The sequence below is a fragment of the Ambystoma mexicanum genome, chromosome 5p, assembly GCF_040938575.1.
Source record: "Ambystoma mexicanum isolate Mex_15411 chromosome 5p, UKY_AmexF1_1, whole genome shotgun sequence".
In the NCBI taxonomy this organism is placed as follows: Eukaryota; Metazoa; Chordata; class Amphibia; order Caudata; family Ambystomatidae; genus Ambystoma; species Ambystoma mexicanum.
The window spans coordinates 227,086,756-227,375,113 of NC_090930.1; the positions used below are offsets into that span (position 1 = coordinate 227,086,756).

General features: G+C 45.5%; 1 long non-coding RNA gene across 1 annotated transcript; it reads right to left on the reverse strand.

Annotated features, from left to right (window-relative positions):
* Positions 1-103,623: 103,623 nt before the first annotated feature.
* Positions 103,624-241,848, reverse strand: LOC138480872 (uncharacterized). Its single transcript, XR_011274152.1, has 3 exons — positions 241,716-241,848; positions 206,581-206,638; positions 103,624-106,384 (listed from the first exon to the last, which is right to left on the reverse strand). It is a non-coding gene; the product is annotated as an uncharacterized lncRNA (long non-coding RNA).
* Between the last annotated feature and the right edge of the window lie 46,510 nt (positions 241,849-288,358).

Consider the following 288,358-nt stretch of genomic DNA (forward strand, 5'->3'; position numbering starts at 1 on the left):
GGGTGGACGCACCGCTGGGCCGACGTCCCTCCAGGGACCCGGGAGCAGCGACTCGGCAGGACCAGCGGCCTGGCTGGCGGGTCACGGTCCCAGGACTCCGACGACCCCGCCGCCAGGAAAGTCGAGGCGCGCCAGCTCCCACCGATGCCCGGTGGATGCGAGGAGGAGCGCGAGGAGGAGCGCAGCAGGCCCCCGGCGGGAACGACCACCCTCCGCCGGGGCTGGATTTCAGGCGCGGAGGAGCGCCGCAGGAAGGGGGATGGGCAGCGTGGAGTCGGGGATGCACTTCCCGGCTCCGATTCAAAGCGGGATCAGATCCCCAGGATCCCCGAAGCAGCGGGGGAAAAGTCGTGTGCTCCGCGCCCGGCTGTAATCCGTGGAAACCTCCTAAATCAGGATTTTGGAGGTCCGCCCGCCTCGGAGCACACGTATCAGGCGGCCATCTTGCTCGGCGCCCAACAGCGCCCCCCCTCCTTCCATTTCTTACATTGCATAGGGGGGGGGTGAATTGCCAGAGAAAAAGTGATTATATTATCTTTTGCTAAAATCATATCGTTATTTCTGTACTGCATTTCATTACCCATTGCTGATCAACATTATATTCATAAGTGTGATATCAATTATTAATTTATTATAAAATTGTGATATATATATATATATTGTTTAATTGTTCAAATAAACCTTTTAAGTTTGCAAAACAAATCTACTTCTTGGCTCAGTGGGTCAGGGGGATTCTAAGAGAGGTGTGTTATACAAGGGTTCATCATCCAGATTATAACTTGCCATAAAAATATATAAATAAAGGCTTCCCTTGGGCATCCCAGACAAGGCACTGACTTAGTGGGATTGCTTGATTGGAGTCACTTACAAGAAGTAAACACATTGAAAGTACTGTCACTGATCTACACTAGTGAGACACAAGTTAAAATGTCCTTGCATGTGCCCTTGCTTTTTTGAGTTTCGGGATATTTCTGAAAATTGTGCTGCATGTCCTTGCATGACCTCTCTTGAACTTAACATAAGTGCATATACTCCCTTCTAGATTTTATATTTCAATTCATTATGCATTTTTGTGTGCAATGCATAGCCTTCAATCTGAGACTTTCACAATTCAGACAGTTGAGGCATGAGAGATAACTGTTACAAGATCCCACTATGATTCATGGAATATTTTCCCGGTTCAAAGGGAATTTACACTGCTGAAAAGTGACTTTGCACTGCTGACACAAACCCTGATTCATGGAACCGTGCAAAGTGTATTTTTGCAGTGCAAAGTCCGTGCAAAGTCAGTGCATAATCATTTTTGCTCTACAAAATGACTTGTCCGGACTTTGCATGGCAAAAATATATATACTTTGCACAGTTCCATGAATTCGGAATAATTCCAGCAACCCCCTGACACTTATGGAAGTACCCGAATGACATGAATAAAAACTGTCACTGCAGGCCATTGGGTCAGGATCAAAATCATTCTCTGCCAGGCATACTTCGATTGATCACACTACATATATCCCTGACAACCTGGCCAAGAACATCACAGGCACATATAACAGAATGAAGTGCCCAATGCCACCATTCTCAGTACATTTTCCAGGTCGTTTAAAGGGGCAATTGTTCTAAATTCACTATAATCGTAATTGCAACACTCTTGACAGATCGCATATCTTCTGTTTTGGTCTCCTTCTGGTTCAATGTTTCGTTAAAATGCAAAAGTTAGCTACGAGGTTCTTTTTAAAGGTTGTTGCAGTCATAGATTAGTACTATGACACACTCACAATACAGGTAGAATTAAGGCACCTGATCATTTTAGATTTTAATAGGTGCTACAAGCAGGGTTCAAGTCGAGGGTACACACAGCTCCCCTGGGTATTTTAGAGGTTGTGTGTAAAACAAGAACATTAGACTGTTTTCTTGGAATTCATGCAGACGTGGGGATTCAAACCCGCAGTTGGAGGTCAGACATTTCTCCACTGCACCAAATAACCTAATGAATAATGAAACATGCAATACAACCAACGTAGAAATTACATATTTCGGGACTGCATGTTCCAGGACAAACATTGGTATTGTTTCTTGGAATTAAAAACATACACATCTTTTAACGTGTTCAAACACTATTAGAAGAAAATATCCTCTCTTGATTTTTGGTGGGTGTTGATTTTATGAAAGGCAAATGCCATTCATCCTGTGAAATTTGTATGGTTTCAGAAAGCAAATTGAATGACATTTGCATATGCAACCTTGATATGCTGATATCTGGCGATGTCACACCCCACTGCGTATGTTAAAGAGTGCCCACACGTGTTTGTTTTTGTTTTAGGACTAGAAGTGTACGAAGGCACAGTGTTAAAAACAACCTATTGTGGACTTTAAAGTCTGAAGCCAGCCTTTTTCTGTAGCCATAGCACCTCTTTGCATACATTTCTAATTATTAATTTGAAACTGTTGTGTGACAATCATGGGAGGCTGCTGTAAACCTGTGTCCTTTTTTTTTCAGAATGGTGCATAGTAACGATATTCTTTTAACATGAATTAATACAACCTTGAGTCTTGAGTCTTGCTGACAGAGTGGGTGATTGACCATGCGAGTGTGTCAGTTTGTGGAGTAAATGGTCTACTTTTCAATTCAATTTATTTCCTTTTCTAATGACAATGCCTTTTTAATGTTCATTTTGGTTTTCATTTAATTTGACATATTTTTATGCCGCTTTAAAATTTAGCATGCATACAAACAAAGCATATTTTTAAATTAACGTTAACGTATCTATGTATTACACTATTTATTGCATTTTGTTCTCACTTTATTGACGTGCTTTAAATAAACTACATTACGAATGGAAAGAAATAAACTTTTTAGTATGAACAAGGTGCAACAATCACAGATGATGGGAGTAGAGTAAAGAAGATTGAGGTAATAGATGGCAACAGGTGTGATAGTGGAGCATACACGGATATACCGGGCATAGCAGGGTTTAAGACGTGGTACAGAGAAAGAGTGATATTAACACAAGAAGGACACGGAAGAGCTAGAAAAAAACTGAGATGAAGCATGAAGGCGAGGAGAAGGACATTAACCCTTATGAAGGAAGCCATAGAAGAGTGACACGGGAACAGTACACTCAAGAACGGGGAGAGGGGATGTGGGAGGAGACACATGTCACTGTTGACAATATATTTCAGAAGACGAAAAATCATAACCATATAGATCAGTAAACATCTGAGTGCCCTTGGAATTTCACTAAGGAGTGAAAGCGAAGGCAGAAAAGAGTGGCAAGGGAACGGTAAACACGAGAATGGCGGACGAAGGGAGAAAACAAGTGCCAGAGTTGAGCATATGTTTCAGAAGATGCAAAAGAATAACCAACAAACAGTGTTGTAAAGATGAAAGAGACATGTGTGAACATTCACATACATGTGTATTGAAATAAAAGATAATGGCTAATGATCATGTCAAGATTTCAGAGATGAAGAGGGAGAAGGAACAGCATATAGAATTTAAATAGCAGAGGGTAAAAGAGGTTCATAAGGCGAAGGAATAGGGAAGTTGTCGAATGTGTGTTTTGTATGAGTTTAAGTGAATATAGCCTATACGCACCCCAGTGTTGGTAGCAGGGAGGTATTTACAGACATAAGACTATAAGTGACCATTGAAAGAAGAGAATAAATGGAACATTTCAGATCCACAATTATGCGAGCATAGAGAGGTTTCATGGCAGGAATTCTGGTGAAAGACACATCTCCTCAATGAAATCACACATAATCATTATGCAAGTGGCAACTCAAACCAAATGAAAACATAGTGAGGGATATGTTGTATAAAGAGAAATGAAGAGGGCCCTGTGGCAGAAATTTGGACAACAAAGTAGAATATAAGTATTCTCAACAGAGATTACAGAATAGGTTTACCTCTAACTATTGTTACAATCCCTTTTATGTTTCCTAAACTGTGGCTGCTCCTCCTTCCTTTCTACTACGTGCCATTGCTCATACCTTCTCTGTCCCTGGCTTTTTTGGGAAAAAAGAAATATCGTGCATCAAAGATTGAGAAATTAACACCAGGCTTGTAGTGAGTAGCCAATCAGGTTGTTGGGAATGCAGGCTCAAACCAACAGAAAAAGCCTCCATTCCGAGCAAGGTGTTGGTTCCTCTAGTTGTGTACCCCCACACCATCCATTCTTCAACTCCCATCTGCACCTGCACAGAAAAATGAATGCAATGATTGCCACTTACTTGCTTCCTCCTCTCCTCGCTGCTGTTACCTGCAAGCCCCCATCATATGCATTTATGTGCTAAAAACATTGTGCGACTTGCATCAAATCGCTTGTAGCCACCAAAAGTGTGAAAGTGTAAGCACCCCTGCGGTTTTCCTCGGGTGCTACCGGCAATAATGACTGGAGTAGCAGGCCATATTTGTGGTTACGACCCTTAAGTCTTAGGTTAAGGCCATCGCCAGGCTACTGCGTGTTAAATAAAAGTGCAGGACATTGGCGTTATTGCCCAAACATGCTTTGGAAAAGAATGCGAAAAAGAAACATGACTTTATAATATATTTTGTCAGTGAGTCATTGAGAAGGTCACAATTCACTTTGTTTCGGGGAAAAAAGTGTACAAAATGAAAAAATACATAAAATATAAAATGCCTAGTCACAATACAACAGTTTATGTAAATCCTGATATTAAGCACACATTTTAAAAACAAGGAAATTGCCCAGGCTTTTGGCAATCCGTTGCCGATTGTAAGGGACATAAATGTCAACATTGTCAAAGATGACTACATTAACACAATAAGGGAGTAAGTGAATCTACCTTTTAGCAACATTGTCTTTACTATCTCACATTTGTGTTTGTTATAAGGTTCTTTTTTTACCACCTACCTGTTTTGTGCAAAGCAATATAGGTTTAAATAAAAAAACAGAAAATACATGAAGCGTCCAAGTGTGTGAGTAGAAGATAGAAAACATTAGTGAGTGATATATTTGATCTTTTCCAGATCCCTTTTCTGTATACTTTTTGTCCTCATAGTTGTATTACAATTATTAAGTATATCTTACAAACACATTAATTTACAACAATGTTTTTAATAATACAAACATGTGAACTTTCTTGTGAGTCATAGAATGTAGTAAGTGAATGCGTAATGGCACCAAATCATGAGATGCTGACTCCCAGGGTGATGAGTAGGTCATCATGGATGATGACCATTGGTAGGTGCTTGCAAATACAGTAAGAAAGATGATCTTCAGAATTAATTCAGTTATGGTCCTCAGGTATGTAAATCAAACTTTCTAAGCAACGAAACCTTATGTTGACTAGACAGTTCCTTAATTTGCTACAGCAGTCCCTCTGTAAAATGTGACCAAACAAACATTGATCATCCTTCATTGATCAGTAAGAAATCGCCTCATACCAGCAACACCAGGGACATGTGGGATGTTTTAACCCAAACTCCTCTGCCCTGCGGCATCACTTTGTGCTGATGGCACCAGAATCTGTAAAATGGCAACAAAAACCCTATGCGCGCCAAACCTATGAAAATTGTGCTTTGAAACCGGAAAAGATGGCTGCCAGATATACTTTGCCTGTTTTCAGTAGTGGAAAGGAGACCACACTGCTGAAACATGTTACTGGGCTGCCCATCAAGTAAAAATGAACACTGCAGTGAAGGCAGTGCTTTATTGCAAGAAACCCAGAAATTGCTCTCAAATCCCTTTTTTTTGTTTGCTGAGAATACAAAATACTGGACCAAAACCCCACAAAACATCCAATATCTTTGCTGGGTGTTACTCACCACTTCATTTAAGTAATCATTATGAACACAGAATGTTCAGAAAAGCAAATCTATCATCAAAATATCCACAGTAAAAAGTGTGCTTGCCTGTGAAAATCTGTCAAAATATGGGCGCAATACCAGCGGCCGCCTGTATGACAGCTGTCATTAGTTGCATCAGAAGCTTAAACTTGTGCAATTGAAATCAAATGTCTATAAATTAAGTGACCTGTTATCTTTAATTAATATAGGTTGCAACTATTTAATCTCCTTGGTTTAGAGACTGGAATTGGATTTCTAGTTGCTTGTTTAAAAATTGCAATTTTATTTTCAACAAAGAAAAATTTAACAAAGTGATTTTTAAAGTAAGCCTGATTCAAGCAAAACTACAAAGCAACTTCCCCCACTGGGCAAGGCACCTCCCTTCTGCTCTCTGGAACAGGAACTCACATTCAGGTGTTGATTAGGAGGGGAGGAGATTTTGGGCTGCTGCTCCTGGGAGAGACAATGAACCTTCCTTGGCTGAAAGGATATGCAAATTGTAAAGTGTCAACATTGGCCTCTGCCAGAGGAAGAGGGTGGAGATTGCCCTTGAGCTACAAGATGGAGGCGGAGACAGACATTTTTGTTGATTCACAATGCACAGAAAGCATATTTCTAAAAAGACTGATACAAAACTGTGCACATTTGTAAAAATTATAGAATTAGTAGTAGTGTTAATGTGATTTTTTTGTGCACATTTTAAGAGGACCCAGAACCTTGTACGATGTTCTGAGAAGGCACAGTGAAAATTCTGGTTTTGTAGCAATTGTATTTATGTTAGAAGCATGAAACATCAAACGATCATGCCTAGATATCATGCACACATATGTACAAAATTGTGGACGAATCAGATGTTGTGCCCCAGACAAAAAGTGTGAACATTTGTCGAATCCAGATCCAAGATCCCACCGCAAGGAGGACTGGAAGAGGGTTTTCTCCACAAAATATTTGAACTATGTATGTTATTGATATAAAGATTGTACACATGTAAAGATGTATTATATCAAAAATAGATTTTATGTGCAAAAGGCAAAGGGGAGGATGTTTAGCCTCATAAACTACATCATCATGGTGACACACTGTTTTCTCCTCCAATCAAGGGTGAAAGCAGACTTTAGCCAATAGACTACCTAGGGGGTGCACCGAGGATAATTCAGCATACCCACCCCTTTATGAAACACATAGAGACAGCTGAGGACCTAGAAAAACACACTGATCCACCCACCATCCCAAATTTGGCGAAGCACTTTGAAGGAGATCCATCCACACTCCTTGTTCCAGACTACAAAAACTTTGCAAGCAGAAAGACTCAGAGCATAGCTGAACCACTTTCAGCTGGGCCTAACTTCCAGAACCCATCCTTCAACTTAAAAGGGAAACCAAAGAGCAGCCAGGCTCTGCTGTAACTGCTTGCCTGCCAAAGAATTATCTTCATAACCAGAAGGGCAGATTAAACCCCGCCTGGTGCCATGCTGTGCTGTGCAGACCAGAGAGCCATTGCAGATCCATTCCAGTCGTGCTGTGCAGTGTAGACCAGAGCGCCTTGCTGTCCAGTACTGCCGTGTGGTGTCCAGAGCGCCTTGCTGATCGCAGAACCGTCCAGTCCAGTGTGCCCAGCAGTCTGTCCCAGAAGGTATTCCTGACCAGAACCAGAATCACAGACGGTTCCATTCAAAACATTGGTAGTGAGTATCCATAGTATAGGATTGTCCCTTGCCTATGTACTGCACATAGTCATCCCTATGCAAATCAAATCTATCTCATATCCAGAACTGTATTGCTAGAAATCAATTTTGTCTTGCTTGAACTCTCTTATCCTATAGTCCTTCTGTAATAATATTGTTAACATCATCTTTGCGATGATATATATTTTCTGAAGAAGGCGAGCGTCTCGGTAGGCAAAAATCTGATTGGAAACGTCCTGGTCTGGTGGCTGTGCTGTCGTGTAGTTTGTTTCTTCATAGTCCACCCCTGGTATAAAGAAACCTTGTTTGTATTTTAAAAGTGCATTCTTGTTTTTCAATTTTGCCTCTTTCTAAAAAAAAACAACCTCCACAAAAATGTTCATAACTTCTTCATACTTTATGCTAGAAACAACATTTTTCCGCAATCGTGTTTATTGCGCGCAGGAATGTTTGCTGCAAATTTTTTGTTTGGCAAAATTCTATAACGTGTAAAATAGCTTTTCATTGCACCCGACCTCAAATTTAAGTTTTCTACTTGCTTATTACTTTCTAATCATTGCTAGTGTTTGTCTGATACCATACAAAGAGGCTCCCATGAGAATTTCAATAATTTCTGTGAATTAAAGCATTTTCAGTGTTTTACCCCATTCATCCCACCCAAAGCCAATTTACAACCATTTTTGACAAGCTTGATAATCAATTCTGTTTTTCTCTGGTGTTTGCTGGGGGGGAAATTGGGATTGAGATATTTGCTGCAATTCTGCATTCCTGAAACCTGTTCTCTCTCCTTCTATCCCTTTATATTTCGTATTGGGGGGATTGAGTAGTGTGCAGGGGAAATAGTAATCACATTGCCATTTGATTGAACACACACAAAAGTATTATTTCTGTGCTGCATTAATGTTTCCCATCATTGCTCCTTGTGACTAAATTGTTTAGTGTGACATCCCCCCATTGGTGATCATTGTATAGCCAGTACAATAGTGTGATATATATTGTGAAATCCATAAATAAATATTTTAACTTTGCAAACCAGCCTGCTTCCTGGTTCAGTGTGACCGGGGGTGATTCAAAGAGAGGAGCGTGATATAAGTGGTACATCATTCAGAATAAAATAATTTATAGACACAAATAAATATTTAAGGGTTTCAGTTGTGCACCCCACACTAGGCATTGACTTAGGTGAAGTGCCGGATTGAAATCACTTACAGACAATATCAGAGAGACCAACCACTGATGGACAAGGAGATCAGGTGATGAGAGCAAGTGATGTTCCTTCTGGTTTTTGGACTCACTATTTGTCTGGAAAATTCCCTTCCATTGGCCATCTTGGATTGGTCACAACACTTTCAGGGGTTATCTTAGGTTGTTGACATCACTTCCTGCAGCCATATTTGATCAGTCATATTTGATCAGCCCTATCTCTTGATGAAGCATACAAATGGATCCTCTGGGAACACCAATCAGGAAGAAACCACCTCATCCCAGCAACACCATGGACAATATCAGAGAGACCATCGACTGATAGAATATGCAATCAGGTGACGAGAACATGTGTCATTCCTTCTGAGCTCCCCAGGGACATCCTATTTAAGGGTGGAAGGGTGAACACCAGCCATTGATTAGCATCTTTGCCTCTTCTCCTATGAGCCGTTGCTTTGATGTGTCCTGCTACTTGTCTGTAAGTACCCGTTATGCTTCATCTCAGCTGCTCCCAAGCCATACACTTCTCATGCTATCTCTTCCTTTCTTTTCTCTTTCTCCCTTCACTCTCCTTTGCTCAGAACCATCTACCCATTTCCCCATCCCTATTGTTTCTTCTCCTTGAAACCACCTGTCTTCTTCCTGAACAAATCTATTCCAAACGTTCATTACACATACTCTTCAGGAATCTACCCCCAGCACCTCTCTATTTCTCAGACTCTATGACACTATGCTTCTGCATCTCACTCTCTTCCTTGTCTGCAATTGTGTCATTACTTTGCATTCTGTAACCTGGAAACCCTCTAATATATACTACTTTCTAGGAGAGGTGAATCACAGGCAGTACTGACATCCTTGTATGATCGAAGTCTGAACAAGTGAAACATCTGATAAAGATATATAGAGACGATGCACGGAGACCAACACGTATCTTTATAGAATAAGGGATTTAACCCTGGACAACCTTTGGAACAATGACTTCAGACCTTCTAGGTCTTATGTAACCGAAATACTTAAATAACTTCTATTGCCCTGATTGCCCTGATTGACAACCACTTGAGGCTGAGAGTTATTTACTTTAGTGGTGCAACCCATTTGTGAGAGCTTTTCACAGACTTTAATAAAATAATAAAGGTTGAAACTGTTGGTAATTTCAAGGCACCTATTACTTATAAGAATCGCTCAATAGTGAGTTGATGAATGTGAGAAGAATGACTCAAGCCTGGAGCGTTGGAGGAAGTCCTCCTAGTCGGTATTCCAGAGCAAATAACTGAGATTATAGAACATCTTCCCAATGTCTACGTATAAACGTCTTCTAATTATCTTCAAAATTATCCATGGGTTTGCCCCAACCCTACCTATATGCTTATCTCACTCCCTACTTTCCTCCTCACTCGTTAAGATCATCCTCAGCTCACCTCCTCGCCACCACTCTAGCACTACTCCAACCATACCACTATCTAAATCCAACCTCAAAGCTCTCCTTCTTTCTGAAGAACCTGTTTCTTACTACTCTATGCTACTGTATCACCCTATTTTCCTCTCTCAGTTCCCTTCATGGACAACCCTACAAAACTGTTCTATCACCCCACCATTCTAAAATTAAGCACTTTCTCCACCATCCCATTCCTATATCATTCTGCCCTGTCCGCAACCCTGGTTTAAAGTTCCACCTTCCCCTGCAACATCTGTTCCTCAAGTTATATGTTCACATCAAATTGTAAAGGACCCATGTCCTCCTCTCTGTTTTCAATGGTGAATTCTTTAAGTATTTTACTGGCAAAAATGCATTTCTTTCCATGTGATTTTTATAAATAAATAAATACAATCTCATCCTCAGTACAACATTCCTCTTGTTTTACCCAACCTACCCTTCAACCTACCCCCATAGATGCCAAATAACTAGTCTGCTATCACCTGCCCCAATGGACATTCTCATCACTAACAGGACTTGCCACTCATTACCAGCTTCTGTCTGTTACAAAGAAACTCTGTACCAATTCAACATTAATGAATGTATGAACAATATCTGCTTGACCCCCTCTGCCTCTCCAAAGAAATAATACAAACAATCTCCACATCTAAATGTCCCTTTCAATAAACCAATACACATTATTTTTAAGCAACACAAGACTTCCATCCAGTGCCATATTGGTCAGAAATAAAAACTAACAATTCTCCCAATTATAATTCCAAAAAAGGAATGGCCCGACATACACCTCAGACAATCTCTAACCTGACAATGTAGTTATTGTGCTTATTAAGCTGTGATAACCCACATTCTGCCCCTCTCGTATTTACGTGTTGTTTATGAGTGTGACAGTAATTGTAATAAGAGGCTGTATTAAAAATGGCACCTCCCTTCTTGTTAGACGAAATTGTGCCTGGGAATTGCATTGCGGTTTCCCTGACTGCTTTTTAAGTCAGAATATTCACAATGCACTCAATACCTGTAGTTAATAACTGCAATATGAACATTCTGACTTCCCTGTGCTAATCAGCCTCCACCATGCATAGTGTGTATTGGAATTGTTACCCGAAAGGAGGTGTTTGGTTTTTTAAATGATACCATTTGCTTTACAGTTATGAATGTACGTGGCCACTGTGTGGTATTTGTCAGTCTACTCTGCTGGTAGTTTTAAAATTTGCATTAAGAAAAATACACATTTTTTACCCATGCAATTTCCCTCACTTGACGAATAGTCTTCCAGGGACCAAAGACTCCTCCACTGAAGGTTCAGAGTGGATGATGTGACTATCCTAGTCCAATATGTACCCTATTTTGTAGCTCAATTGGTTCACCATTTTGCGTGAAACCCACAAAGAACTACTTACTACGAGAAACAATTTACTTCACCTCCCCTAAACTACGCCTACATTCCTGTCTGTGGAATTCTATAATGTATGAGCTGACCTAAGTGTAAATTCACCATGGCCAGGCTAGCAAATACAGTCTGTCAAATATCTCAAGAACTTGAATTCCATTAACTAGGATTCGAGGCTGATAAATTTAGGCATTGGCTGGTATACAAACTAGAATATGAGGTTCATCCTCTAACACTCATAATGAGAATAGATTGCCTTGTAACCCTTGTGTCATTACTTTGCATTCTGTAACCTGGAAACCCTCCAATACATACTACTTTCTAGGAGAGGTGAATCACAGGCAGTACTGACATCCTTGTATGATCGAAGTCTGAACAAGTGAAACATCTGATAAAGATATATAGAGACGATGCACGGAGACCAACACGTATCTTTATAGAATAAGGGATTTAACCCTGGACAACCTTTGGAACAATGACTTCAGACCTTCTAGGTCTTATGTAACCGAAATATTTAAATAACTTATATTGCCCTGATTGACAACCACTTGAGGCTGAGAGTTATTTACTTAAGTGGTGCAACCCATTTGTGAGAGCTTTTCACAGACTTTAATAAAATAATAAAGGTTGAAACTGTTGGTAATTTCAAGGCACCTATTACTTATAAGAATCGCTCAATAGTGAGTTGATGAATGTGAGAAGAATGACTCAAGCCTGGAGCGTTGGAGGAAGTCCTCCTAGTCGGTATTCCAGAGCAAATAACTGAGATTATAGAACATCTTCCCAATGTCTACGTATAAACGTCTTCTAATTATCTTCAAAATTATCCATGGGTTTGCCCCAACCCTACCTATATGCTTTTCTCACTCCCTACATTCCTCCTCACTCGTTAAGATCATCCTCAGCTCACCTCCTCGCCACCACTCTAGCACTACTCCAACCATACCACTATCTAAATCCAACCTCAAAGCTCTCCTTCTTTCTGAAGAACCTGTTTCCTACTACTCTATGCTACTGTATCACCCTATTTTCCTCTCTCAGTTCCCTTCATGGACAACCCTACAAAACTGTTCTATCACCCCACCATTCTAAAATTAAGCACTTTCTCCACCATCCCATTCCTATATCATTCTGCCCTGTCCGCAACCCTGGTTTAAAGTTCCACCTTCCCCTGCAACATCTGTTCCTCAAGTTATATGTTCACATCAAATTGTAAAGGACCCATGTTCTCCTCTCTGTTTTCAATGGTGAATTCTTTAAGTATTTTACTGGCAAAAATGCATTTCTTTCCATGTGATTTTTATAAATAAATAAATACAATCTCATCCTCAGTACAACATTCCTCTTGTTTTACCCAACCTACCCTTCAACCTACCCCCATAGATGCCAAATAACTAGTCTGCTATCACCTGCCCCAATGGACATTCTCATCACTAACAGGACTTGCCACTCATTACCAGCTTCTGTCTGTTACAAAGAAACTCTGTACCAATTCAACATTAATGAATGTATGAACAATATCTGCTTGACCCCCTCTGCCTCTCCAAAGAAATAATACAAACAATCTCCACATCTAAATGTCCCTTTCAATAAACCAATACACATTATTTTTAAGCAACACAAGACTTCCATCCAGTGCCATATTGGTCAGAAATAAAAACTAACAATTCTCCCAATTATAATTCCAAAAAAGGAATGGCCCGACATACACCTCAGACAATCTCTAACCTGACAATGTAGTTATTGTGCTTATTAAGCTGTGATAACCCACATTCTGCCCCTCTCGTATTTACGTGTAGTTTATGAGTGTGACAGTAATTGTAATAAGAGGCTGTATTAAAAATGGCACCTCCCTTCTTGTTAGACGAAATTGTGCCTGGGAATTGCATTGCGGTTTCCATGACTGCTTTTTAAGTCAGAATATTCACAATGCACTCAATACCTGTAGTTAATAACTGCAATATGAACATTCTGACTTCCCTGTGCTAATCAGCCTCAACCATGCATAGTGTGTATTGGAATTGTTACCCGAAAGGAGGTGTTTGGTTTTTTAAATGATACCATTTGCTTTACAGTTATGAATGTACTTGGCCACTGTGTGGTATTTGTCAGTCTACTCTGCTGGTAGTTTTAAAATTTGCATTAAGAAAAATGCACATTTTTTACCCATGCAATTTCCCTCACTTGACGAATAGTGTTCCAGGGACCAAAGACTCCTCCACTGAAGGTTCAGAGTGGATGATGTGACTATCCTAGTCCAATATGTACCCTATTTTGTAGCTCAATTGGTTCACCATTTTGCGTGAAACCCACAAAGAACTACTTACTACGAGAAACAATTTACTTCACCTCCCCTAAACTACGCCTACATTCCTGTCTGTGGAATTCTATAATTTATGAGCTGACCTAAGTGTAATTTCACCATGGCCAGGCTAGCAAATACAGTCTGTAAAATATCTCAAGAACTTGAATTCCATTAACTAGGATTCGAGGCTGATAAATTTAGGCATTGGCTGGTATACAAACCAGAATATGAGGTTCATCCTCTAACACTCATAATGAGAATAGATTGCCTTGTAACCCTTGTGTCATTACTTTGCATTCTGTAACCTGGAAACCCTCTAATATATAGTACCTTCTAGGAGAGGTGAATCACAGGCAGTACTGACATCCTTGTATGATCGAAGTCTGAACAAGTGAAACATCTGATAAAGATATATAGAGACGATGCACGGAGACCAACACGTATCTTTATAGAATAAGGGATTTAACCCTGGACAACCTTTGGAACAATGATATGATATGATATGATATGATATGATATGATATGATATGATATGGTATTTGTAACGCGCCTATACACAAGTGTTTCAAGGCGCGACGAGGCAGGGAGGGAGGGAAACAAGGGGAAGACAGACAAACGATCCTACTAGGCCAGGTGTCATTCAGATCGTGCAAGTGCAGAGGTAAGGGGAAAAGGAGAAAGTGCAGGGGGAGGAGGTGGGGGGGGGAAAGTGCAGTACAAGGTAAGTAGCGTAATAAAATAATAAATAATAAATAATAAATAAAAGGGCCAGCTGGTGGCAAGTGCGAGGTAAGTGTAGAGCAAGTGCTGGGAAGGGGGCTGTAGGGATGCAGTGACAGTCCCACAGTGCAGGAGGAGCCAGGGAGGCAGTGCAAGTGGAGAGTGGCTGGGCCCTGGACCGAGGTCACAGAGTGGCCCAGATGCAGGTTTAGTGCAGACTTCAGTGGGGAGTTTAGCAGGTTTAGCAAGGGAGAGGGAGAGAGAAGGCAGAAGCGAAGAGGAAGGTTTTGAGGTGCTTCCGGAACCGGAGATGGTTCTCCTCAAGTTTCAGGGAGGCAGGAAGGCTGTTCCAGAGGGAGGCCCCTGCTGCGGAGAGAGATCTACCCCCAGCTCGTTGCTTCGAGAAGCGGCTGACCATGAGGGAGTTGGAGACGGATGAGCGAAGGGCTCGTGAAGGCAGATATTTAGGAAGAGAGAGTTGAAGGTATTTAGGCCCCAGGCCCCAGAAGGCCTTGTGGACAATGCAGAGGGTTTTGAACTTAATCCTCACAGCCACTGGGAGCCAGTGAAGAGATTTCAGTCCTGGAGAGATACGGTCCCTGGGCTTGAGGCCAAGGACAAGTCTCGCAGTTCTGTTCTGGATAAGTTGCAGAGGGCGGAGAGTGGAGGCAGGCAGATTAAGATAGAGGCTGTTACAGTAGTCCAGCCTTGAGAGAACCAGGGCTCGGGAGACAGTGAGCTTCTGGGGGAAGGAGAGGAAGGGAAGAATACCTCTGAGGAGGTGCAGCTGGTAGTGTGACTTCTTAGAGACGTCAGATATATGAGGAGAGAAGGAGAGTGTGGAGTCGAAGATGACCCCGAGGTTTTTAGCTTTGCAGGTAGGGGCAGGAAGGGGGCCAAGGGAGGCTGGCCAGAGAGCTGCAGGAAAGGAGGGAGTGGGTGTGCCGATGAGTAGAATCTCAGTCTTACTGGCGTTAAGGCAGAGGTCATTGGCGGCACACCATTCCTGGATAGCAGACAGACAGTCGGAGATGAGGGAAGGAGAGGAGGAGGCCGAGGGTAGCCTGAAAATGAGCTGGGTATCGTCCGCATAGCACTGAAAGTGGGGGCAGAGAGCGGCGATGCGGTGGGCAAGGAGTGCCAGATACTGGTTGAAAAGCCAGGGAGAGAGGTTGGATCCCTGGGGGACACCACAGGTGGAGTAAAAGATGTCAGAGAGGAAGGAGCCCATTTGGACCTGGGAGGGTCGACCGGAAAGGAAAGAGGTCAGCCATGCCAGAGCCTGACCAGTGATACCCAGGTTATCACGGAGACGGTTGAGCAGGATGGCATGGTTGACAGTGTCAAAGGCAGAGGAGAGATCGAGCAGAATGAGAACACAGGGAGTGTTGGAATGGAGGTTCAGGAGCAGGTCCTCACGGATGTTCAGGAGAGCAGTTTCCGTGCTTCTGGCCGCTCTGAAGCCGGATTGATGGTCATGAAGATTACCAACATATTCAGCATGGAGGTTAAGCTGGGAGATGGCCAGTTTCTCCAGGAGCTTGCCCAGGAAGGGAGTAATGGAGATTGGGCGATAGTTGGCCGGGCAGGAGGGGTCGGAAGAGGGTTTCTTGAGGAGGGGGTGCACAAGGGAGTGCTTGAGGGGGGATGGGAAGACTCCAGAGGCGAAAGAGTGGTTGCAAAAGTCAGCTAGGGCAGGAGCCAGGGAGTCGATGTGGTCCTTGATGGTTTTGGAGGAACAGGGGTGAACCTGTTTAGACGAGGCTTTCATAGATCGGACTTGTCTGGAAACCTCATCAGCAGAAAAAGGTGGAAAAGCAGAGAAGGAGGGCGGAGGGGTGGCTGCAAGAGAGCAAGAGGAAGAGCCGGGAAGAGAGGGAGGGAGGAGAGAGGAGGAGAGCGAGGACAGGATGTCCTGAGTTTTTGAGATGAAGTGCGAGGCCAGTGCAGTGCAGAGGGCCTGGGAGGGGACAGGAGAGGTAGAGACTGCAGCAGGGTTGGCCAGCTCCTTGCAGATTTTAAAGAGTTCGGCCGAGTTGTTTGATGCCTCAGAGATGCAGGCTTGGATAAGGGCTCTCTTCTTGGTGAGAACGGAGAGCCGGTATTGCCTTTGGAGCAGGCGGCAGGCCAGTTTGTCAGAGGATGAGCATGAAGCACGCCATTTCCTCTCTGCCACCCTGCACTTGCGTTTTAGGGAGACGAGATCTGAGTCATACCAGGAGTTACATTTGGCTTTGGGCTTCAGGCGGATTCTCATGACGGGGGCAAGGATATCGAGAGTATCAGATATAGAGGAATAGAGCATGGAGAGGGCTGTGTCAGGGTGGGAGTCAGCCAAAGGGGGAGAAGGGGGCGAGAAGGTAGCAGCGAAAGCCTCAACTGACACGCGCTTCATGGGTCGGATGACCGAGAAGGTGGGTGGCAGTGAAGAGGGTGGCTTTGCCTGTGGGGTAGGGAGGGAGAGGTGGGAGGATAGGAGAAAGTGATCGCTCCAAGAGAGAGGAGTGGAGAGAGGGAGGGAGAGGGGAAGGTCAGAAGAGATCAGAGCATCAAGAGTGTGCCCTGCAGAGTGAGTAGGCCCAGACGGGAGAATAGAGAGTGAGAGAGAGTTGCAGAGTTCGCGGAAGAGACCAGTGGGGGGACAGGAGGCATCGAGGTGGATGTTGAAGTCACCGAGAAAGAGGAGTTGGGTGGTTGAGGACAGGAGTTAGGAGGAGAGGTCAGCCCACTCAGAGAGGAAGGAGGAAATTTGACCAGGTGGCCGATAGATAGTAGCCACGGTAAGGGAATGGCTAGGAGAGAGAGAAAGTCGGCAGACAAGACATTCAAAAGAGGAGTAGGTCTGCGTAGGAGTGACAGTGGCATGAATCCACTCAGGGAAGATAAGGGCAACACCACCCCCTGAACGGTTGGGCCTGGGCACGGAGAGGATCTTGTAGCCTTCAGACCTTCTAGGTCTTATGTAACCGAAATACTTAAATAACTTATATTGCCCTGATTGCCCTGATTGACAACCACTTGAGGCTGAGAGTTATTTACTTTAGTGGTGCAACCCATTTGTGAGAGCTTTTCACAGACTTTAATAAAATAATAAAGGTTGAAACTGTTGGTAATTTCAAGGCACCTATTACTTATAAGAATCGCTCAATAGTGAGTTGATGAATGTGAGAAGAATGACTCAAGCCTGGAGCGTTGGAGGAAGTCCTCCTAGTCGGTATTCCAGAGCAAATAACTGAGATTATAGAACATCTTCCCAATGTCTACGTATAAACGTCTTCTAATTATCTTCAAAATTATCCATGGGTTTGCCCCAACCCTACCTATATGCTTATCTCACTCCCTACATTCCTCCTCACTCGTTAAGATCATCCTCAGCTCACCTCCTCGCCACCACTCTAGCACTACTCCAACCATACCACTATCTAAATCCAACCTCAAAGCTCTCCTTCTTTCTGAAGAACCTGTTTCCTACTACTCTATGCTACTGTATCACCCTATTTTCCTCTCTCAGTTCCCTTCATGGACAACCCTACAAAACTGTTCTGTCACCCCACCATTCTAAAATTAAGCACTTTCTCCACCATCCCATTCCTATATCATTCTGCCCTGTCCGCAACCCTGGTTTAAAGTTCCACCTTCCCCTGCAACATCTATTCCTCAAGTTATATGTTCACATCAAATTGTAAATGACCCATGTCCTCCTCTCTGTTTTCAATGGTGAATTCTTTAAGTATTTTATTGGCAAAAATGCATTTCTTTCCATGTGATTTTTATAAATAAATAAATACAATCTCATCCTCAGTACAACATTCCTCTTGTTTTACCCAACCTACCCTTCAACCTACCCCCATAGATGCCAAATAACTAGTCTGCTATCACCTGCCCCAATGGACATTCACATCACTAACAGGACTTGCCACTCATTACCAGCTTCTGTCTGTTACAAAGAAACTCTGTACCAATTCAACATTAATGAATGTATGAACAATATCTGCTTGACCCCCTCTGCCTCTCCAAAGAAATAATACAAACAATCTCCACATCTAAATGTCCCTTTCAATAAACCAATACACATTATTTTTAAGCAACACAAGACTTCCATCCAGTGCCATATTGGTCAGAAATAAAAACTAACAATTCTCCCAATTATAATTCCAAAAAAGGAATGGCCCGACATACACCTCAGACAATCTCTAACCTGACAATGTAGTTATTGTGCTTATTAAGCTGTGATAACCCACATTCTGCCCCTCTCGTATTTACGTGTAGTTTATGAGTGTGACAGTAATTGTAATAAGAGGCTGTATTAAAAATGGCACCTCCCTTCTTGTTAGACGAAATTGTGCCTGGGAATTGCATTGCAGTTTCCCTGACTGCTTTTTAAGTCAGAATATTCACAATGCACTCAATACCTGTAGTTAATAACTGCAATATGAACATTCTGACTTCCCTGTGCTAATCAGCCTCAACCATGTATAGTGTGTATTGGAATTGTTACCCGAAAGGAGGTGTTTGGTTTTTTAAATGATACCATTTGCTTTACAGTTATGAATGTACTTGGCCACTGTGTGGTATTTGTCAGTCTACTCTGCTGGTAGTTTTAAAATTTGCATTAAGAAAAATGCACATTTTTTACCCATGCAATTTCCCTCACTTGACGAATAGTGTTCCAGGGACCAAAGACTCCTCCACTGAAGGTTCAGAGTGGATGATGTGACTATCCTAGTCCAATATGTACCCTATTTTGTAGCTCAATTGGTTCACCATTTTGCGTGAAACCCACAAAGAACTACTTACTACGAGAAACAATTTACTTCACCTCCCCTAAACTATGCCTACATTCCTGTCTTTGGAATTCTATAATTTATGAGCTGACCTAAGTGTAATTTCACCATGGCCAGGCTAGCAAATACAGTCTGTAAAATATCTCAAGAACTTGAATTCCATTAACTAGGATTCGAGGCTGATAAATTTAGGCATTGGCTGGTATACAAACCAGAATATGAGGTTCATCCTCTAACACTCATAATGAGAATAGATTGCCTTGTAACCCTTGTGTCATTACTTTGCATTCTGTAACCTGGAAACCCTCTAATATATACTACTTTCTAGGAGAGGTGAATCACAGGCAGTACTGACATCCTTGTATGATCGAAGTCTGAACAAGTGAAACATCTGATAAAGATATATAGAGACGATGCACGGAGACCAACACGTATCTTTATAGAATAAGTGATTTAACCCTGGACAACCTTTGGAACAATGACTTCAGACCTTCTAGGTCTTATGTAACCGAAATACTTAAATAACTTATATTGCCCTGATTGCCCTGATTGACAACCACTTGAGGCTGAGAGTTATTTACTTTAGTGGTGCAACCCATTTGTGAGAGTTTTTCACAGACTTTAATAAAATAATAAAGGTTGAAACTGTTGGTAATTTCAAGGCACCTATTACTTATAAGAATCGCTCAATAGTGAGTTGATGAATGTGAGAAGAATGACTCAAGCCTGGAGCGTTGGAGGAAGTCCTCCTAGTCGGTATTCCAGAGCAAATAACTGAGATTATAGAACATCTTCCCAATGTATTCAAGAACGAAATAGGTCATTGGTGCGGTTTTAATCATATGATAAAACTCAAAGCATGGGCCAGACCTATACAATTCCAAGTGAGGAAAATCCCATTCAGACAAAAGGAGGTGCTGAAGAAAATGCTCTCATATACGATTAACAACCATATTATAGAAGAGGCAGAACCATCAGAATTGGTAACCCCCATAGTACCAGTCATCGTAGCTGATAACTGTTATCTCTTGTCTGGTAACAAATGGAAGTATGTGTGATCCCTGCGGAATTTAGTGTGTGTGTAGATCACTGTGAGGTAGTGCAATTCCAGGAAAGTTGATGGCAGGGAGAGCTGAGGTTTACTGGACGGCTGGTAGCTTCAGTTGACTATCTCAGTATCAATAAAATATAATTGTCTTGAAGTGCACGGGTGACACCTCCTTCATTTAATTGCCTACGAGCAGGGGCGGACTGGCCTATCTGCATTCTGCCACTGGACTTTGGATGGAACTGGGGTCGATTTAGTAAGCCACTCTTGGGCCGGTTTTATGAGCCACATTAATATCCATGGAGCTGGGCTGGATTTCTGTAACTGAAGTTGTACTTGTTACGTTGCCTCACGCAGCCTGCCACCAGCTCACCGCACAGCGGCAAACTGATGTATTTATGATTAGAATGGACACAGTGTCAGTCGGAGAACATCATCAAAGAAGAGTTAACAGAATTGTTTTATAATAATACAATCCCATTGGAAAACACTCTGTGAATCAGGTCCTTAGTAAGTGTTAACTTTGCGTTGATGATGCACCAATAGCATGAGTCAAGGGGCTGTCAGTGCCCCAGCCATCCACTGGCTGGTGCCAGTGGCAGCCAATCATGCTCAAGACGCATGGGCCGTCATGCGCATTGGTGTATTGCTGGGTGCCACACCCATCACAATGCACAGATATTCGAAAGGAAGTGTTGCTGGGGAGCAGGCCTCAAGCAAAGCACACCCGACAACTGCAATGGAGAGTCTCTGGAGACAGAATTTGTGCACGTGGGTTACACACAGTAAGTAATAAAAACATCAAATTGAATGGGCCAACTGGGTTCAGGAGTCGGAGAAGAGGTAGTCACTCTGAAAGAGAACAGTGAAGTGAAGTGTTTGTAATTAATTGTTACTATCTCTGTTAGTCGAGAAAGGGCCAGAGCACTGCTACTTAGTGTGTGTCACAGCCGTGCAATCTTCATGCCAGCATGACTAACAACACATGCAACAACTCAAACCATAAGGGGCTGTTTGAGCACAGACAAAAACAAATATGAAAAAAAAAATCACATTTCCAATCAGACTAAATTAGTGTATTTTGAATGAAAATCAGGTTTTCTCAAACACCTCTTGCAGGCAGCAGCATCCCTCCCATCCATGGCATATGGTGGTGGGAGCATTAGATGACTTAAACTCGATGCTGTTACTGGTGCTGTATCAGGCGCTAGTGCTGAAGGGAGCTGGTCGTGGTATGCATGGGTCACTGCTTGCAACACCTGGCTCAGTGTGGGCTCCAGTGGTGGAGGACAGGCCTTTGTAGTAGTCCTAGTCCTTACAAATTTTCACCATGGGAGCGTGGAACAATGAATCCTAAAATTACCTGTTTTTGTGTACATAAATGTGCGCGTGCAGGATTACCAATTTGAATGAATAGAAGAACAGTAGTGTGAACTCTGCCCACATGGAAGAGCTCTCCTGGACAGACTGGGTGCAGACAAAAGGTGAACGGCCCTGTCCTGGTGATGCATGCAAAGCCTAGGTATCATGGCTGATCTGAAGGTTTCGGAAATAGTATTATTGTGCAGTCTTTCATTCTAATTGAAGCGTTGACCTGCTCCAAATTTCCATTCCACTTTTACCTTTATCTTCCTGTCTCCACCCCCCATATTCTATCAAGCCTGGCCCCAATTATTCAATTGTATCCGATTTCTTATAATGTGGGCCCAGGGGGTGTTAGGCACCTGGCTGTCCATGTTGCTCATCTGTGCATATGGCATTTATGGTGCAGCTCAGTTGTTTGGTTGGAGGCAGCCCGACTGATGCTCGCTGGTGGGCACTGGGTTTCTGATCGCAAGTCCAAGACAGTCTGCGCTTTTCTATCCATTTTAAGAAAGCCCGGGCAAGGCCTGCGCCCTGACTTCTTTGGGGTGCTACTCGGTGGGAGTGCTCCACAAATGGAGGAGGTCCGACTACAGTTTAGGCGAATCAGGCGGAACTGGTTCTGAAGTGGTTATCTGATGTGGCGAAGTCAGGACAGAGTTACCAAATGTGCAGCCTAATGTATAGAACATTAATGCTGCTCTGTGATGCTATTCAGCAAAAGAGATGTTTAACTGCTGTCAAAGGTGCTATGCTCCTGTCAGTGCAACTTTGTGTTAAAGGCATATGAATGTGATGGAGTTCTGTGGTGAAAACACTCAGTGCTGCCCAGTGATGAATGCATTTGATGCTACGCAGTGCTTCAGTGTTAGAAAAGCATGGTGAAGGAGGTTAATTGTAAAAGTTTAAATTGTGTGGGCCTGGGAGGGAGTGGTGACGATACAGTATTTATGTTGCTCCAGTGTCACAATATATATGTGCAGGAAGCTCTATGTTTTGACCTGGGCTGCCCTGGGTCTACGTTATTGCACCTGCTGGCTCCTTCATGCAGTGGGATTGTATTTATGTATGTATGTCACACTTACCAGGTCATGATCGAGCCTCTCTGAAAGCTTTCTAAAATTGAAAATAAACTGCATCCATAGCACGTGTCTCTTTTTAACCTATTAGTGAAAGCTGTTATCATCTTCTAAACATGTCTGAAATTCGAGATGGGTAAACCGCTACAGGCCAGGACAAAGCTTCACAATTTTAGTTTACAGAAATGGAAATTTCCCTTAAACTGTAGTAAATAATTCTGAATATATGTGTATTTTGTGTATCCCCGTTGACTAGGAGTGTTCCATGAACAGTGCCTCTTGTAAGAGCTGATTTCCTAGGTTACAGTGTACAATTATAGGACACAGACAGTCAGTTGTAATTCTGCATTAGGTATAAAGTGTGGCAAGTACAAGTGTGAACTATAATTTGTCATAATGTGGTCCTTTCGCTTTCAGCCCAAACTGTTGGCTTTCCAGCCTAGTGCTTGACCGTGCTTCCAAACTTTGCAGCATGTGGCTGTCGCGTTCTGTAAGCCCTAGGATTGTATTTCAGAATGTACGTTATATCCCAAATATGGGGATTAAGGCAATCAGCAAAACTAATTTAATTTTTAAAAACTATTTCCCAGAATGCCTTGCACACTGCTTCCTCCTAACCTTTGCAAGTCGAGTGTGGGTGAGATAAAAAGAACATTTGTGCTGGCAGACGGTTGCATTTGCTGATACCTGAGGTGTACGATCACTATTCTCTCTTAAAAGCTCAGTTTTGTTTATTCCAACATTAGTCACAGTCTCTGGCATCTAAACGCTGGCCCTCATTCCAAACAGTCTGCTTTAATATATATTGGGTGTATGTTTGAATGTACACATTATACCTTTTATTGTGCCTGTGCACTTGCACAGCTGAACCCCAGTACACAAAATGATATGAAATAATGTGTTCTCATGCTTCCCTGTGCATTGGGAGTTTTGTTAAAGGCCCCTCATTAAGGGACCTCTCAGAGGCTGTGTATTGTTCAGATTTGGTGGCTGCTTTGAGGACCATTTCTGAAGTTGCATCAAGGCCTATTTTCTTGGGTCATTTGTGTGCCTGCGAGGGAGCCCTACGGACATAAGGTTTATTGCACAATTTTTCCTTTCACTATATGTTTTCTGGTGTTGGGCATATTTGCTCAGGTTTTTGAACATAAAACAGTAAATTGTGGAAAGTGGCAGCTTCTCAGTTCACTAAAGTCTAAATACAACGATCTAAAGCCAGGTTATCGTTAGTGCCATTTCTGCAGCACGCTGTGTGATACTGCTATGAGCATCACGTAGTGCGCTGAGGACAGCTTTTCCTAATTTTCCAGCCAGCAATGGCACCTTGGTAGTTTAGGTGCATTACCCTGATTTAAGGAGGATGGTTCTCACGCTGTACAATAGGGTAGAATTGGGGAGGTGGTATCCACGTGGCATTGCTTTAGATTAGGGATTGTCGGAGTGGCATGAGGTGTGTGGTGGCACCATGGTTGTGAATTATGGCATTGTTAAGTCGTAGCTGAAACTGTATGCTTGCAGACATCACCGTTTCCTGTCACCTTAGCAGCAGGACTAGACAACACATACAAGCATTGTAAATCCCGGCCCCTAATCCTGTGAGAGATTTATACCTAGACAGACAGAAATGTGGGTTCATGCATGCTTAGATTAAATGCTTCTGTCTGAACATGGATTTATTACACTCTCTAGACTAAGGGCTTGGTGATGCAGCTGCCCTTTGGTATCAGCTTTGATTCAGGAATGCTGCAGAGCCCATCATTGCACTCGAATGAAGTGCACCATATCCTGTTGACACATGCACAATACCTTATACAGAGAGTGAGGAAGGAAAGAAATAAGGAGAAATGGTAGAAGAGACAAAAACAAGGAGGGAAGAATTAAAGGGGGGGAGTTAAGAAGAAGAAACATGTTTGGGAGACAGGAAAGAAACAATGTGAGAGCGGAAGGAAACACAGATAGGAAAGATGCCCATGGAAGAAAGGGGAGAGAATGGAAGGGGATGCGAGAAAAAAGGAAGGAACAAAAGAAAAAAGAAAGAAGAAAATCAAGAGGAAGGAAGGCATGGAGGGATAAGGCAGTGATGGATGATGGGAGGGAAGAAAGAAGGAACCGCTGGCTCCTCATAGCTTACTCCAGTAATATACAGCAGCATGCGATCTATGCATGATCTGCAGGTAGCAGGTTCAAATCCTGGCCAGTCCAACTCAGCCTTTCATTAATCAGATGTTAATAAGTGAGTACCAACTACTTCGTTTGGGAATGATTGTATGTAAATATGTGTTATGTACAGTGCTTTGGCAAACACGCTATTTAAATAACAAATCATTATCAAATGCCCGGGGCCATGGAAAAGGAATGTTATCACTCGTTTTCTCAAGTGTTTACACAAAACATTACAATCAACAAACAACATATGTGGCATTTTCTGTAAAGTTGTGAATTTACATGATTCACGGATGAGGGTTTGAGGGCCACCTTTTTCTAAGGTCAGGGCCACTTTTTTTGAGGTGTCCGGGTCCATTTCTTGTCCCAGTCCGACCCTGACAACGAGTTTGATTTACCATTGTTGCAGCCCATGGCATCATCTTCAGGCAAAGGTGAGCTTCATCCCGGAAGATGGGTGTCCATAGACGTGCGTGTGATGTGAGCGGCTGTGAGTTTCAGTTGTTGGCAGTGTGCGGTTGCTGGTTTCCCTTGCAATTTGGAATTTTGTGGGACAGAGCCACACACAGAGGCATTGCTGTTGCCTAGCAACGGCATCCACATCGTCACTGATGGTGTGCAAGTGAAGAGGGACTTCAGAAAATGAATCAATTTCCTGGCAATGAAGATGTTGTGGTTTGTGTGCGACATAGTGCGCAATGAAGGACTTTCAGTGATGGCTAGGTTCTATGGCAACTGGTATCGTCTATTGCCGGAGGAGAAAAGAGCCATTACAGAGCGGCTAATACTAAGGATCAGTCACAGTGAGCCCTGTAATAATAAAAAGGCACTAAATCAAGCAGTAATTGATATTTTCCAGGATCAGTCAGGGAGAGACCTGTACCAAGCAAAAGACTAACACCAATTGCCCTGCAACATGGAAAGAAGCCACTGAGCCTTCCTAGGAACGTTCACTGTAAGCCTCCTCTTTTGTACAATTCCAGACGTTTTCAAATACTCTTCCAAAACCTTTCCTAAAAGTGACACCCATTATCAGTAAGAGTACTCCCTGGGTAACCTTCCCTTTCAAATATTTCCTCAAAAGAATCAATCAGAATAGTTGCACTCACTTCGCTTCACCTTAACAGTAATTCCATCACCACCACAATAAACTTCCCATGCCCACATCCAACATCCACAGGACCCAAAGCGTTCATCGCTAACTCCTCCCATTACACCTTTTGGCACCTCCATCTTCATCAAAGATTAGGCACTAGCTTTCACATGCTTACATGCCTTTTCACATTCCATACAATGTCCCAGCTTATTCTCTACTGCTCTATCAAACCCTGGCCAAAATAATCTTCTCTCAGCACCTATTTTGTCCTTATGATTCCTATTTACTCATCATGGGCAATATGGACCTGTTTCTCCCTAAACATCCTACACACTACTAATCTACTCCCCCCCATAGCAACAAACCTCACACAACACTTAGAGTCTTTCTCTCCTCCCAATATGCTCATATGCTATCTCCTCCCCCTTTAGTCTCCATTTCTACATCCATCCAGATTCCACTCCCTGAACTGCTTGCAATACATCTCTTTCCTGCCCAGAACACCTTAACAAATGTGTCATGAACACTTGCACGGTCATCTCCTCTCTCACACATTCTTCTCTACCACCTAACCTAGATAAATGGTCTGCCAAGACATGTTCCTGTCCTGCTATTACTTCCATTTCAGGCACATGACTCTGCATCCTCACCACCCAACCGGCAACATGCTTTGATACCTTACCTAAGCCCTTATGATTCAAATATTGCTTTTAGAGCACTATTATGTATTTAAAAAAAATCTATGTCCCACACACTATTTTGAAACATTTCTAAAGCCCAATGACACACACATTTTCCCTTCTTCAAGACAGAGTATCGCTTTTCTAGCCCATGCAAAACCCTTGATGCATGAGCAATCACTTTTTCCACACCGTGGCTAACAATCTCTGTCAGCACCCCTCCAACACCCACATCACTAGCATCTACCGTAATCACTGACCTCATATTCATATCAAACTGTCCAAAGACCTTTGCCATATCAAGGTACTTCTTGATCACTCGAAGTTACCTTTCACATTTGCTATTCCATGCAAACTGTTCCCCTTTTCTCAGTAACTTCCTCATTTCACATACATTATCTGCAAAGCTTTTCAGAATTATGATAAAACTCTATCATTCCTAAAATCAAACACAGTTCTCCTTTTGTCTGTGGAGACACAATCGTACTAATACTGTCAACCATGTCTTTCTTGGGCCTCACCCCATCATTGGTTATCTCATGGCATAAATATTACACTGATTTCTTACAAAAACGGTTTTCCTTTCTCAAAGTCATTCCTCTCTCATCAAATATATCCAACATCCTTGCCAGAGTCCTCTCATGGTCTTCCAAAGTCTCTGCACAAATCAAAATGTCATCCTGGAAACAATGAACACCTTTTTGCCCATCAAACAATTTATGCATAACTTTCTGAAATACAGAAGATGTGGTCACCAGATCAAACTGCATCCTGCAAAACTGAAATATACCTTCATGTGACACAAAAGCAAGTCTGTTTTTATGATTGCATATCCAACTCTAACTGTTGATTGCCTGAAACTAAGTCCAATTTTGTGAAAATGTTTCCCTTTGCTATCATAGACAACATCTCAGACAAATTCGGCAAAGTATGCCGCTCAACCACAACACACTGTCCCATCACTATTCACATCTCTTATGACACTGTCCTGGTCCACATGGAGTACCTGATCGTACAATGTAGGATCTGAGGGTATACAGAATATCTTCTGTTCATGCCACCCCAACAATGTTTCTCCCTTCTTAGCCACATGCACTTTCATCACCACATTCCTCCCCTTAATCTCCAAATCAGCGACAAAGTAACACATCAGCTGTAGGAAAGAAGAGTTGTTGAGGCGTGCAAATGAAAGGAAAGGGTGAAAAATGATCAATATATGTGTAGGTGATTGGGTGAGGATAAAGACGGGTGTTGTGAGAAGGAAAGGTAACCTTTGTCCAGTGAACCAGTAAGTGTGAAATTTAGGAAGGGATGCTAAGTTGCAGAGATGTGTATATGTGAAGGGTGATGAATGAGGAAGGAAGGAAGGAAGGAAGGAAGGAAGGAAGGAAGGAAGGAAGGAAGGGAGGAAGGAAGGAAGGAAGGAAGGAAGGAAGGAAGGAAGGAAGGAAGGAAGGAAGGAAGGAAGGAAGGAAGGAAGGAAGGAAGGAAGGAAGGAAGGAAGGAAGGAAGGAAGGAAGGAAGGAAGGAAGGAAGGAAGGAAGGAAGGAAGGAAGGAAGGAAGGACATCAACTAAAGAACACTGACATGAAGTGCATGGGTGATGCTTCCTTCCTTTCAATAACCTGATCAGAATGCATGTTAATTTGAGAGGGTTCAATGCTTATATTCAAGTCGTTAGCACAGAATTGGCAACATCAGTGTTTTACCACATTGGATATAAGAAATGTATTTTAACAGATATGATTAGATGTCAAAAGCAAGCATTTAAAGATGCTTATCAAATCATTTGGTCTGCATATGTAAAAACAAATTACATTTAACCTTGCTTCAAGGGCTTCGGTCTTTCAAATGTTTATAGGTAAAATATTCAATGGAATGCTGAATGTTTTATTTTCATGGATGATAATTTAATTTGTACTGATTAAGCAATCACACAAGAGTTTTTCACAAGGCATTAGAATTGTTGCAGCATTATGGGCTCACTCACAAGGCAGAATATTGTAAAATGTATGATATGATACGTCATTTATAATGTGCCTGTACACAAGTGTTTCTAGGCACAACAAGACAAGGGAGGGAAGACAGAGGGATGACAAGACAAATGATCATAGTAGGCCTGTATCATTCAAATCGTGCAAGTGCTGCAAGCTAAAGTGCAGAGGAAGGGAGGTGGAGTTCCAGAAAGAGGGATGTGGGAAGTGCAATCAGGGCAGCATTGCTCTGAGTAAGTTCAGCCAGGGCAGAGTGGCTATGGCTATGTGCAAGGAGACAGGGAACTGTGCGTAATAGTTACAGTCCCTAAATGCGTGGTAGGCCTGGAGGCGGTGCAGGGGAGACTGATCATGGAAGGGCCTGGAACCCAGTAGACTCTCAGGGGTAGCCAAGCAACCAGTCGGTGCAGGATACAGGTAGGTCACCAGGGAGAGAGAGAACGCAGAGCAGAAAAGGAAGGTCTTGAGCTGCTTCTGGAATTTCAGGTGGTCCAGCTCAAGTTTGAGAGGAACAGGGAGGTAATTCCAGAGGGATACACCTGCAGAGGAGAGAGATCTAATCCCCCACTCTCTGCCTGGAGAAGCGTCTGACCGTCAGAGAGTTTGAGGTAGCTGAGCAAAGGGCTTAAAGAGAAAGATATTTTGGAAGAGAACTTTGGTTGTAGTCCACGCCCTGGCCCCAGAAAGCCTTGTGGATGATGCAGTGGGTCGTGGTCTTGATACTTGCAAGCACTGTGAGCCAGTGGAGAGATTTCTGGGCTGGAGAGATGTGGTCCCTGCGCTCCAGGCCAAGACAAGTCTTGCAGTCCTGTTCTGGATCAGTTGCAGAGGGCAAAGAGTAGAGGAAGGCAGATTGAGAAAGAGGCAATTGCAGTAGTCCAGCCTAGAGTGAACCAGGGCTCTGGAGACTGTGATCTTCTGGTGGAAAGGGAGAAAGGAAGAATACCTCTGAGGAGGTGCAGCTGGTAGTGGGCCTTCTTGGCAAGGTCTGTGATGTGAGGAGAGAAGTAGAGAGTGGAGTCAAAAATGACACCAAGGTTTTTTGCCAATATTGAATCACGGATAGACAGTCAGGAATGAGCGAGAGAGGAGGCTGAGAGGAGCCTGAAAGAGAGCTTAGTGTCATCCGTGTAACACTGAAAGTTAGAGCAGAAGGTAGAAATCAGGTGGGCCAAAGGGGCCAAGTAGACATTGAAGAGCCAGCGTGAGAGGGTAGAACCCTGGGGAACACCACAAGTGGAGAGACAGGTGGTGGTGAGAAAGGGCCTGGGAGGGTCGGTCCAGGAAAAAGGAGGTCAACCACTGCAGGGCCTGATCCGTGATGCCCAGGTTCCCACTTAGTGGTTTCATCAATATGGCATGATTGACATTGTCAAAGGAAGAGGAACGGTCATGGAGGATGAAAACAGAAGGAAGACTAGACTCAAGATTATTGAGCAGATCTTCATGGGTGTTCAGGGATAGTTTGCTATTGGGCAATAGTTTGCTTGACAGGTAGGATCAGCAGAAGGCTTTATTAAGGGTAGGATAACAAGGGAATGCTTGAGGAGAGAGGGGAAGGATCCAGTGGCAAAAGAGTGATTGAAGAAGTTGACCAAGGCTGGAGTGAGGGTGTCAATGTGGTCATTGAAGGTGAACGACACTTTCATAGATCAGACTTGTCTAAAATCATTGTCAGCTGTTGTCATGATATCATGATAGGTTATTTATAACACGCTTAATACCCAGAGGTATCTAAGTGCTGACCGGGGAATCAAACCTGTGTGGCTCTGTGTCGTCTTGCTTCCAAGGTGAGCACATTGCTGCTGAGCTATCCTCCTGAGAACATTGAGGAAAATGAGGAGAAAGGAGGAGAGGGAGATGCTGCGAGAGGGGGGCTGAGAGAAGTAGAGGGAGAGGAAGAAGAGAGAGAGGACAGAATGTATTGGTGATGAGAGAAGCCAGTGCCTTACAGAGGGCCAGGGAGGGAACAGGAGAGGTTAAAACTGCAGGAGGATTGGCCAACACCTTGTAGATTTTAATGCGATTGACCATGTTGTTATGGATCTCAGTGAAATATAATAATTGTGTCACAAACTCTTAGAAGGTGGGGTTCATCCCAGGAAAACCTTGGTGGAGGCAAAGAGAAAGGCAAAAGATCTTACATTGTAGGCCTCTGTGAGTACTATAGAAAATATATCAAAGGATTCACATGAATGACAGAGCCACCCTGAAATGTTTAAGAAAATGGACCCCATCCTAGTGGATGGTTGTACAAGAGCACACCTTTCGACTAGCCAAGCAGAACCTAATAGAAGACCCCCCATTCTCCCTCACTTTGACACCACTAAACCCACATTTCTGTCTGTTGATGGCAGTTTAAAGGAGCTAGGAGCTGGCTGGACTCTCCCACAAGAAGGCACCATAGCCTGTTCCTCACAGGCTACATTTAAGCCAGAAAACTAAATATTCCATCATAGAACAGGAAGTGCTGGTGTGTGCATGGGTAGTAGAACATTTATGGGCATTTCTGTATGATTCCCAGTTGCAAATACTGATGGATCACAAACCATTAATTCATGGTCTAACGGTGGAAGGTGCAGGCAATATGTCACCACTCGTAGCCAGAATAGCTTCCAGACTAACAGTCAGTGAATACTGATGGTGTGGCAGACTGTCTCTCTAGGATTCCCTTAGGTGCAACTCGGGAAATTAAATGAATGCCTCCTTGCTCATGAGTCTACCACAAAGGATGAGTGGGTAAAGTTGGTAGGGGATGATCCCACGTGAAAGCTAACCAAGATGAAAACAAAACAAGGTTGGCCTCCACTAAACAAGTTAGCATGTGACATCAAATACTACACAAAAATAATACTTGAACTTATTTTAGCACAGAATTATACAGATGGAAGAAATAAGTATTCCACTAGACAGAATCAGAGAGGAACTATTTAACAGTAGTCATGGTAGGAATCCTGGAACATCATTGACCAGGAGCCTTGTCAATGAGAATTTCAGATGCCTTTGCTGTGATTGAAATGTAGATGAATGCATCAGAGGTTTTCTTGTCAGTCAACAAAGTGACAAAGTACTTCAGCCACACAGGTCTCTGTGCACACATCTATTCAAATTGGCAGGAAATTAAATACCTTATGGATATCACTACCAACACGTTTATTGAATTGTGGAAGTTCCCAAAAGTGATTGACATGGATAACGGCACACAGCTGGTGTTAAAGGAGATGAATGAATTTCTAACATGCATGGGAGTCAAGCACATTACCACATCCGTATGCCATCCACAGGTCAATGGGCGTGTATAAAGCTTTTACAAAGTGTGGAATATTGAGTGTAGAGTGATGGTACTCAAAGTGTTAACATGTGGCGGGTCATATCAAGGAAACAAGACAGACAAATCCACAGCTAAACTCGATGCATAAGGTGTTATGCAGCTGTACAATAATTCCTATATGCTAATAAGCTATCCAATGTAGCTGTTACAAAAAGGTTAGAAGACCTGTTGCATCCTATATCTATGCTTGAGTAAAGATCCCCTTCCTCATCTAGAGTGTGTTGTGATACTACATAGTGAAAAGAGAGATGTTGTTGGCTAACTGTTTTAGATGGACATTAAACAGCCAAGGAAAGAGAATAGAAATGTGCATCCCCTCACAATTGAGAATTATGTCTTCAGAAAGAAAGGGGCTTGTAAGAAGACATGACATTCTGCCAGGAACTAGACAACAGCAATTTAGGACCACACAATTCATGTTAAAAGAAAATGATTGTTTTGTCAGTTTCATAGAGTGGAATCATGAGTATCCATGGAATCATGAGTATTGAAGGACAAACAAATAAACAAATGGAGAGCACAGATGATTGTCAAAGAGGTTGTTTGTTTCTGTATACTCTATCAGCTTCTGGGTTTCTGCATTCTCTGAGATCTTATTTGTGTTGGGTGTGTTCATTATCGTTATTATTATTATTAGGCTATTTGTTGTGCGTGGACCTAGCTTCTGGATGCAACAGAGTGCTTCACAATCATAGGTTGAAGAGCACAGTGAGGGAATAAGAGACAAAAGGAGCGGGTAGCTAACAGGGGATGGTGGATATTTGACAACATGGGGGAAAACAGGGAGGAGAAGATCACTGAGTCTCAGGAAGGGTGGGGAGTGCACGGTGTGTGGACCAAGGTATTAAGGAGGAGTTATTCCATGAAGAAACAGGTATTGAGCTCTTTCCTGAACTGTATAAGTGGTGGGACAAGTCTTATGTTGACAGGAGGAGGATTGAGAGAATGTTCATTACTGGGCAGCAATCTTCTGGCTTAATGGGATTTTTTGAAGAGGAGTAGGATGCATATCTCCTTGAGAGTGAAAGGAATAACACCCAAAAAATCTCTTAACTAGAGTTGATAGAGCTAGTGCAGGAGAGGAGATATTATGTATGATGGCTTGGCAGGTCAAGGGTATGTTTTCTCTGAGAAGGATTTCATTCTTTTTGCCATCTAAATGATGTTGAGGGGAGTCATAGCAGTGATTCACAGGAAGGATATCCAGAATAAGGATATCCAGAATGTGTTACTATGCACAGAGAAAGAGCTGTTCTGAAGAAGCCAGACATAGCTTGCTAGATGCTGCTAAAACGTTCATAATAAAGTCTGAAAGACAATCAGCAAAAATCAGAGCTAAGCACAGTATGATGTTCACTAGATTGTTGACCTCAATTCCTTTTAGATCTTGAAAAAGCCCAGCAACAGGATGTCTGGTCAGCAAAAAAGTGTTATGCAAAACATTTTCAGATGTTAATTATATGACATCCTTTCAAAACAGGTAGGCTTAAATTCTCATCATCTGGGTATTTCTTTTTTCTCACAATTTCTCTCCTAGTGCCTATTTGCCTTTCTAACAGGGCAAGTTCTTTGTCGAACAAGAAATTGGTTTTGTAGGTTGGCTATAATTTTTTGCAGATAGTTGAAGCTAAAATGTTCAAGGTTCTATTCAGGGCTCAAGTCGCTGGTACACGTGGGTGGCCGGAGTCCATCCACCTTTTTCAGAGTGTGGACTCAGTCCCCTTCAGCTAAAATTAGAAACATTGAATATCCTTTTTGAATTTATGATCTAATGCCAACCTCGTAGATCAAACTGCAGTCATCAGGTTTGCAGGCCGAACACTTCATCACTGAACTATATATAACTTGATGAAAAAAAGCAAACAACTAAAGGTGAAATGTCCCATTTCGGTACTGAAAGTTACAGGGAAAACATTTGTATTGGTACTTGGAGTTTAAAATATGTACACCTTTTAACATTTTCAAAAAACACTATTAGAAGAAAATATCCTTTCTTGATTTTGTGTGTGTGTTGTTTTTTTGAAAGGCAAATGCAATTCGTCCTGTGCACTTTGGGTGGTTATGCAAATACTATTTAATGAAATCTGCAGAATCCACCTTGATATACTTGATATACTAAACTGTGGTGATGTCACATCCCATTGCATTTGTTGATGAGGTCACCCACTTACATTTTTCGGACTTGACCCCTGGTTCTATTCAGTTCTTTTTGCAGGTTTGCGATGGAAATCTCAGGAAGGACAGGTAGATATAATCCATGGAAGCTTCAACAAAGAGATCAGGGGTGACCTATTTCCTAGGTCAGTTAAGAGTGCCATCAAAGTCAGGGGAACAAGTCAGGGGAACAAGAGGATTTACAGTATTTTCCAGATTTAGCACAGTTTGTTATGAGTAGGTGGTAGTTGGTCCAGGAGAGATGGAATATCTTCTGTTCATGCCACCCCAACAATGTTTCTCCCTTCTTAGCCACATGCACTTTCATCACCACATTCCTCCCCTTAATCTCCAAATCAGCGACAAAGTAACACATCAGCTGTAGGAAAGAAGAGTTGTTGAGGCGTGCAAATGAAAGGAAAGGGTGAAAAATGATCAATATATGTGTAGGTGATTGGGTGAGGATAAAGACGGGTGTTGTGAGAAGGAAAGGTAACCTTTGTCCAGTGAACCAGTAAGTGTGAAATTTAGGAAGGGATGCTAAGTTGCAGAGATGTGTATATGTGAAGGGTGATGAATGAGGAAGGAAGGAAGGAAGGAAGGAAGGAAGGAAGGAAGGAAGGAAGGAAGGAAGGAAGGAAGGAAGGAAGGAAGGAAGGAAGGAAGGAAGGAAGGAAGGAAGGAAGGAAGGAAGGAAGGAAGGAAGGAAGGAAGGAAGGAAGGAAGGAAGGAAGGAAGGAAGGAAGGAAGGAAGGAAGGAAGGAAGGAAGGAAGGAAGGAAGGAAGGAAGGAAGGAAGGAAGGAAGGAAGGAAGGAAGGAAGGAAGGAAGGAAGGAAGGAAGGAAGGAAGGAAGGACATCAACTAAAGAACACTGCCATGAAGTGCATGGGTGATGCTTCCTTCCTTTCAATAACCTGATCAGAATGCATGTTAATTTGAGAGGGTTCAATGCTTATATTCAAGTCGTTAGCACAGAATTGGCAACACCAGTGTTTTACCACATTGGATATAAGAAATGTATTTTAACAGATATGATTAGATGTCAAAAGCAAGCATTTAAAGATGCTTATCAAATCATTTGGTCTGCATATGTAAAAACAAATTACATTTAACCTGCTTCAAGGGCTTCGGTCTTTCAAATGTTTATAGGTAAAATATTCAATGGAATGCTGAATGTTTTATTTTCATGGATGATATTTTAATTTGTACTGATTAAGCAATCACACAAGAGTTTTTCACAAGGCATTAGAATTGTTGCAGCATTATGGGCTCACTCACAAGGCAGAATATTGTAAAATGTATGATATGATACGTCATTTATAATGTGCCTGTACACAAGTGTTTCTAGGCACAACAAGACAAGGGAGGGAAGACAGAGGGATGACAAGACAAATGATCATAGTAGGCCTGTATCATTCAAATCGTGCAAGTGCTGCAAGCTAAAGTGCAGAGGAAGGGAGGTGGAGTTCCAGAAAGAGGGATGTGGGAAGTGCAATCAGGGCAGCATTGCTCTGAGTAAGTTCAGCCAGGGCAGAGTGGCTATGGCTATGTGCAAGGAGACAGGGAACTGTGCGTAATAGTTACAGTCCCTAAATGCGTGGTAGGCCTGGAGGCGGTGCAGGGGAGACTGATCATGGAAGGGCCTGGAACCCAGTAGACTCTCAGGGGTAGCCAAGCAACCAGTCGGTGCAGGATACAGGTAGGTCACCAGGGAGAGAGAGAACGCAGAGCAGAAAAGGAAGGTCTTGAGCTGCTTCTGGAATTTCAGGTGGTCCAGCTCAAGTTTGAGAGGAACAGGGAGGTAATTCCAGAGGGATACACCTGCAGAGGAGAGAGATCTAATCCCCCACTCTCTGCCTGGAGAAGCGTCTGACCGTCAGAGAGTTTGAGGTAGCTGAGCAAAGGGCTTAAAGAGAAAGATATTTTGGAAGAGAACTTTGGTTGTAGTCCACGCCCTGGCCCCAGAAAGCCTTGTGGATGATGCAGTGGGTCGTGGTCTTGATACTTGCAAGCACTGTGAGCCAGTGGAGAGATTTCTGGGCTGGAGAGATGTGGTCCCTGCGCTCCAGGCCAAGACAAGTCTTGCAGTCCTGTTCTGGATCAGTTGCAGAGGGCAAAGAGTAGAGGAAGGCAGATTGAGAAAGAGGCAATTGCAGTAGTCCAGCCTAGAGTGAACCAGGGCTCTGGAGACTGTGATCTTCTGGTGGAAAGGGAGAAAGGAAGAATACCTCTGAGGAGGTGCAGCTGGTAGTGGGCCTTCTTGGCAAGGTCTGTGATGTGAGGAGAGAAGTAGAGAGTGGAGTCAAAAATGACACCAAGGTTTTTTGCCAATATTGAATCACGGATAGACAGTCAGGAATGAGCGAGAGAGGAGGCTGAGAGGAGCCTGAAAGAGAGCTTAGTGTCATCCGTGTAACACTGAAAGTTAGAGCAGAAGGTAGAAATCAGGTGGGCCAAAGGGGCCAAGTAGACATTGAAGAGCCAGCGTGAGAGGGTAGAACCCTGGGGAACACCACAAGTGGAGAGACAGGTGGTGGTGAGAAAGGGCCTGGGAGGGTCGGTCCAGGAAAAAGGAGGTCAACCACTGCAGGGCCTGATCCGTGATGCCCAGGTTCTCACTTAGTGGTTTCATCAATATGGCATGATTGACATTGTCAAAGGAAGAGGAATGGTCATGGAGGATGAAAACAGAAGGAAGACTAGACTCAAGATTATTGAGCAGATCTTCATGGGTGTTCAGGGATAGTTTGCTATTGGGCAATAGTTTGCTTGACAGGTAGGATCAGCAGAAGGCTTTATTAAGGGTAGGATAACAAGGGAGTGCTTGAGGAGAGAGGGGAAGGATCCAGTGGCAAAAGAGTGATTGAAGAAGTTGACCAAGGCTGGAGTGAGGGTGTCAATGTGGTCATTGAAGGTGAACGACACTTTCATAGATCAGACTTGTCTAAAATCATTGTCAGCTGTTGTCATGATATCATGATAGGTTATTTATAACACGCTTAATACCCAGAGGTATCTAAGTGCTGACCGGGGAATCAAACCTGTGTGGCTCTGTGTCGTCTTGCTTCCAAGGTGAGCACATTGCTGCTGAGCTATCCTCCTGAGAACATTGAGGAAAATGAGGAGAAAGGAGGAGAGGGAGATGCTGCGAGAGGGGGGCTGAGAGAAGTAGAGGGAGAGGAAGAAGAGAGAGAGGACAGAATGTATTGGTGATGAGAGAAGCCAGTGCCTTACAGAGGGCCAGGGAGGGAACAGGAGAGGTTAAAACTGCAGGAGGATTGGCCAACACCTTGTAGATTTTAATGCGATTGACCATGTTGTTATGGATCTCAGTGAAATATAATAATTGTGTCACAAACTCTTAGAAGGTGGGGTTCATCCCAGGAAAACCTTGGTGGAGGCAAAGAGAAAGGCAAAAGATCTTACATTGTAGGCCTCTGCGAGTACTATAGAAAATATATCAAAGGATTCACATGAATGACAGAGCCACCCTGAAATGTTTAAGAAAATGGACCCCATCCTAGTGGATGGTTGTACAAGAGTACACCTTTCGACTAGCCAAGCAGAACCTAATAGAAGACCCCCCATTCTCCCTCACTTTGACACCACTAAACCCACATTTCTGTCTGTTGATGGCAGTTTAAAGGAGCTAGGCGCTGGCTGGACTCTCCCACAAGAAGGCACCATAGCCTGTTCCTCACAGGCTACATTTAAGCCAGAAAACTAAATATTCCATCATAGAACAGGAAGTGCTGGTGTGTGCATGGGTAGTAGAACATTTATGGGCATTTCTGTATGATTCCCAGTTGCAAATACTGATGGATCACAAACCATTAATTCATGGTCTAACGGTGGAAGGTGCAGGCAATATGTCACCACTCGTAGCCAGAATAGCTTCCAGACTAACAGTCAGTGAATACTGATGGTGTGGCAGACTGTCTCTCTAGGATTCCCTTAGGTGCAAATCGGGAAATTAAATGAATGCCTCCTTGCTCATGAGTCTACCACAAAGGATGAGTGGGTAAAGTTGGTAGGGGATGATCCCACGTGAAAGCTAACCAAGATGAAAACAAAACAAGGTTGGCCTCCACTAAACAAGTTAGCATGTGACATCAAATACTACACAAAAATAATACTTGAACTTATTTTAGCACAGAATTATACAGATGGAAGAAATAAGTATTCCACTAGACAGAATCAGAGAGGAACTATTTAACAGTAGTCATGGTAGGAATCCTGGAACATCATTGACCAGGAGCCTTGTCAATGAGAATTTCAGATGCCTTTGCTGTGATTGAAATGTAGATGAATGCATCAGAGGTTTTCTTGTCAGTCAACAAAGTGACAAAGTACTTCAGCCACACAGGTCTCTGTGCACACATCTATTCAAATTGGCAGGAAATTAAATACCTTATGGATATCACTACCAACACGTTTATTGAATTGTGGAAGTTCCCAAAAGTGATTGACATGGATAACTGCACACAGCTGGTGTTAAAGGAGATGAATGAATTTCTAACATGCATGGGAGTCAAGCACATTACCACATCCGTATGCCATCCACAGGCCAATGGGCGTGTATAAAGCTTTTACAAAGTGTGGAATATTGAGTGTAGAGTGATGGTACTCAAAGTGTTAACATGTGGCGGGTCATATCAAGGAAACAAGACAGACAAATCCACAGCTAAACTCGATGCATAAGGTGTTATGCAGCTGTACAATAATTCCTATATGCTAATAAGCTATCCAATGTAGCTGTTACAAAAAGGTTAGAAGACCTGTTGCATCCTACTCACTACACAGCATCTCACACACAAAGTGATTTACATCTCTTCTCACAACTATACTACAAATAAAAGTTAGCTTGTTCACATAGTTCCATCTTGAGAACTCTGACAAGAATAAGGAAAGGCATTCTGTCAGTTAGAGTAGCAGGAGCTGGGAGGGAGGGTAAATATATCTATGCTTGAGTAAAGATCCCCTTCCTCATCTAGAGTGTGTTGTGATACTACATAGTGAAAAGAGAGATGTTGTTGGCTAACTGTTTTAGATGGACATTAAACAGCCAAGGAAAGAGAATAGAAATGTGCATCCCCTCACAATTGAGAATTATGTCTTCAGAAAGAAAGGGGCTTGTAAGAAGACATGACATTCTGCCAGGAACTAGACAACAGCAATTTAGGACCACACAATTCATGTTAAAAGAAAATGATTGTTTTGTCAGTTTCATAGAGTGGAATCATGAGTATCCATGGAATCATGAGTATTGAAGGACAAACAAATAAACAAATGGAGAGCACAGATGATTGTCAAAGAGGTTGTTTGTTTCTGTATACTCTATCAGCTTCTGGGTTTCTGCATTCTCTGAGATCTTATTTGTGTTGGGTGTGTTCATTATCGTTATTATTATTATTAGGCTATTTGTTGTGCGTGGACCTAGCTTCTGGATGCAACAGAGTGCTTCACAATCATAGGTTGAAGAGCACAGTGAGGGAATAAGAGACAAAAGGAGCGGGTAGCTAACAGGGGATGGTGGATATTTGACAACATGGGGGAAAACAGGGAGGAGAAGATCACTGAGTCTCAGGAAGGGTGGGGAGTGCACGGTGTGTGGACCAAGGTATTAAGGAGGAGTTATTCCATGAAGAAACAGGTATTGAGCTCTTTCCTGAACTGTATAAGTGGTGGGACAAGTCTTATGTTGACAGGAGGAGGATTGAGAGAATGTTCATTACTGGGCAGCAATCTTCTGGCTTAATGGGATTTTTTGAAGAGGAGTAGGATGCATATCTCCTTGAGAGTGAAAGGAATAACACCCAAAAAATCTCTTAACTAGAGTTGATAGAGCTAGTGCAGGAGAGGAGATATTATGTATGATGGCTTGGCAGGTCAAGGGTATGTTTTCTCTGAGAAGGATTTCATTCTTTTTGCCATCTAAATGATGTTGAGGGGAGTCATAGCAGTGATTCACAGGAAGGATATCCAGAATAAGGATATCCAGAATGTGTTACTATGCACAGAGAAAGAGCTGTTCTGAAGAAGCCAGACATAGCTTGCTAGATGCTGCTAAAACGTTCATAATAAAGTCTGAAAGACAATCAGCAAAAATCAGAGCTAAGCACAGTATGATGTTCACTAGATTGTTGACCTCAATTCCTTTTAGATCTTGAAAAAGCCCAGCAACAGGATGTCTGGTCAGCAAAAAAGTGTTATGCAAAACATTTTCAGATGTTAATTATATGACATCCTTTCAAAACAGGTAGGCTTAAATTCTCATCATCTGGGTATTTCTTTTTTCTCACAATTTCTCTCCTAGTGCCTATTTGCCTTTCTAACAGGGCAAGTTCTTTGTCGAACAAGAAATTGGTTTTGTAGGTTGGCTATAATTTTTTGCAGATAGTTGAAGCTAAAATGTTCAAGGTTCTATTCAGGGCTCAAGTCGCTGGTACACGTGGGTGGCCGGAGTCCATCCACCTTTTTCAGAGTGTGGACTCAGTCCCCTTCAGCTAAAATTAGAAACATTGAATATCCTTTTTGAATTCATGATCTAATGCCAACCTCGTAGATCAAACTGCAGTCATCAGGTTTGCAGGCCGAACACTTCATCACTGAACTATATATAACTTGATGAAAAAAAGCAAACAACTAAAGGTGAAATGTCCCATTTCGGTACTGAAAGTTACAGGGAAAACATTTGTATTGGTACTTGGAGTTTAAAATATGTACACCTTTTAACATTTTCAAAAAACACTATTAGAAGAAAATATCCTTTCTTGATTTTGTGTGTGTGTTGTTTTTTTGAAAGGCAAATGCAATTCGTCCTGTGCACTTTGGGTGGGTGGTTATGCAAATACTATTTAATGAAATCTGCAGAATCCACCTTGATATACTTGATATACTAAACTGTGGTGATGTCACATCCCATTGCATTTGTTGATGAGGTCACCCACTTACATTTTTCGGACTTGACCCCTGGTTCTATTCAGTTCTTTTTGCAGGTTTGCGATGGAAATCTCAGGAAGGACAGGTAGATATAATCCATGGAAGCTTCAACAAAGAGATCAGGGGTGACCTATTTCCTAGGTCAGTTAAGAGTGCCATCAAAGTCAGGGGAACAAGTCAGGGGAACAAGAGGATTTACAGTATTTTCCAGATTTAGCACAGTTTGTTATGAGTAGGTGGTAGTTGGTCCAGGAGAGATGGAATATCTTCTGTTCATGCCACCCCAACAATGTTTCTCCCTTCTTAGCCACATGCACTTTCATCACCACATTCCTCCCCTTAATCTCCAAATCAGCGACAAAGTAACACATCAGCTGTAGGAAAGAAGAGTTGTTGAGGCGTGCAAATGAAAGGAAAGGGTGAAAAATGATCAATATATGTGTAGGTGATTGGGTGAGGATAAAGACGGGTGTTGTGAGAAGGAAAGGTAACCTTTGTCCAGTGAACCAGTAAGTGTGAAATTTAGGAAGGGATGCTAAGTTGCAGAGATGTGTATATGTGAAGGGTGATGAATGAGGAAGGAAGGAAGGAAGGAAGGAAGGAAGGAAGGAAGGAAGGAAAGAAGGAAGGAAGGAAGGAAGGAAGGAAGGAAGGAAGGAAGGAAGGAAGGAAGGAAGGAAGGAAGGAAGGAAGGAAGGAAGGAAGGAAGGAAGGAAGGAAGGAAGGAAGGAAGGAAGGAAGGAAGGAAGGAAGGAAGGAAGGAAGGAAGGAAGGAAGGACATCAACTAAAGAACACTGCCATGAAGTGCATGGGTGATGCTTCCTTCCTTTCAATAACCTGATCAGAATGCATGTTAATTTGAGAGGGTTCAATGCTTATATTCAAGTCGTTAGCACAGAATTGGCAACACCAGTGTTTTACCACATTGGATATAAGAAATGTATTTTAACAGATATGATTAGATGTCAAAAGCAAGCATTTAAAGATGCTTATCAAATCATTTGGTCTGCATATGTAAAAACAAATTACATTTAACCTGCTTCAAGGGCTTCGGTCTTTCAAATGTTTATAGGTAAAATATTCAATGGAATGCTGAATGTTTTATTTTCATGGATGATATTTTAATTTGTACTGATTAAGCAATCACACAAGAGTTTTTCACAAGGCATTAGAATTGTTGCAGCATTATGGGCTCACTCACAAGGCAGAATATTGTAAAATGTATGATATGATACGTCATTTATAATGTGCCTGTACACAAGTGTTTCTAGGCACAACAAGACAAGGGAGGGAAGACAGAGGGATGACAAGACAAATGATCATAGTAGGCCTGTATCATTCAAATCGTGCAAGTGCTGCAAGCTAAAGTGCAGAGGAAGGGAGGTGGAGTTCCAGAAAGAGGGATGTGGGAAGTGCAATCAGGGCAGCATTGCTCTGAGTAAGTTCAGCCAGGGCAGAGTGGCTATGGCTATGTGCAAGGAGACAGGGAACTGTGCGTAATAGTTACAGTCCCTAAATGCGTGGTAGGCCTGGAGGCGGTGCAGGGGAGACTGATCATGGAAGGGCCTGGAACCCAGTAGACTCTCAGGGGTAGCCAAGCAACCAGTCGGTGCAGGATACAGGTAGGTCACCAGGGAGAGAGAGAACGCAGAGCAGAAAAGGAAGGTCTTGAGCTGCTTCTGGAATTTCAGGTGGTCCAGCTCAAGTTTGAGAGGAACAGGGAGGTAATTCCAGAGGGATACACCTGCAGAGGAGAGAGATCTAATCCCCCACTCTCTGCCTGGAGAAGCGTCTGACCGTCAGAGAGTTTGAGGTAGCTGAGCAAAGGGCTTAAAGAGAAAGATATTTTGGAAGAGAACTTTGGTTGTAGTCCACGCCCTGGCCCCAGAAAGCCTTGTGGATGATGCAGTGGGTCGTGGTCTTGATACTTGCAAGCACTGTGAGCCAGTGGAGAGATTTCTGGGCTGGAGAGATGTGGTCCCTGCGCTCCAGGCCAAGACAAGTCTTGCAGTCCTGTTCTGGATCAGTTGCAGAGGGCAAAGAGTAGAGGAAGGCAGATTGAGAAAGAGGCAATTGCAGTAGTCCAGCCTAGAGTGAACCAGGGCTCTGGAGACTGTGATCTTCTGGTGGAAAGGGAGAAAGGAAGAATACCTCTGAGGAGGTGCAGCTGGTAGTGGGCCTTCTTGGCAAGGTCTGTGATGTGAGGAGAGAAGTAGAGAGTGGAGTCAAAAATGACACCAAGGTTTTTTGCCAATATTGAATCACGGATAGACAGTCAGGAATGAGCGAGAGAGGAGGCTGAGAGGAGCCTGAAAGAGAGCTTAGTGTCATCCGTGTAACACTGAAAGTTAGAGCAGAAGGTAGAAATCAGGTGGGCCAAAGGGGCCAAGTAGACATTGAAGAGCCAGCGTGAGAGGGTAGAACCCTGGGGAACACCACAAGTGGAGAGACAGGTGGTGGTGAGAAAGGGCCTGGGAGGGTCGGTCCAGGAAAAAGGAGGTCAACCACTGCAGGGCCTGATCCGTGATGCCCAGGTTCTCACTTAGTGGTTTCATCAATATGGCATGATTGACATTGTCAAAGGAAGAGGAATGGTCATGGAGGATGAAAACAGAAGGAAGACTAGACTCAAGATTATTGAGCAGATCTTCATGGGTGTTCAGGGATAGTTTGCTATTGGGCAATAGTTTGCTTGACAGGTAGGATCAGCAGAAGGCTTTATTAAGGGTAGGATAACAAGGGAGTGCTTGAGGAGAGAGGGGAAGGATCCAGTGGCAAAAGAGTGATTGAAGAAGTTGACCAAGGCTGGAGTGAGGGTGTCAATGTGGTCATTGAAGGTGAACGACACTTTCATAGATCAGACTTGTCTAAAATCATTGTCAGCTGTTGTCATGATATCATGATAGGTTATTTATAACACGCTTAATACCCAGAGGTATCTAAGTGCTGACCGGGGAATCAAACCTGTGTGGCTCTGTGTCGTCTTGCTTCCAAGGTGAGCACATTGCTGCTGAGCTATCCTCCTGAGAACATTGAGGAAAATGAGGAGAAAGGAGGAGAGGGAGATGCTGCGAGAGGGGGGCTGAGAGAAGTAGAGGGAGAGGAAGAAGAGAGAGAGGACAGAATGTATTGGTGATGAGAGAAGCCAGTGCCTTACAGAGGGCCAGGGAGGGAACAGGAGAGGTTAAAACTGCAGGAGGATTGGCCAACACCTTGTAGATTTTAATGCGATTGACCATGTTGTTATGGATCTCAGTGAAATATAATAATTGTGTCACAAACTCTTAGAAGGTGGGGTTCATCCCAGGAAAACCTTGGTGGAGGCAAAGAGAAAGGCAAAAGATCTTACATTGTAGGCCTCTGCGAGTACTATAGAAAATATATCAAAGGATTCACATGAATGACAGAGCCACCCTGAAATGTTTAAGAAAATGGACCCCATCCTAGTGGATGGTTGTACAAGAGCACACCTTTCGACTAGCCAAGCAGAACCTAATAGAAGACCCCCCATTCTCCCTCACTTTGACACCACTAAACCCACATTTCTGTCTGTTGATGGCAGTTTAAAGGAGCTAGGAGCTGGCTGGACTCTCCCACAAGAAGGCACCATAGCCTGTTCCTCACAGGCTACATTTAAGCCAGAAAACTAAATATTCCATCATAGAACAGGAAGTGCTGGTGTGTGCATGGGTAGTAGAACATTTATGGGCATTTCTGTATGATTCCCAGTTGCAAATACTGATGGATCACAAACCATTAATTCATGGTCTAACGGTGGAAGGTGCAGGCAATATGTCACCACTCGTAGCCAGAATAGCTTCCAGACTAACAGTCAGTGAATACTGATGGTGTGGCAGACTGTCTCTCTAGGATTCCCTTAGGTGCAACTCGGGAAATTAAATGAATGCCTCCTTGCTCATGAGTCTACCACAAAGGATGAGTGGGTAAAGTTGGTAGGGGATGATCCCACGTGAAAGCTAACCAAGATGAAAACAAAACAAGGTTGGCCTCCACTAAACAAGTTAGCATGTGACATCAAATACTACACAAAAATAATACTTGAACTTATTTTAGCACAGAATTATACAGATGGAAGAAATAAGTATTCCACTAGACAGAATCAGAGAGGAACTATTTAACAGTAGTCATGGTAGGAATCCTGGAACATCATTGACCAGGAGCCTTGTCAATGAGAATTTCAGATGCCTTTGCTGTGATTGAAATGTAGATGAATGCATCAGAGGTTTTCTTGTCAGTCAACAAAGTGACAAAGTACTTCAGCCACACAGGTCTCTGTGCACACATCTATTCAAATTGGCAGGAAATTAAATACCTTATGGATATCACTACCAACACGTTTATTGAATTGTGGAAGTTCCCAAAAGTGATTGACATGGATAACTGCACACAGCTGGTGTTAAAGGAGATGAATGAATTTCTAACATGCATGGGAGTCAAGCACATTACCACATCCGTATGCCATCCACAGGCCAATGGGCGTGTATAAAGCTTTTACAAAGTGTGGAATATTGAGTGTAGAGTGATGGTACTCAAAGTGTTAACATGTGGCGGGTCATATCAAGGAAACAAGACAGACAAATCCACAGCTAAACTCGATGCATAAGGTGTTATGCAGCTGTACAATAATTCCTATATGCTAATAAGCTATCCAATGTAGCTGTTACAAAAAGGTTAGAAGACCTGTTGCATCCTACTCACTACACAGCATCTCACACACAAAGTGATTTACATCTCTTCTCACAACTATACTACAAATAAAAGTTAGCTTGTTCACATAGTTCCTTCTTGAGAACTCTGACAAGAATAAGGAAAGGCATTCTGTCAGTTAGAGTAGCAGGAGCTGGGAGGGAGGGTATATATATCTATGCTTGAGTAAAGATCCCCTTCCTCATCTAGAGTGTGTTGTGATACTACATAGTGAAAAGAGAGATGTTGTTGGCTAACTGTTTTAGATGGACATTAAACAGCCAAGGAAAGAGAATAGAAATGTGCATCCCCTCACAATTGAGAATTATGTCTTCAGAAAGAAAGGGGCTTGTAAGAAGACATGACATTCTGCCAGGAACTAGACAACAGCAATTTAGGACCACACAATTCATGTTAAAAGAAAATGATTGTTTTGTCAGTTTCATAGAGTGGAATCATGAGTATCCATGGAATCATGAGTATTGAAGGACAAACAAATAAACAAATGGAGAGCACAGATGATTGTCAAAGAGGTTGTTTGTTTCTGTATACTCTATCAGCTTCTGGGTTTCTGCATTCTCTGAGATCTTATTTGTGTTGGGTGTGTTCATTATCGTTATTATTATTATTAGGCTATTTGTTGTGCGTGGACCTAGCTTCTGGATGCAACAGAGTGCTTCACAATCATAGGTTGAAGAGCACAGTGAGGGAATAAGAGACAAAAGGAGCGGGTAGCTAACAGGGGATGGTGGATATTTGACAACATGGGGGAAAACAGGGAGGAGAAGATCACTGAGTCTCAGGAAGGGTGGGGAGTGCACGGTGTGTGGACCAAGGTATTAAGGAGGAGTTATTCCATGAAGAAACAGGTATTGAGCTCTTTCCTGAACTGTATAAGTGGTGGGACAAGTCTTATGTTGACAGGAGGAGGATTGAGAGAATGTTCATTACTGGGCAGCAATCTTCTGGCTTAATGGGATTTTTTGAAGAGGAGTAGGATGCATATCTCCTTGAGAGTGAAAGGAATAACACCCAAAAAATCTCTTAACTAGAGTTGATAGAGCTAGTGCAGGAGAGGAGATATTATGTATGATGGCTTGGCAGGTCAAGGGTATGTTTTCTCTGAGAAGGATTTCATTCTTTTTGCCATCTAAATGATGTTGAGGGGAGTCATAGCAGTGATTCACAGGAAGGATATCCAGAATAAGGATATCCAGAATGTGTTACTATGCACAGAGAAAGAGCTGTTCTGAAGAAGCCAGACATAGCTTGCTAGATGCTGCTAAAACGTTCATAATAAAGTCTGAAAGACAATCAGCAAAAATCAGAGCTAAGCACAGTATGATGTTCACTAGATTGTTGACCTCAATTCCTTTTAGATCTTGAAAAAGCCCAGCAACAGGATGTCTGGTCAGCAAAAAAGTGTTATGCAAAACATTTTCAGATGTTAATTATATGACATCCTTTCAAAACAGGTAGGCTTAAATTCTCATCATCTGGGTATTTCTTTTTTCTCACAATTTCTCTCCTAGTGCCTATTTGCCTTTCTAACAGGGCAAGTTCTTTGTCGAACAAGAAATTGGTTTTGTAGGTTGGCTATAATTTTTTGCAGATAGTTGAAGCTAAAATGTTCAAGGTTCTATTCAGGGCTCAAGTCGCTGCTACACGTGGGTGGCCGGAGTCCATCCACCTTTTTCAGAGTGTGGACTCAGTCCCCTTCAGCTAAAATTAGAAACATTGAATATCCTTTTTGAATTTATGATCTAATGCCAACCTCGTAGATCAAACTGCAGTCATCAGGTTTGCAGGCCGAACACTTCATCACTGAACTATATATAACTTGATGAAAAAAAGCAAACAACTAAAGGTGAAATGTCCCATTTCGGTACTGAAAGTTACAGGGAAAACATTTGTATTGGTACTTGGAGTTTAAAATATGTACACCTTTTAACATTTTCAAAAAACACTATTAGAAGAAAATATCCTTTCTTGATTTTGTGTGTGTGTTGTTTTTTTGAAAGGCAAATGCAATTCGTCCTGTGCACTTTGGGTGGGTGGTTATGCAAATACTATTTAATGAAATCTGCAGAATCCACCTTGATATACTTGATATACTAAACTGTGGTGATGTCACATCCCATTGCATTTGTTGATGAGGTCACCCACTTACATTTTTCGGACTTGACCCCTGGTTCTATTCAGTTCTTTTTGCAGGTTTGCGATGGAAATCTCAGGAAGGACAGGTAGATATAATCCATGGAAGCTTCAACAAAGAGATCAGGGGTGACCTATTTCCTAGGTCAGTTAAGAGTGCCATCAAAGTCAGGGGAACAAGTCAGGGGAACAAGAGGATTTACAGTATTTTCCAGATTTAGCACAGTTTGTTATGAGTAGGTGGTAGTTGGTCCAGGAGAGATGGAAGACTTAGATAGTTGTCAGTTGACTCTGTATATAAAATAAAAGAGCAACCAACGGGTGACCTCCAATGTGCATTGTGATAGGCTGGCTAAGAATGCATTTACATGCAGTGCTTTCAAATGAAGATGTGGTTGGCATAGCTGGAGACCATCTGTGTGAGGTTGGGGAGGGTGACACTAGTCACCTCATAGTGAAGATGAAACCTGCCATCCATAGTAAATCATACATTATATGTCTAATAACTTTTGAACAGTGAGACAAATCAGCACAGCATTGACAATCGTAAATCAACTGTGGCAAAAGTTAAAACAAAACGACTGTCCAATGTATTAAACATTGTTAAATACCTGCATGCAAATATAAAAAAGAAAATATGTCTTTATTTGGAGGGTACCTGTTCTCGTCTCATTAATATGTTTCACAGCCTATGTCAGGGCTGCGTTTTTGCTCCTTTTTTTTAATACAATTTGAATTCATCAGATTTGAACGCAATGCTATCCTCTGCAAATGGGTACTGTACCAATTCAGAATAAATGATGATATTGCTTTATATTTAACCCCAATAGGCCGCCAGAAGTCGCTAAACTTATTATCAATCTATTTAAAGGACTTGTATTTGGAAATCAAGGTCTTAACGATGAACATATTGATAATAAAAACCGTGAGGACAAAAATAAATTAAAACAGTAAATTGAAATTTTGAGGGTAAACCCGTGAAATGCTCAGAAGAATTTAAATATTCTGGTCTAAGAATATCCTTCAAATTGGGTAGCAAACAGGATTACAAAACACTTTACCCAGAGGTGACAGCATAAATTAAGAAAGTTGACCTGAAGTTTGGTCGATTTTCTATTTTGCCTATGATAAGGATATACAAATCAAAGGTAATTCTGAGTTTAATTTTTGGGGCCAAGGCAAAGTCGTTGGATTTGAATTGGGATAAGCTATAGGCCAAAAGTTGTAGAGGCGATGCTATGCCTGCCGACTAGGGTTCCAATTACCGTCATTGGATAGGAGATGGCTCTTATTTTAATTCAAACCTTAGTGGAGTATAAACCATTACAGTTATTCCATACGATTATATGTCACTGCCTGGTTCCCTTTTCATTGAGCTGCATTACCTCGTGGCTAAAACAATGGGCCCAGCTTTACAATACTTGTCATCAGCTTGCTTAACCAAACTAACAGCCTTAGATGCAAATAGAGTTTAGTTATTGCACAACCCCTCTAGAATTAAACATATGTTGTGGTTCCATGATTGTATCAGGACTAGAAACCATTATGAACTATCATCTGTTTTCATTCTCATTAGTGGACACAAACGCTTTTAATGCTATTCCCCACTATTTACTACATTATCACTCGTATGCTTTTAGAAATACTTTTATGAGAGTTAAATTCTGTTTAATTTGAAAAAATAAATGATAGGTGCTGGAAGTAACATTCCAAGATCATCTAGACTGCCAGTGGTGCGGTGCGTGTGTTGAAACCTTAAAACATTTGATCACTGAATGTCAAGCTCTATTTTTAAAAAGAATCAATTATTTCATACAATTTGTACATAACGAAATGAGTTTACAGACTGATCAATTGTGGGAAAGAATGCTGAAAACAAATCAAATTTCCCTATCGATTGCAGTTTTTACTTTTGTAAAATACCTTTTAAAAGATGTATATATATGAGGATGTAAATAGATGAATTTGTTGATCTTGCATTGTTAGTGGTTGGTAATGTATTATGATGCAATTTCAATTGCTTTTTGTATGTTTGATGATCTTTGGTTGCTGAACGTGAAAGGTTTCATATGTAAACCAAATCACATAAATGACATAAATATAAATAAATAAAACAATCGTAATTTGAGGCTCGGGACCCGCAGAACTGGAAAATTACATGCACATCAGTGTTACTGCTCAAAAGATGTAAAGAGTCAAATAAAGGAATTGTTTTTCACTTTTACCATTAATTTTCCCATATGGAAAATGTCAAAATTTCTGTTCAAGCGCACAGTCCAAACCGCTGGACAGATTTGCACCAAATAATAAACAAGCTGGCCACAAAACACTCAAAGGAAATCCTTTCTTAGTTTGGTGAACATTCATATGCTTATTTTTTTTGACGTAGAGCAGGGTGTCCCCTTACCCAAAAAATGTGTCATCTTTCCCATGATGCATTGCTGATGCCAAGGTTTCTCATTTCCGAAATTCTACCATTATGGAAATCTCGATTGGAATATACATTTGTTTTTGGAAACTGCACTAAAATAATATAGGAGGGATAGGTTGGGTAGTTTTGAGGCTACGGGGCATGTGGACAGGGTAAGAAATGATGATTCATGAAGGCTTTATTCTTCGGGAGAGTGTCATTTATTGTTTGTTTTTTGTTTTATGCGTTTTAACAAGATCTCTATTTTTCTTGTAGTAGCCAAGAAAAGAGCAAATACTTCAAAGCTATCATATATTGAGAGGCAGTCATCTCTGTGATGGCTACTTTGGGGATTAGGAAGCTATTAGTATTTTTTAAATCAAAGAGATTGGGCCTCATTATAAGTTTGCCGGTCCGGTAACAACGGTACCGGTAAGCTTGGCGATAACGTTGTTACTGGAACGGCAAACTACAAGTTCTGCTCGGGGGTGCCAACCCACATGCCATGTCTGACCTGGCGGGCATTCGGCACCCGCAAGCAGAGCATGTCGGATGCACCGGCACCATCCTGAATGATGCCGGTGCATCCGACCTCCCCATTCCCATTGAGCCCATTGAGCCATATTGGGCTCAATGGGAATGGGGAGCATTTTTTTCACCGCCCGCGAATGGTCAATTACCGAGTCCGGCGGGGCCGCAATGACCCAGTCATTATCCATTCGCTGGTGCCAGAAAAATTCACAAGTCTGGCGGCAGCCTGCCTGTTTTACTGGCAAGGCTACTGCCAAACTTGTAATGGGGACCATTGTTTCCGAAACTGACTTCAAATGCGTGGGATGGATTGCAAGGGGGCTATTAGTGTTTGGGGCTGATAAATTGGCTTAAAAAAGCATATAATTGTTTCATTAGATGGAAAAAGGTGTGCAACATAAGATCGCGGAAAGTTGATGCTTGTTTAATATATCCTTTGTTTTGATTGGACAAGCTTTTCACGTGATTTAACAGTGAAGATCTCAATTTACTCTTGACATCAGCAGAGAATATATCTACATTATCGCATCTTCTTCTCTGTCACAGTACCTAATTAGTAATCCTTGCTGAACCTTTGCCGCAGCTCTGAAAAGTAATCTTACCTATATACCGCCGCAGTTTTCTTCCTCATCATAGTACATACCTTGTAATCCTATCTGAACCACTACATCCCTCTTTCTTGTCCCAGTACTGAATAATAATTTTACCTAAACAGCCATATATCTCGTCCTTGTCACATTCCCCGACTACCCCAACTTCAATCTTTCTTGCCACAGTCCCCCACTACTCCACCTTGCTCTCTTTGTCACAGTACCCCATTAATCCATCTCACTCTTCCTCAACACAGTCCTTAACTACTCCCACCTCACTCTTCCTTGTCACAGTCCCTAACTAGCCCATCACACTCTTCCTCAACCCAGTCCTCCACTATTGCCTCCTCACTCTTCCTCAACAACAGTCCCCCACTACCCCCACCTGTCTCTTCTTGTCACAGTATCTGCTAGCTCCACCTCACTCTTCCTCATCACAGTGCCCCACTAAACAAACCACACTCTTCTTTATCACAGTCCCCCAGTACCCAACCTCACTCTTCCTTGTTATAGTGTCCCACTACTCCCACCTGCCTCATTCCCATCACAGTCCCCAACTAACCCACAACACTCTTCTTTGTCACTACCCCCAATACTCCACCTCTCTCTTCCGTGTCACAGTATTTCACTACCCACTCCTCACTCTTCCTTGCCACAGTTCCATATTAAATCCACCTCACTCTTTCTCATCACAGTCCCCTACTATCCCACCTCACTCTTCCCTGTAACAGACCCCACTCCACACACCTCACTCTTCCTTGTCACAGTGCTCCACAACCCCACCTCACTATTCCTCATCACAGACCCACACCTCACTCTTTCTTATCACAGTCCTGAATTAACACCACCTCACTCTTTCTCATCACAGTCCCCCTCTACCCCACCTCGCTCTTCCCTGTAACAGCCCCACTCCCCTCACCTCACTATTCCTTGTCACAGTGCCCAGCTACACCACCTTACTCATTAATTGTCACATTGCCCCTTAACCCCGCCTCACATTTTTCTCATCACAGTCTGCCACTATCCTTACCTTCATCTTTCCTGTCACAGTTGCCCACTGCCCCACCTCATTTCTCCTCATCAAAGTCTCCCTCTAATCACAACTCACTCGTCCTCATCACAGTACCCCAATAGCAATCACTAGCACTACCTCTATATACCTCTTCCTAGTCCCAGTACCACATTATTAATCCTTCTATACCATCACTGTGCACTCTTGCCAGTCACACACTGAGGGCTTCTCAGATGGGCGGCCTAATTATGTCAACAAACAAGATGAGACAAGGGCTGGTGCAATGCGTACATCTTTATTGCACGCCAATGTTCAAACTGGAACTTCCCTTTTTCCTAGGCCCGCCCCCTCGCTAACCAAGCATCACTTCCAATTGTTCTGACCCAAACTTGGGCCTTCCCTCACAACGATGAGGGAGGGCTACACACCTTGGTCACAACGTGACATCTTCCCCCTTTTTAACATGCCAGCTCACTGACAGTCTTCGCCCATTTCTTTGATAAGTCTCTGGGGTTTAATGCAGCATCGCTGGGGTCGCATTGGCAAGCTGAGTACCTCTCCCTGTGGAGGGCCCTTCGGGTTCTGAACCACTGCTTTCTTCCTTGACTACTCGCCGTCTCCCAGGTATGGGTCATCCGATAACATGTCACTTCCGCTGCTTCAAGAGTCTTCCCATGTCAGAGAGGCCGGGCCTATGAGTTTCTTGAAGTGTGAGGAGTTTTGCATAATTGGCGGGTGTTGTTCTCCACTTGCCCTTATCATGGTTCCCTTTTTTCTGGTCATGACTAGTCGCTCAGGTGAGAATGTAGGGTCTTCCATTCTCATCTGTGACTGAAGCACTAGTACTTGATCCCCTAGTTCAATGTTGCATTATTTTGCTCCTTGTCGGGCATCTGTTCTTTCTTTAATTTTGCTCTTCTCTTCCTGGTGTGGATTCTTGGCTTGTTGTTGAAGGGCCCTATGTGCTGCACTTGGCCGCTTTCAGGTAACCGTGTTCTCATAGTTCTACAAAACATGAGGTCTAATGGGCTGACTCCTGTGGTGCTGTGGGGCGCGTCTGTATTCACGGAGGAATTGACATAGGGCCTGCTCAAATGGCATGTTGAGGATGTTTCCTATCTGCAGTGTCCTGTTGATGTTTGCCATAAATCTTTCAACAATGCCATTGGACTGGGGCCATCGCAGCGTTATTTTCCTGTGCTGAAAACCCATATAGCATGGCTGTTGAAAGGCGGGTTGTTATCCGTCTCTATGACCTGGGGTATTCTGTATGTGGACAGCATGTGGTCTAATACAGGAATGACGCACATTGCTGCTGTGGATTCTATCAGCTGTGCATCCAGAAAACGGGAGTGTTCATCAATTAATACAAGGACATGTGCTCAGTTTTGTAGTGGGCCGAAAAAGTCCATAGCCAGTTCTTCCCAGATGCCTTCCGGAAGAGGAGACATCTGCAGTGGGATGGGATGAGTGGGTTGGGCTACTTGTGAGCAAATGGTGCAATGGCCAATGACATCTTCTACTAAGGCATCTCATTTTGGGAACCATACTTTTTGTTTTAGGAGCCATTCCGTGGACACTTTCCACGGTGACCATTGTGCGCCAGCATGACTGTTCTTTCTCTGAGCGTTGCAGGTATTACTACTTTGCATCCCTTTAAGAGGAGGCGGTTGTCCATGAGTGGCAGTTCGTCCTTGACAAGCTCCAAACATTTTATGTCATCCCACACTGGCTCCTCCTTGCCTCTATCCTGGTCTTTCAGATATTTTGTTTTTCCTGTTTTGATGCAGTGTGCCACTATTGCAAGGGTGGGATCCTGCTCCGAATCCTTTACCAGAGTGGTCCAGTCCACGGGCAGAGGTTGTAGGTGATGGATGACATAGTTGATATATGCTTCCACGATGGAGGTGTCCGCTTTTGCCGGTACTGTGGGTTGTCTCAACAAGTAGTCGGCTGGGATGTGTTCTTTGCCTGGGTGGTGTATGATGTAAGATTGTAATCCTGCAACCTCAAACCCCACTGTGCTATCCTTGGTGGCATTCTTGCTCGTGGGTCTCCATAATTTGTCAGGATTGCCTGATGATCGGTGATGACCGTGGAAGCTTTGTCATATAGGAAGAGATGAAAATATTCACAGGCCCAGATGACTGACAGGCTTTCCTTCTTTACCTGGGAGTGCACCTGTTCTATATGGGTGAGGCTCCTGCTGGCGTAGGCCACTATAAATGTGTTACTCGGGTCCACAGGGTCTTTCTGTGTCAATATGGCATCTGGGCCCACTGGGATGCCGTTAACAATTACCTAGTTTTTTCTATTCACGTTAAAGTAAGCTATGTTCTCAGCTTTGGATATGTTATCTCGGATGGTTTGAAATGCTTGCTGGCAGTCTGCAGGCCACTGGAACGGTTGGTCTTTTCATGTGAGCAGACAAAGGGGGTTGATGATTTTTGCATAATCCTGGAGATATCTAAAGCAGTAGCTCACCAGCCCTAGGAATGAGCGAAGTTCAGTGACTGACTGCAGTAGCTGAGCAGTGTTCAAACCTGCTAACTTGTCTGGGTCGGGACACATTCCGTTTTCGGAAAATATATGGACAAAAAATCTGAGTGAACCTTTTTGGAATTCACATTTGCTTTTGTTGAGGGTTTGTCTGTCCGCTTCATGTGCCGCACACACCTGGTGGAGGGCCGCGTCATGTTCTTCCTTTGTCTTGCCCAATTCTGGTACCACATTTGAGAAATTGAGGCAGTTGGGAACGTGGCAAATAACTTTGTGGATCTTGTCTTGAAACATTCCTGCGGCAGATGAGATTCCAGAGCTGAGCTGCTTGTATTTAAAAAGATCCTTGTGGGTTATGATGGTCATTATGTATCGTGATTCTGGGGCGATTTAGAGTTGGTGGTATCCTTTTGTGAGATCCAATTTATAGAAAATGTTTGCACCACGCTGTAGATAAATCATGTCTATTATCATGGGTTCTATTGGCATATTTCCCTCTAGATTGCCTTGTTCGCACTCCTCATGTCCATGTATTGAAAACATTCATGTGGGTTATGATGTTCATTGTGTATTGTGATTCTGGGATGATTTCGAGTTGGTGGTATCTTTTTGTGAGGTCCAATTTAGAGAAAATGTTTGCACCGTGCAGTAGATAAATCATGTCTTTTATCATGGGTTCTTGGTGTCTTTCCCTCTCGATTGCCTTGTTCACCCTCCTCATGTCCATCCATAGCATGATAGAGCCATCTGGGGGTTTCTTTGGGACTGGGACTATGGGTGTTACCCATGGAGTGGGTCCTCATACTGGTTCAATGATGTTCTGTTTTAGTATTATGTCTAGTTCTTCTTCAACTTTTAAGTATGTTAATACGTATGCTCAGATAGTGTTGAGAAATGGGCTTTATTTCACGGTTGATGTGTAGCTGGATCTTCCAGTTTTTGAGCTTGCCCAGGCCTCTGAAGAGTTTTGGAAATGCCGTTTCTATGTCTTCGGGTCGCACAAAGTATTTGTGGGCTATTAGTTGGTACAGATGTGCATTAGGCCCATTTCCACTACTGTTTTAAAACTGAGAATACACCCGTTGTTCAATTCGATCTTGAGTATGTGCAGAGAGAATTCCATGGTGTGGGCTTTGTGGGTGCATGTGACGGTGATAACGCTGTTACATGGCAGTGGCATTGTTGATCCACAGGGGTAGACATCAACTGTGGATCATTAGAGTCACGAGGGCCGTTGGAGCAACCTGTAGGCTTCTTCAATTATAATGTGTTCATGTTGCTCTAGTGTCAATAAGGTATTCCAAAGTGGTGTCATTTACCTGGAGCAAGGACAGGGCTGTGTTCTTTCACTGTGTTGTTGTTTAGTGTGCACATGTATCCCTTTTTGAATTGGTCATCTCCCGACGAGGGTGAGTCCGTGCTTCTAATTTCGATGTAACGGACGTATCGTTTGCGACCCACATGTCTGTGATCTTGTTGTGTGTCAGATCTGTTATAGTTGCTCTCCTGCCACCTGGGCCTTCTGTACTCGCTGTCTGGCCTTGCTTTGTATGGGCTCACCAGTGCAGTCCTCCTCCGTTCTTTTAGTGAACTTTGGCTTGTGGGGAGTAGTGGCATATTCTTACAGAAGGCACACAAGTGGTAATCTCCTCTGCAGGCAGTGCCTTTTTGCCGAAGCGCTGGGCATTCCCCTGCATGTGGTTATTCATAGCCGCATCTGAAACATGTGGCATCCGAGGGCCTGGATGGAAAGTTCAGGGCGGTGTGTATTTCGTTGACAGCTTCAGGTTCAGTAGTCTTGGGCTAGATCGTGACTTTCCCTAAATTGTCCAGTTGTAACTCCACTGGTGCTTGCATGCATGACAGGGCTAAGATTTCTTCCAGCGATCTTTGCTTCTGCAATTGTTTTTTCTGATAGCTTGTGAGTCACATCTGACGATGACCTGAGATCTTAAGGCCTCCTCATTTGAATATTGATGAAACTCACAGTGTTTGAGTTTTATTCGTAATCTCATGACATAGTTGTCTAAAGACTCTCCTTTCTCTTGTTTTGTCGTATGAAAGATGTGTCTTTCATAATCAGCATTGGTGTGAGGTGCAAAATATTCCGATAGTTTTGTGCAGGCCTTGGAATGAGGCTGTCTCCAGATTAAGAAATTCCCTGTGATGTCCCTCACTGCCTGTCCCACCAGCATGGATAAGGTGTTTTTCAGCCTCTCGTCATCGCTGAGTCCTTTGGTGCCCACATAGAATTTGAAATCTCTCAGCCATATTCTCCATCTTCGTCTTAGGTTGCTTGCATCACAAAGGTCGAATGCATGTGATATGTGTAGCATCTGAGTTCCTCGGCCTGAGGGGAGAGTGGGACCTGACGCTCCTCCTCCCGATGTGGAGGCAACATCGTCTCCTGACATGATGTGGGCTTTGTTGTGCCTGTGTGAGCGTTGTTCCTCTTATTTAGATGTGGGGAGGGGTGATCCGTTCTTCTTCCTTTTTTTGGCATTTCCCCCTGTGCCTTTCAGTGGTGAGGTCCCCGCGTGCACACTCTGGGCTCAATCAAGGGGTCAATGTTTGCTTTATTTTCATTTTGAGGGAGGGGGAACACTTTTATCCAGTGGCACTTAAGGTTTGGCCCTTGCTTGCTTAGGCCCTGTTCAGGAGTGAGGTGAGGCAGTGTGTGTTCATGAATCTTAATGTGTGCCTGCCATAGGATCCTTTAGTTGACCCTCCCCCTCTGTACATTACTTCGGTACCGCTGCACAGGGTGTGAGGCACGCTGACGCACGTGACATATGCCTGACGGCACCCTCCGTGTTGCTCTCTGCAGGCCCAGCAGCCCATTTTGCACAGCCTTTTGAGCACGAGATCTATCTCTCACAGCGCTCTGGGGGCATGCCTTCTCTCGGGTCATGAGTCCTGCTATGTGTTCGCTTCATCACCAATGTGATGTCAGTACCACACTGATGGCTTTTCAGACCGGCGGCCTAATTATCTCCACAAACGAGACACGGGTGGGTGGAATGTGTGCATCTTTATTGCATGCCAATGTTCAAACTGGAACTTCCCTTTTTCCTAGTCCCGCCCCATCCCTAACCCAGCGTCACTTCCCATTTTTCTGGCCCAAACATGGGTCTTCCCTCACAACAATGAGGGAGTGCTACACACCCTGGTCACAACATGACAGTCACCTCCCTCTTCCTTGTTGCAGTACCCAATAGTATTCCTACCTTAACCCCTACATACCTCTTGCTCATCACAGATCCCCACTACTCTATGTCACTCTTCCTCAATACAGTCTTCGACTATGCTATTTCACTCTTCCTCATCACAGATCCCACTAACCCCACCAATAACCCCACCTCATTACTCCTTATTTACAGTCTCCCACTACTCCACCATACTCTTACTTGTCATAGTCCTCCACTATATACACCTCGCTCTTCCTGAACACAGTACCACAATTGTTATAACTAGTTTTACCCCCAAATCCCTTTTCCTTGTCACATCACCTAATTATTAACCCTACCTTTATCATCTCCTCCCTCTCCATATCCCAGTACCCAATAGTAATCCATGTTATTACCCCTGCATACCTCTTCCTCGTCCCAGTACTTAATGGTAATCTTATCTTTACCTCCAAAATCCTCTTCCTCACCCCAGAGCTCAATGGTCATTTTATATTTAACCCACATCCCTATTTCCTGTCTTAGTACCCAAAGGTATTCTTACCGTTACACATCCTTCTTCCTTGTCACAGTACCACACTGACCCCATCACATTCCCCAACTACCCCACTTTACTCTTCCTAGTCTCAGGGCCTCATTACGACCCAGGCGCTAAGTGGCTGCGGCGCCGTTAACCACTTAGCGCCTTACTACGAGGTCCCTTTGCGGGACCCGACCTGAACGGCTGGTCTTGACCAGCCGTTAAAGTAGGGACCCGCAAAGGGACCTTGCAGGCAATTACGGTACCACAATTTGTGGTACCGTAATTGCCGCCTTCCCCATTCCCATTGAGCCCTATGGGGCAAAAATGGGAATGGGGAAGGGCCATGGTGAAATGGGGAAATACCGCCCCGCCAACCTTGGAATGGGGCGGTATTTCCCCATTTCACCATGGTGGACTCGTTGCAACACCGGCACCAACCATGGTGCTAATAGCGCCATGGTTTAGCGCCGGTGTTGTAATGAGGGCCTCAGTGTCCCACTACACACACCATTTTCTTCCTTTCTTCCTCATCACAGTACCTCAATAGTAATCACTAACATTATGCCCACATCCCTCTTCCGCATCTGAGTACAGCATTATTAATGGCATTAGTATGCTTTGGGGCTGTGCATTGTGGCCTCATAGTTAAAGCAGCATAGCTTCAACCACATTTCAAGGCCATAGGACGCACCATTTCTGAGATATTTGCACCGCAACAAACCAAAACACACAGCACCATGCCAGGGTGAGGTGACAGGTGGGGAAGTGTCTCCATGTGATAAACAAAACCCAAAGGTCAAAGACCACATTTCAAGGCCCTAGGTTGCACCGTTTCAGAGATATTTGCACTGCAACACACCACAAATCACAGCATCATGCTAGTGTGAGGTGAAAGGTGAGGAGAGCGCACAACGACAAGTGGGAAGAGTGTACAGAAGGTCCCAGTATGCTGCAGCATGTCAGCTCTCACTTTTTATCCATGCTGCTCCGAGGTATGTCAGTCATCCCCACGCACCCATTCTCAGTGCAGTTTACTTCAGTGTGCAAAGAACATAAAGTGACATGCAACAGCGACCTAAAGAATCACTGATTTTCAACAATTGAGGGGAGTGTTATCATGTTTCTCTACAGAACCTGTGCGGAGTATGGGTACTTTTTGCTAGTTCACCATGTATACATCTGAATTTGTTTTTCACTTGTTTGGTTGTTTATCCAGAGCTTAAAATTAGAAATGTGAAGCATGTGGTGTCAAATAATGTATTATAATTGGTGGAGAATTGATTTTCTGTAAGTATCAGGCTCTGGACACTTACATTTTGCATAGGAACTGATGGTGGCTCTGTCAGACTCCCTCACTTCCCAGGCACTCCCTTGTGGGATAATGAGGTGATTCAGGAAAGCAAGTTAACATGTACCGGAAAGGAATGAGTATCCTCTTGCATTTGTGTTTTATATACTGCAAATCTAGCTTAGAAGCAACTTAACACTGTAAATGCATTAGAGGTCAACATGATTAGATTTGCACTAACATCCCAGAGTTGTGGCCATCCTGGCATAGTGGATCCTAAGTCAAAACTAGGAAATCCCTAAAAACCCGTGTCTTAAGCTTTTCTCTGCAATACAGGATTATTGCATCAGTTCTCATCACTTCCAGGGTGGACCCCTAAGACCCGTTAGGAACACCACATGATAATGGGAGAGAGGAAGACTGAAAAGTGGAGAGTGAAAGAGTTTGGGAGCGATCCGATAAGAAAGACTTGAACAAGCACAGCACCTGCCCATCAATCCCTGCCCCAGCAAAACAAACAAGCAAGATGGAGTGTTTGATGGTATCAAAGGCCGCTGACAGATGTAATAATATCTGTGCCCCCACTCCACCCTGGTCAGAGAGACGTGCAAGTTCATCTACAACAGATACCAGTACGCTCTCCGTGTCCTGGTAATGGCGGATGCCAGATTGAAAAGGATCAAAGAAGTGAGACAATTCCAAGAATAGATAGAGAAGTGGGGAGATAAGAGTCTCTAACAGTTTTGTGAAGAATTGCAGTAGAGAAATACAGTGGATATTAGACATAACAGAAGAGTCCAGTGAGGGTTTCTTTAGAAGAGGGATCACCAACCAATGCTTAAGATCAGAAAGAATAATACCAGTTTAGCAGGAATGGTGCAATGCCTGGGCAACCTATAGCACAATAGCAGGCATAACATCTTTACAAATGGCCAACGGGATGGAATCAAGAGAGGATGAAGATTTTAGTCTGTCCCTAGCCAGCATTTCATCCTCTGAAGAGAAGGAAGAAAAATACGACCATAGACTGGCAGGTACAGATGTAGGATGAGTAGGAGAACATTTACCAGTATTAAAATCAGACAACATGATCTGATTGTGAATTGACATGATCTTAGTATTAAAGAATGTCGATAAGGAGTCAAACAGCTCTTGGGTTGAGTAATCCCAGCCTGCTCAGCAGGGGGGGTCGTTATAACAAAATTGACCTCAAATATATCTTTAGGCTGGTTGATATCAAATTCAACTTTGTCAGAATAAAAAGAAATTGCTGTAATAATGGCATTATGATATATCAGAGTGGCTCAGCGAAAGAGCATGCGATCATCGAGAAGGTAAGAGTTCCACTACTTCCGCTCAGCCTGTCTCCATTTAAGCCTCAGCAGTTTTAGATCTTAATCAAATCAGGGTTCCAATTCACTGGTACACTTTTTGCGTAGCCTGAGGGGCACAAGACCATCTGCAGTAGTGGACAACCCAGATACAAGAGAGGATTTGTAATGCTAAACATCCATCTGAGCTGTAGAAACTGGACGCCAAGTCCATTTCAAGATCTTTGGTTTTGAATAGACTATGGTTACCATGTAAACCTCAAATGTGAATGGAATTAGAAAATGATCAAACCAGTCCAGTTACTGTGCTGGATAAACAGTCACCAGATTAGAGGAAGACAAGATCAGATCCAGAGTGTTGCCCTTGCAGTGAGTTGGGCCCACAACAAGTTGCTAAAGGTCCAAATCCAATACCCAGATATAAAATGGGCAATGGCAGAATCCCCAGCTTTGTGATCCTAAAATCACCAACTATCACCAGTCTCGAATACATGAGCTGGACTAGTGCAGAGAGATCAACATAGGCATCACAGAAAATAGAGTCATGACAAGGCGTCCTATAGACAGCCAGGACAAAAAGGGAGACAAAGGCCTTGACTGAGATATGCACCAACAAGGCTTCCATGTTTAATGAATGTTCTAATGAGATTATACCAGCAAAAAGGGTGTATTTGTACACCAGAGCAGCACCACCCCCAGGCTGCACTGAAGCTTGGTCCCTGTGAATAATAATCAACTGACTGAGAGAGCTTGGGCCGCCATAGGGCCGTAATGATCAAATAACTAATTCTCTGTAATGCAGACCACATCAGGGGAGTGGTCCGAAAGAAGATCATTGCAAGCAAGAAAATGGAATACCAGGGACCTAACATTGAGCAACAAACAGGACAGATTGCCTAAAAGGACATAGCTTTTGGCAACCATTGGTAAAAAGAGAAAACCAGGAGGCCAAATAGTGTACGCAGGAGCTAGCTGGAATAGCAGTTCACGTTATAAATTGGTAGATGTTAAAGCTTCACATGATTTATGACATGGGAGAGACCACATCCCGTCCGCAACATGGACGAGCACAGACAGGCTTACCTTTTGTGCGCCTTCAGCACATATTAGTTGTACCACATCGCTTGACCACTGCACTGTCTGCTTTTGTAACACATAAATGCAAGCCAGGAGAGTCACGTACCGTCCAGCAAGGGGAACAGATTCCTATCTCCTTACGTACAGGAAGCAAAGACAAACGCAATGCAGCAACAAATGTTAAAATAACAATAAAATAATACAATTTAAATCAGCAGTGCAAGCATCTACCTGGCAGTAACCTCTGTTGACTTCTCTGGTGCTAAATGCAAGCCGACAGAGTCAAGTGTCAAGTGCTGCCCAACAAGGAGAAAGGGATAGCAGACTCCTATCTCCTTCACGAAGGGAAGGAACGACTAGAACGACCGCAATGCAGCAACAAATGATAAAAGAAGTCTTTGGAGAAGGGAGCGCACACAGTTAAAATGATACAATAATACAATTTAAATCAGCAGTGCCAGAATCTACCTGGCATAATGTCTCCCCTTTGCCAAACTCAGGTTGCCTTGTGTGTTTGGTGAGAACTGACCAATGACAGGTGAATAAAGTTTCAGTGGTCAGTACCATCATGTAGTTAAATTAAACATCATTGTGTGGCTGTGTGGGAAGGACTGTGTTGGATGATGGGGACCAGGATGGCAGGAGCCAATCATTATTCAATCTACGCTTAGATATGGGGGCTGACATAGTCTCACCAATTAGCTTAGTAGGATGATGTAACAAATGTTCCAATTGTGCATATGTAAATGATGTTGTTTATGTATAAAACGTGTGCACACAGTGGGCGGCACTGACTGCTCTCTTAACTCAGTTCTGTTCCACTGTGCTGTTTGGACTGTGCTCTGCCAGCTGTGTATGTTCCTAAATAAGCTGTGTTACTTCCTGCTTGGTGTACTTCCTTTTTGGATTACTTAGGTGTTCCAGTCGATGCTTGCCTTGGAGGACCCCTGCTCTCTTTGGAGGACCCGTGACACACTACCATGAAATGAGATGGCCCGTAATAGTGATATTCTACCATTCTTCCACTAATATTAGCTATGTAATCTCATAGTAGGAGTGTAGCCCCATGTGGGATTCCCACACAACTATATTAAACCATATGTATAAATATGTAAAACCTAAGTATGCTCTATGTAACTAAATCGCCTTCTTGTAACAGCGACATGATGCTGCCGGGCTGTTTGTGTGCTTTATACATTTAGAGTAAAAATAAAATCAATACAACAAATTAAGAAGTCTTTAATATTTTCTCTGGAGGAGATTCTAATCTTTGGGTCCAAAATTGCTAAGCCTAGTTTGCACTACATCATAACTTATTTAAGCAATAAACCTCAATGGGCGGGGCCTCAATGGGTCAGGTAATGCCCTGAAATGAGTTACAGGCATAAGTGAAGGAAGGTTCTTAACATTAGCCCCAGTACATTATCAAACGCTGTAATGCCTTGGCTAGGAGGGGTTTATTGATACTAGTGCCCAGGAATGCTTTTCGGGATGCTTATTGTTTTTTTTTTTTTTTAAATGTATTGACAAACAACGTGGTTGCCGTTTCTCAACTGCAAAGAAAAACATTAAAAAAAAACAAAATGGAAGCCATGGACCAGGGAAGAAGACAACTACACAAAACCCCTTCTCCCTTACCATGGGTTCTGAAACCAAATCAATTGTTGTGGTGGGGATTGTATATTTCTGTGAATTGTGTGAGTTACTTGCATGCTACTTTCTCCATGATGTTTGCTATGAATGGTCGATTTTGGTCTATAGTTGTCTGTATTCTTTTCATAAAGATTAGTATTTTTTGGGCTCTATGGGTCTCGAACCAGTTGAGAATAAGATATTGCAGAGTTGTGCTTTCTGAAGGACTAGTAAAGATATATTTCCTTTGAGTATGGTGCTGGGTAAGGGTCGTTTTGAGTGGAGGTTACCTTCAGGTTCATTATTGTCGTTCTAATTCCCATGCTGAAGTAAGGTCGAAAGCTATGAAAGAAGGTGGAGTGATGCTGGGGTTGAGCAGTGGAGTTGTCAGGGTGTTGTTAAGGTTTAAATTTTCTATAGTGTTCTGTATTTTCAGCACTCCCTTAAAGATGAATGAATGCTGAGGTAGTGGGCCATTAAAGGAGAGGATTAGGAATTGGAGTTCGAAAGGAACACAAAGTAGCAAAGATCGATTAAGATACATTATGAGGAAGGAGCCTTGTGGGTAAGCCCAGCAAAATAGCAAATAACAAGTAGCAAAACTGAATGTAGTCTATATTGGTCTATGGGTGAGGAGACTTGAGAGTGAGTCGGGAACAGACCATATGCAGACGGGAGGCAGGCGTGATGTGAGTTGATGAAGAAGAGAAGTGGGCAGGGGAAGCAAGTAAGGGAAGTGGTAGCCAAGCAGCAGCCCTGGAGATCAGAGGGGATAGGATTGTCTGACAAGGCACAGGAAAATAACAAGGATACAGAGTGGAGAACATGAAGAAGTATAAATAGGATGTAGTAATGACATTAGGATCAAGCTTCTAGGATGTCAGAGGAAGAGGGCTGAAAAAAGTAGAGCCATACATGCATAGGATATCAGTTTGCTGAAGGGAAGTGGGTGGAGGTTGCAGGAGTTGAAATGAATTCTGAAAGGTCTGAGCAAAGGGTCTGAAATGAAGTGAGCATTGAAACTGAAGAATACAGGAAGGAACCAAGTGAACAGGAGAAAGAAAGTTTAACAAAGCGACAATTCGAAATGTGCTTACGAGGTGAAGGCAAGATGTATATAGATGCCTATGCCAAAAAGAAAGCAACACATGAGCAGGTGTAAATAGCCTAGTGAAATGGAAGATAATGGGGAAGCTGTAATGTATAGGCTAGAGGAGAATTAGTGAGGATGCCGAGGTGAAAGGCTGTAGTTGGGGTTTACAGATAAAGATGAGAGTCAAATTGGATAAAAGGGTAATATCGGGCATAAGACCACAATGGCCTCATTATGAGGTTGCGGTCTGCTAACAACAGTACCAGTAAACTTGCCAGTACCATTGTTACCGAACCGGCAAACGAGTTCTGCTTGCGGTTGCCTTTTCACCCGCCAGGTCTGACCTGGGGGCGGTCCGGCACCCACGAGCAGACCATGCCAGATGCACCGGCACCATTCCAGACTGGTGCCGGTGCATCCGGCCTCCCCATTCCCATTGAGTCCAGTGGAATTCAAATGGGAATGGGGACTAATATTTTCCGGCGCCCAGGAATCGTCTGCCGGGGCTGTACGCCCAAGTAATTGGCCATTCCTGGGTGCCGGAAAAAAAATGACTCCGGCGGCAGCCGTGCCGGTTTTACCGGTACGGCTACCGCCAAAGTCATAATGAGGCCCAATATACATTACAGGAGCGAGAGAATAGTAGGGATTGAAAAGAGTAGTGGGAGAAAGGTACTAGATTGTGACATGGGAGAAAGGTACTAGATTGTGACAAGTGGTACCTTGATATGTGGAGTGGAAATGGTAAAGGAAGGAGGGATTAGCAGATGGTTAGCAAGTGTAGGTAGGAGGCAAAGTCAGAGCTAAGAAGCTGTGAGAAGAGGTGCATGAAGGCAATGCAAGGCAGAGTACATGGAAAGAGGGTGAATACTATAAACCAAGGAACTGGCAGCCAAGGCTGGAGACTGGTGTAATGTAGAGACCTCACATACTGGCATAGAGATAGGGGTAGGAAGGAAGGTAAAAAACACGAGGATGTGGTGCAAGAGGGGCAAGGTGGGCATTTAAGGGTCCTGAATACCATTCAGGCGAGTGAAGGCATCTAAGAATATGAAAGATGTGGGGGGAGTCTGTGACATGTCCTAAATTAAACATTTTATCAGACAATTTAGGGTAATCAAACACGTTTCCTATATGTATCCATAGTAGTATGCAGTTATTAATAACACCGCTGGTCAATACCCATCTACCATAGGGATAAGATGTTATTATTAATATACATTTCGCTGATGTATGGACAATTGTCACCAATCCTCTGGTGTTTGTAGTGAATGAAAGCCAGAACTTGTTAGAGCCTCTCTGAGATGCACATTTCGACATTTGTGAGATGTGATTCTTGCAACATTGTTTCCCACTTTGATAATAAACGCCAAACTCTTTGCTTCCTCCATTGGTGCAGGCTGCAGACATTCAATGATATACATGTTATTGGTTGCTCAGACGCTACCTATTTTCCAGTTTCTCTAGTTGTGCAGGTATTTCCAACACACGCAATTGTGTGTGTTGCATTTGTATCACCACGGCAACTTTCTAAATACCTAACCTTCTTATTACCTAGCAGTATTCTGTCATCAAGCACATTAATGCCCATGCTATGCATGTTTCTACATGTATTATTATCTCTCATGTCATGCTGGTGACTGTCAATTACACATGTTGGGCACATTACATCTTGTTTTGTCATGCGTACATTACATATCAGACCCCTAATGACAGGCAACTCTGTACTTTTGAATCCTTTACTTATTGCTCTGCCACGCGCCTTCTCCCTCCCACAATCCCTACATGACCTAACTTTTCAGATGTGTCGCCAACCACCTCCCACCCTACAAAGAGTACATAAAAATAATCCTACATCAGCGGTCATGGGCACTGCATTTTTTTTTTAAAACGTATTTTATTGGTTTTGATAGAAAAAAGAAAAAGAAAACGTGCAATACAACAAGAAATCAACATTGGTTTGAACTGGGGAGGAGACGGTGAGGGGGAAACAAGGGGGGGGGAACGAACAAATCAACAACAGTCTTCATGTTGTAGCAAACTTACAGTGGACGGGTGGGTTAGGGGCAATGACCCAAAGTTTCAGGAAGCAAGAGGGGTCAAACACAGGGGTGGTTCCACCAATGCCGGCATCCGAGCAGTGTCAATGCAGTGGTGTGGGACTTCAGGGGGGTTTGTAGTCAGCGCTGAAGCGTATGTCTCTGAGGAGGGCCTTCCATGATTCCAAAGTGCCACCTTCGGTTTCGCCACTGTTCGTGATTCCTTCCTGCCAGGCCCTGGTTTCAGCTGTTGTCCATCTCTCGAGTTCTTTGAGCCATCTCTCTTGCCTGGGGCCCGACGGCGTCTTCCAGGCCATCGCTATTGTTCTTTTAGCCAGGATACATGATATGTCCATTAATTTAACAGCGTGCTTGGATTTGCTAGGTCTGGGGTAGGTCCCCAGGAGGCACTCGCCAGGAGTCCATTCGTATCTTGTCATTCCGGCGTCCATGCAGGTCTGTTTGGCCTTGGACCACAGTGCCATCGCCTTGGTGCAGGTCCAGAACATGTGAATCACATCTGCTTTATCATTCCCGCACCAGGGGCATGCAGGGGAGGATGTCTTATTGAAGGAGGCAACCCTATGTGGGGTCATGTATGTCCTGTAGAGAACGTTCAATTGGATCTGGCCAAACCTGGTGTTCCTGGATACTTTTTTGGGAAATATCAGCGCTCTTTCCCATTCTTTATCTGAAATCGGGGTCTCAAGGTCCGCCTCCCATTTTGTCCTCAGATCTTCGCATTTAGGGTTGGTTTTATCACATAGTCTGCTGTAAAGCCTGGAGACAGGTCTCCAGCCGTCCGAGAGGTCATGCATCTCTTGTAGCAGAGGGTCAGGGGAGGGCTCCTCCGGCCATCCGGTCCATTGTTTCTTAGCAGTTTGTTTGAGGCGATGGTACCAGAGGAACTGGCCCGGGGGAATTCCATCGGCAGCCTTAAGAGATTCGAAATCCCTGAATTCTCCCTCCTCATACATGTCGCTCCATGTGTAAATGCCGGCCTCTTCCCACCTCCTTGCCGTAGAGATGTCTGCAGCCGTTCGACAGGTGTCTGCTAGGATGGGATTGTCCGGAGAGTATGGGTGTCGTATTCGCCTGATGCAGCAGGACCTGGCCCATATCTTTCTTCCCAGGTCAATCACCATGGAGGGGACCGGGGGTTGCCATGTAGGGTGCCATAGGATCTCCTTGGGGATCACATTGTCCAAGGGTTGCCTCAGCAGTTCGGTCTCTGCTGAAGGCTCATCCGAGAGCCATCTCGTTATGTGACTCAGCTGGGCAGCCAGGTAGTACAACTGGAGATCCGGCAACTTTATTCCGCCTTCTTTGTGTGGGAGAGAGAGGACGGACAGCGACAGTTTATGCCTGTGTGGGCCCCAAAGGAAGTCCCTGATGATGGCCTCCAGCTTCTTGAAGAAGGACGGTCTAATGTAATGGCAAATGTTTACGAAGAAATACAGGAATCGGGGGAGTACGATCATCTTGACAATCGCTGCCCTGCCCACCATGGCCAATGGGAGCTTGGACCAAAACTTTATAGAACTTCGGAGACTCGTGATGGCGGCCTCGGTGTTGTGTTCATGCATGAGTAGCGGGGTGTGGTTTATGTTGATCCCCAAATAACGGAACTGGACCAGTTGCCAGCTTATTCCTATCTCTGGGAGATTGTTTTCCGGAATGTTGCGTAAGCCCGCCAAGGGGAAGGCAGAGGACTTATTCCTACTAAAGCGGATCCCTGAGTACTTCGCATAGTTGTCCAGTATCTCCAACGCGGTTGGCGCGTTAACTTCGGGGGAGCTTAGGTAAAGAAGGACGTCGTCTGCATACAAGGATATTATGTGGTGTGCATTGCCCACCTTAATGCCAGCATCGAAAAGCTGCTGCCTGAAGTATAATGCAATCGGTTCCAGGCCCAGTATGTACAGCATGGGTGATAACGGGCAGCCCTGCCTTGTTCCCCTTTGTATATCCCAAGCCGCTGAAACCACTCTTCCCGTTCTTACTCTCGCCGTCGGGGAATTGTAGAGGACCTCAACCCACCTGATGAAGCCCCCTCCAAAGCCAAATCTTCTCAGGACCTCCCTGATCCACTCCCAGTATATGGAGTCGAAGGCCTTGATGGCGTCGAGCGACAACACCGCCAGGTCCTCGTCCCTGTCATATGTTTCGGCCATTACATGCTGCAACCTCCGGAGGTTAGCAGTGGTGTTGCGCCCAGGAACGAATCCGTTCTGATCTTCGTGAACGATGGAACCCACCACCCTGGCTAGCTTGCGGGCCAATATGGATGTGAGGATCTTGGCATCGTAGTTTAGCATAGCCAGAGGGCGATAGGACTCACAATCGGTGGGCGATTTGTGTGGCTTGAGCATGGGGACTATTATGGTTTCCTTCATGGTGTTGGGGAGAATCCCATCCGTGTGTGCCTCCTGGTAGACCTCGTGGAGAACTGGGGCAAGGATGGACTCATACGCTTTATAGAACTCAGGTGGGAGGCCGTCACTGCCAGGGGCTTTGTTGTTGGAGAGGGACCTGATTGCCCCTTGAACGTCCTCAAGAGTGATCTCGGTTTCCAGCTCCTCTCTCTGCTCGAGCGAAATGTGGGGAAGTTCTATCTCCTCGAGTGTGTCTATGATGTCTGCAGCAGGAATCTGGGTCTTGTGGGTATACAGTTCTGTGTAGAATTTAGCAAAGGCTTCATTGATCCCTAGCTGAGTCGAGTGGGATGACCCATTAGCGTCCCGTATCTCCACTGGGAGATGTTTGGGGTGTTCCCGTTTGCAGAGCCATGCTAGTAGTCTTCCCGGTTTGTCCGATTCTTTATGAGATCTGGCGGTGTGCGTGGCGAAATCAAATTTTTCCAGTCTTTCCCATGCCTGCTGACATTCTGTGCGGGCTTCCTTCAGCTTGGTCTCTGTCTCCATAGAGTTGTCGCATGTGGACTCCAGTCGGGAGATCTCAGCTTCCTGTGCTTCCAGGGTTCTCCGCAACTGCCTGCGAGTTCCGCCGGCTCTCGATATGATTTCGCCTCTGGTCACCACCTTCATTGCTTCCCATAATGTGCCCCAGGAGGGGACCGAACCGATGTTGTTCTCCAAGTATTCTTCCAATTTTTCGGCAAGGGTTTCCCTGAACTCGAGGTCCGCAAGTGCCGCGGTCGGCATCCTCCACATGGGGATCGGGGGTCTGGGGCCTCTCATTTGCCATAACATGGTCAGTGGGGAGTGGTCGGAGATCGTCCGCCCCAGGTATTCTGTGGTTGCTATGTGTGGGGTAAGTTCCTTATTGATGAACAGATAGTCAATTCTTGTGTGAACTCCGTGTGGAGCTGAGTAGTGGGAGTAGGACCTGTCGGTCGGATGGTGTTCCCTCCAGATGTCCACTAAGTTGAGTTGCTCCAGAGTTTCCCTCAAGGCACCGGATGTGAGGCTGCTCGGGCGTGGGGGGGGCAGCGATCTGTCTGCACTCGTGTCAGCAACACAGTTGAAGTCCCCTCCCCATATGAAGGTGCGGTCCCGGTACCGAGTCAGCTTCGTTATCAATGTGGCGAGGTACGCCGATATCCCGTGATGAGGGAAGTAAGAGTTGATGAAGCAGACTGGGGTTTGTTCCAATGTGCCCCAAATCGCTGTGAATCTCCCTTCTTTATCTTGTTCACTTCCCTCCATCTGGAAGGGGACGTCCGGGCTTATCCATATTAGCACCCCTCTGGCGTATTTAGAGTAGGGGGACCCTCTAACAGTCCCAGCCCATCGGTCTGCAATTTTAGACATGGCCTCCGTCGTGAGGTGAGTCTCTTGAAGGAGTGCAATGGAGATTTTCTTCCTCCTGAGGTAGGACTGTATACGATTGCGCCTGAGGTATGAGCCCATGCCCCGTACATTCCAGGTCATTACAGTAAGCTGTGCCGCCATCCGGTTCGAGTTTCAGATTTGGTGTGGGACTCTGGGGTCCGACTCCACTTTAGTCTTGTTCGGGTGGGCTGCAGGGGGGATACCACTGCATCTCGTTCATCGGTGTCATGTCCCAGACCCATCTCGGTCTGCGTTGGCAAAAGAGGCATGAAGACTGTACAACTAATAAAACTAACAACAAAACTTAAACTGGTGCGCCCAGCAACTACAACATTGTCGCGGTGCTCAGGCGCTCTCGAGCCGTCGGAGCCCATCCGGGAGTCGGGCGCGAGCTGGGTCAGGCGGGTGCCCAGACCGGGTAAATACTACGCTGGGGGTGGGGCAAGGGCCTGGCGGCAGAGCCGAACGAGGCCGTTTCCAAGTGAAAAAACTGTAGTTGGATTATCTTCTGTATTCCGGTCTCACGTGCGATGTTTCTTACATGGGGGTCGCTGGGGGGTTAGGTCTCAGTCTGTGAGTTGTCCTTGCCATCCGCCAGGTTATTATCCTCAAGCCACATGTTGGCCGCATCTGGGTTCTCGAGAAATACCACTCTCTCCTTGTAGACAACCCTTAGGCGCGATGGATAAAGTAGTCTATATTTTAGGTTCAGTTGTCGGAGCCGGGCTTTTATCGGGACAAATGAGTTCCGCTCTCTTTGTACCTTCTGCGTGTAGTCCGGATAAATGGAGATTTTGGAGTCTCCTCGCTCGATGGGGCCCCCCTCCCTGGATCGCCGTAAGATAGTTTCTCTGTCCTGAAAGTTCAGTATCTTAGCGATTATGGGTCTGGGGTGCGATCCGGGGGGAGGGCGCCTCTGAAGGGATCTGTGGGCCCTTTCGACAGAGAATCCCTGGGTCAATTTGCCGGCCCCTATTTCTCGTAGCAGAAGGGTTTCGACGAAGGATGTGGTATTTACTCCCTCGTTCCCCTCCGGGACCCCCAGGATCCTGATGTTGCTCCGTCTGGCCCGACCTTCGGCCTCCTCCGCCTTTTCCTCCAAAAAGGTGACTTTCCTCTTCAGGAGGACAACTTCGGACTTTATGGCTGTGATGGCCGTGGAGGCTTCCTCTGCCGACTGTTCAACGGTCGCGACCCTCTCCGTTAAGTTGCGAGCGTCTTGGCGGATCAGTTGAATATCGACTTTGAATTCGTCGATCTTGGAGTCTATATGCGTCTTTAGCGAGGCTATAGCATCAAGTATCTGAGAGTGGTTATCGGCCGCCACCTCTTCGCTCGACTGGGCAACTTCAGAGGAGCTGGCCTTGGATTGAGTGGGGGTCTTCGCCCTGGTGGAAACAAAGGAGTCCATGGTGGCGGCTCTGGTCTTGTTCTTGGCGGCCATCTTGGGGCGATGGTTGCGGGTGTTTTAGGCCTCAAAAGTTAGTTCACTTGTGAGATCACTGGTGGGGCCCTTCACCTGGCCAAATATCGGGCCGTGAGCTGTGGTCTGCCCCCGTGTGTGATGGTGTGGTCCGTAGAGGTGGTCTCTAGGAGAGCGGAGCCTCTCTTTTGCTGCTGCCTCTCCCCGCCGGGCCCTGGAATCCGTTGGGGGAGGGGGTACCCCTCGCAGGCACCGCTATGCTGTGCGGGGCGCCATCTTGGATCCAGTAAGAACGGGAGGGGGGGAGAACCGATTCAGGGCCACCGGAGTCTCAGGGGGGTCCAATTTGGTGGGCCCAGCAACTATTCAGGTGCAGGGCTGCTTCGCCCAACCGCTCGTTCCTTTTCAGAAGTCGGGGTCGCACGCGAGCCGGAGAAAAAGGATCAGGAAACGGCGTCTCGGCCGGAGCTCGGCGGATCAGCTACCGCTCGCCATCGGCGCCAAGCCACGCCCCCCATGGGCACTGCATTTTCAGGTAGTAGGCAGCCCTGGACTGACCCGCTGGAACAGCGGAAGATTTCCTGGTGTGTCTAACCGCGATGGTCTTCTTTTATTTTATTGTGTGGAAGGTGGCACATCATGCGCACAGAAAGTGTGTTGCATGTCTATGATAATGTGGTAATTCTGTGGGTAAAAAGCAGCCCCTTTGTAATTGAACTGTGGTAGGGTACAAGTACAATTCTGCTGATTCTGTCACATAAATAGTCTTGTAGTCAGATAAAGCCAGTAGGGTGAAGGGCAGGTGCTGCTGTGCCTGTGCCGTGTGCATGTCCCAACATGTGCCCTCCAATGTAAGGGTGCAGGCTGGCATGCATGATCTGTCGTAACCGAGTCTATGTGTTCCCATCAGTTGGAATGACCACTCTGTGTAACCCTCCGCCCCCACAGTCCAGCCAATGATTCTTGATGGTTGTACATTAGGGAATTACATTTCTTATACTAAGTCTGTTCTCTCACTATAAACTTGATGCACATTGATCCAAACCTTGATACACATTTCCCAAAATCTTTGTAATGTCTGCATTGGTTTTCTTACATATCTAATTACTTACTTAGAGCTCTGACAAGTACTGCTACCACATGCACAAACATTGATTACTCTCTGTGCATGTGCAGTCATGTCTACTTTTGCTGTGCAACAAGTGTATCTTCCCCTGAGACAACACCAGCAGTATGGTACAAGGTTCAACATGCTGTATATTCATTTCCTATTGCTGCTGGCAATCTTACACAGCTGCACCTGCGTCACATGCTATTGGTCACCTATCTGGTCATTGGTACATCATGTCTTGACTTGGGCTATTGTCGGCAACACAGCTGACACTGATAGGTGTCTCTGTATTGTCCATCCACTGGGTTCAGTGACCCATGTAGCCACCGCCCTCCCCATTCAGTTTGCTGCTCTTTTATGCATCATAATTGATCCAAGCATTCCAATGCTTATGTATTATGACACCGAAAAATCATGGTAGGCCCTGACATTGCGGTAAACTATTCTCTGCATATCCGATTACTTTAAATGCCCATGAAACTCAACAGCCACAGCACCAACAGCGTTTTATACATCACGCCCAGGGGGAGGATTAGCCACCAAAAAAGAGTCTTATTCATCACAGACAATTACCATTTACTCATATCAACTACCAGGAATTATTTCTCAACTTTACAGTGCACCAGCAATAGATCATGTGTATCTTGTTTAATCTTTCACTCCACATCTTTGGAACACTAATGAACAGTAGAATGTGCTGGGGACCATGTTGGTGTAGTGGAAGCACCACATGGCTGTGGCAGCATTTGCTCAACAGTGTCCATGGATACAGCTGAATCTGTGAACACATGGTCCTTTCCACCTACCAAAAATGTTAACTTGTCAACCTGGAGCCTTAGTGCCCTTTCTCCTAGTGCTTGCTTCACCCCATTGCCATCTTACCTAGCATGCACATCACCTCATTGAGGTTGTCGTGGAAACTGACTTCCTCAGTGCTAAAGAAAAAAGTGTGAATATCACCTGGCTGTCTACATTATGGTGCAACTATCTCTAAAGACAATAATGTGTGCAATAATCAGCCATCCTGTGGGAGGAGACATGGAGCTCAACATCATGTGCACCCTCATCCACCAAGAAAAAAAGAGGCAGTTTTACTCTGGCAACTATTTTTTTTATCAATGCCTCCACAAACTTATCTGTAGGCATATCTGAGTAGGATTCTGCCACACCAACATTTTAAGGGTATTCCACCTAGAACAACATTCCCTGCCTCATCTTAGATGAGGCACCGTGCATACAGGGGACCACCAATATAGCATTGACGTGTTTTGGGGTCAACTGCATGCAATTCTAAAGGGCCAAAGTGGACAAAGCAAGAGTAAATGTGAGGCAAACTCATATTTACTCCTCTATTCTCTATTCTATCTTGTGGAAAAGTAACTGCCACCCGAAAAATACACTCACAGGTTTACTATTGGATTCCTGTCAAATGTATCTGGTTTCAGGCAGGTGCACAACCAAACAAGATTCCATAGGATTCCATTTGTTTTAGGCCTGCATGGAATTCTCATGACGGTTAAAATAAAGTGGACCCAATAGACAGAGGGGGCCAGCACAGCGTAGATGCCTCATTACGACCCTGGCGGTAAGTGAAAAACGATGCCGGTAAATGATTACCGGCATCGCTTACCGCTAGATCCAATCATGACCGGAGAAAGGGCAATTAGCGGCATCGTACTTAAAGCCGTAAATACTGGCATTGCGCAAAGGTGGCAACATCACGAATCAAGCGGACATGCTCTTAACGCCCTCGCGAAGCCCGTAAAGTACCTTCCCGCCATGGTGCTAATTCTGCCATCGCAAACCAACCGCAGATGGCCATGTGCAGTGTTCCCGGCTGCCACAGGTGTACACAATCAGCACAGGTGGAGGCCAGACAGACTCACCAAGTACAAAAAGAGCACACCCCACCCCTTCCCACACCCAGTCACATTCCACAATGATTCCAATACGACTAGCAATGTTGGGGCTGGAGGACCTGATTGCAATGCAAGTGCTACAACTACAACAACAACAACAACAACAACAGGCAGCACAGAGGAGATGCAGGAGGAGAAGGAGGAGGGCAAGGCAGGGCCAGCAAGCCCCACCAGCACAGCCAGTGCCACCACGCAGGCAGCCCCCAATCCCACGCATCCGAGCCAGTGCATTCAACCTCACCGCTGAGCAGATCCACACCTTGTACCGTTTGGACCGGGACACCATCACCACCATTGTGGACATGATACACGATGACATCGTCAGCATGATTGAAACACCCACCGCCATCCCCCCTACAGAAGGTTGTGTCCGTGCTCCATTTCCTGGCCACAGGCACCTACCAGCACACAGTGGGGCACTTCCTTGCCATTTCACAACCATTATTCTCACGCACACTGATCCAAGTGCTCGATGCCCTCCTCAAGCACACAGACAACCACATATCCTCACCACGGTCTGCCCAGGAGATCGCTAACACCAAAGTGGGTTTCCATGCACTAGCCAGAATACCTGGTTGCATCGGTGCCATCGACTGCACCCATGTGGAATTGGTGGTCCCACATGCCATTGAGGTAGCGTACCGCAACCATAAACTATTCCACTCAATCAACGTACAAATGGTATGTGATTCAAACAGGATCATCACACATTGTTGTGCCCGATTCCGCGGATCAACCCATGATTCAATGGTCCTGCGGAACTCCACTATACCACACTACATGGAGCGACATGCAGGGCCAAGATCCTGGCTACTCGGTGAGTCACATGTCATGTGCATGGAAATGTGAAGTGGGTAGGTGATTGACGTACCAATGCATACTATACCTGGCTGAAAGGGGGGGCGGGAGAGATGCATGCCTTACCTGGCTGAAAGGGGGGGAGAGATGCATGCCTTACCTGGCTGAGAGTACCAGAGCCAATGGAGCCAGCACATACCCTAAAGCAGGCCAAACTTCAGCCGACACCTGAACACATAATGCCTGATGTAAGCAGCCCAACCATGTGATTGAAGGTGCCTCCCAACCATGACACAACCATCTGCAAGTGCACTGCATTGAATCGGACCCCATCCACCTCAACGAAATGCACCTACATGCAATGACTCCAGCCAATACACGGCACCAAACACCATCAACTGAAAGGGCAGTCCCCAATAACTGCGCACAAAGGAGGCACATGACAGACATTAGCATCAATACACCACTACACAGACACCGAGGACCATCAAAATAGCATAACAACATTTGAAGTCCCCAGTGAGGTCAACATGAGGCTGACAGCAATGTTGCCATGATGAGAGCATTGATATCACTGGAGACCTGCCAGGTCACCAAAAGAAACGCTATGGACTGACACAGTGGATTGGCACACACAAGGCACTGGACCCCCCTGCATACACTGGCTGATGGCATGCAAAACAGTCCATGAGAGGAATACACATATACCGGTCTCATAGTGTGAGTCCAATTGTGCATGTAAATGTAGTACACAGTGAGAGATGAATGCATGCCATGTTGCCAAGTCATTAATGGAATTTGATGACATGACTGACACATACATTGTTGCCCACATACAGGTGATGCAGGCTATCCCTTGAAGAGGTGGCTCCTTACCCCAGTCCGGAACCCACAGAACCAGCACGAGGAGGACTTTAATCGTGCACATACATGAACCCGTGTGGTGATTGAGCAAACATTTGGCCTATTGAAGGCACGGTTTCGCTGCCTCAGCAGGTGTGGTGGGTCACTCCAATACCGCCATGAGAAGGTGGCAAAGATGGTCATGGCATGTGTAATGCTACACAATTTGTGCATCAGACGAAATGTGCCCCTGCCCCCTGACGCTGAACTGCAACCACCTGACAATGAGGATGAGCAGGGTGCAGATGAGGCCACACCTCATCGAGGAGGCGATGCACAGGAGGGACGTGCCATGCGTCAAAATACCATTAACCAATGCTTCTAGCACACACGGCTGGTGTGTGTCACATGGAGACGGCACTTGGGGCACTGTGTGTGTCTGGGACATGCACACTGTGGACTGTTCACCAATAAAGCACACATACGCAATGATCAATGTCCACACATTTGATTTGTGCAAAAGGGAAAAGTGTATTGTAAATGTGAATTGGTTTAACACACCCACTCCCCCCTCCCCTCTCCCCCCTCAACTCCCCAACACACCCACTCCCCCCTCCTCCCTCAACTCCCTAACACACCCACTCCCCCCTCGCCCCTCCCCCCTGAACTCCCCAACACACCCACTCCCCCCTCCCCCCTGGACTCCTTGCAAAGGTGTGAGGATGCCTGTGATGAAGTGGCTAATGTTGGATTTGTTGACTGGGCGGCCACTATTGGTAGCCCCCTCTCCTGGCCCCCAGGGCACCCCTGCCTGTGCTCCGCAGGTTCCTGGCCGATCGGCGGACGGGGCTGCTTGGGGTTGAACTGGCAGCGGAGGAGGTACCTGGCTGCTCATTGGGACGCATGTCCCTAATTGACTGAACAAGCTCAGAGAGCATGTGCCGCACCACGGCGAGTTCAGCACAAATGTCCTTTGTGGAGGACTGTATTGCAGCCTTCACAGTCTCTGCGCATTGCTGCATTCCTGCCCTTGCACCCCCACATTCTGCCACATGCTCAGTCAGGAGTGAGGAGAGTTGGTGCTGCCGTGTGATAATCTCCTCCAACGACTGTTGATTTTTCTGGGCCATGGATATTGCCAGTGGTGTTTCCATTGGGCTGCTCACCTCCTGCACATCTTGCACTGAGCATGGAGAGCCTGGCCAAGACTCATCATCTGATTGCCCCTGTGTGGCATCTTCATGCTGGCTGCTTTGGGACAGGTAGGGGGAATGAGGGTGGGCAGTGGGGGGTCCTACAACGATCTCATCATTCCCCGCATCACTGTCAGAGGAAGCTGCAATGGCAGCAGTCTCCCCGATTGTGCTGCTTCCTGCAGACACAGTCCCTTCTGTGGCCACCAATTGGTGTATGTCTGCTGCTGGTATCGTGCTGCTTGCTGTGGTGCCTGTCAGTGCCCTGTCCTGTGTTTTTCCCACAGATTTTGGCTGCTGTGGGGGTTTGGTCTGTACAGCAGAAGTGGAGGGTTGGTGTGCTGGCACTGCGGTCCTGGCCTTCTTGGCAGGTGTGGTGGCAGTAGTGTCTTCCTCGTCAAGGTCGGAATGGGAGCCTGTGGTGGAGCAAAGGAGGGAAAGTGTTATTGATGGGTCTGCGGACATTGAGCGGGCATTGTGATGACTGCCATCATTTTGATTACTAGATGCTGCACATTAGAGGCAGGGACATACAGGTTGTCTCCCTTGTGTGGAAGTAGCATGGAGGTATGTGGGTGCCTACAGTTAGGGTGTGCATACTGCATGTGTACAGGGTGGAGGTCAGAAATGGCTGTAGACAGTATTCTGCTGATGTGTCGCATTAACACTATTAGGCAACATTGTGCTTCCCATGAATATGGACTTCAGTGACTTTTGCATGGCTTGATTTGAGGCACCTACCTGCATCGCCTGATGTCGGGGCTCCTCTCTCCATTTCTCCTACCCCCTCAATGATCTCGATGCCGATTGTAGTGGCACAGATTTCCTCCAAGGGCTGCAATTTTATTGGGGACTCTGATCCTCCGCCGGTTGCCGTGCCCATGTTCCTGTTGGCAGACAGGATGCTCCTAACGTGGAGCCGGAGATCAACCCACCACTTACGGCACTGTCTCGCATTGCGGGGTCCTGTTCCTAGTGCACTGACCCGCTGTGCAACTAGGGCCCATATGGCCTTCTTCTGTGTGATTGCCGGTCTGGTCATTTGGGTGGAAAAGACTACAGCGGCGTTTTCCTGGAGGGTCTCCGCCAACATGTTCAGCTCTTCCCTGCTGAAACGGTCCTGCCGCTGGCGATCACAACTTTTCTTGACAACTTTAGGCATTTTCTCGAAGGATAGATGTAACTGATGTTTTGTGCCGGTTCTCAGGGTCAGATGTCCACTGGTTGCGGAGGATGCCAATGGATTGTGTTTTTTAAGATGGCCGCCGTGCTCTTTCCTGTTCAGCTGCGATGACGCAACTTCCGGTTCCGCTTATTTGCGGTCACCGCTAATTGCGGTCACCGCTAATACCGGTGGGCGGGGTGGTGGTAGTGCACCTTGCGTGGCATACGATGCCGGTGGGTGCTGTTTTGGGGGCGTTACTGGCATGGCGCAGTTTACATTACTGGCATGGCGCAATGCTCGTGCCCGATGGGTCGTAATGTGCCGCTTTTTGCGGCTTCAGGCCAGCACAGACATGTTAGTTGCGCCATGCCGGTAATGTACATTACATACCGCCAGGGTCGTAATGAGGTCTGCCCTGTGCTCATCCTCCGTTAGAAGGAAGTTTTGGCCAATCAGAAAAAGCATTACATATTGCATTTACATCTTTGTTTCCCACTCTGCCACATTTAAAGGAGGGCCTCTTTGTCTTCAACCATTGTAGTGACTGCTTTAGCGAGCACCATCTTCTATTCCTCAATTGTAGCTGATGAGTCTTCCACAATACCATTTCTTAACTCTGTTTAATTTATTCGGTCAATGGGAGATTCCATGCGGGTGTGCTAAGAATCCCACTTGGTGCTACCAGCATTTGAGTTCCGGGCTACCGGCATTTGAGTTCCGGGACAGCTTCTCTTTCATTCTCTTCATTTCCTTCAGTTCTGTGGCCAGCTCTGTTACCACCATGCCAGACACACTGTTCAACTTCTCCAATCACCTCATCTGAACCTGCGTTCTTGCTGGCTTTTGCCTTCACTCTTGAGGCCATCACTCTTGAGACCGTGAAATCTACTATATGCTGTTGTGTCAGCAGCTGCCAACCCTGTTAAAAAAAAACTGCAGTATTAAAATGTAATTAAAATGTAATTAAAATGTAATTTTGCACTTGTTTGTTTTATATTCTTCATGAGTATTAGGTTGAAAATGGTTGAAAATTGAGCTGGCTGGCTAGAGACGACTCAGCAGCCCTGCATCATGTGGCATCACACCCATTTTTTAAATGTTTTTCAGGGCATACTTTATCTCCTAGATGTCCTCATTTGTGACACAATTAATAAATACATCTCTTGATCAGGGTCTACTGCCTCAGGATTTGAAAAAAAGCTATTGTCATACTTTTGTTACAAAAATAAATACATCTAGATACAGCCATCCTTCAGAAATACCAGCCGGCAGTTGGTCCCCAGTGGCCAGGTAAAGGCCTAGAGGAGGTGGTTACCTGCAACGGCAGGAATTTGTGGATCAGGAGTCATTACTGGACCCCTTGTCATTTGGATTCGGAGACTTCTCTGTTGGCTGTTCAGGATGACCTTTTGAAGGTCATGGAAGGAGGAGATCTATCATTGTTGGTAATGCTAATCTGCCAGTGGCCTTTGACATGGTATATCACCACATCCTGCTCATCTGCTTGGGAGAGATATGTTAATATCTCTGAACAAGAAATTAAATAGTGTGGATCCTGTTAAGCGGATTCACTTCAACACTACAGCTAAGTCAATGCCTAGTCTGGGATGCTGAGGGAAACCCTTATTGATATATTTTTAGGTCCATTCATGTACTCTGGATGACAACCCTTATATAACACCCCTCTCTTAGAATCCCCCTGACCCCACTGAGCCAAGAAGTAGGTCTGTTTTGCAAATTTAAAAGGTTTATTTGAGAAATATAACAATATATATCTATCACACTTTTATAATAAATTAATATTGGATATCACACTTAAAATATGACCGTGTTCAACAATAGATAATGTTCTACTGGTAAACTAATTTTGGTTACTTAGAAGTAGTATAGAGGATGAGGTAGCTGAAATGCTTCATGGTTTCAAGGAAATGCAAGGTGGAATAAATGCAGTACAGAAAATAAACTGATATGGTTTCACAAGAGATAATATGTTCACTTTTCCCCTGGTGGCAATTCACCCCCCCTATATGCAATGCAAGGAGATGGAAGTAACACACAGAGTCTTCAGGAATACAATCAAATACAATACGGAATTCAGTCCCCCCCCAGCAAGCTTAGACAACAGGTATGCTTTTTAAAACACGGGCAAGAGTGCTTTGTAATGTGGTGGCAAGGAAGTGAAAAATGCAAAAATTGCTTTTAATTCCCTATAGGAGGTTCAGGGTGAGTGAGAGATGCTTGTTGGTATTAGTTCAGGCTCACTTTAGCAATGCTCTATGAGTTATTACCAGGTTGCAAACGGATTTTAACAATGAAAGGAATGGAGCTGCTATTTTGACAAGTGGAGAAATTGAGACAAATCTCAACTCGCAGTAAATTTCGCGAGTGCGTAAATCGCGATTGCGGTAAAAGTATAAGGAGTAGGAAGTCGGTTCTAGGCTTAGATTCTAAGCTTTCAGAGGAAAGTTAAATCTCGACAAACGGTTCCAGAGATACGGACGATTTAAAAAAGGTAGATTTTTGGACTTAAAGTAAAACTCAAAATGATCGACAGGTGACAGTTGTGCAGCTTTAAAAATGACAGATGACACAATTTCTAGGAGGCTGTTCTAATTAGGTTAAAATAGTTTGGATTAGATTATTTTAACTAAGAGATTGGGTTCTGCACAGTTCTGGCGGATACTCACTCCTAATTTTGAAATGAATGGACCTCGTCACGGATCTGGTCAACACGTCCAGCGGCGGTTCTGGGTCAATCAATCAGGCACCGGTTCTGCTCACAGCGATCCGGATCTCTGGGTCTGCTCACAGCGGTCTGGGTCTGGTCTGCGGTTCTGGCAAAAGTTCTTGGCAAAGAATTCAAACAGCTCGCCCGGCTGTTGAATAGTTTGCAAAAGATTTTGAGGCTTGCTGACAAATACTTTTGCTTGTAGTGGGCCTTCTTGGTTCAAAGTTCTGTAGTCTCTGTTTAGCTTGGAAGTCTAAGTTTTGAATCTCTGGATGTGAAGTCGTCGGTCAGCATGCTCCGCAGCAAATGGAATTGAATGTCTCTACCTGTCCCAGCAGTCTCTTTTTATGTGTTTTGGAAGTGGGTGTGTGTGTGGCATAACTGACCCTGCCCCCCTCTACTTGTCATTGGCCCAATTCTCCCCTCTCCCATGATTGGGGGAAGGAAATGGATTGTCATCATGATGAGGTCTGTTTATGGGTCAAAGGATCCTCCCCTGGTCAATTTGCCCACAAATCTATATTTGATTCAAATACATATTTCCCAGATATACATTTTTTTGAAATTACATGTACACATTATATTCCTTATGGTCCATGCTTGTTCGCCTCTTATTTTCCTGGGGGCTTGCATTCAAAAATGACATTTTGCGCTTTTTGACTGGTTTACCAATATCAGACATTTACCAAAAATTACACACATGTGCGCAAGGAGTATGGACATTAATTGATGAAGTGTCAGATTTTTAACATGCAGACATTTGGAGTAAGACCCTATTTTCTGCTAGCAACCCCCCAGCATACACCACAGGGTCCTAACACCTCTTAAAACGTGCACAGAAAAATCACAAGAATAATCATATTACTTATATAATTCTGACAAGTCTGTACCATGAATTATCCATCTTTTTTTAAATTATGCTCTGGCCCAGATGGGTGTGGTTTAGGTTCCAAAGCACATGGGGGAAGCTTCTGTCTGCCCCCGCCTCCAGCTCGGGTGGCTCCCACAGGCACTTCTCCTCCCACTTCTCCCAAGAGGAAGCCACTTTACGGCCCCCCCAATATAACATTTGCCTGAGTCCAGGACAAGGCTTTGTTCAACCTCCTGCAGGTGCCCCTCCCCTAATCTTATCAGAGAGGTGACAACTCCTTTTGGTGGGGAAGCAGGATGCAGCTAGGTCTGGGAAGAGTGGCTGAGGAGGTTTCTCCTGTCGGGGGTAGTTGTCAGGCAGAATTCAGCTAAATGTCACTTTAGTTCCCAGTTTAAATCAAACTTACAATTTTTACATATACATTAAATAATTACTTCCTTCAAGTCATTTCAGAATATAGTTTTACATTGTATCCACCTCTTAGCAAGTCTTTCCTTGGCCTGGTTTGGGTTCCTCTGTTCAGTTTTACACAAAAGTCTGGTGGTTTTAAAACGCCGGCTTTCTGATAGTGGTGAGTACCGGTATTGCATCCATTTTTGGGATCTGTCTTGAATTACTGCATTTCAATAGAGTGGTCTTTTGCTTGATAGTATAGGACCCTTGCTTCACATTATTTTGATGGCATCCTTACAGCAGAGTGGTGATGTGGAACCCCCCACAAGAAGGTTGTATCTTTGGAGTGGTCTTGTGCCAACTGCGAAGTTCTCCTGGATTCTGGCGTGAACGTGGGCGGCAACAGCTCATCCCCACATCCGCCCAGTCTATTGATTTAGTTTGTTCTGGGATAGAATTATGGGCGGCGACAGCTCATCCCCACATCTACCCAGTCTAAGGATTCAACATGGGTCAAAACCCTTGACAAAAACCCCCGCCTGACTGCGCTTTGATTCGAGTCGAGGGGAAGTCGGGTGCCAAGGATGTTTTGAGCCCTGTGCTGGTATGTCCGCATTATCTTCTTCCAATTCTGTAGATGGCACAGTTCAGCATCTTTTCCTCCACCCAGTTGGATCGATCAGTTCTCCTCACCGGTCCAGATGGGAATATTGGGCGGTACCCTGGCCCCTCGGGTCTCTGCTCCCGGTCCCCGGTCGTCCTCCTTGGTCAGTCTCCATGGTTTCCTCTCTCCTAGGATGATGAAGCAAAAGCGGCAATACACATTCCTAGACATTTTTCCACCACTATTAATGGTGTGGCGAACATATACATTTTATAAATCAGAAGATATGAACATATACATTTTCTTTTTTTAAATTAGGAGACAAGAACATATATATATACAAGACTCACAGAATTTTATATGCTATATGTGGAATATTTTAGGGTTGAAACTGAATTAATCTGGAGCGGTCCCCTCTGGTATTGCAGAGGACTCCTCCAGTTGCTGCAGCGTGTGCCTGGGATGGCAACACTTTAGCTGATTTATATGTACCCACTTGTCTTCCCCTTCCGCCAGACGCCCTTTGGGGATGCGGATCTTGTACGCTACAGGGGAGATCTTGTCTATAATTTCAAACGGTCCCTTCCATGTAGGCAAACATTTTCGCTGTTTGGCCTGGTTCCTTTGGAAATTGTATAGATAGACCCGGTCCCCCACCTCGTATACTTTCCTGGTGGTTTTCAGGTCGTAGTGGGTTTTCATGCTATCAGCTGATCTTTCTAGATTCCGCTGAGCATATGCAAAAGCATGTTGGAGGTGTTTCCTCAAATTCTCCACATACTCATGAGTTGTGGAGGCATTTATCAATGTCTGCTCTTGGGTCCTGTGGAGCAAATGTTGAGGAAGCACCATCTTGAGTCCAGTCATCAACTCAAATGGTGACATTTTAGTTGCAGATGAAGGGGTAGATCTGATGGCCATTAGGACCAGAGGTAATCGGATATCCCAACTTGGCCCAGAATCTGCCACAAACATTTTTAATATGCTCACAATGGTTCGGTTGTATCTCTCCACTGCTCCAGAAGAAGCTGGCCTGTAAGCAATGTGTAGCTTCCTTTTAACCCCCAGTATCTCCGACATCTTTGTCATTACTTCACTGGTGAAGTGGCTACCTCTGTCTGACTCAATCCTTTGAGGTAGACCAAAACGGGAAAAGATGTGGTTAATCATCAGGGCAGCAGCTGTTTTGCCTTGCAGTTTGGGGCTGGGAGACATTCCACTCACTTGGTAAACAAGCATGTAACGGTCAACATGTACTTGTTTCCTCTAGATGAGCGAATTACAGGGCTTACAAAGTCGATTTGCAAATCTGACCATGGCAGTGTCATCCCCCTCTTTTGGAGAGGTGCACGGTGTGTGAGGGATGATGGCTGAAATTGTGCACACACAAGACAGCCCTTCAAGTTTTGGTCGAGGTCCTGCCCCATGTGTGGCCAGTATGCAACCTCTCTTAAGATTTCCAGTGTTGTGTGAAACCCCCTATGACCGGCGGTGGCCGCATCATGGGCGTGACTTAACGTCAGGCTTCGGAATGATGTAGGAACCACCCACTGATCACGGCCAGCTTGGGATTTCCTTACCAACAAACCGTCTTGGATTCAGAACTTTTTTGGACATTTCATCAACACTCTTAGGTCCTCTTTCCCAATGTAATCGGTATCCGTCAGGGGAAAGTTCTCAGGGTCCTCAATGTGTTGGTAAAACTTACCAATTATTGGATCCCCCTTCTGAGATGTAATCAAATCAGCATCAGGGGTCTCCTTACTCCATTGTGCAGTTGAAAGATCATTGTGAACATTTGTCTGGGACGTAGTGATAGCAGTGACCTGGATTTTCCCCAATAGGGACTCTATTTCTATTAGCTCCCCTTGGATGGCCCCGGTTTTGGCCAGCTGATCAGCTAAGTCGTTTCCAGTTTTGTCTGGTCCCTCTACTTTGGAATGACCCTTGATCTTTTTCCAGTAGATGGTCATCCCATTCAATGTGACCAGATCATCAATATTTTTGATTAACTTCCCATGTTTCAGGGGTTTGTTTTTAGCACATAACATGCCTCTGGTTTTCCAATTAACCAGGTGCTCCACGAACCCGTTCCGTACATAATCCGAATCTGTGATTATGACTAGTTCGTGGAGTTGATGTTGGACAGCAGTGAGGATGGCCTGATGCACAGCCATCAATACTGCCACCTGACTACTTCGGGGACCAATTTTGTATCCAGCGGAGGGTTCTGGGGACTCATTCACCCATGCATTCCCTACGACGGCCACCAGTTCTTTCTCCCCGTTGTTGTCAACATGGTAAGAGCATCCATCCACATAGACAGTGGACATTCCCTCACACTTGTCTTCTTCAAAGACTTTGTGTGGGGAATTGAGGTATGCCTCCGTGTTGTCCTTGATTTTTAGACTTTCGTCCTCGAGACAGTTTTCTCTGGCACAATCATGCAAGTCAGCCAGACCTTGCGCGAGGGCACTCTTCTTGTTTTGCCCATATCTGACCTCCACAGGAAAGCCTTGCATTGACAGAATCCAGGAAGTAATTCAGGAATTACTCACATTTCCAGCCCAGATTCTGTCACTTTGGAGATATTGCAGAGGCTGGTGTGGAGTCTCCACTATGATGTGTTCCCCCTGGATAAACGGGCGTTAATTCTTCAATGCCATTACAAACAAAAGGTCCTAGCTCCTCTCAAGTCCTCGCCCTTAAGGATCCAAAATCAATGGTTTAGATACCTACCGATCTACCCTCCTCAGTTGCAACACACTGCACTCACAACCATCATTGAAAAAATATATGTATATTACTATACTTTATTACAAAATTCATTCCATATTAAAACGTTTTTTTCATATATATACAACCAGCATTTCAACCACAGTAATTCATATATGTGGAGCAACAAAACAAAACTCAGGTGAAAAAATATAAAAAAAGGTAAGGAAAGAAAACAAAACACCAAAGATAGAACTAAAGGGGTTCTGTGTTAAACTTAAAAAGAAACACCTGCACCTTTGATAGACAGAAAAACAGCAAAGCAATTAAAGTAATCAATATTACTCATTAAAGGTTGTTAATAATATTACAAACACACATCCAATTGCATACTAAACAACACATAGAAAATACACAATATATAACATTAGCATCTTAAGTACGAATACAAATCTGATGTCTAATAATGGATCTATTACATTAATATTGAGATCCTATTATTGCTTCTAAGTAGACAGCAGCTTTTAATGCCTAATTGAAACCGTGACAGTTATCTCACAGCCAGAGAAACCCAACATGTTTCATTACCATAGTTCTTCAAGAGAATTATTCACGGGAAACTCTTCAGGGGGGATGTACTGTAGACAACAATCGGAATTACAAACACTTGTAACAATTCAAAGTATTAACAGTGCAACCTGATGCAAGCAAGTGGGGGCAGCTCTTGATGAAAGGCTCTGAACACTGTGTGGTGTCAACCTCACTGCCAACTTGTTATTAGTAGCAGGGGTAAAGGAAGAGTCTTCGCATGAGGAGGTTCCGCCCTCTCAGGCTCAGGGTCTTGTAATCACAATGGTGGCAAGAATTAGAAGTCTTCATGCAGCCGAAAATTTTCAAAGCAGGCACAATGTCAGCCGCTCTCTCACTAATCATCATCAAGAGCACTTTGCTCTATCTGTTTGTTGTGCCTCCACTCCGCGTGCGTTCGTATTAAGCAAGCTCCTCTCGCACGTCCTACTGCATCGGTAGCGTTCTTCAACGTTCTCCGTTGCCAGGAGTGCCTTCTCACAATCGTTGAATTTTTCCTCCACAGAGGATAAAGTTTTGCTCGCGTAGGAGATTACTTTATTGACCTTGTCATGCTTTTGGTATAATACTGCCGTCAAGCACGTATTAGAAAACCCTGTCTCCAGGAAGAACTCCTTGTTTCTGACAGGGTAAGCTAGGCAAGGCGCTTGTGAGAGGCTTCTTTTGAGTTGTCTTACTGCCTCGGCTTGTTCTGGACCCCATTCCCACTTGATCCCCCCTTCAGGAGATGAATCAGGGGTCTGGTGATCTCTACGTAGCCCTTAATGAACTTTCTGCTGTAATTAGTCAGTCCAAGGAGGCTCCTTAGTTCCCGCAGAGTTGTGGGATCCTTCAGTTTCTGAAGTGCTTCCACTTTCTTTTCTTGGGGACAGAGACCCTGAGGAGTAATCTCATGCCCCAAGAAATTAACACGGGTTCTACACCACTGTGCTTTCTGAAAGGAAAGTTTCGCTCCGGCGGCCCTCAACTGTGTCAGAACATAACGGATCTCCGCTATGTGTTCTTCCGCAGATGAACTTTTGATGAGGACATCATCTACATAAGCCAGGTTACCCCTCGCACCCAGGTCGGGCATGGCCTTATGTAGGAAAATGTTGAATTCATTGCCGGAGTTGAGGTATCCAAAGGGAGTCCGGGTCCATGTGTACTGCTGGCCCCCAAAGGTAAAAGCCAGTTTGAATTGGTCCTCCCTACTGACAGGCACAGTCCAGTATCCATTGGTCAAGTCTATTGCTGTGAATACCTGTGACCCCTGAATCTGGGCCAGCCCTTGGTCAATGTAGGGCAGAGGCCATCGGGAAGTATGGACCCATTTGTTGAGCTCCCTAAGGTCGGCGCCGAGTCTCCACTGGCCGTTTGGCTTCAATATTCCCATCACCGGATTATTGAAGGTGCTGTGTACTGGACGGATTATTCCCCGGGACTCAAGGTTCTTAATTATTTCAGTAAGGGACTCCATGGATGCGAGAGGCAAGCGATATTGCTTCACAAACACTGGAGTCATTCCAGGGTCCGTGGGAATTGTTGTTGTGTGGATGTCGGTGCGACCACAGTCATATGAGTCTACCGCAAAGAGATCTTGGAAATCCAAGAAAACTTGTTTCAACTTTTGCTTCTGTTCCAGAGTCATGCAGGCATCAGCTAGGTTGACTCTCTCTTCCACCATCTGCCTGAAGCCTGGAAAGACTTCTGGTTTGGCTATCTCAGCGGTCTCCTCCAGTTGGGTGGAGAAGTCCCTGGTCAGAGTGCTGATTTGGACTGGAGGCTTCAGGTGGGAAAGGCAGCCCTCATGGACCTGGAAAATCACCTCATCCCTCCTGAAGTCACAAGTCACATCTTCCTTACCATAAGGGCAAGAAGTGTACACAAGGAAGTTTCCCCCATGCCGGGTGAAAATCCTGTCTGGTGTTGTATTGTCATCACTGTCACTGTCAAAACAGTCCTTGGGGATTTGTCCTAACAGTTCATTTCCTAAATCAATGGAGAAATGTTGGTCATCAACCGCCATTCCAATGATGGTGCCTGCGGCTAGAGTAATACTCTGTAAGTCGCTGTTATCCACCTCTATTGAAATGGTGTCATGTTCTATGTTGACTAATGGTGTTGGGTTTACCCCTAACCCTTGCTGTTGGAGAGAAGCATTTAGATGAATATAAGCATCAGGGTTTTTCAATTTTTGTCCTCTTCTAACTTTCACTTCCAGGGAGAATTGTCAGGTCCTTTCTGGGATGGTGACTTCCTCTTTGATCTGAATTTCAACTGCATAAGGTAGCAATTGAGCTGACCGAAATGCTTTTTCTGGATCATCAAAGCCCATGGGATTATCCGCTAATCGGGACCAAGCTTTGAAGTTTATTAGGTCCAAACTAATGGCAAAGCGATTGAGAATGTCACTGCCTAAGTAAAATGCGGCAGTGACGTCTCGCACGACCCAACAATTATGGACTATGCTCTTGTTGCCAATGGAGATTTTGAGCATACACCTGCTTGGCAGGAGATGTTTGGAATTGGGTGTTTCCAGTTCCATTTCCCATTTGTCTATCAGTTTGAATGTGGGAATGGCTGGATCTTTTGGGAGTTGGCGGAACATGGCTTCGCTAATGAAGCTCTTACCGTTGTTCACACACACTCGAGCGAGAACAGAGTCCTTCCCATCATTTAACTGAACAGGGATGAACAACTGCTCTCCAATTTGCTGAATATCAGCCAGGCTCTGAGCTGATTTCACATCTTTCTGGACTATAGGAGTGGGAGTGTCTGATTGTGGATTGGTAAAGAATTTCAGAGTGTTTCCTTCCAGTGTGGAATACCACCTTAAACTGGGAGGAAGGTTGATTTTCAGAAATAGAGAGGACCCCCCATCACCAGTCTGTTGTCCTACTGCTATTACTGTCACGTCTGGAATTTGGTTGTTCTGGAAGTGAAATTCTACTTGGTCAGATTTTTGTTCAACGATGTGGCAGGTGCCATTTATACTAACATGGTTGACACTCTGTTTTAATTTTATTGGTCGGCGAGTCTGGGTCCAGAGAACCTTGTTTACACAATCCATTAGGGGTGACAACCTTCTCAGGAGGTCATTCCCTAGTAAACAAGGGGTGCCCTCTGGAGGTACTACTATGACCGGGTGTTTCACCTTCTGTCGCCCAATTTGAATGTCCAAGTCTGCAGTCCCCTCAACGGGAATTTCCTTCCCGTCAAAGTTCTGCAGTTGTCCAGGAAGAGAGGTGAGAGGAATTCAGTAATTCTCCCCCCTTCCTGCATTTAGTTCATCAAAGGCCCTTTTGGACAGAAGGGTAGCTTGGGATCCAGTGTCCAACAGTGCCGAAATTGTACCCTGCCCCTGTACTTGTACCGGGGCATAATATCTTCCCTCCTTCTCCTCAAGGGGGCACAGATAATGCACATTTTTGGACAACTGGTGGGCTAACTTTCAGGTTTTGGACATTGCTAGCGAAGAGATTTGGGCAGAATTCTGTGGAGAGTCTTGGGAATCTGAAATAAAAAGTTGGCAACTGGAGATCAGAGCCATTGTGGGTTCCACTGGTTCCAGTTCTGGGCCACCCCCCCTTTTCGGAGGCAGTCATCAGGATGGGTTTGAACCAGGGGATTTTGGTATTGTCGGTTCTAGGATGAGATGATGGGCGGCGGTAGCTCAGTCCCCACATCTCCCCAGTCTGAATTGACATCCCTTGGGACCCATTTTTCTTTGGCAGGAGTTGCCCCATCTCTAAAGGAGAATATCCTTTTCCCAGGATCTTCTGAGGATCCCTCTCACTCAAATTGGAAGACCTGTACCTCCTCCACAAAGTGGGTCTGTTTGGGTCCTTTGTTTCTCCTACCCCCCCCTCTGCTCCTTGGGAGGCAGGCTTTCAGGGGCAGGAGATTTTGTTTCCGGTTCCTGGTTTTCCAGGGGCTGTTTACAAGTTGGGAAGGAAGCTGCCTCCAAGGCTTTACACCCCCCTTCCCCTTGTGCCTCCTCCCCGGGAACTGGTGGGTTATCGGGGTGCTGCCCCCGTCATTGTTCTGGAGCACCAGGTCCAGAGTTTGGGGCATTCTGCGGTGGCATTCTCGTCTGAGGGTTCTGTTGAGCCCTCAGTATGTGACCCAGATCTCGTGCCATATTTTGGACCTGGCGCTCAAGTTGTGAAACCCGCTCAGGCTGATACGGGGCTCTATTTTCTCCCCTGGGCTGATCCCGGGAAGGGTAGCTATCCCTTCTCTGGTAATACACCGGATTGGGAAGATTTGGGTACCCCTCCACCCTTGGCCTCCCCTCTCCCGGATTAGGTTGTCTGGGCTCAGGGAATTGGGGAAAGAAGGATGGATGATTTTGGGGCTGGAAATTGGGTGGATACCTGGGGAAAAAGTTCTACCCAGGATTTGGTGAATTTCTGCCCTCCTGGGGGACGTTAGGAGGGAAGTTCCCTGGGTCAGGTGCTTGGCTGGATCCCCCCTTGGGCTGGAGGGGTCCACACATAACCCAGGATGGGTCGGTTTCCCTTGTAGCGGGGACTTACATAATCAGGGGAGCGAGGGACCCCATTTGTGGGACTACCTCCTCGACTCCCTGTCTGTGACCTATTGGTGCAGGCAGGTTTTGAGGCCCCCCCATCTCCAAATCTAAAACGGGGGCAACCTTTACCTCCGCCACCTTGGCAGCAGCAGGGGTGCTGTTGGTTTTGGGGTTTTTCTTTTATTTTCTATGGGCTTCTGCACCTCATAGATCCGGGTAGCCTGTTCAATGACCCAGTCTAAAGATCTTTTCTCATGAAAATTTCTCACGAGCTGGGTCATTATGCATTTGGGTAAGCCATGGAAAAACGTATTGATAAATTCTCTGCACCCTTCTGGTGGTCTGCGCAAAAGCACGCTTTAATTCTTGCACAAACTCTTTTGGGGCCTGATCCTCCCCACATTGCAAATTGTAGGCTGCCTTGCGAGCCTCTTGAGGATTTCTGTGCACAGAAAAATGTTTCAAGATGGCCGCCCTGTATGTGGACCACCTTGAATGGTTTTGATCCTCCAGCCCTGCAAAGAAACTGGAGTATTCTGGTGAGAAGGTCCATTTGACGTACTGGATGCAGCTACTGCTGTCCTTCAAATGGAAAGTCTCCATCATTTGCCCATAGAGCTCCAAGGGTTCCCAAACAGAATACTTGGCGTTCTTATGATAAGGCGTGATGACACTCCTTATTGCCTTTATTTGTTTCAATGGGTCCTCAAGCAAAGCCCTTTTTGCCTTATTGGCCTTTTTGGTTCGGGTAACCCCGGTCCATTCATCCTCTGACTCAGAAGCACTGCTCCCAGAGGTGCCCGTCTGATCTTCCAGGTTTTCCCGGATTCTGCGAGCCTGGGAATGGCTGGCAGAATGTGGGGACCTGGTCTCCTGTATCCTGTAATGCTCAGAGGAGTCTTCAGATCCCTCCTTGCTGCCAGGATATGATGGGTACCCCCCCACTGACCTAACTGGGCAGAGGTTTTCAGGATGCCCTTAATGGGCCTACTCTCCTGGGGTTCCCCACTAAATTGCACTGTGCTTGGGTGCCCATACCCGGATGCCCGCCCCTCCATTCCTGGGTGGTACTGGCCTATGAGCCCCATACTTTTAGCTGGATAGTAATCTGCCATCCCTGTGGCCCTGTGCTCATGTACGCCAGGGAACATGGGGGTGGCAGAGTCCAGGGACTGGTAGAGGTGAAGGCCTCTGGCACTAGGGCTCCTGAGGTTATGCTCAGGCGTTTCCCTTTCCCAGCGAACTTCGTCTCTATCAGTTCCCTGCTCCCCTTTGCAATGCTAGAGCCTGCGCTTTCAGTTCCTCAGTTAATGCCTTACTAGACTCTATCAGTCTCTCCTGCATCGCTACCTGTTGCTGGAGCCTATCATTGTGCTGGCAGAGAACCTCATTCTCTCTCTGTGCCTCCTGATTGGTCCTGGAGTACTGGGCCAGTCTCTGCTGCAGGAGGGTTCCCTCCTGAGTCCCATACTTACTGGCCTGCTCCTTTCTTGCCAGAGCCTCCTCCACTCTCCTGGTGTGCTCTAACAAGTTCTGGTGTTCTTTTTGGAGGTCACCCAGTCCCTGGAGGGCCAGGTGATTTTCTTCCATTTTCCTTTTTAAGTGGCAGACTTCCTGGCCTAAGGTATCCCTTTCCTGACTAAGAGCCTGCATCTGTGCCGCCAGGTCGTCGCTTTGCCTTTGGAAGGCACCAGCTTTCTGGCGCTCCTGATCAAACTCTGCCTGGGTATCCAGGTCCTTCAGAATCAATTTATTGCTTTCCTCTTTTTCCCTATCCAGGTGGCTTTGCAGGGTGACTACCTGCTCAGCACATGCCCTATTGAAATCTAATTGTTGCTCCAGCTTTTTCTAGCTCTGCAGTAGGGAGTCCAAAACTTCTTGGTACTCCTTCTGCAAGGCCAGAAATCTGGTATCCTGGTCAGCCTTTTCCTGTTGCAGCACATCCATATCCTCCTTTATTTTAGTGATGTACTGTCAGCTGTCCTTTTCTGACTCCTGGCTCCGGAGCAGCCTCTGCTCAGAAGAGTCCAGATCAGATTGGGCCTTCTCTAACGCCATCTGTTGCCTATTTGCCAGATCTTGCCCTTCAGCACATTTGTCCTGCATGGCTCCCATATATAGGTACAAATATGCTGCTATCCTGGCAATCTTATAATTTTCATCTTTGGCTTTAGGGGCCATATATAGTTCACTCAGGGCCACATGTAGGGGACCCTGATCTCTTCATATATCTGACCCTGTTTCAGTGGCCTGTTGCGCGATTGCCTGCAACCAGACCATTTGGTCCTGATGAGTCCACTCACCTCTCACAAATAGCTTATGTAAGAAGTGCTCTCTGGCTATTTTGATGTCTACCAGTGTCGTCATTCTGGAATTTGAGTTCCTTCCTGACTTACAGAAGTTTGTATTTTATTTTTGCAAAACAGACCGTTTCCATAGAGCGTTCCTTTGAGGAGTGCTTTACAGCGTAACACAGCGCGGTGATCCCACCGGATGTATGTATCCCGTCAGTTAGCACACTGTATTAAGCTGCACAAGTGCTAAATCTAACCCAGAATATCCTGGCTCCGAGCCCCCACTTTGTTAAGCGGCTTCACTTCAACACTACAGCTAAGTCAATGCCTAGTCTGGGATGCTGAGGGAAACCCTTATTGATATATTTTTTAGGTCTAGTTCACGTACTCTGGATGACAACCCTTATATAACACCCCTCTCGTAGAATCCCCCTGATCCCACTGAGCCAAGAAGTAGGTCTGTTTTGCAAATTTAAAAGGTTTATTTGAGAAATATAACAATATATATCTATCACACTTTTATAATAAATTTATATTGGATATCACACTTAAAATATGACCGTGATCAACGATGGATAATGTTCTACTGGTAAACTGATTTGGTTACTTAGAAGTAGTATAGAGGATGAGGTAGCTGAAATGCTTTATGGTTTCAAGGAAATGCAAGGTGGAATAAATGCAGTACAGAAAATATACTGATATGGTTTCACAAGAGATAATATGTTCACTTTTCCCCTGGTGGCAATTCACCCCCCCCTATATGCAATGCAAGGAGATGAAAGTAACACACACCATCTTCAGGAATACAATCAAATACAATACGGAATTCAGCTCCCCCCCCAGCAAGCTTAGACAACACGTATGCTTTTTAAAACACGGGCAAGAGTGCTTTGTAATGTGGTGGCAAGGAAGTGAAAAAAGCTAAAATTGCTTTTAATTCCCTATAGGACGTTTAGGGTGAGTGAGAGATGCTTTTTGGTATTAGTTCAGGCTCACTTTAGCAATGCTCTATGAGTTATTACCAGGTTGCAAACGGATTTTAACAAAGGAAGGAATGGAGCTGCTATTTTGACAAGTGGAGAAATTGAGCCAAATCGCAACTCGCAGTAAATTTCGCGAGTGTGTAAATCGCGATTGCTGTAAAAGTATAAGGAGTAGGAAGTCGGTTCTAGGCTTGTTGGAAAGCTTAGATTCTAAGCTTTCAGAGGAAAGTTAAATCTAGACAAACGGTTCCAGAGATACGGACGATTTAATAAAGGTAGATTTTCGGATTTAAAGTAAAACTCAAAATGACAGGCGACAGTTTGCAGCTGCAGAATCGACAGGTGACAGTTGTGCAGCTTTAAAAATGACAGATGACACGATTTCTAGGAGGCTGTTCTAATTAGGTTAAAATAGTTTGGATTAGATTATTTTAACTAAGAGATTGGGTTCTGCACAGTTCTGGCGGATACTCACTCCTAATTTTGAAATGAATGGGCCTCGTCACGATCTGGTCAACACGTCCAGCGGCGGTTCTCTCTGCTCAGCGGGTCAATCAGGCACCAGTTCTGCTCACAGCGATCCGGATCTCTGGGTCTGCTCACAGCGGTCTGGGTCTGGTCTGCGGTTCCGGCAAAAGTTCTTGACAAAGAATTCAAACAGCTCGCCCGGCTGTTGAATAGTTTGCAAAAGATTTTGAGGCCTGCTGACAAATACTTTTGCTTGCAGTGGGCCTTCTTGCTTCAAAGTTCTGTAGTCTCTGTTTAGCTTGGAAGTCTAAGTGTTGGATCTCTGGATGTGAAGTCGTCGGTCAGCATGCTCCCCAGCAAATGGAATTGAATGTCTCTACCTGTCCCAGCAGTCTCTTTTTATGTGTTTTGGAAGTGGGTGTGTGCGTGGCATAACTGAGCCTGCCCCTCTTTACTTGTCATTGGCCCAATTCTGCCCTCTCCCATGATTGGGGGAAGGAAATGGATTGTCATCATGATGAGGTCTGTTTATGGGTCAGAGGATCCTCCCCTGGTCAATTTTCCCACAAATCTATATTTGATTCAAATACACATTTCCCAGATACACAATTTGTTGAAATTACATGTACACATTATATATTCCTTATGGTCCATGCTTGTCCGCCTCTGATCTTCCTGGGGGCTTGCATTCAAAAATGACAACATTTTGCGCTTTTTGACTGGTTTACCAATATCGGACATTTACCAAAAATTACACACATGTGCGCAAGTAGTATGGACATTAATTGATGAAGTGTTAGACTTTTAACATGCAGACATTTGGAGTAAGACCCTATTTTCCGCTAGCAACCCCCTGCATACACCACAGGGTCCTAACACCTCTTAAAACGTGCACAGAAAAATCACAAGAATAATGATATTACTTATATAATTCTGACAAGTCCGTACTATGAATTATCCATCTTTTTTAAAATTATGGTCTGGCCAAGATGGGTGTGGTTTAGGTTCCAAAGCACATGGGGGAAGATTCTGTCTGCCCCCGCCTCCAACTCTGGTGGCTCCCAGAGGCATTTCTCCTCCCACTTCTCCCAAGAAGAAGCCACTTTACGGCCCCCCCAATATAACATTTGCCTGAGTCCAGGACAAGGCTTTGTTCAACCTCCTGCAGGTACCCCTCCCCTAATCTAATCAGAGAGGTGTCAACTCCTTTTGGTGGGGAAGCAGGATGCAGCTAGGCCTGGGAAGAGTGGCTGAGCAGGTTTCTCCTGTCGGGGGTAGTTGTCAGTCAGAATTCAGCTAAATGTCACTTTAGTTCCCAGTTTAAATCAAACTTACAATTTTTACATATACATTAAATAATTTCTTCCTTCAAGTCATTTCAGAATATACTTTTACATTGTATCCACCTTTTAGCAAGTCTTTCCTTGGCCTCGTTTGGGTTCCTCTGTTCAGTTTTACACAAAAGTCTGGTGGTTTTAAAACACCGGCTTTCTGATAGTGGTGAGTACCGGTATTGCATCCATTTTTGGGATCTGTCTTGAATTACTGCATTTCAATAGATTGGTCTTTTGCTTGCTAGTATAGGACCCTTGCTTAACATTGTTTTGATGGCATCCTTACAGTAGAGTGGTGATGTGGAACCCCACACAAGGAGGTTGTATATTTGGAGTGGTCTTGTGCCAACTGCGCAGTTCTCCTGGATTCTGGCGTGAATGTGGGCGGCGACAGCTCATCCCCACATCCACCCAGTCTATTGATTTAGTTTGTTCTGGGATAGAATAATGGGCGGCGACAGCTCATCCCCACATCTACCCAGTCTAAGGATTCAACATGGGTCAAAACCCTTGACAATCCTTTCTATTCAACCATGCAGGTCAAATTTGGGGGGTTTATTTCAGACCAGTATCCCTGGGATGTGGAGTACTTCAAGGCTCCTCGTTATCACCAGTGCTTTTCAATCTTTATCTTTGGCTGTTAATGGACCTACTGAGGAGTCATAGGGTTAATTTCCATTCTTTTTCTGATGATACCTAGGTCTTCATTAAAATAGTTGTTTTCTTTAATTAATTGATTTAAGTACATTTGGTTGGCAGGCAACCTTTCACATAAAAATAGGGTATTTTAGGAAACATTTCTCGGAGCTAAACAGTGCATCGATGAAGTGAGCAATTAGATGTCAGAAAATTAGATTCAACTTAACCTGAATAAGACAAAGGTAGCGTTGTTTGGACCTATACATTAATTAATGGAGGGAAGTGTCCCAATGTCCCATGCTTTTGGGGACAGAGTTAAAATTTGCTATCAAGATGAAAAAACGTAGGTTGTGCCTGGCAGGACAGTCCGGGGAGCAAAGAAGAGGTTAGTGCCAAGGTGAAGGCGGTTTTCTATTAACTGCATCTACTATGGCAAGTTGTGCCATTTGATCCAGGTGATGACCATGCTGTTGTAATTGGAGCATTGGTGAATTCACACCTGGATTATTGCAACAGCTTCCTTGGTGGTATTCCAGCCAACCAGCGGCAAATGTTGCAAAAAACATAGAATGCTGCTGTGAGATTGGTCTGCCGGTTTGGTAAGTCCTCACGCAATTCGGCCTCTCACCGGTCACTTCATTGGCTGGCTGTGCAGGACAGAATCGATTTTGAGGGTGGCCTGTTTGATAAATAAATGCTTGAACTGACTTGGCCCTGCTAATCAGGGGGATACAATTAGCCAATATAAACCAACAAGGACGTTTCACACAGTAAATCAATTGGTGCTGACAATTCCTTCCTCCTCTCGTGTTACAAAGGGAGATAGAAGATTTGCTGTCTATGGACGCAAACTTTGGACCAGCCTCCCCCGAGAAATTAGAACCCCTAACTGAATCTATCAAATTCACAAAGCCCTCAAAATCTACCTTTTTAAATTGAAACAGCTTATTGAGAAGCCACCCTCAACATGGGAGTTCCTTCTCTCCCCACTTAAGGTGTTATGTAACAAACTGTACAAATATACTTATTTAAATTAAAAGTAATCGAATTTCGCACAAAAATGTCATACACCACTTTTATCTGTGGCACATACATAAATCACAGACGTGAGTTGAAAAGAACACAAATCGCAATTCTTTACGTTCTACAAATTTCACTGCAAGAAATAATTAGCGCTGGTCAGTGAACACATTTATGGATGTAGTGCTGTGCAATTTAAATGTTGTTGCACGCTTAAAAGTCTAGCAGTAGAATTTCAACATTGGTACAAATACATATGGCAATTATCATTTTGCCCACACATTTGGTTTTAAATAAACACAGGGTGATTTTGTGGTTTGTTTTTCAGATCCCCCCACCACCTACTTTGGTTTGTGTTGGGGAAGTTGGACAGAAAAATGGGAATAATATGGGGAATTTTGGATTTCAGACCTTCCTCCACCGAAATGCCTGTGTTAGGGGAAAGTTGGACTCAAAGTTTGTACTGGTTTTAAAACAAAGACACCCCTCTTCTTTAAAAAGTCAGGGTCAACAGGACAAAAAGGATTATCCAATTAAATTATAGGCAATAGTTTTTCAGTGCACACTAAGGAGTGAGCTTTGTTAATTGTGAATTTTAATAAAACTCACCTGTAGTATTCAACCAAATGGGGAATTAAATTAAGCTACACAGTTATGCCCCCCACCCACTATAAGGTGGAAGGATTAAAGGCAAGCAGTCTCTCATCTGTTTGGTTTCCAAAGGCTCAGTGATACTTACATAGAAAGCCTCTGATTCAGGAAATACAGCCACATTTCAGGACACTCTGGAAAAATAGGGCAGGTGTCTGGTCACTCCACTCTCAAGGATGGTCTCCCACTCTCCACCATTGGACCCAGTCAGCATTTTGCCCTTCCTAGCAATAGACAGCTCCACCCAGATGCACTCTCAGCAGTTTCCTCTGGTGTTCCCTTGCAGCTGTCAGATGGTAAGTTGCAGCAGCACTCTTTTGAAGGTAAATTTCAGCAGCTCTGTCCCTTCCGCCTAGTGCAGTCCCCCTTATATATCAGAAATGACACCACCAAATTTACAATCTTGGCGGAGTACCCTGCAAGAGGTCACAAAAATAAGACTAGATAGTTACCCTTCTCTCTCCTCCCTACTCCATTCCCTCTCTACAGAGTCTGGAGACATCATATGGCAGCTTTATTTACAAGCCCCATTTGTTCTCATGTCTAATTTTTTGGCAAATCAAGTTATGTTACAAAACTTCATAATTTTACTAATAACTGCCATGATATACATATTTTCAGATGCAGATGCAGATGCAGATGCAGCTAATCATGGGGAATTAAAAAAGATGTCAGTCAAGTCCCCACCATTTTGCACAAACGTTTGACAATTTTCTGCCATTTCCGTAAAAAGCATAACAGTTATGAATAGGTGATTTATTACCCAAATTCCTAATTTTAGACTCCTCCCATTCACCAACTCTCACATTTGGAACATTTTCAGATCAGCCAGAAACACATCTTAGATTGCCATTACAGTTCCTTGAGTCACAGGTTGATGAATTTTATATCTCTAAAATCCCCTGGAAATTATCTAAATAATGGTGCATCAATGAAGAGAATCTGCCTTATGGTTTCTAGGAAAAAGGCATTCATTATAATAGTCCTTTTAAGTTAATTGTAAATCTTCATGTGGGACAAATGACAATTCTTCTGCCTTCAGGCCAAATGGTCTCACTGTGTTAGCCTGTAACCAGAGTTTTTATTATTTTCTTTGTGTTTGCAGCTTGCTCTTTGAAGTTGGTTGCCTGCTTGAAATTGGAGTTTCATTCTCCCTTTTCACACCTACTGTCTACTTTAGGGTCATGCTCCAGCCAATGCCAGTTGTCTTTGAAGAGAGCCCAGTCTGTATTTATTTAGTTATTATTCACTTATTAGGTGTTTATACAATTAGCCAAACTGTTTCAAAGCACCCACAAGGCAAGCAGGGTGGGGACAGGGGAAGGTAGACAATGAATTACAGCCTTCAGGGACAACACCTTTCAGGAAGCCACATTTTATTGCAGTTATAAACACTTGGATGCCAGCCTTGCAGTGTTGGAGTTCTTTGTGACAGTAAGCTAAAGGGTTTGCTTCTGGCCTACAGTGATGGCATCAGTGATGTGATTTGTAATGTCATCAGTGTTCTGATACAACATGTAATTAGGGATGTCATCAGTGATGTGATCTGTGATGTAATCATTGTGGTCATAGGCTGCGCAACAGGGGGCGTAAAGTTAAGGTGACTTTAGATGAATTTCAGGGGTTTTGTTACATTACGTTCTCACCCTGCAACTAAAGAATTTTCCTTGAAAATATATGTATATATATTCGTCTTAGTTCCGATCCGATTTTTCAACCTTCCTTTTCAATCTTCAGAAGGTTCCTCTGCTCGACTTTCATTTGGCTCCTCAATCAGTTGTAAAGCATGTCTGGGGTGACAGCTTTTCAACTGATTTATGTGAAACAATTTTTCTTCTGTCTGTTCTCCTTTTGGGATAATGATCTTGTAGGCAACAGGTGATATTTGATATGCAATTTCAAAGGCACCACACCAAGATGGGAGAAATTTCCGTTCCTTGGCCTGATTCCTTTGAAAATTGTACAGATAAACCTTGTCTACTGAATACCTGGCATTCTTGGAGTATGGGTTCAGAAAGCTCTTATGCCCTTGATCTGTCTGATTGTATCTTTGACAAAACCTTATTTGTTTCCCTCTATTTTTCTTCTTCTGAACCAGAGTCCATTCACTAACTGACTCAGAACTGCTACCGGTACTCTCTTCAATGCTATCTATGCTCTCCCTAGCTCTGTGAGACTGGGAATATCTCCCAGAATCACACAGTCTGGACTCCTCTTGCCTGAACCAAAGTGAACTCTTAGAGTCACTCTCCCTAGTAACCCGGTTTCCTCACCCCTCCTACCAGGGAGTCTGTGGAATTAACACCCTTCGCCTGAATATACAGAGGTTTTTAGAATGCCATTCCTAGGCGGAGGGTCTTTATTTTCTCCTTCCTCGAAGTGGGCAACGTGGTCTCTTTGTAGTCGCATATTCAGCCAATCTAACCCCCTGACTTTCTCATCATAAGAGTTTTCATGCCCTGAAGTACTTACAGTAGTGTTCCTTACTTCCCAGGACACACTGGTCCATCCACTTTCATTTATGTGTGGTAGAGATGAATATTCATCCTTATCAGAAAAGAACCGGCCTTCTGGATCAGTTGGGCTGAACCTGGGTAAGTCAAACTTCCTCATGTTCCCCTGTTATTGATAGGTGGCATCCATAATGTTTGTTCCCATTGTGCATGAGAGGTTTAAATGCCTGGCATGAGGCCCCTGTTGTGAATGGTGCCTCACCTTGATCAGCGGGGCCTTGCCACATATCTTGATTAGTAAAGGTGACTCAAGGCCTGCTTATAATTTTTAATTTCCTTGGTGAGACTCTCACACCTGCTTCTCTATGTCCTTATTTCCTGTTGTTATTCAGAGAACTGGCTTTTTAATTCTGAGACTAAGGCCTGATTAATCTCATGCACCCTGCTCTGAGCTGCCAACCGGTCCTTTGTTTGCTTCACCACATGCTGAAGTGATTGGTTCTCCCTCTGTGAGCCTTGTATGCTGCGTGCATATTCAAGGTGCTTTTCCTTAAAGAGACTAATCTCTTTCTATTGCTCATCCCTACAATGTGTTGCCTGTAATAGTTCTGCTTCTATTTGTCTCACTTGCCTTTCTAGCCCATTCCATTTGTCTCTAATTCATATCAGTTCCTGAGAACCTGACTGTTCCTTGTCTACCTCTGTTTCCAAATGATTTATTCTCTGTAATAGGACGCTGTTATCCTGATTCAAGAGGTCTTGTTCCTGAATCAGCTGCGTCCTTTGTTGTTTCAGAGTACTCATACCTTGGTGAGTGAGTCTGTTTGTCTAATGATAAACTGACTATTTTCCCTTTCTAAGGTCTTGATTTGTTGCTTGAGGGCCATCATGTCATCTAACAAGCCTCTATTATAAATAGTCTGATCATGAACCTTATGTTGCAGTGTGCTCAATTTTCCACACACTCTTTATGTTCATTTGTCAGTTCAAAAAACTGTATTACACACTCTGCACTCTGTTGCTTCTGGGTTTCTAACTCATTTTTGAGTTGTTCAACAATATCCTGGACCTGTGACAGGTCTCCAGACTGATTCATCCTACTATCCTCACTATTGTGCCAACGCTCTTCCACACAAAGCAAATTAAAATGTAACTGAGCAGTTAGCTGAGCCATTTGTTTCTGTTCTTCACAAGCATTCTGGGTCATGTAAAATGCCTCTAGTGCATTGGCAATATTTCATGCTCAAATAAATTTTCATTGCTTACTGAGGTAACCTCCATCACAATTCAAGTTTGCCAGTTTCCAGTATCACCCTCAATACATTCTCAATAATTTAGCTAGGGGATGCTCCCTGGCTACATCAATTTGTACAGTGGTAATTTTCACAATGGCGTTTCACATCTTAGTAAAACTTTCTTTATGCAGGCGCAAACATCACCCTGTTCCTGCTTGATTTCTTCACACAAATCATTTCTTACACAATCTTAATTGTTCACCTATACACCTCCCTGGAATTTAGGGGTCAAGTGCTTGTGGCACTTTAACGAGGCAAAGACGACTTTCCCTGCACCTTAATGCAATTGCATCAAAATGAATAGCCTATCACAATGTACTTGTCATGGGTGAGAAACAGGCAGCTAAATCTCAGCCATGAGCCCCCAATTTGAAACAGTTTATTGAGAAGCCACCCTCAAAATGGGGAGTTGCTTTCCTCCCCACTCAAGGTGTTATGTAAGCAACTGTTTATTCAGCCCTACTTCAGAAACATACCTCCCACCTGAGCTAACAATTAGCCAAGAACCAGGCCGGTGTACAGGAAATATATTTTTATATATTTAAATTAAAAGTAATCGAATTATGCATGAACATGTCAAACACCACTTTAACCGTGGCACACACAATAAACTTCTCTCAAAATAATGAAATCACAAAAGTCAGTTGAAAAGAACACAAATCACTATTCTTTACTTTCTCCAAATTTCACTTCAAGAAATAATTAGCGCTGGTCAGTGAGTACCTTTATATATGTAGTGATGCGCAATTTCAATTTTCCTGTTCCCATTAAAGGCTAGCAGTCGGATTTCATGATTGGTACAAATACATATGGCAATTATGAATTTCACGAACACTTTTGTTTTTCAGACGCCCCCCTACTTTGGTCTATATTGGGGAAGTTAGACAGAAAAATGTGAATGATTTAGTGATTTCAGACCCACCTCCTCTGAAAGGCCTGTGTTAGGGGACGGTTGGACAAAAATATTGGACTGATTTATGAACAAAGACACGACTCTTCCTTGAAGAAGTCAGGGTCAACAGGACAAAAAGGATTACCCAATTAAATTATAGGCTACAGTTTCTCAGCGCACACTCTGCAGTGAGCTTTGTAAATTTAGAATTTTAACAAAAATCATCACGTAGTGTTTCACCAAATGGGGAATTAATTAAATTAATCGTTTTAGTTAAATAGCCTGAGGATCTACACAGTTTTGCCCCCAACCCACTATAAAGGGGAAGGATTTAAGGCAAGCAGACCCCCCCACCTTTTGGTTTCCCAGGGCTCAGTTCTACTTACATAGAAAGACTCTGTTTAAAGTTCAGGAAAGTGAGCCACATTTCAGGACACTCTGGAAAAGATAGGGCAGGGGTCTTGTCACTCCACTCTCAAGGATGGTCTCCCGCTCTCCAACATTGAACCTGGTCAGCTTTTAGGCCTTTCTAGCAATAGACAGCTCCAACCAGAAGCACTTTCAATAGTCACCTCTGGTATTCCTTTGCAGCTGTCATAGGGTAAGTTGCAGCAGCACTCTTTTGATGGTACATTTTAGCAGCTCTGTCGCTTCCTCCTAGTGCAGTTCCCCTTATGTATATGACAACACCAATTTTACAATCTTGGGGAGTACTCTGCAACAGGTCACAAAAACAGGATTGGACAGTTAGCCTTCTCTCTCTTCGCCACTCCAGTCCCTCTCTACAGATTGGTTTAAGATTCTGACGCAGACATATGGCAGCTTAATTTACAAGTCCATTTCATTCTCATGTCAATTTTTGGGCTAAAAGTATCATGTGGAAAAATGTCATAATTTTACTAATGCCATAATATACTTTTCTTATTCAGATTATCATGGGAAATTAAATAAGACAACAGCCCGGTCTGTACTATTTTGCACAGCCGTTTGACCATTTTCTGCCATTTTGGTAAAACGCATATTCCTAATTTTACCCCCCACCCGTTTACCAACTCTCACATTTGGAACATTTTCAGATCAGCAAGAAACACATCTTAGATAGCCATTAGAGCTCCCTGGGTCACAGGGGGATGAATTGTATATCTCTAACATCCCCTGGAAATTACCTAACAAATGGAACATAAATGAAGGAAATCCGTCCTTATTTTTGCTGGGAAAAAGGCACACAGTATAATAGTCCTTTCAAATTAATGTCTAAATCTTCATGTCAGACAAATGGCAATTCCCCTGACTTCAGTCCATATGGTCTCCTGGGTCAGCCTGTAACCATAGATTGGATTTGCCTGGTTCAAAGTGAATTTGCACTGCTGAAAAGTGACGTTGCACTACCAACACAAACCTGTCGTGTATTTTTGGCATGCAAAGTCCAGTCAAAGTCCGCGCATAGTCATTTTTGCTGTACAAAATGACTTTGGCTGGACTTTTCTCAGCAAAAGTACACGTTGCACGGTTCCGTAAAGCAGGGTTTGTGTCAGCAGTGCAAAGTCACATTTCAGCAGTGTAAATTCACATTGTTTCCAGCTTGCTCTGTTTGAAGTTTGAGTTTCAGCCTCTCTTTTCACACCTACTGTCTTCATTCTGGTCATGCTCCAGTCAAGGCGAGTTTTCTTTGCAGAGAGCAAAGCTTCAGGGACAACACCTATCAGGGAGTCACAGTTGAAATCACTTGGATTCCAGCCTTCCATTACTGAAGTTCTTTGTGACAGCCAGCAAAAGGGTTCACCTCTGGCCTACAGAAAATATTCATGTAAACAAAGTGGGTTTTTCTTATGAAGTGTCTGCTGTTATTTTACTTGCAAAACATGATATACATTACTTTTTGTCAACCCACAAATCATGACTTTTCCCTGAAATTGTTCTGTGAGCAGTTGTACATTTTTCACATGTAAACTGTTTTTACTTGCACACACACATGCAGATCCATTTTTTTTGTGTCGGTGTTTAAAAATCCTGTTTTCAACATGAAATGGACCTTTGATTATTCTGCTTATTTTTTTAATTGAAATGCTGCTTTTCCTTGATTAGTGATAGGTAGGCCTTTTTCACATGAACCTTCAGTTTTCCCTTGCAGCTACACATGCAAAGCCATATTTGGTGTTAGTTTTGACAAATCCTGTTTTTCAGTGAAATGGTACTTCAGTTTGGGGCCCCACTGTACCCCTTGTTCTTCCATGACTCTTTGGTGGGGAAGAGCATGGTTGAGTGGGGTTTCATTTGATGAAATGCCCTTCATTAGTGAGTGGGCACTCCAGTCTCCCTGTCCATCTTTCGGTTGGAGGGTGTGGTAGGGCATCCCCTTTCTTCCTTTTTAGCCGGTGTCCCTTGGGTTCTCACCAGACACCCCTCTTGCCTCCATGCTGGAAATGAAGGAAGTTTGTTCTCTAATAATAGAAAGAAGAAAGAGGCTCAGTACTTTTTACACACATATTTCCCCAGAAGATGTACATAGAATGGACAACAATAACAACAGCATACAAGTATAAAGAGAAATGTTCACCATTTCACAAAACACATTTTATTTATTTTCTTTCTTTTTCACCATGAGTACCAAATAATTGACTGACTGTTTATATTGTTTATATATATTACACCACAGCCCGTGGTAACGGGCGTGTAGTTATGGTTAAGTTGCTAAACTCATAGAATGAACACTTGTTCAGCAGCTTATAACTTTGCGCCCCCCTGCAAGAATCCTCACCAAACTTTATATATAAGTATATGGGCCGTTATGAATTTGTTCACCAAGTTGGGTGAGGTTTCATGCAGGGGTGGCAAAGTTATATGGGGGGTCCCACTTTTGTTTTCTTCCTATAGACTAAATGGGAAAAAACATTCTGCACAGCTACAGCCTGAACAGCTGGACAGATTTTTACCAAATTTGCGGCAGGAGTGGGGGCTTGCGTCAGAAAGCATGCTTTTGTGTGTTTGGTGGAAATATAACTAGTACTTTTGTTGCAAATTACTGAAATGTATGTCCCAAAAAATTAGTGATATCTGGGTCTGCTCCGCAGACCCATTTCCCTGTTCACTCTGTGGACCAAAGTGTCATTGGCCTGCGCTATGCCGTGATGCATGCGAACGTTGGATGTGGCCGGTGGTTGGCTGTAGGGAAGCATGCTGAAAATCAAAGTTTTTGGGAAACACTGCCACAGTGTATCAGAGGACAGTGTGGTGGCGGAAGGGTCTGGAAAATGTACCGTACGCTGTGTTTTGGTGGCAAGTAGGGAGGGAACGGGTGGGGAGTGAGAAGTGGTTCATGTAACATATGTAGGTAGGTGGAAGAAGACAGAGGAGTGCCTGAAGTTTCACGCCTACTGCATCAAGTCGTGGGTAGCTAGACAGGCAAGTACTTTGTGTGGTGTTTGGAGACAGGTGTCGTAACGGCCCGATAGCTTCATCCGTGACTTGTTTGCAGCAACTTATTTCCGTGGTGAGTCGTGGTAGATCAATTTTAGAAGGGGAATGAATTTCACATCACATAGGTTGGATGGGAGTGCAGGTGGTTTTGCTATGCATATGGAATACGGTAGTTGGGCACATGGTGGCATGCATGGGTGCAGGAAGTTGCATTGGGTCTGTTAAAGTCATAGGGCATGCACTGAAGAGCGTAGGGCTTTAGCATACCTACTGCAGTAATGCAAGTGTGAATGTGCATCCAGTACAGGGTGGTGCTTGCATAGTGCTTTGTGTGCACATTGCTTGCAGTAGGCCAGTGTTGCAAACCTAATGTGAGTAGTTTAGCAGTGACACATCAGTTTGGTAATGGAAGTGGGGACGGCCATAGTATGTCAATGAAAGTGCGCAGGGGGGCAGGAGAGAGCATTTTCTTTCTACATTATGGTAACTGGTGCAATTTGTTGCTACATAGTACCATGGCGGTGTGCAGGTTGTGTAGGAGCGCTGGTGGAAGTGCTGTGTATGTGGATAGTAGAAGTTGGTGAAATGGATGGTGCCATTATGTAGCAGTGAGAGTGTTGAAGGCCTAGACTGTTGGGTGCATGACTGAAGGCCGTAGGCTGTAGGCCATGCACTCAGAAGCTTGAACTTTAGGACCCACGCAGCAGTAATGCATTTTGGATTCTGCAGCAGTTAGAGGGTGGTGACCTATGAAGAATGGGTGTGGAGCACATTTCAGATAAATAGAGCAGGAGAAGTGAGCTGCCATGTGTGCATGTTTGGTTTTGCAGGTAAGGACACTGTTACAACATGGTAAAGTTTTTGATGTGTACTTGGCGATGGTGCTGTGAAAAGTCATGCAATGTGGGCGCTGGGTGCTGGGTTTGCATACTGTTAGTATGGAATAGGATATGGTAGAAGTGCACCTTGACTGTGCTTGGTTACTATGCTGTTTGCTGAATTGTTGAAGTAGGGCCAATGTTGTGAAAAAGTTGTGGTTAGGTTGGCAGTGACACAATAGTTTGGGAATGGAAGTGGGGATGGCCCTGCTCTGTGCATGAAAATGCACAGGCGTGCAGAAGGGAGGGTTTTCTTTCTTCATTATGTTAACTGGTGCAATGTGTTGTTGTATAGTTCCATGGTGATGCACAGGTTGGATAGGAGTGCTGGTGGTAGTGCTGTGTATTTGGATAGTCGAATTTGTGACATGGTGGAATGGATGGTGTCATTATGTAGCAGTGAGAGTGTTGAAGGCCTTGACTGTTGGGTGCATGGCCAAAGGCAGTAGGCTGGTGGTAGTGCTGTGTATGTGCACAGTCGAAGTTGGTGACATGGTGAAATGGGTGGTGCCATTATGTAGCAGTGAGAGTGTTGAAGGCCTAGACAGTTGGGTGCATGGGACATACACTGCAGTAATGCATTTTGGATGTTTCAGGAGTTAGAGGGTGATGACCAGTAAAGAATGGGTGTGAAGCACATTTCAGACACAACAGAGCAGGAGAAGTGAGCTGCAATACGTGCATGTGTGCATGTTTGGTTTTTCAGGTGAGGACACTGTTACAACATGGTAAAGTTTTTGATATGTACTTGGCGATGGTGCTGTGAAAAGTCAAGTTGTGTGGGCAATTGGTGCTGGGTTTGCATACTGTCAGTATGGAAGAGAATATGGTGAAGTGCACCTTAATTTTGCTTGGTTACTATGCTGTGTGCTGAATGGTTGAAGTAGGGCCAATGTTTTGAAAACTTTGTGGTTAGGTTGGTATTGATGCAATACTTTGTGAATGGGTGAGGGTAAGGGTGGTGGAGGCTGTGGTATGTTTGTTGATTCTGCTGATAGCAACCTGGTGCAATGCAGAGGTTAAGTATGTGATTGGTGGATGCGTGTGCAGGCTGGTTAGGAGTGCTGGTGGCAGTGGTGTGTATGTGGATTGGTGTAGTTGGTGATATGGTCACATGCATGGTGGCATTACGTGGCAGTGCCTGTGTTCAAGGCCTATCCTATTGGGTGCATGGCCGAAGGCTGTAGGCCATAGGCCATGCATTGACGAGCCTAGGAATTGAGGAAACTCACGCCCTAATTCAATTTTTACTGTGTATCTGGTAGAGGCTGGTGACCTGTAAAGAATGGTGGTGGAGTACATTTCCGGTGCCATAGAGCAGTAGAAGTGAGCTGGCAGGTGTGTATGTTTGGTTCCGCAGGTGAGGTCACTGGTAGAACATGGAAACATTTTGGATGTTTGATTGGAGATGGTGCAATGAAAAGTCACGCAGTGTGGGCACTGGGTGCAGTGTGTGCATACTGGTAGCATGGCAGAGGGTATGGCTGTAGTGTAACTTGTATGGGTTCTTTACTATGCTGTGTGCAGATCTGTTGAAGTGGGGCCAATGTTGTGAACATGTTGTGGTTAGGTTAGTAGTGACACAATACTTGATGGCAGTGGGTAGGGGTGATTGAGGCTGTGGGATGTTTGTGGATGCTGCTAAATGCGACCTGTTTTCGTGAATGGGTGTTTTATGGTGCTTTATTACTATATTCGTAGACTCATCCTTCAAGTATGTTCTTAGAATAATTCCCTTATGGTCCAGTCATATCATATGAAACATAAACATAGGGGAAGACACAACCTTGAAAGACAGCAATCCTTTTTGTGCATTAAAATTATCAGTAGATTTATCAGCACTTTCTGATACTTTTGATGCTTTTTTGTTACTGTACTTTCGCTGTATATGCTCCTATTTTTATATGTTGTACTCACACTATTTTCCTTAGGGTCCACACACATCATGTGATATATATAGATAGGGTAAGTAACAGCTTTGAAACAGAGCAATCATTTCTCTGCATAAAGGTAATCAGTTAGGTTATGAACACTTTCTGCTACTATTTCTGTTTCTTTTTCTTACTTCAATTCCCTTGTATATATTATTATTTGTATCTGGGGTTGTCTCTTTGTAATTTGTCTATAATAATGCAATTATGTAGTAAGTGGGTTTTATTACCTACTTATCACAAGTTTCACTGTACGCAAAACTCTAACATGAAAACAGTTATCATTTCACTATTCAACATGGCAAGCTTATGAATATTGCACCTCCATCATGTATGCTGCACACAATGCCTATGTTTCTACATGAGTACCATTGTATACTGGATTGAAGTTAATAATAGAATGCTATTTATATCAATGCATAGCTTAATGCACTGATTAGCACTTGATATTTATTCCAATAATCTTTGACACTTTTTTATTAACATTACACTAAGAATCCCTTGTACAGACTTTTCATGAAAGGTAAATGCACATGTGATGTGATCGGTGATGTCAACAATGACATTTGTGATGTCATCTTTGATGCTCTGGGTGTTAGGTTTAGCAGTGCACGGTGGTGGCGCGAGTTATGGTTGCTTAGCTCACCATAACTGGAGAATTTCAGGGGGTTTTCGGTTTTACTTGGAACCATAACGTCCCTTTAACAACATTTTTTCCCTGAATTTCATAGGTTTTTAGTTGCGCAACTTAACCATAACGTCCCGTTAACAAAGTTTTTTCACTAAATTTCATAGGTTTTTAGTACCGCAACTTAACCATAACGTCCCGTTAACAAAGTTTTTTTATTGAATCTATATATATATATATTTATATATATACATATATTATACATATATATACATATATTACATGGCCACGGTAGTGGCCATGTAGTTATGGTTAAGTTGCTGTTTCCATAGGAAGAGCACTTTTTGGGCGGCTTATAACTTCGCTCTCCCTGGACGGATCCTCACCAAACTTTGCAAAAAAAGTAGTTGGGTCACTCTGAATTTTTTTGCAAAGTTTGGTGAGGATTTGTCCGGGTGGGAAAAGTTATAGGGGGGGTCCCAAAACTTTTTTTTTTCCAATAGACTAAATGGGAAAAAACTTTGCGCACGGCTACAGCCCGAACCGCTGGACGGATTTACACCAAATTTGCGGCAGGAGTGGCGGCTTGTTCCCAAAAGCGTGCTTTTGTAAATTTGGTGTAAATCTGTCCAGTAGTTTTTTTTAAAAATGACCAAAATGTAGGTAAAAAAAAATTAGTGATATCTGTGTTCGCTTCGTGGACGGACTTCCCTGTTCGATCCGCGGACAGTGTCCTGATTGGCCAATCGTCTTGCGTGATGTTCGTGGACATGCAACGTGTTCGCTGATTGGACGGCGTGGAGTGTGAAGCGCGTCAGATTTTTCGGTAGCGCCCGCCATCTTGGATTCGCGGACGTCCGCGGACAGAGTGTGTTGGTGTGTAGGAGTGTTTGGGGAGGGTGGGAGTGTATGAGATAGGATGAAAGTTGTGTTTGTTATGTGTTAGACGTTATTTTTGTGTTCGATTTGTTTGCGGACATCACGGGTGTTCTGAAATGTTCTAAATAAACTGACTAGGGGGTGTTCTAAGGTCTCAATATGTGTCCGTTTTGTTCGCAAGCAAAGTGAAACTGTTCTAAGAACAGTCGTGGTGTCTGGGGAGTGTTCGTAGGGGGTGTCCTGAGGACGCTGTCCGTATTGTTCTCTGTCAAGTTGAATGTGTTCTAAGAACACCCGTGGTGTCCTGAAATGTTCGCAAATAAACAAAATGGGGGTGTTCTGAAGACGTTTTTGAGAACACTCCCGGTGTCCTGAAATGTTCGTAGGGGGTGTCCTGAGGATGCTGTTTGTATTGTTCTCTGTCAAGTTGAATGTGTTCTAAGAACACCCGCGGTGTCCTGAAATGTTCGCAAATAAACAAAATGGGGGTGTTCTGAAGACGCTTCTAAGAACACTCACGGTGTCCGGGGAGTGTTCATAGGGGGTGTCCTAAGGACGCTGTCCGTATTGTTCTCTGTCAAGTTGAATGTGTCCTAAGAACACTCGCGGTGTCCTGAAATGTTCGCAAATAAACAAGATGGTGGTGTTCTGAAGACGCTTCTAAGAACACTCGCGGTGTCCGGGGAGTGTTCGTAGGGGGTGTCCTGAGGACGCTGTCCGTATTGTTCTCTGTCAAGTTGAATGTGTCCTAAGAACACTCGCGGTGTCCTGAAATGTTCGCAAATAAACAAGATGGTGGTGTTCTGAAGACGCTTCTAAGAACACTCCCGGTGTCCGGGGAGTGTTCATAGGGGGTGTCCTGAGGACGCTGTCCATATTGTTCTCTGTCAAATTGAATGTGTCATAAGAACACTCGCAGTGTCCTGAAATGTTCGCAAATAAACAAAATGGAGGTGTTCTGAAGACGCTTCTAAGAACACTCGCTGTGTCCGGGGAGTGTTCGTAGGGGGTGTCCTGAGGACGCTGTCCGTATTGTTCTCTGTCAAGTTGAATGTGTCCTAAGAACACTCGCGGTGTCCTGAAATGTTCGCAAATAACCAAGATGGTGGTGTTCTGAAGACGCTTCTAAGAACACTCCCGGTGTCCTGGAATGTTCGTAGAGGGTGTCCTGAGGACGCTGTCCATATTGTTCTCTGTCAAGTTGAATGTGTTCTAAGAAGACCCGTGGTGTCCTAAAATGTTCGCAAATAAACAAAATGTGGGTGTTCTGAAGACGCTTCTAAGAACACTTGCGGTGTCCGGGGAGTGTTCGTAGGGGGTGTCCTGAGGACGGTGTCCGTATTGTTCTCTGTCAAGTTGAATGTGTCCTAAGAACACTCGCGGTGTCCTGAAATGTCCGCAAATAAACAAGATGGTGGTGTTCTGAAGACGCTTCTAAGAACACTCGCGGTGTCCGGGGAGTGTTCGTAGGGGGTGTCCTGAGGAGGCTGTCCGTATTGTTCTCTGTCAAGTTGAATGTGTCCTAAGAACACTCGCGGTGTCCTGAAATGTTCGCAAATAAACAAGATGGTGGTGTTCTGAAGACGCTTCTAAGAACACTCCCAGTGTCCGGGGAGTGTTCGTAGGGGGTGTCCTGAGGACGCTGTCAGTATTGTTCTCTGTCAAGTTGAATGTGTTCTAAGAAAACCCGCGGTGTCCTGAAATGTTCGCAAATAAACAAGATGGTGGTGTTCTGAAGACGCTTCTAAGAACACTCCCGGTGTCCTGGAATGTTCGTAGGGGGTGTCCTGAGGACGCTGTCCGTATTGTTCTCTGTCAAGTTGAATGTGTTCTAAGGAGACCCGTGGTGTCCTGAAATGTTCGCAAATAAACAAAATGGGGGTGTTCTGAAGACGCTTCTAAGAACACTCACGGTGTCTGGGGAGTGTTCGTAGGGGGTGTCCTGAGGACGCTGTCCGTATTGTTCTCTGTCAAGTTGAATGTGTCCTAAGAACACTCGCGGTGTCCTGAAATGTTCGCAAATAAACAAAATGGGGGTGTTCTGAGGACGTTTTTGAGAACACTCCCGGTATCCTGGAATGTTCGTAGGGGGTGTCCTTAGGACCCTGTCCGTATTGTTCGTTGTTAAGTTGAAAGTGTTCTAAGAACTATTGCATTGTTCTGAAATGTTCGTAGGGGGTGTCCTGAAAACGGTGTCCGTATTGTTCGCTGGCAAGTTCAAAGTGTTCTAAGAACACTCACATTGTTCGCGGACATTAAAAGTTTCCCATAGATCATAGTTGAAATGTTTGACTCTATGGATGTGATATGCTGCGGTGGTTGTTGCCAGGGACTGCATAGAGTCTTGGGTGCATGGCCGTTTGGCCATGCACCCAAGACTCTATGCCCTGGCAACAACCACCGCAGCATATCACAGTCATATTTGCTTATAACTTTGGGTGAAAAACAAATGTATAAGGAACAAAGGTATTAGATACTATGGATGTGATATGCTGCTATGGTTGTCCTTATTATTGTATACTTACTGTTTGGTCTAGTAATGGGAGTCCATGTTTTTCTTCTTCATTTCTGTGATAAAAGAAAATAGCATGTTAGTATTAGTATTTTGTAATGACTTATTACATTGTATAAGCAATATACTTTTATTTTTTTTCGACCCTCATATTTAGTAGAGTACAAATCAGAGTACTGTGCAATTTGCTCAGTTTCTGTATTTGTTGCTAAAATCATTGGGTCTGGGAGAAAAAAAAATCCATGTTGGATTAAAAAAAAAACCTTTTCTGTTATGCTACAGTTTATTTGTTTGTTTGTTTTCAGTGTTCACTTGTTGTTTCTGGCTAATGCTTTATACTTTGCTTTGTTGTATTTTTTTGGGAGCAGTAACAGATTCTTCATTTGTTTTGATATTATAAAATTTTGGAGCAGTTAAATACCAATTGGCGTATTCTAACTGTCTATTTTTTAAATATATTTTAGTGGTTTTGATTTATCTATTTGAATATTGTTAAATTTTGGGACAGTTAGATACCAATTGGCGTATTCTAACTGTGTATTTTTTGGTCTCATTTAGTGGTATTCATTTATCTGATTAGTTGTTGTAGAATCTTTGAGCAGTTAGATAGCTTTTGGAGTATTCTAACAGTTTATATTTTTTTAACACAAATTTACTTAAAGGTTTAAATACAGTTTATTTATCAAATTTTGGTTTTAAGAACATCAAATAAGCGTTTGTAAGATTTGCTGGTAATCTCTGCTTTAAAGTAATGGTACTATCATTACGTTCAAACCATCCACATTTCTTTTTTATATATGCAGTTTAGTGCCCTGAATTGGTTGTGGCTCCTGCGTGGTAGATTATACCTATTGTTGTGAAGGTTTTCTTACCAAGTGATATTTGACCATGTGTGAATCCAGTCAGCTTCCAGTTGTTTTTGGTACCATCTGCATTGTAACGTAGAAGCATTAGTATTACGTATTTACTATGTGCTTGTATTACTAACGTGGAGCGATTATCTGAATTGCAGGTAGAGCATAATCTACCATGGTTTGCATTTTGTACAAGTTGCTGAAATGGAATGGATTCACAATTTGGTATTGATATATATATGAAGCATTCATTGGGGATTTCTTCTTAAGTGACATTGTTGCAGAGAGTGAATGTATGTTTCCATATGTATGAAATCTGAAAGATTTCATTTATAGGTATGTTTTTGTTTTCCAGTACTTGTAGAAAGTACATTAGAAATTCTTGTGGATCTTCCTGTGAGTTTATAGTGAATTTTACCATTCCAGCACAGTAGTCTAATTGTCGTCTTATTCCAAAAACACTATATGTGTTGTCAGGATTGTTTGCTGCATTTCTGTGAAGTACCAACATTTGCAAACACAATGGGTCTGTACTGTGTAAGTAAATGTTGTCAACAATTGGTGGTAATTGAAATAGAATATTCATTGCTACATTTGCATAGCAACTTACACCAACTATATTTGAGAATTTAAATGGTCCAGGTAGTTCTGTATCTAACTGCTTTTTTGGAGTTTGTCTTCCTTCTTTAAAGAAGTACCTGGTTTACTTTCTCTAATTGATTCTTTTTTGTTTGTGGTACTTGATGAAGTATTAGTTCTTTTACTCTCTTTGGAGGATTTGCAGTGACGTCCTGTTGCATTTCTGTTTGATTTAGTTTTCTTTTACAACATTTTAGTTTTTGTGGAACAGAATATGTGTTTAGATGGGGAGTGTATAGTGAGCGAAGTCTATTATATTCTAAAATGCAAGGAATATCAGCGTTTACTTTACTTGCATCAAAGTTGATTAGAAATAGACCGTCAAGTGTACGTAAGCGTGATAGTGCTACGTAGCTCATGCCTTCTTTAAAGACTGTGTTACCAATATCTATCATTGCTTTGTCTAGGGTAAGACCTTGTGATTTATGAATCGTGACTGCGTATGCAAGAGTTAGAGAAAATTGTTCTCTGCGTACATACATATCTTTGAAGAGAAGGAATCTAGCTGTTGAGCGTCCTATCCGTTTTACTTCTGAAAGTTTGTCAAAGAGTACATTGACAAACTGAATTTTGTTGTCACGTGGGTATGTTTGAAAGCCAACAACTGTACCCAGCGCTCCATTAACTAGTCCTTGGTCCACGTCAAGGTTATGTTTAAGCATTACTCTGCAATTTTTTCTAAGCTTGCTGTGTTTGAGATTGATTTTTCTAAATTATTTAGTCTTGTTGTGGCTTGGTCACACATGGGTAGTGTCATACCATGTACATCTAGTTTGTCTGTGGCGCTAATTTCCATTATTGGTTGCATTTCTTTACTTAACATTATTTCATTGAATTTGAGACAGCTTGCAAGAGTTGGCATTAAGGCCATACAATTGACATTTTTGTGGGCTAATTATTCCATAACATCTGTAGCACATGCATTATTGCCATAAAGTGCATTAATGTGCCGGGTTTTCAATGTTGCTTCTGCTTATTTAGAAAGTATACCAACTCTCAAACTTTTTAAAATGTTGGCATAAGTTAGAATTGCAGATTGGCGCATGTTTTCTGTTAATTCTCTGCATTGGAAATGTTGCCAAAGGTTGACATTTCCAATGCTGCCAACAGTTTTACGGGAGAGTTTGTGCCCTAATGTTTTAAAAATAGGTTCACCTTTTACTGGTGTTAATTGAAGCAGATCTCCAAAAACAATAATGTGTTTTCCTCCAAAGAGCTCTTCATAGTCTGTTTTGAGTACTTCTTGTAATCTGAGGTGAATCAAAGCTAACATCAGGTTGGAGACCATGCTCACTTCATCTATTAGTAGCATTTTCATTTGTTTCAATACTCTGCTTAATTCCATTGCAGCTTCTGCAGAAAGTTTGTAATAGTCTAATTTGTTCTGGTGTTCTACTGTTAATAGTAGTAATCGGTATAATGTAACACCACCTATGTTGTAGGCAGCTAAACCTGTGGGGGCAGTGACAACAGCTGACAGTTTGTTGTTTGTCAATTGTTGAAGGAACTTACTAATGATTTTGATTAGGAATGTTTTGCCAGAACCAGCTTCACCACTGACGTACAGTAGTATAGGTTTATAATTATGACAGGAACATTCTTTATTTTCATGTTTTACACCATGTGCAATTTGTTTTGTTACTTCTTGAAAAATGCTACTTTGCTCATTGTTTAGTTTTGATTGTAGTATAGTTAAGTCTTCCTTATCTTCATACTGACACATGGTGTTTTCTACTTCTATCATAGCTAATTCTGCCTCATTTGTTATTAGTGGTTCTCCCAGTGGTTCTTGGCTTCCTGTTACAGAAGGTTGACTACTGTCAGGAGTATCCTTATCTAGTTGGGCTTGGAGTTATTCTTCATGTTGCTGTTCATTGTGCAACATTGTTTTGTACTGTGTAAAGTTTACATCAGTTATAGTGCTTTCATTTGCTTTGAAAGCATCCTCATATGAGTCATAGTTATCTAGTAATTGTTCTTCTTTTCTCCATGGTTTGAAGAGTTGTAGCAGGGACATGTAATATACTTCTTTATGTTGAGGAGTCTTCAATGACAATTTGATATGATTAATTAAATTTGGTTTAGTGAGTTTAACTAAGCTGCCTTCACAGTCTGTCACTCTATATTTCCCTTTTTTTTTAATCAGGTTTCATATTATTTTTGTATGTGTAGTTTTGGGCTATTTGGTGTAGACACATTTTCCAAAGTATTACTTCTGTTTGGGTAGTATGTGTCCAATAAATTGTTTTTTTAAAATGTCTTGGCTGTTGGGATCATGTTTGGCTATTGTTTCTATATCTTCATATGATTTTAGAACTCTTTTTCTAGATTTAGCTGGGCCAAGACTTAGCCATACTATATTTTCAGATTTACCATACAATGAAGAACCAGTTAAACGATCAGCTGCTTCATAAGATCCACATTCTCTATGGGTGAGCATTTTTATGCCCAAGCTGTATAATTTCTGAGATACTGTTTTATCTGATGACAGGTCATTCCAGAGGTCTTGGAGCTCTGTCTTTTCTGCTTTAGATAAGTATGCTGTGACATATCGTGCAACTGCAGTAGAATTGTCTGCAATGTACTGCAGATCTATGTTTGCATTCCATAAGTGGCCAATGATTGCATTATAATCATTGATATATTTTTCTTCTTATTTTCTTTTTATGTAATATGTATTTTTAGGTGACTTACCTTTAACACTATGTCTAACTGAAGACATGAGGTTGTTTACTTGACCTGTATTTGTAACTGGTCTAGGGAAACCAAATCGGCATTTGGTGTAGTATTTGCCTTTGTTTTTGTATTTGCGACGACAATATTTTCCACATTTGTGGCTTGTGATGGAATTTCACAAGTGACATATTTTTCAATAAACTGTAAAACAGTGGCATCACTGTCTTTACCAAATTTAGGAGCATCTTTAATCCATAAAAGCATGTGGATATGTGGTGCTCCTCTGGCTTGGTATTCTTTTCTCCAAAAGAAGTGTTGCACTTCTCCAAGGGGAGGAACAGTTTTATTACAAATAAAATGTAGCATAGCAATGAAGCGATGGTGAAAATATCTTGAAACATTAACAGGATCCAAAGAACAAAGTTCTCCAGGTGTTAGAATATCTATGTTTGTTTTGTTTTTATTTGATATGCGTAGGAAATCATGTAAATCTTCCCATGCATATTCTGCACAACTTAATGTAACAAACCAAGTGGGTGGGCCAAGGTTTCTGATCATACAACGTACATCTCCATGACATCGAAACCAATACTCTTTAGTACCACGCATATTTGCTAATAGATTTGTAATATTTGATTGTAAAACCTCATCCTTTTGTTGCACTTTTTCTAATAATTGTGTAGCTGTCATATTTTGAAAGTGTGATCCTGATTTTAATATGTGTGCGACTCCGTAACATAAAGTTGCTAGTTCACTTTCAAAGAGTAGGTGGAATATGTATTCCACATTTTGTCTAAATCTGGGATCTTCAGAATACATCCGTAATGAGCGGTATTCTGAAGCTGATATTTGAATAGGTCTATCATCATACCTTCCTCCGTTGCCAGTAGGAAAGAATAGAGGAAAAGCACGTGCTTCTATACTTTTTTCCCATATACTGATTGGCGATCCTTTTGTTTGACGCATTTGGTAAGTTTCCAGTACATCTTGTACGGTGTCATTACAGTGCGAAGGATGAATTGTATAATGGTCTAAAGTATTTGATATTGTAGCAGGATCTAGTAGCTCAAATTGACCAGCTTCTTGTGTTTCTTGAATTATTTCAGTTGTATCTTTCAAGTTTTCGTCAATATTAATTTCTTTGTAATATTCATTATTCTCTTTAAGATATTGGAAGGCTTGTCTAACTTTATATAAATCTACCAGCTGTTGCCATATTTTTTTTGTCTTTTGTAGGTACTCCATTTACTAATATAATTAAAGATTGCTGCATTGGACGTTGCACTCCTAGAGTATGCACATTTTCTTTTAGATTTAATGGTAAATAAACTACTTTTCCACAAATGCCTTTTACCAATTCAGAGGGAGGTAATTTTGCTGTTTTTGGTTGAAGGCGTATTATTGCTTGAAATGGGTGTACTGCTTGAATTATGATGCTTCCATATAAATTAAGTTGTTGTAGAGGTTTTGGTACTGGGTATATTTCCAAATTATTTGTGATAGAATGTGAAGGAGTTTGGTTGTTGTCAAGTTTTGTAGTGCAATAACTGCAAAGTATTAAGGGCTCAGTTATTTCATATTTGTTTTGTGCTAGAAGGTAGAGAGCTAATTCAAACCATTTAGAATCTTCATTGTCTTCTATTTTGTATGATAGGTCCACAGTTTTTGTGTTACTTTTATAAAAAATTCTACGGCAACATACACATACATGGTTTGGTACTTCAGCTGATGTACTTTTAAATTTTAGTATTTCTTTTTTGTATGTGTTTAGCAAAAGGTTGCCATGTGTAGAATTGTTGCTTAATTGGTTTAAAGCTATTTCATTCTGTAAATGGCTTTCACTTCCAAAATATTTTTTCTGGATATAGTGAATTTCTTCAAGTAGGTCTTTTGCTGTACCATGTAGAAGGATGTTATTTAACTTTGCTAGTGCTAAAGCAGGACTTTTAGCATAGTACAGTTTATAGACTAGGTTTCTTATAGTTTAATGATGTGTTGATATCCTTTTGATATCATGGAAAGTGGTCTTACAAGTAGGTCCTGTAATGCAGGCCAATGAATGTCCTTGTAGTCCTGTGTACTTGCGCACTGGACAGGTATCTATATTTTGCAGTAATTTAATTTTGATTTTGTCTTTGCTTTTTACATATTTATTGAGGAATTGGTGTAAAGATTTGAAACATTGTTTGGGAATGTTACACATTGACGTGCATGGCCATTTGTACACTAGACGTTCTGATTCAGTTGAATAGAGGGGTCATTCTAAGTTTTCAGGGCATATTTTTGTAAGGAGTACTTCTTGTTCCATTATGGTATTATTCACTTTTTCATAACCTCGACCACTGCTATTTATGGCAATTGTATTCATTTGCTTTTGTTTGTACGCTTCTTCATTAAAATATGGTTCTGTGCTCGTAGTGTGATTCCATTCACCTCCGCAGATACTTAAGAAGTTCTTTCTGTTGACATTTCGCTTATTGAGAAGTCTTTTTTGTAATTTAGTTATTAGTTTTGTTAGTGGTTTCATTTTGTTTAACAGTAAAATAAATACATTTCTTTTGAGAAGAATTGCACTGTCCATCAATGCTTCTAAGATTAATTTCCTACGATAGGTTTTAAGCTTTGAACCTGATTTCTCTCCTGTTTTTATAAGATTTTGAAGGACTTTGTGACGGTATATTTTGGCTAAAATACTTTTCTTGGTATGCTTACTTTGCACTATATTAAAATTTGAAGAAGTAGTTTTATCTGTACTGATAGCTGATTTTCTGTTAATTGTTTTTTGGTTTGTTTTACATTTTGATAGAGGAAGCGAAGTTGTTGTACTTGAAACTTCTTGTGTTTCACTAAATGATTGTATTAGCTGTTTTGTTTCAACTTTTTTTACAAATTCTGCTAGAGATGGATGCTTATGTTGGACACCTTTATTTTCATTTGCTCTAATTTTGCGTTGCTTTCTACGGAGTTGTCTTTTGGTAGGCATTCTTTAGGGTCTGTTGAAAAAAATAAAGAAGATATGGGTTGGGGTGTTCTGGAATGTATGTGTGCTGTGTGCATGAGTGTTTGAGTAAGATGATAAAGATGTATGTAATGGTGTGTGATTGTGCATTGGGAACTAAAACTAGTAGGGATAGGTATTCTTGAATGTATGTGTTACTAAACTGGGGTTCAGATGACAAAAAAAAAGTAAGCTAGTGGTGTGGAAAAGTACAAATAGTAAATCTAATGTATACAATTAAAACAGTTGTTTGTTCTATAATATGAAAATTGTAGTGGTTCAGTTGGCTAATTTGTGTGTCCAAAAACAGAAATTTGTGGGCCGTTCTGGCTGTAAATCGCTGTTTAAGACATGGAAATTTTTGGACAAAATGGTACAAAATCTCTATTTTAAGAAACTAAAATAGCTTGTATTAATGTTATAGTATATTTGATTAATAATATAAATATTATGGTGATATTTTACTTACTTTTTTAAAATTAACAGGTAACTTCTTAGTTTTTCTTTCTTCTTCGAATTCGGCTGCTTCTTTTCAGGAAACTGGTCTTCACTGCAATTGTAAAAGCTTCAAATTAGTAACTTTGTTTGTATATAGCACTGTTCTTAATTTAGATATTGATTTTTTTAATTGAAATCCTCAGTGCCTTCTGTAAAACCATTAAACTAATTTATTTACATAAGATACATTGCATCAGTTCAGTACATATGATATGTTCTTAATGAACAAATTGTATTGAATGACTAACTGTAGCAAAAAAAAAATATCTTTACTATGTCTTGTGAAATTTATAATATATTAGTGAATACCACTATTTCTGTAAGTAAACTGTTCTAGGTAATAGAGCCTCAATGTCATGTCTAATTTAAAGTAATTAAGTAAATAAATAAATAAAAACTAAAAATATGAAATTGTATAAGTATTTTTATAAAGGTTTAAACATAGATTGTGTTTGCATGCAATTTTGTTTGTATATATGTAGTCTATGGGCCTCATTACGACCCTGGCGGAGTGGGTTTACGCCAGCGGTATTCGCGGCGGACCCGTCCGCCCCACTACGAGTTCCCGTAGCGCCATGGAGCGTTTTCCGCATGGTTTTTCCGGGCGGAGAAATCCATGGCGCTACGGGACCTTGTTGTTAATTACGCCACCGTATTTTACGGTGGCGTAATTAACGCCTTCCCCACTCCCATTATACCCTATGGGGCAAAAATGGGAATGGGGAAGGGTAAAATGGGGAATGGGGATTTACCGCCCCGCCAACCTCGGAATGGGGCGGTAAATCCGCCAACCCCCATGGCGCTATCGGCAGCTTTCCGCCGTGCTCCATGGTGCATTTGGCGCCACGATTTCCGCCAGGGTCGTAATGAGGCCCTATATATTTCATTTAAAACATGTTAGTTTAACATGATTTGAGTGTGTGTGTATAAAGAAAGTAAAAAGTATAAAGGTTTATAAGTGATAGTTGATTTTAGGAAATTGAAAAAAGTACAGTAAAATCATTTTACAGATTTTACAAGGTAAAAGTCTGTATGAAAATGTGTTCATCTACCATAGCTCTCAACTCACACGCTTTTGGCGGGTGTCACACGCCTTGTAAAGGGCAGACTCACCCGCCAAGCCTCCTGCACGCCCATTCATTCCAATGGGCGTCTCACCCGCCAAAAACAAAATCGGGTGATTTCACCCGCCTGTAAAACAAAAATGGTTGAGAGCTATGTCATCTACTATACAGAAAATATACATACCTTAAGTTTGTGTTCATGCATATGGATATGCATGGAGCTGCAAGTAGAAATCTTGAAGACTTCTACAGTATTTCTGGTAGATGCTGCTTGCCAATGATATGACACTTGTACTCAGAGAGATTCAGAGTACATTTGCAGTGCTGATCTATGATGATGCAGTTAGATGTAGAGGTCTTGAATGTGATTGGTGCATGGTCATGTGATTTTTGAGGTACATCCAATGAGGGAATGGCAGAGAGAGTGTAGTGGAAATGGTAGAAGGGCTGTTCATGTTACGATATGTCTGCGGACATGGCGGTAGTTCGCGGACATCGGGAGTTACATCCAGGGATTTTTGAGTTCAGAAGTCATGCAAATGAGAATAAGCACTGAAAGGGATTGGTCAGGAAAGTTTGGTGGGTGTGTTGTGCCAGGAGAGATTTTCTCAGATACTCTTTTTGCTGAGAGAACAAAAGATAGCTATGGCTGTGTGTTTCAGAAAACAGATTCGTGGATACATTGGTTGAAGGTGCATGCAGAAAGCTCTGGCGTAGCTGTAGATCTTGGATTCCCACATGTGGAAGTACACTGGCATGGAGTACGTGGAATGAAGTGGTTGGACTTGCTACCTCTCTGTGCTACTTTGGAGACAGAGCAACATCCAGACATAATTGTAATTCATTGTGGAGGGAACAGTTTAGGACATGTGATTGGAATTTGTTTGCAATTTGCTATGAAAGAAGGACTTAGGAAGGTTATGGACATGTTTCCTAATTCTCAAGTGATATTTTCACGGATTGCGCAGAGACAAATGTGACTTTGTTCTTCTTCATTTGGTCGACAAATGGAAAAAGCAAGGCGCAATGTTAATAAGGCTGTTTGTGGCTTTCTAAGAGATTTTGGCATGTCTTCTTTTCACAATGAAAATATTATGTTTTGTAGTACATACATTTTTCGCAGAGATGGAGTCCATCTTACTTATGCTGGCAATCAGATTTTTCTGAGAAATGTACAAAATGCTTTGCAACCTTTTTTGGAATTACAACAACGATTTTGAAGTAGATGTTAAGCATTTACAATTTTTGACTTACAAACACCACCCAAAGGCTCCTTTCAGAGCCACCATTTCTTTCCAGAGAAAATTACAATGTTTGTGATGGAGTAGCAAACCAATTGTTTTAATGTTCGCGAACTGTCCGCGGACTTCTAAAAAATACAAAGAGCACTGCTTCATTTATTTTCACTTCTATTTTTTAACTGGGAAAGGCGGCTCTGAAAAGAGCCTTATTTTTTTTGATTTTTGTAATTTTGTATTCTTTTTGGTTTTTCAGACATGACACACTAGGAGAGGAGGGTAAAGGAGGGTGAAGGGGGGGACACCAACCACAGGGATAAGAAAGGGCGAGCTGAGAGAGGAAGATGTAGAGTGGGTTTTTTTTGGGTAGTGAGCAGGTCTTCTCGTGCTCTGAGACAATAGTCTCAAAAGCACTCCGAAGTCGCTCCCCCCTGCAGAGTACTGTGTCACAGTACATACATACAACTGTGACCCTCGAAAGGTAAGGGTCATCAGCATTCTGTATGGCCTGTGAGGCAGCTTGAGGAAGATGCTGTCCCACAGAGGTGGTCCTTGTGGTGACAGGATCAGAAACAGAGGATGAAGTAGAGGAAATCAACCTGCTACGTTCTTCGCAAGGTACAACCCTGCGAATAGCCCCAGAGTGAAATGACCTCAGGTGTCGCTTCATAGTAGTGGTCCCAAAGCTGTACTTACCGTGCTTCCCACGACTGAGTATCATTTTGCACTCATTGCAGGTAACACGGTTCGCACGAGCCTTAGGAACATTACCATGAATGGTAAATAACCGCCACACCCAAGACTCACGCCTAGTGCGGGTAGTAGGGTTTTCCTCTACCTCATTCTCATCATCCTCTTCTTCCTCCTCCGCATCCTCACTCCTGTTCCCCTCTTCAGGCCCTTGGGGAGGTGGTGGTGGTGGAGGGGGTGGAGGGGGTGGGGGTGGTGCTGAAGCAGGTGCAGCACCAAGTGGCAGTTCAGCAGCCAAGGATGCCATCTTGATGATGGTGTAGTCTGCAGGTGGCAGCAAAAATCACTGTGTTCTGAAGAATAGCCAGAAACACAATGGGAATAAGCTCTTGGGTGTGGTCTTTTATAGGGGTGCTTGTGCGCGGTTCACGGACCTGCGCACTGTCCGCGGACAGATCGAACACAAAAAAAGGATCGGAAAGTTTGAAAAGGTATATAGAAACTCAAGATTGCTATGTGGGACTTGTGCCATGGTGAGATTTTATTGAAAAATATTATGGATTAACTGAAAATGTACTTTTAAATTGTTCGGGGACACGAACAGTGTCCGCATTTCAGGACACACGATGAGCGTGGGCGCGGTCATATGATCTGTTTGCGAACTAGTCCGCGAAGGAAGCGTCTGTCCGCAGGACACCAAGTGCACGGAGATTGGTTAGCGTATGCGCATTAATGTCCTACGGACACTGTTCGGGTTCTGAAGTAATAAAAAGTTTGTCACACGTGAAACGAACATTTCAGGACACCGCGTGTGTTCTTAGAACAGTTTAAACTTGGTAGCGAACAGTAAGGACAGATATAGTGTTCTTCAGGACACGTGTAATTTAGTTTATGTACGAACATTTCAGGACACCAATTCTGTTCTTAGAACAGTTTCAATTGGGTAGCGAACACTACGAACAGGTATAGTGTTCTTCAGGACACCTCCATTTTCGATTACGTACAAACATTTCAGGACACCAATAGCGTTCTTAGAACAGTTTGAACTTGCTAGCGAACAGTACCGGACAGGTATAGTGTTCTTTAGGACACTTTAATTTTTGTTTGTTTACGAACAATTCAGGACACTGTGTGTGTTCTTAGTACAGTTTCATGTTGCTAGCGAACACTACGAACAGTTGTACTGTTGTTCAGGACACATCATTTTCGTTTATTTACAAACATTTCAGGACACCAATTGTGTTCTTAGGACAGTTTTAGGTTGATAGCGAACATTACGGACAGATATAGCGTTCTTTAGAACACTTTAATTTTTGTTTCTTTACGAACATTTCAGGACACCACGTGTGTTCTTAGAACAGTTTCAACTTGCTAGCGAACAGTACAAACAGGTTTGGTGTTCTTCAGGACACCTCCATTTTCGTTTATGTACGAACATTTCAGAACACTCGCACTGTCCGCGGACACTTTTATTGTTTTAAAAAAAAAAAACTGAAACTATTCACAATACAATATAAAAATTAAACTTTATTTAACATATATTAATAATTTATGACAGAGAAGGTGAGGCAGAAACAGAAACAAAAACAGGAGAATTTGGGGTTTCAACATGATTGGTATTAGGTGAAGAAGGGATGGAAATCTCATCAAAACGTTTTGGATTATGGAGAGGGTTTGGGGATAATTGACTGGGATATGGTGAGGAGGGACAAGTACATGTGGGGCAATGGTACGAGGTTTTTGGTTTGAAATTATTTTCTACAAAAGATTTTAAATTATTAAAATTAGCCTACAATACATCCATTTTTTCTTCTATATTGTGAAGACTGTTATCCATAACAGGGTTTTCTGAAGATTTTTCTATTCTGGTATGCTCTGTACAAAAAAATAATATATATGTTAAATGTATATAAAAAAAATAATAAATAAATGGTTTATATTATAAAGTGTTTACCATTAGTTTTACTATCTTGTGACATTTCTTCATGTGGGAAATTGTCCTCTAGACATTCCAGAGTACTAGACATTTCTGTGAGAAAAAAAAAAAAAGATAATATATTTTTTAATCTAATACAGAAAGTTTATAAATATATGAGTAAAATGAAGTACACCTACTATTTCTGGTAAGATAAGTCCTATGTATTCAGTGGGTCTGGTCTTGTTCTCAGTTCTGTTGTGTCTGTGAGGTAATTATGTTGGAAGCCAATTTATCTTCTTGTGGTATATTCCATTTCAGAACATATTGTATTTAAATGAATGGTTAGTGTGTTACATATATGGGTTACGTTTCTTATGTATTACTATATATAATGTGTTTGTGTGCTGCTTTTTGAATTTGTTAAATGTTCCTATATTATGATATAACAATCAAACATACCCCACCACTCCCCCCCACAGTTTTTAGGTAGTGGTACTGTTCTCCGAACATGTCAGCGAACATTAAATAAGTTCGCGGACATCAAGTTCATAAGAAGAGATCTAGTCAGTTTCATATGTCATGTATATAAAGTCAAAGTCATTATTGTTAAGTTGTGCTACTAAAAAACTATGAAATTCAGTGAAAAAACTTTGTTAAAGGGACGTTATGGTTAAGTTGCGCTACTAAAAACCTATGAAATTCAGTGAAAAAACTTTGTTAAAGGGACGTTATGGTTAAGTTGCGCTACTAAAAACCTATGAAATTCAGTGAAAAAAACTTTGTTTAAGGGACATTATGGTTAAGTTGCGCTACTAAAAACCTATGAAATTCAGTGAAAAAACTTTGTTAAAGGGACGTTATGGTTCCAAGTAAAACCGAAAAACCCTTGAAATTCGCCAGTTATGGTAAGCTAAGCAACCATAACTCGCGCCACCACCGTGCACTGCTAAGACTAAAACCCAGGACATCAAAGATGACATCACAAATGTTTTACTTGGAACCATAACGTCCCTTTAACAAAGTTTTTTCACTGAATTTCATAGGTTTTTAGTAGCGCAACTTAACCATAACGTCCCTTTAACAAAGTTTTTTTCACTGAATATATATATAAGTGTTTTTAGACAATCCTAAAGACACAATCCCCACCCCTGTTTCACATCCTCCCCCTAAAACCCCTCATCCTCCAGTTCCTAGCACGGTAATGGCACAGATTCTGTGGGACTTTGAGGATTAGACGTGGCACATCCGGCTCTTTTTAGGATGGCAGCTATGGCATTGGCCATAGGAAGTCATTGGGGAATGTGGTTGCTGGTTGTGGTGTGTACACAAAAACTGTGAGAAAAGGTCTGTTTGTACCGATAAATGTAGGAGGCTATGGTGAAAGTGTACAAGGTAAGGGGCATGCATTCTGTTTGTATGCACACACTACACACACTTGCTTAACGTCGCTAATATACATTCTCTGCTGGTTTTGTGAGTTTACTTTTCCGACATTTGTAGTACATGCATTACAGTGGGAAGAACATATTGTGAAGTGTGCAAGGTACGTGACAGGCATCATGTTGTTATGAATGCAATGTGTGCATTATAGTATGATGTGCTATGGTATTTTGTGCCTTTTGTATCCCGCCTACATACAAGTGTGTGAAGGTGCGCTGAGGAAAGGGAGGCGGAACGGAGGCCACACAGAGACATTGATTCCTCTAGACCAGCTGACATTGAGAGTGCGCAAGTGAATGGGAAGGGGGAGGGCAAAGTGCAGTGCATGGGAACAATAAAAAATAGAAATACATGCAACTATGGCCGGTGCTGGCAAGTTCAAGGATAAGTGTAGACATCAAGTGGTGGTTGGACTGTTAGGGTTATAGAAAACAGTCCCCACGTATGGGGGGGTTGGTAGAAAGCCAGTGCAGGGTTGGAACTGTAGGGAGGAAGGTGGCCTGGGGCACAGATTACAGGGTGGGTGGGAAACCAGTGCACAATACTTTTTATCCACACAATGTGTAGGGGAGAGGAGGAGAAAAAGAAGAAGCACATGAAAATATTTTCAGGTGATTTCAGACCCTATGATGTTTCTCCTCAAGGTCCAGGGAGACAGAGAGCGTGTTCCAAAGGGAGGACACAGCAGAAGAATCACATCTCGTGTAGAAGCAACTGACCCAGAGGGAGTAGGAGATGGATGAGGGAAGAGCTGGAGCGAGCAGATATTTAGGAAGTGAGAGTGCAAGGTATTGAGAAGGCCAGGGACCAGAAGGCCTTCTGCATAATGCACAGGGCTTTCATTTTATTGTTTGCAGCCACTGTGAGCTATTGCAGACATGTTAGTCCAGCAGAGATATGATCCCTGCCGTTCACTCCAAGGACAAGTTGTGCACTCCTGTTATGGAAGCTGGAAGATTTAAAAAGAGCCTGCAGCAACAGTGCAGCGTACAAAGCACCACAGCCGTGCAGGAACTGACCTTTTGGAAAGTGACTGTAGGTTGCTAAAATAGATTTAGTGGTGGCTTTAGTGCCTTCTTTTTATGAGTTATGTAGTAGATGGGTTAGTGGGGAACCATTTTCGTAGTATTGTTGGAAGGAAAGAACACAGTTCCTGTTTCGCTAATATAGTGTATGATATGGGTAAATGAAAACATTGGAAGCACATATCAACAAATTGCCACTTCATGGAAGGAGATGGGAGGAAAATCAGTATGCTTTTTAAACACGTAGTGGACGCTTATAGGCAGATATCGTGCGCAGAGGCATTTATAACAGAGTTCTGAACATACTGCAAAAAAAATTTCATACCTTTCTTTTCTGGTGATGGGTGCTTATGTGGATGAATGTGCATGTATATCTCCTGAAATGTTTCACTGAACTTTCCACTGGACGTGCTTAACAATAACAGCACACGCGCAGGCTGGTTTTGTAACGGTACATATGAAGTCTTGTGGCCAACCAACATTGTAAGATGCTGTCATGATCCCAGAAAGTGAGTACAGTTCAGGCACGCAGGAGGAGTAAGGTACATCACATCAGTCAGCAAGTCAAAAGTGGGTACAAGCTTGGCAAATATGGCATTTGTACCATTCATAGCAAATTCTGCCATAGTCTCATATAGTGCTTACAGTGGTCTCATACACTAAACATGGCCGCCGCCAAATCCATTCATAACTTACAGCATGCTACATACTTATTGCAGAGGGAGCTACTTAAGCCTTGCCTCCGCCAGAGTGCTCTCTTCGCGTCTTCTCTGCTGACAGCGGGTAGCGGCGTCTCTCCTCACAGAACCCATCAAAGGAAAAAGCAGAGACATTAGTTTTCACAGAAAAAACAACAGCATTCCATAGTTATTGAAAAGACTTACCGAACCGAAGTTGTTTCCGAAGTAATGTTTCAGTCAGCTGTGTTTGTTCGTAGCCGCAGCATTTTCTGTTAGACGTTCTCCCACAGCCACAGCATCTTCAAGCAGCAGTCATTGTTCGCAGTCGCAGTACCTTCATTCAGATGTTTCCTCAGCAGCCACCGCATCTTCCGAAGGGATTTTTCCTCAGCTTTCCAAAAACCTGCAGACAGATAAGGTATTGAATTAACAAACAAACTTAATAGAAAATAAGAAAGAAGAAGTTTAAATAAGTTTGCATACCTGAAGTTTCTTCAAGTTTTCACCACAGAGTTATTGCTGCGCTCTTCCCCAAAAGGATGCAGTTACTCCGCATAGACAAACTTACGCTAGTTGAACGTTTCTCCATCTTGCAGCCACTACACTCTCTGAATTCCGAGAACCTGCAAGAATAAGGGAAAATATTAGAAAGTGAGATCTCGCCAACATAGGGATTATTCTAAATCCAAAAGACTATAGTATTTTCACCAGATACTTACCCAAGACAAATTCTGGGAAAGCAAAGAGATTATAAAGGCAAGAGCGTATTGAACACCTCAGCCTTCCAAGTTAAAGTTTCTTCATTCCAATGCGCTCCTGTAGAATAACAGGATGGAGAGCTCCACAAAACATGAACACAGGTGAGCAAGGAGGGATTACCAAAAGCACACAGTTATACAATAACTTCTCATAAATCAGGTATTGTAGCAGTGCTGTTGTTGTATTCATTGTTTATACAGAAAAGGAATGCTAAAAGTGTCCAAGTAACAGGTCCACAGGCTGAGAAGGCATTACGCTCCTGAGGAGTCCAGGTAAGCATTACAGAATGTGAAGCCAGTATTTAAAATACTTAAAATATTATACTCCACCTGAGCGTAATGAAGGACGCAGGAATTGGCAATTTATCCCATATTTTGAGAGTGTTAAGGGCAGAAGTCCATGCAGCTAGGTCTGAAACCAACTCTCTTAGGAGAGAATTGGTGGTTAACAGAGAGCGCACTGATGAATTGGGTCGCCAATTACTACAGTCCCAAGCAGGGCAAGCACCACTTCCTAGTGGGGTTCCACAGGGTCAAATTTCCGCTCCCAGTCCTCTTCTACAGATAGTTCTTCCCAGGAACATTCCACTAGCAGCCCCAGAGAGATTTACTGGGGATCCAAGGCATTTTGCAGTTTTTATGAACCAATGTAATTTACCCTTTCTGGGGTCTTTCCTTCAGACCAAACCAAGGTGTCCTTTGTGTCATCATATCTGGGTGGACATGCTGCTGACTGGTCCATACCCTTAGTTAATTGAGATGATCCATTACTGAGGAATTTCCCTGGTTTTAACAGGAGTTAGAGAAACTCTTTGCTCATCCTGCTCAGGGACAGGCCTTAGATAATGAGCTGTTCTCTTTACGCCAAAGTTACCAAGAATTGTTAGCCTATATAGCTTCCTTTAATCAATTAGTGGCAGAGACCAATTGGCCTGAGGAGAAGAGAACCACACTTTTCTACCGAGGATTACGAGGAGAACTCAAAGATATATTGGCACAAGTAGTGAATCCTCCTACCAGTTGTGCCGAATTCATAGACTTAACAACACAACTGGATCATCGATTGGAGTACCGGTGTTCTGATCGGGCCAGATTAGGGACCAGATCACTCTATGTTCATTCAAAAGAATATAAAACTTGTCCAATGACTGAAAGTCACCCTGAGGCAATACAGTTAGTAGGTGTTTGGGGTCCCATATCTAAGGAAGACAGCAGAATGTATGTCTCTATTGTGGTTTGGCAGGTCATAATTTGTGAAACTGTGCAGTGTAACCACCATGGAAACCAGTGGGAGCAGTAGACAAGGCGGACATGAAAATCACAGAAAATGAACAGCCGGAAAACTCCAAAACCTGACAAGTGTAGAAGTCGACTTGTCGAGCCAGAAGAAGGAAATTCTTTTTTCCAGACCTTCAACCTTCCAAGATATATACTCTCGAAGGATACTTGGACAGTGGTGCAATTGGGAACTACATGTATTACAAATTTGCATGCAAGATGTGTATTGGTATGCATCCAAGGCTGTGATAGAAAATGTCACAGCAGTAGATGGTACTGAACTGATACACGGACCAGTGATAAAGTGCCCTTTTAGGTGAGAGTGAGCGGTGAAAACTTTAAGAAACTTCAGGTATGTACACTTATTTAAACTTCTTCTTTCTTATTTTCTATTAAGTTTGTTCGTTAATTAAATACCTTATTTGTCTGCTGGTTTTCGGAAAGCTGAGGAAAAATACCTTCAAAAAAATGTGCAAATCCTAAAAAACATTGGACCCCTTTCATTGATGTAGGGGAAGGCCAATTCAGAACTGCATCAACTTTTTGGTTATCCGTTTGGATTCCCATAGGCGACAGGACGAATCCCAGAAATTCCAATAAGATCGCATGAAAGGAGCATTTCTCTAGTTTAACAAATAGCTTGTGTTGTCGCAGTTTCTGAAGTGCTGTTCTTGCATGGGTTATGTGTTCTTGGACTGAGTTAGAATAGATGAGAATGTTGTCAAGGTACACTACAGTCCAGACATCTAACAATTTGCATAAAACATTGTTCATAAATTCTGGAAAGTTGCTGGGGCATTGCATAGGCCAAAGGGCATGACTTAGTACTCATATAAGCTGTATTTTGTACAGAAAGCAGTCTTCCATTCATCTCCTTTCATTATCACTAACTGGTAAGCTCCTCGAAGGTCTAGTTTAATAAACATTTTGGCATCCTTATCTTGATCCATTAATACTGGAATGAGTGGAAGGGGGTACCGGTTCTTGACTGGTTGAGGACATGGTAGTCTATGCAAGTATGAAGGTCCCCTTCCTTTTTGGGCACGTAAAACAAAGGAGACACCATTGGAGACTTAGAGGGCCGGATAAAACCATTGGCAAGGTAATTATCCCAACAAATCTTCAAATCAATATTTTCTTAATCAGTAAGGGCATACATTCTGCTGCATGGGGTTTTTGAACCAGGGATCAAATCAATTTGACAATCATATGGCTGATGAGGAGACAACACGTTAGCCTGTTCTTCTTCGAATCCTTCTTGAAAATCTTGATACTCCGGTGGAAGAGTTCCTATTAACCATAAGGTGGTTTTTTCTCTTAAAATCACTTGAACTTCTTTTTCAAAGGTTCCGTCTTGAACATAGCAGGAATTCCTGCATTCCTCAGTAAAAACTAACATTTTGGTGTGCCACTTAATCTGTGGATTATGTTTCTCTAGCCACGGAATTCCTTAAATCACTCTAAACGTTACTCGGGATGGAGATTATATGAGATTATGCGTTTAGAGCCATCCCGAGTAAGATTGCAGTGATCCTGCATCCATTAGACTCTCTGAATTCTGAGAACCTGCAAGAAAATGGGAAAATATTAGAAAGAGAAATCTCTCCAATGTAGGGACTAGTCCAAATCTAAAAGACTATAGAATCCTAAAAGTGCCCAAGTAACAGGTCCACAGGCTGAGAAGGCATTACGCTCCCGAGGAGTCCAGGTAAGCATTACAGATGCTGAAGTCTTGGAGGGCATTGGTGGATGCGTGTGTGAGTAATTAGCAATACCTAATAAGGTCATGGTGGGAAGAGAAAAGGGAAGAAGGACTGTTCATGATTTACAGGTGTGCAGCCCTCACTATACTTTGCGAGGCGCACATGCTACATTATGTGCTTTTGAACATGCTGGCCAATGGAAATGCAATTGTTGCAATTGTCCAATCAGGTCGTTAGAATGTGCATCACAGGAAAGGGCGGCTACATGTTGTTTCATTACTCTGTGTAGTAAGGCTGGCAGAGATGGTGAGACGCACAGTTTTCATAGTGGTTGATCGCTTTGTGCTAGATCTGCTCCAGTATGCCTTGAAAAGAGGCCTTAATGGCAATTTGAATTTGGACAAAGTGGAGACTTGGTGGTGCGGTGTCGCTGCCCGTAATTTTGACCATTTGCTTGCAGAATGCCGATGACTGGCCACTTTAGGTACTGTACACATTATGGTAGTGCACTATGGAGCATTGCTTTTGGATTCCATAGCTTGTGCAAGTGTGTACCGTCAACTCAAAAAGATGATGAAAGAAGTGCAGAGCATTTTTGCCACTGTAAAGGTACTTTTCTCATGTATACCACCAATTCCAGTGTATAACTATCCCAGTGAATGTTGTCGGCAACCAGAGGTGGGAAGGCGTCTTATCAACAGAAATATCTTAACTTTTTGCCTGCTGCTGGGATGTACTCCTGTGACAACGACAACATTGGTTATCGATATGTGCACCTTCTGAATGGAAATGGCATTTCATTGTCACCCACTGGCAATGACATTTGGCTTTCTAATCTACAGGCTGCACTGAAGACCCTATTGTAAGAATATGAGGCGCAGTTCAACAAATAAAAACAACTATAAAAGCCCGAAAAAGAGTTATTACTGTAGAAGCTGTTTTAGAAAATTTAAATAAAAAGGGCTTTTTTTAAGACCCCTACCTCAGTTGACATTTATTCCCCTACTCCCGCGTGCGTACACCTGGAAAAGTCTGCAGACATCGCAATAGTTGCAGGGTTGAACTTGTAACATATTCCCCTTTTGCACATGGCCACCTTATATTTGGGACTGTGGAGGACACTGGATTGCGCAATAAGCTTTCTGGGTGTGGAGTGCACGCACATATTGTGGTATACTGTATATTTGTCAACCTAAATGCAGAGGGTGAGCTTATGGCTGTGTTTTGTACGAGCCACAGCATATGCGTTGTGGGTGAATTGCACATAAATTACTTGACAGTGAATGGAAAACAGAGTCTGGTAGTAGTTATGTGTGGAGTGTATCATGTGGGTTTCTGTGCGTATGAAGCACCTACAATGAAGTGATTGCTTTTGGTTTGGGTTTTCAGTTTTATGTGTAACCATAACGTCCCTTTAACAAAGTGTTTTCACTGAATTTCATAGGTTTTTAGTAGCGCAACTTAACCATAACGTCCCTTTAACAAAGTTTGTTTCACTGAATATATATATATATATATATATATATATATATATATATATATATATATATATATATATATATATATATATATATACGTCTTAGTTGCTATCCGATTTTTCATCATTCCTTTTCATTCTTCAGAGGGTTCCTCTGCTGGACTTGAATTTTTTATTTCAATTTTTTTTTTGTATTTGGTTTAAAAAAAGCTTCACAAAAGAACAAAGAAAACATCAATCAATACATCAAATCAAATACAATGCATCGTCATTAGAAAAAAACATCAACATCAGCATTATTAAGAAAACAGAAATAGTCCTGAGTGAAAAAATAAAGGAAGCAGCCGTCAAATAGCAAATCACATTAGTTTGCCATCACATTCCATTACATTGAGTTTACTCAGTCGCAGTGGAGTTACATCAAATTCATACTCTTTATAAAAGCAAGCACCACTGTGCCTTCTGAGACATCCAGAATATTTAGACATCTCATCCATAAAAATGAATCTGCCAATACAGTACAATTCTGTTGGAATTTTCCCCAAAAATGACTTCCAATGTTCAATCAGCACATTGCAATATAGCATCAAATGCTTAATTGTTCCAGTTGATACATCTACATTACAGAATATGCAACCATTATTTATTTGGGTAGTAACACATTTCTCCTAAATAAAATGGTCTTTGTTAGGAGCAAGTTCCAATGAAACTTCTTTGCAGAATTGTTCTTTAAAAGGGATTTGGAAATTGTGTGAACAAAAAAGACAAGCTCCCCCATCTTTTACTGTCGTTAGACAAATATCTCATAGACGAGTAGGAGTGGAATAATTCTGTTTAATAACCCAATCTTGGTCGAACAAAGTCCTTTTGACTTTGATCGGTTTTTCCATTAGTATATCTTTGTACATAGAAATTTCAGACAGTATTGCTTTGCATTTCCGACCAAATTGTAATACGAACTGTGAGTTCCTTGAAAAACTTGCTGCACTCTTAAAAGCTGATCCCATGTCCTCATATAAGGAATCAGTAATAGGAGAAATCATCTTAGAAAATAAAAGTAGCAAGCGCCAATGAACACGTGCTCTTAGTGAGGTAATTCCTAACTCAAATCTAACGGCTGCAAGAGGGATCACATTGGCGACCTTCAATACTTCATGCCACAACTTGGCCGCAATCTGATCCAATAGTTTAAGTATAGACTCATCATAAAGGGAATCATTCACCTTTTGTATCTATTTTAATTACTTGATTCTGAAGCAGTACTGCTTTTTGTAACACAATCTCATGAATGTTCTTCAAACCTTTGCTCACTAAAGTGAAAACACACATAGGTGAAGCTAGGACTTGTCTTCATCACTGTATTTTCCAAATTACAAGATCAACTACTTGTTTCCCCCTTCGAAATAGGCAAATTCCTAGTTTTAGTAGGGTTAATTAGTAACCCATTGTCTTTGACATATCTAGAAAATATATAGAGGAGTCGTTGCAAACCAGCCTGTGAGTTATCAAGTAACACAAAGTCATCAGCATAGGTCATCCATGATACTCTACATGCACCAACTCTAGGTATATTTAGACCCACTTCTGCCAGAGAGTCAGCCACGTCAGACACATATTGATTAAACAGCCAAGGGGTCAAAAGACAGCCCTGTCTTAGACCAACATAGGAACGTAGACTACTAGAAATATCTCTTTCTTTATTTAGTCAGATCTGGATACAAGGGTTTTCATACAGACCCATCACAAGGCGCAGGAGACCATTCAGCAATCCCCAACCGACCAGATTATCCCAACATCTATTATGGTCGACTTGATCAAAAGCTGCAGAAAGGTCAATTGAGGCCAAATAAGTACAGCCTACAGAGTCAGACTAGGCCATTTCATGGAGAGATTTTAAAATTAGATCATTAATGTTTGTAGAATGTCCTTTTACGAAAACTGGTCTGAAATGTATTTAACCTATGTGTAGTTACAGCCCATTTCTCCAGATGATTAGCAGCAGTGAGGCAGAGATCTTACAGCCAGCATCTATTAGAGCAGTAGGTCGATAGTTTTTAGGCTCTGACCTGCTGCCTCTCTTAAATATTGGTACAAAAACAGCAGTACTCCATGAATCTGGCAAAACTCCAGTGTTTCGGATGCTTCCAAATGGCAAGAATAGCACATTTGCAAGGTATTAATAGAAAGGCAGTTTGGGCCCGGTGGTCGAGACTTCTTAAATGTTTTCAATATATTTGGGATGTCTTCTATAACAAAGTCAAGCAACCAGGTGATATCAGATTGGGAGGTCCTAAGCGGCAAGTCATTATCATAAGTCCTAGGTGCACTTCAATGTAAGCCCCGAAATAACTTTATCCACTAGTGTTACAGCACCACATCTAATTGAGAAATTGTAAAAGCAGCACCTTGGTTATTAATCAAGGAACAGAATGCCCCCACATTGGCGTTAACCAGAATTCAGAGAATGCATTTTGCATCACTCTGCATCACATAAGCTCTTCTTGACTTACAATAATTCTTGTATTTTTGTTTTATTTTCTGAATACAAACCAATATTCTCTCCATGTCCATAGACAGAGCCTTAATTCTCCTAATCTATTTATGCATATTAGATCTTACTAGGGCCAGCTCTTCATTGTAAAAATGCATAGATTTTTAGGGTTTCATAGGTCTAAAATTAGGATTTGATCCTACTCGATTAACCATTTCCAACATAAAGTAATCAAAATGGTTCACGTTGAAGACCTACATTTTCCACTCTAAAGAAGTGGATTGCATAATAGAATGTTGTTCCATATTCAGAATCGCAATATTAGGCTCAGCCCTTTTGATGGCATTACCTGCATTGGTAGTTCTTAAATGTAGCAATCTAACTTGTTCCCTGGTATTTATTATAATGTTCAATTTAGCTTTTAAATACCATGATCACTCCAATCATGCCAATAAACAGTAAAAGAAGTGCAACAATTCAACAAGCAAGCATCAACAAAGATGTAATCTAGAAATGAAGAACTATCACCTCTGAACCATGTTTGCATTTTGATTTCATTTCCAAAATCTATCCAGTTTAGAGCATAGAGCTCCAATGCCTCCAAGGCCGTGCACCAGCTCCTGCCCGCTTGGGATTTAAAGTATTGGGGGAACATGTCAGAGGGCATTTCAAAAAGATAATTTCCTGAATCCTGGTAGTGGACAGAGAGTAGACAGGTCCTTTGGTGGGGGCCTTAGGTGATCCGGGACAGCTCCCGCCTCCCGGTTGCTCTCATTGACTAATAACAGCCAGGGCAACCAAAGAGGGGTGGGAACCAGGCAGGCTACACGGACAAGGCCTGGCGGAGAGGCCATCTTGGAAAATGCCATGGTGCAGTGAAAGCAGCGGTTAAAAAGAGGCAAAAATAAAGTTAAATGGTTCCAGCAGTGGGTAAAGATGCAGCAGGATGGGACTCCTGCAGTCCTTGATGTGCATAGTGTATCCCTAGATTTCCGAGGACAATGCAGCAAAATCGCGCAGTAGGCACTATGTGCAACACAATCACACAGGCTTACCCAGGATTTTCAAGCAGACCAGGTGATGGGAAGGCAGGCCTAAAGGCTACAGGAGTGGACGTCATGCTCCAGGTGTAGCTAGAAGGAGAAGTTGCATCAATAGACAGCAAGTGAGTTTGGTCAACCTGTGTAGAGTGGTTTGGAGCCACTAAATCACACATGGTTGAGATATTTGACCTCAGAGGAAATGTAGCTACAAGGGGATTAAGATTGATTTGAGGAACTTCAGGGACAGTCTGAGTGGAAAAGTCCACAGTAGATGGTTTCAAAGTTGTTGTCACCTCCATTCTGCATTCTTCAAGATGCAGAGACATGACAGAAGGTAAAACATTATTATGAGCTTCTCCGTTGTTATTCATTCTCAGCGTGCTTGCACTTTGCATATTTTTCCGTGAGGACATAGTTCTTTTTCTGGCGATTTTAGCCATTTTTGCCATGGTCCATTTATTTGTTGTACAGATATCACATGGTATATTTGCCACCACAACAGCCTTGTTCTGATTAGTCGGGTGTAAGGGTGAAATTAATTCCCTAGTCGAATCATTTGCAACTCTTTCCTTATTTATGTGTAAGCCCTCATTAGGTTTATTCTGCTTGGCAGCTAATGCAACTGGAGTGTTGAGTGAAACTATTTCCAACAGTGGTCAACAATCACAATGGGATCAGCAATCACAATGGGATCTCCATTATTTGCCAGGTGGTCCAGGATCAATTGTAGCTGGCGACCGGTTCCTAGTGTTTCAAGTTTAAGATTGATCTCAGAAAGCATTAAAGTATTGGCTTTCTACTTGTTCCTTTTTAGGCAGAATTATATGCAGTACCCTTTGGGAACCTCACACACAATTAAGACTACAAGTGACAGTACAAATTCACCTTTGGTACAAGCCTGTACTACACAGAAAAGTGGTAGCGACGGCTGACCAGCCAGATTTACCTCAAGAGTAAGTGAGCGGTACCAAAGAGTTACACAAAGGACAGCAATTACCATGATTCAGGCAAACACTGACTCAAGGTTTTCAAGCAAAAGAATATACATTTATTTCACTCTTCAGTTGTATAACATTACACTACTATAAGCAGTTTAAAAATCACACTCTTAATACACCACACCACGTCCCTTAAATTCCAGACAAGTTAAGCTCACAAAATGAAGTAAGAGCAAAATGGCACTCCAGCAATTTAAAAGGGAGGGAAAGACAAAGTTAATAGAAATTGAACCACACCAACAGGTAAGTGCTCAGGGCAATAGAGCAAGAGGAACTACAGTGATAGAATCAAGTAGAAAAGGCTTAGGGCCAAAGTCAATAGGACAAAAGTCTTTTGCTCAAGATCACACGGTTCAGGGCAGTTTGCGGCAAAGTTTGTGCCACGGATTTCGGACGAGGTTGGTTGGTAGAAAAGTTAGTTCAAAGAGAGGAGAAGGACAAGCCCTCGGATTAGAGAAAGATTTCACATACTTTCCCCACGGCTGAACGAAACGAGCAACCGGGTTTGCACAGTACCTTAAAACGGGGAGGAAGCTGTAGTTGAGGCGGACATTCCTGGTAGTTCCAGCAGGCTCACAGTTCCTAAAGCGCCTGTCAAACTGACACGAAGTAGGAAGACTGGAGGGTCCTGCACTACCCAGGGAAGAAACCAGCAGCAGAGCAAAGCAACAAATAAAATATGCGCTCCTTAAAACCCAAGCAGGGTCCGACCTTCCTGGCTATCCAGCCCACTGTAGCTCTGTACAGCGAATCCGACCAGAGGAGGAGTCCTGGCTTGCAATTTGGGTGAACTGGCTGGTCCCATCAACTCAAGGGAAGAAGTTTCCCGGAGGATCTTCTCTGTCGGCGGATTCTGAAGATTCAGATCTGCAGCAGGTCTTCACTGGGCGGTTCAGTCATGGTAGCGTTCCTCCACCATCAGCTCCTTGTTGGTGTCATGATGCCTACCCCCAGGCATCCGGACCAAGCCCATCAGCCCCGGGAGCAGGCATCTAGACATTTAGTAAAAACTCAACAGCCCCGGCTAGGGGCTATCTGGGTTCAGTCTTGGTGTCTTAGGCACCAGGCTCATAGTAGAAATCAGTCCTGGAGCCTAAGGCGCCCGGCTCATAGTCATTACTTACCTCAGGCAGACCATGCTGCAATTGACTCCAATCTAACATGAAGCCTGAAAGGGACTATTTTTCTACAGGGACTATTTTTTACTCAGGTGTGGTTCAAGGGACTTCTTACCTGGGACTACTTTTGAGGCTATTTAAACTACGCCCGACCAGCAACACACGCTTTGCTTTATTCTGCATCCAGCAGCGTAACACTCACCGTGCCTGCAGTCGGCATCCAGTCTTCTGCCACGCCAGCCTCGAATCCGGAGCTCCTAAAACAAAGAGGAAAGAAAGGGACAAGGTTAGAAAACTAACTTATTTCTATTCCACACCTGATTCTGGATCCAACTCATCTCCGGACCTGTAAAGAACATCATTTCTGCACGCGCCGCAACTCCAGCTGCAGCGCCGCACCATACTCACCAGTCTTCACAACATCCTTCGGGTCTGCGCTGCCTCCATCATTTCTTCGCCGAACTTCGGCACCTAGGAGACAAAAGAAAACCACAAGGTGAGCCAACAAATATAATTCTTAACACCATAGACTTACCTGATTTACCACCGGAGGCATCCTTTTGTGACTCTCCATATTTTTACGTGCCGCATCTGTAAAGAGAGACAAAACAACACGTTTTCCACCTGCAACTTTTACCGGACAGCGCCGGGTAAAGCAGACTCTTACCTGAGCGCCACCAGCTGCCACAAGAGCATCTTTTCACGAGCCAGCTGCAAGACAAAAAAGGAAGGGGGGGAACAAGAGTGAACATCGGACATATTGAACTATATGAACTCAATACTTACTGGTCATCACCAGGAACCTCAGAGTCAATACTCCCCGGAACTCTCCCGAGCCTTCAAACCAGAGAAGTAACTGGAATCGACGCGCCCCTGCAAATCCACGCAGGATGGAGAGCTCATCTTTCAAGAATATAAGGAGAATATTTCTACGGGTTAAGCAGACAAGATTAGGAGGGCAGATCCAGTCAGTCATCGCTGCACTACGCATCACGTGGGTGGAGACCGGAGCTATGATATGATATGATATGGTATTTGTAACGCGCCTATACACAGGTGTTTCAAGGCGCGACGAGGCAGGGAGGGGAGGATAGTAGACAAACGATCCTACTAGGCCAGGTGTCATTCAGATCGCGCAAGTGCAGGGGTGAGGAAGGGGGAAAGTGCAAGGGGAAGGGGAGGGGGGGAAGTGCAGTACAAGGTAAGTGGCGTAAAGTAATAAATAAATAGGGCCAGCTGGTGGCAAGTGCAAGATAAGTGCAGAACAAGTGCTGGGGAAGGGGGGGGGCTGTAGGGATACAGAGACAGTCCCGCAGTGCAGAGGGGTTCCAGGGCATCAGTGCAAGTGGAGAGTGGCTGGGCCCAGGACCGTGGCCGTTTAGAGTGGTCCAGTTGCAGGATCAGTGCAGTTTCAGTGAAGAATTGATTAGCTGTTCAGCAGGGGAGAGGGAGAGAGAAAGCAGAAGCAAAGAGGAAGGTTTTGAGGTGCTTCCGGAACCGGAGATGGTTATCCTCAAGTTTCAGGGAGGCAGGAAGGCTGTTCCAGAGGGAGGCCCCTGCCGCGGAGAGAGATCTACCCCCAGCTCGTTGCTTCGAGAAGCGGCTAACCCTGAGGGAGTTGGAGGCAGATGAGCGAAGGGCTCGGGAAGGAAGATATTTGGGAAGAGAGAGTTGAAGGTATTTAGGACCCAGGCCCCAGAAGGCCTTGTGGACAATGCAGAGGGTTTTGAACTTTATCCTCGCAGCCACTGGGAGCCAGTGTAGAGATTTCAGTCCTGGAGAGATACGGTCCCTGGGCTTGAGGCCAAGGACAAGTCTCGCAGTTCTGTTCTGGATGAGTTGCAGAGGGCGGAGAGTGGAGGCAGGCAGATTAAGATAGAGGCTGTTACAGTAGTCCAGCTTCGAGAGAACCAGGGCTCGGGAGACAGTGAGCTTCTGGGGGAAGGAGAGGAAGGGAAGAATAGCTGTCCGGGTCCGACCAACGCCCCTGTGGGAGCCAGGTGAGCGTAACAGTTGGTTCTTTCGTTCCAGTGGCGACCCTGCCTTTCCAATCCCAGAGGCCTGCTTTTTATGCAGTTTTCCCCCATTCATTCAGCATGGCTCTCAATCTGAGAACAATCTGAGAACAGCAGGTTGGCTGTCATGGCAAGGACAGTCCCCTTAGCCAATCAAACAGGAGTGCGACTTGGGCTACAGATCTTGTAGGCAACAGGTGATATTTTAACTACATTTTCAAAGGCACCACACCAAGATGGAAAGAATTTCCAATTTGTGGCATGATTCTTTTGAAAATTGTACAGGAAAACCTTGTCCCCTACCTCATATTCTTTCTTGGTGGTGCTTAGGTCATAATAGGTCTTCATTCCTTCAGCCGAGTTTTCTAAATTGCACTCAGCATAAGCAAAAGCATGCTGGAGGTGCTTTCTTACATTTTCAATGTACTCATGAGTAGTGGACGCATGTATCAGTGTCTGTTCCTGAGTCCTGTAGAGCAGATGTTGGTGTAACACCATTTTTCGTTTTGTTCATAAGGTGAAATGGAGACATCAGGACAAGCAGTAATCAGACGTCCCAACTGGGTCTAGAGTTTACCACAAACGTCTTTAAGATACAATTGTTTTGTTGTTTCTCTCTACCCACTTGCTTGAGGCCAGGTGGTAGGCAATGTGGAGTTTTCTTTTTACCCCTAGAATCTCCCACATCTTTGCTATCATCTTAATGGCTTCCTCCGTCCAACTCAATCCTTTGTGTGAGGCTGATATGAGAAAAGTGTGATTGATAATTAGTGTAGCAGCTGCCTCTGTCTAAGAATTCGGGGCTGGAAGACATTCTACACACTTTTGAACAAGCACGTCACAGTCAACATGTACTTGTTTCCTCTAGAGGAGCGAATGACTGGCCCAATGAAATTGACTCACAAATATGACCAAGGCAGTGTCATTCCCTTGTTTTGTAGGGGAGCTCTGTGGGTGAGTGAACTGGGTTGGAATTGAGCACACACAAGACACCTCTTTAGGTAAGTGTTGAGGTCCTGGCCCATTTGTGGCCAGTAAGCAACCTCACACAAGATTTCTAATGTCATGTGAAACCCCCTATGACTGGCAGTGGACATGTCATGGGTGTGGTTTAATATCAGGCTTCGAAATGAGGTAGGTACCACCCACTGGTCACAACCAGATAGGGTTCTCATTACCAACAAACCATCTGGCACATCTTGGAAAACTTCATAAACACCCGGAGATCTTCTTTACGGGTATAATCCGACTCTGTTACAGAAAAGATTATGGGGTCTTCAATGTATTGATAACATTTCCCAATGATTGCGTCTTCTTTCTGTGCAGTGATCAAATCTGCATCTGGGGTATCTTTACTCCACCAAATAGTTGAGAGCTTGAAGTTTGCATGAGTTTGTGACCTGGTGATGGCGGCAACTTGGATTTCGGTGGATTTCAGGGCTTGGTATTTCAGAGCTCTGGTTTTAGCCAGCTGGTTGGCCAGGTAATTTCCAGTCTTATCTGGCCCCTCTATTTTGGAATGACCCCTTATTGTTTTCCAATAGATGGTCATCTCTTTAGAGGTCACCAGATCTTCATTTGACTGGATCAGTTTGGCATGTTTTAGGGGTTTGTTGTTGGCAAAACGCATGCCTCGAATCTTCCAGTTAATTAGGTGCTAAACAAACCCATTCCTGACATAATCAGTGATCTTGACCAGTTTATTGAGTTGGTGGTGCACAGCAGTGAGGATGGCTTGATGAATGGCCATCAACTCTGCAGCCTGACTACTTTGGGGTCCTAGTTTATAACCAGCAGAGGGTTCCGGGGTATCATTCTTCCAGGCATTCCCAATGCCAACAGCCAGTTATTTTTCCCTCTTGTTATCTACATTGTATGAACACCCATCCACATAAACTGTGGGTATCCCCTGAAACAGGTCTTCTTCATTGACCTTGTGTTGCGAAGGTAATATGCCTCCAGGTTGTTATTGATGCTTAGATTTTCGTCCTCGAGACAGTTTTCTTCAGCACATAATGCAAGTCTGCCACCCCTTGCACTTGGGTCTTACACCACTGTGAACTCTGAAAGGACAGTTTTGCTCCGGCTTTCTATAGCTGGGTTAAAACATAGTGGATTTCAGCTATATGTTCCTCCAAAGTTGAGCTCTTGATAAAAACCTCATCCACATAGGCCAGGTTTCCCCTTTTGCCCAAATCGGCCATGGCCTTATGTAGGAAGATGTTGAACTCATTGCCAGAGTTTATGTATCCAACGGGGGTTTGGGTCCATGTGTACTACGTCTCCTCAAAGGTAAAGGGAATCTTGTACTGGCCTTCCCAGTTCATGGGTACTGTCCAGTAACCATTGGTCATGTCAATGATGGTGCACACCTTTGACCCTTGGATCTGGGCCAGTCCAGGATCGATGTAGAGAAGAGGCCATCTTGACTTGTGGACCTGTTTGGTCAACTCCCTCCCTTCAGGTCTGCACATAATCTCAATTGGCCATTTGGTTTGAGTATCCCCAACACCTGGTTGCTGAAGGTACTGTGCATAGTACAAATTATTCCACAGGATTCTACGTTCTTAACAATCTCTGTGAGTAACTCCATGGATGCGAGAGGTAACCGGTATTTTTCACAAATAATGGAGCCAACTCAGGGTCCGTGGAAATGGTGGTTGAAAGAATGGATGTGCGTCATATGAGTCCCCTGATAATATATCTTGGAATTCCAGGAAGACCTGTTTCAGCTTTTGTGTTTGATCCTTGGTCACACAGGCATCAACAACATTGATCCTTTCCTCAACTATCTGCTTGAAACCTGGAAAGAACTCTGAGGTGGCAATTTCAGTGGTATCCTCTAGTTGGGTTGATAGATCTTTTTTGATGGTGTTGACCTGGACAGGGGATTCAAGGTAGTGGTCCTTGACTCTGAAAACTGCATCCTTCTCCTAATGTCACAGGTCACCTCTTCCACATCGCAGGAAGAGTACACCAGAAAATGTCCCCCTATGTCTAGTAAACATCTTTTGTGGCAGAATACCATCCCTTAGGTTTGAAACAGCCGTTTGGGATTGGGCCCATGGTTTCATTAACTAAATAAATAGAATAACGTTGGGCATCAACCACCATTCCAATAAAGGTGCCTGCGCCCAAAGTGATACTTCGAGGGCCGTATTATCCACCAATAGTCAAATGGTGTTGTGTTCTAGGTCTACTAGAGGTATCACATTTAAATATAAACTTTGTTATTGGAGATGGGAATTTAGATTTAAATAGGCCTCCTGATGTTTGAAGTTCTGTCCTCGGAGAGTAAATTTTCACAGCTGCCCTGGGATGGTAACATCTTTTCGCATTTGAACTTCAATGGCATAAAGCAGAACTTGAGCCAAAAGGAATGTTTTTTTCAGAGTTGTCAAGGTCCATGAGGTTACCCCCCCAGTCAGCACCAGGCTTTATGATTAATTAGGTCCAAATTGATTGCAAATCGGTTAAGAATGTCATTTCCCAGATAAAAGGTGGAAGGGAAACCTCTCAACCCAACAATGATGTTCTACTCTTTTGTTCCCAATGGAAAGTGGTGTGAGGGGAATTTGGTGGCCCTACCCCCATCCTGAGTTTACTTGGTCAAAGGCCTCTTTGGACAGGAGGGTACCTTAGGATCCAGTTTCCACCAGAGCTGATAATTCACACTAACCCTGCACCTTGACCGGTGCATAAAATCGTCCTTCTTTATCCTCCAATGTGAAAAGATAGTGTGAGTTATTTGAAAATCTTGTGGTCATTTTCTTAATATTGAACTCTGACACTGTGTGATCTTGGGTGATTTTCTGTGTCGGAGTTTGGGAACCTGTAAAAAAATCTTTGTAACTCGCAATGGGAGTTGTTGGGCAATTCTCCCTTTCTCCAGCTCCTTGGCTGTCACTGGCAAGAGTTATCAGAACTTGTTTGGAGAAAGGGCAACCTCTCTGTTTCAATTCTGTCTGGCTCACATGTTTGGTGTTGTATAGTTTCTGGTACTGAGTCGGTCTCCATACTTACACTGTCCCACACAGGTCTTTTGGGATCCATTTTTCTTTGGGAGGGATACCCCCGTTTTTGAAAGAGAAGGTCTGCTTACCTGGATCCTCCAGGGATTATTTTCTTTCAAAGGGGATAATCCGGAGTTCCTCCACAAAGTGGCTTCTTCTTTGGCCTCTCCTACTTACCCTTTGCTCTTTGGGTTCTAATATTTCAGCAGTAGAAGAGACACTTTCAAACTGAGAGGTTTTAGGAGTTCTGTTTGGGGGAGAAATGAATCTTCCTCTAGAGCTTGACATCACCCCTCCACCCGGGTCCCCTCTTCAGGAACCTGTGGGTTGTCGAATGTTTCTGTTAGGGAGAATTCTCTGTTTAGGCTGAATTTCCTAACCTAGTGAGTCCCCCAGCAGCTTTGCTGGATTTTTGGGGTTTATTTTTTTTTCTCCTGCCAAGAGTGAGACCCTCACTCTTGGGCATGATTTGAGTGTGTTTCTTTGAATCTAAATGTGTTCAATGGGCTATGGGGTCTTTTACTCCATAGGGCTTCATGTGTTTTTGTGATGTGTGTTACACAGCACCCTCAGTGCTGTGACACAGGGGTGTCATAGTGACCCCCCAGTATAGACTCCATACCCTGGGACTGACTACTGTCTCCCAGGGCATGTAAAGTCACCATTGACTTTACTAGTCTTAAATTCTGAACAGAACCAGTACAAACCATCATATTGTGGACGTACTGGCTGGGGCAATTTGATTGCCCCAGGGCTGTTAGTCGAGGGGGCACGTCTCCGTCCCCCCTGACCGAGTTTTGGCTGGTGGCAGTGGATACTACTTTTTATATGCAACCGTGAATATGTTCCTATGGGATTTCCAATTGTTTTAGGCTACTATCTTTATTTAATTATTTACGGTAGCCTCGAACATACCGCCGGTTTATTTAATTAATATTAATTATCCGGTTGGTATTTTTTGCCAAAACTTGATTCTAAAATGGCGTTTGTGTTCTCTTCTGTGACTCCAACCCAAGTCGAGCCCTTTGTTCCACTTTTTGGCAGGCTTCTCCACAGAAGCCCTCCAAAGTGGTGCCACTCTGTCTGGGGTACTTAGGAGGGGTGGAGGGAAATTTAGGCACCCTGGACTGAGTTGCCTAGGCAACTCAAGTCGCACTCCATCCTGATTGGCCCAAGTGGTGAGTCGGCCGGCTCACCACTTAGCATGTTTGAGTGACAGCTAGTCTGAGTGAATGGGGGTTTGCTGCATAAAAGCAGGGCTTTGGGGACTGGAACTTCAGAAGTCGCCACAGGACCTAAGAATCCGATGAGGGAGAAGCTGAGCCGACCTGCCACAACACCACCACCGGTGGAGCCCTGCTGGACTGCCTCACCACTTTTCCCAACGACAGAGGAGATCTCCCGCCGGAGAGTCTTCTTCCTTTGATTGGTGGGGATAACCAGTTTCACCGTCTTTTAGCTTTCCCGACGTATCTCATGGCCGCCTTGCCCGTGCCAAGCACCGCGGCAACTGGGATACCACGTTTTACCACGACCGCGAATCAAAGGTACCACCTTTAACCGGAAGACTCCGCGGCTGGTTTCTTCCCTGGTAGTGCAACGACCTTCATCTTTCCTCCAAGTCGAGATCTTCTCTTCCCCTGGACGACGATGTGACTTGCACCCAATACCAGGAACAACTGCCACCGCTGGAGGATCCTTCCCACTTAAGGTACAGTGTCTCGCCTGGCTTCCCTTGCTACCGACTGTACGGGGTAGATTTAGCCCCCGGCTTTCGAACCTGGGTTAGTCTGGGACACCTTGGCTAAACTTTCTTAAAGCCTCTCTAAACCCTTTTTGAACCCTCTGCAAGATTTTCTAAGCATAGTGTAACTGTGTGATCTTGGGCACATTTGTGCTCTGCTCCCTCTAAGAGTGGGCCCAGCCTTTGGACTTTGGCTCACCAGTGACTTTTTGCTCTCTGCCTTGCTAACCATGTTCCTGAATCTTAGAGGGGTGTACCATTTCATATTCTGTCTTTTTCCCTCCCTTTCTCACAAACGTATTGGAGTGCCATCTAGTTAAGCGCTCACCTCTGTATGAAAATAAGTGGTGTTTTACAGTGATTTATCTGATAAGGAAAACGGGGTGTATATATAACAATAGTAACTGTGTTTAGAATATTTTACAATAAGAGTGCTGAAGTGTTTCAACTGTGTGTTTTTAAATAAATAATTATATACTTTGATACCAAAGCTCTGGTCAGTGTTTGCTTGTATTATAGTACCTGAGTGCCTATTGTGTATACTCTGCATACTGCCTAACTCTTCTTGAGGGAAGTCTGACTGCTCAGCCACAGCTACCAGGTAAATCTGGGTGGTGCAGACTGCTACCAAGTGGGTTTACTGCCAACACCTGTAGTCTTAAATCTTTTGCAGTGGTCCCTAAGGGAACTGCACAGGTTTCTGCCTAACAGTTTCCTCCCATCATTTCCCCCTGAGGCATCCGCCCTGGGTGTTGTGGAATCCTGGGACGTAGGGTTAGGTTGAAGGTTGGACTGAGTCCTCAGCATGTGCCCCAGATCATCAGTCAGTTGCTGGACCTATTGATCCAGTTGTGAGACCTTGTCTGGGTGGTAGGGAGGTCTCAAGTCACACCTCTGCTGCTTCCAAAATGGTAACTGTCCCTTCTCCTGGATTAGCTCGGGTACTGGACATTTTCCTCATGATTTTCAAACCTGAATTTCCCCTCTCCCATGTTTAGGAAATCTATTTTCCTGGAAACGGGGGGAGAGAAGAGGATTGTTTTGGAAGTTCTGGTTTGGGGGATATCTGGGGGAAAAAGTTCAGACTCGGAGGTGGAGTAATACTTCTCTCCTGAGGGGTGTTTGGAGGGAAGTTTCCTGGGCACTAATTACCTGATTGGTTCACCCCCTTGGGCCGGGGCAGTGTATACATACCACAGGATTGGAGTGGTACCCTTGTACCTAGGATATATGTAGGTGGCAGGGTCAGAGGAATTGTTGTTCTGGGTCCCTGCCTAACAACCATTTGATTGGCCTGGGTTGGGGGGTCCCTTCTGCCTTCCATTTTGCTTGTTAGCAGAAGGATTATTTTTAGGCCACCCATCTCCAGATCCAATGAAGGGGTAGTTATTACCCCTGCCACCATTGCACCTCAGATGGCTTGGGGGCTTTGGTGGTATTTTTATCTTAGCAGAATTTTGAACCTCATAGGTCATGGTGGCCTGTTCAATCACCCAAGTCAGGGTCCTATGCTTTTGAAAAGCATGCACCAACTGAGTCAGGGTCTATTTGGGAGTGCAGGGACATATGTAGTTATCAACTGCCTACTATTGGTGTTCACCCACTGGGAAGTCTGAGCAAATGCCCACTTTAACTCCTGCACAAACTCCCAAGGCACCTGATCCTCCTCACATTGCACATTATAGGCAGCCTTATGGGCCTCTTGTGGGTTCCAATGTATTTAAAAATGTTTCAAAATGGCTGCGTTATAGGTGGACCATTTATAATAGTCCTGGGTCTCCATTCTCGCAAAGATTGAGAAAGTTAAATTTCTTAAATGCTATACAATTCACATCATTCCTGATCTGGAATGATGCCATCATCTGCTCATAAAGTTCCAGGTGCTCCCATAATGAATACTTGGCATTCTTGTATTATGGGGTCAGGAAGCTCTTTATGGCCTTGATCTTTCTGGCTGGGTCTTTGACAAAACCCTTTCATTGTTTCCCTGTATTTTTCTTCTTCTGCACCAGATTCCATTCACATTCTGACTGCTACGGGTACTCCCTTCCCTGTCTTCTAGGTGCTCCCTATCTCTATGAGACTGGGAATATCTCCCAGAACCACAGAGTCTGGACTCCTCTTGCCTGGAGCAAAGTGAACTCTCAGGGTCACTCTCCCTGGAGTTCCTTTTAGGCCCAGGATACAACCTAGTTTCCTCACCCGTTTTACCAGCGAGTCTGGGGAATTCCTTCCTTTCACCTGAATATACAGAGGTTTTTAGAATGCCCTTCCTAGGCTGACGGTCTGGCTTTTCTCCTTCAGCGAAGCGGGCAAGGTGGTCTCTCTGTAGTTGCATCTTAAGCCAGTCTAACTCCCTGACTTTCTCATTTTAAGAGTTTTCATGGTCTGAAGTACATGCAGTATTATTCCTCACTACCCAGGACAAACTGGTCCGGCCACTTTCCCTTCTGTGTGGTAGATATGAATATTCATTCTTATCAGGCAAGGACTGGCCTTCTGGATCAGTTGAGCTGAACATGGGTAAGTCCAACTGCCTCATGTTCCCGTGTTCTTGATAGGTGGCATGCATGAGGTTGGTTCCCAATTGTGCATGAGTGGTTGTAAATGACTGGCTTGAGGCCCCTGCTGTGAATGGCACCTCACCTTTATCAGTGGGCCTTGCCCCATATCCTATTTGGTCCGGGTTTCCTCAAGGTCTCTTTGTAATTTTAAATTTCCTTGGTAACACTCCCTCACCTGCTTCTCTCTGCACTTATTTCCTGTTGTATTCAGAGATCTGGCTTTTTAATTATGACTCTAAGGCCTGATTAATCACATGCACCATGCTCTGAACTGCCAACTGATCCTTTGTTTGCTGCACCTCATGTTGAAGTGATCTATTCTCCCTCTGTGTGCAAAGTCAAGACACCTTTCCCTCAGGAGACTAATCTCTTTCTCTTGCTCATCTCTACAATTCACTGCCTCTAATATTTCAGCTTGTATTTATCTCACATGACTTTCTAGACCATCCATTTCTTTTCTAATTCTGGTCAGTTCCTGATAACCTGACTGTTCCCTTTCTACCTCTATTTCCACCTAATTTATCCTCTGTAATAGGATGCTGTTATCCTGATTCAAGAGGTCTTTTTTTCGTGAATCAACTGCATCCTCTGCTGTTTCAGAGTACTTATACTTTGGTGCATTTTATCAAACTCCTTTTTGTGAGTCCATGTGTCTAATGATAAACTGACTACTTTCCCTTTCTAGGGTCTCGATTTGTTGCTTGAGGGCCATAAAGTCATCTAACAACCCTCTATTATAAATAGTCTGATCATTAATTTTATGTTGCAGTGTGCTCAAATTTTCCACACACTGTTTATGAGCATTTTGCAGTGAAAAAAAAAAACAGTGTTTCACGGTCTGCACTCTCTTGCTGTTGGGCTTTTAACTAATTCCTGAGTTGTTCAGTGAGATCCTGGGCCTGTGGCAGGATTCACCATACTACTCTCACTATTTTGCCAATGCTCCTCGACTAAAAGCAAATGAAAATATAACTGAGCAGTTATCTCAGTCATTTGTATCTGTTCTTTACAAGCATTCTGGGTCATGTAAAATGTCTCTAGTGTATTGTGCAATATTCCACCTTCAAGCCAAATATCACTGTTTGCTCACGTAACCTCCCGCACAATTTGCCAGTTTCCAGCATCACCATCAACCCATTCTGCTTTAAGGAATAATTCAGCTAAGAGACGCTCCCTGGCTAAACCAATTTGTACAGTAGTCATTTTCACAATGGCTTTTTACACCTTAAAACTTTCTTTATGCAGAGGCAAAAATCACCCTTTTCCTGCTTGATTTCCTCACACAAATCAATTATTACACAATCTTAATTGCTCACCTATATACCACTCTGGAACTCAGGGTTCAAGTCCTCGCAGCACTTTAACAAGGCAAAGATGTATTTCCCAACACCTTAATGCAATTGCATCAAAATGAATAGCCTTTCACAATGTACTTGCTATGGGTGAGAAATAGGAAGCTACATCCTGGACACAACCCCCCAACTTGTAACCATTGATTTAGGAGCCACCCTCAACACTAGGAGTCCCCCACCCCACTTAAGGTGTTATGCAAAAAACTGTTTAACAAATTATTTTATTTAGCCCTACTTCAGACATACCAATGATTCTATATGGAGGGGAGACTAAAAGCATAATCACAGGAGCATTCTTGAACAAACTGGAGGCGGAATTTTGGAGGGGTGCCCTTCATCTTCCACTATGTATACCAGGACCAAGGATGAGATACGAGTTGGGTCTTACATCTTTGGTGGCAGAATATCATTGGCGATTATGTGCTCTATTTTGTAAATGTTTAATCTTTACACACTGATAATATTCTGGCAGCTTTAACTGTTTACATGCTGTTGTCTTCACATTCATTTGTTCAAACATGGTCAGTATACATTTTAAACATTTTGGCAAGTGCCGATGTGACTATTGACATTCATATCACCAATCCGGATCGTGCTAAGGATAAGCTCTACAGGTTGGACTGGATTGACACAAGAATAATACGTCTCACGTACAAGGACTTCCAGGCCACTGCCCTTAAACACAAAAAACTTAAACAAATGGAATTAGACCTATGTAAAGCTCCATCACCACAATTAAGAACAGCGATTTTACGATTATGTTTTAACCTGCATTTAACACGAGATGTTTTGGCAAGAAGGAAACTCATTGATGTTGAAGATAATTATTGTCACTATTGTGAAGACAAATCCATCAGAGAATCTCTAGGGCATAAATAGTAGAATGCCCGGCTCTCATGCAGTTGAGAGAGAAGTTTTTCTGGAAACATATGACCTATTTTGGTCTAATGTCACCGGAAAATAGATGGCCAAACATATTGTCCACTAATGTCACGAGTATTCGGTTTGCAACTTTTAGTTTCATGAATGCCTTATACTTAAGCTCTGCATTTGACCCTGTGATGGTGTAAAGACAGGGAGAATTTGGCACCTCTAGCATGTACTAAAGCCTTAACATCGATTAAAGTTAGTACTAGCATCATTGAGTTGCGATAGTCCTGTGTTGAAACGTGTTTATTTTACATGGGTCTGATTACTGTCATACGCCATAAGAATTGTACATGGAACACATGTTTATATGTTATCTGTGTGAATGTATTTCATATGTATCTTGTGATACTGTTTTAATTTCAATTTTATGCTTATCTCATTTTTATCTTTATCTTGAAGTTTATTTATTTTTGTTTTTTTGTTTGATGATGCTTCACGATGTGTATATTGTTGGAAAGAAGTAAATTGGTAATTATAAATGTTTTGTTTTGAATGTTTTGAAAAAGTTGAGTTTAATCATCTAGATTCAAATAAAAAATAAAATAATAAGACATATATCATGCCCCTTGCTGCCGCCCCTCCTCCCCCGAGCTAACAATGAGCCAAAAACCAGATCGGTATACAGGAAATATACTTGTATTTATTTAAATTGAAAGTAATAGGATTTTGCATGAAAATGTCAAACACTAATTTATCCATGGCACACACAATAAACTTCTCTCAACATAAATGAATAACATAAGTGAGTTGAAATGAACACAAATCACAATTGTTTACTTTCTAAGAATGTAACTTCAAGGCATCATTTGTGCTGGTTGGTGAACACATGTATAGATGTAGTGCTGTGCAATTACAAATGTACTGTGTGCTTAAAGGGCTAGCAGTAGAATTTCGAGATTGGTATAGATACATATGGCAATTATGATTTCACCAACACTTGGTTTAAAATAGACACAGGGTAATTTAGCAGTTTGTGTTAAAGAAACCCCCACTTTGGCCTATGTTGGCGAAGTCGGACAGACACATTTGGGAAATTCTGGATTTCAGACCCCCTCCACTGAAAAGCCTGTGTTAGCTGAAAGTTTGGCAACACGTTTGGACTGATTTAAGGACAAAGACACCCCTCTACCTTAACGAGGTTGGGGGCAGCAGGTCAAAAATGGTTTCCCAAGTCAATTATAGGCTATAGTTTTCAGTGCACACTGGGAAGTGAGCTTTGTTAATTTCAAATTCCACCAAATGGAGAATTAACTAAATTAATCTTTTTAGTTACATAGGCTAAGGATCTACACAGTTTTCCCCCACCCTCTATGAAGGGGATGGATTTAAGGAAGGCAGACTTCCACATCTTTTGGTTTCACAGGTCTCACTTCTACTTACATAGAGTGCCTCTTTTTAAAGTTCAGGAAATCCAACCACATTTCCAGATACTCTGGAAAGATAGGGCAGGGGTCTGGTCACTCACTCTCAAGGATGGACTCCCGCTCTCTGCCATTTGAAATTGCCAGCTTTTAGGCCTTCCTAGCAATAGATAGCTCCACCCAGATGCACTCTCAGCAGTCTCCTCTGGTGTTTCCTTGCAGCTGTCGTATGGTAAGTTGCAGCAGCACTCTTTTGATGGCAAATTTCAACTGCTTTTTCCCCTTCTTCCTACCACAGTCCAACTTATATAGCAGCGATGACACCACTAATTTTACAATCTTTGGGGAGTACCCTACAAGAGGTCACAAAAATAGGATTGGACTGTTACCCTTCTCTCCCCTTCCCACCCAAGTCCCTCTCTACGGATTGATTTAAGAATCTGGGGAAGTCATATGACAGCTTAATTTACAAGCCATATTTATTGTCATGTCAAATTTTTGGCATAAATAGTTATGTGGCAAAGCGTCATAGTTTTACTGATTACTGCCATAATATAGTTAATTTCTGATTCAGCTAATGAAAGCCAGGTCTGCACCATTTTGCACGGCTGTTTGACAATTTTCTTGCTGTATCCGTAAAAAACATGACAATTATGAATATGTAATGTATTACCCATATTCCTAATTTTACCCTCCAGCTGTTCACCAACTCTCACATTTGGAGCATTTTCAGATCAGCCAGAAACACATTTTAGATAGCCATTACAGTTCCCTGAGTTGCAGATGGATGAATTGTATATTTCCAAAATCACCTGGAAATTACCTAACAAGTGGTATATTCATGAAGAAAATCTGCCTTATGGTTGCTGGAAAAAAGGCCTAAGTTATAATAGTCCTTTTAATTATTAGTAAATCTTCATGTGGGACAAATGGCAATTATCCTGCCTTCAGGCCAGATGGTCTCACTGAGTCAACCTGTAACCAGAGTTGTTATTGTTCTCATTGTGTTTGCAGCTTGCTGTTTGAAGTTTGTTGCCTGTTTGACGTTCGAGTTTCATCCTCCATTTTCACACCTACTGTCTACATTCTGGTCATGCTCCAGCCAAGGCCATTTGTCTTTGCAGAAAAGCATTCAGGGACAACACCTTTCAGGAAGCCACATGTTATTGCATTTGTAAATACTAGGATGCCAGCCTTCCAGTGTTGAAGGTCTTTGTGAAAGCCAGAAAAATGGTTTGCTTCTGGCCTACAGAATGTTTTCATGTGCACAAAGCGGATTTTTCTTTTCAAATATCTACTGGTATTTTACTTGCAAAACATGATATACATGATTTTTTGTCAACCCGCACATCGGGCCTCATTCCGACTTTGGCTGCCTCCAAAATCGTTCCGACTCCGCCCTGGTGAATGGAGTAATTACCGGTCCATTCCAAGGTTGGAGGGACCGGTAATTCCCCATTCACCAGGGCCCTTCCCCATTCCCATTTGAGCCCCCATAGGGCTCAATGGGAATGGGGATGGCGCTAATAACGGTACCATAAATTATGGTACCGTTATTAGCACTAAAGTCCCTTTACGGGTCCCGTCCTTAACGCCTAGGACCCGCAAAGGGAACTAGTAGTAGGAAGGTAAGGGTTTAACGGCACCGGTCTCATTACCGGTGACCGTTAACCCTTACCGCCCTACTGGGAATGAGGCCCATCATGTCTTTTCCCTGACATGTTTCTGTGAGCAGTGGTACATCTTTCACTTTTCAACAGCGTTTACTTGCACACACATGCAAAGCAATATTTGTGCCAGTGTTTAAAACTCCTGGTTTCCATGTGAAAGGGACCTTTGATTTTTCTTCTTGCTTTGTGAACTAAAATGCTGCTTGTCCTTGGGTAGTGAAAGGTAGGATTTTTCACATGACCCTTCAGTTTTCATTTGCAATCACACATGCAAAGCCATTTCTGGTGTTAGTGTTGAAAAATCATGTTTTTCAGGTGAAAGGGAACTTCAATTTGGGGCCTTTGAACATAACGGGAAGCTAAGGGCATTAGGACATCAATATTTTTGTTGTTGTTGGAGAATTGTTTATCCACACTTTCTTCTTCCGGTTTCTCATTTCTTTGTATTAACTGCACCTTTATATGTTTAAGTCCATTCTGTGCATGTTATAAATGCACAAACAAAATACAATCAAACAGATTAGTCCAAAAGGGCTGACTGATATGTGGCAAATTTTGGGTCCTTACAAGAGAACCACTGAATGGATTTGTATCAAATGAAAAGAGCATTCCAAATGACATCCTCACAAAGTTTTGACAAATATCCTATAATGGCAAACAAAAATATGCCTTTGTAGAAAAAAAGGAACGTGTGTTTTTGGTCAGCCCCCACCATAGCTGTGCAGCCATCTGGTGAAGATGCTCCAAGCTTTGGGAACAACTACAGCACAGAGTCTAAAGTATTTTGGAATTGTTTTGTGAATGTCGCCAGACAGCAAAAGCTCTCTTCCTATGAGGAGTCTAAATTAAACATTAATTAATTTCTGCTTACCAGCACCATAGTAATATGTAGCTTTCATCTGTACTGTATTTGAAGTTAGGCCCTGAATCATGGATTATTGGCACTGAAAAAAATGGGATTTGTGTGCCATTCTGCCCGCAAATCCCCATTTGTTAAACAGGGATTTGCGGGCAGAATGGCGCACAAATCCCGTTTTTTTCGGCGCAAATAATCCATGAATCGGGGCCAAAGTCTTGTAAAGTAGTGGTGTAGTATGAGTAGCTTTTTATGATAGACTTTGTTTAGATTTAGTGACAGTTTTGTTTGTAACATTCACATTGGCATTACAAACATGTGTCTATCATTTATTTAATAATGTCAACAGTGGGCAGGACTTGCAACCCCAATGTGTAACAGGCATGCTAGGAAACATATAGGCCCTGGCACTTATTTTCTTACAAATTAACCACCGGGCAACAACTTAATCCAAAATGCATTTGGCAGTTCACCAACTTCATGACTGTCTGATCTGTTCTCACATACATGCATACAACGATAATACTTGATAAAAAATCAAGGACATATGTGGAAAATTCACAAAATGTGTAGAAATGTGGTAAGTGTTGGTGGTGTATTACAAACAGTGTTTCTCCCACAAGAGGCCAGAAGGATTGGACATTGGGATAGTATCAGAGGAAGAGCCTGGGAAAATAAGAGATAAACCTGCAAACGAGTTAGAGGGAAAAAGAATACCAGGGGCCTGGAGACGAAGGAGGGAGTATAGGTGTTGAGGAAGTAGCAGGCAAATAAGGGTAGAGGCAGTACTCACAGAGGGAGGCAGGTAGCAGTCACAGAATTAAGTGCCAGATACGATAGACATATTGGTGAGCGGCAAAGCTTAGCAAAAAGGAAAATAAGTGTTTCCTTGTGTCAAGCCTCCCTTTGCTGAATTGCCCAAGTGAGTCCACCATAATCGGATTATCATGTAAGCAAGATTCAATTGTGTGCTGTCTGGGCAGTCTGTCTGTTTCAGTGGGCAGGTATTCTTGGCCTCAGAGTGAGCACTGAGCTGTGCAGACCAAGATTCTCTAGTTGTTGATGGTAAGATTAGTGTGAACGATCCATTTGTTCCCTATCAACTTAAATCGAATGTAGATGGTGGCCCAGGGTGTTGCAAGGCCAGCGCTGGCAGGAAAGGTTGAAACACAGTGGATTGTTGGCTTTAAGACTATGTTCTCTATTCTGCTGAATCTACGGGAAACCTTGCAATGTTATGTTAAGTTTGGAGAATCTATCTTAGACATGGTCGAGAAGGTCCGAAGGACAACATCAATCTGTCTATGCTGTTTCACCCCAAGAGTAAACATTTGAAGCATGTAGAGTGCGTCACACTGAAACTATCTTGGTGACACTACTTTTTCAATGACCCATCCCCAATTCATGGCCCCCTGCGTAGAATAGACAAAACATGGCCTCCACAGTCACTAGAGTACACCATAACCACTTAAAATGTAGTACTGAACTGTGAAACATTGCTGAAATGGAAGATGTCTACAGCCTGAGGGAATTTTTTTTGTAAATATTTATTTCCATAAATGTAGGCCCTCCTTTCCAAGATGGATCTGATGACAGTATATGGTGCTTACTTATATACACACTGAAGTGGAACCTAAGAAGGTTCTAGGTCTCCAAGGAGACCCAATAACATGTTGATCATATCTTGGAGCATCAATGGCAACAACAAGAACAAAACAGGTTGAAATGTGGCATGTGGCCATAACATGTTTATGCCTACTGTTAACTGCTATCAAAACTTGTGTATTTACTGCAGTTGCTAGCTTCTATAAAAATGCAGTTCTCACAACTGCATTTTATTTCCTTATATGGTAACGATAATATAAAATATTGCAACACTAACAGGCCGATTCATGGAATAATTAGCGCGGCGCAAGTGGGCAAAAACGTGCGAATCGCAGTGGAATAGCGAAAATCGCAGTGCAAGTGCGAAAATCGCACGAAAAGCAGCGCACATCGATTCATGGAAGTCCGTGCGCGAGAAAACCAGCGGATGTGCGATAAAAAAGTGCGCGGTGCACGTTGGCGCACAGGCCATCTAACAGCGTGCGCCAGGTCACAACGAAAATCGCACAGGCCACAGCCAAATTCGCACATAGCAACAAAAGTAGGCGGAACACGGGCGTAACACTCGGAATGGGGAACAACTTGCCAAAACGTGGGCGTCATGGGGGAAAGTACAGGGCACAAGTGCGCGGAACGCCCACACGCTCGCCTACAACACGTATTCATGAAATAGAATAGGGGAAAAAAGCGCACGCTCAAACCAACGCACAGGCACAAACACGACCGCCACAAGAAAGCAGGCGGTAGCGTCTCTGCGGCTGTAAGAAATGTGCGCCAAAAGGTGCGCCAACAAATAGCACCTATATACTGCCATGATGAATGTCCTATACTGTGGCCCTCCAGGACAAATGACGTGCAAAGGGGTACCCACATACACGGACACCCGCTGACAAAAAATACGTGTGCGTGTATACCGGGGTGCGCGGGAAGTCTCACACGCGATTTCAGCAGGGTACGTGTATTTCAGGGGTGCGCGGGAAGTTCCACACGCGATTTCATCAGGGTACGTGTATTTCAGGGGTGCGCGGGAATTTCCACACGCGATTTCATCAGGGTACGTGTATTTCAGGGGTGCGCGGGAATTTCCACACGCGATTTCAGCAGGGTACGTGTATTTCAGGGGTGCGCGGGAAGTTCCACACGCGATTTCATCAGGGTACGTGTATTTCAGGGGTTCGCGTGAAGTTTTTCATGCGATCGGGCCTGGGGGAGCGTGCTACGTGTATTACAGGGGTTCGCGTGAAGTTTTTCACGCGATCGGGCCTGGGAGAGCGTGCTACGTGTATTACAGGGGTTTGCGTGAAGTTTTTCACGCGATCGGGCCTGGGGGAGCGGGCTACGTGTATTTCAGGGGTTCGCGTGAAGTTTCTCACGCGATCGGGCCTGGGGGAGCGTGCTACGTGTATTTCAGGGGTTCGCGTGAAGTTTTTCACGCGATCGGGCCTGGGGGAGCGGGGTACCACTCACCGTCTGCCTTGCGTGTAGAAGAACGCGTAGCCAACACCCGCTGTGAAGTAATAGCGTGTGAACCCCAACGGATGGAAAACACACGCACCGCACGAAAAGCACGTACAGAACATAAAGGCACGTGGGATCACCAAGCCCTGCCAGGGCAACGCCCGTGCGCAAAACGTCACAGACGCGCTTACGCTGTAAGGGCCTTTGGTCCAATGAATTCGCGTACGCGTGCTGACGCGCTTACGCGCTAAGGGCCTTTCCTCGATTTTCACGCTGACGTGCAGGATTTTCACGTGCCAAATCACTCCGTATCAAGCTGGCCACGCGAAAACACACGGAAGACCACGCTCCTGCCCAGAAGGCCGAATTACTGCCCCCCAGTGCCCCGAGCAGCCTCCCACATGCCATCTGCTGCTACCTGCCTGCCTGCCTGCCTGCTGCCACCGTGCCCTGCCATTTGGTGCCTGCACATCAGCCATCTGCAGGTGTCCAGTTGCTGTGTCCAACCCTGCTGGAACAGAAGACTCCCGACTCGGATAACATCGCTCCACAGCCCAGCCCCAGGACCCAGTTGCCCACCCACTCCTGCCCCTGGGGTTGCCATGTCGGGCACATCAACATCTGGCACCAGTGGCAACCCCCAGCCAGAGGGGCAGAGGGGCACCAGCTTCACTGCCACCGAAGTTGGTGTCCTGGTGGAGCAAGTCCTGGGGCAGTATGATGCCCTCTTCGGATCGTCCCGCGCCAACAAGGAAGGACGGGACAGGATCTGGGCCGACTGTGTGGTTGCCATCAACGCGGAGGGGGTGGCAACCCGCACCATCCAGAAGGTCAAGAAGCGCTGGGAAGACTTGAGGTCCAGGACCCTCATGAAGGCCCGGCGCCTCGTGGAGGGGGGCCGGGGCCGCATGAGTTCCATCCAGTTGAGGGTCCTGGAACGCGCACACCCAGCGCTCCACGCCCAGGTCCTTGAGAGGGAGACCCGTCTGGAGTTGAGCGGTAAGTGGCCAAGCATTGCTGTGTGAGACAGGGCATGTTGCAGTGTGCTGGTTGTCTGATACTTGCCTGCATGTGTGACATAGGCCATGTACGCATGTATGTGTGCAGGGACATCATGGGAATGCATGTGCGACCTGTAATGTGTGAACCGCACGGTTGTTGCATGTGTTTGAATGCGACATGGGGAGCCCTGTGCAGATTGCACACATGAGAGCATGGCAGTCTCTGTTCCTGGACATGGGTGGGGGCGAGGGATGGGTGCTGATGCCAGATACATATGTGGTATCCATGTCTGTGTGCCTGACCTGCGTGTCTGTGACTTGTGAGTGCCATGGATGCATGACACATGTCTGTGACAATGTACAGATTCACTGATGCAGCCTAGTCATCCTTGTATGCACTGTGATTGGGGTGTACGGGGCCAGATGGATGTGACTGAGGTGAAGTGTGTGCATGTGATAGGCATGACCCATGATGCATGTGAGTCCCATTACATTGTATGATTTGAGAGTCCATTGGACATGCATTGAAATGTCCATGGCACGCACCATGACTGTCACTGTGTGTGTTTTGCCTGGACTGACACATGTGTTGTGGTGTGACATGATGGAAGTGTACTTTGACAGTGGCACTCATCTGCTATTGCTTCCTGTCAAGGGGACCATTGTACAGTACCCTGATGCTTGTGTTCTATGTCTCTCTCTACGCAGCGGCTAGTGAAGGAGAGGGCGGAGACGGCGCTGTGGAGCAAGGCGGCGGGGATGCCCCCACGGCTGCAGCGGAAGGGCTGGGTGAGCCCCCACAGGGGCCTGCTGCGGCAGTAGACGGCGAGGAGCCATCCAGGTTGGTGGTTTCCACAGAGGAGGAGGAGGCCGCCACTGAGGCACACATGGGGCCTGGTGGGGGCATCCCTGCTGGTGCAAGTGGTGCAGTCCAGGGGCAGGGGCAGGAGGCAGCACAGGTCACCGTGGAGGGGCCTGTGCATGTCGCTGTCCCTGAACCTGTGGGTGCACCACCTTGCACCAGCAGGGATGCCCCGTCCCAGGCCCGTCCGCAGGTAGAGGGGATGTCCATGTCATCTGACTCCCCTCCACCTGCGGACGATGGGACCCCTGGCCGTGTGGAGAAGGTCCTGATTGGGGTCGCGATGCGCACGGCTGTGATTCGTGATGCCGTGCGTGCTTCCCAGGAGGAGCACGCACGTCATCACGAAGAGCACCGTGCCGACGTGGCCCAATTGGGATCGGCCATGTTCGGGGGTTTCCTGCATGTGTCGGCCAATCTGGCAGGCCCTCTCCTCCTCTGTGGAGACTATACGCCAGTCGTTCTCCTTGCCGTCTTCCGGCCCAGATGCCACTAGGGCCCCCTGTGGACCTGCCCTGGAATGCAGCCAGCTCGGTGGGGATCCCATTCCTGCCACAGTCGGGAGTCAGAGGTCCAGCAGGGGTGGACAACACAGCAACTGGACCCCAGCAGATGGAGGATGTGACGGCATCATCGGGCAGGGCACATGCACGACAGCATCGGTGGTTTCCATCATCCTGGATGCCGTCGTGCTGGCAGAGGCAGTGGCGTCGGAGGCAGCAGCAGGCTCGACGTGGGAGGCATCATGGCTCGGGGTCATCAAGATCAGAGGGGCAGGCATCGGCCGGAGGGCAGGAGAACCCTGGGATGGTAGTGTCTTCCGTGTGGGAGCAGTTGGTCCAGCTGATAGGTGCGGAGCGGCAGAGGGCGGAAGTGGAGCGGCTCACCATGGTCAGGGCGGAGTTCTCCATGCGTCGGGCGTTGAGGCGGTCTGAGTGCCTCGAGGAAGCTCGCAGGGAGTTTGAGGTGAACATGGGGTTATCCCTGCGAGACCTCGGGGCCAGGACAGAGTCCCGCCTCCAGGACATCGACATGGAGTTCGATGATGCCCTGGCCGGCAACATCACAGAGTGAGCCGCAGGACTTGCCCGCTGCCATTGTATATAGTTCTTTAGTTAGTTAGTGTTAGGTTTCCTTTATTTTATGAGATTTTTTTGGACCGCTCGGACAATGGCCACTTTTCTGTATATAGTTTTTTTATTAGGTAGTAGTAGGTTTCATTTATAGTGTTGGGCTCATGGACCCTGGAATATTCTTGTATATAGTTGGATTTTTTAAAATACATTTTTTTTGATTTACATTTGTGTTCACCATGAGGCAATGGTTTTTCCTTATTTTTTTTCACCATGATTTTGCTTTGGACAACATTAGTTTTTGGATTCCTTTGTTTTTTTGATTTTTACATTACTTATCGGACAAGGACAATTTATTTTGTTATCCCCATTGTTGTATGTTTGATTAGTTTACTTCATTTTCTTCGAGAATACATGTTTTTATAACTTTCTTTTGTGGTATTTTCTCATTGGTTTCATGCATGTCATGATATGGGTTTTGACATTCACTTGCACCCATTGTGTATGTGTGTGTGACGGACATGTGTTCATTTACATACTTGCCATTGGGGTTGTATCATGTAATTGCATTTGCTATGTGGGTGGATGCAATCCTTGGCTGGGTGTTTGTGCTGGGTATGCTGCCCATTACTGCCATGATTGTGTATCGTCAGGACCTGGGGGCAGGGGGACATGGTTGGGGGCCTGCTGGCAGGTGCCCCACAGTGCTGGGGGGTGGGGGTGGTGGGGAACATGAGTTGGACATGGGTGGGGGCCTGCTGGCAGGTGCCCCACAGTGCTGGGGGGTGGGGGTGGTGGGGAACATGAGTTGGACATGGGTGGGGGCCTGCTGGCAGGTGCCCCACAGTGCTGGGGGGTGGGGGTGGTGGGGAACATGAGTTGGACATGGGTGGGGGCCTGCTGGCAGGTGCCCCACAGTGCTGGGGGGTGGGGGTGGTGGGAGACATGAGTTGGACATGGGTGGGGGCCTGGTGGAGGCTGCCCCTGGTGACTGGGGGGATGGGGGTGGTGGGAGACATGAGTGGGGGCCTGGTGGAGGGTGCCCATGCACTGCTGGGGGGTGGGGGTGCAGGGGGACATGAGTGGGGGCCTGGTGGGTGCTGCCCATGGTGGCTGGGGGGTGGGGTGGGTGGGAGACATGAGTGGGGGCCTGGTGGAGGGTGCCCCTGGTGGCTGGGTGGTGGGGGTGGTGGGAGACATGAGTGGGGGCCTGGTGGAGGGTGCCCCTGCACTGCTTGGGGGTGGGGTGGTGGGAGACATGAGTGGGGGCCTGGTGGAGGGTTCCCATGCACTGCTGGGGGGTGGGGGTGCAGGGGGACATGAGTGGGGGCCTGGTGGGGGCTGCCCATGGTGGCTGGGGGGTGGGGGTGGGTGGGAGACATGAGTGGGGGCCTGGTGGAGGGTGCCCCTGGTGGCTGGGTGGTGGGGGTGGTGGGAGACATGAGTGGGGGCCTGGTGGAGGGTGCCCATGCACTGCTGGGGGGTGGGGGTGCAGGGGGACATGAGTGGGGTCCTGGTGGAGGGTGCCCATGCACTGCTGGGGGTGGGGGTGCAGGGGGACATGAGTGGGGGCCTGGTGGGGGCTGCCCATGGTGGATGGGCTGCCTGCGGGACATGAGCAGGGGTGCAGGGTAGTCCCCTGTGGTGTGGGCTGCCTGCAGGGGCCGTGGAGGTTGTGGAGCATACACCTGGGAGGACCTACACGGCCAATTCACGTGTAGTACTCCCCAGAACCCCTGAAATACACATACCCTGCTGAAATCGCGTGTGGAACTTCCCGCGCACCCCTGATATACACGTACCCTGCTGAAATCGCGTGTGGAACTTCCCGCGCACCCCTGAAATACACGTACCCTGCTGGAATCGCGTGTGGAACTTCCCGCGCACCCCTGGAATACACGTACCCTGTGAAATCGCGTGTGGAACTTCCCGCGCACCCCTGAAATACACGTACCCTGCTGAAATCGCGTGTGGAACTTCCCGCGCACCCCTGAAATACACGTACCCTGCTGGAATCGCGTGTGGAACTTCCCGCGTACCCCTGAAAAACACATACCCTGCTGGAATCGCGTGTGGAACTTCCCGCGCACCCCTGGAATACACGTACCCTGCTGAAATCGCGTGTGGAACTTCCTGCGCACCCCTGAAATACACGTACCCTGCTGGAATCGCGTGTGGAACTTCCCGCGCACCCCTGAAATACACGTACCCTGCTGAAATCGCGTGTGGGACTTCCCGCGCACCCCTGAAATACACGTACCCTGCTGGAATCGCGTGTGGAACTTCCCGCGCACCCCTGAAATACACTTACCCTGCTGGAATCGCGTGTGGAACTTCCCGCGCACCCCTGGAATACACATACCCTCCTGAAATCGCGTGTGGAACTTCCCGCGCACCCCTGGGATACACGTACCCTGCTTGCACGGGGCCAATCGCGTGTGGAACTTCCCGCGCACCCCTGAAATACAAGTTCCCCGCTTGGCGTTTGCTGTTTGCCACCCCGGTGAACTGGTCCAGGGTTAGCGCAGCCCTTTGCGATGATTTAGCGATTTTGATGGCTTTTCCTTGCGCGAGGGCGTTCTTGGGGGCGTTACTGGCGCTGCTGCAGGGTCGCTGCGATTCTCTGCGCCACGGCTGGTTTGGGAGCCTAAAATCCATGAATACGCTGTGCGCGGAAATCGGTTTTAGCGCACGTGCCTGGCGCAGACAATCGCACGCGGACACTCTGCGCCAGCCGCTTGCGACACTTTTCTGCGAAATTCTATGAATTACCCTGTAAATATAAGTAAATACGTACATATGAGAGCTTTAATAAGACAGTCATTTGGAAAAGTATATAACAATTGCAACTCAAATCAGGAGCAACTCGAGGACATTAACAGTACAATGTAAACAGCATAACTACACTTGTCCTGTATTGCAGAATCCATGGTGGCGATATGTCTGTGTTTTATTATATGTGCAAATGTTCCCATTGTTTTGAATTAGTTGGATTTTAACCAACATCAGTAAATGCAGTCTACTTTTTCATTCTATTTATTTTCCTATAAAATAGCACCGAACATGTTTTCAATTTATATACATCAATCCCTTTCATGAATAACCTTAATAACGTAAAACTGAGATAAAACGTGTCTTGTTAAAGCTGCCTTCCCCACTGGCTATTCTGATTCATGTTACATTTTATAGTCCATCATATCCGGTTACACAGTCTTGAAAACAAGCGCTGCAATGTGTCAAGCCCAGTATTATCACTTTCATCTTAGGACACTGCCGACTCAACCTAATTCAAAATGATTGATGCAATCAGGCGTGATATAAGCGCGGCGGCTTGGCACCTGGAGAAATCGAAAGAGACAGCGGTTTCTTACAGCTATCAGGGAAGGGTTCATTTCAAGTGTTTCATAAAGATCAAACGCACTACCTAGTGACAGCACTTCTTTGCTGATTTGTGCTGTTCTATTAATAAAGCAAACAACAAGTAGGGTTGGTTTCTTGCTTGAAAAATATGTATTATTACGAATACTGCATAACATGAAACAATAATGCTTAATACGCCTATGGCAGAATCTACCACAGGGCCTTCAAAGTGCTGCGAACATTAATTTAAGTAAGGTAAACCAGTACTTATTTAAGTTTTAGATTCTTCAGTTGAATTCTAATGATTTTTAAACGATGTGTTTTCTAGTTACGTCCTGTGATTTGTTTTAACTTGTGTGTTCTTACTTTTTCCTCTTTTGTCATAGACTGTAATTTGCGAAATATTAATGATGCATTATATCACAATAAATGAATAAATAATCAAATTAAATAATAATAGTTCATGTTAATGGGGAGCATTTTCAGTTCTATTTGACATTTGAGGTGGTCCGTTGGTGTGGTCTGATGAGGAGAAGCATTGGAGAAGACAGAAGAGGCAACAGTAGAACTGGTGGGGGAAGTCAGTGGGTTGAAAGAAGTAGTGGGTGAATTGAGCACTTAGATCAGATTGAAACTGAGCACTGGGGAGAACAGGGCATACGGATTTGGCAAGAGTAGTCTGGGGAAAAGGAGCAGTTGAGCAAAAAGTGGAGATAGACGGGAGGCTGTGGCAAAATGCCACAATTTCACAGAAGTGAAAATGAGCATCAGTCCGGTTAAACAAGCACTGCTGGCTAAAGAAGTATGGCTGCCACACCTATGGCGACTTTCCCTTAATCCCACAGAAGTGTTTTGTGGTCGAACAGCATTCCTGCATGCTGTGCAGCACCACAGGCATACCTTATCAAATGCTTGGTGGACAGTATGCAGGTTGGAATGAAGGTGTATTTCGGCTGGAAAAAGCGTCAGTAATGTGTAGAATGGTCCTCTTATCAGTCCAAGTCTTGCATCTGCCTTTTCTCTTGGCCTTGGAAACTACAACATCCAGTTGCTATAGTTTAAGGATGAACTAGAAGTGGAAGCGGGACAAAGACAAATCCATGATGCAATTGAATAAATAGAAACAATTTCTGCTTCCTGCAGATGCTGATTGACAGGTGACCATCAGGTTAGCTTTACCTGAATTTGGGAATGCAGAATCCTTCATTATCAAAAAAGGACGCACTTTGGGGTCTTCCCTCATCACCTCACCACCGATATGTCTGTGTGTTATTATATAAAATGTCCCCATTGTTTTGAATTAGTTGGATGACTGCAATATTGGTGTTCTATGTTGGTTCTAGTATTTCATCCGTTTTTACTTCAGTATCACTTGCTGGATAGCATGCACAAGCAGCCCGCATTATATATGTCCTGAATTTTCGAACTTGTAATGGAAGAATAATGACCGACCAACCCATCAAAAACACATATGTTGGGAGGACAAATGACACTTCTAGAATATACTACATTATCATCAGTTTGACAACATGGGACCTAGTAGAAAAATGTGTAGATATGGATTATTGTGCCAGGGATCATAAACCTGTCATGTGCAGCATTAGAAGTAGGGGGTGACGGGTTTAATGGAACACAGCAGGACATCCCAATGAGTAGTGAGGGGTCATGCAAAGTGTACAGTGAAATGGTCCAATCTGAACCTAAGCGGGAGTAAGCCTAGCATTTATGATTCTAGTATTAGCAATATTGAAGTAAGATATCATCCTACATGTCAGAACGCATCCGTAATGGGCGATTTTTACATACTGGGCCTCATTACGAGTCCGGCAGTAACCGCGGTGGTAAAACTGCCTGGTTACCGCCGGACTCGTATTACCATTCCGCCTCCGTGATTCCCGGCATTACAACCCTGGTTTTCCGGGAATCACGGAGGCGGAATGGTGTTAATCCCCATTCCCATTGAGTCCTATGAGACTCGATGGGAATGGGGATCATGGAAACACCGGCAGCATCTCGTAATGCTGCCATGTGTTTCCTCGGCCGCCTGCAGGCGGGCGGAGTTAAACCCGCCAGGTCAGACCTGGCGGGAACATCACCTCCCGCCTGCAGGAGTCGGGATCAGGCGGTCCGGAAACAACGGTGGGGTCGGGTTTACCGCCACCGTTATTTCCGGACCGCCTGAGTTATAATGAGGCCCACTGACTCAAAGCTTATTACCATTTCTAAACGGAATGGTTCGCGAAAGAGTGCAAAATAAGCTTCTCCAATGTCTGAAAAATGCAGACAAATCAAACCTGCAGGTCCGACGGGCTTCCCATGAAAACATCACCAGACAGAACCAGGAACTTTTTTACTGACAGTTTGGACAAAATGCTAGTGTCAAGTAGGAGTGGCGATTCCTGCTCCGTTTGGAAACTAGTGGTGGTGAAGAGCTAAATAAAGACAATGGGCCTCATTACGAGTTTAGCAGTAAGTGGTAAAGTTGGCGGTAACTTTGTTACCGGCAACTTCACCATTATGAAAATTACGGGTCTGTGCATGGCTTGAAGGATTTTCCTCCAGGAAAATCCTGAAGGTAAATTCTCCAACTCACTGCCGACAAATCGGTAGAATCGCTGGAATTACCACAGCAGAAATTCTGCCGCTGTAATTCCACCAAAAAAGCCACATTGAGTCCAATGGACTCAAATTAAATGGGTAATTACATCACCACCACACTTGCAATCCGGCGGTAAAAGTCAGAAAACCTTTCCTCTATAATACTCTAGTTCGGCTTCCATCGATGACTCAAACACTCATAACTCATATATAGCATCTTATAGTGAGTCTGCCTAGTCCAGTGGGGGACCCCAGGGCATTACCATGCACACAACAGTGAATGTTTGAACTGTATGAAGTTGCAAATGACAAAAAGGTACATTTGTTTTAATGCAGAACATTTACACGTTCAAATGCCAATAAGAAGCACATTTGAAAGTAAACACAACAAATTGCCACACAAGCCCCAGGCAAAAACGCATGTATGAGATGTCAATGTGGGGCAAGTTGAAGCAAGTGCTACCATAGGCAAATATACTGAGCACCTGAGGGTATATGCTACTGTGGTACAGTGAAAAAACAGTAAACAGTGTTTTGTTTCTAGTGTGTGGGTCAGCTTGTTTGGACACAAGGATGCCTTTTAAATTACTGCCTACTTGACACAGACAGATCTGTAGTTTTATTTCTCCTGGTTGGGAGAATCCTCTTTAGAATAGGGCTGCAGAAGTGTTTTTCCAACCCATTTTTTAAATAAAATGTCTCACTTTGAGAATAATATAATTCACTTCCGACTCCCCACAGTTGTCTCCTGGCAGTATTCTTGGAACTGTATAGTATAATGGATAACATGTATTTGGGTTTTAACATTTTTTAAAGTTTTAATGCATTTTTTATGTTTTAATATACTGTGTGCTGATGAGCTGACATATGGATAGGTAGATATGAGAGATGTATTTATTTATTTCATTTATTTTTATTTATTGCATTTGTTACATGGCCAAACCCTTAGGTATTACCGCGAGGTTACAGAGAGCTTAATAAAAATACATTCAAATCGCCATTACCGAGCAATTACAGTTACAGATTATAGGATATTACCACAAAGCATAAAAATGAGACACAGTTATTTACAAAGCAAAGTTGTATACACCAGTACAGAACTATTTACAAGTAGTATGATGGTGGTTATTAATGGTATACATTAAATAGCCAAGTTTTTAACCGGTTTTTGAAGCCAGTGAGGGTTTCCTCATTTTTTATAGTGAGCGGTAGGGAGTCCAGTGTTTCGGGGCTAGATATTGGAAGCTACTGCCCCCTGCTCTGGTGTTTTTATAGCAGGGTATTGCTAGAAGTTAATGTTTTTTTTTAGGCAATTGCATGATTGTGGTAGATGAGAGCAGTTATATGGAGGCATTTGAAGGTGATACACAGGTTTTTGAAGATGACTCCTGCTTAGATGGGTAACCAGTGGTGTTCTCTTCCAGTTTTGGAAATATGGTCAGATTTCCTTATTCCGAGTGCGGCTTGAAGGGCTTTGTTTTGAATAAGTTGCAAGGTGTTGAGGTATCGAGATGGATGTACCAAGTAATAGTAAATTACAATAGTCACGCCTTGATAATATCAAGGCCCTGGCTAGTGTGATGCAGTTAGTGGGGGTCAGGAATTGGCAACTGAGTACGATAAGTTTAGACGTGTAGGAAGTGGATGATGAGAGGGCGTTGATGTGTTTGGTCATTGAAAGAATAGCGTCCAAGTAGACGACTAGAGTTTTTACATGTTTCAGTACCGGTATTATGGTACCATCTATGATGATGGCAGAATAGTCTGGGTGAAGAGCGCTTATTTTGGATTGGGGGCCCACAATGAGAATCTCTATCTTCTCGTCGTTGAGGCAGAGGTTGTTTAATGCCATCCAATTTTGGATTATTGCATAGATTCTTTTGATGGTCAGGGTATCTTGGGTGTAGTTCCCTGACAGATAACACTCATATCATCTAGCGCTGAGAAGAGAAGCTTTGTTTATGCGTTGTAGAGTGTGGGTGAGAGGCAGGAGCCTTGCGATACACCAATGGAGACTGGTATGGGGTCTGCAGCTTCTTTAACTATGGAGACTCTGAAAGTTTGTTCCACAAGGAAGGATTTCATCCACGTAGTGGCGTCAGTGGAGAAGTTGAAGTCTCTAGCTAGGTTAGAGCAGAGTTAATTATGATCCACAAGATTGACCGCTGCAGATAAATCCAGTAGGAGGAGGATACAGCGTTTTCCTGTGTGTCTGTGTCTCTGATGGAATCCATTTGGATTTTGAGATCCAAGAGGGCTGTTTCTGTGCTGTGGTTAGGACGGAAACCAGATTGTCTAGTGCCAAGGAGCTGGTTCTGTTCCAGGTGTGCTTGGACTTGGTTGTATGCTATTTTGTCGAGGATTTTGAGATTTTGAGATTTTGAGATGCACAGAAGATGTTGGACAGAGACATCCATAAACAGAGAGAGATAGCTATATTGAGAAGCACACATATAAATGTATCTAAATATGCATGTGGACATAAAGAGATGAATGTAGTTAGAGAGATTGGTAGAGGGAGAAATATGGATACATATCAATGCACAGCCAGAGATGGATAATGTTGATGGAGAGATTAATATAAATATGATATGATATATGATATGATATGATATGATGGTTTATTTGTATAGCACCTATACACATGTGTTTCAAAGTGCTTCATGGCAGGGGAGGGAAAGAGGGAAAATACAATGAAATTCTTAGAATACCTTGAGACATTAAGAATGAGAAATTAACTATCAAACTAGGCCTGACATAATTTCTGATAGTGCAAGAGCCTTGACAATAAGTGAGGGAAAGTGGGGGGCAGGGGGCAGAGGAACAAACAATAACTACCGTACTAGGCCTGACAATATTTCTGATAGGTTAGGGGCATTGGCAAAAAATTAGCGAGAAAGGAGGGAGGAGGGAAGAAGGAGCGGTACAAACAATGACTACCATACTAGGCCTGATGATATTTCTGATAGTGCAAGAACATTGACAATAAATAAGGGGAAATTAGGGAGAGGGCTCAGGGGAGAGGAGGAAGGAGAGGAAGAGACAATAACTACCATAGTAGGCCTGATGACATTTCTAATAGTGTAGGGGCATTGACAATACATGAAGGAGAAGGAGGCAAGGGGAGAGGGGGAGATTGCTAGAGATGTAGACAGAGAGAACGTTGGAGCTAGATGTAACTGTTCATATAGAGGGATGCATATAGAGAGGTAGAGAGATGGATACAGTGAGATATAGAGATACTTAGAGATGGAGAAAAAGATAGATTGATATAGAGAAATGGGTTGATGTATAGGAAGATTGTTATATATAGAAAAGAGGAAGCAATTGGTGTAATGGATGTATTGAAGAAAAGGGGATGAAAAGTCAGTCTATACTCTATAGTGCTGCAATCCCTTGATTGACTACTGAGAGGATAGAGTGATAGACTTGTCTCAATTTCAGCAGTGTTGCTGTTGTACCTGGTTGGCCCCTACACATGGCCATAAACATTGACTAATTAGGATGGAGAAGAGGCTATTCCTGAAACACATGGTTGTTGCTCCCAGTGTCAACCTGTGTTGATAATATTGGCACCACTGTGTCCCATATTCTTTCGGTCTCTTTCAATCCTAATCATTTTACCACAACTCCTACTTGCCAAGTAAATCACATTCCGTACATGTTTTAGTTGTTTCTCTGTTTTATTCTGTAACATAGTTTTCTCCATGCATTATATTCAGAAATGTCATGCTCAATGTTGACTTCATTACACAAATAATGTAGTTTAATCTTCAATAGCACACATCAATTTTACTTTATGATGCATTGGGAAACACTGATTTTTAATACATTGATGTTAAGTTCCATCAAAACTAATTTAGGGTGATTTTGGATTTTTATTTCACCTCTTCTTGGTGAAAAATAAGCAGATTCTATGCAGAAGGTAAGCCTGTAATACAGCAGCAAGTGTAGCCAGATAATACTGTAAGTTCTGTTTGATCAAAATTTCATGAATGTTCTAAATTCCAATCATTTTAACATTAGCATCCATGTCTGAATGGCTACACAATCATTACATTTAATGTCTCGTCCAGAACATTCTTATGTGACCAAGGAAAAACATATATTCAAATCATCATATTCAAATATAAAAAAAACATAATCACATAAAAAGACATGCTCATCTACAAGTACTCTAAAACGCATCACCACAGTTCATATATAGATTTGTTGATGTGCCATACATCAAATTGATGCTTTGTGTCCAGGAACTGCTCTCGCATGTCCTTTGCTATTCCCATGTGCCTGTCCTTGATGATCAATTCTATTTACAATCTCCTTGACTGCAGATGTTCAATGGATTTAATGAAACCATATTTCTCCATGGCAACAGAGGATGTTCATTCGCACACTCGCACCACGAAATAACTCACTATTTTTGTGTGTCCATGTCCTGGAAGCACAGTACTGTCGCATATCACTGGCAATCCTCAGCCTATTGCCTGCAAGAGCATTGTCTATGGATATCTGTTCAATTTTCCAGGCCTCACTAAGAGCCGGGAACATGATCTGTCTCTGATATTTGTAGTATTCCGTTTTTGCAATGTACTAAATTCCTACAAATTTACGGAAACTTGAACAACAGAGCACTGTTCCAAGAATGGGTTGAGTGGACCACGGAAATATTAAATGCTAGTGCACAAGTTCCCCTTGATCTTCAGGTTGGTGCCTTTGACTTCTCAAATACATTTCACCAATAGCTCCCCACAAATCCTATCACATTTACCTAAGTTGCATTTAATAATTTGTATAATCTCAACCAGGGAACTGTAAAAAAAATATATTTTGGTTCCCTCAATAGCCAATCATCTGGCAAAATAGTGATTTCATATTCTATGGTGGTGGATACATTTTCCACACTACCCTTGGGGTAGTCAGTGTCATGCATATCATCGTAGAAACATTCCAAAGATACCTGAGTGATTTCAATCTGTGATATTTCTAGATTTTCTGAATGTATTTGGGGAAACAGGGAAGATTATGGGCCAAATTCAGAGAATCTAGCGTAGAAGTAGCACAAGCGAGGCACGGCGAGAAGGAATGTGCGCCACACGTCAGCGGGAACCAGCAATTACGCGGCATGCGTATTAATGGATTTTCCGAGGCATCAGTAGCCATGGCGCAATGCACATAAAGCAGCACGAGTAACGCCCCCAATGGGCCACCGTGCAGAGGAAAAACCCAGTGAAATGCCAAATACGGCGCAAGGCCCCATGCCACCCGTGGCCCAACACACAGCCCCCCCATCGTAATAGCGTGAAAAATCTGCACACACCATGCACGGAGCCATGGCCCCCACCCAACAGGGTTAGGAAGCTGCAGGGGCAGCTGTAGCAACCACCACCCAGCCTCCAGGTCACACATCCATGCCTGTGGTGCTCCCCACCCCGGTCCATGGAGACGCAGGAGAAGATACTATCCGTGCATCAAGGGGGAAGGGAAATGCTGTGCAGCGTCTTGGCACCGGTACCCAGGTGACACATGCTGTATGCACTCGCCAGGGTCAGGTAGCTGCAGGGGCAGCTGTAGCATGCACCACCCAGCCTCTGGGTCATTCATCCATGCCTCTAGTGCTCCCCGCCCTGGTCCACGGAGACACAGGGGCAGATGCCATCCGTGCATCGAGGGGGAAGGGAAATGCTGTATAGCGTCATGGCACCAGTTGTGGGTCACCAGAAGAGGATAATGAACTCACACCACAGGAGGAAAGCATAGGTGCTATGATTGATGTGGAGCAGAACAAGGTGTGGGAGACCTGCCAATCTATGAGGAAATGTCTGGTATGTGGTGATGCGTGTGTGTCCAGGTCATGTGTATATTGCTTGGATGAAGTGTGTTGGTTGTCTGGCAGTTCTGGCTGCATTAGCTAGCATGACTGCAATGGGTGAACCATGTCTTGGTGGACTGACATGTGCTTGTTAACCTGCAGACTGCATACGCACAATGTGCTGCACACCGTGATGAACACCATCGCCACACCTGCTCACTCCTTCCATGTCACTCTGTCCAGACTCCCTTGGCCCTCTTCCTGCTCCCACCGGTGAAGGCGGATAGCCTGTCACAATCTTGCACTCCACACTGGCCTTCCCTCTGCACATCTCTGACGGGTCACCCTGCAAGCTGCAACTTCTCAGGGGGATTCCTCCTTTCCTCTGATTCCCCAAGTAGCTCAGTGTCTCCAGAGGTCTGGTCATGCTTATGGTGGTGTACTGCAACGCCCTTTGGCCAGTGTCTGTGCCTCTACGCTCTTCCTTCTGCAACTCATCCTGACCTGGGCAGTGGGGATTGTATTTTTGTCTTGTTGGCAGGTATTGTGTCTCCCTAGGACTGTGATGATGACATTGGCTACAAATGTGCATTGTCAATCACAATGGCTCCTGGTGCCGCAGTTCCTTTAACTCCATCTTCCCGATTGGCTTCCTTCTCATGGTATTTGATCATCCGTTTCCTACTCACCCATGGTCAGTAACTTCTCTGAGCAATTTGTTGGTGGTTTATGCCTATCTTCAGCTGGGGCCTCCCTCTGCTACAGCCTCCCTGCATCAATGACACTGGAGGTGAACCTTCTCTCGGAGCTCTTATGATCCTTCCTTGTGTGTTCTGCTTTCTCTGCCTTCTCTCCCCTGCTGGAGTCCTGGATGACTGAGAGAATGCAATAGTCACCTGCCCACACTATGAGCCACCAGTTGTACCCCTGCACTGCCTCCCTGCCATACTCTACACTTGGTGGCTGTTAACTGTATCCCTACAACCCTCTAGGAGCTATTGACGTCTCATGTCTGCACATACATTTCCACCAGCACACCACGTTTTCATTGATGATAATGTAGTTGTATTTATTTGGTATACCATTCCCCTGTACTGCACTGCCCACTCCCACTTCCAACCGCAGGTCTCACCTTCACCATGCCTATTCACTTGCGTGATGTCAATGTGAGCTAGCCTTATGGGATTGGTCTGTGTGTCTTCACTCCATTCCACCACCCTTGAATCGTTGTACTATGTCAACCTGTGTGTATTAAGTTTGTAATTTACATGTCATGTCATGTAACATCCATTGTACATGGTTCTGGGACAGTAGTCAGCAAGTCGCATCTAATGCAGTATTGCAGATCAGGCATGGCTATGTTATGTGGCATATGTGTTTTCACTTCTGTGATGTTGGTGCATGAACAATGCCAGTCAGGTGCTCATGTGTTTTGCAGGTACTATGCACCATGCACTACAGGTTGTATTTAGCCCGTCCACACAGGTCCATGGCTGCTTCCATGCCAGCCTTAACTTGCATTGGCACTGCGTAGGTGCGGGAGTTTGTGACATGGCAAGTTGATGTGTTACATGATGACATTGTGAAGCCTATGTGTGTGGTCTATGGTATTTGCATGGGTCTTCATTTTCTTCCTTTCCATATGCAGGGGATGAGGCACTGGATGCAGAGGAGGAGGTGGAGGAGGTACAGGATAGTGTGCCACGACCAACCACCAGTGGAGGACGTGGTGTGGTAGCCCATGAAGTTCCACTGGTGCTACAGTCCATCCTGGCCCAGACTCAGTCTGAGTCTGCCTCCGAGGAAGTCTTAGGCTCTGGTGGAGAAACAGATATGGATACCTCTGTGGTGTTGCAGGTGAGTGCATCGACTGTGGGTGCTGCAGCATCCCAAACATCTGTAGGGAGGGAACACCCCTCACAGGGCCAGACAGTGTTGGGACGTCCGTCTGTGGCGGTTAAGGTTGCAGGGTCAAGCATGGTCAAGCTCCACAGTATTGACACCTGGTCCTGGGGCAGCAGATCAAGGGAGGGATGCAGTCCTGCAGCCACAGGCGGTGTTTTCACATCAGGGGCCAGATACCCTTGGTTTAGGCCGCCGTGGGATCTGCCAAGACGGTGGCGTTGTGTTAGCTGGTGATACTGTGTGGGAGCAGTCCATGTATGCTTTTGCACAACAATAGGCTGCTTCATTTGAGATGTTGGCTCTGGGCATGGATAGTGTGGCCAATTCCATGATACCCCCGCAAGACAGGTGTAGCACCAGCAGCAGCCATTGTGGTCACACATGCCGCTCATACAGGCTGAACATGGTGGCCAGCAACAGGAGCCGACGGGCGGAACTGAGGGCTCTGCGTGCATCCTTCACTGCAGAGGGTCGGGCCAACAGGGAAGCCCTGAGGTCAGAGTATAGGTCCCTCAGGACAACACTGCCTGCACTCCAGGCATCCAGCAGTAGACGGTCTGAACAGCAGATGCAACTGATTACTCGTACCATCACAGAGAAACTGCGTGCATCCCATGAGGTGTTGCATGGAGTTCTCTGGGCCATAACATTGCAGATGCAAGCATCTCACTCCCGCATGGCCACTGCAATGGAGGACCAGACCAGGGCTAGGCTTGGTTATCCTCCCTTTCCACTACCACATTCTGATGCAGCATCAGTGGGTGGTGACAGCAGCGACGGGTCTCCCACTCCATCATAGCCGTCTGGCCCATTAACCCATGGAGGGTTCTTTTTTGACATCCACACATGTGGTTTTTGACATGCACCCTGCACCTCCTCCCTCCTGGGTGGGCCCCTTCCCCTGGTTCCCTATGGGCATTTTTGTCTTTTTCTAATTGTTTTTGTTTATCTATTGTACATTTATGTGACAGTGTGTTGCTTTGTGTGGCAGCCGAGGGCATCCTCTGTAGGTTAGTGCCTTGGGTCAAGAGACATATGCCACTCCTGCTTCCCCTTTCCATGTGCTTGCTAGGAGTGCAGCGTGTGAAAGTAACTTAGACAGTGGCTTCCATTCTATCTGCAGACAGTATCAAGTCCCACCTTTTTATACACCCCTAGTGGGGTTCATGATTGTTTGTCCACTACATGGTTGTCATCATTTTATGTTCGTAAAATTGAGATGCATCCTTTGTTCGTGTTTCATCTTCATGTATTGCATTGACTGTCTCCATTGTTGTTAGCCTTCATGCTGTATGCCCTTCCCTGGCCCCCTTTAGTTAGCAGTGCCACACGATTTTGGAAGAGTGGAATCTAGAAGGCTGGCATGTGCAAGTCAACACACATTGAGGCACATGTGCATTTGGGTATGGTCACGGTCAGAAAGCTTGACTCTTGGGCCCTGTGTTTCTCATTTGTTGCACTGTCCAATTGATGTTCCTGTGTACATGATTATGTTGATGTGTGAATCAATTGTGGACTTTTTAGGTTGATAGTTGCATGCTTTGTGACATTAGTGTTATGTGTTGGCCATTTATTTCTCTGTTTTGACATTGCATGGCATGGTGTGTCAAGCAGGCGACATGAAGTGTTGGAGGGTTTAGGTGACATACGGGCATTTAGATGTGTACTTTGTCATGCCATTTCTGGCATACTCCATCTTCCATGTGTTCCTTTTGAGATACTTTTAGTATTAAGGGATTCACACTATGCACCACTTCCGAGGACAGATTCTCAGGGTGTTAAGTTTGGGACAGGTGATTGTCCCTTTGTCATCATCCATTGTGTAATCGAATTTGACAGGCCTGTGTGCACTCCACAAGGGTTAGATTTTAGGTGAAAAATGGTGCCACAAGCTGGGTACTGCAGCCTTGCCACATTCCCTTTTCCCTCCCATGCACAGCCATTGTGCATGTGGTTGGGGATGTGGGGGCACCACCATGTCCACAGTTACACCACTCTATGTTGCAACATTGTGCAGGACACATGCTGCCACAGTGATCCTGCACACTACTGGTGGTGCATATAGTAGCTCATCACCTGAGTGGTCAAGAGAGTAGAAGTGTGACTTTAGCACTCTGAATGTGCGCTCCACTATGGCCATAGTTGCAATGTGGGCTGTGTTGTATCTTACCTGGGGTGGTGTGATGGAGTTCCATATTGCCGTCATCATGTAGGTGCTCAGACGGTAGGCACTGTCCCCTGTAGTGGTGAGATCGGTTGACAGTGTTGTGGTTTTGTCTCTGCGAGACATGCATACATTTGCAGGGCAATTTGTACCCACCAATGATCCATGTGTTGCCATGCCTCCCATCCAGGGCCCGCTGCAGGGGTGACATTCTGAATATGAAACTATCATGGGTGGACCCCAGATAGTTGGCATATACAGAGGAGATGATTCCCTCGGCATCACATACAAACTGCATGTTGATGGAATGCCAGTGCTTGCGATTGCGATAGATGTGCTCTGTGGCCCTAGGTGGATGTTGGGCCACATGGGTGTAATCGATGGGACCAAGCACTTTAGGAAAGTGCGCCACCCCACAAAAGACCTGGACCAGGGCCTGCCTTTCCTGGTGTAGGCAGCGTGACTGCGTAGCCTGTGAAATGTCCCCGGAAATGGCAGTTGTCCGGTGAAATTAACCAGTGGCCAAAAAAACGCAGTACATTGAGCAACGTTTCCAAGGGGCTCAGTGCTTGGGAGCACAGGGTGGGTGATGTGAGGTAATCTTCCCACTCCGTGACAAGGTCTAATATTATATGCGGTTGGAACCTATACCTGTCACAGACCTGGTCATCAGGCATCCCAAAACGGCTGGTACTGAGTCGAAAAATGCATGCCTTGGCTATCCTCCACCTCCTGCGGTTTCCCACGATCACTGCTGTGAAGAATGGGACATTCATTGTAGCTGTATATGCGCGTTTGTGTTTGCATGCTCTTTTTATGCATTGTTGTTGATGCACAGTGACGCTTACACCTGCTTTGCTTTGGAGCCCTGTTCAATTCAATGAAAATGTGTTGATAGCTTGCGTGTGAGCAATGCAAGTATTTTACTGTGGTACTTCCCGTGTAACGCCCACATGTATGCTTGTTGTTCCCCATTCCACGCGTTCTGCCCCCCTGTTTTCGGTGACTGCGCTGGATGGTATGCGCCTTCGCTGGGTGTCTCGGGCAAGGTGTTTGTGGTGTCGCAGTGATGTGTTGGTCCTGCGCGGATTCAGCGCAAGTCTCTGGTAAACCATGCGCTATGTGTTCCATGAATCAACAAACGGACGCTTGCACGCATTTTAAACACTTGCGCCCGTTTTTCAGCGCTATTTAATTCTATGATATTATATGATATGGCATTTATAACGCGCTTATACACAAGTGTTTCACTTGTGAATCGGGCCCTATGTCTTTCTTTGAAAATGAAAAGGGCGTAGGAGACCCATAAAATCTGGGGGGGGACAGGGGACACCTTGGTACTTTGTTTTATTTATTTATTTATTGTATTTTAGTGAAAGAACTCGACTTTTCACAAAATTAAAATATCAGTAGGTATTAAATCAGATATATCATCAATGTATAAAACAAGAGAAAGAAAAATAAAACAGAAGAAAATTAAGAAAAAGAAAAGCAGTTCAGAGTCCAAAATCCTTCAATTATGTCATCCCTCATAGCACTATGTTTACTTTTTTCAATGTTATAGTTGTATTCACAATTTTTTTAACAACACAAACACAATAGTTTCAGGGTGTTTAAACAGCATGTGTTATCATAACTTAACACATTGGCATTTATTTGTGCAACCTCATGAATAAAGCACCAGTTCTATCCCACTGGCAATCAAACCTGTGGACCACATGATCGATAGATCTTTTATGTCTGCCCAGAAAACACCTGATCTCAGCCTCCCTTCACTGGGGTGCAAGCTAGGGGGAAACCAGACAATTTTGCCCAATGAGGGGGGCAGGTTCTGTCTGCTGTGTTCCTCTGAGCGGTCTCTGCAGCCACAGGACTGGAGTGACTGTCTCAGCTACCACATCTGCCACAGCGGGAGTAGCCACCCAGCCAAATGTGACTTGCACGATCCCCTTAAATTACCAAGAACAGTAAGTTACTTACATCTGGTGACGACAGTAAAACGGCTTGAATTCTTGTGAAGCAAACAAGGTCTCCTTTTGATACTTAAAAAGCTGCACTCGCGCAGCAGCATTCTCAGTGACTGTTCGCCTGACATTGCTGCAATTAGATAAAAGAACCAGAACCTGTGTACATTCTGATTGGATTATAGACTTTGTGCACGCTTGGCTTCTGTTGAGTTGAGATGGGCCGGATGTGCTAAGGACTGGGAGTATCTAAGACTTGATAATGGTAGGTGATACCCAATCAGGAAACATTCCTCGTTTCAATACATAAAAAGTTTTGAAAGCGTCAAAGCAGTATCTAAGGAACGCATATTACTATTTAACATATCGCACAATAAGAGGCAACCACTTCTGGCGAGGATACCATACACAAACTCCTTACTCTGAGGCATGACCCAGCGTTTCCGATTATAGCCATTAAATGAGCTGAACTATTAAGAAACTTTAATAACATGATACACCGATGGAATGACAGAGCACAATGTTAAGCCTTGTATAGATTTGACTGTATGTGCGGGCAAATACATTGCCAGTGGAAACAGTAAACAGCAAAATCGAGAGGAGAATCCTTAATGTAAAACTCTGGCTGATGCTGGACTTTCATTGTGGTGTGCACTGCTCCATCTAGACCCAAACCGGTCAGGAAAATGGGCCCTATTAACATTAGCAGAGTTACATCTTGAAAAGATTTGAAAATACACAGCATTGTGTTGATGTCTGTTGTGGTAGCCCAGGTGTGTTGGTGCACGGCAAAATGTCTGCTTAATGTGTTTGATCTGTGCAACTTGAACAGGAAGCTTTTCGAAGCAAGTTCACAATGTATTTCTCGCTTACACAGATTTCAGTATAAATAGTGCACTACACGCTGTATTGAGTGGACACACGGGGTGCAATGCGATGGGCCTGCAGTGCATACACGCTCAATGAATTTCCTTCAAATTAGTTGCCATCGACTTATCAGTGCATGATACATCTCCATGACTTGTGCAAGCCTTGTAAAAAAAAGTTTGATCACAGCCAGGTGAGGGGGCCTCTGCCAGGTCGGGGGGGGCACTGCCAGGTGAGGGGCCACTGCCAGGTTGCAACATCTCTGTGTATTCAGCCTAATAGAGTTATGGCTTGCATGAGTTCAGTGTTCTGAATGGAAGAGAAGGGGTCACAATGGGAACACTCCTTTTGTAGTCAGCTATGTATGGAATTTTGCAAAAATATAATAGCATTTTATTGCCAGCAGATAATAGTATTTTGTTAGCATGTAATATAGCATTATTTTCTTTTTTTGCCATTTGCCAGTATAACATAGCACTATTGGTAGCATGCAAAGTACAGGATTTACAACACAGCCAAGCCAAATTTAAAACTGCAGACATTCAGAGCACACATAGAAACTGACAGGCCGATTCATGGAATAATTAGCGCGGCGCAAGTGGGCAAAAACATGCGAATCGCAGTGGAATAGCGAAAATCGCAGTGCAAGTGCGAAAATCGCACAAAAAGCAGCGCACGTCGATTCATGGAAGTCCGTGCGCGAGGAAACCAGCGGATGTGCGATAAAAAGTGCGCTGCGCACGTTGGCGCACAGGCCATCTAACAGCGTGCGCCAGGCCACAGCGAAATTCGCACATAGCGCGGCGCACGCAACAAAAGTAGGTGGAACACGGGCGTAACACTCGGAATGGGGAACAACTTGCAAAAACGTGGGCGTCACGGGGGAAGTACAGGGCACAAGTGCGCGGAACGCCCACACGCTCACCTACAACACGTATTCATGGAATAGAATAGGGCAAAAAAGCGCACGCTCAAAACAGCGCACAGGCACAAACACGACCGCCACAAGAAAGCAGGCGGTAGCGTCTCTGCGGCTGTAAGAAATGTGCGCCAAAAGGTGCGCCAACAAATAGCACCCATATACTGCCATGATGAATGTCCTATACTGTGCCCCTCCAGGACAAATGACGTGCAAAGGGGTACCCACAAACACGGACACGCTGACAAAAAATACGTGTGCGTGTATACCGGGGTGCGCGGGAAGTCTCACACGCGATTTGGCCGGGTACGTGGATTTCAGGGGTGCGCGGGAAGTTCCACACGCGAATAGCCTGGGCGCGTGTATTTCAGGGGTGCGCGGGAAGTTCCACACACGAATAGCCTGGGCGCGTGTATTTCAGGGGTGCGCGGGAAGTTCCACACGTGAATAGCCTGGGCGCGTGTATTTCAGGGGTGCGCGGGAAGTTCCACACGCGAATAGCCTGGGCTCGTGTATTTCAGGGGTGCGCGGGAAGTTCCACACGCGAATAGCCTGGACGCGTGTGTTTCAGGGGTGCGCGGGAAGTTCCACACGCGAATAGCCTGGGCGCGTGTATTTCAGGGGTGCGCGGGAAGTTCCACACGCGAATAGCCTGGGCATGTGTATTTCAGGGGTGCGCGGGAAGTTTAACACGCAATTTCAGCAGGGTACGTGTATTTCAGGGGTGCGCGGGAATTTCCACACGCGAATAGCCTGGGCGCGTGTATTTCAGGGGTGCGAGGGAAGTTTAACACGCGATTTCAGCAGGGTACGTGTATTTCAGGGGTGCGCGGGAATTTCCACACGCGAATAGCCTGGGCGCGCGTATTTCAGGGGTGTGCGGGAATTATCACACGCAATTTGGCTTGGTACGTGTATTACAGGGGTGCGTGGGAAGTTACACACGCAATTAGGCTGGGTGGGTCCTCACAGGTGTTCCCTGTACACCCTCGACGGCCCCTGCAGGTAGCCCACAAAACAGGGGACTACCCTGCACACCTGCTCATGTCTCCCACCACCCCCACCCCCCACCATCCAGGGGCACCCTCCACCAGGCCCCCACTCATGTCTCCCACCACCCCCACCCCCCAGCAGTGCAGGGGCAGCCTCCACCAGGCCCCCACTCATGTCCCCTATCACCCCCACCCCCCGCCACCCGGGGCACCCTCCACCAGGCCCCCACTCATGTCTCCCACCACCCCCACCCCCCACCATCCAGGGGCACCCTCCACCAGGCCCCCACTCATGTCTCCCACCACCCCCACCCCCCAGCAGTGCAGGGGCACCCTCCACCAGGCCCCCACTCATGTCTCCCACCACCCCCACCCCCCCTCAGTCACCAGGGGCACCCTCCACCAGGCCCCCACTCATGTCTCCCACCACCCCCACCCCCCACCATCCAGGGGCAGCCTCCACCAGGCCCCCACTCATGTCTCCCACCACCCCCACCCCCCACCATCCAGGGGCACCCTCCACCAGGCCCCAACTCATGTCTCCCACCACCCCCACCCCCCAGCAGTGCAGGGGCAGCCTCCACCAGGCCCCCACTCATGTCCCCTATCACCCCCCCGCCACCAGGGGCACCCTCCACCAGGCCCCCACTCATGTCTCCCACCACCCCCACCCCCCCAGTCACCAGGGGCACCCTCCACCAGGCCCCCACTCATGTCTCCCACCACCCCCACCCCCCACCATCCAGGGGCACCCTCCACCAGGCCCCCACTCATGTCTCCCACCACCCCCACCCCCCCAGTCACCAGGGGCACCCTCCACCAGGCCCCCACTCATGTCTCCCACCACCCCCACCCCCCACCATCCAGGGGCAGCCTCCACCAGGCCCCCACTCATGTCTCCCACCACCACCACCCCCCTGCCACCATGGGCACCCTCCACCAGGCCCCCACTCATGTCTCCCACCACCCCCACCCCCCAGCAGTGCAGGGGCAGCCTCCACCAGGCCCCCACTCATGTCCCCTATCACCCCCACCCCCCCGCCACCCGGGGCACCCTCCACCAGGCCCCCACTCATGTCTCCCACCACCCCCACCCCCCCAGTCACCAAGGGCACCCTCCACCAGGCCCCCACTCATGTCTCCCACCACCCCCACCCCCCACCATCCAGGGGCACCCTCCACCAGGCCCCCACTCATGTCTCCCACCACCCCCACCCCCCCTCAGTCACCAGGGCCACCCTCCACCAGGCCCCCACTCATGTCTCCCACCACCCCCACCCCCCACCATCCAGGGGCAGCCTCCACCAGGCCCCCACTCATGTCTCCCACCACCCCCACCCCCCACCATCCAGGGGCACCCTCCACCAGGCCCCCACTCATGTCTCCCACCACCCCCACCCCCCAGCAGTGCAGGGGCAGCCTCCACCAGGCCCCCACTCATGTCCCCTATCACCCCCCCGCCACCAGGGGCACCCTCCACCAGGCCCCCACTCATGTCTCCCACCACCCCCACCCCCCCAGTCACCAGGGGCACCCTCCACCAGGCCCCCACTCATGTCTCCCACCACCCCCACCCCCCACCATCCAGGGGCACCCTCCACCAGGCCCCCACTCATGTCTCCCACCACCCCCACCCCCCCAGTCACCAGGGGCACCCTCCACCAGGCCCCCACTCATGTCTCCCACCACCCCCACCCCCCACCATCCAGGGGCAGCCTCCACCAGGCCCCCACTCATGTCTCCCACCACCACCACCCCCCTGCCACCATAGGCACCCTCCACCAGGCCCCCACTCATGTCTCCCACCACCCCCACCCCCCAGCAGTGCAGGGGCAGCCCCCACCAGGCCCCCACTCATGTCCCCTATCACCCCCACCCCCCCGCCACCAGGGGCACCCTCCACCAGGCCCCCACTCATGTCTCCCACCACCCCCACCCCCCGAGTCACCAGGGGCAGCCTCCACCAGGCCCCCACTCATGTCTCCCACCACCCCCACCCCCCACCATCCAGGGGCAGCCTCCACCAGGCCCCCACTCATGTCTCCCACCACCCCCACCCCCCTGCCACCATGGGCACCCTCCACCAGGCCCCCACTCATGTCTCCCACCACCCCCACCCCCCAGCAGTGCAGGGGCAGCCTCCACCAGGCCCCCACTCATGTCTCCCACCACCCCCACCCCCCAGCAGTGCAGGGGCAGCCTCCACCAGGCCCCCACCCATGTCTCCCACCACCCCCACCCCCCAGCAGTGCAGGGGCAGCCTCCACCAGGCCCCCACTCATGTCTCCCACCACCCCCACCCCCCAGCAGTGCAGGGGCAGCCTCCACCAGGCCCCCACTCATGTCTCCCACCACCCCCACCCCCCTGCCACCATGGGCACCCTCCACCAGGCCCCCACTCATGTCTCCCACCACCCCCACCCCCCAGCAGTGCAGGGGCAGCCTCCACCAGGCCCCCACTCATGTCTCCCACCACCCCCACCCCCAGCAGTGCAGGGACAGCCCCCACCAGGCCCCCGCTCATGTCCCCTATCACCCCCACCCCCCCGCCACCAGGGGCACCCTCCACCAGGCCCCCACCCATGTCTCCCACCACCCCCACCCCCCAGCAGTGCAGGGGCATCCTCCACCAGGAACCCACACATGTCCCCCTGCCCCCAGGTCCTGACGATACTCAATCATGGCAGTAATGGGCAGCATACCCAGCACATACACCCAGGCAAGGATTGCATCCACCCACATAGTGAATGCAATTACATGATACAACCCCAATGGCAAGTATGTAAATGAACACATGTCCGTCACACACACATACACAACGGGTGCAAGTGAATGTCAAAACCGATATCATGATGTATGAAACCAATGAGAAAATACCACAAGTGAAAGTTAAAAAAACATGAATTAAAGTTGAAAAATAAGTAGACAAATCAAACATACAACAATGGGGATAACAAAATAAATGGTCCATGTCCGAGAACAAATGTAAAAATAAAAAAAACAAAGTAATCCAAAAACAAATGTTGTCCAAAGCAATGTCATGTGGAAGGAAAATAATGAAAAACCATTTCCTCATGGTGAACACAATAATCAATAAAAAAAATGTTTCTTCAAAAAGCAAACTATATACACGAATATTCCAGGGTCCATGAGCCCAACACCATAAATGAAACCTACTACTACCTAATGAAAAAAATATCTACAAAAAAGTGGCCATTGTCCGAGCGGTCCAAAAAAATAAAAATGAATAAAGGAAACATAACACTAACTAACTAAATAACTATAGACAAAGGCAGCGGGCAAGTCCTGTGGCTCACTCGGTGATGTTGCTGGCCAGGGCATCATCGAACTCCATGTCGATGTCCTGGAGGCGGGACTCTGTCCTGGCCCCGAGGTCTCGCAGGGATAACCCCATGTTCAGCTCAAACTCCCTGCGAGCTTCCTCGAGGCACTCAGCCCGCCTCAACGTCCGACGCATGGAGAACTCCGCCCTGACCATGGTGAGCCGCTCCTCTTCTGCCCGCTGCCGCTCCGCACCTATCCGCTGGACCAACTGCTCCCACACAGAAGACACCACCATCCCAGGGTTGCCCTGCCCTCCGGCCGATGCCTGCCCCTCTGATCTTGATGGCCCTGAGCCATGATGCCTCCCACGTCGAGCCTGCTGCTGCCTCCGACGCCACTGCCTCTGCCAGCACGACGGCATCCAGGCTGATGGAAACCACCGACGCCGTCGTGCACATGCCCTGCCCGATGATGCTGTCACATCTTCCATCTGCTGGGGTCCAGTTGCTGTGTTGTCCACCCCTGCTGGACCTCCGACTCCCAACTGTGGCAGGGATGGGATCACCACCGAGCTGGCTGCATTGGTCGGGGCAGGTCCACAGGGGCCCTGGTGGCATCTGGGCCGGAAGACGGCAAGGAGAACGACTGGTGTATAGCCTGCACAGAGGAGAAGAGGGCCGCCAGATTGGCCAACACATGCAGCAAACCCCCGAACATGGCCGATCCCAATTGGGCCACGTCGGCACGGTGCACTTCGTGATGACGTGCGTGCTCCTCCCGGGAAGCATGCACGGCATCACGAATCACAGCCGTGCGCATCGCGACCCCAATCAGGACCTTCTCCACACGGCCAGGGGTTCCCACGTCCGCAGGTGGAGGGGAGTCAGGTGACATGGACATCCCCTCTACCTGCGGACGGGCCTGGGACGGGGCATCCCTGCTGGTGCATGGTGGTGCACTCACAGGGTCAGGGACAGCGACATGCACAGGCCCCTCCACGGTGACCTGTGCTGCCTCCTGCCCCTTGCCCTGGACTGCACCACTTGCACCAGCAGGGATGCCCCCACCAGGCCCCATGTGTGCCCCAGTGGCGGCCTCCTCCTCCTCTGTGCAAACCACCAACCTGGATGGCTCCTCACCGTCTCCCACCGTAGCAGGCCCCTGTGGGGGCTCACCCACCCCTTCCGCTGCAGCCGTGGGGGCATCCCCGCCGCATTGCTCCACAGCGCCGTCTCCGCCCTCTTCTTCACTAGCCGCTGCGTAGAGGGAGACAAAGAACACAAGCATCAGGGTACTGTACAATGGTCCCCTAGACAGGAAGCAATAGCAGATGAGCACCACTGTCAAAGTACACTTCCATCATGTCCCTCCACAACACATGGGTCAGTCCAGGCAAAACACACACAGTAACAAGCATGGTGCATGCCATGGACATTTCCATGCATGTCCAATGGACTCTTGAAACATTCAATGATATGTAACTCACATGCATCATGGCTCATGCCTATCACATGCACACACTTCACCTCAGTCACATCCATCTGGCCCCAAACACACCAAACACAGCGGATACAAGGGTAATTTGGCTGCTTCACTGAATCTGTGCATTGTCACACACATGTGTCATGCATCCATGGCATGCACAAGTCACAGACACGCAGGTCAGGCACACAGACATGGCTACCATATATGTACCTGGCATCAGCACCCATCCCTCACCCCCACCCATGTCCAGGTACAGAGACTGGCATGCTCTCATGTTCAAAATCTGCATAGGGCTCCCCATGCGGCATTTGAACACATGCAACAACCATGTGGGTCACACATCACTGGTCGCACATGCATTACTATGATGTCCCTGCACACATATATGCATACATGGCCTATGGCACACATACAGGCAAGTATCATAGAACCAGCACACCGCAACATGCCCTGTCTCACACAGTAATGCTTGGACACTTACCGCTCAACTCCAGACGGGCCTCCCTCTCAAGGATCTGGGCGTGGAGCGCTGGGCGTACGCGTTCCAGGACCCTCATCTGGATGGAACTCATGCGGCCCCGGCCCCCCTCCACGAGGCGCCGGGCCTTCACAAGGGTCCTGGACCTCAAGTCCTCCCAGCGCTTCTTGATCTTCAGGACGTTGCGGGTTGCCACCCCCTCCGCGTTGATGGCAACCACACAGTCGGCCCAGATCCTCTCCCGTCCTTCCTTGCTGGCGCGGGTTGATCCAAAGAGGGCATCATCTCCACCAGGACACCAACTTCGGTGGCAGTGAAGTTGGTGCCCCTCTACCCCTCTGGCCTGGGGTTGCCACTGGTGCCAGATGTGGAAGTGCCCGACATGGCAACCCCAGAGGCAGGTGTGGGTGGGCAACTGGGTCCTGGGGCTGGGCTGTGGAGCGATGTAATCCCAGTCGGGAGTCTTCAGTTCCAGCAGGGGTGGACACAGCAACTGGACCCCTGCAGATGGCTGATGTGCAGGCACCAAATGGCAGGGCACGGTGGCAGCAGGCAGGCAGGCAGGCAGGCAGCAGCAGATGGCACGTGGGAGGCTGCTCGGGGCACTGGGGGGCAGTAACTCGGCCTTCTGGGCAGGAGCGTGGTCTTCCGTGTGTTTTCGCATGGCCAGCTTGATACGGAGTGATTTGGCACGTGAAAATCCTGCACGTCAGCGTGAAATCCGAGGAAAGGCCCTTAGCGCGTAAGCGCGTCAGCACGCATACGCGATTCTATTGGACCAGAGCCCCTCAGCGCGTAAGCGCGTCTGTGACGTGACCCGCACGGGTGTTCCCCAATCAGCACGTGATGACGGAGCACACGTGGAAATACTGCACGTCAGCGTGTAATTGGACAAAAGTGCGCGTACACGCGATTGGCCTATGTACGTGTATTTCATGGGTGTGCGGGCACTTACACACGCAAGTACGTCAGCGCACCTGTATCCCGTGGTGCGTGGGAATTTCCACACGCTATTGGACTGGGAACTGGATTCCAGGGGTGCGCGGGTCACACGCTCGCCTAGAACACGCGCAAAGCATACATTTGCGCACTTTAACAATAACAAGCTCAGACGCCAGGATGAACATACCGTTCCTAGCAGCAGTGGCAGTGGGCTACCAAAGGAGGAGGAGGAGGATAGTCAGGGCCAGAATATTCACACCCAGAACCAGCCTTTTCGGGATGCCTGAAGACCAGGTGTATGGGAGGTACAGGTTTCCACCACACATAATACTGGACCTGGTGAGTGAGTGGGAGGATGACCTCACATCACCCACCCTGTGCTCCCAAGCACTCAGCCCCCTGGAGAAGGTCCTCAATGTACTGCACTTCTTAGCCACTGGATCATTTCAGCGGACAAGTGCCATAGTGGGTGGGGTGTCACATGCCACCCAGTCACGCTGCCTACACCAGGTCTTGAACATCATCACTGCACGCCCATCAGTCCGCAGGCACATATACCTGCCCAGAACACCTGCAGAAAGGCATGCTGCCGCCCTGGATTTTTACGGTGTGGCACGATTCCCCAAAGTGCTAGGTGCCATCGACTGCACCCATGTGGCTCTACGTCCCCCCAGGGCATCTGAGCACATCTATAGGAACCGCAAGCACTGGCATTCCATCAACGTGCAGGTAGCATGTAATGCCAAGGGAATCATCACCTCAGTATATGCCAACTATCCCGGGTCCACCCACAACAGCTCCATTTACCGAATGTCCACCCTAAGCCGGGACCTAGAAGCTGGGCGGCATGGCGATACATGGCTGCTTGGTGAGTATGTATGCCACTGCACATGCATGCATGTTGGATACTGAGCAAGGTCACAACCCCACCAATGATACCAATCACCACCTCCACAGGGGACAGTGCCTACCCTCTCAGCCCCCACATGATGACGCCAATTCGGAACCCCACCACGCCACCCGAGGTAAGATATAACACAGCCCACATTACGACCCGGGGCATAGTGGAGCGCACATTCGGAGTGCTAAAGTCACGCTTTCGCTCCCTTGACCGTTCTGGCGGCCAGCTGTTATACGCTCCCCCAGTAGTGTGCAGGATCATAGTGGCAGCATGTGTCCTGCATAATGTTGCAACACGCCGGGGCCTGGCTGTGGACATGGTGGTGGCCCCACATCCCCAACCACATGCACAGCCGCTGCGCATGGGAGGGGAAAGGGCACGGGGGAGGCAGCCCGTACACAGCTAGTGGCTAATTACTTCACATAGAAATCACACCCCTGTGGAGTGCACACTGCCCTGGCACATTCCATCTGACAATCAATGATGACTCAACCTGACACTGATCCTGAATGTCTGGAGAATGAACCGTGAATACCATATCAGCCTGAGATTGTTCACCTGGAAGTGTCACAATGTGTGCATCCCTACCCACACAGACACCACCAATGCAGTTTTGTGGAGTTACACATTCAAGCAGCTAAAAAGAATACCCACTTGCAAAATGCAACAAGAGGACAGTGCCATGTCAGCCAACCCAACCCCAGCACCGCCACACGACACACCGTGCCATGTCATGCTATTTGCAGGTAAACAAAGTAATCTCCACAACATGACACTAGTGTCACTATGTACAGTGTCCCTATTAGAAACCTGCAACACCTGAAATGCTCACAGCAATGCCGGACCAACAACATACTTGAGCACGTACTACCATTAACATGACATCACAAATGTTACATATTAGTAGTCTCACCACCTGGAAATGCCTGCACTCCCACCACTACCAACTGTGCAGTGTTGGCGCCATGTAGAGTTGTAGGTGCACTGCTGCCAACCTGGACCCCATCTCCAGACTAGAGGTTCTTGTGTAGACATGAGGAAGGGACCTGCAAATTGGGAGGTAGACACAGAAGATGAGTTACACATCAATGCAACATGCAGTGTACAACACAACAGCAATATGCACTATGAATGTATACACAGTATTGACTACAGACTGCCCACACAGCTCACGGGAGTCCAACGTCACTGTGTAATTCACTGTAACTTGGGCACACCCTTTGCAAGCCCACGGGAACGGGAAGCAGGAGGGGTGTGTGTGACTCAAACCCAAGCATCTGAACCAAATACATTACAAGCCTGCATGTGCCCAGCCACAATGCAGCGTATGCCCACAGGAACCACAGAAGCCAACAAATCGTCCCCAAAAAATAGGGAATAAAATAAATAAAAATAAAAATAAAAATAAGAAACAATCAAAAATGGCCATTGATGGGCCCGGGGGGGTTGGGGAGGCCACCCAGGAAGTCCGAGGACAGGATGCACACCAGAACCCACCTGCGTGGATCCTGGGAAAATAAAACACCTCCATGGGCTCATGGCCCACACGGCTACCCTATTGTGGGAGTATCACTGCTGTCGCTATTATCACCCTGTGCAGCTGCATCCGGAGGTGGTTGCACTATGGGAGGCAGCCCACGCAAGGCCCTAGTCTGCTCCTCCATGGCTGCAAGCATGCGGGTGTGGTAGGTCTGGTTCTGGAGGATGAGTGTGCGGAGGTCCCCATGCAACAACTCACGGGATGCCCGGACCTCCGCCCTCGTTGCCTGCATCTCAGCTGAGAGCGTATGGGTGAGACGCTCCAGCTGCTGTTCTGTCCTTTGGTGTGTTGAAGCCTCAAGCTCAACAAGAGTCGTCCTGAGGTGAAGGAGCTCCTGCCTCAGGGCTTCCCTGTGGCCCTGGGACTCAATGGAGATGGCCTCCTGCAGAGTCGCCAGTGCCGCCCGCCTGTCCCTGTTGGACCCCAACATGTCCTCCCTGTGTGACTGGCAGATGGAGTCGGTTGCCTGCTCTAGTCGCTCCATCAGCCTTTCTGGGGGGACAATGGAAGTGGCCACCCTATCCATGGCCTGAGCCATCATCTCGGATGATGCAGCCTGTTGGATTGCCATACCATAAATGGATTGCTCCCATGCGGTATTGCCCGGTGGCGTACGGCCACCACGTCGGCGGGCACCACACCTGTCTGGGGCAAGGCGAACTGCGCCTTGCTGTGCCGGCACTGCCTGAGGCTGCAGGACTGCATTCCCCCTCTGATCTGCTGGCCCAGGAACAGGATCAGATGTCGCGGAGTGTGACCCTGCATCCGTAACCACCAAAGGCGTAGCTGCCAACACTGACATCCCCATGGAGGGTTCTGACCCTGGTGCAGGTGGTTGAGACAGAATCCCTCCCTGGAACACTCACCTGCGACGGCACGTAGGTCTCATCCGAATCAACACCTGAGTACAGCTCAGGGGAGGTGCAGCCAGAGACACCCCTTGAGAGCACGACCTGCAGCACTTGTGGGTTCTCCCCCACCACCACACCACGTCCCTCACTGGTGGTTGGTCGGCCCTCGGACCCCTCCTGGGTCTGCACCATCTCCACAACCCCAGCAGTATCAGGTGCATCTTCCCCTGCAAAGACATGAAAACAAAGAAATGGAAACAGGCATTAGCACCATGGCACACAATGAGGGCTGAAAAGCAAGAGAACCAGTACTTGATTGACACATGTCCCACATGACTAAAACCCTCCCATGCATGCACCCTCACTGCGTATGAAGTGCAGGCAAATGGCACACACTGATGACACCAAGATGGAAGATGAACACATTTTCTGCATGCTGCCTGGCAGTGGCATCACACATTGGCCTGTGATTGCCAGGTGAAACACACATGCCATCACACAGATGGCATGTACCATTGCTATTGAGTGAAGATGGAGAGGAGGGCAGCACCTATTCATTCAGTCCAGTTCCCGCATGTAATTGCTTTTCTAATTCTAACAGGTCAGATTTTTCACCTGGAGCTGCCAGTCTGAAATGGTCCAATTGCACAGGGACATGTGTGTACAAATGATATCCAGGTAACAAAGTCACTCCACTTTACCATAGCCATGTCAGACATGTGACTAGTGGACAGCGACATGGCTAGTAAAAGTGGGGGAATGCAAACAATCTGACTGAATGAACAGTGAAAAATAAGCAACTATGTTGTGGCAAGGTGACACTTCAAGGGCAACTGGCGTGCAGTTGGGCTAGATGTCTACTGTTGGCAGAAGGGATACTGCTATGGCCAAATGCAGCTGCGCAGGAAGTATTGCATGAAGCACATGGCTGACCCATACGACTCAGGCGCACACACTCTCACCTGGCACACAAACAGAAGCCCTCACACACACACCATGCACATGGATGACACACACATGCATGTGCACTCACCGGACAATGCCTCGTAATCAGCCAGATCTCCCACGCCTTGGATCTGTTCCTCCGTGACGTAGGTCCCAGCGACTGACTCATGTGGAGTGAGTTCCATGTCTACTACTGGAGACCCACCTCCAGTCACTAGAGTTGCGGCATGACTTGAGGCCAGCTTACTCTTTGCCCTGCGCTTTAGGTCATTCCAGCGCTTATAGCAATCATTGGCTGTGCGCCTCACGATTCCAAGGGCACTTACGATATCCGTAACGGTCTGCCAGTGTGCCTGGCGTTGTGCAGGTGTGGTCTTGGATCCTGCAACAATGACCATCTCGTTGTCATGTCCGGACACATACTCGACAAGTGCATTCAGTTCGTCATCCGTGAAGCTGGGCTTCCTGGACGGGCCGGACTGTGTAGCCGTGTCTGGGGCATCAGCCTGTGCCGGACGAGCACTCTTCCTCTTCCGCTTGGAAGGTGGTGGTGATCCTGAGTGTCCTGCGCCGCTCTGGACACTAGGGGCAGGAGCCCTGGTGGACTCTGTATCAGGAGTGTGGGATTGCACACTCAGCATGGGAGTTGGTGCAGGCATTGGCTCTAGTGTGATGGTGTCAGGGGGAATGTCAGCAGCATGGACTAGGACCGACACTGTCCTGGCTGGGTGTGTGAGGGCTGGGGTGGATGGAGCCGCAGCTGCCCCTGCAGCCTCTCCGCCCTGCCTCCTTGGTGCAGCAGATGACCTTGCTGCCCCAGATCCACGAGGCATGATGGCATCAACGTGCACCAGCGCACGTGTCGTAGCCCTGCTGACCTGGAAGTCAGCCATGGAGTCAGCCAGGTCTGGTGCCACAATGGGCTGGTCCAACAAGGGCTGAGCATGGATGGTGTCAGCCACATCAGCCTCAACGGGAGGGGGGGGATTATGGGTGCCTGTGACTGGTCCTCCACACATGGGGGGACAGGCTCACCCTGCAAGTTACGACCACGTCCCCTACCGGATCCACCACGGCCACCACTTGTGGCTCTTCCACCTTTGCCACCCTTACGGAATCCTCGCCTCCCAGCCAAGGCACTGATGTTAATGTGCGTATGGGAGTGGATGTAGACTATTGTCCTGGGAAATTGGGGGTCAAAGGGGTTGGGTACCAGATGGTAATTGTACCCTAGTGCTCTAGCAAAGCTGAATGTAACCCCTGGGGAAAGATGACGGGTCACGCAACACACAGGAGGCCCAAAAAAGGGAGATGACGTGCATGCAACCCCTCCTAGACCACGTGTGCAGAAAGAAAAACCTGCACTACGCTGTGGCACCCAGTAACACAAGAATGAACGTATGCGTGTCACACGCAGCCTAGAATGACCTCTGAAGGGGTAGGCTACACACGGGGCAAGCACAGATGTTAGATACGTGCGTGACTCACCGTCTGCCAGGTAAAAGAGCGTGAAAAATGAGCGCGTTTGGTTGGCAACACCCCCGCCAAAAGAAGATATGTACGCTGTCTGAGGAGACAGGACAACAGTAGAAGGGAACACTGTTTGAGGGAACAGGCCCAGGTAAACCAGTACAAGAGAAAAAATAGAAAAAGCTGTCAGAGGTAACAGGGAGTACGAACTTGAAACGCTGTGAAGTAAATCGCGTGTGAAACGACAAGCAGTACAGAATTCACCCACTCGCTCTCCACGAAAAGCAGTACAAGGAATTGGTGTTCTACACGTACCTTATATGCAGGCCCACACGTACAGCATCACTTACGCGGCGTGTACGTGCTAGGCCCATTCCCACCAATTACACGCTTTGTCACTTCTGCGTGTAGGTCCATTTGCACCAATTACACGCTTTGTCACTTCTGCGTGTATGTCCATTTGCACCAATTACATGCTTTGACACTTCTGCGTGTAGGTCCATTTGCACCAATTACACGCTTTGACACTTCTGCGTGTAGGGCTATTTCCACCAATAACACGCTTTGACACTCGGACGTGTCACGCAACTTTTTCCTACGCGTGCACGTGACTTCATAGACGCGCATACGCGTTTACGCGCTAAGGGCCTTTCATCGATTTACACGCAGACGTGTGGTATTTTCACGTGCAAAATCACTCACTACGTATCAAGCTGTCCACCCGTTCACACACGAAAGACCACGCTCCTGCCCAGGAGGCCAAATTACTGCCTCCCAGAGCCCTGAGCACGCTCCCACCTGCCATCTGCTGCTGCCTGACTGCCTGCTGCCCACGTGCCCTGCCATTTGCTGCCTGCACATCAGCCAGGGGTGCTGTTGCTGTGACCACCCCTGCTGGAACCAAAGGCTCCCGGCTGCTTTTCCGTCGCCCCACAGCCCAGCCCCAGGACCCAGTTGCCCACCCACTCCTGCCTCTGGGGTTGCCATGTCGGGCACTACAACATCTGGCACCAGTGTAAACCCCCGGCCAAGGAGGCAGAGGGGCACCAGCTTCAGTGCCAGGGAAGTTGGTGTCCTGGTGGAGGATGCCCCTGGTGGCTGGGGGGTGGGGGTGGTGGGAGACATGGGTTGGACATGGGTGGGGGCCTGCTGGCAGATGCCCCACAGCGCTGGGGGGTGGGGGTGGTGGGAGACATGGATGGGGGCCTGGTGGAGGGTGCCCCTGGCGGCGGGGGGGTTGGGGGTGATAGGGGACATGAGTGGGGGCCTGGTGGAGGGTGCCCCTGCACTGCTGGGGGGTGGGGGTGGTGGGAGACATGGATGGGGGCCTGGTGGAGGGTGCCCCTGGTGGCGGAGGGGTGGGGGTGATAGGGGACATGAGTGGGGTCCTGGTGGAGGCTGCCCCTGCACTGCTGGGGGGTGGGGGTGGTGGGAGACATGAGTGGGGGCCTGGTGGAGGGTGCCCCTGGTGGCTGGGGGGTGGGGGTGGTGGGAGACATGGGTGGGGGCCTGGTGGAGGCTGCCCCTGCACTGCTGGGGGGTAGGGGTGGTGGGAGACATGAGTGGGGGCCTGGTGGAGGCTGCCCCTGCACTGCTGGGGGGTGGGGGTGGTGGGAACATGAGTGGGGGCCTGGTGGAGGGTGCCCCTGGTGGCTGGGGGGTGGGGGTGGTGGTAGACATGAGTGGGGGCCTGGTGGAGGCTGCCCCTGCACTTCTGGGGGGTGGGGGTGGTGGGAGACATGGGTGGGGGCCTGGTGGAGGCTGCCCCTGCACTGCTGGGGGGTGGGGGTGGTGGGAGACATGGGTGGGTGCCTGGTGGAGGGTGCCCCTGCACTGCTGGGGGGTGGGGGTGGTGGGATACATGGGTGGGGGCCTGGTGGAGGCTTCCCCTGGTGGCGGGGGGTGGGGGTGATAGGGGACATGAGTGGGGGCCTGGTGGAGGGTGCCCCTGGTGGCGGGGGGGTGGGGGTGGTGGGAGACATGGATGGGGGCCTTGTGAAGGGTGCCCCTGGTGGCGGGGGGGTGGGGGTGATAGGGGACATGAGTGGGGGCCTGGTGGAGGGTGCCCCTGCACTGCTGGGGGGTGGGGGTGGTGGGAGACATGGATGGGGGCCTGGTGGAGGGTGCCCCTGGTGGCGGGGGGGTGGGGGTGATAGGGGACATGAGTGGGGGCCTGGTGGAGGGTGCCCCTGCACTGCTGGGGGGTGGGGGTGGTGGGAGACATGGATGGGGGCCTGGTGGAGGGTGCCCCTGGTGGCGGGGGGGGTGGGGGTGATAGGGGACATGAGTGGGGTTCTGGTGGAGGCTGCCCCTGCACTGCTGGGGGGTGGGGGTGGTGGGATACATGGGTGGGGGCCTGGTGGAGGGTGCCCCTGGTGGCTGGGGGGTGGGGGTGGTGGTAGACATGAGTGGGGGCCTGGTGGAGGCTGCCCCTGCACTGCTGGGGGGTGGGGGTGGTGGGAGACATGAGTGGGAGCCTGGTGGAGGGTGCCCCTGCTGGCTGGGGGGTGGGGGTGGTGGGAGACATGGGTGGGGGCCTGGTGGAGGGTGCCCCTGGATGCTGGGGGGTGGGGGTGGTGGGAGACATGAGTGGGGGCCTGGTGGAGGGTGCCCCTGGTGGCTGGGGGTGGGGGTGATAGGGGACATGAGTGGGGGCCTGGTGGAGTGTGCCCCTGCACTGCTGGGGGTGGTGGTGATAGGGGACATGGGTGGGGGCCTGGTGGAGGGTGCCCCTGCACTGCTGGGGGGTGGGGGTGGTGGGAGACATGGATGGGGGACTGGTGGAGGGTGCCCCTGGTCGCGGGGGGGTGGGGGTGATAGGGGACATGAGTGGGGGCCTGGTGGAGGCTGCCCCTGCACTGCTGGGGGGTGGGGGTGGTGGGAGACATGGGTGGGGGCCTGGTGGAGGGTGCCCCTGGTGGCTGGGGGGTGGGGGTGGTGTTAGACATGGATGGGGGCCTTGTGAAGGGTGCCCCCGGTGGCGGGGGGGTGGGGGTGATAGGGGACATGAGTGGGGGCCTGGTGGAGGGTGCCCCTGGTGGCTGGGGGGTGGGGGTGATAGGGGACATGAGTGGGGGCCTGGTGGAGGCTGCCCCTGGTGGCTGGGGGGTGGGGGCGGTGGGAGACATGGATGGGGGCCTTGTGAAGGGTGCCCCTGGTGGCGGGAGGGGTGGGGGTGATAGGGGACATGAGTGGGGGCCTGGTGGAGGGTGCCCCTGCACTGCTGGGGGGTGGGGGTGGTGGGAGACATGGATGGGGGCCTGGTGGAGGGTGCCCCTGGTGGCGGGGGGGTTGGGGTGGTGGGAGACATGGATGGGGGCCTTGTGAAAGGTGCCCCTGGTGGCGGGGGGGTGGGGGTGATAGGGGACATGAGTGGCGGCCTGGTGGAGGGTGCCCCTGCACTGCTGGGGGGTGGGGGTGGTGGGAGACATGGATGGGGGCCTGGTGGAGGGTGCCCCTGGTGGCGGGGGAGTGGGGGTGATAGGGGACATGAGTGGGGGCCTGGTGGAGGGTGCCCCTGCACTGCTGGGGGGTGGGGGTGGTGGGAGACATGGATGGGGGCCTGGTGGAGGGTGCCTCTGGTGGCGGGGGGGTTGGGGTGATAGGGGACATGAGTGGGGTCCTGGTGGAGGCTGTCCCTGCGCTGCTGGGGGGTGGGGGTGGTGGGAGACATGAGTGGGGGCCTGGTGGAGGGTGCCCCTGGTGGCTGGGGGGTGGGGGTGGTGGGAGACATGGGTGGGGGCCTGGTGGAGGGTGCCCCTGGATGCTGGGGGGTGGGGGTGGTGGGAGACATGAGTGGGGGCCTGGTGGAGTGTGCCCCTGGTGGCTGGGGGTGGTGGGAGACATGGGTGGGAGCCTGGTGGAGGGTGCCCCTGGATGCTGGGGGGGTGGGGGTGGTGGGAGACATGAGTGGGGCCTGGTGGAGGCTGCCCCTGCACTGCTGGGGGGTGGGGGTGCAGGGGGACATGAGCAGGTGTGCAGGGTAGTCCCCTGTTTTGTGGGCTGCCTGCAGGGGCCGTGGAGGGTGTACAGGGAACACCTGTTAGGACCCACCCAGCCTCATTGCGTGTGATAATTCCTGCACACCCCTGTAATACACGTACCTGGCCAAATCGCATGTGAGAATTCCCGCGCACCCCTGTAATACACGTACCCAGCCGAACCGCATGTAGAACTTCCCGTGTACCCCTGTAATACACGTACCCAGCCAAATTGCGTGTGATAATTCCCATGTACCCCTGTAATACACGTACCCTGGCCAATCGCGTGTAGAAATTCCCACGCAACCCTGTAATACACGTACCAAGCCAAATCGCGTGTGATAATTCCCGCGCACCCCTGTAATACACATACCTGGCCAAATCGCATGTGAGAATTCCCGCGCACCCCTGTAATACACGTACCCAGCCGAATCGCGTGTAGAACTTCCCGTGTACCCCTGTAATACACGTACCCAGCCAAATCGCGTGTGATAATTCCTGCGTACCCCTGTGATACACGTGCCCTGGCTAATCGCGTGTAAAACTTCACGCGTACCCTTGTAATACACGTACCCTGGCTAATCGCGTGTATAACTTCATGCGCACCCCTGATATGCACGTTACCCGCTTTGCGTTCCTTGTTTGGCAGCCCTGTAGACTGGTCCAGGGTTAGCGCAGCCCTTTGCGATGATTTAGCGATTTTGATGGCTTTTCCTTGCGCGAGGGCGTTCTTGGGGGCGTTACTGGCGCTGCTGCAGGGTCGCTGCGATACTCTGCGCCACGGCTGGTTTGGGAGCCTAAAATCCATGAATACGCTGTGCGCGGAAATCGGTTTTAGCGCACGTGCCTGGCGCAGACAATCGCACGCGGACACTCTGCGCCAGCCGCTTGCGACACTTTTCTGCGAAATTCTATGAATTACGCTGTTAGTGTGCTGCCAGGTCAAATAATGACGTCTACCGTTTCTTTTTGATGCTTCATGCTTGGAGACTACACTGACTTACATAAGTAACATTGCTAAAATACTAATTCTAATTTAGCCTCATATGCAAAATGAGGTGAAATACTTCTTGTATTTATATTTGATGGCATTACTAAAATTCATTTTTAAATGCACACTGGCATTTTCTTCAGCTTGTGGAAAACAGAAAAAAAGGCAAACTACAGGAAACAGAGTGAAATGGTAACTCTGAGACTGCTGAGACTGAAGCTTACATTGTTCTGAAAATGAGGAATAATACAGAGCACATTTTTTTTTACTATGATTGGTGGAAAAGATAGGCAGACAAACCACGTCAATAAGGGGATGGATCAGAGTTCTCTTGGTAGCAAGGAATGAGGAGAGCAGTTAGTTCTGGCTGGGTTGAGGAGACGGAAGGAGGTTCCAGAGGTCAGAGTGCTAGCTTTGAGATGTTTAGCTGGTGCTCCCCACACAAGATTACAGAAGCATTTCTCGCTGACACTGGGTCTGCATCTATGAACACAACAAGGTTGTGCCAGGGACTTCAAATAAAAAACGACCATGGTAAAACAGTACTAAGTGAGGGCCAGATAAAATACTATATGTGTGTGGCTAAGGTTTATTGGAGTGTAGAGAAGTTAGGGAATCACTGCATGTTTATTTTACATTATTTTCAGAATGTGGGAACATAAATCCGTATGTAAAAAGAAATATCTGCTTGTTTTGTTTTGTTCTCTTGTATTACAGATGTTGATGTAATTTAACTCATGGTTAGACTTGGTGACTTGTAAATACGATAAAATACTTCTTGTATTTATAAAAAACAATGGGTTTTTGTGTCATTCATGCATCTGTTTATTTACATAAGTGATATATAAAGGGGAGGCTCATATCAGTGCAGTAGGGCGTTTGTCAGTTTACCAATGCAAGTAAAATAGCAAACAAGAAAAAGGCAGAGGTTTGTGTATGGTGTGATGAATGTTACCTTCCATTCAAGCTGATGGAAATGTGTCTGATCTGATACATAGATTACTGGATGTAAATTAGCCAGTAGTGTTTCATGGCACATAGATTACTGGATGTAAATAAACCAGTAATACCAGCTACAAACTGTAGGTGGCGCTCTGAGTAAAATCATTGGGTTGCATAAGTCTTGGGCTCTCTACAGCAATTAGGAGGTATTCTAATAGAAAGGAAAGGTTGGTTTTATGATGGGGTTATAGTATAAAAAAAGAAAGCCATGCTCGCCGCTATACCACAGGAATAAATACTGCAAAAACAAAATACCACTAAAATTACCACCAATATAAGCTAACAAGGTATGGTCACTAAAATAATGTGATACCAAACTCAATCTAAATGCAAGACTAATTTACTGCCAAATTACCACCATATTTTTACGATAAGAAAATACCGCCAAATCCCAAATTTACCCCAATAGAACAAAATATCTTACAGCTATCACCCTGCTTCCTCCCCATAAGGTGCATGCTGCAAAACACACATGTGCAAGGGAGGACACATATGTGACTGCAGTCAGAGCAGTAGGAAGGCATCTACCACAGCATGCAAGGCCCCTGTGCCCTGCAAGGCTTGGGGCAGTTTGCCGTCTGGCACCCACCTCGTGACGGCCCTGTACATGATCATTCATGCCATGACGTTTGCATGTGTCAGAATGTAAGCAATCACATTTTGCTTTGTCACTAGCCAGTAGCGGATTGAAAAACTATGACTACACTGTGTGCACTGCCCTAAGTAAATTGGGGTGTGTGGACTTTCTAGTATATAGAACAGAACATCAGGACTCATACAATGGGATATTGTTTTGCCAATGGTTGCTCCTAAGCAGAGGACATTGCATTGTTGGTGGGTGAATGTCTTCCTCCCATAAACTCTCCTCTCCCAGCACAAGTACGAGGCCTGGCAGTGGCTCACAGCCAAGCTTGGCCAACAGTCCAGCCAGCCTTCAGCATTCAGTGTTCTCGGGGTCCCAGGGTCTGTCCTGCAGGGGGACAGGCAAGCACAGGCGGGACAGGGTTCATCCAAACCCTGGCCCCAGGAAGAACCCACCGGGGCATGGGCCTGTTCCAATGCCCAGTTTGGAGCTCGAGACTCATCCCGTCAACAGCTGTGTCAGAGAAGATATTCAGGGTTTTACTTGCCAACCACTGCCATGTTCTCTAAAGGAGGGGAGGCCGGTGGACACCTCAACGAGGGGCATCAGGGCACCCAATGCCCATTAGGAGAGTGGGGAAAAATGAAGGGGCTGTTGGTCATCACCTTTCTGGCGCTGTCGATTTTCTCTTTGGATAAGAACGATGCAAATACCACTCTCGTCATCATCATTAGCAGCCGATAGGGGTTTGGGAATTTTCTGGCATGGTGAACGAAAAGAAGTCCCAATGGCTGTTTAACGTGTGCCTTATTCTGCTAATGTGCAGCTGACATGAGGAATGAAGGAAGGAAAAGGAAGGAAAAGGAAGGAATGAAGGAAGGTAAAGGGAAGGAAGGCATGAAGGAAAGGAAGGAAGGAAAAGGAAGGAAAATGAAAGAAGGAAGGAAGGGAAAGGGAAGGAAAGAAGGAAGGAAGGGAAAGGGAAGGAAGGGAGGGAAAGAAGGAAGGAAGGAAGAAAGGAAGGAAGGAAGAAAAGAAGGAAGAAAAGAAGGAAGGAAGGAAGGAAGGAAGGAAGGAAGGAAGGAAGGAAGGAAGGAAGGAAGGAAGGAAGGAAGGAAGGAAGGAAGGAAGGAAGGAAGGAAGGGAAGGAAGGAAGGAAGGAAGGAAAGAAGGAAGGAAGGAAGGAAGGAAGGAAGGAAGGAAGGAAGGAAGGAAGGAAGGAAGGAAGGAAGGAAGGAAGGAAGGAAGGAAGGAAAAGGAAGGATTGAAGGAAGGAAAAGGAAGGAAAAGTAAGGAGGGAACAGAAAAGAAGGAAGGAAAAGGAAAGGGAAGGAATGAAGGAATGCCTCTTTCGCCACCGTCACAGTACCCTCTTCCCTCAAAGAAGCTTGGGTTCGCCCACTACTAAAAAAACCTACACTAGACCCGGACTCACCCAACAACTCCAGACCCATCACAACAGTGCCATTCCTGCTGAAAATCCTCGATAAGGCCGCATACCTACAGATACAAGTTTACCTTGAATCTCCCAACATCCTAGGTAAGAGACAGTCTGGTTTCCGCCCACGCCATGGCACAGAGTCAGCACTACTCAACCTTAAGAACCAACTCCTAAAAAACATGGATAAAGGCAAATGCGCCATCCTCCTACTCCTTGACCTGTCAGCTGCGTTCGACTTAGTCGACCACAAAACACTAAGTACACATCTCACCAACACGGCCCACTTCTCATCCAATGCCACAGCTTGGATCTCATCCTTCCTGGAAGGCAGAGCTATGAGAGTTTACTCAGACCAAGCGTCAGCCACCCCCTCGCCAATCAACTGTGGAGTTCCACAAGGGTCCTTCACCTCCCCGACTCTCTACAACCTATTCACACTCCCACTATTCAACGACTTAGAAGAATTCGGCATAACGTTCACCAACTATGCCGACGACACTCAAATCCTTCTCCCACTAACTGGTGACTATGAGCAAGACCTGAAAACCCTACAAAACACTTATGCCATCATCCAGGCATGGATGGCAGCCAATGGCCTCTGTCTCAACGGAGACAAGACAGAGATCCTACTAGTAGGCCCTAAAGAAACCCTCAACAAGCTAGACAAGAAATACAGTACTTTCCTCATCGAGAACTCAGTAATCTCCGTATCCCCAGCTGTAAAAACTCTGGGGGTATACCTAGACTCCACCCTGTCCATGGACAGACATGTCAGCTACATCTCCTCCTCAGCTGCCCTTACAACCAAGATAATCAATGCAGTAAAGCCCCACCTGTCCACCACAAACCGCCTCAACATCGCCAGAGCGACTATAGGCGCGAAACTAGACTACTGCAACGTCCTCCTGCTAGGTACCTCGGCCAAAAACATTAACAGACTCCAGATTGCACAAAACAATGCCCTGAGAGCAGCCCTCAATATACCAAAGAGAGAACACATCTCCCTAGCAAGACAAAATGCCCATTGGCTCCCAGTTAAAGAGCGCATTCAATTCAAGACTCTCACAATCACACATAGATGCATAGCCCAAACCGCCCCTAGCTACCTCAATGAACGGATACAACCAGTCCAATCACTCAGACCCAAAAGGGACCTATATGCCAACCAACTTACAATCCCTAACTTCACCAGAGTCAAAGCTGGCGGCTCAAGCTTCGAAGTCCTAGCGCCAAAAGCTTGGAACTCCCTTCCGCCCAAGCTAAGAGCGGAAACATCCCACACAGCCTTCAGAAAAGCCTTGAAAACCACTCTATTTTAAGTGAAACCCAGTTTCCAATTGTACCGCATGCAATGTTGTCTGTAAATTACTACTGTATCATGGCTAAGGTTCCTATGTAACCCTGGAACCACAGCCATTCCTGTAACCAATTCAACATGCCAAGTAAACCTTCTTGTAACAGCGCCACGATGCCCCAGGGCAGCTGCTAAGCTTTAAAAATGCAAATAAATAAATAAAGGAAGGAAGGAAAGGGATGGAAGGAAAGGGAAGGAATGAAGGAAGAAAAGACAAGAAAGGAAGGAATCAAGGAATGAAGGAAAAGGAAGAAAAAATGAAGGAAAGGGAAGGAAGGAAAAGGAAGGAAGGGACACAAGGAAGGAAAAGGAAGGAAGGAAAAGGAAAGAAGGAAGGAAGGAAAAGGAAAGGGAAGGAATGAAGGAAGGAAGGAAAGGGATGGAAGGAAAGGGAAGGAATGAAAGAAGAAAGGACAAGGAAGGAAGGAATCAAGGAATGAAGGAAAAGGAAGGAAGGGGAAGGAAGGAAGGAAAAGGGAAGAAAAAGGAAGGAAGAAAAAATGAAGGAAAGGGAAGGAAGGAAAAGGAAGGAAAAGGGAAGAAGGAAGGGAAAAGGAAGGAAAGAAGGAAAAAGAAAGGGAAGGAATGATAGGGAAGGAATGAAGGAAGAAAGGAAAAGGAAGGAATGAAGAATGAAGGAAAGGGAAGGAATAAAGGAAGGAAAAGGAAGGAACGAATGGGAAGGATTGAAGGAAGGGAAAGGAAGGAAGGAAAAGGAAGGAAGAAAAAGGAAGGAAGGAAAATGAAAGAAGGAAGGAAGGAAAAGGAAAGTGAAGGAAGGAATGAAGGAAGGCAGGACAAGGAAGGAAGGAAAAGGAAGGAAGGAGAAGGAAGGTAAAGCAAGTAAGGAAGGAAGGGAGGGATGAATGGAGGGGGGGAAGAGAAGAAGGAAGGAAGGACCTAGTTTACCTGCTGAAGCTGTCTGAAGTTTGTTGCACGCATCACTGCGCAGGCTGCAGAGTTACACAAACTGGGGAACACTGGGGGGGGGGATAAATGCCATTGTATCCCCCACGTAAAGTTGTGGGGGGGATTTGTCCCCTCTGTCCCCCCCATGTCCTACGCCCATGTTTTTGAAGGCGTAGATTGTGTGTAATGATTGTAAACTAATGAAGAAGCATATTCTGTGTTGTCTGCCAGTTCCAGTGGATGTTGCGTGCTGTAACAATGATCCATTTTACATTTCATGGGTTGCTTCTGATATTCATTTCAAAATTCCGCCACCGTACATCAGCATCCCGATTATGAACATTGGGACAAGCATTCGCAATCTCAAGATGCTCCCAAGTGACAATGGTTTGATAAGTGACACCTCTGGTTAGTGGTGAGTCTTCCTGTTCTTCTTCTTCCTATGCATTCAATACATTTAAAAAATCATCATTATTTCTTCCACACTTATACAAATGTCAAACTCACAATTTAACAGAGAATAACACATCACATTGATCAAATGTTTAAAGTCTGAATCATATTTACCATGGTTTTCCTAGTGACTTGATGCAGTCAAGATTGATTTGCCGGGTTCACATTCCATCTGTACCAAAACATAAAACATACACAATAAAATGTAAAGAACCGTAAATTTTATTTGTGGTGCCTTTTCTCTGTGTCTTGGTTGACAGTCAAGTACACAAGAGTTTTAATCCATGTATATTACAATGTGTGAACAAAAATGTAATGTCTGTTTGTCATTTTATTAGACATTCTCAAATTTAAGTTCAATATACTATTAGTGATCATTTTTTCATATTATGATGTAGATTGGGAATATTCTTAATCTATATATTACAGTTGCGTACTCAGACATTTCCATAATTTGATGTGTATCCTTGCAATCTGGTGCATTCCGAGTCCATCCACAAGATGTATATTTTTAACTCACTTTTAGGAAAGTATAATATATTCGAAAATTGATTTACTATCAAGACAACTTCAGTCATCCCCTTGTGTATTCTAACATATTAAGAGGCATTAGCCCAGTGTATATTTTACAACACTCACCAGCCACTAGCCATGGCCTTTGGACTTAGGCAGTGGTACAGAATTTGGCTGTATCCACAGAATATTGTACAACACTAACCAGCCACTAGCCATGCACAGTGTCAACAGCCTGGGTCCTAGCAAAGGCCAAGGCCTAAATTGTGTATCCCACATTCCCTTCATCCACCCAACCTCTCCCCACCCTCTGCATCCCAACCACACTCCTTCCCTTTTTATCCTCTCCCACCTTACCTTATCTAACCCTGACTACCCACCTACTCACCCTACTTACATCTTTTGAACCTCCATCATACCCCCACCATCTCTGTCCCCATCCATACACCCAGCCCACACCCTCTCTACCCATACACAGCCTACACCCACCTGCTTCACCCCTACCCAACCACTCTACCACTACAAAATCGATTAATGTTTTTGCACCATTCACCCAATATCGTGTATGCTGCATATTTCTCAAAATACAACTTACAAGGACTACACACATTTATGTAAATATTTTGTTTAACACATTTTTAATAGTTGTGTCTACGTTACAAGTGATGCGATTGGGTGAACAGCATGCACTGCTAATCACAGCAATGACTGGAGTGCATAACCACAGCTACAATAAGTCAATCACTGCGTGCCACATGTAGTCATGGCTATCTGCAGGCCAATGGTTTGCTGTGTATTTTGGCAGATTGAAAAGCCGCCGCTACCCAACATCTCACCACGAAACTGCATCACAGAAATGATGAGTAATCATAGGGGAATAGCAGCGGGTGGGAGGGCGTGGAGGTACTCAGGATGTGTGGAACCTTGGTGATGTATGGGGCCTTTTGGTGAGGTCCTGGGAGAGCAGGAAATAATGTATCTTGCTGTTATTCCTGATAGCCATAGTTATGGCAAACAGCAAAAAAGAAATTCTCATTGTGTGTTTGCATATCCATGGGTATTCAGAATGACTCCAGATGTATGCAGCCTCATTAATGTATATCGCCAGCTGATTGGTTGTTGTTGTACACGAAGCTATGGGAAATAGTCACAGTTCTGAAGCCAATAACATCTGTGCAATAAGCATATTATTCTGTGGATGTTAGACCACACAATTTTCCATGTGTTTCTGATTCCATTCCCTCACCTCTACCCTGGTCTCCTTTGAACTTTGAAAGGTCAGTAATGTGTATTTTTGTGTATTTTTGAGCATGTCAAGAAATGTACGTGTAGCTGCAGGTATGAGCTTGTCATGGGTGGAATAGCTGCGGCTAGTAAGGATGTTTTTTTTTTTAATGAGTTTTCTATGTGTTCTGGGGTTTGGAATTGGTTAGTGTTACTTTTGGAATTGTGTAGTTGTCTGTGACAGGTTCCTTACTATAGTCCTTTTTTAGTGCTACTGATTTTGGAAAGTGTAATAGACACCATTTTGTAGAGTCACAATGACATTAACAACATTTCCATTTTATGAATAACCTTCTAATGTCCTGAGCAATTTCCCTTCCCGAGGATTCAAAGTCAATTCTGTTAATGTTCAACCAAAGAAAGTTCTTGATGTTTCAAAGTGAAAATAAACGTTTGTTAACCAAAGTTCCAATGATAGCAAATCTCTTCTCTTTGGTGAAATATGCACTTTCCACTTCCACCAAAGAGCACCAATGACACTACCAGCCACAATGCTTTGTCACCTCTTCACGATGATTTGCCAAAGTTCCAAAATTTAGTATCCGACTGGCCACCAGGGGGCGTGCGGATGAAGACCTCTCCTGCGTTAGCTCCCATCCTGAGGTCCCCAAAGGAGAAATGAGCCCCCGCTTTTGGACCCCCCCGGAGTTGAAATTTGTGGAGGAGGCGTGGGAAGGTCACCCCCACCTGTGGCAGAGAACCCGAGGAAAAACGGACCCGGCTTCCCTTAGATATCTATCATCAAAGTCTGAGCCGGCTTCGGCCTGCCCGGGCTTCAACGGAGTTGGCGGTTCGCCCGTGCTCCGTGGAACGTGATCCAGAAGCGGCCTTCCACACTTTCCCTTTGTAATTGGCACCTCGGTTCCAGAGAGAGACGTGGCCCGGTGGCCGATGGATGAGGCCCTGCCGCTCCCCTGAGAGACACTAGTAGAAGTAAGTGCCTCCCATTGACCCTCTTCCCGCTACTTGCACTCTTACGGCGGTCCCCTGGGTAGAGCGCGCGAAAATCACGAGCCCAGTTACGCGTGTGCCCCCCCCACTGTACAAACTTTGTGACAGTATACTCATCTCCTCCCGGATTTTCTAGTATCAGCGGTTCCACGTGTGGGCTGCGCGAAAGATCTGGAAGTCTGCCCTGGTCCCCCGGAAGTGTGCGGGGACTCTGATCTCCCCCTATGACAACCTCACGGCACCGCTTCCACTAAAAGTGACTTTCTCCGCACAAACTGCAAGCCACCATGAAGAGATGGTCGTGTAATAGCCCGGAGCTGCCCGGAGCTCCCCTGATACGGCCCAAAGCTGTTAGCTCGATTGGACTACCTCGACTAGGCCCCATTAAAAGACTGCCTTACACCACAGAGGGTAGGGCCCCCTGAGGCGGTTTCACCCGCTTTGAAAACCAGAACGGAGGCATCACAAAGAGAAGGGGCGTGTGCCTCCTCTGTGGCAATGAATATCTCTGTAGTCCGAGGCCTAGCGCAGAAGGTAACAAGCGGATGAACCTCCAACAGAAATTGGCCATCTACGCTTACGGTTCCCCGCCCGACCCGGCGATGACCCCAACATGGCGACCCCACCAACTCCTGCCACCGACACCGATACAGCTGCTACCAAAGGAGACATTGCAGGACTGCTTGCAGAAATAAGGAACATGGGGGCCAACATTGGGGGGAAAATTGACAAACTCACGCAGCGCCTCGACAGTATAGAGGACAGGGTCGAGGGAGTTGAGAACAACCAGGCCTCCATTGACGTTCTCGAAACACAGCTGAATCTCAGGATAACTGAGCTGGAACGGAGAGAGCAGGAGTGTAAACTCAAGATGGACGATTTGAAAAATCGGGAAAGGAGAAACAACCTGCGCTTTTTTGGGATCCCGGAGAAAGAGGGGGAAACAGAAGAGGATCTGAAATCAACCTTACATGACATTATCAAGCTCCTTGTCGCCGACGACAATATTGACGAACCCAAGACAGAGCGCATTCACAGAGCGGGTGGACCGCCTGAAGGCCCGCGGTCTGTCCTGGCGCGATTCCACCGTTATCAGGACAGGATAAGAGTGTTGGAAAAGGCGAGGAGCGGAGGCACCATCACTTTGTGTGGAGCTCAAATAACCATCTATCAGGACCTCTCCTCCCTGACCTTGGCCTTGAGAAAGATGTGCAAACCACTTACCACATGGCTCAAATCTTGCGACACGCGCTACAGATGGGGATATCCCTTCTCTCTTTCCTTTGAGCATGAGGGCACGAAAATTAGACTAAACTCTGAACAGGACATAAAGGCTTGCATAGCAGATCTACTAGGCTCGCACGACCAGGACGGTTCTCGTGACCAGCCCCCCAGGAAAGAAGGGGAATGGCAGACACAGAGCCCGAAAAGAAGGAAGGTGAAGGGCTCGAGAAAATATTGTAGGGGAAATGGCTCCCCGGAAGGGGACAGTTGACACTGGATAGAAATGGTATAATCCAATTGAATTGAATGCTAATATGATGGGCTATAGGGAGAATGTTGGGGGATTGTGTTTATCTCTCCCGCTTACAATGCACCAATACGCACACTCTGTGGCGGTTGTAGGGGGCTCATTAGTAACTCATTGATGTTTAATGTGTAAGGGGACAGTGAGGTAACGGTCTCCATTGGTGGTTCGGTTTCGGGCCAGTGCTTTCAACTGGGCCTAATCGGACGCCACCGAACTCAGGGAGGGAGGGGAGGAGGTGGGCGGGGAGGAGAGACAGGGATACGTGTCATACTAAAGTTACAATTTACAGTCATACGAGGGGAAGTGGTTGCATGGTCATTTAAATATCAAGGGGAACGATTGAAATGGTCAATGAGTTCATACGGCACACAGATAGCTTTTGCCATGACCGCTGATTCATGCTGCAGGGGTGCCATGAGGGTGGGAACGCTGAATGTTAAAGGTCTTAATTCACCCACAAAGAGATCACTTGTCCTTAGAGAATTCCGAAGGTCGAAAATGGATATACTTTTTTTGCAAGAGACCAAGTACATGAGAGGAGAGGAAAAAGTAATTCTGGGAAAACGATCCGGGTTGGAGTTCTGGGGTTCTGGGCCACTGAAAAAGGGAGGGGTAGGAATACTCATCAAAAAGGGGATAGACTTTAAGGCCTCGAAGGTCTGGTCATATGCGGAGGGTCGAGCCCTCCTGGTTGCAGGGAACATTGGGAAAGTGTCTATTACCATAGCCACGATTTACTCCCCCAATGTGGGGCAGCTCAGGTTCCTTTCCAAGACGATCCCCAAAATCATGCTATAGGCGACGGGGCATGTCGTCCTTGGTGGAGACTTCAACTTGTGGGCCGACCCTGAGGTAGATTGGCATCCTGGTAACCTTGAAACGCGAGACAAATTTGGTGGAGATCACGCCCAATTCAAAACACTGATGGAATTGTATGGCCTGGTTGACATGTGGCGATGTATGCTCCCTATGGGGAGGGAGTACACCTTTTACTCGGCACCGCACAACACGCTCACTCGCATTGATTACCTCTATTCCTCATGAGACCTATATGACACAGCCTCACATTCTGAGATCACGACGATCTCATGGTCGGACCACGATATGGTGATCGTTGATTTAGACTGGGGGTCCCTGCCCGTTAGATGCGGACGGTGGAGGTGTAATGAGTCCTTATGGAAGGATCCCGCATTCAAGCTAGAGATGGAGACTGAAATTAAGGAATTTTTTCATTTAAATGACACTGGGGAGGTTTCCAAACAGGGAGTCTGGGAAGCTGGTAAGGCAACGTGGAGGGGAATTCTCATGAGAGAGGGTGCCAACAAAAAAAGAGAGAGGTCCTTAATTGAAAACAAACTCCACAAGGAAATTACCCAACTGGAGAGAGGCGTGAGGGAGGGGGATGTTATTTTCCCCGAAAAAGTTGTGGAAGCCAAGAAAAAGAGGGAAATGTTGCGCCTTCTAGAGCATGAACAAGTAGCCCGCAAACTGCTCCTCTTGAAACAAAAATATTACGAGAAGGGGAGACAAAGCGGACGCGCTGTTGGCGGCCAGACTACGTGCCCAACAGGCGGAACGCAGGGTGCAGGAAATATGCGGCGGAGGATCCGGCTCGGAAGCGAATCGATCTTCTATCCCGGAAGTCTTTGCAGACTATTATGAAGCTCTGTACACTCCAGAGAAGGACCCGGATATATCTGGTATTCGATCCTATCTAGACGATATCGATGTGCCCACACTGACACGCACTGAATCAGAAACCATAGATGCCATATATCAGGGGAAGAGATCCTGGAAGCCATTAAGAGACTCACGTTAGGCAAACCCCCCGGAGAAGATCGGTATATGGCAGGTTTCTACAAAACATTCGCCCCACAACTCACGCCCTTTCTTGTTGATCTATTTAATCAAATTCTAGAAACAGGGAACCCCCCGGACTCGTTTGCCAAGGCACTCATAGCGGTCATTCCGAAAGAGGGACAAGACCCTAAAAAATGTGGATCGTACCGCCCCATTTCCTTGATTAATATAGACGCCAAAATATACTCTAGGGTCCTGGCGGCTAGGATTGAATCCTTTTTGCCCCGCCTTATTCACCCCGACCAAGTGGGCTTCATACTTGGCCGTCAGGGCGCAGACACAATGCATAAGACATTACACTTAGTGCATGCCTCTCACAGCCTAAACACTGCCCCTGCACTGTTTTCTATCGATGCAGAAAAAGCGTTCAACAGGGTAGAGTGGGACTTCCTACTGGAGGTTCTTCAGAAATTTGGATTGGGCCCAAACCTTCAGAAAGGAATTCAGGCAATTTACTCGTCACCTACAGCCTCAGTATTTGTGAATGGGGAATACTCGAGGTGGTTTCGACTGGCACGGGGCACCAGACAGGGATGCCCCCTGTCAGCCATTCTCTTTGCCCTATCGCTTGAACCGTTGGCACACAATATCAGAAGGGACGCTGGCATAGAATGGATCCACCTAGGACCCACAGAATAGAAGCTGGCCTTGTATGCCGACGACATACTCTTACACGTGGTCAACCCTGAGAGATCTGTCCCCCGAGCGATCTCCCTCTTAGAAAACTACGGTCGACTATCAGGGTTTAAGATCAATCACGCCAAATCCACGCTCTTCCCTCTGCAGGGGGATGCAGAAGCAAATATCACAAAATACTCCTCTCTGGGTCTGACGATCGAGCATAACACAATGCAGTACCTGGGGATACTTATCACAAAACGATTAGACTCCCTATACGAAGCGAATTTCCCTCAGCTTCTCATCAAACTTCGGGCGGATCTGGCCAGATGGGATAAACTGACGATCTCATTGCTTGGCAGGCTGAATGCCATAAAAATGACCTGCCTCCCGATGTTTCTCTATCCCTTTCAGATGTTCCCTATCAAAATACCCGAACAATAATTAACACAGGTTAAGAGGGAGATTCTGAAATTCCTGTGGCAAGGGAAAAAGGCCAGGATCGTCTATACCACGTTGACCCTGCCCAAAGATAAAGGTGGGGTGGGCCTCCCTGACATCAAAGTATATTATGCCGCAGCCCAGCTGTGAGTGTTTGTCCCTCACCTACGCAGCCACGAAGAGCCACAGTGGATAGCAATGGACAATCACTACTTAGACCCAGCGACACTGGGGGAATGGATATGGGCTCCGAGGAAGACAGTGCTAAAGAAAATGAGGGAACATCCACTCTTTGCCACTATATGGGATATATGGAGAAAGGGTCGAGGAATAAAGGGAATCACAACATGGCCATCCCCATTGAGTCACCTATGGTCCCCGGGTATCAACAACTACATCCCTAATGTTGACAGATTCCAGGCATGGTATGAGGCGGGCCTGGAGAGGGTGGGCCAGCTTCTCCGCAGTGACTCTTTTATTCCTCTCCCAGAACTGACCGAAGCGCTGAACATCGGAGTACTGTCCACTTTCCACTACTTATAAATCAAAGGGGTACTGACACAGGCAGCATGGACTGAAAAATTGAGTCGAGAGCTCACCCATTTCGAGAAAATGCTAGACTCCAAGACTGATAGGAAGGGCCTAATTTCCCTCATGTACAAACTCATTCTCGAAGGAGGTAGTGGGTCCACGCAGAAACTCAGAAGGCGTTGGGAGGCCGTTATGGGGACAGAAATAGAGGATGACGAGTGGGACAAAATGTGTATTATGGCTACACGTACCTCCATATCATGTCAATATAAGCTCCACTCCATCAAACTTTTGCACCGCTGGCAATATGACCCGTATGAATTATCTAAGATGTACCAATCCTCAGCCCCTACCTGTTGGCGCGACTGTGGGCAGGTAGCTGACTACTGGCACATGTGGTGGGGATGCCCCAAGATTAAGATTTTCTGGGATGAGGTCCTGGGGTGGATCAGACACATGGACGGGATACATAGAACTGCCGACCCACATCTGGTCCTGTTTAGCCTCGAGGGAATAGACGATGAATGGACGAGGGTCCGTGGCATAACCCCCCATCTGTTATTGGCAGCACAAGCTCTAATTGCGACTAAATGGAAATCGTCCACAACCCCAACTAAGAAGGAGTGGGTTAACGTGGTACTGAATATATGCACCATGGAGAAAATCACTGCATCCCTACATGGCAGGGCGACACAATGTGAGCTCATATGGTCGGAATTCTTAAATACACACACATCTAACAAACACACACCACTGGACTATGAGGTGCCCCCACCTTGAGGGAGACGTACTTGACTCCCTGTTTCCCGTGTTTGGTCTCCCTTCACCTGGCTCAGGCCTTTCTCCGCTTCATTGCCAGGGACGCCACTCACGGGATCAAATATGTCCCCCCAATGGCGACCCCTTGAATGCATCTTACTACATAAATCTCAGCCCCTGAAGATACGCGCTTTACCATGACACCTCAACCTTTACGCGACACGACTCTCATTCCCGGGGGGGGGTGTGGGGGGAGGGGGAGTAATGTTTAAATATGTGAGGAATGAGAAAGGTTCTGCTTAATGTCTGGGCATTATTAGTAGTAAGCACAATTTACTGATGTTGACATGAGATGTGAAAAAGCGTGTTACTAATATGTTTTTCTTGTGCTTACATATGCAACCTTTTTCTGTTCATATGTATTGCGAGAATTGTTAATGTTAAAAACCCAATAAAAACTAATTTAAAAAAAAAAAATAGTATCCACAACTTTCAGTGATACAGTTCTTGATTAACAGTTAGTATTTCCTTACTGAAAGTTTTAGAATTCACAATGGTATATTTGTCAGGATGACTCCTCAGTGCTGCTTCTTCCACTTCAACAACTTAACTTCTACGTGATTCCCCAAGAGAACAGTGACCTTTGTCTCACAGTGCTCCACCTTGTTCACACTACTACAGTGTTGCATTTACTGACAACCAGATATACCACCATAACTTCAGAGTTTTAGGCTACTACCATGGCGTCAGATATACTTTAAAGTACTTCAGCACCATCAAGTAGGCAAGGCGCCCTTCCTCTGAATAGCTCTCTTCAAAACAGGCATACTATTTGCCTCTCTTGTCTGTCTGCCACAATAACAACCTGGGTTTGCCTTTAAAACTCAATTCTCTCTGTCTTCCACAGTCTCTGGCACTACAGGTTGTGTCCACAACAAAGTAGTCCTTACAAGCAGCCAGTTTCCCTTCCCTAACTTTACCTGCACCTTTCTAGATACATACATCCAGTTGCGCCAGTGGAAGCTGCCACCTATGAAGTGTCTTAATAGAGATATAAACCTGTTTTGTCGACTATGCATCGTTCACCTACAATTCATACATCACCTCAATCCCTAAGTCATGCTCCCACTGGGAGCCTAGCACTCGGTTCTGCTAATGGAGCCACCCCCCTCAGGGTGTGATATAACCCAGAAATCCTTCTCCTCTCAGGAGCCCCCTCCACCAAGATTTTCACGAATGAGGTGACCTCTCTTGTCTGGTTTATGCCCCATTCCGCATCCATCAGGACACTGGCGTAACAGGAGCCCCTGCAGCCCCTGTGGTGCAGAGGGCCCCACAAACACATGTTCTGGGAGGGGGCCCCACTTAGAGTAAAACAAAAAGATTTTTTTTTTACATTTTCTTTTTTTGAATTCCCTCTGGAAATAATTTCTTTATGAAGGCAGAGTGAATACAAAAAGAAACTTTCTTTTGAAGTAACCACACACGAATAGATATGCCAGACACAAGGTTCTGTTCCCAAAATCTAGGGTTCATTGCAATACAAAATAGTCCCAGTTGGTCAAGTTGTCCCACACCCCGCGACGTGTGTCTTACAGACCTCGGGGGATGCAAGAGAGCGTGAAACGTACATCAGTTACATATATACAAACAGTAATGACACATTTGATGCCGCCCCCAATTCATTTCCCTTTGAACTAGAGGCGATGATTGACCATCGTGACAAATATTAAACCTTAGACCACCATATTTAGTAACAGTTTGCAATCTCCAGTTTTACAGACACCATTCTTTGTTTGCGAGAAGACAGCGTTTCTGTTTTTCATGGGCAAGCTGCGCGTAGGAGACTGGAACATACCAGGCCTCACAATCTCTAAGTTTCGATTCTCGCTCTTGAGGTCAGCCCGCTCTCCGGGGTCTCACTGGGCTCAGAAAGGGGGGCCGTAAAGAAGATCATAATTCAACTCTTTAAATGCTAGTTTTGCACATTGCTATTCTTTCAGGAGACTCTCTGGCATTCGTGTACTGATTAAATGCCTTGCTACCTGTCTTCAAGGATATGCGAGGGAGGGAATTGGGCATTTCTGTATGGCTCTCCAGTGTAATGTTTCAACATGTTTCTTAGCCTTGGACCATTTAAGCCAAATAATATCTACAGCAATGCAGTTTTACATGAGGCAAAGTGGCAACATTAGAGAGAACAGATAGAGAAAACAAAATGGCGATTCTGGTCATCTTAAAATGGCTTCACTCTAGTTAAACTAATAGCTACATAATAACTAATGACTAATGAATATACATTCTTACACTGTAAATGAGGCGGTTGATCTTCGTCCAACCAATTATCATTCATTTCCGAACCCTCAAGGGGTGTTTGGTTTTATTGGACTGACAAACCCTCCTCTTGGCCGTAAGCCAAACGTCTCATCCATACATTGCATCCTCCTCCGACCAAGTATTTGGATTAGATTCGGAATCTGATTCTAATTCAGACTCATGTACACTTGTTGTCTCCTCGTTATTATTATCAATATCAATTGCCATTAATTCTTTAATGGTTTCAGATTCGTTACTATGGCGAGTGCTTGGTTTAGTAATGTTTTTTAGTTTCTTCATTTGTACACACTCTTCGCTAATTTCAGTACATATTATGGGGAGACAATGTATGCAACAACAACATGTCACGAATATTCCTAGGATTGCAAATAGTTTCCATCCCCAGGATCGCAACACTTCCCAGAACCAGGAGCTTATGTTCAATTGCCAACCGCCTTCAGGTGGATGAAGATCAGAACTTAACACATGCAATTTTCTTATCGCCTCAAAAATTGTGGGGGAGTAGTCACTTACAAATACGCAACACGCTGATTTTGCAAACACTGCCGCGATCAACTAAGATTATATCAAGGGCCATTCTATTTTTTAGTGACATTAATCTAATTCCTTTTTCTTCAAGAGTCATATTATATAATATATCAGTAGTTCCATTTATTGTTTCTTCTAATATACTAGACAGTCGTCTTATGTTATAAGAGCTTATCGCCTGGCCCCAAAATGGTATGAATGATTTTGCTATGTCCTCTACAATCAACCATCTTCAATATTACGATGAGGTCGTGACCTAGTCAATTTGGTTATGTCTGATGTTTTTAAAAGAAACACCCCAGGAAACAGAAATCCCAAATAACACGTACCTCCCCAGTTCCTAGATAACCAAGGATATGCTTTTTCTCCACATATGAAATACACAGGATCTCCCACACATATTGGTTCCACTTCTTTATCAAGGAATGCTATATTCCTGCATCTGGTAAATGTTCCTACCTGGAAAGAACCCTTTATCTTGAAACAGAATGGGACAGAATTAGGGTTATAATTCACTGTATATGAAGGGGGTTCTGCATCCTTATTACCATTTCATGTGGAACGTGATCACAGAAGTTTTATAAGGTACAGACAATCTATCCTGTGGAATTATTGCTGGTGTAATTAATCGTCTTTTTTGAAACACAGAGCAACCCACCGGTTTCATAATCACTTCCTCGAATTCATTCATATTTGTTTTATCTAGTTGACCAGTTTCACTTTCGTTCCATTTCCCATAATATAGGGCACTCAGAGAAGCATAACATGCAGAAGTTAAGGGCAGGGGCTGTACATACCATCCTATTCTCTGATCACCATGCTGTGGCAGGTGAGCACAAACCCAACAATTATATTTTCTTAGGATTGAGTGTGTCATATTCATTATTAACAGCAATGTGTTGTTCCCATATCCTTCCCTATGTTTCTCTTTCATTGGGGACAAGGTATAGGAATTCACATGAACTGGGCTTTCCGTTGTGGAAATGTTCATCATAGGCAAAAATATTTCAAGAGGGTGCATTTCCACTAGGTACCATAACACTGTTATGGTCAACACTGCGGCTAATATACTCATTATGCACATTACTATGGTTAGACCCAACATACAATTCTTTCGACCATGTCCTTTTTTCACCTTATTATGTACTGCATTTAACTCGCTATCAGCATTGGTGCAAGAGGGGGCATTTGCTGGTTCTGCCATTTCTTCTCTCGTCCTTCTTCTTCTGCTGTGCTCGTCGTGAATATCTCTTGTTCATGTGCTTCCCAGGATGTTGAAAAAGTTCAATCAATGTCTACAATCTTTTATGCCAGTTTTCTGTCTGCCTGGATTGCTTTTTCACTTGGCAAGGCCTCCGTGCATTTTGCACATTGCTCTAGAATTTCAGAGCAGCTTCCTTTGTACCACGTGCGCCCCACTTGTTCACTCGGGTTCCTGACACATGGATTTAGCACTGAGGAGTTGCGTTTCGTGAGCTGTCTAATTTGCACAACACTTACGCCGCCCACCTCTATGCCTCCGGTTCCCACTTCATAGCTTCCTTTGTACCACGTGCACCCTGCTTGTACACTCGAGTTCCTGACACATGGATTTAGCACTGAGGAGTTGCGTTTTGTGAGCTGTCTAATTTGCACAACCCTTAACCCACCCTCCTCTAGGCATCCGGTTCCCACTTCATCCGAAAATAGGAAACAGAGGCAAGAAATTCACCAAGAGATGAAAAATGTGATCACTCCTTCTTTCTGCTCCACAGGTTGTACCGATTTGCTCCTGGTACCGTGTGATCAACAAATAGTGCGGGTGCAATTCCGGTCTCGATCTTGGTGTCAGCCTGGGGCACAATGGCAGATGATGATGGGTGTCCAGGCGACAATGCAGGCTGTGGCGCAACAGAAGATGGTGGGCGCCACACAGGTATGCGCTTGATGTTGGCCAGCAGAGATGCAGAATCTGCTGGACAACGTTGAGGCACTCTTTGCTCTTCCGTTTTTTTTGGCAATCTCATCAGGCTTTGTTTCAGGATCAGGCAGTTTCTGTGGCAAGGGACTAGCGATGGCATTTTTCATTTCTGGAACCGCTGCTATCTCTTTCTGGTCTTTGTGCCGATCAGTTGACGTGTCGAATGGTGATGGGACTTTCTTGGCGTGCGTGGCATGAATCCACACCTTGCGTCCATCCACGCGTAATGCTGTCTGCGTGGTTAAAAGTACCTGATAGGGCCCACGCCACCTGGGTGCCAGCGATGTTTTCCGCTCATAATTTCTGATGAGCACCCAGGCTCCGGGCTCTAATGCATGTCCTGGGCCAGTGTACCGCACCGGTAATGCTTCCTGCACCTGCTGATGAATCAAATGCCGTTTTTTTACTAACAAATTACAATAAATGCTGAGTACAGGGTATTCTACCTCTCTCATTCTTTTAGGCTGAGGTGTGCACCACACATTCGCCTGTCTCCCCATTATAATCTCATAGGGGGAGAGCCCAGTTCTGGCCTGCACTGACGTTCGCATACACAGTAACGCTATTGGTAATGCATCTACCAGCTTAATTTGCTACCTGCACAGATCTTACTGATTTTGGATTTAAAAATTCCGTTCTGGCGTTCTATAAGACCGGCCAAACTCGGATGTCTCGAACACTGGAATCGCTTATCGATCTGCAGTCCTGCACAAATCTGCATTATCACTGCACCTACAAAGTGCGGACGATTGTCTGACCATATGACACGGGGCAGACCAAAGCGAGAGAAATATTCTTTTAGCATTACCTTTGCCATGCTCATGGCTGTGCAATCTTTCAAGGGATATTCTTCTACCCATTTGCTGAATGCACATATGATCACCAGAACGTATTTCAGATTTTGGCATCCCTCCATCTCTATGAAGTCAAAGTGAATCACTTCGAATGGCATAGATGGAGGTCCAAAACGTCCTGTTGGAGTCACTTTCCTTTTCCCACATTATGCTGTAGGCACATGATGCAGTTTTGCACCTCTCAGCATTCTTTTTTATGAGTGGATTTTCCCAGACTGTGGCTAAATGTTGGACTATTTTCTTCGCACAGATGTGTGTGGGACTTTGAGCCATTGTAACCATTGCGTTACATACGCATTTGGCAACATCCAATTCCCATTTTTTTTGTCCACCCAACAACCCTCCAAATCCAGTTCTGCAGAGCCCTTGGCCCATCCCTGTATTTCGTCAGCGGCAGCTTCCGCCTGCATTCTTTAACAGTCACAATTCCATTTTCTATCATGCAGGGCACTTCCTCCGATTGTACGGTCAACATTTTGTACTCAAATCAGTAGCAGTCTGTTTCGCAATCTTGTCTGCAAATGCGTTTCCTTCTCCCACTTTACATGTCACCTTTTTATGCACCTCACATTTCACTATTGCCAGGTGCTTTGGACACGTAAGTGCAGACAGTAATCGCACAATCAGAGGGCCATGTTGAATTCTAGCCCCATGGGACGTTAAGAAACCTCTCTCAGCACTTAATCGGCCAAAATTATGAACTATGCCAAAGGCGTACTGGCTATCAGTATAGATATTTACACTCAAGTTCTCCGAAATTTCACAAGCTCTTGTTAAAGCAATTATCTCTGCTGCTTGGGCGGAGTTATAAGGAATTCTTTTACTCTCCACAACACTTTTTAATGTCGTAACAGCATATCGGGCAGTTGATGTGCCGTCAGGTAGTTTAAAACAGGAGCCGTCACAAAACAGTTCCCCATCTGGTTCTTTTAGTGGCATGTCACTCAAATCAATTCTCCCTTTTGTTTCTTCCTCAGTAACCATTAGGTAATCATGGGGAAGCAATTCAGTCCCACCACTGTTTTCCCCAGGCATTGACATTAATTCTGCTGGATTCAAAGAGCTACACCTCATAATTTGGATGTTGGGCGCGAACAATACAATTTCACATCTAGTTAATCTAGCAGAAGTGAGGTGTTGCATCTGTGTTCTATTGAGTAGAACATCTTTGGCATGTGGCACCATCAAAATTAAGGTGTGCCCCAAAACCATCCATTCTGTTTGTTTCACTGACGCAGCAGCCGCTGCAACAGCTCGCAAACATCGTGGTAGTGCGCGTGCTACATGGTCCAGCGCAGAAGAAAAATAGCCTATTTCTTCCACCTTGTTCCTGTGTTAAGACAGACAACGCGCATCCTTCGTTCTCATGCACAAATAGCCTAAAAACCTTTTCATAATTCGGTGTGCCCAAAACTGGAGCAGAACTCAAAATGTTTTTTAGAGAATCAAATGCTTTCTGACATTCTTCATTCCACTGCAAAGGCATCACGGCATCCTTTTTTGTTAATTCCACCATTGGTTTCACAATTAAAGCGAAGTTCATAACCCATTGATGGCAATAAGAAGCCATCCCTATTATCGCTCTCACAACTTTCTGTGTTGTTGAATAGGCATACCAGAAATACTCTTTATTCTCTCTAGCCTTAAAAACGCCCAGACTTTCAAGGGGCACATCAAAATAATTGAACAGCCTGGCTGTGCTGTTTTCTGCTTCTTGCCAATAACTCTTGCCAGAACCCAGAGATCCAAACCAGTAGAGCAGAGCTGAAACCAGATAGCTGGAAACTCCAGAACCAACCCATCAGATCCAGTCCAGAGTGTTGTGCAGAGACCATAGTGCCGTGCTGAGTGCAAAACCAGGTGCCTGAATCCTGTCTGGTGGGCAAGCAGAATTCCAATCCAAAACCTTTGACCAGATCTTGACGGGCCTATTCCAAAACCATAGTTGTGAATATTTAGCATAGAATTGTCCATAGCCAATCTCTTATCCTTAAGTAATCCTATCCAACCCATTACAGCATATCCAGAACTGAATTGTAGAATCTCTTTTGTCTGTTCTGAATCTTTCCCTCATCCATATAGTCCTTTGTTAATTGTAGTAATAAATTCATCTTTGCGCTAATATATTACTGAAGAAAGACAAGTGTCTCGGCAGGCAAAAGTCAGAGCAGAGGTGACCTGTTCTGGTGGCTGTACCGTTGGGTATCTTGCATCTTCACAGCCTCCTTAGTGCCAATATAATTATTGTTTGTAATATTCAAAAGTGCATATTTCATTTGAAAACCTTGAATCTTTCTAAAAAAAAAATCGACCTCTACTAAAACCTTCATAACTTCTGAACCGTACATGCTAGAAATGAAATGTAAGTGTCAAATTGAAGCTAACATCCTCGGCTTTCAAATGAATCTAAAATCGCATTCCAACTCCTAGTTTTTCTGTAATCACGTTTCTCGCGCGCTGAAAAAATTTGCTGCAAATCTGCATTTGGCTCAATTTCAACACATGTAAAATAGCTATTTCTTGCATTCAACCCCTGAATTCAGTTTCCTATCTGCTAGTTATCCAACCATCATTGCTAGTATCTACCTGAAGATATCCAAAGTGGCTCCCACTAGTTTTGAATCCAATTTAGAGAATTACATCTATTTTTAGCATTTTTACCTTTCATTCCAAATTACATTCAAAAGCAATTGACCTGTTTTGAAATCATTCCTGTTTCTCTCTAAGTTTGCTGGGGGAATTGGGATTGAAACAGCATTTGTAGAGTGTTTATTCCTGAAACCTGTTTTCTCTCCTTCCATCTCTATATTGCATATTAGGGAGGATTTAGTAGTATCAGGGAAAAAGAGTGATTACATTGCATTTGATTGAACACACACAAGTATTATTTCTGTGCTGCATTAATTTCCTTTCATTGCCTTTCATTGTACCCACAGAATGTTTATTCAATGCTACATTATTCTTCTCATCCATACTCCTACTGATTAAAGAGATTGTTGATTGTAATATCACCCTACGGTGATCATTGTATAAATATTAATAGTGTGATATCTAGATCTTGTTCAAATCCATCAAATAAATCGAATAAATCTTTTAACTTTGCAAAACAACCTACTTCTTGGTTCAGTGATACCGGGGAGGGGGGGGGGGGGATTCAAAGGGTGGGGTGTGATATAAGGGTACATCATTCATAAATAAATAACTTTAGACATACAAATATATAATTAAGGGTTCCAGCTGGGCATCTTACGCTAGGCATTGACTTAGGTGGAGTGCTGGGTTGAAATCACTTACACCATCTGTCAGAGCTGGGAGGTCCACTCCTGCAAGGTACCTCATCAAGTCTTCCGTCCCCACCAGCTGCTCCCGGGCATACAGCCGCCTATAGAATGCTGCAAAGGTGGCTGCAAAGTCCCCAGGGCATTTAAGGAACCCCCAAGATCCCCCCACAAATCACACCATTCGGAAGTGTCCAGCCCTTCTGTGAGCAGGCGCTCATCCCCAAACTGTGGCCTCTGCCTGAGTCCCTTCCCCGTTTCTGCCATCCAATCAAAGGCCAGATCCTGTATCAAGTTTAAGTCGCCTCCCCAGGAAACAGACCCCCTCTGCACAGCTCATCACAGTTCACAACACTTCCTTCACAAAGTCCCATATCCAATAATTGGGTGGTGTGAAGGCATCAGAAACACAGACAACTGAGGAAGGTTTGGGCTACAAACTTTTATTAAAATCACAATAAGGTTGGGATAATGCCTAAATTGACCTATGCTATGGTGGAATATCCCTGTCTGACTGAAAGAAATGATAGTCTGTGTCAGAAAATCCAAAGTAAATGTCTGCCTGTGTCCAAAACCTATATGTGCCCTCACATTTATTTGTTCAAAATGTGTAGGGATGTCAGCATCAAATGAAAAGTGTGCAATGAGGATTGGCAGAGTAAGTCACGGTATCCACAGCGCTTATACTAGAATTTGAAATGAACACCAGGCAGCAGGTGTCCTGTGAGATATGGGTACACTGCCAATTTACTAACACAGAAGGATTACACAGAACAGAAAGTTCACAGGCCCACTGCACCAAGAAGTGCAAAAATTGAAAATGCGCTCTTGTGTTTATTCTAGGAGATCGAGACAGCCTGACACGTGTTTTGAGCTAAAACATAGCTCTGCATCTGAGGCTGTTAAGTTGCATGTTAAACCCAAGCAATATTTCAGTAATGTAATCATACATGATCCAATATATGGAGAAATAGCATTAATGCCAAACAGCACACCAATCAGGTGGCAACAAGGGGCACCAGTTGAGATACAATACAAAGAACAAAAATATATAGTATGCATTTTGCACATAATATATGAAGTTGTAAACATCAAATAGCAGATTAGGACATTGGATAGGTGAAGAACGAAATAGTGAGAGAAAATAAGCAGAACAATTAAAGAGAAAACAAGGGAGGGAAAAACAGACATTCATTAGTCATAGAACTAATAATGCAGCGAGGTAAGAGACAATTCTTATCAAAAAGCAAAAAGTTTGAAAAATACCTTGTAGTTGAATTAGATATTTGAGAAACCAGTTAAGGCATGTGTTGCCTAAATAGGTGACAACTACCATGGGAAAAAAGAGTGAATTTCCAAATTAGAAGGCCCAAAAAGGAGGGGAAACACGCTAGTGCAAATTTGAAGGCAAAAGTAAAATATTACATCTAATGCTTCGTGTATGCGGTGAGGATCTGAGTATAAAGAATTACAACTTAGGACATTATGGAGGGCTTAATGATACTAAGTATATTAGCAAAAGACTTGTAATTCTATAAATAAGTAAATGCAAAAGGCGCATAATGCAAACTATAAGGATAAAGGCTTAGGTAATTGCAATGGTAAATCAATTGACAGACAATTATGACTAAATGTAGTCTTCCTAATATTATTGCACCAAAAGGAGATAGAGGGAAATTGCCCGAGTTAAACTTAATAAAGGCTGCATGAAGGCCGAAAGATCAAATTGCCTGAGAGCGGTTATGTAAAGGAGAATTACGAACAATTCAACTATAATTGCGGCAAGTGCCAAGGGATCATGTTAAAGGGCGCTTACCTGGAGGACAAAATAAAATGCTGAACTTGGCGGCTCGGACGTGAGTCCACGAGTGAGAGGGGACATTAATGAACAGCCTGTCTTGTCTACAGGCAAACTAGAAAGCGGGCTGGCATCCTACGGGAATGAATTAAAATGGCAGGCGCCATCTTGGAAGAGGAAATTAGATTGAAAACCACAAACAGTGCACATACGTGCCCTTGCCTTAGCGCAGATTGAGCAATGGATTAACAATTATGGTAAATGGACCAAAGCAATTATTCATGAAACCTTATAAAAGGAATTAGCTAATGTTATTATTTACTACAAATAAAAATTAAATTGACACGTGGTGTAAATGGAAAAAGCCAATTTTTTTAAAAGAACCCAATAATAAATTTGGCTGATATTATTAATTGCGGCAATTGTAATCAATATAAGCCAACATATGTTTATCAGGAAAAGAAAATGGTCAAGTCTGGACATGAGACGTAGTATGATTGAAAAACAATACGTGTCTTTGACAAAAATTGTACAAGGAGCTTGCTGCCACAATGGAAAATGATACAATAAAACCACACAGTCAAATGGCCAAATAATGCACACAATAGTGTGCCAGTTGGTAGAGGGAAGACAGAGACACCTAATTTACACCTGGGCCAGTGCATTATTAACTGAGTATATTGGTAATTATGAGTTATAGAAACACTGCAAATTTGTGATCTGAGTTGAGGCCCATATATACTGAACGGTATTTGCAAATTAGCAGTGCCTCAAGCTAGCAAAGTTTAAATAATGAATTGCCACATCTGGGGGGGTAAAGACACTTTTGCCAACCCCACAAATCTGATGAAATCCTTGCTGTCTAGTTGATGTTGCACTTGCCAATGTAATGCCAGTGGGTATTTGGCTTCCTGTCTGCCTATAGTCGCCATATGTTCCCTAATACAGATTTTGAGGGGTCTGATCGTGCTACCAATGTATTTAAGTCCACAGTTACAGATTATTCAATATACTACACATTTGGTATTGCAGTTAATAAAAGAATCCACATTATGGGTACCCAGGGCTCCAAAGGAGACAACTTGTGTTTCAAATGCATATTTGCACATGTTACAACTCCCACATTTATGAAAACATTGAGCCCTAGCTGAATGTAACCAAGTAGTATGTCCACTGAGGGGACCCATAAATGAGGGGCAACGTTTGTTTTTCAAGGTTTTACCTTTGCTGAAGGTAATGATAGGTTTGGGATCTAGCCAATTAGAAATATCGGAATCCAGATGCAATAGGTGCCAGTGTCTGTTCAGTATATTGTGAATATTGTAACTATCTGCATTGAATCTAGTGAATAGCCTAATTTTTTGACTGGCTGCTGTTGTGCGTGTTTTGGGAACTAGCAACTCAGATCTCTTCAACTGACGTACTGTTAACGCTGTTTGATCGAGATGTTTGGTTGCGTACCCTCTCTCTGTAAAGCGAGATTTGATTAGGTTACTTTCCACAATGAAATCTTGTAAGTCTGAGCAATTCCTCCTTGCCCGAATAAATTGGCCTTTTGGGATGTTGTTAATCACATGTTTTTATGGCAACTTCTTGCATGTAAGGTGGCATTGACGGACATGCTTTTTCGAAATGTCTTTGTCGTCAAACCCTTATCAGACACTTGGATGTTAAGCTCATGTAAATTAATCTTAGTTTGGCTGCTGGTAGATGTAAATTGGATCCCCCAATCACTTGCGTTCAAGAAGGACGCAAATTGCTCAAGAATATTAAAGGGGCCAATCCAAATCATAATAACTTCATCAATATAGCACTTCCATAGGTATATATATTGAGAAAAGATTGAATTAATAAAGACAAATGTTTGTTCGAAGTGGTGCATGAATGCGTTTGCCAATGCTGGGGCAAAGCATGCCCCCATCGCTAATCCAACTAATTGTTTGAAAAAAATATTGTTAAACAAAAAAACATTATTTTGTAAAGTAAATTGGAGCAGTTATTTAACCATTTCAACATGTTCAAAATGAGAGACTGAGGATTCCCTGAACAAATAATTCACACTTTATATTGCTTTCAGGTGGTCTATTGAAGTGTACAATGCTTTCACATCCAAAGTAACAAGCCAACATTTATCATGCAATTCTACTTGATCAAGGATATCTAAAACATGCATCGTATCTCTGATGAATGTAGGAGTAGTTAATACAGCAGGTAGTAGAAATTAATTTATGTAGATAGAAATAGGTTCAAGAACACCACCTACTCCACTGACAATAGGCCTCCCCTCCAGAATATCAACATAATCCTTATGAATTTTGGGCAAAAAATAGGCTGTAGGCATGATGGAACTATCTACCATAAGGTAATGTCTTTCAACATCTGTCAGTAGTCCTTTAAGGTGCCACTTGGCTATCAATTGGTTAGCCTTAGTTTGAATTTCATATAAAGGGGTTGGTTTGCAACGGAAGATAAGCATTAGCAAAATTAAGGTGGTGCATCCCCATTTTGATGCAGTCAGATCTATCCATCACAACTACATTTCCGCCTTAATCAGCTTCCTTGATAATTAAGGCAGAGTTAGAGCGATGTTTGAGCTCGAAACACGTGTCAGGCTGTCTCGATCTCCTTGAATAAACACCAGACCGCATTTTTCCACTTTCTTGGTGCAGTGTGCCTGTGAACTTTCTGTTCTGTCAAATGAAAAGTGTTCAAACAAACGATCAGAGCGTCTTCCAGCAATTTGTCGGAAAATGGGTTGTCCCTTCCCCAGGATTCCAAACAGTTCACTTTCAATCTAAAGGGATTTCCTTCCCAAAGCTTTCAAGTCTCTCACTGTTTTCACAACAACGCAATTACTCTGGATTCTTCCCAGCTTTCAGGTTTCTTTGTCTTTCACCATTATCACATGGTTTAGGACGATTTTCCTGAAAACAAATGGTTGCAATGACCATTTGTTCTAAAAATGCTCCCACCAAAGCTTCGAACACCAAAAGTTCGGACCTTTGGTGGTAGCATTGTAAAAAAAAAACGGGGGCTGCGGTGGTGTCCTCTGCATCGCTCCGCTCACTATACTTCATGGTATAGTGAGCAGGGTTTGCGGGGGCAACCCCTGCAACCTTCAGTTTAAAAAAAATAAATAAAATAAACAGGGCTGTGGGGGTGTCCTCCGCATCACCCCGCACACTATACTTTATGGAACCAGTGTGAAGATGATGGTAAGTGGGGTTTGTTTATGTTGGGGGTGTGGGTGTGGGTGTGCTGAGGGTGTGGGTGGGGGGGTGTTATGGGTGTGTTGTGGGTGTGTTGTGGGTGTGTTGTGTGTGTGTGTGGGTGTGAGAATGTATGTGTGTTCGCATGAGAAAGGTGCAAACCTTTGGTAGTTTGCACCTTTCTCTTGCAAAGGATTTGCCCGCGGTACTTTCAGCCGCGGGCAAATCACTTGGATTCTATTCACACTATTCAGCTCTTTATGCTCACAATATACAAACATTTTTTGACACTCAACCATAAACCTATTGATGAATTGGGGGTATTCAATCTAGATATCGTTTTCAGACCACACAGTCTACCAATCACAGGTCACACAAACGAAACACTGTATTGCCTTCTCTTCCACTGTTACACTGCCACTGCTTTTGCTCAACAGCGGTTTTGGACTTATATTCTTGCAGTCCTTTTCAATACTCCTTTTGCCACCATTCACTTACTGGATTATCAAACCTTCACATAACTTTGCCCCAGCTTCAACTTTCAACTTGTACAGTTCCTCCCTTCGTATGGCTCTTGCCAATGCATGCTTTCTCTCAGATTCTCCAATGCACAGTTCTTTATACTCTTTGCCAATGGGAAGGCTTTTCTCTGCTTTTTTTTTACCGACTATTTGTTAGGCGCTTATGCACAATTGTGTTTCAAAGCACCACAAGTCTAAATGGGAAGGTAACAAGGGAGATAAAAACATTGGCAAAACAGTATATATACAGTCATGGTCCTACTAGGCCTTGTGATATTTGGATGTGCAAGTGCAATGAAGAACTGCAGGAGATAAGAATGGGTGGGGGGCAAGGAATGGACAAGTGCTGGTGGAGATCCGGGGAGAAGTGCCAAAGGGAGCCACGAGGAGGCCTCAGACTAAGTGCTAGTTCAGGGACTCCCATGGGCCGGATGTACAACCACCAAGCAGGGGCCCAAAGGGGCAGTGCAGTGGGGGGAGGAGCTGATATTGACTTGGTAGGAGGTACCCTGTGAGATTCATGAGGACCAGTCCACCGGTCTCAGTGGCAGTGTGGGGATTAGTAGGGAAGGGAAAGAGGGAATGAGGTAGAGAAGTGAAGAGTTTTGAGCAGTTTCCCAGATTAAGGATGCCTGGCTCAAGCCTGAGGGGCAGGGAGGCTGCTCCAAAGAGAGGCACCAACCGGGAGATAGACCTTCCCCTGCCACTCTCTGTTTGGAGAAGCATTTGACAATCAAAAGAGTTGGAGTTAGAGGAGAGGGGGCTATGCAGGTGTCCCAATGAGAAGGATCTCAGTGTTACTCGCATTAATACAGAGATCACTGACAGCACACCATGCTTGAATGGCAGACAAGCAATCAGAAATGAGAAAGGAAGAAGAGGAGGTAGTAGAAGGAAGTTTGAAGGAATCTATGTGTCATCGGCATAACACTGGAAATGAGGAGAGAAAGAGGAGAGCAGGTGAGCCAGAGGGGAGAGCTAAATATTGAAGAGCCATGGTGATAGGATAGAGTCCTGGGGGAGGCCACAGGTCGAAAGTGTGGTGGTAGAGTACAAAGGGCCCAGTTGCAACTGGGACCGGCAGTTATTGAGGAAAGATGTCAACCAATCGAGAGCCCGTTCAGTGATGCAGAGTCTAGATTTGCAAGCATGACTTCATGGGTGGTCAGGAGAGCAGTTTCAGTGTCTATGGATGCCCTGAATCCAGATTGATGGTTGTGGAGGCAACTAACAAGTTCAGTGTGGAGGGTCAGTTGGGGGAGGACTTGTTTACCCAGGGAGGGGGTAGTCGAGATCGGGTGATAGTTATATGGGCAAGAATGGCCAGCAGACAGCTTTTTTAAAGAGAGGGTGCACAAGGGAGAGCTTGAGGTATAAGGGGAAAGATCCAGTGGGGAAGGAGTGGTTTCAGAAGTTAGCGTGAGCCGGGATGAGAGAGGAGATGTTGTTGTTAATGGTTCTAGAGGAGCAAGAGAGCACTTGTTTGGAGGAGATCTTCATAGAGCAGACAACTTTAGAGAGCTTATCAGGTGTTATGGGCAAGAGGGAGGTGAGTGGAGTGGCAGGGTCAAGAGGCAGGACTGTGGGAGCAAGCATGGACGTGGGGGTGGTGGACAGGGTGTCCTAAGTTTTTGATGTGAAATGGGAAACCAAGGCGGTCAGAGAGCCTGGGAAGGAAGAAGAGAGGTGGATACTGCAGCTGGATTGGCAAGTTCCTTGCAGGTTTTGAAGAGTTTGTCCATTTTGTTAGTGGCTCCAGAGATGCAGGCTTGGCTGTGGGCCCGCTTCTTGGGGAAGATAGAGAAACGCCTGTTTGTCAGAGGGTAAGCCCAAGTTCTGCCACCTCCGTTCACAACTCTGCACTTGCATTTCAGAAATGCTAGATCAGAGTCATACCAGACATATTTCTTGGAGGCAGGTTTTAGGCAGATCCTCATGACACGGGCAAGGATGTCAAAGGATGTCAAAGGTGTTAGACATGGAGAGGTGCGGATTAGCAAGGACAGAGTCAGAGTCAAAGGTGGAGGTGGGAAGGGGATGAACGTGGAAGCAAAAGCATCGACTGACACTCGTTTCATCAGTCAGATGACGGTAAAGGAAGCTGGCAGTGCTGGGGGACTTGGATAGGGGGCCAAGGGGCCCCAAGGGGGATGTGAGGAGAGAGTGGTCAGACCAGGAGAGTGGGATGTTGACCAGATTAGAGATAGGGAAGACACAAGAAATAAGGAAATCAAGACAGAGAGGGAGTCACAGAGGGCACGGAAGTATCAGGCAGATGATTCAAGGGAGTTGAGGGTGAGAGAAAGAGCAGGTGAGAACCCCAGCATCTAGACGAGGCATTCCAAGGAGGAGTAGGATTGAGTAGGTATGATGGAAGCAGGGACCCAGACACAGAAAATCAGGGTCACTCCTGCTCCAGGCCTGTTGGATATGGGTTTGGAGAGGATTTTGTAGCCCCCAGGAAACAGAGTGTCAAGAGCAGTGACAGAGCTGGCATTGAACCATGTCTCGGTAAGAGTGAGGACGTGTAGGTCAAAGTCTTCAAGAAGGAGACACATGTCAGAGGAATGTTTGCCAGTGGAGCGAGAGCTCAGAGTAGCTAAGTGAAGCTGATTACCGCTTTTGAAAGTTTTCCAAGGGTGGGTACAGGAGCGTGGTATTCCCGTCAGTGGTGGTGGAGAGGGCAGCAGAGTGGTAGAAGGAGGAGTGGCAGGAGAATGGAGGAAGTTTGTGAGAGAGACATGCAGTGATCGAGAAGGAGAAAAACAGGTTGAGAACCTTGGGCCATAATAGTGCCATTGTGATAGACATTAATGATACACATGCTGCCAATCAATGCTACTTTCCTTTGGTTCGATATTCAAAACTTCAGATAATTCATATCAAACAATGTAGCCAGTTCACACTCTGCTGGGAATTTGCACCCTCTTCACGGGCTTCTCATTCACTTTAAAGTTCACTGCTTTTTCCCGGCCCTTCCTTGGCTGTATCAATTTCATTACAGTTCGGTATTAACAAACCGCTCCATTCATTAATTTCAACTTCACATTGTTGTAGTTATGAATCATCTGTACATTACATTTGGGCTGGTAATCCAATTGCTTCCACTGTCCTTCTCTCACTCGCGAGCACTCCAACCTGAATTCACCATGCATCATTCAGTCTGAATTGACTCACCAGGTATGCTCTCCTTTGCCTCTGTTGGCTCTTCATGGCTGAGGCTGCTCCCGGCTCAGCATGCCTCTCTTACAGGATCTCCGACACCTCAGGTCACTGGAAAGGTGGTCCTCTTGACTGCAGGTGGTCAGCAGCCCAACCCTGCCACTGTATACCTTCCGAAAATGCCTACCACAATTTGCTTCTGCTGCAATGACTCTGCAACACCTCAGTGCTTTGGACACGGGTCTCCCTGCCTTCAACTCCGGCTTCTCCCTCTGTAAGCATTCCTCAGGCGATCTCCTTATCCACACCTCAGCAGGCCATTTATACTGCCCCTTAGGCTTCAGGTGCACTCTATATTCTTCAGTTGCACAACGGTCTTGGAACTCAGCATCCCTCTTCCTCGTCCCAGTACCAGAGTGATGTTTGTGTATGTCTGAGTTAAAAAAGGATTGATGTATGTTTCTATGTGCTCTCTTCCTCGTATCAGTACTATAGTGGTCTGTATTGGGAGATGGTTTTCTGACAAAATAGGGAAGGGATTGGTAATGCCCAATAAGAGCCTAGGGGAAATGTGATTTCTCATGAAAAGGAAATGGGGAGGGTACCTTTTCCCCACTCCCCAAGTCTCCTCCTCCCAGGTAATCCTCCCTCGCATATCCACCCCCAGGGTCAGGATCCAAAAGTGACAACCTTTCCCTGGCCACCTGGGGGAGGATAGTTTGGGGAATGAAGTGAAGACACCCTCATATTCCTCACAGTGCATAGAGCGAGGCAATGGTCAGTCTCCTTCCCTGCAGTTTACCGTTCACCATCTGAAGCCGCCCCTCCATGTTCTGCTTAATTTGGACCCCCCAGTGTAACCCATGGGTGCAATAGGATCCCCACTCCCCTCTTTTTGGCCAGCACAGAGGACCAGTCATACTGCCCCACCATTCTCCCCCGTAGTCACTATCGCCTGCCCCGCCTGTAGTCCGTCTCCTGAACCATAAGTATGGAGAGCCCCTGAGAGCCCATATCGCTGTCTACTAGGGATCTCTTTGTGGAGGATTTGAGCAACTTCTCATTCAGATTTGCTACATTAAGAGAGGCCATTTTAATCCAAAGTCATCCATTTGCCCCAGGATTCTCAGTTCTCCCCATTCCCTACCCCCAATCCTTCCTGTGTTGCTTCCTCTGTTGACCAGCTCATCTGTGTCAGAATTCTTTCATCTCCCACCCCAGTGAAACCCCTTTATTTGCCTTTCACCTGTCTCCTTCCCCACCCACTATCAGTTATAGCACTTTGCTTGCCAGCATGAACAGGGAGGCCCATGAAACAGGGCACCCTGATGACTTCAGGGAATCAGAACGCAGATTTTCCTCTGCCAGCCCACCCGAGACAGTATCAATTTTACCCTAAAGCTCCCCTCCTAACACATTAGTTAACCTCTACTACCGGGTAACAACTGCATGACAATACACATTGAAAATGTAAAGTTGAAAAGTCCTACTCCATCACCCCCACTTTCCTCCTCGTCACCCCGCAGTAACCAACCCTGGCATCCTGCAAACCCCTCAAACCACAGCCATCAACCCCCAAGCGGGCCCTTCATGACATAGGGCCCATCAGCCTGTGGAATTAGCAAGATCCCACCATCTTACCCCTCAACCCTTTGTTGTTAAAGGCCTTCATAAATTTGTCCTGCTTCTCCTTGTTGCTCCTGCACTGAAGGTGGACCTGAGCACAACTTTAACTCTTCCAGGGCTTCTGGATTTCAATGACATTTAAGAGCCTGTCTGGCATCACATGGAGCTCGTATGGCAATGAGAAGGGAAAGCCCCATTGATATCTGATGCCCCACTGTGAGAGGGAATGGGTGAGGGGCATAAAGGCCCTGCGGTGAGCTAGAATGCCCACAGAGAGATCTTGATAGATGTGAACCACTACCCCCACCAAATCAATGAGCTGAATCTACCTTGCCTTATCCAGAATCTCAACCTTGTCCTGGAAATAGTGGCATTTGGCTAGGGCAGACCTCCGACCATTTCTGAGGCCTCCTGGCCTTTGAACCCTGTCCAAATGTATTGTTAGTGGTGAATCCCCTGCCAAGGTGGACCCCACCAATCTTTCCACTTTGCTCCCCAGACCCTTCGCTGTTTCATCTCCCCCAACTGGCAGGCCCCAAATGCCTAGGTTTTTACACCTCTCTCTGTCCCACATGTCATCAATCGATAGCCCTCGTCCCTTGTCTCTTTCTTCCAGGGCCTGCATGCGTGTGTCCATTTGAACCTCCAGAACATTGGCCGAGAATTGGCTATCCTTCACCTTTTTCACCCTGTTCTTGATGGAGTCCATTCGACCCCTGAGCACTGCCATAGAGGAATAGAGGTCCGACCTGATGGCCTTTATCTCTTGCAGGACCCCTCGGTTGTCCACCTTTGTGAGCACCCGGTCGTTCCCCTTGTGTTTAGGTGGAGATAGCTGCTTCTCATTCCGTGCCATTTTAGGGGTCAGCGGCAGACCACCTGCCACACTATGGGCACCATGGGGGTTCTGACTCCAGCAACGCTTGCTCCCATGGGTGTATGGCGGCCTCAAATGATGCACACTGCTGTACTCTGATGCTTAGGGTTTTTTCCCCCTATCCCCGCCAATGGGTGTCACTCCACTGTACATGCATGGCACTGCTCTGGGCCGCAGTCTCCTCCAACCCAGGGAGCCACCCCACATCGTGCTACGCCGCTGATCTGGGTCCTCCACCACTATCCTCACTGCTCACTGTGGCACTCCTTACATCTGGGCCCCCTTTGTGCAAGGTCCGGGTCCCTCCTTCTTCTTTGGGCCACAGCTATCAGCCCAGGGTTGCACCAGGAACACTCTCCCTGTGAGTCAGACTTTCCCACTGCCACCTGTTTCTCATCCATTGGTAGTTTCTCCCCAGGTGGTGTCTTCCCTGCACTGCAGCTTGCAGCCTCTAGTGACAGATTCCCGGGCGCAGGCTGCGCTCCGAGGCCATCAAGATCTCCCCTTCATAGGGGAGAATAGTGACCCTTCCAGGCACCAATAGCATGAACCGGCCACCTCAGGGGTTCCCCTTTGTTGGGCTGCTCTCCGTCCCATCTGATGCAACCTTGCTTCTCCGCCCAGGACTCAGTCTCCTGTCTCAGCACAGGTCACGGAAGTCCAGCGGATCCAGGCCCAGATTGGGTCCAATGGCACAATTAAAAATGAGACTCCCTCTGAGTACAAAGAGCTCACCATAGTTGCCCGGGCAATTGGGGGGCACTGGGCTGCCTCAGTTATGGTCTGCACATAACATAGGGCTTGAAGCGCAACATGTCTCTCGTCAGAGTAGCCCGAGCCTGGCTTTCAGATCACCATCTTCTTCATGCCCCCTTCTGGTCCCTGCCACTGCTATACTTTCTTAGGGAGATTCACACCCAGCAAAGGGTACTCAGCCGATCCAGTGGTTGGGACAACGGGAAAGAATACACATTGCCCTCCTGTTATCTAAGCCACCTGAGGCCCTTCTCCTGATGGCACCATTTTTATTTTTTTTATTTTGTTAAACTCGGAGGGGACATGGAGCCTCTCCCTGTTGCCTACCAACCTCACACTCGCCCCTATAATCCTCAGATCACTTACCTGTGGGTCTGGAGGTCTATGCTCTGGTAACAGTGCTCCCTCCTTCAGTCTCCCATCCGCCGCCAAGGACATTGAAATGGAACATTCACTTCTCTCTGCTCTTTCCTATAATTAGGGGCCAGCATATTATTGCGAATTATTCCTGATGAAATTTCGAAACCTACATTTCTTACTTCTACACTGGCCGCCAATAATGCTTCTGAGCCAAGTCTAGCTTTTGAACCCAACTCAGCTATAAATGTGCAGTATTCATGCATAAAACAAACATATTCAATGTCATTAAAGATCAAGGGGTTCATTACGAGTTAGGCGTTAAGGGGTTAACGGCACCGGTAAAGGTGCTGGCAGCGTCAACCCCTTAACGCCTCATTACGAGTCTGCTTGCAGGGACCCGGTAAGGGTGCCTGGTTTTACCAGGTGCCCTTAGCGGGTCCCGTGAGCAAACCAGGGTGCTAACAACGGGCCCGTTATTAATGTGCCCATTGTTAGCACCCCCTGATTTGAATTGAGCCCTATGGGGGCTCGAATGGGGAAGTACCGTGTCCAAGTTCCTTGAATGAGGAATTACCGGGTCCTCCAAGGTTGGAATGGCCTGGTAATTCCTCATTCAAGGAACCCGGACCCGGTAGCTGGTAAGCGGGTAGCCATGCCACTCAAAGCGGCATGGCTACCTCCAAACTTGTAATGACCCCCCAGGAATCTTCTTTAAAGCTGACAGGATAGTATTGTGGTTTAATGCCTTAGTGTCCTTTCCTCGATTGGCATGCTTCACCCACACACTTGGCAAATGATTGAAAAGACAATGCGCAAAGGTCAGTATGATCCAACGCTGGCTCAACCCGAGCCTGTGTGGCAGCTTCAGTAGGTGTCCATGCCTCCTGAGGATTACCCTGTATCGAAGATTGCTGAAAGACTTCATTCTCTACGGTCACTGAGACCATGCTGAGCCATGTGTTGTCAGCAGGGACCCTTGCATCCTTTAGTGGAGCCTGAAATTCTGGGAATATTCCAGAAAGAGTGGAAGATACTTGTATCTGACACCTCTCTCTTTGTGGCTCCGTACCCTCTGTAATGAGAGTTTGCTGTTATATATTCTTCGAAGTGGACACAGTCCTTTGTGAGTCCATAATCAAGTCTCTAGTTGAAAAAGGGAGGGCCTAACAAAACATTGTCTTGGTGTTGAATCGTAGTCATGGATAAAATAAGTGTAGCGAGTCGCACGTGTGTTATATGGGTTTTTATTGCGTTGACACAAAAGGTACGTAAATATACAGGAAACAAGTGAGTACATTGGTAAAGAAAGACATCCACTGGTCCCCTCGTCTATTCAGCTTCAGGTCCCAACTCTACACTGTGGAACCAGCAGCATGCTCCACTAGTGATATTCCATCCCAACATTCTAAATGCAACATTAGCATACAAACCACATACAGGCAGCAAGACTAAAACATAACACATCTTCCCCCTTTGCACCATCAAAATCACAACAGAGGAAAGAACATAAGGAGAATTTTAAATACAATAACTGTCGGAGCACCGATTCAAGAATGAGTAAAAACACAGACCATGCTCCACAATCTACTCTCTTCCCAACCAAACAGAATGCACAAAGCAGAAATCTAATCATTCCTCACCTACAAATGAATCAAGCTCCTAAAGTAGCAAAATACCAAACCCAAACTCACATTGGCCCTCATTACGACCCTGGCGAAGAACCATGGTGCAATTTGCACCATGGTCCATGGCGCTAAGCTGCCAACTCCGCCATGGCGGTTGGCGGACTTACCGCCCCATTCCGACCTTGGCGGGGCGGTAAGTCCCCAATCCCCATTTACCCTTCCCCATTCCCATTTTTGCCCCATAGGGTATAATGGGAGTGGGGAAGGCGTTAATTACGCCACCGTAAATTACGGTGGCGTAATTAACAACAAGTCCCGTAGCGCCATGGATTTTTCCGCCTGGAAAAAGCAGGCGAAAAAAGCACCATGGCGCTACGGGAACTCGTAGTCAGGCGGAAAGGTACGCCATGCATTACGCCGGCGTAAACCCCTTTCCGCCAGGGTCGTAATGAGGGCCATCCACTCTGTAGCTAGCCCACCACAGACGTCATACTTAGGGATCCAGCCCTCAACTACGCACCAATCCTAACCCTTATCCACTGACAACCCCACTGTTAAGAGGGATTTCAGAACTCTGACCTGGAGGGGCACAGGTTCAGGAGGCCAACCAAGTTTCTTGGAACAGAGTAACCTCTGGACAAGCCAGACCAATCAGGGTTGCTATGGCAGGCAGTCAAGACTAAGTCTCAAGAGGGGTGAGGGTGACTGAAAGACTTCAATGAGCACACAAAGCAAGGACACTTACAAATTACTCCAGACAGGTGTTATATAAAAAAAAATATAGACACATTTATTACAAAGCCTTTGTAATATAGACCATAGCAAAGAATCACAATAATACTGAAGTAAACCAACACATCACAATCAACACAATATATATATACAAGACCAGAGGGGTCTAACGGATTAAGAAGCATGAAATATGGGTCAAGGGGATCACAAGTGCAGTGAACTTGCACAGGTTGTTGCCACAGCAGGGCAACACGGTAACTGTGTTTACTCCAGTCCGGGCGCACTCGTCTCGTCTCACTTCAGACCTGGGAATGCCAAGTGTACGAAATTCGGTGTGAGGGTGCCATGGACACAGAGCAAGCCGTATACCAAGTTTCGAGGGCTTCCTCGAAACCACGACGGTGACATAGAAAATGTCTGGTGTAAGCTGGTCAGCCCAGTGGTTGGCCCAGGGACACTTCCGAAGAGGCTTACTTGCAGGGTTTGATGAAGGTGCAGAGAATAGTTGATCCCACTATTCCAATGGGTCAAAGCGCCTCCGCAGACCTTCTAGGACGATCAGATGCAGAGGGGTCTCGCAGGACGACGGCGGGCTCAGGGTGCCAAACCTCCCAGCGGGTCACCAGCAGTTCCTCGACTCGGCTTCTTGTTGCAGGATACTTGGCTCCTTATCCTTTGTTCGCGTGAACGCAGGAGATCGACAAGGTAGTGGTGTTTTCGGCCTCCTCTTATCCAAAGTTCCCTTCACGCCAAAATGGAGAGGACCCAATGGGAGAACTGCTCAAAACACTCACTCCATACGTGGACCAATCACGGACCACAGTGGTCCCAGGCATTCAGGACACTCCACACTCTCTGGCACCCAGGATGTGTATTGGGAACAGACATCCCAGCCCACATCCTGGAGGCACACACACAAGGTATGCAGAAGGCCGCAAAAGCTTTGGGTTTTGGGGGAAAATGCATGACGAAATAAGGACTGACCCGGGTCGGCTCGACCTTGGGAAGGTGAAGGGGCAAGATGGCCAAAGGACAGGACAAAGAACCTCATGCATGGCCATTTTGGAGCCAGGCCACCTATTCATGTCAAAACGCGGTAAGCGGGGATAATATGGCAAGAAAGAGTTCAAAACATAAGAAAAACGATAGCTGCCACCAGTGCTGTCCGGGACACATCTGCACAGTTCATAAAAACTCCAACGAGAGTTTCTAGGTCCTTGGAAATGACTAGAGTCCCAAGGATGCAGTAAAGTAAGTTACCTTGCACTCTTGTTACATGTTGCACAAAAGCTGCAACATGAGGAAAGGACTAAGGGAAACAAAGTCTCCCAGTACTGATTGTCTTAAGGGCATGTTCGTTTCCCCATAAGAAGTGAGCGAAAGCCCAGAGGAGTGCGGCTGAGGGCTGCGCTTCTCTGGCAAAGGTTAGATCAGGTTGTAAAAAAGCAGCAAAATGTTTGGGAGTTGACATATGGAGGGAAAATTACATTCAAATATGAAATCTTTCCTAACACCCACCACCATCAATCCACCCTTCACAGGATGTTTAACAACACTATGAGGCCTAGGCACGCATGCCAGGACCACAAACAACACCTTAATTTAACACCAGGTGTCAAGACACTAGTCCCACAATCACCAGTCTGACGATGCAAGACCAATACGTCCCGCAACAAGAATTATTTTTTTCACCTATAACCAAAGAACTAACCACACTCCCAACACAAATGTAGACTTAACCAACCTCACAAGCCATAGCAACTTAACTAACGAATTCAGCATTAAACATGGTCATGAATACAGAGAGTAAATGCCCGAAGAAAGTCCATGGTTTAAGCCTGCAGATAAAGTTAAGAGTGAACCTGTGGAAGAAAAACATTTGGTTAAAATTCACAATGCATCACCAGTATTAGTGGGGAGCTGTGGATAATCATTGGGTCAGAGTGTACAATGAATCAGACTTATTAATAAGTATCTGTGAAAAAAAATGTGGTCAATAAATACATATGTGTGTCACAATGGTTATGACAACATGTTACATCAATCAGACCATCACACAGCACACGTCTGCTAATAGATGACCTTCATAGGACCACCTAAAACCAAAGTGTCCATTAGCATGTGCCATAACAATGGCTCCCATACTAGGAACTTACGTTCCTGTCTAAAATGTACCAAATCCTATGGCACTATACCTAAGGGATCACCAGTTACCTTGCAAGATGTGCCCTATCCTTTCGTATGCGCCAACCAATGACCCACATGCTAAGACACATGCTCGGAACTAACATTCCTGTCCAACCTATACCAAATCCTATGGCACAGCATCTAAGGAATCACCAGATCCCTGACAACTTGTGTCATGTAACACAGTCACTGTGCCAAAACTGAAAGCAGCGTAACCACATGAAAACACCAGTTCCCCAAAATTAATTGTCCATTCATAATCACAATACAGCCATGGCCCAAGGGCAAACCTCCCTACAAGGTCTGCGTAACACTGTGTATCCACACTAGGGCCACAACACCCTAATTGTATACTCTGCTACTCATCTCATAGTATACTCTGCAATTCATCTCACTCACATTCCCATAAATAAGTACATTACAATATTACCCTTCCTCCCAAAACATAACATAAGGGCGAAATGAACATTACATATGGAGAACATGAAAAATAGACACCTCAACCAAGTCCATGATATAAGTCTGCAGAGTCCTATGGTAATATTCCTGAGAGAAGAATTCCTAAATTAATACATGTAACATATTCGTTTTGATAACCTCAATACCATTTGCCCAAAATAGCCACAACCAAAATCATCAATAAACAATAAAACAGTGGCCTTAATCATACATTGAATATCATTCACTTTTATCGGGCAGTGTAAAACCATAACACCATCTCCTGATTGGCTATTTGAAATTGCCGAACAATTCGTTCAGCTGCGAGAGAATGCAATCTATGCTGTCCATGTGCCTTCCGGGAGGTTCAGTAAAATTACTGAAAACCTCATCCAACCATTTTAGATTTTTCACACTATTATCTGGACTGTAATCTCATGGCACATCATGTTCAGGTTTGCTGAAGTAAACACCATTCTCAGCCTCATCACATGAGTCACATGACTCCTTTACCTTGGCTGCAGTACATGTTAGCCCGTTGATTTCCTCACTGCTGCTGCTGTCATTTAACAGTGACTGCAAACAACTGTGTACGTTTGCTCGGAAACCTTCCATACACACAGTTCCTTTAATGCAACCAGCTTTATTGACTTCTACAATGACACTTCCTTCCTGGAACAACTGCAGCTCAGATGACATGCGCACACCATTCTGAACGCGAGAAGATTCTCTGGATAACCAATCGCCGTCCTCGAGATCAGACAGCCCCTCTTCACCAGAACCTGACGTCACCATTTGTTTGTTGGTGTTTGAAACATGAATCTCGTATGGCCTCCTTCCTTGTACCACCCACTGTATGAAAGGCCCCCGGTAGTGACCAATGGTGTTGCTAAACAAACAAATTTGTTTAGCAACGCCCCATGTGAAACCCCTCTGTTCCTTGCTCATTTCCATACGAAACACGATTGTTTCACTTTCGATCCTTTCAATACTCGTCATGGCTTCAGAAACAAACAGTTCTTTAGACCCAACGGTCCGCCACTCTCAACCTCCAAGCACTGCAACAATACGTGTCCTTCTAAGGACGAGTGGGGCGTGATGGATGCCTCCCGCAGCCCCGAGCGTAACGCTCCTTAACCTCGAAGGCACCCCTCTTTCCCTTCAATGTACCACTCACCTTTAACATGAAAGTTTCCTTGACAGAAGTTGGGCAGTACTGTGACAGCAATTTCCACCCAGGTTTTTCATAAATCCTCGTTGCCAGTGTTGGATCGTAGTCATGGGTAAAATAAGTGTACCGAGTCGCACATGTGTTTTATGCGTTTTTACTGCGTTGACACAAAAGGTAAGTTAATATACAGTAAACAATTGAGTACATTGGTAAAGGAGGTAAAGGAAGACATTCACCAGTCCCCTCGTCTATGAGGAGGTAAAGGAAGACATTCACCAGTCCCCTCGTCTATTCAGCTTCAGGTCCCAACTGTACACTGTGGTACCAGCAGCACGCTCCAGTAATGATATTCCATCCCAACATTCTAAATGCAACATTAGCATGCAAACCACATACAGACAGCAAGACTCATTCATAACACTTTGTTCTTAGGTTTAGGGAAGAAGTCGATCAAATTAGTGCCCACAACATTAACCTTATTTTTCCATTTGTGCTTCTTCTGCCCATTGCTTCGGGTATTTATCATTGCATCCATCTCTAGAGGCTCCTTTTCCACCACTTTGGTAAAGTCCATGATACTGTCTCCAGCACCAAAGGATCGTTTGCCACCTGAGCCAGTCTTCTGAATTCTAAGGTGAGAACTTAACGCAACAAAACCCCTGGAATTCAGCTAAGCTACCTTAACTTTGCGCCCCCTCTTGCACAGCCACAATGATGACATCACAGTTACAGTGGCCCATTATTGTGTTAAAATATACAGTGGGCATGGCCAAGCATTGTCGACACTGCCATGGCCAGTTAGAGCTGTAATCAGGGGGCACGAAGTTAAGGTAGATTATAGATAGAGTCTGAAAGAGTATTATTAATACTGGACACACATTCAGGGCAGTCATAATAACCTTTGTTGATCTTGCTAGTACAGCATTCCATTTCTATTAGTAGACTTTGTGGTGTTGGTGACTTGGACAGACACTTTCATTCACTTGTCATCATATTACTTTATTGCTTTTATTTCATATGACTGTCGAAGTGTGAGGATTGTTAACATTCAATAAAAAACATATGTTTTCTGAAATACAATCAAATAACATTGAAAGTACTTGAAATAAAGATGTAACATGTGAAGAAATAACAAGTATAAGAAATGGAATCAACCTTATAATGCATGTACTGAGAATTTGGTATTGTGACTTTAGGGATTGTGGCTTGTATGTTGTTTGGGAACATATGAGAACAATAATTATGAAGTGAACAATTCAAAATAGTTTGAGACATATATAGACTCATTTTTTGTATGGAAAGTCAAATATTTTAGTACAAACTCATTTTTGAAGGTATATACAAACAACAAAATATACAGATCTGGTAACGGAACTGTCTGTAAAAATCTTGTGCATTGTCCAGAGGCTCTGGGAAATTCATGGATGGCTCAAACGATATAAGCAGGTATGACACGTCGAACACAGAATAACAGTCTTCCATGTATCCACCAAGTAAATGTTTGCTAGACTACAGGCCTTTACCATCTGTCTAAAAGCTAGAGAAAAAGATTTGTTGAATTAATTGAATAATTGCATTTATCATTTTGGCCTATTGTGGAAAAAATAAGGCATAGGCAGGAATTCAAAAACATACTTTGTGAGAAAAGTATTGACCCACTTGATAAATTCAGGGTGGAGAATATCAGTGGGCAGGAAGGGGAGAAACATTATCTTATTCCAGTGCATAGCTCCAACTCATTGGGCTCCAGCTATGTTATTGAAGTTTATTCCCAACTATGAGATGTTCCCTTCCGAGCCCACAGCATCTGCAGCCAATGAAATCAAGAGGGTGGGACCAATGGGCATAGACCCAAGAGTGGTTCAAGTTAGTAGTCCAAAATGTATCCCAGACTGAAAATTTCCTCAGAAGTGACCTTGTATAATAGATTCTCCATGTTGGAGGGAGAGGTCCTTGGGGATAAGGTTGAGGTGGGTGAACCCCCAAACGTACCTACAACAAGGACGGTGACCCACAGTTAATCTGGGGGAAGTAAAACCCACTTGGGAGAGGGGAGGTCAAGTCTCAGGGATGGTCAGCCTACAAGTAGAACAAGGGCACTAAATGATCCCAAAGGTTTGATAACTGTTCCCCCATATAGACAACCACAAGAATTGGTAACATGTGGATGCAAATGCCGTTGGGTGAAAAACTAAAGGAGTTAACAAAAGATGTTGGGATACTGTCACGACCCTCAGCCCTGATCCCCACTGGCAAACCCATCGGATCACTAATAAGACCTAGCATCCACTTCTCAGGCCCTCTTGTGGCCAGTCCTGGTGCCTTCGGCGCCAGCCTCATCAGTGAGGAAAGGCATCTGCTTGAGGAACTACTTTATTTAGGCTTTCAGCCAACATGGAAACATCCACATAGCTTGGTTCCTAGAACCAAGCTATGCAGTCTAGTGTTTTGGGTGTGGTTGCCTAGCGACTACTTTACCTGGACTACTTTACAGTGGCTATTTAAACCACACCCGCACAAGACAACACGCTTCGCGTTACTTTGCATCTAGCAACGTGACGCTCACTGTGTCCAGCTTTCTCACGAGCCTGGTGAATTCCGGACCTGCAGAAAAACCAAGAACATCGTTAGCAGCAGAATCGTACCTGCATTCATCATCCTTCACTGCTCGCAGCTCCTGGGCAGCTCTGTTGGTGGAGTTCCCCGCCCGGATTGAAGGACCTGAGAAAAGGAGAAAGACATTGTTAAAGGAGGTAGTGGAGACATTACAACCACAAAGCGCTTAAAGACTTACCTGGTTGGTTGCTTTTTGGCCGGCATAGCTCCGGAACTCCATCTGCGCTGGGAACTCACTGCGACCTACGAAAAGAGAAAAGCACAGGTCAGTGAGGGCAAGACATCGCTGCGCTATGCAATGCGCCTCCTTACCGCATCATAGCGCTATAGCGCGCCATCATCTCCCGGTGAGAACCAGCATATCCAGTTCTCCAAGCGGACACTCCACGCTCCTAGGGAGAAAAAAAAAGAGACATTTAGAACAGAGAAAAGGCATGCAAGAATTACAACGCCACCAATCGTAATAAGACCTACCTGAAAGACACTACAAGGGCAGCAGTCAGTGAAGTAACTGGACCGCCCGCGCCCACAAAAGACATTGCGTCCCTGCCCAGAGAGCAGGAGAGAGAGCCCACCGATTGCGACAACCAGGTGAGAAGAGAACCTGGAGGTGCTGGAAACACAAGGGAGGTGGGGGAAAATTTACCTTGGTCGTCCAGTCCTAATATAGTATTAATTTACAGGCGGAATCCCATCGACACCGAGACCACACCAGGGAATCATTGGGAAGGGCACCAACGACCAACTGGCTGGGTGGCGTCCCCGTGGATACCAGGTGAGCTTAACAGAATGCAAAGCATCACATAAATAATCCACCTGGGTGCCATGGAAACATCAGAAATCGACCAATTGGCCCAATTGTTGGGGGACCTTCGTACTGAGGTTCATTCAGCCCAACAAGAGACTAATGCACTCCGGAGAGACCTAATAGTGACCAAGGAGCGCACTGACGAAAATAGGCAGACAATTCTTGCAATCGCAGGCAGGGCAGACTCCTCTGCCTGGAGGAAATCCACCGATGCAAAATCCTATCTCACCATCTTATACCCCGACACCAGTACAGATCACGCTGCCTGGAACAGTTCCCCTGGCACCACCAGAAAGGTTTTCGGGCGACCCACTGAAGTATGCAGCATTCATAAATCAGTGTCACCTTCACTTCCTTTGTCACCCTGGGGCATTTCCAAATGACCAAGCTCGGGTAGCTTTCATCCTATAATACTTGTGCAGCGGATTGGTCAGTGCCGCTGGTGACCCATAATGATCCGTTGTTACAGGACTATGGGGGGTTCCAGAGAGAAATGGAAAAACTGTTTGCTCGCCATACCCAGGAACAAGCAATGGATAACAAACTTTTATCCCTCCGGCAGGGGAACCAAGACTTGTTAACATACATTGCGACTTTCAATAGACTGGTTGCTGAAGCTAGGTGGCCAGAAAACAAAAGAACCACATTATTCCATCGAGGCCTACGAGGCGAGTTAAAGGACGCCTTGGCCCAGGTAGTTGATCCCCCCCAGAGACTTTACCAAATTCATAAATCTAGTCGTGCAGCTAGAGCATCGGTTGCAGGACCGTAAAGCAGACCGGTCCAAAGCAGACTCTCGAGTAGTTTATGTTCGGCCTAAAGACAATGCACCACGGGGGCCAGACAACACCGTAGAACCCATGCAGATCAGAGGGATATGACCTCCATTAACAAAACAAGAGCAGGATAAAAAAAGACAACAGCAACTTTGTTTGTATTGTGGAAAATCAGGACATTTTATGAAAGACTGCCCAATAAAACCCCCAAGGAGGACAGTCGGGGCCACAGAAAATAATGAAGTTAAGGAATCGGAAAACTACCAAGCTCAGCAACCGTAGAGGTCAATTTGTCGAGTGATGAGAAAGAGCCACTGACCTCACACTTTGCGATACCCGTGATCTTAATAAATCACCGACAATAGTCAAAGATGCATGCCATAGAAGCGTACATCGACAGCGGAGCAGTTGGGAACTATATAGATCAAGAGTTGGCAGCAGAGATGGGGCTCCCTTTGTGTTCTAAGTCTACAAGGGACAAGGTGACTACCGTGGATGGGACAGAAATCGCCTCCGGACCAGTAACCCAGTGCACAGCAGTAGTAACCTTGCTGTGCCAGGATGGACATCGGGAGTGTATTTCATTCGATCTTATAAAGGCACCTCAGTTCCGTTTTATACTAGGGATGCCATGGTTGGTTGCTCACAATCCTTTGATAGACTGGTGGGCACGGAAATTAACCTTCTCCAGCAACTGCTCCCTGACTTTCTACTCTCCTGACCTGGAACCCGACTACTGTGTCTCCAAGACTTCCAATACTAGAGCCACTACTCTGGGAGTAACTAATACTTTGCCAGATGAATATCGTGCCTTTCAAGGTTGTATTCCAAAAAGACCAGGTTAACACATTGCCGCTGCATAGGCCTTATAATTGTCAAATTGATTTTATTCCTGGGGCACAAATCCCTTGCGGCAGGATCTACGCTCTTACTGAACCAGAAAACCTTCACCTGAAATCCTATTTGGACCAGTACCTTGCAAATGGATTTATCCGCCCATCTAAGTACCCAGCAGCCAGTCCTTTGTTCTTTGTACCAAAAAAGGAAGGGGACTTGAGGACCTGTATTGATTACTGCGCAATAAACCAGATAACCGTGTAGAACCGCTACCCCTTGCCTCTTATCCCAGAAATGCTAGACCAAGTCAAAGATGCCCAGATCTATACCAAATTAGACCTTCGGTGAGCGTACCACCTGATCTGAGTCAGAAAAGGAGAGGAATGGAAACCACTTTCCGTACTAAGTACGGCTTGTTTGATTTTCAAGTCATGCCATTCGGGTTATGCAACGCTCCTGCGGCATTCCAATATTTCATGAATGACGTCTTAAGGGAGTTAATTGATGTGTGCACCTTAGTGTACATAGATGACATCTTAGCATACTCAGCCTCGAAACAAGATCATGTCAGGCACGTTCGTTCAGTCCTCACCAAGCTCCGTCAACATCGCTTGTTTGCTAAGCTTGAAAAATGCTTTTTTTCACGTCACCAAAGTAGAGTTTCTTGGTTTCATCCTTTCGCCGAAAGGCATCAGAATGGACGTACATAAGGGTGACGCTATTCTAAAATGGCCATCACCAACATCTCTGATAGGGATACAGAGCATGCTAGGCTTTGAAAACTTTTACTGCCGGTTTATCCCAGACTTCTCTCAGGTTGTGCACCCGATCACAGTACTGCTATGAAAAAGCAATTGAAAGTTTGCTTGGATTGAGGAATCAGAAAGAGCCTTTCAAGAACTGATACAAAGGTTCACCTCCGCTCCAATCCTTCGGCACCCGCGTCCAGACCTCCCTTATGTCGTAGAAACTGATGCTTCCAGTATGGCAATGGGAGCGGTCCTTTCACAGAGGGACCCAGAAACTGGCCAGCTGCATCCTGTGGCCTTCTGGTCAAAAAAATTCTCACCCCCGGAAATCAATTACGCTATCACGGACAAAGAACTCCTAGCCATCAAGTCCGCTTTCAAGGCGTGGCGACACTATCTTCTGGGAGCTAGACACACCATTACAGTGATCACAGACCACCGGAACCTGCAATATCTCAAAACAGCCAAAGCCCAGTCTTCACGCAAGTTACGGTGGGCCCTCTTCTTCGCCGAATATGCCTACGTGATCACCTTTCGACCAGGGGTCAAGAATGGGAAAGCTGACGCCTAATCTCAAATGGGCATCAATGAAACGGTGTATACATCTCCAGACCTGGTTCCCATCTTACCTGAAGACAAACTCTTGGATATCACAACAGCGTTATCACAAGCCGAATTATGAAACAAAATTCAACAGTCAATGAACCCGGATGCTTTCCTCGCATGGCAATCTCAAGGAGAACAATATTGCATTAAGGATCAGTTACCTTATTTTAGTGACCGGCTATATGTACCCGAGAAGGAGTTACAACAGCATATCATCTCAGGTTATCATGACTCTCTGATCGAAGGACACCCTGGAATCGCTAAAACTTTAGCCAAGGTAAAAAAGAACTTTTGGTGGCCTACCTGGTGTAAGGACATTGTCCAGTATGTTCAGTCCTGCGGCATCTGTGCACAAAATAAATCACAGAAACAGAAACCATTGGGTCTCCTACAACCACTGGACATCCCTCCCGCTCCATGGCGCACTCTTTCCCTTGACTTTATCACTGATCTGCCACCGAGTCAAGGCTTTAACACCATTCTTGTAATCGTGGATTTGTTCTCAAAGATGGCACATTTTATTCCTCTCAAGGGCTTCCCGGACGCATCCACCCTAGCAGAAGTATTTCTGGAAAACATTGTCAAGCTGCATGGCTTTCCATCATTTCTGGTCTCCGATCGAGGCAGCCAATTTGTATCCAGTTTTTTGAGAAAATGTTGCGCAATGGCACAGATTTACGTCCGGCTATCCACCAGTCACCACCCCTAGACAGACGGCCAAACTGAGAGGACCAACCAGACCCTCGAGCAGTATTTACGGTGCATGCTGCACCATGAATTGAGAGATTGGAAGGACTTACTGTGGATAGCCGAGTACGCAAATAACAACTCTGTACATTCTGGCATGGGCCAAACACCTTTTTACACCTTGTATGGCAGACATCCACGTAAATCAGAACTTGACCTTCCTGCCAGCTTGGAAAAGCCTGCAGTAAAGACTCTTCATTCAACCATCACTCAGGCGTTCAGAAAGGTGAAGGAACATCTTATTAATGCTAAAGAAAAACAAAAGCACTTTGCCGACCAGCATCGGAAAAAGGCCCCAGACTATCAAGTAGCAGACCAGGTTTGGTTAGCCGCCAAATACGTACCCATCAAAGGAACCCAGACCTTCCATCCTCGATATTTGGGACCCTATACCATCAAGGCAATTATCAACCCAGCAGCCGTCAAATTGGATTTACCACCTAATCTACAAATCCATCCGGTATTCCATGTATCCCTCGTAAAAGCAATGCAACCTCGTACACAAATCAAGACACCACCTCAACCTATACTAATAGATGGAGAACCAGAATTCAAAGTCAAGGGCATCCTGGACTCTCAGTACTCTAGAGCCAAGTTGTACTATCTCGTCGACTGAAAGGGGTTTGGGACTCAAGATAGATCCTGGGAACCCAGTGAGAACATCCATGCACCACGCCTGATCAAGAAGTTTCATCAGAACTTCCCAACTAAACCTCGACCAGGCAGGAGACACACCTTGGGAGGGGCCTTTGGGGGGAGTGCTGTCACGACCCTCAGCCCTGATCCCCATTGGCCAGGTGGAATCAGGACTCGGATCACTAATAAGGCCTGGCATCCACTTCTCAGGCCCTCTTGGGGCCAGTCCTGGCACCTTTGGCGCCAGGCTCTTCAGTGAGGAAAGGCATCTGCTTGAGGAACTACTTTATTTAGGATTTCAGCCAACGTGGAGGCATCCACATAGCTTGGTTCCTAGAACCAAGCTATGTGGTCTAGTGTTTTGGGTGTGGTTGCCTAGGAACTACTTTACCTGGACTACTTTACAGTGGCTATTTAAACCACACCCGAACAAGACAACACGCTTCGCGTTACTTTGCTTCTAGCAACGTGACACTCACCGTGTCCAGCTTTCTCACGAGCCTGGTCAATTCTGGACCTGCAGAAAAACCAAGAACATCGCTAGCAGCAGAATCTTACCTGCATTCATCATCCTTCACTGCTCGCAGCTCCTGGGCAGCTCTGTTGGTGGAGTTCACCGCAAGGATCGAAGGACCGGAGAAAAGGAGAAAGACATCATTAAAGGAGGTAGTGGAGACATTACAACCACAAAGCACTTAAAGACTTACCTGGTTGCTTGCTTTTCGGCCGGCATAGCTCCAGAACTCCATCTGCGCTGGGAAGTCACTGTGACCTATGAAAGGAGAAAAGCACAGGTCAGAGAGGGCAAGACATTGCTGCGCTACGCAAAGCACCTCCTTCCCGTATCATAGCGCTATAGCGCGCCATCATCTCCCAGTGAGAATCAGCATATCCAGTTCTCCAAGCGGACACTCTGCGCTCCTAGGGAGATAAAAAAAGAGACATTTAGAACAGAGAAAAGGCATGCAAGAATTACGACTCCATCAATCGCAATAAGACCTACCTGAAAGACACTACAAGGGCAGCAGTCAGTGAAGTAACTGGACCGCCGGCGCCCACAAAAGACAACGCACCCCTGCCCAGAGAGCATGACAGAGAGCCCACCGATTCTGACAACCAGGTGAGAAGAGAACCTGGAGGGGCTGGAAACACAAGGGAGGTGGGGACAAACTTACCTTGGTCGCCCAGTCCTAATATAGTCTTAATTTCCAGGCGGAATCCCATCGACACCGAGGCCACACCAGGGAATTATTGGGAAGGGCACCAACGACCAACTGGCTGGGTGGCGTCCCCGTGGATACCATGTGAGCATAACAGATACTCAGGGAAATGATGGCTATTTCAGCTGTCATTGTAACTGCACAGGGTCACCAGTTAACCAATGTCTAGAAGGAATGCATTCTGCCACCGAGCATCCTGTTGCCACAAAATACTGCAATACATGGTGAATTTAAGTGATGGCCTTTGCAAATATTCAGTGTTATATGAACAACAAAAGAGATAAGGAAGTGTTGGCAATTGCAAAGGCCACACTTGTTGGGAACAATCCCAAGTGGGCCAAGTCAATCACAGACATCATTGATAAATATGCGTCCACTCACCCACCATGTAGAATTGGCAATGCCTGGCAAAATTCTGAAACTAAGTGGGCCTCAGCACCCATAGAAATAAAGCATGGGACAACAATTGTGCAACATTTTAAATGTGCTCTGTCGCCAAATTAAGAACCAGTATCGATGAGAATAAATAGATTTTGACCGACAAGGGCATCAACTGGGTTCATAAATGTAGTGGCTGTATCTCTGTTATAAGAGAGGATATTATCTCTTGTGAAAGAGTGACTCTGCCAAATGGCCAGAATGACTATATCCAACCAACACTGAAGGATAGGTCATTGGTTGAAGGGTTACTAGCAATTGAATATACAATTTACCCCTCTGTTGGGACTTCAATAACCTGGGCGAACAATAAATGGTGATAGGCACAATCCAGTTGAACAAGGTGAGGAGGTGGATTGACCCCCGGCCCCCTCATGCCAGAATGCCTGTGCCTGGGGAGGAAGAGTGATGTCCTGGAATGTCACAGGGATAACAAGGCATTTTAATGACCCAGATGTACTCCCTTGATAAATAGTTGTGAGAATATATATGCCCAGGAAACCTGGATCCTACTAACAATTGAGGTCCTGGGGTTCAAGGTATTCATTATGCTGTGGGCCAAAAGGTGCAACAGGGAGGCAGCGGGGACGGGGAGGTTACGGACCCTGGTGGCAACAGGTTCAGGGTGGGTAACAGAAATGAGTAATCTGAATTCACCTGATCACCAACTGGTTATAAGGAAGAATAAGAGGGCATACCTTACTTGTATTCAACATATACAATAGAGCATATGGTACAAACTGACTGAGGACGTTGACACTTCGACAGGAACTAATAGTCATTTGGAAGCAAGAGATGCCCGGAACGTTTCATATTGCAGTTGGGGGGACCTTAATTTGCAGATCAAACCACTCAAATAACTGGAAGGCCTATGGGACAAAATAGATTCAGTGTGGAAGATACCAACATTAGAGGCCAACTATCTGTCTGGTGTCCACACGCATCTGCTAGACACAGGTTGAATTCTGCAAGGATTACATTTAAGAGCATGCAACAGAAGACGTAGTGGCGACTGACAGGGAAAGGACACCTTTTTTGGGTTTACGTGTTCTTCATGCATTGATTTGTGCTAATGAGCGACTGGGAATTTGTACACAATTTTAAAAAAATAAATGTGCCAAGTGGTGCGATAGATTGGTGACGACTGTGCTAATTTGCATCACTGGAAATGCCTGACGCGTTGTTAAATGGGACCATTTGAGACGGTTGGGAAAAAACATGTCATTTATCAAACAGCCATGTTTAACATTGAGAACATTTGTGACTGGAATCGTAGCGACAACAAGGTCCTGGTGTGCTATGATAAATTGGTAACTGGTCTCTATCTCTTATTTACAAGAACTGCAAATGAGCTAAAATTGGTAGGGAGGCTCAACTGCTTTGATAGCAATTGTAGGCTGGCAAAGTAGCACCTAATGCAATGCCTAGCCACTGAAGGGAAGGTGAACAAAGAGAAGTTACACTGATGGAGAATGAAGTGCAAAAGGAAAATAATGGAGTACAAAAAGGGGCATCACAAAGCAAAATGTGAATGACCTCCTGTAGGCATTACCAAGAGGGATGCAAAGTCTCTCTGGATCCTGATCGCAGGCAAAAAGGGAACACGCTTCATTGCCATCTTCCCCCTGAAGACTGGCTTAACCATTTCAGTGGATTATATAAAGAAGTTGATATAATGGTTGATGGGTGCGTGAACCAGGAGAGTGCCTTGACAAAAGATATAAGGATGGGAGTCCACAGCAGACGTATGATGACCATCATCCTAACTGAGATAAAAAGAACACAATCATAAATTCCAAGGCCCAAAATGCACCAGTCAGATAAGGTTCCAATTGATTTATTCAAGGACACACTGGAAATATGGGTTCCGATCTTGTTTAAGTTATTCACGGTGGTGGCTAAATTTAATAAGGTCCCAGATACCTGGCACACTGCTGAAATTGTACCAATCTACAAAAAAAGATGGTAGAGAAAAGCCTGGCCATTATAGGCCAATTTCTCTACTTGGCGCCTCTGGAAAAATGTTTTGCGGAGGTGGTACTAAAGCAACTGCAGGACAAGGGACAAGCACCATCGATCAGTCCTTCTGTCTGTCGCTTGTGTTACAAACCTATACAGTGCTGAAGAAAATTCAGATTTCCGCTGGCTTTATTGACCTCCAAACGGCATTTGCCTGCATCCCCAGAAACCAGTTATGGCAGGTATTGCGGGAATGGGGGGGTCCCTGATTCACAGTTAGCAGTTATTTTCCAACTATATTCCAATAACATATCTTTGGTTAGGTGGGGCCTCGGTGGAGAAACCACTTAATAATGTAGGGTTGACAGGGGCGTGCCGCAAGGCTGTGTCCTTGCCCCACTCCTGTTTTGTCTTTACATAAATTATTTTGAAACTGCTGGCTGAATGTTTCGGGGGCAGGCTCGATCCCCCAAAGCTCGGCACTGATTTCCTTCTGGCATCATGTTTTGCTGATGATCCAGTGCTGTTGGCAACATCACCGATTGGGATCAGGTGCTGTCTGGAATCTTTCACCATCGATTTTTGTCAATTGGGTTTGACCCTAAAAAAGAATAAGATGAAAATACTGATGTTTAGGCCGCTAAGAAAAAAGCCCTGTGCATGCTGCTTGCTCATCAATGGGATTAACTTAGAACAGGTTGATCAATACGACGACCTTGGAGTAAGGTTTACTGATACTGGGGTGTGGTGTGCTCAGTTAAAAAAGTCACATGTTTTGTAGGGAAACAGGGTAGCGGTCGGAGACAAAATTTGCACAGCATGGAGAAGGAGCTGTATCTCCAGCAATTAACATCTATAAAGTACAGACCGCCTCTCCTGCTTCTTATGGAGCAGAATTGTGGTGAAACAACAAATGCAAGAATTTGGGGACTGTGGAGGAAAGGTCTTTGAAAAATATGTTTAGGCACCCAGGGAGTTTTCCTAATGCCTGTTACTGTTGGAGTGCTTTTTGGATTTCATTGTCTCTCCGGGTGTCTTGGAAACCTGTCTCATATTGGGTAAGCCTTTGGGTGACACCTGAGTTGAGAAAATATAAAGAGGCTCTTACCAATTTACTTAGTTATCAGGATTGGAATTCATTATCATGGCCTAAACATGCAAGGCATCAACTGCATTGGGCTTAAGCGATTTCTGGCAAAACCAACAGAATCTAACCAGATGCATCAAAAAGGAGGTGAAGTTGGCAACGCAATGGACCTGGTATGAACAAGTTATACATTTATGCTTAGACCTGAAAGTTGAATTGAATTACTTGACTGTAAAAAACATCCAAGTCACTCAACAATACCTTGATTTAATAATATCAGCCTATGGCACTTACATTGTTCATGGAATTCAGAACTGGTACCATCAAGGTTGGAAAATTCACCCGTGGATGGAAAGATCATGCTTCTGAAACGTGTCCATCATATGAGGCATAATCAGAAACAATAATGCACCTTCTGCTTTTCTGTGAGGAATGGATGAAGTGGGTAGAACGGGTGAAGTGGGTGAAACGGATGACGCTTGTAGAATGGATAAGGTGGGTTAAATGGGTGAAGTGGGTGAAACAGATGGTGCTTGTAGAACGGATAAGGTGGGTGGAACGGATGAAATGGGTGGAACAGATGATGCTTGTACAACAGATAAGTTGGGTAGAATGGATGAAATTGATGGACCGGATGATGAAGGGATAACATGCATAGATCGGACGAAGTGCATGGATCAGAAGGAATACATAGAACTAATTGAACATATAGAGTGCATAGAACTGAGCGAGTACATTCAACAGATGGAATGCACAGAACAGATAGAGGGCACGGAATTGAAGTGGGAGAATGGAAGAACAGGCTCCCGCCCTTCCCCTCTCGCGCTTGGCCTAGAGGATCACGGCCTAGACACCCGCCACGAGAGGAGTTTGCCTATCTACCAGACGACCAAATACCCTGGTACAGGAACATACGGATGTGCCCACCTACCTGCCCAGCAGCCCGCCCTGCCCATGCCGACACCTGCGGCATGGATCAACTCGACTAAATCTACACGTCGTTAGAGATGCCATGACGACCTAGCCAACGGTCAGCATACCTGTGCAAACATGCACACCGGACACTCCCACACCAATCCACACGAAGAACATACTCAGTGCTATGACGTAGGCGACAGACATACCCACGGACGTGCATCTTTATTATTTTCCACATAGGCTCTCAAAATGCAGAAACGCAAGGCGCATAATGAACTTATCTAAAAAGGCTTGCTCACGCTTCTTCTAAAAACCATGTACCATAATGAAGAATATAACGGAGACACGATACTGGGGATAGAGCAGTATGATACCGTAACCTAAAGCGCTCTGCATCAAACGGTTCCACCTATGCACCAGGCCCAATTAGGCCGCAAGAAAAAGCTTCCATGAACATTGAATGAGCAAGAGCTCGGTTGCTGACCCTGCAGAATGAGCCCGGCGAAAGCACACAGCCAACGGCACGATGTTGCAATCTCGCACGCCGCAAGCCGACGCCAAGGTCGCACCTGCAAGATAAAAAAGGCACACAGTGGGAAAAACAATATTAATTGTGCTGAATTCTGCCTCAAACACGGTCCCACCTCACGTGACAAAGCCAAACCTGACAGGATGCCAAGCCCAGGAGAAAGGAGACGCCTGAATCCCACGTTTCAAGACACAGGCAGATACAATTAAAAGACTCAATGGACATCTGCAGCAGTGGGAGTAGTCGACCTCCCAACATATGAATAAATCCTCACATTGTTTACACCTACCCATAGTAAAACATTGTTGCAAATGACAGGTGCACCGCGAGCTGGGAACAGCGATAGGCCCAGACTGGGAGGCTCGCGAGCGGACCAATCAGAACATGGGGCTCTTATCACTGACGCCATTAACATTGACCAATCCTCAGAGGTCTTCATGTAACAATTTTCATGTATCAAATTGAAGGGAGAGCCAAGTATATCACCTGACTAACCCTCAACCACTAACACCGTTCTCTATATGTATGCTATACTAACCCAACCACTCGAGTAACCAATCCAGAGTGGAAACAGGTTTTTTGCGAAACTTTCTAAGGTGACGCAAGTAGCGCGTCATACTAAGGTAAAAAGGGCCTGCGAGCCCCACGATTGTGTGTGTGTCAAGACGGACGCTTACGATCCTTGACCCATCCCTGCCATTATGTCTAATAAACAGCAGAATCACCTTGCTTCTTGCATGTCTCATACTCTATCTCTGTAACGCTCACCTGATTCCCGCAGAGGCGCCGGTCTTGACTGGGTGAATGCCGTATCTTCAAAGGTGATGTGTAACACACGGTTGGCTCTTTGGGCTGGACCTCTGTGCACTGTATGTCTGACTCGAAGAGTAAGATGTCTGCAGATAGAAAATATGGGATTAATGAACTGGGGTTATTGGGTGCCTCTCTCCTCTTCCCTTTCTCTTCTCCTGTAGAACCCCAAAGGTTAACGCCCTCACCTTAGGAAAGTGAACGCCGAGCTCTCCATCTGCCTCGGGGCAGGGTGCCGTAACCAGTTCCTTCACTGGATAAGGGTGCAGGCCTCTTGACCTCAGAGGACTGCTGTCCGTCGTTAACTGCACGAACGGTAAGTTCTGGGCGCTTCAAATGTCTTAAAAGTCTTTTGTAATGATATCTCTTGTTTTGCAGAGCTCCGGCGATGGCGGATGGTGGGCTGATGAGAGTTGAGGATCGAACCCGCGTGAGGAATAGAAGTGCCTGGAAGCACGTAGGTAAGCGCTTGTAGCCTGCTTCACGATGCGCACTAACTGTCCCTTTTATCTTGCAGGTACAAGTTCGGAGCTTTAGAGAAGCTGAAGGGTGCTGGAATACCCACTGGATTCGGCGTGGGAAGGAGTAATGGCACGTGAGTAATAAAGTTGCCCAATGTCTTTAAACGCACCTTCTTTTGTCTTTCAGATGCGGGATGCAGCGCCGAAGGCCTCCGGAGCGTGCGAAGAGCTGGTAAGCTTTTGTCTTTCAGATGCCGGAATGCAGTGCGAAGTCCTCCGGAACATGCGAAGAGTAGGTAAGCCTTTGTCTTTCAGATGCCGGAATGCAGCGCGAGGCGTTGGTGACAGCCGATGGACCAGTTAAGAGATGCGCTGCCACTGAAGACCATAGTGCTAACCTGTTCTTTCTTTGTCTTTACAGGTGCTGCTGAAGACTGGATTCCAGGATGGTAAGCCTTTGTTTCCTTAGGCCCAGGATCAGAAGCAGAAGACACGATGAGCGTTCTGCTGCATAGAATGCAGAATAACACAAAGCAAGATTCATCCATCGGGTGTGGTTTAAATAGCCTCCTGTAGTGCTTAGGTGTCTCCTTCCACAGCCACGCCTAGGTAAGAAAAGAGTTCCTGCTTTCCAGAAGAGTTCCACTGTTCTGAACCTAGGGAGTGGCTCCTGCCCCACCCAACAGGAAAAGTAGTCCCAAACAGAAGAGGATCCGGGGTTCAACTGGCAGGTAAGTAAGCAGCATGGTCTGCTGCAGGTAAGTCCACCCAAGCATTATGAGCCCGGCGCTTCCAGCGCTGGGACTGGGCATCTTTATGAGCCTGGTGCCACTGGCGCCAGGACAGGGTCCAAAAGGTCCCAATTGGGACTGGCTGGTACTCGGAACCGGGGTTATGGGTCTGCTTCCAAGGGAGTCGGGCAAGTCCTGATCTTCTGGAAGCAGAGATCATGACAGCACCCCCCCTCAAGGCCCCTCCCAAACCGGGCTTCTCCGGGGGTTTGGGCTTGTTAGGAAATGTTCGATGAAATCTTTTGATTAGACGAGGCGCGTGGACATATTCTGCAGGTTCCCAGGATCTTTCTTGGGGACCGTAGTCTTTCCAGTCAATCAGGTAAAATAGTTTAGATTTGGAGATCTTGGAATCCAGGATGCTTTTGACTTCAAACTCGAGTTCTCCATCAACTAGAATAGGTTTTGGAGATGTAGTTAGTCGGGTTTGAGGTTGCACAGGTTTTAATAGAGAGACGTGGAAGACCGGATGTATCTTCATGTGAGGGGGCAAGTCCAACTTGACCGCTACTGGATTTACTATGGTAGTGATGGAATAGGGACCAAGGTATCTTGGGTTGAATGTGCATGGTCCTTTTAGAGGTAGATATTTGGTGGATAACCAGACTTGATCTCCTACTTGATATTGGGGGGCTTCCTTCCGATATTGGTCTGCTCCTTTCTTTTATTGTTCTTTAGCCCTTTGAAGGTGAGAAACGGCTTCCTTAAAGGCTTGGGTGATTGTAGAATGCAGGTGGTCTACTGCTGGTGTTCCAAGATCTTGGAGTGGATCCAACTTCGAGGTTCGAGGGTGACTACCGTATAAAAGAAAAAACGGGGTCTTCCCAGTTCCCGAGTGGACAGAGTTATTGTAGGCATATTCGGCTATCCAAAGGATATCTTTCCAAGTTTTTTCAGTTTGTTGTAGCATGCAGCGCAAATACTGTTCCAGAGTTTGATTGGTCCTCTCGGTTTGTCCGTCGGTTTGAGGGTGGTGGCTGGTCGAAAGTCTCACATCAATTTGAGCCGACCGACAGCAACTTCGCCAAAAATGAGAAATAAATTGACTACCTCGATCCGAAATTAGAACTGAAGGAAAACCGTGCAGTCGGACGATGTTTTCGAGAAATTCTCTGGCCAGAGTTGCTGCTGTTGGTAAGCCTTTGAGTGGAATGAAATGCGCCATCTTGGAGAATAGGTCCACGATTACTAGGATCGTATTGTATCCGGAGCATGGAGGTAGATCGGTGATGAAGTCCATAGAAAGCGTATGCCAAGGGCGACGCGGGATGTCAATAGGGCGTAAGAGGCCGGCTGGTTTTTCCTTTTGACTCTTGTTTTGGGCGCATACTCCACAGGACATTATAAAGTCTCTGATATCTTTTTTCCAAGACGGCCACCAGAAGTAGCGCTTGATCTTTTCCAAGGTCTTGGTCATACCGGGATGTCCTTCCATTAAAGAATCGTGATAACAAGAGATTACCTTTTTCTGTAAATCTGTGCTGGGCAGGTATAACCGTTCTTGGAAATATAATAGGTTGTCCTTCACCGTAAAGTCCTTTCCCTGCAGATGCCAATTCGGTATGTCTGCTGGAGTTACCAGTAGCCTGGCTTTATCCTTAACTTCCTCTATGGATTGTGTGGCGATTACACCTAGAATTCTTTGTTCGGGAATGATAGGTACAGGTTTAGGATTGATCAAATGTTCTTCCACTCCCATCCGAGAAAGGGCATCAGCTTTACCGTTTTTTGTACCAGGTCGATAGGTAATTATGAAGTCAAACTCGGCAAAGAATAGTGCCCAACGGAGTTGCCTAGAGGATTGAGCTTTTGCGGTTTTCAAATATTGCAGGTTTCGGTGATCTGTAATCACAGTAACGGTGTGTCGGGCCCCCAGAAGATAATGCCGCCAAGCCTTAAAGGCGGACTTGATAGCTAGAAGTTCCTTATCAGTAATAGTGTAATTGATTTCAGGAGGCGAGAATTTGCGGGACCAAAATGCCACGGGATGCAACTGATTGGTTACTGGGTCCTTTTGTGATAGAACTGCCCCCATGGCAAGGCTCGAAGCATCAGTTTCAACGATGTAGGGGAGTTCTGGGCGAGGATGTTTTAAGATCGGTGCAGAGATAAATCTAGTCTTCAAATTCTGGAAAGCTTGTTCCGCCTCGGTAGACCATTCAAAACGTTTGTTTTTCTTTAACAAGGCGGTGATGGGCTGGACTATTCGAGAGAATTCGGGGATAAACCTGCGGTAAAAGTTAGCGAAGCCTAACATGCTTTGAACACCTTTTACGGAGGATGGCGATGGCCATTTGAGAATTGCATCGACCTTCTTTGAATCCATACGCACTCCGCTAGGTGATAATATGAATCCCAAGAATTCAACTTCAGTCACGTTGAAAACACATTTTTCCAACATAGCGAAAAGTTTGTGTTGACGCAATCTCTCGAGGACCATTTTCGCGTGTTTCTGATGTTCAGTTTCCGATGAAGAATAAACGAGGATGTCGTCAATGTAAACAACAACACACACATCTATGAGCTCTCTGAGGACATCGTTCATAAAATATTGAAAGGCGGCCGGGGCATTGCAAAGTCCGAAGGGCATGACCTGATATTCAAATAGCCCATACTTGGTGCAGAAGGCCGTCTTCCATTCATCGCCCTCTTTTACTCGTACCAAGTGGTAGGCTCCTCTAAGATCCAGCTTTGTATATATGCATCCTTTTCTGATTTGGTCCAGGAGTTCAGGGATCAAAGGTAACGGATATCTATTCTTAACGGTGATCTGGTTCAGGGCGCGATAATCTATACAAGTTCTAAGGTCCCCTTCTTTTTTTGGAACGAAGAACAAAGCTGAGGAAGCAGGGGACTAGGAAGGACGAATATACCCATTCGCTAGGTATTGATCCAGGTATTGTCGGAGGTGAAGATTCTCAGGCTCGGTGAGGGCATAAATTCTACTACAAGGAGGAGTAGATCCAGGTATCAGGTCTATCTGGCAGTCATAAGACCTATGAGGAGGTAGAGAGTTAGCCTGATCCTTCCGGAAAACATCTTGGAATTCTAGGTATTCAGGAGGTAACTGGGGAGCCTCCAAGGAAATTGCTGCCCGTGCAACACCAGGTCGAGGGTGACAAGTAGAGACACATTCTGGAAACTGAACCGTTCTTGCTCGCCAATTGATCTGAGGATTGTGCTTCTCTAACCAAGGAATTCCTAGAATAATCTGGAACTGAGGGGCCTTGATCACATCGAACACAATCTTCTCATGGTGTCCATCTTGACTTACTAGCGTCACTTCTTGGGTGGTATGCGTTACTGGTCCGGAGGCTATCTCCGTACCATCCACCGTAGTAATGACGTCCTTTACAGCCTTTGGACAAAGAATCAGATTCATCCTCAAAACCATTTCATGATCCACATAATTGCCAATGGCACCACTGTCGACGTAAGCTTCAATCGCATGTAATAGATCCGGATGTTCAGGGCTAATGAGGACCATAGGTATCACGAAATGCGAGGTCACGGAACTGGTTTTAACGCTCGGCAAGAGGACCTCTATTCTTGTCGGGCGAGGTCGTTTCCCTGCTCAGAGTTTGTGACCCTGGTAACTGCAGCTCCTACTGCCTTCTTGGCTGGTTTCACCGGACAGTCTCGAAGAAAGTGCCCCGAGTTTCCGCAATAGAGGCATAATTGCAGCTGTTTTCTCCTTTCCCGCTCCTTTTGTGTTAGTGGTCCTTTCAGGCCCCCTATTTTCATGGCTTCCCCGGAGCTACTCCTTTGGTAGGAGTTGTTGGTTTGGAAAAACTCGAGCATCAAACTTGGAACGATCGGCCTTCCTGTTCTGCAGTCTGTGGTCAATTTGACCGACTAAGTCAATATAGTCCGAACAGTCTTGCGGGGGATTCACTACTTGGGCTAACACATCTTTGAGCTCTCCACGTAGACCTCTATAAAACAGCATAATCCTTTTGTCCTCAGGCCATCGAGTTTCCACTATCAGTCTGTTGAAAGACGCAATATAAGCCAAAAGGTCTTGATTACCCTGTCGCAATGAAAGGAGCTCATTGTCCAAGGCATGCCCCTGTGAATGTCTTGCAAACAGTTTTTCCATACTGAGCTGAAAAGCTTGAAAATCATGGAGAACCGGATCATCTTGATTAACTAGAGGGATCGACCAGTTTGCCGCATTGCCACTAAGGTACGAAAGCACGAAAGCTACCTTAGCTTGATCAGTTGGAAAGGCTGCTGGCCGGCATAAGAAGTGCAACCGGCACTGATTAATGAATACTGCAAACCTCTTTGGGTCACCAGAAAATCGTTCGGGCGGAGCCAGAGGTACATTCCCAGGTAGGTTGATCTGCACTGGGTTCGTAGAGGATGTTGAAGGAAGATTTGCCTCTGATGCGGGTAACGGAGTTTGTCCGTCTTGTGACTGTAGCAATTGTCTAGCGAGATCGTCTGTTCGCTCCTTGGAAATAATCAGTTCCCTTCTTAGAGCATTCATTTCCTGACGGGCTGCATGCACTTCTGCTCTTAGTTCCCCAAGTAACTGGGCTAGTTGGTCGGTATCCGAGGTTTCCATAGCGCCTGGGTGGGAGTTTTGCGGTAGGCTTTGTGTTCTGTAACGCTCACCTGATTCCCGCAGAGGCGCCGGTCTTGACTGGGTGAATGCCGTATCTTCAAAGGTCATGTGTAACACACGGTTGGCTCTTTGGGCTGGACCTCTGTGCACTGTATGTCTGACTCGAAGGGTAAGATGTCTGCAGATACAAAATATGGGATTAATGAACTGGGGTTATTGGGTGCCTCTCTCCTCTTCCCTTTCTCTTCTCCTGTAGAACCCCAAAGGTTAACGCCCTCACCTCAGGTAAGTGAACGCCGAGCTCTCCATCTGCCTCGGGGCAGGGTGCCGTAACCAGTTCCTTCACTGGATAAGGGTGCAGGCCTCTTGACCTCAGAGGACTGCTGTCCGTCGTTAACTGCACGAACGGTAAGTTCTGGGCGCTTCAAATGTCTTAAAAGTCTTTTGTAATGATATCTCTTGTTTTGCAGAGTTCCGGCGATGGCGGATGGCAGGCTGATGAGAGTTGAGGATCGAACTCGCGTGAGGAATAGAAGCGCCTGGAAGCACGTAGGTAAGCGCTTGTAGCCTGCTTCACGATGCGCACTAACTGTCCCTTTTATCTTGCAGGTACAAGTTTGGAGCTTTAGAGAAGCTGAAGGGTGCTGGAATACCCACTGGATTCGGCGTGGGAAGGAGTAATGGCACGTGAGTAATAAAGTTGCCCAATGTCTTTAAACGCACCTTCTTTTGTCTTTCAGATGCGGGATGCAGCGCCGAAGGCCTCCGGAGCGTGCAAAGAGCTGGTAAGCTTTTGTCTTTCAGATGCCGGAATGCAGTGCGAAGACCTCCGGAACATGTGAAGAGTAGGTAAGCCTTTGTCTTTCAGATGCCGGAATGCAGCGCGAGGCGTTGGTGACAGCCGATGGACCAGGTAAGAGATGCGCTGCCACTGAAGACCGTAGTGCTAACCTGTTCTTTCTTTGTCTTTACAGGTGCTGCTGAAGACTGGATTCCAGGATGGTAAGCCTTTGTTTCCTTAGGCCCAGGATCAGAAGCAGAAGACACGATGAGCGTTCTGCTGCAGAGAATGCAGAATAACACAAAGAAAGATTCATCCATCGGGTGTGGTTTAAATAGCCTCCTGTAGTGCTTAGGTGTCTCCTAGATTGCAAGTGTATTTTTGGACTTAAAGAATATATGAAAAACGTCACAAGGGGTACGCAGCCGCAGGGGGCTACGTGACCTCGGCCGCAGGGGGCCGTAAGGGTGTTCTGTAAAGGAAGAAAGAAAGAAGAGAATACACAAATGTAAATACTATATTTTAGTAATTTTCCTTAGCGGACTATCGCAAGTCCCCAAACTTACGGGGCCAGGTAAAGGTATAAGGCTGTGTATTGTAAGTGTTAGTAAGATAATAGCTACCAAATAGGGGAAGGATAACAAGTGGAGCGCTACTATGTCATACGGGACAGGATCGGGACGGTGGGGGAACACCCTCACTACCCCACTACAACACATATGTACAACACTGTCACCCCATAGGGAGAAACTGATCAAGTATAGCATAGAATGGACACATGGGACGGACAACAAAATGACAACACAATGGCCGCCTAATGGTAGCTTCGATCCATATACCCAACATTCACTATTAAACCATCTGCATAATACATACAAAGGGAAGAAGTTGACACACCACGTGGAGGTGTTTAACTTATGGAGGATGTTCCAAGGGTCCCGACCAGGACCAAATGGAATGTTCCCTGTGGGGGAAATACCGGAAGAAAAAGAGATTAAGGAGGAAGGAGAGAATGGGGAAAAGGGGAGTGAAGACACAAAGAACACGGGGAACGGACAAGAGGGAGGAGAAAAGAATAATAACTCAAAAGGAAATGAAATAAAAAAGGAACAGAGCAACGATATACCCCTAGCAAAGGTAGTGAAAACAGAGGGAGGGGGGTTGTACCCTTTAAGAGAATTAGGAGAAATAGAAAGAGGACAGTTAAGGGCGGCTGAGGGGTACTTGAACCCGGCATACAGCCCGCCACCATATGTGGCTCATAGGAAGATGCCAGCAGGGGAGGGGAGGACTGGAGAAGAACCAACTGTGGAAATAGGACATGATGAGTGGGTAGCTGCACAGATACTTTTAAAATTACGAGGTTCATTAACAGGAGAAGAGAAGGAGGTAGTAAGGAAAATAGACGAGGATAATACCAGGGAGAGTGAAATGAAAGGGGAAGAGCTGTTACGACAAAAGGAAGAGATTTTGGAGGAACGACTAGCAGAGTTAAGGGATGAGCAGAATGAACTGATCAAACAGCTCGAGAGGGAGGAAAGAGAGAGAGCGAGGGAAATGAAAGCAGGTAACAACGAATTGGAAAAAATAAGGGAACGAACTGAGGAGCAAAGGAGAGAAGCCAAAAGGGTAAAAGCAGCAGCAGAAAGGGTATCAAGAGCAGTACTACGAGAGAGGAAAAAGGAAGAAGAAGAGAAAGAAAAAGAAATGGCAATGTGGAAGAAGAGATTACTATCAGAAACGACTAGGAAATACGAAGAAGGGAGGGTGATAGAGAGTATATTAGAACGGGAGAGGGTGAAATGGGAAAGGAAGAAAGAGGATGAAAGGATATTGGAAAAGATGAGTAGTGAAGTAATGGAGGAACTAAAAAGGAAAAGGGAGGAAATTGGTAGAGAGATGGAGGAGAGAAATGAAGGGGAAAGAGAAGATAGGAGAGGGGAGAGTGAAGTAAGGGGGTATGTATATAGAGACACAGAAGTAGCAACAGCATCAGCGCAAAGGGGAGCGGTTGGTAAAGGAGAAAAGGGAGAACCGGACCTAATAGACTTAAAAACAGTAACAATCAAGGGGAAAAAGACAGAATGGGGCTGCCATTTACGAATGACTTTTGCAGTGAGGAAGAAGAAGGAATGGAGAAGGAAGGAAGAAACAGTGCAAGGGAAAGCCTAGATAAACTATACACCACCCGGACCAATACAGACTCACCATGGATCTGTAGGAGAAAGGATGAACTGGAGAGAAGTGAGGAGGAAGAGCAAGGAATAGCAGAAAGACAGACACATGAAGCCACACCGTCACCATCACACCCTCTCCCATCCCACCCTACATGCTCAACCACCTCACGCTCATTACGTACAACCAAACTCGCGCCCTTCACAAACGAACTGACACCCTATGCAGGTAGGCTTAGAGACCTCCCTAGACGCAGGCAGGAAGGACGAATACACACGCCCACATTAAATACAGGAAATGATGGAAGAAGGGGAAAAGATGGAGAAGAAAGAGTTACGAGCAGGGGAAATACCGACGAAATTGACGATGTAGGAGAGAGGGAAGAAGAGGAGGGGTGTGAGGACTCGATTTTATGGAACCCAAGGGGTAAAACGAGACACAACTTAATGCCACTTCTGGAGAGGGGAGGGGTTAGACCACAATACGTCCCTTGGAAGCATACAGACAAAGAAAATATAAAGTGCAGGCTCCCATCATTAAGTGGAGGTGCGGGTAAATGGATATATGAAATGGAAAAATACACCGCAGGACAGAAACTAGCAGTGGGAGATTTAAAGGGCCTTCTAATATCCATATTAGGGGATGCAGCGGATTACATTTGGAAGAGAGCGGGATTCACTGGGGTAACAATAGCAAACACATTGCACGATGGGGCACCATTCGCAAACTGCAGACATGCACTATGGCAGGCACTGAGGGTACAGTACCCAGACAGATCAGACATAGGAGCAATTACCTCACGCAAGATGCGTGAGAACGAAGATCCTGTTGATTATATCCAGGAAATCCAAGAGAAGTGGCGCATGGAAACTAGAGAACAATGGGACAAAGCACCAGCAATATTCTATCATATACTAGTACAAGGGCTCCCAGAAGGAGTTCAGAAACAACTGAAGAAAGTAGTGGGGATGGAAGCAAAAGCATGGCCAGAAATACAACTGACAATAGTGCATCATTGCAGGACATGGCAAGGAAAAATGAAACAAAAGGAAGAGGACAGGAAAACGGAAGAGGCTAAACTAGTACAGAAAAAACTTACTAAATACACAATGGAAGGGGCACTAATAACTACACCTACAACAATGACCCAAAGCCCCACACAAGTAGTGGCTGCACAAGATCCCTCCCAAATACCACCCTCACAGACTATAACACAACAGGTGCCGCCACTCCAACCATACACGACCAACATGGGAGGAGGATACTCAATGCCAGGAGCTGGGTATTATAATTACAACAGGGGAAGAGGAGGAATTATGAGAGGGAGAGGATACGGATATAACACACAATAGCAGGTGGGAGGACTTAGAAATTCCTACCCCACCGGGCAACCAGTATACCAGGACAACACAGGAAGCTTTCCATGGCAGAGTAGGGAACCACCGGTGTGTTAGAGTTGTGGATTAGTAGGGCACACGTCACGCACGTGTAGAGTAAGACCAGGAACACCATCATGGAGCGAACAGGGACAACCAAGGCCCACACAGGAACAGCAGGGCATACAGCAACAGCAGACGTTGCAACAGGGAAATGAACAGCAACAACTAATAACACAACAACAGCCACAGACATATTCACTGCCGCAACAACAGGTAGCGATAACACAACAACCCCAAGCACAACAAACACAACTGGGTAGGATGACGGTCCTGGGACACAACCCTTACACAGGAAATGGTCAATCGTTGTACCCTCAATAGGACAGCCCACAGACGGCCTTGGTGTGTCCCATCCTGTCAGTAACACCTAATAGCCTTAATCTGCCTGCCTCCACTCTCCGCCCTCTGCAACACATACAGAACAGAACTGCAAGACTTGTCCTTGGCCTCAAGCCCAGGGACTGTATCTCTCCAGGACTGAAATCTCTACACTGGCTCCCAGTGGCTGCGAGGATAAAGTTCAAAACCCTCTGCATTGTCCACAAGGCCTTCTGGGGCCTTGGTCCTATATACCTTCAACTCTCTCTTCCCAAATATCTTCCTTCCCGAGCCCTTCGCTCATCCGCCTCCAACTCCCTCAGGGTCAGCCGCTTCTCGAAGCAACGAGCTGGGGGTAGATCTCTCTCCGCGGCAGGGGCCTCCCTCTGGAACAGCCTTCCTGCCTCCCTGAAACTTGAGGGGAACCATCTCCGGTTCCGGAAGCACCTCAAAACCTTCCTCTTTGCCTCTGCTTTCTCTCTCCCTCTCCCCTGCTGAACAGCCAATTATTCCTCACTGATACTGCACTGATTCTGCAACTGGACCACTCTTAACGGCCTCGGTCCTGGGCCCAGCCACTCTCCACTTGCACTGATGCCCTGGAACCCCTCTGCACTGCGGGACTGTCTCTGTATCCCTACAGCCCCCCCCTTTTCCAGCACTTGTTCTGCATTTACCTTGCACTTGCCACCAGTTGGCCCTATTTATTTATTACTTTACGCCACTTACCTTTACTGCACTTCCCCCCTTCCCCTTCCCCTTGCACTTTTCCCCCTCACCTACCCTTGCACTTGCGCGATCTGAATGACACCTGGCCTAGTAGGATCGTTGTCTGTTTCCCCTTGTTTCCTCCCCTCCCTGCCTCGTCGCGCCTTGAAACACCTGTGTATAGGCGCGTTACAAATGCCATATCATATCATATCATATCATATCATAGTGCGGAGGAACCACGCATAGAGGTAACGATAGGTGACAAAAAATATCATTCCTTGTTGACTCCGGGGCGACCCGATCTTGCATAAGGGAAGGTAAATTTAAGATGTCAGGCGAAGCCATGAACACCCAAGGATTCTCTGGGGCTAGAGGGTTGGTTCCCTTTACTGATAACATTCCCTTACCAATAGGGGATTATGACATGTCAGTCCCACTTTTATATTATAGTGCCTCACCAGTAAATATACTGGGGAGAGACATCATGAACAGGTTGAATATGACGATCTCCTTTACGGAGGACGGCATAATTTGTTCTACTCCAGGAATTAACATGCTCACAGCACGACAGATTATGCAAGCATACTGCGGACAGACAGCGATTAGGGCTGAGCCAGTAGATGGCGAACTATTCCAGTATGGGACAGACATGGCATTTGCATGGATGCCAGGGATAGAGGGAAAGATCTGGAGGAGGCCAGCAGCCTATTTGTTCAGACCAGAAACACCAGCCAATGAACCAGAAGGAAAGGTGGTTTCAGTGGACATTGAGAGCATTATAGCAACAGCTGATTACATTGCGGTACATGCCCAAGACAGAGAAGGAAGAGCACGGAGGGCAGTGATAGCACTAGCAGAAGGATGTAGACTCACCCAGGTGTCAGATGAGGAGCTGTTCTCATAAGAAAAGGAGGAAGGTGAAATGGTGTTTATGATGAGTGTGGAAATATGGCTAAGAGTGGTGTACAAACAAGTGGCACAGAAAATTGCAATGGCACTTGAGGCACCCACATCCACCCCAGTTCCCTTCTTTGAGGAGGATATGACAAAAGTACCCACATCATTATGGACTACTAGCCCCTATGACGTGGGGTGCATATAAAGTATAGGGGGAGTAAGGATAAAATTGAAAAAAGGTGCAATACTCCCCAGAGTGAAACAGTACCCACTATCAAAAGAGGCAGATGAGGGCATATATGAAACCATAACGGCCCTTATAAATAATGGCATATTGGTCCCCTCAGAATCACCATGTAACACGGCTGTATACCCAGTGCGCAAGGCTAGAGGGGGGTCTTGGCGCTTCATACAGGATCTCAGGCCCTTGAACAACATAGTAGAAGCAGAATACCCCATAGCCGAAAACCCGGCCACAATATTGTGTGGCATTCCAGCAGAAGCATCACGATTTACAGTGATCGACCTTAAAAATGCTTTTTTCTCAATAGCATTGCACCCAGACTCACAAGATCTGACAAGCTTTACTTACAGAAACACAAAGTGGAAACACACCAGATTGCCACAATGGTACTGCGAATCAACCTCAATCTTCAGCAGAGTAATACAGATGGATTTGGGTAACATTGAAGTGGAAAGCACAGTGTTGCAGTATGTCGACGACATAATAATTTTCAGTACAAACGAAAGAACATGCAGAGAGGACTCATTAAAGATGCTGACAATATTGGCTGAAAAAGGTTACAAGGTAAACATGGAAAAGTTACAGTACTGTCAAGAACAGGTACTTTACATTGGTCAGCTCATATCCCAACATGGAAGAAAGATTGCACCACAAAGAGCACAGGCCAGTTAAAAAACGCCAGTGCCACAAACAGTGAGGGAAATGCAGCAGTTCCTGGGTCTGTGCAACTACTGTAGAGCATGGGTATTTGATTACAGCTCATACATAGGACCCCTGCTTGAGGCGTTAAAGGAAGCTAATAAAGGGGAGAAAAAGTTGGGGTGGACAATGGAAATGAAAGAGGCTTTTGATGAACTGAAAGATGCGATATCAACTGCTCCGGTACTGGCAACCCCAGACTATGAGCGACAATTCTTTATATTTTCACATTGCGACTCAGCAGTAATGAAAGCAGTGTTGGCTCAAAAAACAAGCATGGGCTACAAACCAGTAGCATTTTACAGCGGCCACTTAGATCCTGTGATGTTAGGTCATTTCTCTTGCGAACAAGGTCTCGCCGCAGCTGCTTTTGCGGTAGAGAAAGCATCAGCAATCACCATGGGGTGCCCAACCACATTGTTTGTGGAACATGCACTATTTGCAATATTGAATAAACCTAAGTCCACCCTAACCACGCAAAGGGCATCAGGTTATGAGATCATCTTATCCAGAGCTGAACTATCAATCGTTAGATGTAGCACGGTCAACCCTGCAAGGTTCCTAGCAGAAGTAATTGAGGAAGGAGATTATGCACACGATTGTACGCAAATCACTGAAATGTACTCATGTACTAGAAAGATTGAAGAGAACACACTAGAGGGAGGTGAGCTCCTATTCATTGATGGGTCATCAACTATCGACCAAAGGGATGGTATAAGGAGGACTGGGGCAGCAGTGGTAAAAATGATGGAGGTACCGGTGTGTGTGGCAATGAAATGTGTACAACTACCACAGCATTATTCCGCTCAAGCAGCAGAATTAATTGCACTGATCTTGGCGTTGAAGGAAAGCTTTGACAATCGAGTGACCATATATTCTGACAGCGCATATGTTACGTCCACTGTCCACACAGGGCTGTCGAAATGGAGAAGAAGAGGGTTTAGGAGAGCTGATGGCACTCCAGTGCAACATGCCCTCCTATTGGCTGAACTAATTGAAGTAATAAATGACCCCCAAGAATTAGCCTGGGTCAAATGCACCGCACACACTAATGATGAAGACCACATTTCAAAAGGGAATGCAGCAGCAGACGCACATGCGAAGTATGCTGCATATTTTGGTGAGATATGGAACCCCCCAGAGTCAAAGAGAGGGAGAGGGAGGGGAATGGCTAAGGAGATGTTGATAAGAGAAGGGTACACCCATCTCCCAGCCACACAGATAATGGAGCTACAAGCGGCTGCACCAATGGCAGAAAAAGAAATATGGGTAAAAAGAGGATGCACAATGTCACCAACTGACGCACTATGGCGCCAGGGTGACACTGGAATGATTGTAATACCACTGGCACTATTGAACACCGCCCTGAGCCAACTACACCACCCAGCCCACACAGGCAAGGAAGTAATTGCAGCACGAATTAGGGAAGACTGGTTCTGCCCCGAGTTAAATTCTCATGTGTCAAATTTTATCAGCAATTGTCTCACATGTCAACAGTTTACGGCCGGTCACACTCTGAAGGTGATAAGAGGTACTATACCCCGGCCAGAGGGACCCTTCCAACATCTCCATATTGACTATGTTGATATGATCAACGTTTGTCAAGGAAATAGGTATATGATTGTAGTAGTATGCCCATTCTCGAGGTGGATTGAAGCAGGGCCCTGTTCACACCCAGATGCATTCAGAGCAGCTAAATTCCTAGTGAGGGAGGTCTTCCCCAGGTGGGGAGTGTGCGAGGTACTGCGGTCAGATAATGGCCCACATTTCGCAAACGAAATGTTCCAGCACATCACATCCTTGCTGAACATCAAGCATAAATTTGCATGTGCATACCACCCACAGGCCAACGGTATATGTGAACGCCTGAATGGCCTATTAAAGGAGGCAATTGCAAAAATACAGCAAACAACAAAGAAAAGTTAGTTGTATTGCCTTCCACTAGCCCTATTTGAGCTAAGGAATAGACCAGGTTCCGACCACCACCTCACCCCTCACGAGGTGGTTACCGGACGTCAAATGCGCCTTCCCCTAACACCAACATCAAGAGCATTCACCGATCACGAGAGTACTGCAAATGTCCTTGGTGATGAAATGTACCAATATGTGTCTTCTTTGATTACTAGTGTAGTGTTTGTGTCTCAACAGCTCGAGCGCACGCGGGGCGGGTCTAACAGCGATCAACAAGAAGACGCGGATAAAGAATTGGAAAAGGAAAGACTGTGCAAAGTTGCTAAAGGTGACCACGTACTACTTCGCAATTTCAACAGAAAGTGGAACAGCCAACTCTTCACTGGCCCCCATCTGGTAGAGGAGGTTTCAACGAGAGCAGTAAAGCTACAGGACAAACGTGCCTGGAACCACCTACACGACGTAAAGATCTATAAACTCCAGACCCGCCCCAGCGCCACCGACAGGGCCACTGGAAGAACAACAACAGCGTCACCAACGGAGGAAGAGACTTCTACCACAACTAACGGCCTAATTCTCCCCATACCCTGCCACCTCCCAGATTCCCCAGATACAACTACTAGAAAAGAAAGGGGTAATCCCCATACCGCCCACCCCATGGTCACACGATTAAAGAGTTAAGAGACTTCCGCCAGTTGAGCCCCAAACCCTCTGCCCATTAACCCCCTACACACTGCAGTAATAACTGAACTGAAGGACATTGTCTTGCACCTATACACATGTAAACACCTGAATGTTCTCTTTCTTTTCTCTCGCACATGCAGGTACAGCGTATTATTGTACTGCTAAGAAAGTAGATAACTAACTAATTCACTGCCCAGGAGTAGATGGCACCCTCAGACGATAACTACCCGGAAGAATTGTCACACCAATTTGTATATGAAATAAAAAGGCCAACGTACCTGAAAAGAAGGAGGGTACGTGTCTACTACACAGCATTCCTCTTGGCCATAGAACATTCAATGCCCCACCTCCAACCATACTTGCCTGCCCTAAGAGATAGATCGCTTAGATTGGCGTGGGAACAGCTCTTCGCCTGGGCACTGAATGACTACTTGATAGGGAGAGCTTAAAAAAAACGACAACTAACACTAATAACAAGCATATTAAGAATTTTCAGGCGGGCAACTGTAACGTCGCAAGAATAAGCTGCTGGACTGCAGCAAGGTAAGAGCAAAATGCCGGTGAAATTAGCCTCTGTAATAAAATTGATAGGGATTTTAATGATCACTGGGTTCTTGGCTGCCTCTGTATGGCAGTACAGCTATGCTATCAATATTATTGCTGTACCCAAACGTAATACACCCCCACCCCCAGCTGCAACAGGTGTTACGTCAGGTGATACTAGTAAAATTCCATACAAGGAAAATAGAGTTAAACGCAGCACATACTCAGATAATAAAGGTATTGACAACTACATACAAGATTCTGCACACATCTCAAACAACATATGGTACCAACACATGACCCACATAGGTAAGCAGACAACAGAAGACAGCTGCTACGTTTGCTCATTAATCCCATACGCCATGAGCGCTTCTCGAACATTCGTTGCCATGGAGATAGATGAAAAAATAGCACGATGTATAATATACCTGGCACTGTTCCAGACGAAAGGAAGATTTCAAGGGACAGTGGTGAAACTGGTGTGGAAAACACGAGATACATATCCATATGAAAACAACTTCCTCAACACTTATTTGAGTTACCACAAGAGCAGTTTACATGCTGAAGCATTCAGATACATAACAAGTGGTCCTGCAAAAGGAGAAACAAAGAAAGTAACACTACAGTACCTACCATGTGATTGGTACGCCACTGAAGTCCCTGGTAAAAAAGGATGTTGGGAAAGACCACTGGTGACAATAACAGGGCAGGTGTACATGAACAACAAATGGGACATAGGAGTGGTTGGCAGCAACATGGTAACAAGAGAAAATATTTCAACTATTGATGGACACAACCATAGATGTTGGATGACCTGGGTCAAGTACGTACCCATGCTCACGTGGATGGAGAAGGATGAAGACCCAATAACAATACTGCCGCTAACTGCGCCTAAGGTATGCTACCAACATAAAGGGGAGGTGGACGTAGGATACAACACCAACTGTGCAAGCGTGATGGAGTTACCTGAGAGGGGAGCAGAAACAGCAGTAGTAATGGACCATTACTGGGCCTGTGGAGAAAAGGCATACCACACACTGCCCCCTCTGTGGAATGGTATATGCACAATGGTGCACGTTAATGTACCATCACTAGTGGTACCCCAGAAACATGTCAATGTGGCGAACTTCCCCAAAATGGATGAAGGGAACAAGAGGAAGAAGAGATCTGTACAACCTCAGAAGGGGCCAGAGAACAAATCCAACGGCAATAATACTGTCCTGAATAGAAAGAAAAGACAAGGAGAACCTCTGACAGGAAATTACCTCTGCGGAAGGTCAGAAACAGCACTTACTTCAATTCCACCAGAACACAGACTATTCATCAGAGCAGCAATGTTCTTCTCCTCAATAATACATCCAGGACTACAGGCTTATGCAAACGCAAAATGGCTCCAGATAACTCGATGAGAACTAATGATGACTATTAATTCTACGGTAAATGGATTCAACGCAATAAAAGAGGAACTGCGAGCTGTGAGGATGGTAGCACTTCAGAACAGATATGTACTAGACCTCCTCACAGCAATGGAAGGAGGAGTTTGCGCTAAGATAGGACAATCATGCTGCACATTCATCCCTGCCAACGATGCTGACAATGGTACACTGACAGAAGCAGTTTCACAATTGGCCCAGATGCACTCTAAAATGATGGATGAAAGTAAAGGTGTGAAAAAGGATGAGAGCTGGTTTTCAATATTATGGTCATGGATGCCATCTTGGCTGTCAGATGGACTGAAGATTATAGTTGGATGTACTATTTTGGCTGGAGCTACACTGATCATAATAAGATTTTGGAAGGCCCGGAAGGCACGCACCACAGACGAGATGATTGAAATGGTTGGTATGCACCTTTTGATGCCAACAGATGACGGCCAACACACAGGCACAATCATAAAAGAGAGAGAGAAGTTGCGCAACCAGATCATCACCAACCACCTGGACCCACCATCTGTGAAGCTCGAAAACCCAAGAAACCCAAGGAGCTACATAGGGAAATGGGTATACTGCACTCCTGGAGGAACCTGTGCATATATGTATTGGTAATTTGAAGACCATGTTAACCACTATGGACATTTGGGAGGAATAACTAAAATATGGAGAGTGAGAGGAGATAAAGAAAAGGATATGTTTGCGGTCGACAAGTCGACCAGAGGGGGGACTGAAGTGGGAGAATGGAAGAACAGGCTCCCGCCCTTCCCCTCTCGCGCTTGGCCTAGAGGATCACGGCCTAGACACCCGCCACAAGAGGAGTTTGCCTATCTACCAGACGACCAAATACCCTGGTACAGGAACATACGGATGTGCCCACCTACCTGCCCAGCAGCCCGCCCTGCCCATGCCGACACCTGCGGCATGGATCAACTCGACTAAATCTACACGTCGTTAGAGATGCCATGACGACCTAGCCAACGGTCAGCATACCTGTGCAAACATGCACACCGGACACTCCCACACCAATCCACACGAAGAACATACTCAGTGCTATGACGTAGGCGACAGACATACCCACGGACGTGCATCTTTATTATTTTCCACATAGGCTCTCAAAATGCAGAAACGCAAGGCGCATAATGAACTTATCTAAAAAGGCTTGCTCACGCTTCTTCTAAAAACCATGTACCATAATGAAGAATATAACGGAGACACGATACTGGGGATAGAGCAATATGATACCGTAACCTAAAGCGCTCTGCATCAAACGGTTCCACCTATGCACCAGGCCCAAGTAGGCCGCAAGCAAAAGCTTCCATGAACATTGAATGAGCAAGAGCTCGGTTGCTGACCCTGCAGAATGAGCCCGGCGAAAGCACACAGCCAAGGGCACGATGTTGCAATCTCGCACGCCGCAAGCCAACGCCAAGGTCGCACCTGCAAGATAAACAAGGCACACAGTGGGAAAAACAATATTAATTGTGCTGAATTCTGCCTCAAACACGGTCCCACCTCACGTTACAAAGCCAAACCTGACAGGATGCCAAGCCCAGGAGGAAGGAGATGCCTGAATCCCACGTTTCAAGACACAGGCAGATACAATTAAAAGACTCAATGGACATCTGCAGCAGTGGGAGTAGTCACCTCCCAACATATGAATAAATCCTCACATTGTTTACACCTACCCATAGTAAAACATTGTTGCAAATGACAGGTGCACCGCGAGCTGGGAATAGCGATAGTCCCAGACTGGGAGGCTCGCGAGCGGACCAATCAGAACATGGGGCTCTTATCACTGACGCCATTAACATTGACCAATCCTCAGAGGTCTTCATGTAACAATTTTCATGTATCAAATTGAAGGGACAGCCCAAGTATATCACCTGACTAACCCTCAACCACTAACACCGTTCTCTATATGTATGCTATACTAACCCTACCACTCGAGTAACCAATCCAGAGTGGAAATAGGTTTTTTGCTAAACTTTGTAAGGTGACACAAGTAGCGCGTCATACTAAGGTAAAAAGGGCCTGCGAGCCCCACGATTGTGTGTGTGTCAGGACGGACGCGTACGATCCTTGACCCATCCCTGCCGTTTTGTCTAATAAACAACAGAATCACCTTGCTTCTTGCGTGTGTCCCATACTCTATCTCTTTTGGGATATACGGGAGGAGTTGGGGCCTCCCTGCCCGGAGGTCTGCGGACAGCCCGGCCGACCCCGGCAGAATTTCCCCCCGACAGAATGGACACTGTACAAAAATGGTTAGAGTGCATAGAAAGGTTGGAGTGCATGGAATGGTTTGAGTTCATGGAATGGTTTGAGTTCATGGAATGGTTTGAGTGCATGGAATGGTTGGAATGCATGGAACAGTTGGAGTGTATGGAACGGTTGGAGTGCATGGAATGGTTGGAGTTCATGGAAAGCTTGGAGTGCGCGCGATCACAAGCACCTAATGTAAACCACCATTTCACATCTCCACGCGTACTCTCTTCTATACACCACCACTCAACTAGAACACTGCAATACTATGATACATTCGGTATAGCTGTTCTCATACCACCACCTGCCTCATACTCCCCATCATCCTAATTAAACACAGCTGGCTACACACCCGCCACTCTAGTCATTCTCCTCAGGCCTACCACAGCCAGAATTGGTCTGGATAACAACCTGCCAGAATGAACACATACTCATGATCTCCCAACCACCACACCTACCGCTAAGAAGCAGCTATCATACGAATGCCTCACCTGCTGCAAACATATCTGGTGCTCAAACGCACCTTATGACTCCCTCTTTCACTACTGACTTGAACTACGGTTCCCGAGGGTGTTCAACCTACCAGCGCCTTGAGGTCATACCAATGGTACATAAGGCGCTATGTAAATGCAAAGTGACAAAACTTAACAACTAGTAATGCTCTAAAGAGAGTGATGCTGCTTTGGTGGACGGACTGTCTTCCTGGGACTACCTCCCACCTTTGTTTGGTTTCTGCACCCTAGCAGATCAAATCTCCTCTGGTGTATCTGTTCCCCACATAGGCATCTTCCACTGCCCTGTGGCTCACTTTCTGGACGGTGGACTGTACAGGTCTGTATAAATCACCACTGTGCTTCCTGCAGCACAGTGTCAGGATGCTCCACTACACTGCAGTGGGATACAGACTTGAGATCATCGGAGGTGCCTGCCTCTGCTGCCGAAATCACTCTGATATACCCACTGTTTGCTTGTGGGACAAACTGGAGCCATTGAATGTACGTGATTATATATAGTGGAGCCCGGGTATGTGGTGCATAATTTGGAATTGATGCATGGAGTTTGTAAGGCAAGTGGCCATCTTGTGGTCAGAAGGCCATTCCTCAGATCCCAAGCCCCTAATGTAGGAGTCAGGTTTAGTTTAAATATCAGTTAGATATTTAATGATATGATAATTTCCATTCATTACTTTCTGGAAATCATATTAGATATTTTGTTAAAAAGCTCATGGGAAAATAAGAATACACTTTGAAAAGTGTGTAAGAACTAATTTTCTCTGATGTTATGAACCAATATCTATCATACAATGTAAGGTATTCCTTGCCAGGTTACTAGGACTGGAGCCAAGCTTGGCCAATAGAGCATCATTCACATCTTGGAATCATGGAATTTTCTTCGCCAGGGCATCCGAGAAACTGTCCAAAACGATTTGTTCAAAACAAATCTAAAATCCTGCCTCCTTGCATCTGAATTGCCCTTTTAACCTACTTTTCATCTGACCTAGCTAAAATGGTTCTCTTGCTTGTAACATGCTTCTGGCTATCACTTACTCTGTCTCCACTGTAGCACTTCATGCATCATGGTCATATACCTAACACAGCTGGCCATACTGCCTGCCACAGCTTAAAAAAGATCTAATGTTGATTGTCCTTAATCCATGTTGAATGTCCACAAATGTATTGTCCCAAGTGACTGTTCCATTTACTCCCCTTCTCAACCTAGTCAAAATGTCATTCAAACTTTGTAAGAAACTAATTTCTGCTTGTCACATCTGATTTGTTATGTATTGTACGTTATTTTTATATTGAAAGAGCATTGTTCCTTCCTGTATAAAAATAAATACAAAATACATATATACATCTTTGTGAACCCCTTTAGCGACGCAACTTTCCCGACGAGGATGCATCGTTTGAGATCCTCAAAGAGGGAATCTGGCAGGGGGTCCAATATTTTGGCATAGAAGTTTAGCTTTTCCCAGGTTGCAATGGTCCCTAAGAATTAAGACTCAGTTCATATTGAATCAGAGAATTGGGTCAACTAGAAAGTAGACAAAGGTCAAACATCCACATATATCCTTTGAGGATGTTGAGAAACAGCCCCAAATCAAACAGCTTGACGTCCAAACCATATAGAATGATAGTATTTAATAGTTGGGAACATCTGAACAACGTGGTATGAACTTATTTAAATTTGTCTGAAAACAGTTTAGATTTGTTTTGTTTTGAGTGAAGCCACTATTTTTTTTTTTTTTTTTTACAAATGGAGTTGGATAAGGCAAAGCCTAGGTATGAAAACCTGTACACTATTTCCAGAATTTCCCCAGAAACCATCTAACTCATAACCTTAGTGCTTCTTCATTTTGTAAAAATCAAAATTTTAGATTTCTGGACATTGATCATAAGATTGCGACTGCTGCGGAATGCAGCAAAAGACACAACGTTCCTTTCAAGTAAAACATTAACACACTGGTGCTCCTGGAACTATTTGCAGAATTCAATATAGTCTCTCATGGTATTTTTTTAAGAAGATTGTCTGAAACAGGCTACATACGTAAAGTATTGGAGTGGATTGATTAATTCTTCACAGACCATCAGGAAAGGATTTCACTCGCATATGGCACTTCAGAATGCTGTTTTTGAACTTGAAAAAAAAAATATTAGCATCCCGCTAAAACATGCCAGGATGCTAATAGCAATAATGCTAAGTTCCTTGCATCTATCTCAGACCCAGACCATTACCTGAACTCGTAATGCACCCTCTCATCAGGCTTTACTGCTTTAATATATGTCTCTCTTCCCTGTTCATCCTCATTAAAAGCTCTGTGATATTTGAGTATATCTATGCTGACTTCAGCCAAATGATTTTTAAGTTGGAAAGGAAAGCTACAAAAGATTCTGCTTCCTTTTACAACTGTTTATTGGTCAATCAGCCATCCACCTAAAATTGAATCTGTTTGGCTGAATAATTCAATCTTTCCAATTTCCATTTACTTTACATTCATAATAAAGAACATAATAAAATACAGAATAGACATATGACTTGCTTAATAAAAGAAAATGAACCATCTGTGCCTTATATCATAAAACAATACCATAAAACAATATTTTCAGAAGATTTGATCAAACCAGACTTACTCCATTCTCTGCATTTGTACTACTGAGCTAATATAAATGTATCTCTCTAGGTAGGACTGCATTTACATACTGAGTAAGTGCAATATGTATCACAGTTCTAGAACTAGTGAGCAGTAGGCTCCATATTTCATCTTTAGTTCGAGCACATGTGAATTGAAACAATTTGTTACATTTTGCTCGTAAAGAGGATAGTGCTGTACATTCGACCACCAGATGTGAGCGAGTCTCAATTTGTGTTTCATTGTTACAAAATCGACTAGTGTTTTGATTTTTAGGAATTAGATTTCGTCTTGCTAGAATTTGATTGGATAAACACAAATTCAGCCGTATTCTCATTATTTGTGATCTAATCTGCATAGATGGACATTTAATTAAATATAGCTCCATGGTTCGAAGTTTCTTGGTAGGAGACAAAGTAAAGTTAAAATCTGCATATCTTTGACAATGACTTTGAGTACTTATCCAATCAAATCGGTAGAGAAGTAGCTTGGACTTTGCTGGGTTGAGTAACAGTGATTCTATTGTGATAGCGGCATCAGTAAGAACATTCAAAACACAGTTAATCCATTTTTTAGGAAATTTGGCTTGTGCTCAAAATATTTGGCTTGTGCTCAAAATATTTTGCTGCAGTTACACCTAATATACATTTTCTATAAAAATTGCACATTTTCCAAAGTATTTGGCTATATAAAGAGAAAAATATCAATTCATAGCATAACAGCGGTAAAGGGGTACACAAATGCAATCCCAAGGTTGATTTCCAAAATTTGCCCTCATATTGTCATGATGCCTACCCCCGGGCATCCAGACCAAGTCCATCAACCCCGGAAGCAGGGATCATGTTACCTGGAGCAAACCCAGCAACCCCTGTGTGGTGTTCGAGCTAAAAAACATGGCGCTGGTGCGCAGTGCATTCTGGGGGAACTCAGAGCCATGATGGATATTTATCCATGCCTCAGTGGAAAGCTGCACTTGCTTTGCGAAACAACATGTTTTCAACGTTATTCGCTGATGGGTTTGGAATGCAGGCCTTCTCAGCCAAGGACACGGCGCTGGGAAAGCTAAGATCCGCAGGTGCCGGCTGGTACCTGATAACGAAGTTTGTTTTGGTTTGCTATGCTTGCGCCAAGGTTTTGAGATGAGTTATGGAATTGTTTTCCGGGGCGCTTAGGAGAGGGAAGCGCTCTGCTCCTTGAGGTTACTGTCGGTTGACCCAGCTGGCAATCAACGGTCACCCATCAATGCGCAAGCGCATCTGCCAGAAGGTTCGAGAAGGTGCCACCCCTTGTTGAGGAGGGCATATATGCGGAAGCCCTCAACGGTCAGACGGGACATGCACAAAGACCTCAGTCGGAGGGGGGACGCCCTGGTCCGATATACCTGTGGGCTGTTGTGCTCTTGGCCTGGCTGTTGTCGGGGTCTTTCAGCCGCTTCTGGCGAGATGAGGTTTTGTCAAGTTACGCCCATGGTGATGTATTCCTGCTAATTTCCTATGATTTATCTGATTTATGCTTGTATTGTATATATGCCTAATTACGAATAAATAGCCGTATTAGTGCTACTTACTCTCTAAGCGTGCGTGTGGTTGTAAGTCATTGCGTTGTCTACCTGCGTTCAAAGTATTGGCTCTGCGGCTGCGCTGGTGATAAATTACTGTCCGTGCACTGTTTTGGCTCTGCGGCTGTACTGGTGATAAATTACTGTCCGTGCATTTGGAGAGCAATACATTTTGGCGACGAGCAGATGGGATGGTTTGTGATGAATTGTTCCAACCATTAAAGAATCCGGTTGAACGCAGATAGGTTTTGCTTACATTGCGAGCGAAAGGTTGTTTTCATTTGGCAGAGAGTGCTGGACGGTGTTAATCTGTTCTGTGTGTGTGTGCGTGTCTGCGCAAGTGACTGCGGTGTGGAAAGAAATATTTATATATATATATACAGAGGCTTTGTACATTACTGCAGTGATGAATAGTTTGTTCAAGAAAAAGGGAGTTCTCGCTGGCGGTGAATGTCCCGATGTAATGATTCCAGGGTGGGCGAAAAGCCCATATGATAAGTTGGCTCAGTTATGGGCATGCGGTGCAGGGCTGTGTGAAACATGGGATTGTGAAGTGGGAGACGCTGATCCGTCAGAAGTAATGTCTTGTTTACAACAGATTTCAGTAGAGAGGGGAAAGGAATGTGCCGCGCTAGGCAGGCGGGGTTGGGTTCTCCTGCATGCCTACCGAAAGATGCATCAGAAAAATGTGGAAATGAAGGATAATATTTTGCGATTGGAAAAAGAGTTAGCTGCTGAGAAACAGATTGCATTAATGCAGCAAATTCAGATGAAACTTTTCAAAGACAAAGCTGACAAATATCAGGCTGTGGCTGAAAGGGCAGCCGTCAGAGTAGCCCGATATAAGTATAGGAAAAGACGGGGAGGGGTCAACCAAAGAAAAGTGGCAGCGGTAATCGCTACTGCAGATGTAAATTGGGATCCCGATAAATGGGATGGAGACATCTTTGACTCAACAAGCCCAGAGAGTAGCTCGGCAAATGAGTCAGACTCCAAAGCAGAAATTAATCAGAAGGCAGTGGCAGCCAAGCCGGTTAGAAGACGCCGTGCTGGGCCCCACCCGCAGAACCCTGGAGGCGGTGTTGTAGATTTAACCACGTTGGAAGATTACACTCAGCAGGAGGTTGGAGAGATTATTACTCGTTTGAGGCAAAAGTCAGGGGAACCTTTATTGACATGGATGGTGAGACTACTAGACGGGGGAGCGGCAGGGCTGTTCGTGGATGCCACAGACTCACCGCGTTTTTTGCCTTTGTCCAATGACACCAGTGTACAGGAGGTTTTAAGGGCAGGGCCGCCCCCTGATGAGAATGGCCAACCTCCACAAATGTCTTTGTTGGATTTAGCAGCCCAAGCATGTAACCGCAAGTACCCCATTACCACAGATTGGCCCAGTGAGGAAACAAAGTGGTATACTTTGAAAGAGGCGATTCAAAAGGTTAGAGAGCATGCTATGAAAGAGGCAATTCATATAGATGCTCCAGGACACATGGGGGCCGTGGCGCTCTCAGTTTCAACCAGAAACATGGTGATCAGAACTGCACCGCCCGCATACAAAAGTGTCATTATGACTTTGCTCGTAGGTATGACGGGCAAACCCACAGATGAAGTAGTGGATGCCATTCGGCAATTGGCAGATTTAGGGGAGTGGGATAGGAGTGACAACAGGCCACGGGAGAGAGAGGGGCGTAGCGAGAGAAGAACTGAAGGCAGGAGACAAGATAGCAGAGACTCCCGAGTGTCCAGAAAAGACATGTTTTTGGCCCTGTTAAAAGATGGTGTGCCACGGGAAGAAATTGATGGCATTGAAACCAGGGTCATGTACGAACTATATAGAAAGAGAGGGCTTGCAGCCAAGGAGCGCTACAAACAGGTTAAGAAACAGGTAGTGACTAAACCAGAGGGGGACACCACCCCTTCTGCCCCTCCTGAGGAAGAACAGGAGGAGGGGTCTATGGGGACACCTTCCCCGTACCAACCGACATATGCTGATTTGAGGAAGGTGGTGAGCGCAATGCTAAAGGCAGAGTCAGGTTACACTCATTCAAAATTTGACTAGGGTTATGGCCAAGCTCCGGCAGCGTCTGCTCGCATAAAGGTGGATAGGCGGCCCCATGTTAATGTTAAGATTTTTTGGGGACCAGGAAATACGCAAGGGGTGCGAGCATTGATAGACACCGGGGCGGAGGCCTCTCTGATTCACGGAAATCCGACACGATTCAAAGGCAGACACTTTACTATTACAGGTCTAGGGGGGAAGGAGACCCCCGCAGTACAAACTGAAGTGGAAATGAAAATAGGCAGTTTGGCTAGGCAGAAATACCAAGTGTTGATTGTCCCGATACCTGAGTACATAATTGGCTTTGACATTCTGGAAGGGTTGACTTTAGGACTTGGAGGTAAAACATACCAGTTTGGGGTGAGTGCATTAATTTGTACACCCATTACAGTAGGCAAATTGAAGATGCCCCCAGTACATGTGCCTGTGGCGACCAAGCGGGTAGCAATGAAGCAATACCGCATTCCTGGGGGGCAAAAGGAAATTTCAGACACCATCAAGGAGTATGTAGAGGCGGGGGTGTTACGACCTATCACTACCGCCTGGAATAACCCCCTCTGGCCCGTCAAAAAAGGGGACGGGTCTTGGAGGATGACGGTGGATTACCGTGAGTTGAATAAACACACTCCTCCCTTGGTGCCCGCAGTCCCAGATGCCATTACCTTGATTGAAAATGTCCAAAAGTTTGAGGGGACTTGGTATGCAGTGATAGATTTAGCCAATGCATTTTTCTCTGTGCCAATTGCTGAAGAGTGTCAAGAGCAGTTTGCATTTTCTTGGAGCGGGCGTCAGTACACCTTCACAAGGTTACCTATGGGGTACATACATAGCCCGACTATCTGTCACCGGCTGGTGGCAGAGCACTTAGACAAGATACCGTGTAAACCGGACATACAAATCTCTCACTACATTGATGATATTTTGATTCAGGGCAAGGATGAGTGCAGTGTGCAAAACCAGTTAGAAGTCATTATGGAAGGATTGAAGAAGGAAGGGTGGGAGATTAACCCGAACAAAATTCAAGGCCCAGCTGAGACAGTGACATTTCTAGGAATTCAGTGGCATAATGGGCATCGAGAAATGGTGCCGAAGGCCCGACAGAAAATACTTGAGTTTACCACGCCAATGAATAAAAAGCAAGCTCAACAGTTCATAGGGCTGTTTGGGTTCTGGAGACAGCACATTCCCCATTTAGGGCAGATACTGGCCCCCCTTTACAAAGTGACACGAAAGAAATATGAGTTTCAGTGGGGGGAAGAGCAGCAGAAAGCATTTGAGTTGGCAAAAGACACCGTGCAGCAGGTGCTCGATCTATGGCCATTGAAGGAAGGCGAAGTGGAATTGAATGTGTCTGTACAAGACAATTATGCTAACTGGAGTGTGTGGCAGAAACAGGACAGGAAACGTGTGCCATTGGGGTTTTGGAGTCGTAAGTTGCCCGATGCTGGTAACTCATACACTCCATTTGAAAAGCAGTTGCTGGCATGTTACTGGGCCCTGGTTGATACTGAACAAATGACGGTGGGCCATGATGTATTGATGAGGCCAGAAATACCGATTATGCAATGGGTGTTGAGTTCTCCTAAAACACACAGAATAGGACATGCCCAGGAAGCCAGCATAATTAAATGGAAATGGTACATTCAAGACAGAGCCAAATCAGGAAAGGGTGGGGTTGCAAAGTTACACGAGCAAGTAGCCAACATACCGCCCTCGGATTACATACCACCAGAAGTGTCTGAGAAACGCGAGTCTCCCGTGAAATGGGGAGTACCATATGGTGATTTGACCGTAGAGCAGACAGAGCATGCCTGGTTTACTGATGGCTCAGCCCGATATGTGGGAACAGAGCGATACTGGAAAGCGGTGTCATATAATCCCAAGACAAAAAAGATTTTGACGACGTCAGGGAAAGGGAAGAGCAGTCAGTTTGCAGAGCTTTACGCAGTTTACCAAGCCTTGAAACAAGAGACCCCTGGTCGATGTCATTTGTACACAGATTCATGGTCAGTGGCGAATGGGTTGGCGGTGTGGCTGCCAACCTGGCAAAAGAATGGGTGGAAGATTCATTCGAAAGAGTTGTGGGGAAAAGAATTGTGGCAAGATATTGCAGAAATGCTATCACAAAGTGAAGTCACAGTGTATCATGTGGATGCGCATTGTGCGACAGATTCATTGGAACGTTGGTTTAATTCTGTTGCAGATGAACACACCAAGATTTCATCTGTGGATGCGGAGCCTCAGGAAGACGATTTGGAGGGTTTGGCCAAGTGGGCTCACCAGAAATGTGGGCACCTTGGAGAAAAGGCTACTATCAGGTGGGCACAAGCTCGAGGAATTAGTATTCCTTTAGAGGTAGTGAAAACAGTCATCTTGCAATGTCCGGTGTGCCAACACCAACAGCATAGGCCTATCCCTCAGATTGTTCACGGCACATTGCGAAGAGGAAAATTACCAAGTCAAATTTGGCAGATCGATTTTATCGGTCCTCTGCCAATCAGCAAAGGTTGTCAGTATGCATGCACTATTGTGGATACTTACTCTGGATACATGATGGTTTTGCCATGCAAGCGTGCCACACAACTGAATACCATTAAGTTGCTAGATCAGATCACGTTGCATTACGGAGTGCCTTTGCAAATTCAAAGTGACAACGGATCACACTTCAAAGGCAAATTAATTCAGGACTATTGTCAGGAGAAGAGTATAGAGTGGCTTTACCACGTGCCCTATCACCCGGAAGCGGCAGGGTTAATTGAAAGAATGAATGGGTTGTTGAAGGAACAGCTACGTAAGTCTGGAGATGGCAGTTTGGCAGGTTGGCGTGATCGCGTGTTTGATGCGGTGCAAGTGTTGAATAATAGACCGGTGAACAATCATGAGACTCCATTGTTGCGACTAATGACTCCTGCTTTACAGATTCAACCGAACCTAGTTAGAGAGACTCTATTGTACTGGGAGATTACCCCGGGCTCTTTAGCTCCCTATCGGGCGACTCCCGAGTCAGCAGGGGTAGACTTGCATTCTCATGAAGAAATCAGATTAGACCCGAGAGGGATTGTTGTGATTGAAACAGGGATTGGGGTACAAATTCCTCCAGAGCATATGGGATGGATTGCCCCTAGATCTGGACTAGCATTGAAGGGAGTTCAAGTGCTGGGAGGGGTTATTGATGCTGATTACCAAGGCGAGATCAAAGTCATCTTGATGAATAGTGGGGACCAAGTGTTACCGATTCATAAGGGTGATAGAGTGGCTCAGTTAATTATCATTCCTGTTAAGTTGTCCATGATTAAAAAGGGGGAGCCTCCCACAGTGTTAACTACCCGTGGGGATCGTGGTTTTGGCTCTTCAGACAGTATGATACCGGGTGCAAAGGTGTGGGTCGAAAGGCCAAGTGGTCCACCCGTGCCCGCAGATGTTATTGCATCAGGCAAAGACCAGATAGTTTTAGTAATGGAACCTGGTAAAGACAAATGGCAGTATGTGCCCGCAGACAAATGTTACCTAAGGGAGTGATTTTCAACACTGATATCTCTTTTCTGGGTTTGCCTTGTAGATCCTGTGTCTGGCTGGTGTGATTGTGGGACTAAATGGACTCCATTTGGGAGAGTCAAACGGCATAATGCTCCGGATAAAAAATGCCATGTCTGTGCCAACGATCAATGTGAGTCCGATGATGAGGAGCAATGATGTCCGAAAGCAACTCGATACCGATGCCAAAAAGCCAGCCAGACCAACGACATGGATTCATGGAAGGCGACGAACACGTCAGGTGCAAGTCCAAACAACATCGATGCCAGCTATGCAAGAGGCGTCTTTAGGACGGCGAAAATATTCCCCGATGATTACCCAAACGGAGAATATGTGGACGTACCTGGCACAACAAGTACTTAACATTACGCACTTTTGCTTAACCGATGTGCCCAATGCTGAAGCTTTACTAACTACGTGTTTAGTTGCAGTGCCGACGCCAGTTCCGGTTCTAAAGCACATTTTTGGCGTCACACACAATGATTCGTTAGTTCAAGATTCCGATATCAGACAATCTTTTTCCGTCTATGAGTACTGCAGGTTTTGCACGGAAACGGATCGCAAATGGAGAAATTTGACACGTATTATAACCTACAATATAACTCAAGGCGATGTGTGCTACTTTATGACCTGCGATGCTAAAGAAATTGGCAAATGCCAACAGCTAAATTTAACCAAACAGAAAAATCAAACTGTGTTCGAGAAACGATTGTGTTCACGAGTTCCAAGCACATGTACCAGTGTGAATAATACTATGTCTTGCAATCATACCGTAATAGCTGCCAGTCATCTAAATCATGTGAAACTTCCAACAGGATGGCTCTTTTCATGTGGTAACATCACATACACTTACATTCCAGCTAACATTTCTGGAGGTCCGTGTGCCTTAACCCGATTAGGACTAATGATGTTTCCTTTACACCCAGCAATATCTCGAAACAAAAGATCAACTTTTGAATCTGTGGGTCTATCCCCCGATTGTGATTCACATGTGCATTTGCTATCAGAAGCTGAAGTTCTAGCATTAACCCTTTCATTAGTAGGAGTTT